This window comes from Artibeus jamaicensis, unplaced genomic scaffold (assembly GCF_021234435.1).
Source record: "Artibeus jamaicensis isolate MK-2021 breed Jamaican fruit bat unplaced genomic scaffold, CSHL_Jam_final contig_388, whole genome shotgun sequence".
Taxonomy (NCBI): domain Eukaryota; kingdom Metazoa; phylum Chordata; class Mammalia; order Chiroptera; family Phyllostomidae; genus Artibeus; species Artibeus jamaicensis.
Window position 1 is genome coordinate 2,884,669 of NW_026521813.1, and position 288,358 is coordinate 3,173,026.

The window sequence follows — 288,358 nt, forward strand, 5'->3', positions numbered from 1 at the left end:
TAACTATTAAAACAAAAATATTATACATCACTTTGAAATTATTGTGGTGCTTGGCAATGGTGGGAAAAGGAGCATAGGACAAAAAACTGGTTAGGAAACATTAAATGTTAAGTTCCATGAGAAGAACCGTAATTTCAGTTTGTCCTATATTTAAAAATATATGGTTTCTTCTCTGGATTTTGCATCTAACAGTCATAAATTCTGATAATAAAGATAATGGACACTGGATAGTTTATTCACATTGTCTCACTGAGAGCCCTTTAGTCACTATTCTATTTGAATAGCGTCTCCTGTCACCATCTTGTCACCTGATAATTCTTGGCCATAGCACTTATCAATACCGGTATTATACTCTGCACTTGTAGGTTTATTTACTTTCTATTTCCTCTGTTTTCAGAATATAAGTGTAATGAAAACAGGGCCTCTATATCTGAACATGTAACACAATAGATACCGAATCGATATTTGTTATTTAAAAGAATGAATGAATGAGTTTACAGCAAAACTTTGAAAATAGAACATTCATATTTCTATTTACAGTAAAGAAACTGGTGTTTCTGATGAGGCAAGCTAATTTCTCAAATTCATGCTGCTTCTAAAACCTAAGACAAAAATTAATACAAGGCCTACTAATCTGACCTAATCTTAAATCTAATCTGACCTAATCTTAACTCTTTACCTTATCCTGACTCCAAGATGTAGTGATGTACCAAAAAGCAGTCTTATTCTATAAAGACTTTTTAACATGCTTATATGAGTGTGGGGAACCTGAAAAGTATGGCATTTGCTGCCCAAACCTCTGGCCAGCTGGGCCCTATCTGGTAATTAATTGGACATTCTCAAAGTATACCAGAAACTTTATAAAACACAATGTATTTTTATGCTAAGGTTACATACTGTGATCTTTTCTAAAATGTAAAGCAGGATCAATATTTTATTAGACATTTTAGAAACAAGCTCAGAGTAGCAGGGGTATGGCATATGCTGTGTCAAATAAATAGTAATACAGGTGACACTGAGACATTGACATTGCAAAATGTTCATGACATGATAAGTATCTGCTAAGAAGCTGGAATGATAAAAAAAGCTTTTCACACTGTAAATACAGTCTATTTTCTCACTTAAGAAAACTATACTATGGAATGCCTACATTATATTTATTCTTGTGCATTCTCTAATCTTTTTGTTAATTTTATAATACACAGGGAGAAAAAATGCTAGACATTTTAAAATAGATATGCCAAGAATGGGACTTTAAACAAATTGCATCTCTCTAAAGATAATCTTTTTGAGAAAATCTTATTGAAGGTGAAACCCTTGGCAGCTTCTTACCTGTTCCTTCTTCCTGTTTCTGCCGCCATATCACACTCTCTGTCTCTCTCTCACACACACATAAAATGATTATACACCAAAAAAATGTATTCTGTATCTTTTAACTGATAATTATAAAATTGTAAAAAGTGTATGATATTCTTTACAAAGAACTATCTCATAATTATTTCACCCAAGGCTCACCAGGTAACGGCACAATGTTGTCTATCTAGCAAATAGGCCAGATAAATGGAGGTAAACAGAATCCACCACGGTAAAGGCAATGAGATCCTGAGTGTCCTTCCCTCCCTGCACTAGCTCAGTCTCACCAGCAACTGGCTGCTGTTTAGCCTTAGAGTGCTCTGCAAACCCTCTCCTCTTCATTTGTGTGATTCAGATCAAGGCCCTCTGGATTGATTGTGTGTCTGATGGAGGGTCGTGCTTTAGGGAGTGAACGTATTTCCACCTCTAAAACAACAGAGGAGAAAAATTTTAACAAAAATTAGATCAGCTCCTGCCCCTCCTCACCCAAAGGACCAGGGATGCCTGGCACCAGCTTGTCGCAGGGGGAGGCCGGTGACTTACTGGTCACTCTCCCACTATTCTCCAGAGTGGTCCGCGCTAGTTGAGAAAGTTCCTCTCATGAGAAAATGGAAATTTGGAAAGATTTGGCATCTTGTCAAAGATTGCAATATCAGAAGATGTCCAGCACTGAAATCAAGGCAATCTTTCAGATTCTAACTCTAATAGTGAAGCTAAATTCTGTGACCTCTAACTTTGGTTTATCTTCTTCTTTCTCTCTCCCTTTTTTCCTTCTTTCCCTGCCTGTCTCTTAACACTCATACACACACACATACCCCTACTCAACCTCAGAAATATAATTCCCCCCCAACAAACTGTTGGAATTTGATGTGGGCATTGCCTTTCTTTCCCAAACTGAAATACCCTATTTGGAGGTGATGAGCCTATACAATCTTATTAGCAAATATCTGATGATTAGTTTTTATTTTTGAATAATTTTAGTAAAAAGCTAACATTTTGATTTCTTAATGTCATTTTATTAGCATGAAATATTTACCTCAATTATATGTTAAAAAATATTGTCATCTCAAATTTAGAAATGGAAACATTGAGGATGAGAGTTTTTAACTTGAATAAATGATACAGCTCAAGTGACTGACTAGTGTCCAGGTTTCTCACTCTCTGTTATGTATTTATATCTGATTCTACCTCTATCGACTATTGCATTCAGAATTATATCACTTTTATAATGAAGTTTTGCTAGATATATTTACTATATTTTATTTTACATTTACTCATTAGAAATACAGCAGTTGTCTAACTTTTATTTAATGTGTCTTTTGTTGGAGTCAAGTTGAATAGTGAATGTTCACATACCACGCGGATTCATTTTTTCAAACATCAGTACCACAACAATTATTCTTTTATCATAGAACTATATTAACTAACCATTGTAACAGAAAATTAAGCCCTGGCTGGTGTAGCTCAGTGGATTGAGCACAGGCCTGCGAACCACATGATTGCGGTTCGGTTCCCAGTCAGGGCACATGCCTGGGTTGCAGGCCAGTTCCCAGCAGGGGACTCACAAGAGGCAACCACACATTGATATTTCTCTCCTTCTCTTCTTCCCTTCCTCTCTAAAGATAAATAAATAAAATATTTTTAAAAAAAGAAAATTAAAATATAGGACTGAGAGGCAATTCTAAGAAACTGGGTTTAAGATGGAGGATTTTAGCTTGGCCATTTTGTTACTACTTGTATATTATTTTGGAGTTCCATAAGCACTAGACTCTAAGATAAACCCTCAAATTTTTCATGATTTCCTCTAGCAAAAACACAGATTCATTAGGATTAAATAATAATCTAAAGAGCAGATTTCTGGCTGGGAATTTCCATTCCAATCTTGAATTAGTATTGGGAGAGGAAGGTATATTATAGCCAAATGCACATTCCCATATTTGTCACAATCCATTAAACTCCCTGAGGATAATGTTATCCATTTCAATTTTGCTTTATTTTCATAGATAATGATCAAATCTTCACCGAATACTTAGAACCCATATGCTCTTTTGGTCTTATGTGGAGTTCTTCTTCACCACAACTAAATTTTTCTACAATACTTTCTTCTCTGTCACTCAATCTATATTTCATTCTTTGTTTAAATATAATAATTTTTCAAGTTACAAAGAATATATACTAGGTCAAAGAGAAACAAATAGTCACAGTAAATCTTTCCTCCCATCTTCTCTCAAACTGCTGAGTCAGTTCCTGCTGCCATTCTGTTTGCTCATCCCATGTAATTCTCTCACCTAAACCTGGAATCACACCTGTTACATTAGACATGTAGGTTTTATGTTGCAAGCAAACTGTTTATTTTAAAAAATTAAATAAACCATTGAAAACTGGAAATCTTATAAGTAAATCCTGAATTCCCATGTTCTCAAATCATCTGAAGTGTTAGCAACATCATAAATTAAAAGTGAGAATGTGTTGCCTCTTATAAACCAGTCAAATGGCTTTTCCCGAGCCCCTTCCTTCATTGCTAATTTATACACCAAAATCTTTTACAAAGACCTTTTAACTTCCTGCAACCTCTAGACTTGGTCCAGTTGAGCACTTTCTGTAATCCATGCAGAAGAGAAGAGTACAAAATTGTTCTGTTTTCTGGCCACTACTAAGTGGGACAGATGCTTGATCAGTGGGAGTTTGCCCCCAAAATGCTCTATATTCTGTGCCTCAGGCTGACATCTTCTGATAGAAAAAGTTTATCCCACAAGGTATTGATTCCGTCCTCCCTGGGTTTCACATGAGTGGACATGGGACCCAAGCAATGTCAACATAGATACGCTGAGGCTGTAGGCAGAGCATTATCAGTTCCTTCATGAAGGTCAGTGAGAGCCCACACAGAGCTGAAAGAGCAAGTAAGTTAGCTGGGTAAAGGGGATCTGAAGATGTACACAGGGAGTGTCTGATGAGGTGCCACAAAACCATCTAAAGCTAAAGACACAGAACTGATGAGATGTAGACACGTAAACTTAATGCCTATGCATAGTGAACCTTGAAAAGTAGAAAATAAGTGATTGCAGTCAGGAGGTGTTTTTCTGGTTCAGTTCTGCCTTTTCAATATTCTAACTTTTTATTTTAATATGATTTTATGTATTTTGGTTATTATAAATTTAATCTGTATTGTATTTTTCCATTATCATTTAGTCCACTTATACCCCCTTCCCCCCCAGCAATCACAACACTGTTATGATTTTAAACTTACAGAAAAGTTGTGAGAATAGCACAAAAATAGCCTATGGGCCTTTTAACGAGATTGACCTTTATACATTCTGTTGGACTTGCCAAAATTGCCCACAGTAATTGTACAATTTCACATTTATGCAAAAACTTTGAGTTCTAGTTATTCCAAATCCTCCTAATGGTTTAATATATATGTATTTTATATATGTTTATATATACAAACATGCATACACATATACATACATATGCATTCTTGGCTTATTATGTGTATTCATAAACACATCATACACATTTATATTTATATAAACACACAAATATCTCTGTGTGTATTATATATAATACACATACACATGATTTTCCTTTCCCTTCCTGTATGGATGCTGTGTCATGTACAGATTTCAGAAAATCAAAGAAGCAGTAACTACATGATTTTTTTCAATTTGCAGATAATTGCCAAGTCTTCTGAATTTTATTCATGAACTAGTCCCTAAATTCATCCATTCTCTTATTTTATCATGCTCATATCATTGTAAAACTATCTCTCACTAAAAAGTGAATGCTTGTCTTAGAGGAGGTATACATTTAGCATATTTTATACATATACCAAGAATGTTTAGAGAAATACAGGTGAAGGTTGGAATGACTTCTAATCTTTAGGATGTTTACAGTTTTGGGTAGAGAGAAACACTCCATCATAGTCAAAATACAGGTGCCTGAGGAGAGAGAATAGATGGAGAGACATAAGTCATCACCTTTAGCTCTTTGTCCTGAAGTAGATTCATGGAAAATACTCCAAATCAAAGGCCTCTATTTTCCCGATACCTATCACGGTATTTTCAATGAAGAAGTAGACCCAGAGTCAAAAATTTTTTGTTTCTAAAAATGGTTTGCTCTATTAAGGGTGAAACTGAGAGAGAAGGACTATAACCTACCCAATTGTGTTCTAGGATGGTCTATATTTTTTTTGCTTTGAGTTAAGTACATGTAAGTTATCCTTACAAGTTATTATAAACATCAAAATACCAAAAACAGTGCCATTGGCTTTATCATTTATCTAGAAATATATATTTGGTAACATATGCATGCGCCTAAACTTTTTATTTTAAATAAGCATATTACATGAATTTCTGCTCTTCATCCTATGTTCAAGGAAGATTAGAATACTGACTAGTCATTGGATTATGGTACTACTTTTAAATAATTTTATTACTAATTAACTGTAATTTTGAGCATAAAGAAAATAGGTGTCCTTTTATTTGTTCTGTGGTGTTTTTTATTTCAATGTAAAAGAACATCTCAAGTATATGGTACTTTTTTGTACTGTTTGTGTGGAGGGGCAGGGTTTATAATAATGGTTTTATAAGTTCATGACATGAAAGGGGATATCTAAGCATCTATACTTAAACAAAAGTGAGTTCTATGAAAATCAGTCCATGAGAAATATCTGAATATATTTGATAATATGACGGTACTGTATTCTATACCAAAATTAACTGTGTACATTTGTAGTAAAAACTCCAAGGTGTCTCGTTTCCCAAATGAATCTCAGTTTATGTGAGCCTTTGGTACTTCCTGGAAGTGGTGTTCATGGCTGTGTGTGCTAAGGGACCCATGACTCCGCACCCAGTGGCTGATGTGCAGTGTGCTATACTTGTAGATCACACTGCGGCTCAGGGAAGGGACTGAAACCAGGTTACAGTGATAAAGCCAACCATTCAAAAGCTAACACATCAATCAAATATTCATTATACTATATAGTAAGTTGGTGAAATAATATTTTCTAAAACATTTATATAATTAAATTAGGGTCTTGCAAAAAAGTTTTTTTTTATACAATGAGAAGAATAACTTAATGGTGATTAATTGAGCAGCACTGTTTTCTGAAAGTAGTGAAAGTCGCCTTGTCCTAAACAAGAACTATTATTCTTCCTTCACAAATCAAATTTGCATTCCCTTTCTTGGGCACTAGTACCAATGTCCACCTAATCACAAGCCTGATAGTCCCTTGATTCCTCCATCCCCCTTTTATCCATCTCATCTGATTTTCTCCTAAATATTGAAAAATCTACTAATGCCAAATGTGTCATCTCTCCCTCTTCTTTGTTTTTCCAAATTTTTCAATTCTCCACTAGTTCAGTGATCTCCTAACTTGTCCATCTGCTCTGGTCTCCCCCCTGTATCATGTTTATCTTCCCCAGTGCCACACAAGGGTTGTTTATATTTACAAGTGTTTTTCTTTTTTTTATTCAGATAGGAAGTAAGTATCAGATAGTAATGATGACATGCATAGTCACAGTAGAGCTAATAAATGTTAAGTTTCAGGAAACCTCGCTTCCTCGGATTTCTTATAAGACTCTAATTTTTGAATTACTTTTACTAAAGAAAAGTCCAAAACAATACAAATAGTAAAGCTCTCCCACCACTAACACGTGGGTTATCTTTTTTTTTCCAGTGTTAAATTTGTTAAAGGCTTCATAAAAATACATGTTTGGATTAAGAAACATGATAGGAGAAAAGAAAACCAATTGACTAGAAAGAAATAAACCTTCATTTAAATAGGCAGTTTTCTGATGAACATTAATAACATCTAATGTTACATCTTATTAAAATTTCAAGTGCTTTTTCACCAGTGAGAAGAACAGGGAAGGTAGATTAGTCACAACTCACTACTCTTATAAAGGCTACTGTTTGCACACTACCCAAGGTAAATTTTCTCCTGGACCATTGAGCTTTATTACTGTCAAGAAATAAGAATGATGTGAGAATTTGCCTTAACTGTAAGCCAACAAGTAATTGTGCCTGGTTGTCAGAAAATGACACAAACACCTGAATCAGAGAGAAGAGATTTTATTACTTTACATCAAGCAGCATGGACTTCATGTTTATATTTATTCTTCTTTTCCCTCATATTCCACAGGAGTGATGTGGAGTGGCCAGATAGATTCTTCACAAGCAGTAGGTTTGTACAAAATAAAAGAAACCCAGTCTTAGGAAACCCTAATATTTTAAAGGGACCACAGCCAAATCCACCCAAACTTTGGCCTACAGGAAGTCATTATCTTCATTAATTTGGAAGCACACAAGGCTGTCTCCTGCCCTGGAGAGACATTCTTTCTACTTCCCATATTTTCATTCTGTACAGTGTTGAAAAGATAGTCTGACACAACAGCTTCTAATGCCCATGCTCAGAAGATGTACAGAATTGTGAGAAACCATTAGACATATGTCTCCCAACAATCATTATCACCTTCTGTTGTTTTCATCGTCTAAGAATTTATAAGGTACTGCAAACATAGGTTAAAATTGATCGTCTGTATCCAAGGTGACAAGAAGACACCAGAATCTGTTAATCATTTAGTGCTAACTCATTCATTCTTTGGCAAGCTAACCAGTCAGTGTTAACCCTTTCTTCTGAAGGTCAACCAATCAGGAAAGGATTATATCTAATAAACATACTTCTGAGTGGCAACCACTCAATGACCATCTTGTCTTTGTGACCATGGTTCTACAGATGATATTGACTCTGTCAGCTATTAAAGCCCCCTAATTATTGAACTTCATATTTTATTTTAACACTGTGATAAGATCAGTGATTTTTTTGTTGAAGGAGACTAAGACAGATTAGCATAACTCCCTCCAAAAGCAATAAATTCAACCATGTCATCTTATTTCAGGTATTTTTTGCAGTTCCACCCTCTAACATATTTCATTTATTTATTTACTTGTATATTTAGTATTTCCACTCATTAGATTGTAAGCTCTATGAAAATGAGGATCTCATCTGCCTTATTTTCCCTATATTCTTGACTGGTTCATTGTTGAGTCCAGAGGAAGCTATTGATAAGCATTGATTGAAGAGATGAATTAGGTAAATAACTAATTCAGTGTTGAATATTGGTAAGATATGTGACAATAAATAAACTGTATGTACTGAATGTGCAGTTACTGAACACAACTGAAGTCTGTGTTAGAAGTATGTAAAATAAAGTAAAACCTAGACGATTGAAAGTATTATCTAGAGTACAAGGTCTGAAATCATGATAAAATATAAAATATATAATATGGTATTAAGATGATTGAAAATCAGAAATAATGAAAAATATGGTTAGAAAATAAAAAATTCAAGTTTATAATTTTATTATTTAAAATAGTTGGTAGAAACTAGAGAGTACTGCTACCCAATAAAACTTTATGTAATGTTAAAAAATAGTTGTATGTAGCTATTAAGAATTTGAAATGTATTTAGAGTGACTGAGGGGAGAGGCTTTTTCATTTTATTTGATTTTAATTCAAACAGCTACATGTGATTTGCTACTGTGTCAGACAGTTCAGACCCAGGGAGTTCTTAATTTTTTTGTTTGGGAGTCTCTGGAAGTCTGACATAAGATCTGGATTCTCTTTAAACAATCTTGGGATATAAAGTGAAGACACAGAAATAGTTCTCTGAGTCTTGGGGGAGAGAAGTTTACTGATCCACAGAAGGTCATAAAATGAAGACACCAATGTGTAAAAATGGAGTTGCATTGACAAGGTACTCACACAAAATGATAGAAGTTAGGTTCTCCTTGTTTTCAACGCTGTTTTCTAAAATTCTTCTTCTTAATTAAGTAATAGCATGTTAGCCTTCTGATTTGGCTCTGTAGGTTTCAGAACCAGGCTGAGAAAACTTGTGCAAGAAGAGGCCTTAGAAAGCAGTCTCAAACATAGGATTTGGACCCTGGATTACTCTCCATTTTGATAGTAAAGAAAGCCTTATGGATGGAGGCAGGTAGGATGGGGACAATCCTTGGCATTCAGTGGTATAACTGGACACATAATTTTATGCTACACATCTATTCAAAAATTATTATGTATGAAAATTTATAGATTTTACAACACCCTTAAGTCTAGAAATTGACCTTAGTTTAAGAATATCTGAATTTAAGGATGATTAGAGCCATACACAAATTAAAAATCAATTTTGGAATTTTGAGCAATTTTTAAAAGGATGTTTATTGGGGTTTACAAACATTATTTAAGCAAGGAGTGTGGACTGAGTGATCTGTCAAAACAAAGTGGTCAAGAAAGTTGCAATGGAAGTTTTCAATGAAACAATGCAGTACAACTGAGAAAAACCTATCATAAAGAATGACAACTTTTCGACTGGAAGGCATAGGTGATCATGTAACAGTATAGGTCACAGGTGGCAAACACAAGGCCTGAAGGCTGAATCCAGTCCTCCACCTTGTTTTATCCGGCCCAGCACCTTGCTTCTACCCAGGAGCAGCACTGAGCTCCTCGTCCCTAGTTAACAAGTAGTTATACAATTTTAGGATTTATACAACCCTAAAATTACATTCGGCCCTTTGAAGGCAACCACGAGGCTGGTGTGGCCCCAGGCGAAGTGAGTTTGACACCTCTGTATAAGTGAATAAATGCATACAGTGGGTGAGGGCCTCATTAACCTTTTCAAGTGCACTGTAGGGGATTTTCCTTTTTGGTATGAGGGTGGTAAGAAGAGGTGTCATTTGTGAGTATATTACAAAGGACTCTAGGAGAGAAAACTGCTAATGTTTCATATGACTTTCAGATTTTTTCTAGTGTTTAGTATAGATTCTAAGCTGATAATTCAACAGCATTTTTAAACATGCTTTAACAATTACATTAAAGCTATCAAGGACACATTCAGGGACACAAGGACACAAAATGGGGACACATTCAGAGATGGAAAGCAGGAAGACAGCTAGTTGGGGAGAGGTTTGGGGTGGAGAGATTGAGCAAAAAGAAAAAAGGACTCATGGACATGGACAACAGTGTGGTGATTGCTGGGGGGAGGGGTGTATAAGGAGACTAAAAGTGAAAAATACAATAAAATTAAACTAGAAAAGAGGTGTCAGTTCATTTTGGGATTAATTCAAATTATAGTACCATTTTATCTTTTCTTCCATTTTACATTTGTGTGAAATTAAAATTTTAACTTGGTATAGTTACGTTAATCAATACGTTTTTAGTCAGTAATCATGTATATGCCATATCAGTATCTGCAATAGATTTTTTTATTCTGTAATCATGTCATTTTACATATCATTAAGATATACCACAATGTTTGTTCTGCATCATTTATTTTTATCTTATAATTCCTTATTATACATTATAGCTTAACATACACAGACATCCTATATTGTTCCTTGTGAAAGGAACATTCACATGTGAAAGAGCATTACAAAATCATAGAATCTGCTAAAAAATTTTTAGCAATTAAAAAGAAAAATAGTTTATTTCCTCTTGGATGTTCAGCATTCATTCATTTTTCATTCCTGCAGAGGTAAGCTAATTCCGAGGCTCTCTCCATCTCAGTGGTGTAAGTTTTGGATGTCGTCTATTATACAACATTGCTTTTAGAGGTATCGTGTAATGCAGTGTGAATGTATTGCCGTACCACCACCCCTTTAAGTACTTTAAGTAATCCTATTACTTAATTTAAGGGCACCCAGTTCTACCCACTTTAAGAAGTTCCAACTGTCCTCATTTATTGGATCAACAAAACATAAACTCCTTGAAATTGTACACAAGTATCTCTAAAGTTGATGAAAGTATTTTCTTTCACTCCTACCATACCCCTCACGTCTTTCTTTTTGTTTATGTGTCTTGAGCGGCAGCCGCACTCATACCCACTCTGAAATGCATTACATATTCTCCTTGTCGTGGGCCTTCCGGTATGCTCTATTTTCTCTTTGAGTCATCCTCCCAAACACCTGTACCTAATAAACCTTTAACTTGTTGCGAGATTCAGTTTAAGTTATACTTTCCTTTTGGATGCGTAAGTCCTGGATAGAGTTAATCAGTAATGAGTTTCCTAAATCATATAAACCATATTCACAATGCATAATTCATATACTATATTTCAAATATTTGTATATGGTTTTAAATAAATTTCATGGTTGGAAAGTAATTTAAAGTTTGTATAGATGAAACTTATTTGACTATATAAATATAAGCAACATATGAGATCTTTGTTCTTAGTGTTCTTAGAGGATTTTATATTTAGGTGTAAAGAAATACTCACAATGAGACCAAAGATGGCGGAGGAGTAAGTGGAAGCTACACTAACTCCCTCCCAGGGCCAAACTGGAATTATAAAAAAAATTCTGAATAACCAACTGAACACTAGCTAGAGAGATGCCTTATAACCATGGATAGACAGAAGAAGCTGCTTCACCATGATGTGGCAGGTAGGGAATGCAGAGGAGATGTGAGAGGGCTGGCAGGACTCACATAAGGGGTAGGAGCGGCAGCTGAAGTTCTAGAGGAATATTTCAGTGACAGGGGGTTCCTCTGAGAAGTGTGGTGCCTAAACCCCAAGCTGGGCTCCCCAGAATACCACACCAGAGCTGGGAAAGGAGCCCCAAAACATACAGTTCTGAAAAGCAGCAGGGTTTCTGTCCACCAGAGACAGATGGCCAGAGATGTAGGAAACCTCTTAAAAGGCCAACACACAAAATTCTGTTTGCAGCCAATTACCTTAGGATCCAGAAAAGGGAGGGCAAAGTAAACTAGAGATAAATGAGGAGAGTCTGAGGCTGGTGGCTCAGGAAAAAGAACTAAGCAGTCACCTACCAGGACATCTGGGCTGAGTCAACCCCACACTGCAGGATCCATCTTTCTTGGGCAGACCACTCCCATTCAAATAGCATCAGCCCGAACAGGGACAACAATAGCCCACCCACAGGAATTACTCTGCCTCACCTTGTGGGGCTTAAACACTTATTGAGAAGTACAACTGGGCGACTTTCACTCTTTAAACCTGATAGAAAGCCTGCAGACAGAGGCCAATCTCTGGGAGCTCTGACACTTTTAACTGACCCTCCCCAGGCCCAGTACCAGATGAAGCTGCCTTGGTGCACAGCCTGGTTCTTTCTGCACACAAACAAGCCCAGCAGAGTGAGACACACATTGTAGATTGCTGATAGTTCCAAACTGGTTGTACAGGGCCAATCACAGGCAGGTTTTGACATATGCCTATACAAGAGTCTTTGTAGATCTAGCTCATGCATAGAAATAAACACAAAAAGGCAGTAAAAATGGGAAGACAAAGAAACAGACCCCAAATAAAAGAGGTAATTACAGAAGAACTAGAAGAAATTAAGGAATGCTACTTATCAGGTAGAGAGTTTAGAATAGTGATTATAAACATACTCAACAATATGAAAAAACACATAAAAACCATAAAAAGGACACATTAGAAATAAAAACAGCAATATCTGAATTAAGTAATATACAGGAAAGATTGAAGGTACATTAGATGAAGGAGAGGATCAAATCAGTGATTTAGAAGACAAGGTAGGAAAAAACAACCAGGCAGACCAACAAAAAAAAAAAAAAGATTGAAATTTACAAAAAATGAGGAGAACTTAAGAAACATTCTGGACAATATGAAGCATAATAATATCTGCATCATGGGAATGATGCATCAAAGATCACAGACCATTTATTCCATCTCACTTTATCATGGTGTATGGTATTTGCAAGTCAATAAATGTTATTCACCACATAAACAAAATGAAGGATAAAAATCACATGATCATATCAATAGATGCAGAAAAACCTTTTGGTAAAATCCAATACCCATGTATGATCAAAACTCTCAGCAAAGTGGGAATAGAGGGAACATACCCAAACATAGTAAAAGCCGTATATGAGAGCCCCACTGCCAGCATCATACTTAAAGAGCAAAAACAACGAGTGTTCCCCTTGAGACTGGGAATAAGAGAAGATGTCCACTTTCACTTCTCTCATTCAATATAGTACTGGAGTCCCAGCCACAGCAGTCAGAGAAGAAGAAATAAAAGCCATCCAAATTGGAAAAAAAGAAGTAAAACTGTCTTTATTTTTACATATGACATGAATATAAAGAACCTCAAAGAGTCCACCAAGAAACTACTAGTACTGATAAATGAGTTCAGCAAAGACACAGCATACAAAATTAATATCCAGAAACAAGTTGCATTTTTATATGCCAATAATGAACTAGCATAAAGGGAAATTAAGAAAACAATCCCATTCACAATTGCTACAAAAATAATAAAATGCCTAGGAATAAACCTAACTAAAGATATAGAAGACTTATTTTCAGAAAATTTTAAGACATTGAAGAAAGAAATTGAAGAAGAAGTAGAAACACATACCCTTTTCATGGATAGGAAGTATTAACATTAAAATGTCCTTGCTACTCAAAGCAATCTATAGATTCAACACAATTCTTATCAAGATTCCAATGATGCATTTAATTTGTTCTACAGAACTAGAACAAATATCACAAAAATCTATATGGAACCACAAAAGACCACAGCAATGCTGAGAAAGAAGGACAAATTTGGAAGACTCATGTTGCCTAGTATCAACCTGTAAGACCATAGTAATCGAAATAGCATGGCACCAGCATAAAGACAGACACATAGATCAATGGAACAGAGTAGAGAGCCCATAAATAAATCCACACCTTTATAGTCAATATTCAATAGAGGAAGAAAGCACACACAATGGGATAAGATAGTTTATTCAATAAATGGTGTTGGGAAAACTTGACTAAAATGTGCAGAAACATGAAATTAGACCACCTTCTTATACTACATTCAGGATAAATTCAAATAGATCAAAGGCTTAAATGTAGATCCAAAACCATAGAAATTGTAGAAAAAAACATAGGTGACAAAATCTCAGACATTGCTCATAGCACTATTTCATTGCCTATATCACCCCAGTAGGGACACAAAATTAAAAATAAACATCAAACAAAATGATTTTCCTCATCAAATTCAATCATCAACAAAATAAAAAGACAATCCACAGAATGGGATAAACTATTAATATCCAAAATTTATAACAAACTTATAAAATTAACACAAAAAACACAAACAACCTAATTTATTTTTTAAAGATTTTATTTATTTATCTTTAGAGGGGAAGGGGGGAAGGAGAGAGGGAGAGAAACATCAATGTATGGTTTCCTTTTGTGCATCCCCTGCTGGGAACTGGCCTGCAGGGAACCGGCCTGCAACCCAGGCATGTGCCCTGACTGGGAATCGAACCGCGCAATCGTGTGGTTCGCAGGCCCGCGCTCAATCCACTGAGCTACACCAGCCAGGGCCACAACCTAATTTAAAAATGACGACACTTTTCAGGGCAGACACCGGAATAGACACCTCTACAACGAAGACATACAAATCACCAATAGGCATATGAAATAGTGCTCAACATCACTCACTAATCAACACAGAAATGCAAATTAAAACCACAATGAGATATCATCTCACACATATCAGAATGGCTATCATCAATAAACCAACAAACAAGTTTTGGAAGGGATGTGGAGAAAGGGGAACATTTTTGCACTGTTGGTGGGAATAGATACTGGTGCAGCCACTGTGGAAAGCAGTACGGAGACACCTCAAAGATGGATCTACCTTGAACCAGTGATCCCACTTACGGGAATATATTTGAAGGAACCCAAAACACTAATTGAAAAAAACATAAGCACCTCTATTTTCACTGCAGCATTATTTACAACTCCCAATATATGGAAGCAGCCCAGGTGTCCATCAGCAGGTTAGTGGATAAAACAACTATGGGGCATTTACACAATGGGATACTCAGCTGTAGAAAAGAAGAATATTATACCCTTTGCAACAGTATGAATGGACCTGAAAACATTTTGCTAAGCGAAATAAGTGAGTCAGAGAAACACAAGTACTACCTCATTTCACTCATATGGGAAATCGAATGAACAAACTGAACTAACAAGCAAAATAGACTCATAGATAGAGAGCAGGATGACAGTTAAGGGTGTGGAGAGTAGGGGGTGGAGGTGTTGAGCAAAAATTAAAAGTTCTCAAAGTCATGGACAACAGTGTGGTTATTGTAGGGGGTGGGGGTAAAAGGAGAATAAATGGTAACGTAAAGATACAGGAAAAAGAAACTTTACACACACATAAAAAAAGAAATACAACCTCGAACAGCTAACTATATTTAAAAGTAGGGATTTTCCTCTTATTACCAGAAGGCTGTCATAGTCTTTAACACTATATGTAAAATTATCTAACACCCAGGTAGTTGGGAAATCTTTTCTCAACATTTGTTACAGCAAATAGAGTTTATCAAATTAATTTCAGTAATTTCAAAATAGATAGCAATGGTGTTAATAATTTTAAACATGACTTTGAAATATGAATGAATTTATATTGATGGGGGCATGGTTTTTCCTTAGTCAAGAATTCTAAAAAATGAGAGATGATTCTAAATGAAGAACAACAAAACACAGGAACCTGCTCACAGAAGAGAAAAGGAAGGTAGTTCAAAATAAACATTTTTCTCATCCTTTTGTCTTCCCTGTTATGTTTACATTCTCCTATAAATGTAAATAAACATGTGTAGATACACAGATGCACATATTATTTATATATGTGTATGTGTATATATATGTATGTATGTGTATATATATACACGCATATACACACACATTGATTCTAAGTATCTATCTATCTTTTTACCTAAATTCACAACAGGCGCTATGGTACATCATGGCAATCCACCCTATTCTCTGCTGACCAAAACCAGAAGCATATTCATTCAAGTTTTAATTTGATTTTAAATTTATTCAACTGGACTTTGTAGCTTCATATAACAGAACGGAGAACAACACCTGACTTCTGAAAGTAAAACTTTCTTGACTGTTTTTTGCTGTGGTTCCACTGCCTTACAGTAAGCATTGCGTTGGATGAATATTTTTAGACCCTGCTCAGTTCTCCTCTTTTCCTTAGAGATTTCTAATATCAAAAACAAGTCATATCCTATTAAAGCATACACAGTGCACTATAGTCATTTTCAGAAGTGCATCAGTTTATTGCCCTCTTGAAATAGAGTGAAAAGGCTAAGTTTTCTATCAGGTGCCACTAGTGAAATTGCCATTTAAAAAATAATCACAAATTTATACTACACCCCAGGGAATCTATCTAAATACATAGGCAGTAAAACCTTAACATTGAAAATGCTTTTAAAGTCACAGTCCTAGTTTCACAATCTTGAATACCATTGACTTCCCTTAGTGTTTTCTGATAGTTAATTCCAATGGGACTTATAAAGCTTTTGCAACAAATTTCTTAGATTAGTTCTAAAGAGTGCCTTCCGCTTATAGGTAGGCAAAAGTAATTTCTGAAATCTGGCTTTGGAGAATGTTGTTTTCAAATTTACCCCATCCAACCTCTTTCCCCTGATGCATTTCACTTTCTAGTTTATTTGTCTTTAACCATTATAGAACCAGGAATTCTGGATGAAATAGAAACAAACATGACTGAATTGGAAGGGAAAGAATAAAGATGCACTTTTACTATTGCTTACTAGTAGAGTAACCATAGAAAGTTCAAGCATACGACCCATACTACACTTTAAGATAAACGAATAGCATTAGAATGTGTTAATTTTAATTAATTTCACATAATGCATTAATTTCAATTCCAAACTACTACCTGTAATTCTTTTTAAAAAATATCTTATGTATTTGTTTTTATATAGAGGGGAAGGGAGGGAGCAAGAGAAAGAGAGACATCAATATGTAATTGCCTCTTGTTGCTCCCCCCCCACCAGGGACCTGGATTGCAACCCAGGCATGTGCTCTGGGGAACCAAACCAGTGACCCTTTGTTTTGCAGGTGGACACTCAATTCACTGAGCTGCACCAGCCAGGGCTACTGCATATAATTCTTAAAGCCTTTTAAAAAGGACTCATGGACATGGCCAACAAATGTGGCGATTGCTGAGGAGAGGGGTCTCTGTGGGTATTAAATGGTAATGGAAAAACATACCACAAAGATTAAATTAAAAAAAATATATAGTCTCATATTCATTGACTAAAAATTGAAATGCTGGAAGTGTTTGCAAAGGTAATCTAGAGATATTGATTGATTGATTGATTGATTGATTGATTTAATAATAAATCATCTGTGAATTGTATGTTTACCACCTCAAGTCAAGCCTCCTTCCATCATCATTTGTCCCTCTTTTATGGGATCTTACCTTCCTCTACTCCCCTGTCCTTATGATAGTCACATACTGTTGTCTTTCTACGAGGTTTTTTGTTTTTATTTTGTTTGCTTAATCCCCTCAGCTTTTTTTCTCAGTCCTCCTGCCCCTCCCCATCTAACAGCTGTTAGTCTGTTGTCTATATGTATGTACCTATGTACTTTTATTGATTTAAGTATGCTAAATATAAAGTCAACATTGAAATTATATTTCTGACTTCAAGACATGCATACATACATATGAATGAATCAAAAGAGAAGCAAAGAAATGTAGAAATATCGGGAAATGGGTAAAAACTTCCAGTTTATTAATAAGTTTCAAGGATATAATATAAAGGATGGTGATTACAGCTAATAATACCATATTATATATTTGAGAGTTCCTAAGAGAGTATTATAAAGAGAAACAGTAATGATATGATGTGATGAAGATGTTAGCTAATTCTATGGTGATAATTATTTTGCAATATATAAATTTACCAAGTCAACAGCTAGTACACTTCAAACTTACATAATTTTATACGTCAATTATAAGTTAATAAAGCTGGGAGAAAAAGGAGAAACAAGCAAACAAAAAACACAATACACATAATTTGACTAATGTTTTTGATAAACAGTTGTCATTTATTTAATATTTATCAAACGTGTATTTACCAGTTACATATAGGACACATAAAAGAAAGTTCTCATGCTAATAAAAGAATCAACAAATGAGTATTACATATATAATGATGTATAAAGTTTCATAAAGATTAAAATTTAGTGAAGTTGCAATAGATGGGGTGAGCAGAAACAGGACTGTGCAATTCGTCTTGATTTCCCTTTCCTATGACTTTCACACCTTGTAATAAACTTATTCAGCACACTTCCACTAGTGCTACTGCCATCTGTTTTAGAGGGCCTTACATTCTGATATTTCCATGAACAGAGCTACCTTCTTAATAATGAGCCATTGAAATAAGATGCATGGGATAAATATGCAAAGAAAATAACCAGTATATCTTCAGACATATGCAAATATCACTTTTGGGGCAAGAAGAAAAGTCAGAAAAATTAATCAAGGTTAAAGTGAGTGTATGATTTTAAAAATAGTTGATATCCCATTTTCTAGATGTGCTTGAAAAGTGAATGTTTTAACATGATCACAATAAAAGACAGAGCTTTGCCTCTCTGTACCTGGAAAGTTAATAATTAAGTTCAGTCTTATTTAAAAAATATATTATGTATACTATTTTTTTAATTTTTAGATACATTTCTCATGTTTTATATCTATTCAATTTTAATTTAAAATATATTTTAATTGTTATTTAAAGGTATACATGCGATATTATTTTATAAACAATTTGAACTTACTCCTACCACCATTTGCTACTTAACAAATGATTAAATTGTATTTTCTAATAATTATCATGAAGGTGTCATATTTTTTAAAGTTTGCTTCTTAGATTTATGTAACAAAGAAAACATTGCAAATGTAACCCATTTCTATTTGGATACTAAAGTTTGTAAGTTGTAAAGAGTTACAGGTAATTTATTGCAGAGCAACAGAGAGAAGAAAAGGCAGTACGTGAGAGAATGATTCAACTGTAAGTTCACATTCAAGCCACAACTTCCAGGAGCAATTCTCAATTGAAAAGGACTTAATGTATTATCAGTACTAGATGCTGAGGCTCTCCACTGAAAACAAACATGACAAGCAGTGATCAATACTGATCATTGCAAGCAGAGTTTTCTCTATGCTGAGCTTTAGGTGAATCAGGAATCTTTCCCAAATTCTTCCAGTACTTTGTAAGGATTCTATATAGATATAGATGTGTAAACACACACATAATTACATAAGCTAAGAATAACTATTTAATCATATCAGTCGATGTTTGTTGTACATTATTTATTTTTTGTAATGTGATTACCTTGAGTCTCCCTCAAATAAAGACATTGGCAAGGAAATAGCACAGAACACCTATATCTTAATTTTCTTCAAGTTTAAATGCCTGGCATTCTTTAGCTCCCACCCATGCAATATATTATCACATGAATATAGTGTTTTTACTAGCCTACTTCATTAATTTTCATGTGGCAACGTCTTACTTAACTACTCATCAAATTTCTGGAATACATATTATTGGAAACGAAGCCAGAAACAAACAAACAAAATTGTTAGAGAAAATATCTCTAAGCTGCAAGGAAAAATGATCACGACACTCCTCCAATAGGAGAACCATAAAACTATTATCTATTTACCTGCAGGTTAGAGTCTATTATTTTGAATTATTGTAATACTAAACATGCTGAATTGACATATTTAGTTATCACACTTGTTCAGACAACTTCTAGTCCCTTCCATTTAAAAATCACAGTAAGCAAAGTAGACAATAAAATTACTGAACAGGTAGACATTAAATGGAGTAGCAATAAAAGCATATGGAACATAAGTTATAAACCACCTGGGGCATTTAGTATCAGACAAAGGAATTCACATATCTCTATTTCCTGAAGGCATTATGACAAGTGAAGTTTGTTAAGATTATGTAAAGTCTATGATGAATTAGTCTATTTAAAGAAGGCAATACAACTTTCACTTATTTCTGAAAATATGTTCCTAATGTCATTTAATTAAAACAGTGTTCAGAGAGATAAGTTGTGTATACTAGAAACTTAATGAATTAGAATAACACAAATGTAGATAGTACCAGAAAAGTAAAATATTGTAGAAGCTAATATAAAATAAAGTAAAACACATTAATTTTCTATCTATAATCAGTCATTTAAAAGCATAGAAATTCTGACTTATTTAAAAAGTATGTCTTTTATTTTTTGTACAGAAATTTTAGGCCTTGAATCAATTGCATACCTTGATTTGACTCTGGTATAATGAAAGCTCTAAATTTTATTGAAGTTGTTTTCAATTACTATTTGAACTAATGAAGAAAAAGATAAGTGTTAGGTAATAAAGACCTATAACTGGGTATTTACATGTGTTATTACTAATGTTATTAGTAGAATAAGGGAGAACTCTTGTAAAAAACATAGATCTCTCTGGCTATATTTTGACTTTGAGCTGTCAAGATAGAGTAAGAAAAATACCTGTTCATTAATCAGTTATTTCCTATCTATTTCCTATTAGTAACCAAGTTTTGTCAAATTGCATACATAATAAAAGCTACATATTTAAAGCAACTTAATTCATACAGTTTTACTCCTTTTTTGTTTTGCTATTTTTATAGTATACTATTTGGGCAGTGTTTAATTTTTCTACCAGAATTGCATGCTGAGTTTCAGCACAAGTATTATGAAAAAAAATCTAATACTGACAGATGATAAACAAAGGTTCATTAAATAAAGAGATGTCAATCTGTTATATAATATTAATCACTTGTGTTTTATTTTTAGAAAAAAGGAGTTTGGTTAAAAAGTCTATTTAGAGATAACCTTCTTTCAATGTAATATATTGAAATTCTTTCTAGTTTTTTTGGTTGCAAACAGTATAAGGTTCTCTTGAATTTCAGGTCTCTCAGTGGTATATTCCATGCAGTAGAATTAGATTGGCTTTTTAAATTTTTGTCTTTATGTCTTTCAACAACAACATTAATAGTGGTTTGTAGCTTAGGTACTGATTTACTGGTATTAAAAAATAAATCAGATGTTTCTACTAATGAAAAAACAGACCAATAGTATAACCCATCTTCAAAATGACTGAATATATCATAGGTCTCTTAAATTGTTTTTGGTTCTTTTTGGTGACATAGATTGTTAGTGCTTTTATTACCACTTTTACTGAAATGGGAAAAAATTACATGTCTTTACATAAATCTTCCACAGCCAAGTTCTAGAGACTGAGAGAAAAAGGTGAAATTTACTCATTTTTATGCCAGCATTTAATATAGTTTCTTGCATTCAGTAGGCCCCTAGGAAATAATGAACTAATGAAGGTATTAATGAATAATTAAAGAACTAGAAGAACATTCTTAGATATTATTTTCTTTGAATTTCATACTTTATATAGAAATTGAATATAGGAAAAATGTTTAGAAATATCAAATTTAACATGTACATTTAATTCAGTTTGTTATTATAAACTGCAGAGCAACCCAATGTACATACTAGTGTAACATGTTCACATTTTCTTCACATGAGGTTTTGTTTTTTGCCATTTTGATTGATCATATTAAACTTAAATTAAGAGGAAACATGAGAACATATATTTGCTTTAAGTTAACCTACATATCTCATTATTCTTTTTTGAGTACATAATTCTATATTTTTATTTAAATATGAGTGAATATTCATATTCAATGAACACTAACTGCTTTTATTTACTGTTATACCAAGTACATGAAATTCAATTATTTTAAATATTCATAGAATATTTGTTACATAAAACTCACCAAGTGATTGAAATGCATGATTTAGCCCTTGTATTAATGTATGTAATTTGTTTTAATGTATGTAATTTGCAATGATGAAAATATTTCTAAACAATACCAGAATCTATGATTACACTTAGTACAAATTTTTTAAAATCTATTTTACAAAGCAATTGTTTTAATGAAATTTTTTAAAAAACCTAATTTGCCATATTTACAAACCCTATCTGCACTAGCTCAACAATATACTGTGGATAATTAAAAATTAAAAAAAATTAAATTTGTTTATGGATCCTGTGACTTTCCAAGAGGAAGCCTGTATTGGATCCTTGATACAACCTGAAAAGACAAGACAGGATCCAAGGTGACAGAGGTAACTGAAAGCTACACTAGCCTCCTACCAGGACAATTCTGGAATTAACTAAATTGTAGAGAAATCATGCAGAATAACCAACTGAACACTAGTTGGAGGAAAGCATCATTACCAAGAGAAGACAGAAGAAACGACTTCACCACACTGTGACTGGTAGGCAGTGCAGCAGAGGCACAAGAGGGCTGGCTCGGCTCCCACTGGCAGCAGCTGAAGCCCTGGATGGATATTTCAGTGGCCAGGGATTCCCCCTGGGAAGTGCAAGGTCTGAACCCCAAGCTAGGTTCCCCAAACTACAGCACCAGAGCAAGAGAGGAACCCAGATAATATCCAGCTATGAAAAGCAGCAGGGTTTCTGTCTGCCAGGGAGAGATAGCTGGAGACTCAGAGAGTCTCTTACAAGGCGAACACACAAAATTTTATTTGTAGTCACTGACCCTAAGTTCTGGCAGAGTGAAGGTGGAACATATTGGTGACACATGAATAAAGTCTAAGTTCAGTGGCTCTGGGAAGAGACCTAAAAGAATAGCTAGCTTGTACTGAGCCATCCTCCATACTACACAAGCCATCATTCTCAGGCAAAACACTCCCCTCCAAATGGCACCTGCCTGACAGGAAGGAATAGTCCCACTGACATAATTACTTCGCCCTACCCTGTGGTACTTGAGCCCAGCTGCTATTACACATTGATTAGATCATTAAATGACTGGTTTAATGGCTGATTAGAACAGAATTCTCTAGAAGAACTAGATGAAATAGAAACAACCAATTTATCAGATAGAGAACTTAGAATAATGATCATAAAGATACTCAACAGCATGAAAAACAACATTGAAACCATTAAAGAAAGGGCCAGTTTGAAATAAAGAATGCAATATCTGAGATAAATAACACACTGAAAAAAATAAACAGTAGGTTAGATGAAGCAGAGGATAGACTCAGTGCTTCGGAAGACAAAGAAGAGCAGGAAAAAGAAAAAAATAAAATTTTAAAAGTGAGGAGAGCTTAAGAAACATTTGGATAGCATGAAGTGTAACAATAACCACATCATGGGGATACCAGAAAGAGAAGAGAGTGAGCAAGGGATCAAGAACCTATTTGAGGAAATACTGACTCAAATCTTCCCTAATCTAATGAAGGAAAAAAAATCACACAAGCCCAGGACGCTTAGAGAGTCCCAAACAAGTTGGACACAAAGAAGTGTATACCAAGACATATAAAAATTAAAATAACAAGGCTTAAAGACAAGGACAAAATCCCAAAAGCCACAAGAGAAAAGCAGGGAGTTACCTACAAGGGACCACCAATTAGACCAGCATCTGATTACACAACAGAAACATTTCAGGCCAGAAAGAGTGGCATGAAATATCCAAGGTGATAAAAAACAAGGACCTACAACCAAGGTTTCTTTACCCAGAAAGGCCATTACTTAAAGGAGAAATAAGAGTTTTCCAGACAAGAAAAAAGTTAAAGGACTTTGTTAGCACTAAAACAGTACTGCAACAACTGCTAAAGGGCTTGCTTGAAGAAGGTGAAGAAGGAGAGAAAGGAAAAAATGGAGAAAAATAATCTAACAAAATCACACCACATATGAATCTATCAATAGTAACCTAAAAGTAAATGCCTTAAATGCTCTGATCAAAAGACATAGGGTAGCTTAATGGATAAGAAAGCAAGTCCCATATATATGCTGTCTATAAGAGACTCATCTTATCAAAAGATATGCGCAGACTAAAAGTAAAGGATTAAAAAGAGATATCTCATGTAAATGAAAAAGGAAAAAAGCAGGTGTAGAAGTACTTATATCTGACAAAATAGACTTTAAAACCAAAATTATAGTGAAAGATAAAGAAGGGCACAACATGATGATAAATGGAACAATCCAAGAAGAGGATATAACCCTAGTAAAGATTTACATGCCCAATATAGGAGCACCTAAATATGTAAAGAAAATCTTCATGGGCATAAAGGGAGAGATCAACAGAAATATAGTCATAGTAGGAAATTTTAACATCCCATTGACTTCAGTGGATAGATCTTCCAGTCAGAAAAACAATGAGACTGGAGAATTAAATAACATATTAGGTCAAATGGATTTAATTGACATCTCCAGAACATTTTACCCCAAAGCAGTGAATATACGTATCTTTCAAGTACACATGGGATGTTCACTAAGACATTTTCAAGTGTATATGTTAGGACACAAAACAAGTCTCAATAAACTTAAGAAGATTGAAATTATATTAAAATGAGATGAAATGATCATCTCTGACCCTAATGCTATGAAACTAAAAAACAATCATAAGAAGAAAGTGAAAAACACACAAAGATATGAAAATTAAATAACACTAGTAAACAATAAATAAGTCAACAATGAAGTCAAGGAAGAAAGCAAAAGGTACCTCGAAATAAACAAATATGAGGATACAATAGTCCAAAATCTATGGGACACTGAGAAAGCAACCCTAAAGGGAAATTCATAGCATTACAGACCTGTCTCAAAAACAAGAAAAAGTTCAAATAAATAACATCACACTTAAAGGTACTTGAAAAAAATAACTAACAAAACTCAATGTGAGTAGAAGAAAGGATATACTAAAGATCAGAGCAGAAACTCATGATATAGAGTAAAAAAATGATGCAACAGGTCAATGAATCCTACAGCTTGTTCTTTGAAAATACAAAAAAATTAACAAAACTTTAACCAGACTCATTAAGAAAAAAGAAAAAGGAACCAAATAAATAAAGTCAGAAATGAGAGAGAAGAAATAACAACTTTCACCAAGAAATACAGATTATAAAAAATATTATGAACAATTATATGACAACAAACTCTACAACCTGGACAAAATGGATAAATTCTTAGAAACATATAACTTTCCAAAACTAAATCAGGAAGAATCAGAAAATCTGAATAGACAAATTACACCTAATGAATTTAAAGCAGTAAACAAAAATTTTCAGCAAATAAAAACCTTGGAGCAAATGGCTTCATAGATGAATTTTACCAAACATCTCAAGAAGAACTAACACTTCCTCTCAAACTATTTCAAAATATTCAAGAGGAGGGAAGACTCCCAAACTCATTTTACAAAGCCAGCATTATCCTAACTCCACAACCAGATAAAGACACTCATTGCAAAAAAAAGAAAAGAAAAGAAAAGAAAATTATAGGCCAATATCCCTAGTAAATTAAGATGCTAAAATCCTCAATAAAATATTAGCAATCAGAATACAGCAATGAATCAAAAAGATCATACACCATGGATCAAATGGGATTTATTCCAAGAATTCAAGGTTGGTACAACATTTGCAATTAATAAATTTGATTTTACCACATAAACAAAATGAAGGAAAAAAACACATAGTAATATTAATAGACACAGAAAAAACTTTTGATAAAACCCAGCATCTATTTATGATCAAAACTCAGCAAAGTGTGAATAGACAGAACATACCTAAACACAATAAAGGCCATTATGGCAATCCCACTACCAGCATCATACTCATGGACAAAACTACAAGTGTTCCCCTTAAAATTAAGAACACAAAGAGGATGTCCACTTTCACCTCTCATTCAACATAATACTGGGAGTCCTAGACACAGCAGTCAGACAAGATGAAATAAAATACATTCAATTTGAAAAGAAAGAAGTAAAAGTGTATTTATTTGCAGGGGACATGATACAGTTCATAAAGAACCCCAAAGAGTCCACCAAGTATGTACTAGAACTCATAAGTCAGTTCAGCAAAGAAGCATCATACAAAATTAATATCTAGGAAAAAAGTTGCATTTTTATATGCCAATAATGAACTAACAGACAGGAAATTAAGAAACCAAGTTCATTCGCAACTCCTTCAAAAACAATACAATACCTAGAAATAAACCTAATCAAGAATGTAAAAGACCTATACTAAGAAAATTATAGGACACTGAAGGATTGAAGAAGATTTAAATAAATGGAAGTGCAAACCATGTTCATGGATAGTAAAAATTACCATCCTTAAAATATCCAATAAATCTAAAATATCAAAGAAATCTATATATATAACACAATTCCTATCAAATTTCAAATGACTTATTCATAGAACTAGAACAAATATTTAAAAATTTATACAGAATCACAAAAGTCCTATATATCAACAGCAATCCTGAGAAGAACAAAACTGAAGGAATCATGCTACTTAATATGAAACTATACTATAAGCCCATAGTAATCAAAACAGCATGGTGCTGGTATAAAAACAGATACATAAATCAATGGAACAGAATAGAAAGCCCATAAATAAACCCACACCTTTATAGTCAATTAATATTCAATAGAGGAAGCAACCACATACAATGGGCTAAAGACAGTTTATTCAACAAATGGTGTTGGGAAAACTGGACAGAGATACAAGTAGAAAAAAAAGAAACTGGACTACCTTCTTACACCACACAGAAGAATTAATTCAAAATGAACTGAAGACTTTAATGTTAGACCTAAAACCTAAAAAACCATAAAAGAAAAATTAAGCAACAAAATTTTAGATGTTGCTCATAGAAATGCTTATATATCTCCCCAGGCAAGGGAATGAGGGAAACAAAACAAAACAAAACAAACAAAGCAAACAAAAAAAATGGGACTACAGGAAACTAAAAGTTTTTTGCACGGCAAATGAAATCATCAACAAAATTAAAAGGCAACACACAGAATGGGAGAACATATTTGCTGATACATTTGATAGGAGGTTAACTTCCAAAATGTGTACAATACTTACAAAACTTAACACCCCCCAAAAAACCCAATTAAAAAATGGACAACGGACTTGAATAGATACTTCTCTAAAGAGGACATACAGATAACCAATAGACACATGAAAAGATACACAATGTCACTAATCATAATAGAAAAGCACATTAAAACCACAGTGCCATACCATCCCACACCTGTCAGAATAGCTATCAATAAATTTTTAAAAAATGAGTGCTGGCAAGCATGTGTAGAAAGGGGAACATTTTTGTATTGCTGGCAAATATGTAGACTATTGAGGCCACTGTGGAAAGCTGTAGGGAGATACCTTAAAAAACTAAAAATGGATCTGACTTTTGAACCAGTGATCCCACTGCTGGAAATATATCCAAAGGAACCCCAAACACTAATTTGAAAGAACATAAGCACCCGTATGTTCTTTGTAATATTATTTACAATTGCCAAGATATGGAAGCAGCCCAAGTGTCCATCAGTAGATGAGCGGTTAAAATAAGTATGAGACATTTACACAATGAAATTCTACTCAGAAAGAAGAAGAAAATTTTACCCTTTGTGATAGCATGGATGGACCTGGAGAGTATTATGCTAAGTGAAATAAGCCAGGCAGTGAAAGACAAATACCATATGATTTCACTCATCTGTGGAATCTAATGAACAAACTGAACTAACAAGTAGGACAAAGACAGACTCATAGATGGAGAGCAGATGACAGCTAGTGAGGGTGGGTGGTTGTCAGGGGGTGGAGGGATTAAGCAGAAGGGAAGAGAACTCATAGACATGGGCAACAATGTGGTCATGCCGGGGAGAGTGGAATATAAGGTGACTAAACTGTAATGGAAAATATGAAAAAGGTTAAATAACAATAAGCAAAACCAAAAATTAACCAGCAAAGGAAAATGTAAGAAGGAGGGCCGGTTTATTAGTGTTCGGAACTTGGCTTTGAGTAGCTACAATTAAAAACTAAATGAGGGGAACCTTGTCCCACAGTGTTTTCCTGGCCTCAGATGAAATGAACTGGTCTGGGTACAATCTCTCTGGTGGGAAAAGAGGCTGGTGATTCCCCCTGGTGGAGAAGGCCTGAAGCCCTTCTCCTAAACAGCTTTTATTGGGAATGGTATGTGTAAGCAAACACGCATAGCTCATCGATCCATGTCAAAAGGCTATAGTTACAGGAAACAGATATTGTTTATAGATAAAAGTTGAAGGAACACAGAGATCTGCCTCAGGTTAGGGTTTGTTAGACATGCTGCTGCCCGATGGTTATAAGGTGTGGTTCGTGAGTTTGAGTTCACTCCCTTATGCTTTGAACCTAAACATCTGGTTTGCAAAGCGAGCTTCAAAGGATACAATTCACTCTCCAGGCCTGATCTCCCATGGGAACCCGTGGTGCTAGCATAGGGTCATGCCTGCCTCCTGCATTCCTGGTTTTCTGGTCAAGTCTTAAAGGCCTCTTTCAAAGCCTAGTTTGCGTGGGGTACAGTCTTTGATACCACACAAAGTGGTCCCCAACAAATAAATATAAAGCAATGTAATTTAAAAAACTGAAAAGACAAAAAGTAACCCAGTGGACCTAGCCGTAACATAAATCCTGTGTTTTTGCTGCTGACTTGCACCCCCTTCCAACCTTCTAGTTCCATAATGCTGGGGTAGACTGTCTTCGATAGAAAAGATTTTCCTTCCTCTTAGATACACCATACATATAACACAGTCCCTGGAGCAAAGTATTAATTACATGGAGAAATAATTGTCCCCAAAGTACCCACGTGATTCTTTAAAAAGTATGGTAAGTTCTTCACATATATAAACTCCTAAATCACGCTACTATCCAAATTTATTCCCACCTGCATTTTTAATTATTTTATTTTTAAAATAATTTAAATGTTATTTATTCTAATTCTCATAATAATCTATAAGTTATTTTCTCATTTATAAAAGAAAACCTGATGAAGAAATTTGCACAGTAAGTTTCAGAGAGACTGAAAAAAATCTCTCAAGTTATTGTTGACACCAATATGATACTTTTATATTTCATTAGCTTTCTAGTCTTTTTGATGTTTTCATCTATTTCTTTCCGATATCTTTCCTTCTCTCATTTAAAATGCTACTGACTTATCTCAGTCTAGAACACTTTGCATAGTGTTCTACAAGTGAATTTCCTTAAATATCAATGACTATTATTTAACAAAAAGAACAATTACTTTTAAAAATATGTTTTGAAAATTTTCATTTAGAAAAAGTTAAAATTCTCCATGGAAGGGTTTCTATGAAACAGTCTCTAACAACTATATTTAATTACTGAGCAAGACATGAAATGCAAATGCTTGTCCGCACAATACATGATACTCTGGAAAATGCGTTATGGATATAGGGAAAGACTAAAATCTTAATAAATGGTTGTACAATGGTTGCCCTAAACAAAGCAATTAATTGTGAGAACACAGGGGGAGATAAAATTCAAAATTGATTAAGTAGAGAAAACTAAAAGAAATCATCTGCTTATTGCTGATGAGAATAAAGGAGAGCCAGAGAGTAGCTTCAGAAAAGAAGCATATGGTAGTCATTCAGCAAAATAGGCAACACCCAAGGATGAGACTCTTGGCAAGAGAAACTGAAACCTTCACTTTAGAATTGTGTTTTGATTCCTTGTGAGACACCTAAAAAGTCATCTGAGAGGGAGAGTCCTACCTGGCTATGATCACATGAGGTTATGATACTTTTGAAGTGGCCCTGCTCACACAGGAAAATTAGAGTGAGGAAATGAGAATCACAGTCAGTGAAAGGGCGTCTAGAGGCAAACGGTGCATAGGATACTCTATGGCATAGTTTCTTTTTTCTTTTTCTTTTTAATACTCACTAGAAGGTAACATTTATCAATTTAGAGAGAGAGGAAGAGGGAAAGGAAGAGAAGGGAGGGGGGAGAGAGTCAGAGAGACAGAGAAATTAACGTGAGAGAGAAATACCAATCAGTTTTTCGCATACACACAGTAAGGGTGGAACCTGTGACCTAGGTGTGTGTTCTCAGCAGAAACTGAACCTGAGACTTTTTTTGGTGCATGGGACAACACTCGAGCTAACTGAGACATCTAATCAGGGCCACGTATTTTTGGTTTTGTTTCATTCAATCACTGCAGCAATAACCAAAAAGTTTATTTGACTGAAATTCAATTTATAATTATAAGAATGGATAATTTAAAATAGACTTAATAATTTTAAGTGTTTCTTTGTCCTCTTTAAATAGTTTTTAAAAACTAAGTTCTAATAGAATGCTGATAATTATTACATAAAATGTGGGCCATTGAAACTATAGTGCTATGTCACCGCTCTTTCAGTTTTCATTGTCACATGTTCAGATATTTTAACTATATCACATGCTATATGATTGTGGCCTAGAGTATTTTAGTACCAATTCTGATGTTGCCACTGCAAGGGTTATATCATTTAGAAGCCCAAATACTGAGGAAAAGAAGTATATCGGTATTATATGCAATATTAAATATAACATACTCATTATGCATGTAAATTTTGGTCACTTTATTCAATCAAGAGCCAGTTTAAAACACAGATTACAGGAAATATAGACAGAAAACTCAATAAAGTTATTATTATAAACTTTTTCACCTTTATGAAAAGGAAATTAAATTATTAAATCTTTCCATGGCCTCAGATTAGATAATACACTATGCCTCAGGGAAGAGGAGAAAAAAAAGAATTAAAGTGAATTTTTTCTAAAGGAAATTCAAAGGAATTTGAAAGAGGCTAAAATTGTAACAAGACAGCAGTTCTCCCATATATCTATTTGTGTAATTTGCCTCAAATATGTTTTTTCCCTCTTAATTGGACTTAAAAGTGAAATCTTTTATAAACAGAAGTTTGCCTTGGCATTAAAATAAAATTCCGCTATGGGTTCTCAGCAGGTATTTTAGCATGTTTCTGTAGAAGCATTTTATGAGTCAGAAAGCATAGTATAGTCATGCAAATAAGATGAAAAACAAAACTTTGCTTGCCCTGGCTTATTTGGCTTTTCTATAAGTTGGTTTTCTTTTATTTTTCCCCAAAGAAAACGACCATGAGTATGGAAATTGGGCTGAGTTCATTATAAGTCACCCACACAAGGCCAACATTTGCGGTAAAAGTGAACATTTGGTCCATCATCCCAAATGTTTAGGTTCTTTTCTTAGATTTTATTTTTCAGTGCAGTTTTAAGTTTACAACAAGTTTGAGAGGGAGATACAGAGATTTCCTATATATACTATACCTCACACATACATAGCCACTCCCATTATCAAAGTCACTCACCAGAAAGGTACATTTGTTGTCAAGGATGGACCTGTATTGACATATCATAATCGTTTAAAGTCTAGAGTTTACCTTAGGGGTCACTTTTGGTGGTTTTAAGGTATTTTTTGATGGATCCTCTGTAATATTTCTTTTTCTGTGCTAAGTTCATATGTTTGATAACTTGTATTTTCCAATAAAATGTTTTTCCAACTAGTCTATACTTATTAAACATATTTTTAAGCAACTTACTCTAGAATCAGACTAAAGAGTATTCCTATTTCTCACTGTGGATATGTAGCATGTACATAAACAATGAAGGCAACAGAGAGTCTGTTCAAAAGGCCCCATAGAGGAGTGTGTATGAGGAAGTTGTCAGGGGAGAGACTGTGTCCTTTGTTTGTTGGAGGGGAAAGTGAAGAGATTTTGTAAGGCCCAGAAAGAGAAACTACAATTTGAGCTGAGTTTGGAAAAGATAACTTATGCTTGAAAAAATGGTAGGGGCGATGCTGAGCATTACAAACACATTAGACACTCAAATGAAATACTATTGTCACTCAATTCATGAAACTTCTAAAAAATCCTTAATGGTTTCTCCTATCCAACAACTTTAAAGACATTTAAGATTTACTGACATTCAAAATTTCCCATAACCTACTCTCATAAAAATTAAGTATTCTCTCTTTACAACATGATTCCGTTTTTTCACCTTTGATACTGACTATACTACTGAAGTTTTCACTTCGCTGTAATAATATCTGAGTGTTTCCAAGTTGTAAGCCAGTGTCTGTATATGCAAAATATTGGTCCAGTTTTTCTTCAACTGGGGCCATATAATCCTAAGTAGTCAACATCCACCATTGTCATTTATCTGGATTTAGGGTCAAAGTGAAAATCCATTCATCATTCCAAGAATATGCAAAATATTCATATAATTGATTAAGTCCTTATTCAGTCTACTTGTCCTAGAAAGCATACCCACTTAACCAAAGAGCCTAACTCACCACATCTCAACTGAATAGTTATTTAAAAATAAACCTAAAGTCTCCCAAAATCAAGGCCAAAGGAGATGGTTCTTTCTCATGGGAGCACTTACCTGACATACAAAAGCACTCAACTCATTCTGTAACAGCAAAAAACAATAGGGGCAAATGTAATACTAGAGAGAAATTGTATTGCAACCTAGCTTTGTCTAATCAGTTCAGCTTTTCTTAATTATGTTCTGAAAATATTAACAGTTGGGTCTAATTTAAATGGAACTAAAATAATAACGGCACAGGCCTTCATTTTGCACAAAGACTAATTTTTGTCCAGAAAATGAAAAAAAATGACTATCTTAATTATTTAGATGATATGCACAGTTGAATATTTACTTTGTTTGCTCATAGGCTTATTGAAGCAATATTCTTTGTAGTAACTTAAAAACATACTAGTGTTGACAAGTACTAAGTTCATTTTTTTTAGTGGATTCTGAACATAGATCAATTTATTAATGAATAATTTCGTGTTGTTTTTATAATTTACTTATTCAATACAAGTATACTCCTTGAATAAATATATGTAAATGTGGGCACTTATATAAATAGACTATATTAGCCCATTAATATAACAAACCAAACAAATAAAACAATTTGGGGTTGGTGATATACTGCATAGGATGAAGGCAGAAGTTAGAAAAAAATGCTATTAAATTAAATCCAAAGAACCCGAGAACCATTCCCATTAACCTGGACCTGGGTTATCTAGCAAGAAATTTATTATTTTTCTCACTAGAGGACAAAGGAGACATAAGATTTTGGAAGATATATATATCTAGATATATCTATATATATTCATATATATTATATATTATTTTTATGTTAGCAATATTCTCTCAAAAGTAACACCACAATTTCCATCTGCTGACCATTTGAACACTATAAAAGCACAATTATATAAATAGACCTTTGGTCATTTTAATTTATTTTTATTATAGGTTGAAAAATAAGATTAATGAATTTAATATTTACTGAGAATCAACTTTATGATTCAGACACAACATTAAAAATCATCACTATTAAGATTATGAGAACCTAGTGGGATAGATGATCCATATTCATATAATTGCAGGAGATATTGACATTTTTCAGGCAAAGTCTCAAGACTTTGGTTTAACTAATTCTTTCATAAAGAAATGCTAGCTCAAGGCTTCTTCAAACACATATGTCTGAAATAGGAGATATGTTTTCTCTATATGGCTCCAACCTAGTATTAAAAATGTGGTCCAGCCTTTCTCGGGCTTCCTACACTTTCAGTGGCTCTGCAATGTCAAAACCGCTTTTACAAAAACACTACGACAAAATCATCTGCCTGTTTTATTCTCATTCTCTCATGAGTATACAGTGCATTTTTTAGAGGCTAGGTCATATATAAATAGGCGTATGTAAAGGTAAGTTTACTGCTGTGAGTACATGAAATACAGACTTTATTCTTGTATTATTATTGATTAATTAATATATTATATATTTGTAATACCACTGTAAACCTACTTTTGCCCACACATGTATAACTATATATTTGTTTATAGATATATATGATATAATTGAAGTACTCAAACACATATGTTTACACATATGTTAATAGCTGCCGTAACCACACAGTCAAAAGTTTATGACCCATTGGACAACAGCAGATGAATGGATAAACAAATTGTGGTATGTATCATTTAATCATAAAAGGTAGTGAAGTACTAATACATGCTGCAAACATGGATGAATCTTGAACACATTATACTGAAAGAATCTAGTCATAGAAGGTCATATGTCATATCCTTCTATTTATATCAGATATTCCAAATTGGTTAATCCATAGACAAAGAATGCAAATTGGTGTATAGCATGGACTCACAATAAGAAGAAATGAGTCACACTTCTTAGTGTGTATGTTGGGTCTACTCTCAAGGTGATAAAAATGTTTTTTTAATTTTTTAATATATTTTATTGATTATGCCATTACAGTTGTTCTATTCCCCCCTTCATTCCCTTCCACCCTGCATACCACCCCCACCATTCCCCCCTTTAGTTTATGACCCTGTGTCTCAAGTTCTTTAGCTTCTACATTTCCCCTACTATTCTTGTCCTCCCTCTATCTATTTTCTACCTACCATCTATGCTACTTATTTTCTGTACCTTCTCCCCCCTTCTCCTCCTCCCACTCCCCTGTTGCTAACCCTCCATGTGATCTTCATTTCTGTGGTTCTGCTCCTGATCTAGCTGTCCTCTTAGTTTGCTTTTGTTTGAGGTGTGGTTGTTAATAACTGTGAGTTTGCTGTCCTTTCACTGCTCATATTTTTTATCTTCTTTTTCTTAGGTGAGTCCCTTTAGCATTTCATATAATAAGGGCTTGGTGATGATGAACTCCTTGAATTTGATCTTATCTGAGAAGCACTTAATCTGTCCTTCCATTCTAAATGAAAGCTTTGCTGGATAGAGCAATCTTGATTATAGGTCTTTGGATTTTATGACTTGGAATACTTTCCAGCCCCTTCTTGACTGTAAGGTCTCTTTTGAGAAATCCTCTGACAGTCTGATGGGAACTCCTTTGTAGGTGACTGTCCCCTTAGCTCTTGCTGTTTCTAGAATTCTATCCTTCATTTTAATCTTGACTAATGTAATGATGATGTGCCTTGGTGTATTCCTTCTTGGGTCCAACTTCTTGGGGGCTCTCTGAGCTTCCTGGTTTTCCTGGAAGTCTATTTTCTTCGCCAGATTGGGGAAATTCTCCTTTATTATTTGTTCAAATAAGTCTTCCACTTGTGGCAGTTTCTCGCCAAGTTGGAGGTGTAGGTGGAAGCATTGTGCCTTTTCGCACAACCAAGTTTAAACACAACAAAGTTTTAGTAACAAAATATGCAGCCAAGGTCCTGGCTGGTGTAGCTCAGTGGATTGAGCACAGGCCTGCGAACCAAAAGATCACGGTTTGATTCCCTGTCAGGGCACATGCCTGAGCTGCAGGTCAGTTCCCAGCAGGGGCCAGTTCCCAGCAGGGGATGCACCAGAAGCAACCGTACATTGATATTTTTCTCCTCTCCTTCCTTCCCTTACTAAAAATAAATAAAAATTTAAAAAAATATCCAGCCAAAACACAGAAAATTGAGCTATTGAGCTACACAAAAGTCTGGCAATAATAAACCTTTCAATAATAAACCTTTCAGCCAGACCAGTAAGAGGGGCAAAGCCAGCAGCGGAGCAGGGTCGGGCAGGAAATGTCCACTGGACCAACCCAGACTAGCGACCCAGGCCTGCAGGCAGACGTGGGCAGATCCCAGGTGTGGGGTAGCAACGGATGGACCCACTGAGGGTGCAAGGCGGCAGGCTGACTGCGGTCACACATTCACATGTAGATAAACCAGCAAAGGAGCTAGCAGTGAGACCGATCGTGCAGGCCCCAGTGGCAGGAAACAGCAGAGGGGACCGCTATTGCCCCCCTTTGGCCCTGCCCCCACATACAGAATCACAAACCAGTGACCTGGTTGGCTCCACCCTGGTGAACACGTAAGGCTCTGCTCCTCATATGTAACAGGTGCGAACAGACCAAAACATGGCTCAAGAAGAACTCAAAGCCCCAGAGCCTATAACTCTAAGTGACAAATAAATAGCAAAACTTTCAGATGCACAGTTCAAAACACTGGTGATCAGGATGCTCACAGAACTGGTTGATTTTAATCACAAATTAGAGGAACATATGAAGGCTAAACTAATTTAAATGAAGGGAAATGCACAGGAAACCAATAGTGATGGAAAGGAAACTGGGACTCAAATCAATGGAGTGGACCAGAAGGAAGAAATAAATGACCAAACAGAAAAATATGAAGAAACAAGAATTCAAAAAAAATGAGGAGAGGCTTAGGAACCTTCAGGACATCTTTAAAGGTAATGAAAATGTTTTGGAACTAGTTAGAGAAGGTGGTTTTTCAACACTCTGAATGTACTGAATATTACTAAATTGTTTGCTTTATGATTGTTAATTTTATGTTATGCCACTTTCACCTCAATTTTTAAAATGTTGATTTTTTTCTTGAAGCACAAAGGAAACTGGTTGTTTTGCTGCAATACTATTCAGAGAAATCGTTTCCAAGCCATAATTCCATCAGCAATTTCATTTCTCGAGAGGTAGTTAGAAAAGCTGAATGTTAAGCTCCTCCACAGACCAGCTGAATCAGTCTGAATTTTGAGAAGACCCCCAGGTGAGTCATGTGTAACTAAATATTTGAGAAGCACTGTCATTTGGCATTGCTGCTAGAATTGACATGTGAACCACATCACCTTGCAATCTCATTTCATTCAGATATTTTAATATATCTGATATTGCTAGCATATTAAAGATAATAGGAGTTGATTGTGGCAGTGTTTCCAAACTTGTTAAATCAGAAGAAACACAAACATTTAGTTGACATCTTGGTAAATAGAACATCTACCTGGAAGTTCTTTAGAAAATTGTGCAAGTTTAAAAAATATATATATATATCAAAGCATAGAAAATAAAGCTTATCTAAACTTTTAATTACAAGCCTCTAAAACAATGTTCTGATTTAAAGAAAGACCTCAGTGTTTCCTCTTGAATTCTTATGGTTTAAAAATTTATTCTGTTCTACTTTTAGAAATATATAGGTTGAATGGTTTGTGAAGTGCTGATCTAGATAATCACTTACCCAACCCCAACCCTGAAAGTAATACAGCAAATTATATAACTTAAAACATGCATCTATATTTATTTTTAGTTTTTCAACTGATGTGCACAGTCTTTAATCAAGTAGAGTAGACATTATTGGAGGTAAATCCAACACCGTCATGTTATACAATTATACTTACAGACAGTTATTTGAAACATAGATTTAATACCATTACTTTACACAAAGATTTCCTGAGCTTCTTAGTTACCCTGAAAACTCTGCATATTAATGGGATACCTTGAAATTTGGTATTTTGTACACATTAGAGAAAGCAAATCTTGTTTTTCTCTATATGAAGAAGAGAGAAGCAAAGCTTAGCTTTAGATAAAAGGGTTCGTGAGAGTAAATTAAAACTGGATTCAGGCCCAGGTTAATGAAATCGAAGGATTAAAGAAAACTTCATACAATCGCGGTTCAATTCCCAGTCAGGGCACATCCTGGGTTGCAGACCAGTTCCCTGCAGGCCAGTTCCCAGCAGGGGACGCACAAAAGGCAACCATACATTGATGTTTCTCTCCCTCTCTTCTTCCCTTCCCCTCTAAAGATAAATAAATAAAATATTTTTAAAAAAATAAAGAAAACTTCAACTTTGTCTTAGTTGTTTTTTTTTCCCTAATGAAAAGGCTCACACAAATATGGCCAAAAATATTTTAAAGTAATGGGTCTGGAGTAGCAGAAATCTGGTGTTTTTTATATACATGCATGTACTTTGTATTTTTTTATTTTACTTGTGTTCTATTACAGTTGTTCTAATTTTTCCCTGGTTGCTCTCTACTTCCCTGCCCAGCTCCCTCTCCCACAGTCAATCTCTGCCCTGTCATCCATGTCCTTGTTTCATTATACACGTTCCTTCATTAAACCATTCCCTTTCTTTCCTTGCTTCTTCTCCTCTCTCCTCCTTCCCGGCTCCCCCCTGGTCACTGTCAGTCTGTTCCTTATTTCTGTGCCCCTGGTTCTATTTTGCTTGTTTGTTTGTTTTATTCATTAGGTTCCTGTTATAGATGAGATCATATGGTATTTGTCTTTCACTGCCTGACTTATTTTGCTTAGCATAACATTCTCCAGTTCCATCCATGCTATCTTGAAAGGTAGGAATCCCTTCTTTCTATCTGCTGCATAGAATTCCATTGTGTAAATGTACAATATTTTTCTGATCCACTCATTTACTGAGGGGCACTTAGGCTCTTTCCAGCTCTTGGTTATTATAAATAATGCTGTTAGGAACACTGGGGCGCATTGGATTTTTTAAATGAGTGTTTTAGGATTCTTACGGTATAATCCCAGCAGTGGAATTGATGAATCAAAAGGCAGTTCCATTTTTAGTTTTTTTGAGAACATTTCATATTGTTTTTCACGGTGGTGGTGCCAATCTGCATTTCCACTGACAATGAAATGGGTTCCACGTTCTCCGCATCATCACCAGAACTCTCTTTTTATGTGTTACTGATTTGCTTGGAGTGAGGTGGTATCTCATTGTGGTGTCATGAACTTGGTATATATGTCCTTTCGACTTTAGTTTTATATTTCTCCACACATTTATTTGTATCCATCAACTGATATTTCTGTTTTTCCAAATGTACATGTGTAGTATCAAACTTTTTAACTGTATGCATTTTTCCATTTGATATTATATTTTTGAGATGTATAGATACTGAAATAAAAATATATAGCACTGGTTTATTACTTTTATTACTGTTTTAGTATCCCATGTTGAGATTTTTAAATTTATTTCTTTCCCTAGCGATGGGTACTTAAGTTATTTTCAGCTTATAATTAAAAACAATGCTGCAAATAAAAGAATAAAGAAAATTCAATTGATTAAAATAAAATTCTGAAATCAAATTTGCCTCTTCACCATGACTAATGAGAATTGATTTTAAAACAACTATGAGAAAAATGAAATTCTATAAATCACCAATTCAACAAATCCATTCTTAAAATAATTCAGAAAATATCAATTGCTTTAAAGAATGAAATTGTTCACCAAATTGAGAGCATTGATCTTCTCTTTATTTTTCTTTATTAGCTTATATTCCAAGAGATTCTGTAGAAATGTACTGATTTTAGCATCATATTAATTGCCAACACTGAATTACATTACCAATCATTTTGGGAGGTAACCATACGATAACAAGTTATATTATAAAATAACAATTATAATCTAGTATTTTGATTATATTATGTCTTTATGATCCCAATAATGTAAGCTTTACAAAGTCAAGAATTCTTTAAAATATGTTTCTTTTCCACAGATATATCTCCAGGGTTTAGAATAGTACCTAGGCAATGATCAGAGCACTCATTGTTTTAACAAATGAATTTTGGAAACTAAACAAGACCAATTTCATAGGAGAACTATTTCCTCATCATTTTCATCAACCTTCCTCAAGCATATCTACAGTTGGATTCCTAAAAAAATCCAGACAGACAGCGTGATGAATATAGATCTACAGATCTTCTGATGTTACTGCTAGATATTTGCACTAAATAAGACTACATAGGTAGGTGTCTGAGAAAAGGCAAGTGAAAAAAACAAAATATGGATTTTTGAGATTTGGCATGAGCTCACAATATATTTTTAAGATGATTTTGGAATATTAAGAAATGAGACAAAGTCATTTGACAAGATATGGACATAAACTTTTAAGGCAACAGGTTAAAAGTATCAGCAAAAATTTACTTATTTCTCTTCTGCCACATTTTTCCCACCCTCAACACCTGAGGATGGTTTTGCTTATTTAATGGGAGGGGAATAATATCTTTAGAACATGATTGGGAAAATTTGGCTTAAGGAGCATTGAGAAAGCTTCTCCCTCAAAGGATAGCTGAAGCCTGAACAGTGATGGACTTGTAGTTGGGTGTAGCCATGTGTCAAAAATATCAGCTTGGACACTTCCCTGCATGTATTTCTTGGCTTTAGGTTGCTCATCAGTATACTAAGCACAGTTCTTGTTTGTGCTTTTTACCTACTGTGTGAACTGGGATGCTTATTTGAGCTTACACCTCAGGTTTTTCTAAAAATAATTGCTTCTCATTTAATAGAGGAAGAGTTTTGCTCCCAACAAAGAAAATGTAGCACTGTGACATTTTTTGTAAAGAATGAACAGGTCAATGATCACTTATAGATAGTAAGTACTGAAAACGGAATATTACTTCCATAATTTTGGTGCCAAAGCTCATTTGGCAGTTAATCCCCTCTGAAGTTATTTATAGTTCTTATCCCATTTATTATGAATATCCATACATTTTACTTCAGTATATTAGTGTGTTTGATAAAGGAAGCTCCCCAGACTTTTTTTCCATATTATATTATAACCACTTTATCATGGACTTTAATGTGGCATGGTATTAGAAATATTTCTCCAAACTTTTATGAGAAAATATAAATTGAGTTAAACAAAGGTGGTATAATTTTCATTTATATATTGTTTATAAAAATTGAATTGTTCATAGACGACTGAGGTTACCTGACACTTGGCTTACTGAATGTTTTATATGATCTAATTATAGTATGTGGGGTTTATTATTAATATTATTTTACAAAATTTTAACCCTTATCCTGGACAAAATCTCCTTGATGAGAGAATTTATATATCTTTAGATTTTTATTTTCATAGCACCAGCCATCTGCTTTGTCAATAATGGACTCACTAAACATTTACTGAATTGAACTCTTTTTTCTCCTGCAGAGCTTCTCTTCCTCTCTGATAAACTTTGGGATCTGAATCCACCTCAGAAGCCTAAGGTCATGACCAAGAACTTCAGTTCCCTACCCTGCATTTTCTGAATACAATGCTTTAGCCTGTTTTTCCCATTTGACTTTGACCTTTTTCTCATCTCTCAATGCAATTATCTAGAATAAAATCCATACCTCAGCCTTTCATAGATTGGCCCATTTAACTATCAATATATATTTCTGTTTTTGCCTTTACCTCTCCATATAAATTCATTTATTGGGTTTTAGAGACCTTTTAATTATTGAATTTTAATTATCTTACTATGAAACAGACACCAAAATAACTGAAGTCTTTACGCTACCACTTAGAAAATCAGTGGTTCGATTATTTAACTTCAGATGAGAAGTGGCTTTTGCTGCAATGTTTTCTCTTTAGTTATCCAATGATCAGTGCCAATAGGTACCACTGGCTATTCCAAATCATATGATCTAATCTGAATGAAATGCAGTTGTAGAGAATAACTTTAAGACATTATATCTCAAAAGTAAAAGCAATAGATCAGTTATTTTTAAAGCACAGAGTCTCACAAAATGTATGTTATAGAACCATTATTTGCCAACTGTCCTTGGCATTATTAAACAATTATTTTGTATTTATTTAGATTGAATTCAGCTTTCAAAAGACTGTGCAAGATATTTAATGAGTAGAGTTAATTATTCTTTTTTCATATACTCCAAAACTACAATTATTTTCAATCCCTTAGCACACCACTAAGAAATTAAAGATATTTACCCAATATTTCCACATGTCTATTAAATATTGTGAATTTTTTTTCTATGAATCATATTGGACACAATCTTAATTTTACCTCATGTAGAAATATTTTTTTTAGGGTTGACAGATTTACCAAAAAATTAAGACATTATGTTTTTAAGACAGAATTTTTTTTAAATAACTAAGGATTTCACATTCAGTGTTTTGGACATTCTTATATTAAAGATATTCATTATTTATTACATTTCAAATATAATGGAATGGCTTCTATGTTATCTTATAATACTGACTTCCATATCAGTAGATTATTATCTAAATGATAGCAATAGTGACCAAATAGAGAAAACGAAATATGATAATTTTGCTAGAAAAAAGTAAAAAAGTATAAAAATAAGATTATTTATGTTCTCTAGAATGTGAGCAGGAAATCTCACACAATTGGTTCTACTACTACACATAGTGCTACAAATGCTGCAAATTTTAGTGATTTCAAAAGATTTTAAGTAAAATGCACATGTAGGCCAATTTATGAATCATAAGTCAGTAACTCAATAAATTATTTCTAAGTAACCACACTCATGTGAATAACTACATGGGTCAAGATATAAATATTAACAATATTCCATGTGTTCCCTCCCACTCATTAACTTTCCATCCATTTGAAACGTAACTGCTAATTTTTAACAACATAAATTAATTAGGGCATTTTATTTTTTACTTTGTGTAAAAGGACTTATATGCCTTGTTTACTCTAGTGTTTATCTTCTCACATTTACTATTATGCATGCAATATCTAACTCAATACCATAATATCATATTTGTATACTAATAATTTATTCAAAATCATTATCATATATTATTTCATATATGAGCATAACATAATTTATCTGTTTCACTTCTGATGGATATTTGGGCTATTTCAAAGATTAGATACAATGTTGCTCTATGCATATATTCTAATCAATATCAGTGTTATCTTATAAAGTTGATATTTAGTTACGTTTTTCACATATATACACTTCATATCATTTTATTTTTTTATTTGCCTTTGAAATTCATTTACAACATGTTCTATGATCTAGTATTACCCTGATACCAAAACCAGACAAGGATATAACAAGGAAAGAAAAATACAGATTAATATACCTTACATATATAGATGTAAGAATCCCCAACAAAATACTAGCAAAACAAATTCAGACACATAGAAAAAAGGATTGTGTACCTTTACTGATGTGTTTTATCGCAAAAATGTAAGAAAGTTTCAACCTATTAAAGCCAATTAATGTAATACACCATATTATCAGAATTTAAGGACAAAAGCAACATGATAATCTCAATAGACAAGTAAAAAATATTTGAAAAAATCTCTTTCATGATAAAAAATAATCAATGAAAAGAGAAATAGAATAAAATTTACTCACCTTAAAAAAAAGAAAAACAAAACATCTACAGAAAAACAAAACACTGCTATTATCATACCTTTTTTATGACAATGAATATTTTCCCCATCAGATCAGGAATAGAACTCTTCCTGTGCAGAAAGTGTCCACTCTCAACACTTTTTCCCCAACATTGTACTAAAAGATTTTGACAGGGAAACTAGTTTTAAAACAAGAAGAAAAATGGCAAATAAATTGGAAACAATAATGTAAAACTATTTACAAATGGTATGTTTTTAAATTTAGGAAATTATAAGGAATGCTCCATCCTCTTAAAAATAATTGGAATTAATAAACTAATTCAGCAAGCTTTCAAGATGTAATGGCAATATAGCAGAAGAAATTGTATAACAATACACTAACAATGAGCACGCTAAAAATAAAATTGTGAAAATAATTCAATTATGAATATCAAAAAAATAAATTCTAAGGACAAAATTTAACAAATGAAGTGCAAAGTACAAACTGAAAAATAGAAAATATTTTTAAAATATATTTTATCATGCTATTATAATTGCCTCATTTTTTCTCCCCTTTATGCCCCTCCACCCTGCATGCCCTCCCCCCACATCATTCCCCTACCTTAGTTCATGTCCATGGGTCATGAGTTCTTTGTGTAGAAGTTCTTTGGCTTCTCCATTTCCCATACTATTCTTAACCTCCCCTTGTCTATTTTCGTATCTACCATCTATGCTTCTTATTCCTTGTACCTTTCCCCCCTCTCTCCTCCTCCCACTCCCTGCCACTGATAACCCTTCTATGTGATCTCCATTTCTCTTCCTGTTCTAGTTGTTTGCTTTGTTCATTTTTGTCAACACTAGAAGACATTTTCAAAAGAAATTAGAATTGTGATAAAATAATATTGTTTGCAGTCTGGAATTGGTCAGAAGCAAGGCAAAGTAAAAGTGAAAGTATAACTTAGGATATGAAAAAGTATGTTGCTGAGAAGGATAGTTCTTTAGGCTCATAAGGGCCCAATTAACTATCAGATATTGAACAATATAGGGGTGAGAACATATAGAATGATAAAACGAAATGGCTTTCTACATTTCCCACAATGTATATTATGACTTTTTGAAGTATTTGGGCTTCCTAATAGAATAAAAAATACATATTGAGCTGTAATCACACAAAATCATATCAGAAATACAAATATTGGTGATTTTAGAGATGGCTAATATTTAGGGAGTTAACACCATAGCTGTTCTATACACAGGGAGGGAACTGCATGTGCCCTGTTGGCGGAGAGAGCATTGTGGCAAAGAGAATTATTCACATCACGTACATGTTAATCTTGACACCTGTATAGCTAGCTGCTCTTCTCAGGTAGCTATTTTCTAAAATACTCTACGCATTTATGTAACAAATGAGTATTCCTTCCTGTGTATTGAAACAAACTTTGTGTAAATGATTCAAAAGTAATAGTGAGGTCAACATTACTCAATTTAACATTTTCAACATTTGAAACCAAAGAGAGACTTAGAATTTTCAATGAACTGAAAATATTGTATCTGGAAGGAAAATCGTGTGAGGGGTAGTTGAGCTCTTTTAATCTCCTATTTCTTGCCAGGAAGAAATTGCCAAAGTTCCACACACATGTTGAGGGGAGAACCTCCTAGGTAATCAGAGGTTGAAAGTTTCTGATTACGAATTCTAAGCAAGCCAAAAACACCACTGGGAGTTGCTCTTAATGTGTCTATAAGAAGGCACAGTTGGAATAAAACTATCTGTTGACAGTTGAAATAAAAATTCCACTACAAATACAGAAAATAAATTCAAGCAAAGAGCAACACAGAAACTGACATTTCGGTCTTAGAGAAATATCAAATTGAGCAATTACAAAAAAAGTAGAGTTCCTCAAAATGCTGTTAGAAACACAAAAACTGCAGGAGGTGAACTGAAGAGAGAAAAAGAAATGAAGGAGCTACATATCTTAGTTTGAACATCCAGCTTTACTTTGAAAGTCTATTTTCACAATAAGATTATAATAGTCCTCCATTATCAGCGAAGAATGCATTCCAAGACCCTCCATGGATCCCTGAAACTGTGGATAGTATGGATGCCTATATATACTATTTTTTTCTGTAAATATGTAGCTATGATAAAGTTCAATTTGTAAATTTTGCACAGTAAGCGATCAGCAGCAAAATAAAACCATTATCACAATATACTGTTGCAACACTTATGTGATTGTGGTCTCTCTCTTAAAATATATTATTGTACTGTACTTAACCTTCATCTTATGATGATGTGAGATGGAAAAGCACCTTATTAAGTATAGAACGTTTACATTTTAATACAAAGGAAGCACTTCCCAACTTCTCTTGGGCACATCTGAGTCCTCGGTGCTATTATTCTTGCACCTTGAGCTCATTATTAGGTAAAATAGGTGTTACTTGCACACAGGCACTGCTATACTGCAACAGTCAACCTGATATCCCAGATGGATACTAAGTGACTAACTGGTGGTGAAGCACATGCAACATAGACATGTTAGGTAGCAGCTAGGAATGAGTGGCCAGAGGCTAATAAAGGCAGGACCCTGACCATTACAATCTAAGAATATAGGAAGCTGGAAGCAAAGGGAAGACATGTCTCATCAATTAACTCAGCAGTCCTGAGTTCTATTTGATAAGATTGCTGGTTGTCCTGAGCACTGCAAGCAAAAGTGCACAGGAGGAGGGAGAGTCCTTGAGACTGATGAGAAAAGGGGCTTCTGTAGCCATCTTACTAAAAGATTGTCTGGCGTTGAACATCACAAGCAAGAATTGCACAGGAGGAAGAGGGGGGCCTATGCTGGGAAAGGGAGCCTCTGTAACAACTTCACTAAAACAAAGAACCTTGGCTAACTGAGAAAGAAAGCCTTACTGGAGCATCAGTCTCAAAATTTTTAGGGGGAGAACAGGAGGGAACCTAAAAGCTGATGAAAGTATATAACCTCTGAACCTCAGTAATTGGTGTACTTAGATTAGCTATGTACCCACTTGTAGCCTCAGCTCGTGTATAAACTTGCTAACAACTTTATTTCCTCTCTACCTGGGCCATTTAAGCTAGCTGGGTGCCTGCTTGCAACTTTGTCCTCGTATGTGTTTCATGAATAAACTTGCTATCTCATTTCCACTACATGTGTTTGTCTCTCGATTGAATTATCCTCTTGCAAGTAAGACAAAAACAGAGGCAAGGGAGGGAGTCTCATGACCTGGGTCTCTCTCTCCACATCTGTAACTGACATGTTGGACAAAGGGATCATTTACTTCTTTGGTGCAATGGAGCAGGATGGAGTATGATTTCATTGGAAAGATGTGTAATTTAAAACTTATGAATTGTTTATTTCTGAAACTTTCCATTTAATATTTTTGGACTTCTGTTGACCAAAGGTAACTAAAACCACAGGTAACAAAAACCACAGAAAACAAAACAGTAGATGAGAGAAGACTACTGTATATTTATTCTCACACTGAATGTTCCATAGTAAAGCTGTAGCTCTAAAATATAAAATATCCACACAAAGTAGCCCAGGGTCACGTTATATCTTCCTACACACTTTGAACAGCTCATGAGAAAAATCACTCTGATGAGGAAAGAAACAACCAAATAAAAAATGGCTATTGGATTATTCAACGTGGATAAACTATTTCAAAGGTCCATCAAAAATATTGGCTGTTTACCTAAATGCTCTTCATTTAATTCTGCTAGGGTGACCACTTAACTCTGCTTGCTACTGAATCACACTGAGTGGATAGAAAAAGGAACAATGACACCATAAAATTATAAACATCAAGACAAGAAAGGAAATTAACAGTATTCTTCTGTGCACCGAGAGGGGGAGATTGTGTGCACTCTGGCCTAGCACACTCTGGAAAACTGAGTCAAAGCAGGAGATGGGAAAGGGAAAAACAGTATGCCAATTCGCAATACAAATGACTCAAATGGCCAAAAATTGGTATGTTCAAGGACCATTGGACAAAGACAGTGATTTTGCATCCTAGTCACATTGTGATAAGAGTCACTGTAGAGCAGAATGAGATTTTACTCCCTGAAAAGAAAATTAGAGAATTTATTGTTGGTTACAATTCTAGGTACAGTTGGTGTGAGAATTGTGAAGGAGATAATTTTTTAAAAAATTATAGAGATACTGACAAACATATGTGTGTATGTATTCTATAATATATAACAAGATTGGAGACTCTCTACACTAATTGGTTCACCAAATGATGTCAGTCTAGGCAATATAATACATTATAAGCAAAATATCAAGATTTTTTTCCTTCTGTGAATTCTAATTATTCTGAGTGAAAACAAAGGCCATATTCGGACTTTAGGAAAATGGATCTGTCAATAAGTCCTATCTATAGGCATAGCTGTCATTTTATAAGTCACATTTATGAAAAAGTGGATATAATAAATTTGGAATGTTCACAGTAATAAAAAAGAGTTACCATGCATTAAAAATATAATAGCAAAATTTTAAAATATGCTTTCACAACAGAATTGTCTTCCAAAATGGAAGACAAAATGTAAAAACAACAAGAAATGATATCTGCTTCCAGAAAGATGCCACCACCATCTTCCCACCAAAGTTTTTCTTTAAATGGTCTGAGGTTCAGCCTGGGCCTTGATTAAACCCAAGATTGAAAACAACTCCATTATCTCATGGGAGTTTTTGTTTTTACTCGATTTTGGAAGACTTAATTCTTGTATTTAGGTGTACTTTTAAGTTCTGCTATCATATTTTTAATGATTAAGAACACTTTTTTTATTAACAGTGAATATGGTAGTTGGAGAAACAAATTGAACAAATAATGAAAAATGCCTTCAGAACAATCACTATTCAAATGCAACTAGTTTTAGAAAGAAAGAGAAAACAGCATAGGGTATCATCAGAAAATGATTAAAGAAAATTTTGCATAATTATAGAAATTTAACATTGATTTTAAAGTGTCATATAGTCCCTAGCACAATAAATTCACTCTGCCAACCTGGGGTCTTAAAGCAAGCCATGAGGCAGATTTAACTGCAGGAAGTTTGTTTGGGAGATGATTCCTGGGAGTAGGGGGACCAGGGAATTATGCGGGCATGGGCTAGCAGTGTCTGTGGTGTTGTGGATGAGATGGAATAAATTCACATGGACTACTGAGTCCCATAGAGGAAAAGGGACAGCACGGCCACTCTCTCAAGGGGAGAGTGCCAAGACTCTTGCCTTGACAAGCTTTTATTGGCTTTCTAGTAGCATACATCAAAGAAGGTTTTCATTCGTTATACTTAGGTTTGCTTTAGGTAATTACTTTTTACTGATAGCAATGGAAAGGAATTTACTGATTACTTCTTACAGATTAACAAGGAAAAATGTTGCAAATGCAAGGGAACAAATGATAAGAGTAATTGGTCTGGTTGCACTTCAATCCTTGGGAGAATTAGCACAGACTTCAGGGAGTTACTTTTAAAGATACGCAGTAAGCATTTCTGCTTGAATTCAGGGTGAGGGAGTTTTAGCAACAGCAAATCACAAAGCAGCCTAGGTACAATGCAGGCCTGGTTCCCCATGGGAGACCAGATCCGTGGGTTTGGCTCCTGCTTGGCACAAGTGCCTACTGGGCTTTTCAATAGCTCTGAGCTACAATTGCCATCGTCAGGCAGATTGGTTCCCTGTAAGAGAAACTCAAAACAGGAAGAAAGGAACATGAGAATGTGTAATCACTGTTAAGAAAACTAGAGCTCAATCTCTTAAGGCTGTTAAGAGGATTCTGCAGTACCTCAAGAGTGGGCCCTGCTCCTGGTGTTGCTGTTAAGAATTTGGAAGCCGTTCTGATTGTTGATGTTATATGGAACTTGATTTCTCTCTCTATGAAAGTTCTTTGTATCTTCTGTTCATCCATAAGTGTTCTGAAATTATTTATTTATGCTTTTATTGTATTTTTTCATTAACATTTAGTCCTTCATACCACCTCCACTCCCCACAATAACCACAATGTTGTCTACATCCATGAGTCCTTTTTCCTTTTTGGTCAATCCCTCCATTCCCTACCCTGCCCGCCTCAACTGTCATCCTGCTGTCTATCTTGAGTCTGCCTCTATTCTGCTTGTTAGTTCAGTTTGTTCATTAGATTCCACATATGAGTAAAATCATACAGTATGTGACTTTCTCTGACTAGCTTATTTCATTCAGCATAATTGTTCTCCAGGTCCATCCATACTGTTGCAAATGGTAAAATTTTCTTCTTCTTTATGACCAAGTTGAATTCCACTGTGTAATTGTTCCATGGTTGTTTTATCCACTCATCTGCTGGACACTTGGGCTGCTTCCATGTCTCAGTGATTGTAAATAACACTGCAGTGAACATTGGGGTGCATATGTTCTTTCCAATTCATGTTTTGGGTTCTTTTGGATCCCATAAGTGGGATCGCTAGTTCAAAAAGCAGATGCATTTTTAATTGTTGGAGGTATCTCCATACCACTTTCCACAGTGGCTGCACCAGTCTGCATTCCCACCAACAATGCAAAAGGGTTCCCCTTTCTCCACATCCTCACCACCACTTGTTGTTTGTTGATTTATTGGTGATGGCCATTCTGACAGGTGTGGGATGGTATCTCATTGTGGTTTTAATTTGCATTTCTCTGATGATTAAAGACATTATGCATCTTTTCATATGTCTGTCAGTGATATGTATGTCCTTTTTTGGAGAAGTGTCTATTCAAGTTCCCTGACAATTTTTTAATTGGACTTCAGTCTTTTTGTTTTGTTTTGTTTTGTTTTTTTGGTATTGATCCTGTAAGTTCTTCATACATTTTGAATTTTAAGCATTTATCAAATGTATCAGTGAATATATTGAACACATTCTCTCAACCTCTGGATTGTCCTTTTATTTTGTTGATGTTTTCCTTTTCTGTGCAAAAATCTTTCAGTTTTCAGTATTCTGATTGATTTCCAGCTTCATAGTATTTTGGTCAGAAAAGATATTTGATAGGATTTTAATCTTCTTAAATTTATTGAGACTTATTTTGTATCTTAATGTTGGTCTATCCTAGAAGATGTTTCATGTGTACTTGAAATGTACATATATTCTGCTGCTTGGGGGTTAAATGATCTGGAGATATCAATTAAATACATTTGATCCAGTGTGTTGTTTAAGGCTACTGTCTCCTTGTTGATTTTCTGTCTGGAGATCTATCTGTTGAAGTCAGTGTAGTGTAAAAATCCCAGACTATGATTGCATTTCCGTGGATCTCTCCCTGTATGTCCATTATGATTTGGTTTACATATTTCAGTACTTCTGTGTTAGGTGCATAAATATTTAGCAGGGTTTTATTCTCCTGTTGAATTGCTCCCTTTTGCATTATGTAGTTAGAGGCAAAACTATAGCCTTAGTTTTAGTCTCTTTTGTCTGATATGAATACTGCTACCCCAGCTTTTTTTCCCCTTTCTATTTGCATGAAATATCTTTTTTTCAACCCTTTACTTTAGTCTCTGTGTGTCTTTTGATCTTAGATGGGTCTCCTGGAGGCAGCACATATATGAGTCTTTTTCCATGTCCATTCAGCTACCCTACGTCATTTGGTTGGAGCAGTTAAACCGTTTTCATTTAAGATGATTAGAGATAGATCTGTATGTAGTGCCATTTTATTTTTAGACTATTTTCCTCTGCTTTTTTTCTTCTTCTTCTTCTCCTTCTCTCTCCTCCTCCTTCTTGTTTTTTTCTTCTTCTTTCTTCCTCTTCTCCTTCCTCTTTCTCCTTCTCATTCTTCCTCAACTTCTTCTTCAAGTAAGACCTTTACAATGAGGTACTTTAATTTGGGTGCACGTATCAGATATTTTCTGTGTCCTGCATTACATTCTCTCAGCCACAATTCTGACTGCATCTATGGCTGCAAATGACAGCTCCTTTAGCTTCTTACCTATATCATCTCTCCTTTATGAACACAGGAAATATGATTTTTTTTGTTTTCTTTCTCAAGGAAGAGTTTACACATAATTCAAGAATCACAATATTTCTTATCAGCAAAACTGGGAGGCAACATATTGTAGAACAATATCTTTAAAGTGCTCAGGGAGGAAAAAGTCCCAACCAGAATTTTAAAAACAGCCTAGACCAGCAATTTTCAACCAGTGTGCTACAGTAATTTTTGAAACATTCAATTCTGGACTATTTAGTCAGGGGCACTGACTTCTTTTCCTTTAGAGTGTCAAATTAAAAAATGACAGCAGCCTAAATAATAATAGCTGTCTGGTGTGAATGAATCAAAATTATACCTATTTTTTGGTCAGATAGGCAAAAATATATTTTTTAAGATGCCACAGAATTTTAGTAATTAGTTTATGTGAACCATGAGATGAAAAGGGTTCAAAATTGCTGGCTTAGATTCCTGTATTCAGAAAATTAATAATTAAATGCAAAGTTTGAATATAAACATTTTCCAAGTTCTCAGTTCTCAAAATATTTTCCTCTGAACACCACTAGTCAAGAAGGTACAGAAAGAAAAAATTCACATGTGTTCATTCATACAGGAAACTCAAAAAGTCAAAAACCATGGTATCTAGGAGATTGAAGCTCTTAACCAATAAAGATCTGAGGCTGTAAAACAAATCAGATGTTTATTTAATTTCATAAAGTTTATTTAATTTGAATCTGAGAGATGCAGATTCAAGAAGGAACCCAAAATGCCCTCTGTAAAGAAGGAAAATGGCAGGGTTTTTAAAAGCAAAAGCACAAAGTATAATCCTTTCATGCTAGTGCAGGATTTCTGGCTGGGTTAACAGGGATTGATTAGTTCTAATGTGCAAATGAAGGGAACAAAACTGCAAGAGAAGAAGTAAAGTGCACATGTGTCCATGCAGCAGTTACTCCAGGGTGTTTACGGCTCCAGGATTTTGTGTCCCAGCCTTGAGTCGAGTTGAGGAACAGGTTTGGCAATAAGATAGCAGCTCAAAGAACTGAGGCCCAAGGTGTGCACTGAACTTTATTTTAAGTGATTCTCTTAGCAGCACTTATTCCATTTAATTGTTTCCCATTATCAAAGTACAAGAGAAATCAAGGGGATTCCTAGGATAACGGTCAGGAAGATCACAGATTTAGAACACTGCAGTAGATGTCCATCACTGACAGAGTCAGTTCTTCCCAGGAGGGATTACTTTTTTTTAAGTTGTTGAAAACACATGATGTCATAGAAGCACTGGGCACATTTGAACAACTGGAGGGAATATGGGAAGTGAGTTAATGATAAGTACATAGAAAACTAAGTAAATATAGGCTTAAGACAAATACTAACTCGACCACCAAATAGTCAAAATGGTATGAGACAGGAAAAATGAAATATCATAGAACACAGCATAACTCAGCTGTAAAATCATTTGCTTAGGAGTATTAATATAAACAATGAATATTGCTTTATTCAAAAGAATGCTATAACTACTTTAGACTGATGAAAAAACAAAGTAATATGTGCTTATGAAAATAATTTACCATAAGGCTAAGAATATGGAAGTGTTAGGAACTCTAACTTGTGTGAAGTCTCAGGAATGTGTTCATACCTTCATGTTTTTTTTCTTTATGGTAAGTTTATAAAAGCAAAATATTTTAATTGCAATGTACAGTAAATACTGTTTTTTTCCCACTTCCATTCTCACTGTGCCTGTTTTTTCCTCTAGTTTGGTAGTGCTAGAATGGATATGGACATACTCAGGGTCTGGCCCAGAAGAAATGAATTAGTAAAGCATTGAGTTTGGAGATGATGTGGTGCATTTTTTAGGGTTATCATCATTTCCGTGTATGGTAAACTAATGGAAAACTATTTAGGGGTAAACAAGGCTTCCAGTAATACTCCTGCTATCTATTTCAGCTGCAATGTCACACAGTGTAAGCCAGGTCATATTATATAGGTGTGTCAAATGGAACATAGCACGGGAGAATATGCATGATGGAGGAGAAACAGGTTTAAATTATTTTAAAGTACAGTGTGAAAAAGTCTAAATCTTACATCTCCTGTGTGAGAAATTTGGGAGAATTTTCCTTTAATTTGGTAATAATAGTAAAAATTTATATAACATTGTGAATAATACTCTGTGAGGCAAAAAGAACATTTCTAAATCATAAATAATTTAAACAAATTTTAATAGCATTACAAAATACCACTGGCAAAGGACAGAGCTGTTTTTCCCGTGTTCCCTATAGAAAGTATTATTTTCCATTTGTTGTCACACAAGGAGGTATTAATAGAATGCAATGGAAATTATGCAGAAAAATACAAATGTTGGTTAGTCAGTAAAAACACCATATTTGCTACGTTTTAAATATCTACGTCATTTATCAGCTTTAAAATAAAACCTGTTATAATTTATTTGTTTCAAATAAAGACATACTTTATTTTTTAAAAGCGATCCTCCTTCAATTTGCATGAAACTACATAGGAATTTGGGGAACTGAAAAGAGCAGAGAGAGTAAGAGGAAGGCATTCTCATTCTCCACAATAAGAAATCAATTGAGCCCTGTTTGGTGTAGCTCAGTGGATTGAGCTCGGGCCTGAGAACTAAGGGGTCACTGGTTCAATTCCCAGTCAGAGCAGATGCCTGGGTTGCAGGCCAGGTCCCCAGGTGAGGGGGAGCAAGAGGTAACCACATGTTGATGTTTCTCTCCCTCTCATTCTCCTTCCCATTGCCTCTCCTAAAAATAAATAAAATTTAAAAAAAATAAAAAAGAAATAAATTGATATTAATCCTAATAAATATTTTTAAAATATATTTTTGTTATTTAGAAATATAAGGGTCAATATCATAAATAATAATCTCATTAAAATATACTTTAAATTAAGCATTCTCATTTCTCTACCTCAAAAGCAGCCACTTTAATCAATTAATTATTTGCTTGGAAAAAATTAATAAAAAGTAAATTTAAAGGTAACATTATAATTTTTAAAAGGCTTTCTGAGTGGTGTAGGAGCAGAAGAGAGTTAATATGTCAAACAAAAACCACTTCTGAATCCCTAAGATCTCAAATGCTTTGTAAATGGTTATATTTGATATTAAATTTATAAGTATAATATAGAATCACTAGAATGATAGATAAATATTACCAAAATTTACTTATAAAATTATACCATGTACCTTTAAAAAAGAATAGCTTGTAACTCAGAATGGGTTCTTAAAGTCTTATACAAAGAAGGGTTTGTGCACATAAGCTTCCTGGATTATGTGTAGTTTACATTGTATCGAATGACATTCTGAGACCAATTAGCTCATTTTACGATCCATTTGTATTGTTGCAAAGAAGCAGCAAACCTCAAAATACCCGAGAGGTATATTAGTAATTATTTGATGTCCGCATAGGATTTTTGGGCTTTGTCAACAACCTATCAAGCATCTAACCACGGCATAAAACCAACACATCAAAACACCGCCCAGGCAGCACTTCCTGTGTCATTGTGAACTCTTACTTTGCCGGAGTGAAAATGGACCTTGGAATTCACCCGCTTTGTTATGGCAGTGGACATCCTCACTTAATTCCAAATTCTGGAACATACTCTTGTTTATTCTTAATTTCTGTTCAAGATTATATAAAACATTTTTCTGTTAAAAGTGTAGAAATGCTTTAATATTTGTGGAACTTAGAAAAATGTTGAAGTCCTCCTATGAAGCTAAAATTTTACTTCACATAACCCAGAATGATATAAATTGTGTTATTGGAATTTGCCCTCAAGATACATTTTTATTTTTAGGAATTTTATATAATCTCATATATAAAATGTAATAATCTCATGTAATAATATTTATTTTAAGCTATATAAAAATGAATAGTATTATTTATTATCATGAATTTTAACCATATTGACTCACTGTATATTTCATGAACATGAGAAAACAAACTATAATATTAGAATTAATTATTTAATTAATTCTAATTATTTTAATTTACAGTAATTAAAAATTGAATATAGCTTTTTTCACACATTATATTGACTAATAATATTTCAAAATATTTTATTATCCTTTGAATTAATATCAATTAAGTAACACAAATAAATTAATATATAAAGTTAAAAAAACATTCAATTGGCCTTCAATACATTTTGGTTCTTATCCCTTCTCCTTAAAAAAATTTAAGATTTAGAGAGATTTTCCTGTGATTATTTTTAGCTTCCTAAAAACAAATTCATAAATTTACTATTGATTTTTTATTTCCTATAATGTCCACACATGAAAACCTTATGTTTTGTATAAGGTTAAAAACAGATGTTGAAAAATTACTATATCTAATATATTATAAATTTTATTATCTTTGTAATTTTACTCTGTTAATAGATTTTATAAGACAAAAATATACTTTATATTCTCTTCTGTTTCCCATTCTTTTCAAATCCAGGTTTACATAAAAAATCACTAATATTTTTCTACAATTAATGAAATATGTTTTTATCTAAACTGGTAAAATAAATGTCAAAGTTATGTGGTTTTGAGATATTCATTATATGGGTAGTTTTGCATATGTATAAATATAAAGTAAGAAAATAATTTTGAAGCATTGTTTTTTATTTTTTGTGCTTAGATTTTTATTTTAGTCTCTCTTTTTTAAATTTTATTTTCTTGATTATGCTATTATAATTGTTCTGATTTTCCCCCTTTGCCCTTCTCCAACCAGCCCCCCTACTCCTTCAGGCAGTCCCCACACCATTGTTCATGTCCATGGGTCATGCGTATAAGTTCTTTGTCTACTCCATTTGTTTACATCCCCATGGCTATTCTGTAACTACCTATTCGTACTTCTTAAATCCCTCCCCTCTTCACCCATTCCCCCACACTGGTCTCTCATCTGGCAACCATGAAAATGCTCTCTGTATCCATGATTCTGTCTCTGTTCTTGTTTGCTTAGTTTGTTTTTTAGATTCAATTGTTGATAGATATGTATTTATTGTCATTTTATTGTTCATAGCTTTGATCTTCTTTTTCTTAAATAAGGCCCTGTAACATTTCATTTAATAATGGCTTGGTGATGATGAACTCCTCTAGTGTTTTCTTGTCTGGGAAGCTCTTTGTCTGCCCTTCATTCTAAATGATGACTTTGCTGAGTAGAGCAGTCTTGGCTGTAGGCCTCTCCTTTTCATGACTGAATAGTTCTTGCTGGTCCCTTCTAGCCTGTAAAGTTTCTTTTGAGAAATGAGTGAACATTCTTATGGAAATTCCCCTGTAGGTAACTAACTTGTCTTGCTGCTTTTAAGATTTGCTCTTTATCTTTAAGTTTTGGCATCTTAATTATGATGTGTCTTGAAGTAGGGCTCTTTGCATTCATTATAACTGGGACTCTCTGTACTTTCTGGAATTGCATGTTTATTTCCTTCACCAAAATTAGGGATGTTTTATTTCATTATTTTTTCCAATAGATTTCCAATTTCTTGATCTTTCTCTTTTCCTTTTGGTACTCTTATGAGACAAATGTTGGAAGAATTTCTGATAGTTCTGAGTGATGGTTGTTCTATAGTTTAGTTGTAATTTGGATGTTGATGTTCAAGAAGCTGAATCATATCTCCCTACACCACTGTGTTGACTAGAACTCGAAGCATTATTTTGTATTTTTAATTTATACAGATGCATTGAATTGACAAGAAGTTGGAAGAAATGAATGGTTTTATTGCTACCATTTATCTCATTCATGAATATAACATATCTATTTACTAACTTCCATACAGAAATGGATACATTTTGTGGTGTTTTTCTATCTTCTTTGACAAGATAGAATATCCATTTGATTAGTGAGGGAGGCTGATGGCTTAGTCTAGAGCTGATGAAGTTTGAGAAAACAGTGAGGTAAATTTTCACAAGATGAAGTCTGAATTAAAGTTGGGTTAATAATGGCTAAAAATGAGATCTGTTACAAGTCCTCATGTTTTATTTGACTAGTTCTAACACAACACTGCAATTGAAAGAGAAAATATTTTAAGTTTTTAAAATATACATACTCTGGCATAAGATATAAGCCATAGATTTTATTGTTGAAATATCACGTAGGGTTTTTCTCTTTATAGATAGATGAGCATTATTTTTAACATAAGTTATTTTTAATTTATATGTTTCTAAAAAGTAATTGATTAAAGTTTGACTAAAATTACTTCTATCTTGATCTTCTTTAAGTCATATTTATTTTCTTAGAAATTAAGCATTCCTTCTTTACCCTACCCAAAATTTCTCTTTAAATAGGGAACTTAAGACTGTATTATTTAAGGCACTGCAGGGGGTTTACAAGAGAGTGTAATATTTATCAGTGTAGATGGTTTATACAGTTTTTGTGCATCTGAATAAGTCTGTGAAACCCGGAAAAATTGGTCATGTCAGAACTTCATTAAAGGCTCTGCTCCAAGAACATGACAACATCCATAGAGTTTTGTATAGACTCATTTATTAAAACGCATTTGCAAAATAATTTTCTTACACCAATTGTTGCAAAGTAAAACACACCAAATCAGGGATATGAGTGAAGGATGCTCTCTTGCTATTTTCTATGAAAAAATGCATGTAGTAAAATTGTGTTTCAAATGATGACCTAAGTCCAATGATATATTATCACAACTATTTTAAAATATTTTTAGAATAAAAATGATTTAAAGTTATAACATTTAAGAAAAAACAAGTGTTCTACTAAATTGTATAAATCACAGTACAGCAACTAGGTTTTCACTAAGCACTTACACACAATAATTCACTTCTAAAATCTCTATTTTTTTCTAATACTTTATCCAGAAAGATGAAATAAAAAGAGCACACATATTAAACATAGATAATTCAGGATTTGAACACAGGTGCCACCTACTACTGACCTGGTGTCTCAGATAAGAATATTTAAAATTTCTGAAAGTCCTTCAGTTTGCTCATCATAAAAAAATAATAAAATAAAATGGTAATACTGTTGAACTTTTCATTGTCATTACTATTAAAATAAAAGTGAGATGACATATTTTTTTAATTTATTTTTTTATAATTAATTTTTTTAGTTATTTTTCAAGTACAGTTTTTTGTCTATTTTTCCCATCCCAGCCTCCCCCGCCCCTTGGTCCAACATATTGAAATTATATAGCAGTGTCCTCTAAAGAACGACAAATTTAGAGTTTTTATTATTTTACTAACAGATGTTAGCAGTGATAATTAAGAAGAGGATGTAATAATAAAATGTATTATATCTTTAACATTCAATAGGTATTGCTATGTGCCACACATTCAAGTACTTTAAAATTTGCATCACCTAAATTGTCCCTAAGAAAATCCCTATATTATTACATCTTTTTTTTAACAGAAATTAAATACATGGACATTAAAAAACTTGCCCAAAGTTTACAGTTTTAATCAGGCTTGAAACAGCTAGCTGACAATAGAATTTAGCTCAAACGCCCCTGACAAGACACTGCACTGTTAGAAGAATTGGTTTAATTTGCATTTAATGCAGGCCAAAAGGACTCCATGCAGCCCAGTCAGTCTGCTAACTCTGCAGCTCTGATTTTATGGTATTCACAGAAAAAGCCTATTATACATGGTTTCTTCTTCATACTTCATCTTCGTCATCATTTAAAATAATTGTGATATTTAAAATTAAATTGTATGTACAGTACAGTCTTTTAGATTTTTAATAAGTCTATATTTTAATGTGAAGAAAAACTATGTGTGAAGAGAGACTAGTTTTATTTACAAAAGCAGACAAATATTATTCTCCACAGTTCATTAGATATAAAAATTATATGTTGGAAGAATAAATTTGGCATATTGAACACATTTTATGTAGTAAATTATTTTTTCTTACACATTTTTCTAATACGAATACTGGTAAAATTTTCTTGGCAGGTTACTTTATTCAAGGATAAAGCATATGACTTAAATTTTAATTTTCTAAAGGACAGGAAACATGTTGAAAGCATTATATACAGCATGTGGTACTTTATGCAGAAAAACACAAGGTGGGGCAAAAGTACATTTACAGTCATTTGTATGTAAAATAATATAATAGTTAACAAATAATAATACAATAATAAATTCTGTGTTTCACATACTCACAACTGTAAACCTACTTTTGCCCCACCCTGTATGTATACTTAATAGATGTTTTTGAATATAACAGCTGGAGGCAGTATTAACTACAAAAGAAAGAAAAAATATATTTTGCCAGAAAATTTCTACTGAAGGATCTCTATATTTTTGCAAGATATTTAGTGTCCAAGCAATCATCATTATTTTGAAATTAACATCCCTTTGTGAAAAATAACACATTAGCTTCTTTCTCTGTCAGACACCTAGCTAGGGTCTAGGAACACAGCGGTGGATGAAGCACTCCAGCCTCTGAGCAGCATATAATTTAGTAAAGCACGTCAACCTGTAAACACGCAAAGAAAGCTGTGATGGTTGTTAGGCCAATGAGGTGTATACAGAGGACCTGAGGAGGAATACAAGGTGCTATTTAAATAAACCTTCATAGCTAAATAGAAATTTAATATTGGAGGAAAAGGATAAGAAATTTCTCAGTCAACAAAACTGAGTTTGTATAAACATGCAAATAGCAAAGAAAGATAACTTGTTAATAAAACATTAAAAGCTCAATGTTCTCTTTATTAGGGAGAATTTGAGAGCAATAGAAAATTTGAGTCTAGAAACACTGTATCCTGTACACATCACAGATACAGAGATGTGAAGATTGTAATGCACTTGAGTAATATGTTTGAATAGACCCTGTTTGAAGTAGAAAGAACAAAATAATTTAAAGTAGAAAAACAAGAGGAAATCAATTGAAATAAAAATATAAAATTTCCTTGAGAAAAGTGAAAAAGACAACAAAGGAAGCATGGAATGTTCAGTAGAGAATCAAGAATTATTTTAAGAAGTATATTCAACAACACTTGGTGACTGATGGTATGATAGGTGACACAAATATTAACCAGTGAGTTTTCTGAAGTCATGAGCTTGAGAGGCCGTGGATGAATGACATGAGTCACTCATAGGGCAATTGATAAAGAAAGTTATCTGGGAGGATAATGAGTTCATTTTGAGTGTGCTAAGTGGGAAGTTGCTGTATGACATACTAGACGAATTCCCAGTGGAAGTTGAAATCACATGTTAAATTCAGAAGAGCAGTGTGCTTGAGAAACAGACATTTGTAAGCAATCAATCATTTGGCAGTGGTTGAATTCACAGGAGAGAGGGATTGTTCAGAGTGAAAAAGAATGGTGAAAGACATGATCAGGGGGAATCCTGATGATTTACAGGGTGCACAGAAAAGTAATTAACTAAATAAAAGTGTGAAACTCAGTGAGAAGTGTTTCGAAGGTAGGTTTAAAGTGTCAAATGCAGAAGAAAACGTCAAAGAAAAGGAAGATATTAAAGCGTTCTCTCTTAAAAAGTTGAAGGAATATAGACTTCTATATTGGTAGCCAGCCACAAAGTAGTCATAGGGGTATAAAATATGACATAAGGAATACAGTCGAAAATGTTTAGTCACTACTTATGGTGCCAGGTGGGTACTTGAGGTGTCAAGGGGACTACTTTGAAAAGTATATAATTGTCTGGTTAATATTCTGTAAATCTGAAACTAATACAAAATGATATTAAATCTAACCTGTAATTAACAATAAAATTTAAAGAGTTAAACGAGGCTTCCCAAGTTTATCAGTGGTAAAAACCTCTTACTGCAGCACAGATTTTTAATTTAACAATTAAAGACATATTAATTATTTGAAGACATAGAAAATACAGTCATCTCTGAGACGAAGTACAGATTCCTTTACCTTTCCATTTTTTCTTCTTAAATAAATGAGGTGCCTGGATGCAAGTCAAAATCTTGTGTGATTTTTCAGTCTTGCCTGTAAGGACTTGACTGCAGGCCTCATGGGGAAAGCCTGCCTTCCCCACAGGGTTGGTCCACAGCTAATGTACTGCAGTTTCTAAAGGGAATTGCACTCAAAGATGCAGGCCACTCTGAGCACGTTCCTAAGCCCAGCTGCATTGCTAACCATGTGCCTGCATTTGGAATCTGCTTTGTAGGGGCCTTCGGTTGATACCTCCCCCAGTTGCTGTGCTGAGATTTTATTATGGGAGGTAGTGGTGACTTGAAGATGTTTTCTCCACCAACTTAGTAATCTGTATTTTTCCAATTCTGGCTCCTAGGGATTCACAAAATAACAAGAGCCTTTTATTTAAGACAGCCTTATCAATGAGATGATTTCCCCGACCTGTGCTGATTCACCAGCCCCTGCCCCACTCAACACCAGGTCCATGGGGAAAAATGAAACATCGATAGTGTCGATACTTTCTTTCTGGTTTGTCGTTTACACTATTGCAGTTAGTTAATAAAGTCACAATTGCTGCTTTAATTTTGGCTTGCTGTTTTAGTCAACCAGTTCTTTCCAGCTCAGCTCCTGACAATAAGTGGGTTTATGAGCACAGGTTCGGAATGGATGTGTGTTATCTGGAGGGAGTTTCAATCCAATAAAAGCCAATGGGTTGACATAATGTAAACTTTCATGAGAGGCAGTTATTATTTACTGTTCTACTAAAAAGAGACCTATTAAAGAATAACAGCTATACATTAAAATTTCTTTACCCTTCTATGATTTTATATACTTTCATAACTACTGGACTCAGAATAAATTATTTTGTAGACTCTTTATCTAATGAAGGAGAAATGCAGTGGCAATTATTTATGTAAAACATGTTTTTATATGGACAATAGAACTTTTTAATATTAATTTGATTTTCTAAAATAAGTCACCTGTAACTAGTTATTATCGGTGTCCTATTCCATCCTCTAAAAGAGCAATATGTTACAAAACAAAAAGTTTCTGATCAATTTTTGTGTTCCCTTGTGGCCAACTCATTGAAACATAAACATTTTATAACTGAATGAAACTATATTGTTATCTACTGCAAAAGCAACAAAACATAAAAACAATTTCATAGGTAGTACAGAATTATGTGCTAATGATAATATTGACATTCATAATGGATCTCATAGTAAGGATAGCTCATCTCACTCAGACACTTTAAGCCCTGGGCTATACCACTTCTGAGATCAGAGGCAGCAGATATAGAAACAGAATCCCCTTTGACCTTCTGAACTTACCTCTTTCAAGCAGAGAACTCCTTGGCCATTCACTTTTAGGTGCTAGATTATTCCCTCTCTCTCTTTCTCTCTCATTGTCACTCATAGACTATGTGTGTTGTATGTGTGATAATTTTTAAATTGTATTTCTATCATTTAAAACCAAAGGGATACTAGTTATTATAGTTTGTCAGATAGGAAGAGTGAGTAGTGTTTGCTCATTTTGTAAGTAATATGTTGGGCATCTGGAGGTTGTTACTTTATCAGGGCTTTGGAAATGATGATGAATAGAAATAATAAAACATATATTCAGTTTCCTGACATTCAACATACCTTCTCAGTAATTTTAAAGCATCAATGATTGCAGGTTACTAATTTACACTTCTATTAGAAGATACTTCTGGAAATGAAGCAAATATATGTTTGTATAATTAGCGAACAGAAAATAGCCTCAAGTCTCAAAGAAACAATATTTTGGTAATATCTGCGTTTAGAATGGAGACCAGATACTTTCGTCTAGATGACAGCTTTGAATAAAGTTGCTCTGTGGCCCTTCCCTCCCCTTCCTTCAATTGAAATGACAAATGGAATATAAAAATGGAGAGAAACCTAGATCAATATGAAATTAGGGAGTGTTTCTCCACCAAGTTAGAAGCATCAAGTAATTGTTTGCAATGTAGTGTGTAAGGAAACAAATTAAAATAATAGCAAATCTATGACTCACTCCCTACCTGGACAGCATCCCAGATTGGATCCTGGCAGAGTGCCATTGGTAAACGAACTATGGGGCAAATGCGAATGGATTTTCAACCTTGGCAATGCTACTGAGGAGTATTCTTGTTGCTTTAAGTAAAAAAAAAAAAGGAAGAGTAGATTTCCCAAGTTTTGTTCTCGGTTTAGACTTGGCGCCCTCTTGGAACAGAAGGCTTGAAAGCGTGAAATCAGGGGATATGCGGAGATTGCCTCTTAAAGAAGTCAGATATTCTGGGCAAACACCAGGGACCCTGATGAGGCTGACCATTGGCTGCCACACCAAGTACTAAAAATACATATTTAGAAAGAAGACAAAACGGTCTGTTGTGACTTCCCAGCTCCCTCCCTTCTCTCTTGAATACATAGCGAATCTATAGTAACATGGTAAAAATCACTGAGGTATTGTAAAATTTTGTCTCTTACTTTGTCCTGGGAGATTTGAATGAGGATCTACATCAGTCTTGGACAAAACCAATCTTAACTCAAATTTGCTAGCATCCCTTATTAGCAAAGTTCAGACTTCATTTTTTAAGAAAAATAGCATCATAACTATGAATTGATGGTGTTATTACAAAAATAGGGGTAAGTCTTAGGTAAATTTGAATTTATATTCTTAAGAGACTGAAAGGTCTCTTTAGAATAAAGATGAAGATTATATATATAGATTTATATATATATAAAGATGAAGATTATATATATATTATATATATATAATATATATTATATATATATAATCTTCATCTATCCTTTTCTCCCTATAAAAATCACCACATTAAACATATCCAGGGTAGGAAATATATAACACCTAAGAAGAAATAAAAATAGGTACATAGCAAATGCCTCCCTCTACACTAAATACCAATAGATACTGATAATAAAGTGTAGCTTTATTTAAAGAAATAAAGACAAGGAAGGAGAAGAAAAAAATATTACAACAGAGTGCATTATACCTATCCAACTGGCCATCCATGTTCTCAAGGAACCAGCTGCTATTGTAGGGTAAGGGGCACTTCTGAGCATACTATAGTTGGTGTGGGTAGAAATAAAATTAATTGTTATGATAAAATATAAAATAACATTTAAAGATTAGTTATTAAACAGAAACCATAAAGATCAATACACATTTCAGAGTTAGAAAACTAATTATCAAAACAGATACTTGAATTAAGATATAAAATTATATTGGCTTTTGGTGCTAATTTTCTCATTTTACACTACATTTGTAATAGTCAGCAGCAGTTTATGTATTAGGATAACTATACAATTATGTTAAATATGTTTTAGAAACAAATATCATTATAAATAAGCGCTGATCATATTCCTCTCAAGGTATCAGAGTGAGTAAAAGAAGTAAACTTATTATTTAGTTACTGTTGCTTAACAAACAATATATAAATCTGCAATTTATTATTACTTGTCACATCATGTGCATTGAAAGTATTGAACATAAATAACTCATCCTTGGCCCATTATATCTCTGCTCACAACTAACAGCTGGAACAGTTGAGGCCTGAACAGACATTTATCTCTCTCTTTCTCTCTGTGTCTTTGTCTTGAGTCTCCTTCCACTGTCTACCTTAGACTTACACCAGGCATGCTGGCCTTTAGATGCTCAGACTTCTAATATGAGAGCTCAGGGCTCTGAGAGAAAATAATGGAAGTTGACAACCCCCCACAGGGTGCCTTAGTTCATGTCTATGGGTCATACATAGAGTTCTTTGGCTTCTCTATTTCCTATACTATTCTTAACTTCCCCTGTCTATTTTGTATCTACCAATTATGCTTCTTATTCCCTGTATCTTTTCTTCCATTCTTCCCCCCTCCCCACTCCCTACTGATAACCCTCCAGGTGATGTCTATTTCTGTGATCCTGTTCCTGTTCTTGTTTGCTTAGTTCACTTTTGTTTTTTACAACACTTTTTAAAATAACATCAACAATGTATGTGATTGGCACTGACCGGTGTGGCTCAGTTCACTGGACATTGTCCCACAGAGTGAGAGGTCACTGGTTCAATTCTTAGTTAGGAACATGCCTGGCTTGCGGGCCAAGTGCCTGGTATGGGAGCATGGGAAAGGCAAACCATCGATGATGTTTTTCTCACACATCTGTGTTTCTCTTTCTCCCTCTCATCCCTTCTCTCTAAATACATAAAATATTTTTTAAATGTATGTAATAATATATGCTTAGGACTATATTATAAACTATAATTATATATAAATGAAATAAATTGTAGTAATAATGAAAGTGATAAAAGGAGGATTTGGAATTATTTTGTTATTATAACATTTTTGTACTACCTATGAAATAGTATGGCATTATCTGAAAGTGAACTTAAATTAACTATAAATATGTATTGCACGTCCTGGCTGGTGTGGCTCAGTGGATTGAATGCCAACCTGCAAATCAAAGGGTCATCAGTTCAATTCCCAGGCAGGACACATGCCTGGGTTGTGGACCAGGTCCTCAGTGGCGGGGCACATGAAAGGCAACCACACTTTTATGTTTCTTTCCCTCTCTGTTTCCTTCCCCTCCCCTCTCTAAAAATAAATTTAAAAATATTTTTAAATGTGTATTGAAAACTCCAGAGCAACCAGTAAAAACTTTTTGTTAAGTATAACCAATATGCTAAGAAAGGAGAGAAAATCGAATCACATGAAATACTGAATTAAAACCACAAAAGGCAGGAAAAAGATGAATGACAAAAATAGAAACCACAAGAAGGCGCAACTAATAGAAAACACTAATAAATACAGTTGATATCAATAATCACTTTGAGTATCAATGGTCTAAATGTACCAGTTAAAAAACAATCAATCAAAGACAAGAACCCAGTATATGTTTTCTACAAGAAACTCACTGTAAACATAAAAGTCATACAGATTAACAAGTAAATGGGGGGGAATAGGCCAATCTAACTTTAATTAAAAGAAAGAAGAAATAGCCATATAGATTTTAGACAAGGCAAATTTTAAACCAAGGAAAGTTATCAAAGACAGAGGTATTACATAATGGCAAAGTGGTCAGTTCTCTAAAAAGATATAATCCTTCACATATATGTGACTAACAACAGAGCATTAAATTATACGAAGCACAAAACCCCAGAAGAATGCAAAATATTAGAATACCATTTATGTCATTCTATACTGTTAAATCCAAAAACAATGAAATTGATGCTTTTCTTTTTTAAAAGTCCATTTATGATATAATATTGTGAAATTCTGTGTAGAAAGTAATTTTTTAAAAGCTACAGAAAATAAGTAGCATAGATGGTAGGCAGAAAATAGATAGGGGGAAGGGCAAGAATAGTAGGGGAAATATAGAATCTAAAGAATTTGAGACACATGGTCATAAACTAAAGGGGAGAATGGTGGGGGGGTGTGCAGGGTGGAGGGGAATGAAGGAGGGAAATATAACAACTGTAATGGCATAATTAATAATATATATATATATATTTAAAAGCTTTCTTAAGAAAACAAAAATGAAAAATAACCCTTTAAAATAATTTAAGTTTCAGATACTTTTACAAGTAAGTTTCAGGAAAAGATTGTTCTATATTATTTAAAGGATCAGAAAACCATGGCAAACCTTTCTGATTCTTTTATTATTCTATAAGAAATGACAATTTGAATCCTAAAAATCTTCCTGACCATTACTTGCAACATAGTGCAAACATAAAAAAACATAATATTGCAAAAATTTAAATAAGCATTGCACTATAATATGCAAACCAAAAGGTCAGTCACCAGTTCGATTCCCAGTCAGGACACATGCCTGTGTGGCAGACCAGGTCCTCAGTGGCAGGATGCACAAGAGGCAACCATACATACATGTTTCTTTCCCTCTCTGTTTCTCTCCCTTTTCCTCTCTAAAAATAAATAAAAATAATTTTTAAGCTGTATATTGAAAACTCTAGGGCAACCACTAAAAACTATAATATAAAAACTTATATTGCACAAGTATGAAGGACACAAGGACAAGAACTAAGGGGGGTGGAAATGGGAGGGAGGTGGGGAGGTGTGGGCTGGGATGGGAGAAAAAGAAAACTGGACTTGAAAATAACTAAATAAAAAAACTTATATTGCATTATAAGACTCAAAGAAATATAAAAATGCTATTTTTTTTAGAAATGAAGGTACCTGTTTTTTTTTAAGATTTTATTTATTTATCTTTAGAGGGGAAGGGAAGAATGAGAGAAATATCAATGTATGGTTGCTTCTCATGAGTCCCCTGCTGGGAACTGGCCTGTAACCCAGGCATGTGCCCTGACTGGGAATTGAACTTCGATCATGGGGTTTGCAGGCCCACGCTCAATCCACTGAGCTACACCAGCCAGGGCCTCCATAACTTCTGATAAAGAGAAGCTAAACATCATTTAAAAAAATTAGTTCCCTAAAGAGGGTTGAGGATTTAATGGCTTTACTTTCTGTGATATTTATCCCTATTAACCATTAAGAGAGATTGACTGAAAACTCTGGCCAAAAATACTTTGTGGATCTAACAAGGGAACTGCATTAGGTGTTGTATTTGCAAACCAAATTTACCAGTTAGCTTAAAGGTGAAAGGCTCTGTTTGAAATTGAATTCCCCATTGAAAACATATTCATCATTGGTAATAGAGACTTTTTAGTTCTCAGCAGTTAGCTGGAAAAAAAATGTGGTGTCTGAACAATATTTCTATGGCTTTCCTTTTTAATGAATTTTAGCATTTGCAGTAAAAGAATACATTTTAGAATATAAAGTTATTTTAGTAATTGGCACAATTGCACATGAAACAATTTTACAAACCAGATTCAAGGTGAAATATAACATGGTCTAGAATATTGAATTCTGCAAGATAAAATCAATTCTGAGGAAAGCACACCTGTGGTCATTGTATTACTCTGCTTGTAATATCAAAATAAATTTGAAAGTTTTAAGTGATGGCTTTAGAAAAGACATAAACTTTGCTTTTTTAGTAAGCTTGGTATTTGTGCCCAAACTTAATAATTTTACTAATATGCTTTGACTAGTTTTGCCTTTTTACCTACACTTTTTGTTTGCTTATGAGAGAGGCTGATGGTAGCTTTATCAATATTATTATTTCAGAATTGTGCACTTTACTCTTGTTCGTATATTAAAATAATAGTTTATGTCCATATACAGTGAGGGTATAAACACAGAATTTCAGAGGCTTTGAAGTGCATATCCTTAATCTTTTTTGGATCATATCCAAGTTCATCAGAATAAAATGATGCATAAGGAAAAATATTATTGTGATGTTTGCCAAAATATCTCCATAATGTACATCAGTAAGCAAGTATCTTAATAGATTATAAATTTATTTCTAACTCTACTCCTGGATGTATCATAAATAAGACTCTCCTTGTAATGTCACTTAAGGAATATACTTGTCACTTTACCACTGATGAATAAGAATAAAAAAATTGCATATTGTCTATTGAGTGTGTTAATATAAAGAATTTCTTCTTGTAGCCTTCACTATGGGTCCAAGAAAAAAGATGATGACATTGCAGAAAGACCATGGAATTTCTATTTAGTTATACTAAACTAATTGAGTTATATTGTTATATATCTCAATAAAAGAGAAAATGTACATTAAGAAAATTTAATTTAGCAAAATAAATGGGAGAATTCATTTGTTTTCATTTAAAGATGACATAATCTTATATATAGAAAATCCTAAAGACTCCATTAAAAATATGCCATCAGCACTCATAGAGTAATTCATGAAAAGCTACAGGATAAAAACCTACATACGAAAATCAGTTGCACTTTATACATTAACAATAAACTATCTGAAAAAAAAGAAAAACAATCACATTTATAGCAAAACCACAAAGAATAAAATATTTGGGAATACATGTAATCAACAAAGTAAAAAACTCAAAACACTAAAAATTGCAAAATAAAATAAAATTTATAAAATTGATATTAACTATTACAAGGATATCCTGTGTTCATGGGTTGGAGATTTTAACATAATTAAAATGGTCATTTCCCCCCAAATAATGTATACCTACAATTCAAGCCTTATCAAAAACCTAATGGCATTTATTTACAGATATTGAAAAAATTCTAAAATTCATATGAAATATCAAAGAACCCTGATACTCAAGTAAACTTAACAAGAACAAATGTGAAGGCATAATACACTCTTATTTAAAATAGTATATCACAAAGCTATAGTAATTAAAATAGTATAGTATTGACATACAGACAGACATATAGGCCAATGGAACAGAATAAAAAGCCCAGAAAGAGCATCTATTTTCATCTGATCTTTGACAAGGGCATCAAAAATATATATATTGAGGGAAGAACAGTCTCTTTAGCAAATGGTATTGAAAAAACGGGATATCCATATGCAAAAGAATGAAATTAGAACCTTATCACATATCATGCACTAAAGTCAATTCAAAATGTATTAAATACTGAAACATAAGACTGAAACTGTAAAATTCCTTGAAGAAAACATACAAGAAAAGCTTAATGAAATTGGTATTGGCAATTATTTTATGGTTAAAAGTAAAGGAAATATTGCAAAAATAGACAAATTGGACTAATCAAAAGAAAAATCTTCTGCAAAGTATATAATCAACAGAGGAATAAAGAATACCCATGGAATGGGAGAAAATAATTCAACCATATATCTGATAAGGGGTTAATTTCCAAAATATATGTGGAATTTCTACAACTCAATAGCTAAAAAATACTAACCCAATTATAAAATGAGCTAAGGGTTTGAGTACCCATTTGTCCAAAGAAGACATATAAATAGCCAAGTACATGAAGAAATGCTCAATATCACTAATCAGTAGTGAAATATAAATTAAAATTATAATGAGGTATCTCATATCAATTAGAATAGCTACTATTAAAAACAAAAAAAATAGGCTTGGCTGGTGTGGCTCAGTGAATTGAGCGCCAGCCTGTGAACCAAAGGTTGCTGGTTCAATTCCTAGTCAGGACACATAGCTGGGTTGCAGGATTGGTCCCCACTAGGGGACACCCCAGAGGCAACCACACATTGATGTTTTTTTTCCTCTCTTTCTCCCTCCCTTCCCCTCTGTCTAAAAATAAATAAATAAAATATTTTAAAAAAACACAGAGGACATTAAACATTGGTGAGAATTTAGAGAATTAGTACACAATGCGCTGTGGCTGAGAATGCAAAATGATGCAATCATTGTGAAAAACAGTATGGAGTTCTCTCAAAAATTAAAAATAGAAACACCATAGTACCCAGCAATCTCATTTGTGAAAGGGAAGACCCCAGAAACACCAAGTTATTTTCTGGAGGGTAGGCTCCTTGTAGTACAAATTTCTCCGATAGCTGACTGTTCCAGGAACACGTCTGTATCAGTGTACCAGCTGGTGTTGTTGTGAGATGCTGTATTTAGCTTCAGCAAAATTTGTCTGAAACCTCTTTCAATGTGTATGCCCATTTCATGATGGGTGGTTTATGAGTGCACCTGCCCATACTGTGCCGAGTGTTCAGCGGTTTTTGAGCAAAAATGAAATCACCCTGTGCCCCACCCTTCCTATTCACCTAATTTCACTCTGAGTGATACTATTTTGTTTTTCCAGATTAAAACATTTCCTCAAAGGGAAATGTTTTGCTGATATTGAAGAGGTGAAACAAACAAACAAACAAATAAAAAATGACAGAAGACCTAAAAAACATCAAAATTAATGAGTTCAAAAACTGTTTTGAGCAGTGAAAAAAGTCTTGATAGGTATATTGCATCAAATAGAGAGTACTTTGAAGGTGACTGAAGTTTAAACATGTAAGAATAAATACACAATTTTTTATAAACAAACTCAATATTTGAGTACCCCCTCATATATCCGAAAGGATTATAATTGGGATCTCAAATACATAGCTCTCACTGCCCACTGAAGCATTACTCACAGTAGCCCAAATTTGGAAACTACCTAAATGAACAAGGATAGACACATGTGTGCATTTTAAGTAAAATACTATTCATTCTTCATAAAAGAAGGAAGTTCTGCAGTCTGTGATAGTATGAATGAACCTGGAAGACGTTTTCCCAAATGCAATAAGAGATGCAGTGACATAAACACTGCCTGATTTCACTTATATAAGGCATCTAAAATTGTCAAATTTATTTAAAAAATGTCAGATGATAGTTGCCAGGACCTCGGTGCAGGGATAATGAAATTTATTAATCCATGGGCATGAAGTTTTAATTAAACAATATTGTTTAATTAAATAAGCTATAAAGATCAGCTGTACAACATTGTACCCACAGTAAACAATGTATTTTATGCATTTTTAGTGAATATGGCCTCATATTTTTGTAATATTATCTTTACATTCACACTGAGATGTAAGGCATACATTTTATCTTTACTTATAGCATTGATTATGACTTAGAGATGCTGATAACAGCAGACACTTTTTGATAATAGCAATCTCAGCTGTATTAAAAATGAACAAGAATTTTATTTGATGTCCTATCATTAAGTAGAATGAAGAGTCAAAGATAAAAACCATTTTAGTATGCAAGATATTTTACTTTTCAAGTATTAAGTTTTAGGAAAACCACAGCAAGTGGCATAATTTGTTTTTCTTAATAATTTTATTAGTTTTAAAACATTAAGGACTGTCATAATTTCAAAGTTATTATTTCACACTTGCAATGCAAACAGATTTGCAATAGAGCACAACTAACAGGGCAAAAAAGGGCATTTGACCAGAAAATTTATTTGCATATTATATTTGTGTTTTTTTTAATCTTAAGGTGTGATTAAAAACTGACAAAACTGAGTGGCATTTTTATTGCTTTCTTGGTTTAATTGTTAGAATGTATTACTGAAACTAAAGCAATAATAGGCTTTTGGTTGAGGACTTTAGAAATCATCAGAACACTGTACTGATACTAAATAAGAAAAGTTATATTGTTGACTTAATCCTCATGATCATGTTATAGACATTTCTTCTTCTCTGAGTGAACATCAGCCAAAGCAATGACTTTTTGTGTGAGACAATTGGAAATTTTGCCGTTACATCATCGAAAATACCTATTGTTATTATAAGATGTCAGATGGGAACTAGAATTGTTGGTGTGATCACTTCATAAATTTCATAAATGTCTAACCACTATAGTGTACACCTGAAACTAATATAAAATAATATTGAATGTCAAATGTAATTGAAAAATTAAACAAACGAACAAACAAACAAATGAACGATCCTCAAGGGGCATAGAGTAAAAACAGTTTTAAATGTCTCATAATACTCTGGGCTCACTGGGCTTAGCCATGTGGACATTTCTTCTATATAAAAAGGGCTGAGTAAATGGGGGTTCCCCTGATCTAGAACATGCATGGTGTGTCACAGTTTAGTTATCTTGGAGGGGAAGGTTGGATGGCTGCACTGAGCAATAATTCTAGGATGGTCTGGGGTTATTTATATATTTATAAAGTCTCTTAAAATTTTAACTTTGGGAGGCTGTCAAACGAACTTAACCCAAAGAGTAAACATAAACTTTTTGCAACACAACACAATTTTATAGTAATAACTTCAAAAGATGTTCATTAAGATTAATACCAGTTTTCACATCAAATAATTTGTCCAGCCTCCTTGATCCTGCTTAATTGATGTGTTTACTTTCTTTACACCAGTAAAATGTTACACCCCAATTATGACATCTGGAGGCAGAAAACATACCACATGTAATACACAGATAAACACATACCACATGTAATACACAGATAAACACATATCACATAAAGACCATACACATAAAGAATGAACACATAAAAACTAAACATATAATTTGACTTACTAATTTGGGTAGAGAAAGTACAAGATGTTCTCATTAGCTTGTCTTTTTGCTTCTTCCCTCTACACAATCCTTGTGCAACTTTCTTAGTCCCTTTTCCTTTGTTCTCTGAACTCATCCAGAAATTAGAACATATACTTTTAGTTTTGTTTCCTTCAAAATATATTGCCATAATTTACACCTTTTATTACTAAAACCATATATACTTTTCAAACTTAAATGTAAGTAATTAGCATTCTTTAGATTGACAAATTCATAAATACATTTCATAAATGTTGCTCTATTTACTAGACCTTTGGCAAAACAATTCTAATTAGTCAAAAGTGCAGCCTAAGCCACTCTGTTCCAAAATAGAAACAAAGACAAAATCTAAAGCAAAGGCAAAAACTTCAAGGAGAGATTAGGACTAGAATTAGAATTTTTTTATTAAATGATTTTTATTGTTATTCTATTACAGTTGTCCCAATTTGTACCACTTTTTATCCTTTTGCCCATCCCATCCCCTGCTTTCAGTTAGTTCCCATACTGTCATCCATGTCTGTGGGTCACTCACACATGTTCTTTATCTAGTCCCTTCCCCTTCTATCTTCTGTGTTCCCCCTCCCACCTCTCCTCTGGTCACTTTCTGTCTGTTCCGTATTTCCACAACTGTGGTTCTGCTTTGCTCATTAATTTTGTTCATTAGATTCACACCCATAAAAATGGCTATCATTAACAAATCAACGTTTTGTTGGCAAGGATGAGGAGAAAAGGGAACCCTAGTACTGTTGGTGGGAATGCAGACTGGTGCGCCCTCTGTGGAAAACAGTGCGGAATTTCCTTAAAAAACTAAAAATTGAATTGCCTTTTCAACCAGGGATTGGTTCTGCTGCTGAGAATATACTGTAAGAATTTCGAATCACCAACTCAAAAGAATTTATGCACCCCAATGTTCATAGTGGTGCTACTGAACAGCCAAGTGATGGAAATAGCCTGAGGGCCTGCCCATCAGTAAAAGAGTGGATCAAAAAACTGTGGTACATTTACACAATGGAGTTAGAATCTTATGTTCTTACTTTTCTCTCTAACTTAAGTTTACTCTCTAACTGCCATACTTTTATTTCTGTTACTTCTTCCCCCCGCCCCCCATGGAGGTCTTCTGCCAGACCTGCAAGAGCATTGGGGCATTCCCCCCAATACTGGTGCAACATCCCCCCCAATACTGGTGAGATTACCCCTGCTATTTCTGGGATTACCCCTCAGCCACCCAGCCCAGCATGTCATCACATGCCTTCTACTCAGTGGGTATTTTCTGGAATATCCTTTTTGTGACACCAGTGGTGGCACAGGAGCCCTAAACGGGGGAACTGCTTAAATGTTCATTACATTCTGAAAAAAATCCCTCAAAGGACTAGCAACAGTGGGTCCTTGTGAGAGAGACCGCACCTCCTCTAGTCTGAGATCCCATATAAGGGGTCCCAGACAAAGGGGGCATGTGTCCTATGTGTGATTTTAAACTGCATTAACTCAGTGTGTGTGTGTGCAGCAAGAAACATCACAGGACAAGAAGCCACTCCCTAAAGGAGACAAGGTGGGAACTATAATCCATTCCCAAAACAATACACATTCCCTCTGGTGGGAGCCTCCTGGCCAGCCCTCAACCAGGGTGATGGATGGGCCTTGTCTTCAGCTAACCTGCTGTGGACCGCTCTGCCTGGTTTCAGGAGTTGTAACTCTCTACCCCCTGTGGCTAAGGATGAGGGAGCGAGACATGACCTCTGGAACTCGAGCTTCAGGATACAAAGCTTGTCTCTCATAGCAAACACTGTCTCAGTTTCCTCCCTGCCCCCAAAGCATGGTCAGAAGTCCTTGATAAGTAAGACCCCTCAGAGGAGGGGCAACCTAGGCCAGACACAACCACTTGGGAGGCCTTCATGGAAGGACTCGAGGGGGGCTGCAACATAGAGGGGGTGATGAACCCTCACCCCCCAGCTATTCTGACATATCCTGAGTCCCCATGTCCTCTGGGAGAAGCGCTTCCTGAGTCTAATCCCCTTAAGCCTGAATACCTGTTGGGGAGGGGTGCAGCTCCTTACCTTGCTGGAGTGTGTCCTGGGGGAAAATCTGGCATTACAAAGACTTGCTGATAAACCTGTGAAATCTGCTCTGCTAAGAGTGCTTTCATTCATATGTTAAGGGTTCAAGCAGAAAACTCTAAAACTCTGTTCCTGACAGACTCCGACTCAGACTAAGCCCTCAGATTTTTTTGAAATGTTATCTACTGTTTGATCCTTGCAGCCCTGTATTCCTGTGTATTACAACCCAATAAAAGTCTTTGGAGGAAGGGGCTCAACGTCTTTTTCCCTTGAGAAACTGGCCACTGCTCAAGGCCTTTTTCCTCTGGGAAACTGGCCACCTCTCCTCCCCAAGCAGATATGTCTCTGTCATATTTACTCTCATCCATGGCACGGGGGGGAAGTGAGGAAACTCACCCCCATACTACCCGACACCAGCCCAGTTTTAAAGAGAGAGAACATAAACTCTGTTTCTCAGTAGGGGTGACAGGAAGAAAAATAAAGCATTTCTAGCTACTGTTAATCCACATATGTGACATATTATTTTTAAAAGACATACGGTAAATCAAAAACTTGTAAATGCTGAATCAATTCTGAGTAAATATAAATAATGTAGAGATTTCTTTTGGAAAAGAAAGAGGCATCTGGACAAGTACAGATGAAATTCTAGCCCTGGCTGGTGTGGCTCAGTGGATTGAGTGCTGGCTTGCTGACCAAAGCAGGTTCTATTCCCAGTCAGGGCACATGCCTGGATTATGGGCCAGGTCCCTAGTAAGGGGCTCATGAGAGGCAATCATACATTAATGTTTCTTTCCCTTTCTCCTTCCCTTATCCTCTACAAATAAATATTAAAAGAACACAGAAATTGATTTAAAAAATCTAGATCTTACCTTTTGGGACAGCATGGGTGGACCTGGATATTGTTATGCTAAGTGAAATAAGCCAGTGAGAGAAAGACAAATACTATATGATCTCACTTATGAACAAAATAGAAACAGAGGCATGGATACATTGCACTGTCAGAGGAAATGGGGGGAGGGTTGAATGAGAAACATGAAGGAATTAACCCTCTCAAATACACGTATACATGTATGCATGTGTATATGCATATATGTATAGGTACACATGTGCATGCACACATGGATATACACAACTATAAGTCTATATGTATATATGTATATGTGTATGCATGCATGTATATATGATATATCATATATACACACATGCACACATATCCATGTCTATGTTTATATATTTATAGATAGATAGATAGATAGGTAGATAGATAGATAGATAGATAGATAGATAGATAGCCAGGGGGAAAGGGGTGGGAGTTAGGTAGAGGTGATCAAAGGAAGGGAAAATGGGACAGAAAGGTACTTTTCTTGAAGCAATGGATGCATCATGCAGTTTGCAGATGGTGCTTAATTGAGTTGCACACCTGAAATTTGTATAGTTTTGTGAACCAATGTCACCTCAATAAATTCAATTAAAAAATAAAAATAAATAAAATAACTTATTTCCAGTGGAAAAAATTCTGTCACACTCTGTCCTTACTCTCATTTTTCAAACTACTGCTCTTGCCCCTATTCATCCTTTCTTGCTTATGACTCAGAAATTCCAGCGTAACTTGGTGTCATTCCTAATAGCTAGATGTATATCTCACCCTTTAAGAATACTAGAAATAAATGTTTCACATAAATCAGTTATCAACTACCATCGCAATACTTAGTTTATAAATATCACCTGAAAATTGAAAAGACAGCAGTAATATTGGCTGCAGTGTTTTATCTTATGTGGAATGACACACTGCGCGGTGGAGTAGAAAGACAAGACTTATTGGAGCTTCCTATGAAGTTGCCTGCAGGAAATGTGGACCCGCTGCCCCCTAAGCCTTCACCTCAGGTGTCAGAGGCAGATTTCGCAGCCCGTACAGGCTTTTTCCCCAGTCTTCCCTGAATGCTTGCTTTCTGGTGTAACCCCCATCTCTAGGTTCTTTTCCAGGACAATATTCCAAGGCATGTCAAAGGAACAAATTTGATCTTCTACCACTTTCCTCATAGAATGTTGCATTCCAAAGCATTATTGTTATTTAAGCATTTTACCCCATTTCCACCTTACACCTTTTTATGTGAACTCCACTCTAATACATCTACATTTTTTTAATTACTCCAGTGTTTTCCACTAGCACGTGGGAGGGTCTGAAGCACACAAAGTTTCTAGGTTATTTATGATCAATCTTCTAGCATATATAGGAAGTATTTATATAATTTTCAAACTCTGATCCAATTATATCTCCAAGGAATGATGGCCAAAATCCTCTGAGATACTTAAGTTTTTTCATACATTTGTAAAATCTTAGACTAATGTAGCTTCCTAACACCTTTTAAATGAAACCCCCTAGATGCAGTGTACACTTTAACGAAGAGAAAGAACTGAACACAGACAGCAGTGTGGCGATTGCTGGGGCTGTGGGGCTGTGGATGAGAGTGTGGGAGATGAATAAGGATGAAAAAATAAAAGTGATTTACTTTGGTAAAAAATAATAATAAATAAATAAATAAATAAATAAAACGAGTGAATCTTGTTTTAAATGATTTTAAAGGACTAAACTTAGTTATTATGACAGAAATGCTCATAAAATTTCCCACTGTCATGTTCAGTGGGAGTTAATTTTGCTGTTTTCCAGGTTTAGATGATTGTTAGTGACGACATTAAGCAAAATTAGGTCTGCCCCTAATTAGATGCCACCCGACCGCACACATTACTGCCGCTACACACACTGCAGTTTATCACCGTCCTGTGGTTAAGACGACTCAGGTACTTTCTAATGTGTATAATACTTCCCGTTGGAAATTAATTCCAGTGTTCTTTAAATGGGCAAGTACTAAAAGTTTATGTAGGGACATTTATGTAGAATTTTATGCAGGAAATAACTGAAAAATATACATTTTTCATAAAATATTATTAAAGTAGCAAAATCCTTGGATTTATTTTGTGAAACAGAAAAGATAGGAAATCCTATTAATATCTCCATTTGAGATCATTTATCCTTTTCTTTAAAAATTATAGGAGTATATGACCAATGTTTTCATTCTGTCATTCTATAACAATTGAATAATACCTAGGCATTTGTTATGTGTTGGAATAAAAAGGGAAAATAAATGTTTGCTAATTCAGTTTACTTAGAGTTCCTGAAACTAAACAAAACAAGAGAACACAAAACAAAAACCGAATAAACAAAAAGAGATGTATAATAATGTATGAGGCACACGTGAACATTTTTCTCACTTATTGCACCTACAAAGACAATTTCTGGGACTTTCTCAGTTCACAGCAAAATGGTTCTGGAATTTTTTCTATGTAACTAATTTAAGTAGATATTTCACAATAATGGAAAATTAACTGATAAAATCTTTTTACTCTTTTTTGATGTTAAATCAGTCCTAAAACTCTAGCTAAATTGAGCACGGTGATAAGATGATCCTATCCTATAGTATCCTTTCATTGTCCTCAAATTTCAAGTGGTGTTGTAATAGAATCACACTTTCACTAATTCTTTCAAATATTTTCTCACTTCTCCCCTTTCTTTAAACCCAGGAGTATATTTAAATTTTAAAATAAGCTGTTTTATGACAAAGTTAAAATGTAGTTTAATAAATACCTAATCAGAGAAATATGTTTAATCAACAATATAAGGGAAAAGTAAGTGAAACTATCTAACCAACTTACTCTGAAAAACACTCCATTTATTTTACTTTCAGTTATATTTTTCCATATCCTGATGCAGAATTCAAGACATTCTGCCTCCTATTATCACATAAGTTTATTCTGAGATATGAAAAATATGTATCTCAGTGAGTCATTCTATTACCATCTATATTTTTAAAATTTCCTTACCATTTTTTCTTTTTTGAGGACACGATAAAGTCCTCTCTTTTTTATATTTCTCTGTTGCCTCTCAGATTTTCTATTCTTTCAATATCTTTATATAATAAATTCTCATGTTATACATTCATATGGCTCCATATTTTTACATGTAAAATTCACTTGTCTACTAAGAAAATATAGAGATGTTTCAAGAAGTTGTCTTTCAGTTTTGGGGTGTGGCAAGAAGGGATTTGCTGTACGGTGATAATCAGAGGTCCTTGTGGCAAAATAAGAAGGCGCATCTTACAGCTTTCTCATTAAAAAAAAAAATAAAAAGCAAGCAGATGAGTGAGGCTGGACAGAAAAGGATCATCAGTGGAAGCTAGATAGAACGGAATGAGTTCATGGAGACTGAAGTTTTCAACCTAAGATGATAAACCATTGGAGTTCAACAGCAAAAAGAGACAAGTAAAAAAAAACTGTTACAAATGTTACTATTTTTCAGAAGAACTCTAACATTTGTTGACCTGCAGGATTAATAGAGTTTGAACAACCAAATAAAACACTTAGGTAGAGGACAAGGCCTTGAACTGTGAGGAGGAATGGTTTAGGGCTATTATGGAAAGTACCACATGAAATTAAGGTTGTTCAGTGGCTACTGTGTTCAAGGCACTGCATTGGGAACTTGGTGTGTTATATACCTTGTGCTTAATTTGTTTTAAATGATTGTTTGCCATGTTTTAAAAAAGAATGAATCTGACTCAGGGATTAGGTATCTAATCAGGGATTAAAATGTATCTAAATTGCCGGATGATATTTGGTTTAAAATAGTATCTAACATAAATATATGGCAAATGTATGCAAATAGAAATTTTATCCCCAAGAAATACACAGACTCAAAAACATAAAGAATAAAGAAAAGTTTAGATAAATTTATGGATGATTTTAAGGCAGATTTTTAAGTACTTATTGATAATAGACAAATGGGCCCCTTGCACAGTATTGGTAGGGAACAGTGCAGTGAATTGCTTTGTGGTCTGACCCCCTATGCATCTTCATAACACTTCAGTGAAAGATGATGAAGTCACAAGTTAGTAGAATTGCTTTAGCCTGTGGAGGGCCCTGTAAGGAAGCATGCTCATGTTTGAGCCAAGTTATCAGGAAGGCACTCACTGTGCATCTAATTGGTTTTCCTGGCGGAGGCAACTCTTCCATTTATGGTAGAAGGACAGCTCCCTCCTTTCTGTCCCAGTTTTGAAAATGAAAAAATAATAATAATTTCATAAAGGTACTATTGACAGTTGATATATGATTATAGAATGCCATTTACAAATATTAGCAAATGGGTTTATTGGAAAATTCACATTATAAAAAATAATTGATTCTTTATTTTGTTAATTTTAACCTGTATTTAAAAAGTTAGAAAAGTACTGCAACGTTTTTTGCCTTTTATCAATTTTCATTGACTCTGTGAACACAAAACTCCAATTTTGTAGTTTTTCTGAAGATTTTCTTAAAATTTTTACTAATTGTAAGTTTTAGAAGGCATCTTAGATATCAAAAATGATGGTTTGGGAACTTTTACTATTATTTTATATGTCATATTGAAAATCATTTTTAATAGCTAGGTACATGTATCGCTTACACACCTTGAAATATATTTTTCTTTCTTAAAGTAGAATATAAATTTTAGGGTACAATAACTTTATTAAAAGAGAATGCTGATGAGCAGTGTAGGATGAAATAAGTTTTCAAAGTCACAAAAGCTACAGTTTTAACATTTAGGGTTTTAGCCCTGGCTGGTGTGGCTCAGTGGATTGAGCTCGGGCCTGGGAACCAAGCAACCATGGTTCGATTCCCAGTCAGGGCACATGCCTGGGTTGCAGGCCAGTTCTCTCCCTCTCTCCTTCCTATCCCCTCTAAAGATAAATAAATAAAATCTTTAAAAAAAAACATTTAGGTTTTTAATTACCATGACTTTTATAACTAATATTATAATTTTTGTGTAATCTATGACCAACTACAAAATTTATGCAACAGCCATCCTATGTTGGCAAGTGTTCGAAAGGTCTGGAGAAAAATGCTGGTAAATTTACAGTTTGCTTAAATCTAAATAGATTATGCAATTTAAATATGTACTCTTAAACATATATTTGCCAATACGATGTCAAATCATATCACCAAAACTTTGCTACTATATATTTTGGCCTTTTGTAAACCTCAAAAGCAATGTAAATTATTGAATATTTTGACAATAACAACAGTAATGTGTTTATTTTATAGATGATTAAGTATAAAAATAAGATGTTTTGATAGGGAGGTGGGTATGTGCACGCTTGTGTCTTCTTCATGCAAAGGTAATATCTCTGTATATTTTGACATAATTTTATATAATTTCCTTCCTGTACTGAAAATTTTCCTCTGATGCCAAATATTTGTGCAAACAATACTCCAAATAAACAAACTATTATGTATTATATAACCAACTCCTATAATGATTATTGAGTCATATTTTATCGCATTATATTGTACACATAATCTTCATACCTAAAGTCTTGAGCCAATGTTTATTACTTTCATGATAGAAATCAATAACTTTGAATAATTTAAGTTTAGATTTCTTTTAATGACATTAATGGTTCAAAGAAAATAAATAATTTAAGCCTTAAATTCACTTACAATGCTTCACAAATGTTTTGTGAGTGACCCTGCACAGGAATGCATAAAAGTTACAAAATTCAACAATAGTGCATATTATATTTGTCATGACATCAAATATTTCCAGTCAGACGTTTGAATTTTTTATTTATTTTATTTCTAGTTACCTTTAATACTTATATGTTTCTTGAACATTAACTCTGCCTGAATTCCTTATTCATATACTTTTTTTCAGTTTTATGTAAGAATGTGCCCTCTTTTTCCTAATGATAGCTATGAACATTAGTATACTAATTTATTAACTTATTTTCTCTTTTACTTTTCAGAAATAATGTATGCTTTTTATATTTATATGATATTGTTGATTGATATACTATGTTTTAAACTTTTGTAATATAATTTTTTACATTTTCACTTTATATTTTCTTCTACTGTTTTTACATAATATAGGAATCAGTTTCCTTTTTTCACTGCATTTCATTCTTATTTTTTATTTTTATTTTACATTAAAATTTCTCAAAATTCAACTCTAGTCGTACTTTAAAATTATTTTACATCACTTAATCACATTCTATTTTTCTTCTACATTTCTATTTGATTTCAAATATCATATTTTTATAATATTTTAAACTTTCATATACTGTTGGGATGTCTCTCCAAATTCACTGCTTTTTAAAAATTTTATATTTTGTGTTTCAAAAAGAAAAAAAGATTCCTGGATAATCTTGTTGGAAGATGATTAGAAGATATATTTTTATAAATTCTAGGGTAGATTATCTCTCGCTTCGATATTAAATTATCAGCAAACACAGTGAATCAAAACTTCCTATCAAGTAGATTTGAAAACTTTTAGGAATTCTATTGAAAATGCGCACCCACTGAAATAAGCCTTGCAGAGACACTGACCGAAGTAACAAGGTAAATGTATCAGAAGGAATTCTGCCACCACATGTTTGTTCACTGACCTATCACTGTGTATGGTCCAATGCATGAAGGAGTTACATGATTTCTTATTAGAATTACCACTTAAAATATTTTTATAAAAAATAGGATTTCAAAGGAATGGGAAATATTAAAACCAAAGTGCCCAGCATAGTGGTCTAAATTAACTTTTAATTTTAAGTATATGAAGAGCTGCTTCCCTTTCAATTCTGGTGAATTAGGCGAAAATGAACCTCTTTCATTCATTTTGTTTTTCAAAAACTGGTGTATTTCGCCATGATTCTTAATTCACATTTATGTTACATGAACATTTATTAACTTGTGATTTGTAACAGGTGTGTAATGTTATCGCATTGCAATTTTCATATGCATTTTCCTAATATTGAAGTTGAGCATCTTTTCATGTATCTGTTGCCTATTTGTGTGTCTTCTTAGGAGAAGTGTCTGTTCAGGTCCTTTGCCCATTTTATTCAAGAAGAACTTGAAATCTTGAGGGTTTAGAAATTTTCTTAAGCTCACACACTGTTACAACTTTTTTTAAAAAAGGGTTAAATCAAAATCAAACTATTTAAATATCATTTATATCAAATAATTCTTATAGATAGCTATCCTTTGCTTTTTGCTTACTTTCTTGCTTCACTGTGTTGATTTCCTCTATCTACGTGCCATATTTGTGGCAAAGACCTACAGTTTTCACTTGTGGATCAAAATATCAGTTATTTTTAGGGCTTGTGGTTTGGGTGGGACTTCACCTCTGAAAAGAGGTAATTATGTGATCTAGTTTTAATCCAAATAAATGGATTTATCTCTCTGGTCACAGCAACTCGTTGCTGGGCATGTGATTTAAGTCACATTAACCAAGCTTACTTAAACCATCTGTTGATGTTTTTGAGAAACTAAAAGAGCAAATTTGAATTTGACCTGAGAGCATGTGAAGCCGAAGGTGCCACCGTCTTCCTTTGACTATGAACAAACTGAGAGTAAAAACAACTCATGGAGAAAAGCAAAGCTGAACCAAGAGGCAAAAGCAAACCCCATTTCTCATTACAAGGACAGAGTCCAGAATTCTACCATTCAAAGCCAATTAGGTACTATTAAATATTATAATAGGACCTATTAATATCTGGTTATTAATTGAGCTTCTATTTTGAGTCAGTCAATGTGATAAGCAGTACCTAATAGAGTGATTTTAGTGCTCAGGACAACTATGTGAGATACATGTTACTGTTATCTCCACTGAAGAGAGAAGAAAAATGAGGCCCCAAAATATGTTATAATTCAGACAATTGATAGAGTCATGATTAGAATTTAGTCAGTCCCAATGTGGAGTCCAACATTACTATCTACAGCTTTTTGTGGAGCAAGTGTGACAACATATCGCTGCCCTTAGGACAACAATGTCCTTACAAAGAGAGGGAGGAATTATCACTGCTTTGCTTTCTAATCTATTTTATTGCTCTGTGATAATTTATTTTAATTTATATTCTTTTCTAAAAGTCGAGAAGAAATACAAAGAGCACCTTTGGCATTTAATATTCAGGTAATCTTTGTGATTATTTTTTTCTTATTGAATTGATTAATAAAATTACATAAATTTCAGGTGTACAATTTTATAATGCATCATCTGTGTATTGCATTGCATGTTAACTATGCCAAGTCTTTTTTATTTATTATATTTTTCATAATAGAGAATACATTGATGATTAGAACCAAAGAAAAGTTATTATGAAAATGAGTTACATTTTTTGGTGTCCACAAGTTTGGGAAAGTAACATTTCTTGGATATAATACCTCCATTATAAATAATGATTCTGTCCTGAAATCTGCCCTTGAGCAAAGGAACATATAAACTAGCCCATAATAATGCAGCTAGGTATGCTCAGAGCATAAAGTATGGGCATAAAGTATGAGTTGAACACTGTTGACAATTTTTATAATTTTAATAGGTATTGTAGTATCAATAAGGTTTTTGTACTACTTCAAAATGCAATGTGATCTCTGAATTTTTGGCCCTCATACTGTTTTATAAAATGTTGGTTGAGAATTTTAGGAATTATAAAGCAAATATTTTAAATTAAGAGAATTGCTATTTTGGGGAGAAAGTGTCTATTGTATTAAAAAATTAATTTTATTATTACTTAAAATATATTCATAGTGAATTTTAAACATAAGCTTTTGAAATATAAGGGAATACAAGATACAATCTAAATGGAGTATGAGAACATATTTTCTTGTGTGAGAATAGGGTAATATAACTGTTTTTCCACATTTTAAACAAGTAGCATTGTCCTGCCCAGAAATAAAACTCCATACTTTCTTTATAAGAACTATAAAAACTTACATTATTCTGTGCTAAATTGGACCATTTAGAAAGCCTGCTACTTGCAGAATCACACAGTTTTTTTCTAAAAATTTAAGTCTTGTATATCTCAGGATATTATTAGTGAAAACAATAAAATATACTATTGTAAGATCAGTGAGGGTTGGGATGACTATACTCTTAATAAGCTAAAAAAGACAATCAGTATGATAATTAAGTATGTTAATTACCACCAGTGACAAAAAATGTAAATGATATACAGCAGGAAATTAACAGCAGTTACTGCTCAATATTGCATGACTTTTTCATTAAGAATAATATGAGGAGTTGTTAAATTATAGAAAATGAGAATAATGAGCCTAGAATATTAAAGAGCTTTCCGTTTCCTGTCTGACGAAGAAGGAAATCATTAGGAATGATTCTCAGCAAGTATTACATTCTGTGTGGGTTAAGCGAGCTCGTTGAGTACAATGGGGAAATCTTCATGCATGCTTTTGTTTTTGCAAGATAAAACAAGACGGGGTGTTCTGGCTCAGCTAGAAGCAGTTCAATAACCTTTCCTGAATAATACATTTGCCAAAATCTGCGAATGTAATTTTACCCTTTCCTTTAAAACATTGAACTGATGGAACAGTGAATATAGTTTGCTGAAGTCCCAGAGCTATATGAATATTTGCGGGAGTCTTTTTAGTTACAAGTAATTTTTAAAGAAATAAACCAATTATATAAGTGATATTTAGACAAAACATAAATATACGCTACAAAGTCATATTAACTTTCTTTTGAAAAGTTTTAATATGAAAGGAAACTGCATTATAATAAGCATCTCATGTGCTCTCATCACGGTGTAATTCAATCTGTCAAATGGGGTTCAAACAGAGCAGGCGTGAAACCTGGTGAGCATGGTATTTAATGCATATTTGAAATAATATAGAATAATCTGTTCCCAAAGAGAAAGTTATTAATATATTAACTTATTCAAACTAGAGTGACATAATTTAGTACACAAATAGCCTGAAATAAAATCAAAATTATTGTTCTAGAGGAAAAACAGAATGTTTGCAACATGTGTAGTTTCTATTTTACAATTTTTAACAACTAATTAGTTATATTAATATAAATTAACCTTGATTTGTGTTATAGAATGTACAGTGTGTATAATTTAATCTGATTTAACTACTTTATCTTATTGTATTTTTAATCTAAGATCTTGTATTTAACGCTTTTCTAAAATTTCACTGTGAAAGTAATAACCATTTAAATTTATCTACCCTATCTGAAATCATGACTATTATAAGCTTCAAGCAATAGTTGTATTTTCATTCATACAATGGAGTTTGAAGTTTAACTTTTTATAGCATTCAGGGAGCTCCAGTTCTTCTACGAAAATATTTGTCTTTTGTTCAAATACATCCAGTTTTTTAAATAAAATATTTTGTTATTATCATAACTAAATATTATGATAATATTTGTTATGTCTCTTCTTCTTTGTCTTTTTTCCTATTAATATCTACTTACTATAGTCTGTTTGTGTGGCCTCATTTGTGAGGCACTTTAAAAGCATCCTGGTAAGTACCACAACAGTAAAACTATTCCATGGCCAGATTATTGGCATAAATAGACACATCCTAGCTGAATGCAAGTTGTTGCTAACTACAGGTAAGCAAGCTTAGCCATCTACTGCATAAAATCACTGCACTCTAGATAGGCAATTCATTCCTTTGGAACTATCTCTGAAAGAGCCCTCAAAGTGATTATTGCCCAATAAGTGTTCATTTTAATGCTAGTGCCTCGTTGGTATTTTTGTTGTTGATATTGTCTCACCATAGCAGTTTTAAAAACATTTTCTCTGAAATTAATATCATACTGTTTCAAAACTATAGAATCCATGCCAGCTTTTTCATCAAAATACAGGCAAATAGGGAGGAGGAGTTATTCTTCCTAAATGTACCCCATGAATGGTAAATTATAGAAGAGTAACTGAGGCTGGCTCAGCTCAGCATCTCCCCTTCTGGGGGCAGTTTCTAAAGAAAATCTGCAAGGAATAATACAGTAATTGAGGAGAGAGAAAGGAGACATGGAAGGTGGAAGAATACAGTGCAAGACCAATGCTAACACAGTGGTGAGCAGAGCCAGTGAAAATGAGAAAGTTCTAACCACAGGGGTGTTTAAAAAACAGTATTTTCTGATGTTGCGAAAATCATCTGTCTTGTTCTGTGGCAATATAACCAGCTTCAGTATCTATTGTCCTTCATTAAAATCTGCCACATAGAAAAAATAAAATCAGGCAAATAGTATCTTGAAGAAGAGTAAGATTGTCCCAATCTTTTCCATTTTCTACTCTAGTTTGTCTTATATGATTATCTTCTTTTAAAAAAACACAAGCACTAAAACTTATTGTGAAGGAATTGGGTGGATGCAGTCATGAGCCCTCTTCCTTACTGTTGTGACATTTCATGTCACGACTTAGTTCATCATATGACCTGCACTTAACAATATCCAAAACCAAGAAGACATACAAGAGGAGAAGGTAGGATGTTCTCTCAGGAGAAACATTTCAAAGAGAAGATAAAAGTAAAAACGTACAAGAATACTAATGAAATATCTGGGCATCAAAACCCCTGAAGTCCATGATTTTACATTAACTATAATTACTCATTATGACAAGTAGGACATATGTTGAGAAATGGCATTCAAAATTAATTTATGCATTCAAGCGCATTCAAATGATGTGAGTTTGCAAACACTATAAAAATTAAGAAGTTAATGACAATAGTATAAAAATTATTTTTGTTTTTTGCTCTAAATGGCCTGGTGTTCTTCCCACATCACACTGCATTCAAATCATTAACATACAAAAATTCTTATTTTGTACAACATATAGTTTACAGAACTCTTTCATTTATATCATAATAGTTAATCTCTTTATGATGCTTTAATAGCTGCAATTCTTTCCCAATTGCATATAAGGAAATTGATAGAACTTGAGACTGGTGCAATAGTGGCTTGGTTTTAAAAATACTGTAATTCTGGCCTATTTTTTCCTACAATATTGCAGAATTTATGTATAAGGAATATTTGCTCTTTCATTTACTCAACTAATACTCATCACCTACCAAGTGGTAGCTTCCTGGGATACAGGGAGATAAAAAAACAATAAAGTTTCCTGCTTTCCTGCAGTATGTGTATTTTGGAGGGAGATGCAGGGAGGAAAGGGGTAGTAGAAGGAAAAACACAGCCCTGGCTGGTGTAGCTCAGTGGATTGAGTGCGGGCCTTCGAACCAGAGGATTGTGGTTTGATTCCCAGTCAGGGCACATGCCTGGGTTGCAGGCCAGTTCCCAGCAGGGGACCCACAAGAGGCAACCATACATTGATGTTTCTCTCCCTCTCTCCTTCCCTTCCCCTCTAAAGATAAAGAAATAAAATCTTAAAAAAGAAACAGAACAGAGCAACAGAGGTGTGGGGCAGTGTACCTATGCATACCTTCTACATGGAGAACCCCGATTTATCCTTGCTCCCCCCTTAAACCCAACTGTGCATTCATTGGGTGTTGTTCCTGTTCCTAAACACAGAATACTTTCTTATCTCTTTGTGTCTTTGAAAGAATATTTGAATACACTAATCCTTCTTTTTTTACATAATTGATTCTTGTTTGCCTTTACAAACACAAATTAGTGATAGTTAACTTAGAAGTTGTTGCTCATCTTTTTAGCCTAGATGCTCATTTTTTCACCTTGCCTTAGTTCCAGAATTTATGGCTATTAAATGAATGTTACTTTTCTAGCAGCTCACTTGTTCATTTTACTCTTTTACCATATGACATCATTGAGTGAAAGCTTATATTTGTTCCCAGTACTTGGCATAGGTCCTGGTACTTCACAGGGGCCCAGTGAGTTCTGGTTACCCAGTTGAGTGCCAGTGGACTTTTAGAATGTTATTTATTCTAGTAATCCCACCAGTTGCCAGAGTGTCCAACCTATGGCATCTCTGGCCCACACTGGAAGAAGGAGAGTTGTCTTGGGCCATGCATTAAATATGCAAACACTAACAAAACTTGATGAGCAAAAATAAAGGGTGTTAAGTAAAGTTACGATTTTCGTTGGACCCCATGCACAGCGATCCTGGGCCGCATGCAGCCCGTGGGCCATGGGTTGACTCTACTGAACCGTCATAAAGGGACCTTAGCTTCTTTTTCTTTTGAATAGACATTTTCATTCCAAACGCCAGCTTTATGAAGTGAAATCCTGTGAACATTCTTTAAATCATTTTAAAGAACTCCAGATGATTTGATGACTAGTCAGATTGATCTATTGGACATATGAATCACATTAATACCCACCACTTTTTAGCTTAGAAATCATTGACATATTCCATGTCATCACTAAGTATGAAGTAAAAAAAAGAGAATAATACATTATATAAAACTCAACAATAAGAAAATGAACAATCTAATTTAAAAATGAACAAAAGCTCTAGTAGACAATTCTCCAAAGAAGTTTTACAGGTGGCAAATGAGCATATAAAAATTCTCTACATCATACCTCATTAGGGAATTGCAAGTTAAAATAGCATGAGATACAATTACATACATGGAAAACTGACATGGAAAAATGCAAATATAATGAAAAATTTCTGCTTTGATTGGGTTAAAAGTTGTATAAAACTCATCAAATAGATATGCATTTTGTTATATGTAAATTATATATCAATAAAATTAGTTTTAAAGGTATACTATAAGCTATGAAGTAGATTAGGAAGAGAACATATAAGATGCTTTGACAAGTAGCAATATTTTAGAATTAGCCCCTTGAAGAGTATCCACTTTGTAAAGTTCAGTAATACTTTTATAAATAAATTGTATTCTATTGTTTTAAAATAAATCATCTTTATCAATATTCTTATGTCTTAAAATGCAATTTATTTGTGATAAATTATATATCATAAGTGTGTATCTTGGCAATATATTCACACTTGAACATTCCCATATAACCAAAATTTTAGATAAAGAAATAGAAATTAGAAGCCTCCAATGTCCTCTTGCCCATCTTCTTAGTCACTACACACCAAAAGATAAATTAGATTATTACTTCTAGAAGGATTAATTAGATCTTCAAAGAATCTAGGTGTAAAGATTATCCTCAATTTCTTATTTTTAATTCTTCACTTTCTATTTATTTTAGTTTCAACAAAACTTGCCTTAATTTTAATTTCTAAGCTTTTGCAGGTAAAAAGCTTTAATAACTTTCTAAATAGTTTCTTAATTTGTAGCCTCTAATTTATCTAATCTGTCCCATCTTCTTCGACACAAATTTTTTGATTTTACGTTTTTGTTTGTATCTGTGTGTATAATGTATACATGAGATTGTTTTGGTCTGGCTTATAACTTATAAATGTGACAGAATGGCAACACGAAGTCAACACCATAGAGAGAAAAGCTTAGCGTTCATCACAATTCCCCTGAAAACAAGAGGCACAGCCCACCGCACGGGACCATGGGAGGAACAGCAGGTTTTAGTTAGAATGCAGAAGCAGAAGGGAGGGCAGAACGGGGCCCAACCTCAGGAATACAAAGGTTTCCTCAGGGAAGGAGAGGAAAGGCAAACAATTTAAGATTGTCTACTTTAAGTAGTTGTCATCGGTTTTGAACTGCAAGTATGGTTTCTACTCTCCTAGGACCTGGTTTTTGGATGATTGAGGCAGAAGAATACTGCCTCCTGTTATATAGGTTAGACAGAGGAGGAATAGAGCTGGATTGGTTTGTTTGCACATCAAAGGCTACTCCTGGCTGAGTCCCTTGCTATTCCTAAGAAATAATTGGCTAGCCACAGGAGGGGCAGTCTATCCCAAGCCAGAAGGTTTTTAATACAGTGGCTATTATATATACACACACACACACAAATATATGCATATTTTTGTATGGAGATATTTACACACACACACGCCTCTCTCTCTCTATATATATTCATACATTGAAATGGACAACAAACTGACAGTAACCAGAGGGGAGGGGAGAGGGAAATAAGGTGGGAAATAAGAGAAAGGGACATAAATAATCATGAATAAAGTACCCCTGGACGGAGCCAAGGGGGTGGGATTGAGGGTGGGAGGCAGAAGTGGGTAGGGCAGGGGAAAGTGATGGTGGGAAAATGGTGAGTGACAACTGTATTCAAACATCAATAAAAAAGGAAAAGAAAAAATATACATACATACACATATATATTCATGGATCTATACATATTCATACTTGTGTGTAAATATATATCTATATCATCATATTCATACTATATTCTTTTATTTCCATCTTATCTGTAGTCTCATCTTTACTTCTCATTCACTGATTATTTTGTTGACTTGTTGACTCATTTACTCCTCCAGTTTCACTTCCAATGGATTAGAAATCTTTTACAATGCCACTAAAATTGATCTCTTTCTTTTCTGTAAATCTACAGAACTTTAAAAAAATCTTCATGTAACAGGTATGACAATACTACTTGAATTACAGTATGATACTGACTATATCCCTGAGTAAATTTTGAGATCCATGAAGATAGTGATCTTGTAAGAGCCCATAATTTTGTTTATTTATAGCTAAACCAATTATTCTCTCTGTACTCCATGTGATATTCATTGTAATTATCTGTTAGCCTTGTTTAAACTACAAAAGCCTTGACCACAGCTCGGGTTATTAGTCATCCTCTCTAAGGACAGTCAGGGGAATCTGGATTTTTAATCAGCATCTTTGCATATTATCTGGCACACTGGATTTTAGAACCACTGCTGAAGCCGATAACCAATCTCTTTGGTGATTTATGTATCATGCTTAATACAACCAGAAAATATAGTTCAAATTTTATTTCTAAATAATAGTAGCCACACATATAACATCTACTATGTATCCAATACAAACTTGTATATATTAAGTCATTGAAACTTCACAATAACCTGCAGAAGGGATTTCTATAGTTATCTTCGCTTTATAGATGGAAGAAATAAAATTAGAAGGCATGAAGTAACTTGCCAAAGAATTATAAGCTTTAAAACCCAGCTATAGTCTGTGTTCTTATGTAATAAGCTATAATTTTTCTGGTGCATGAATAAATTAGATGATTGCTGGTTGACAGACAGACAGGTAGAGTATAGTACCTGAAATATTTAATGTGACCAAAGTTATCACAGAACAAGTAGAAAGCATAAAGTGTCAGTTACATGAAAAAACACACAAATCCTCCTCAGTATGTCAGCCAATTATATATGGAAACCAGTACTTCAGAAACCACACACATCTATAATACAACCCAGACTGCTAGTATATGTAAATTAGGTGTCTGCTACAATCAATATTCTTAAAAGACTATCTGATTCAGAGCAAATAAATATTTCTGAGGACTAGGTCTGAGATATTTCTTACTTTTAATAGTGTCTACATTCATTAAACCAAAACAAATTCTAAAGAAAAACCTGGCCATGAATCTTACTCATTGATAGTTAATTTGTAAGTTTCAATTTTGAGAACCCAATTTAAGATTCCTTTTAGTGTCTGATCCTGGTTATGCAAAGTGTTCAATGTCCCATGAATGTCTGTCCAAGAAAATGGCCATGATATTCAATAGCTTGGCTGAAGACATAATTTAATTCAAAGGTGGCATCATGCATTTTTATTCTCTATAGTAATTGTTTATTGGTAAAAATTATGGTTAACTATAGCTTAAAGTTATTTTATCACATTCTATAGGAAAAGCGCTTTATATGCATTAAATCCTACAAGACTCATAACAAAAGAAACTGGATATTATTTAGAGATAAACATACTAAGACTCAAAAAGTGATTTTCCAAGCATCCCAAATACTTCTAATATTAAACATTGAAAGAAATCGAGCTATACATACATTTAAGGCACATTAATAAAAACAAGTGAGAGAATGATTTTCCAACCTGCTTATTCCAGTACAATGTGGCAGGTGACTGGCGCCTATCCCACACTGGACAAGATGTCCTGACCCTTCCATCACAGGGATGTACACACACACTCCACACACATTCAGAAAGGGACAATTTAGATGTGTCAGGCAGTGCACTGCATGTGCACATCTTTGTGATGTGGGAGAAAGCCAGAATCCCAGAGAAAACCCATGCAGACATGCAAAAAATATGCAAGCTCCACAGTCATCAGTGTTGGCCAGGACTCTTTTATTTTTCTCATCAACATTATAATAAAATTACATTATTCAAGGACTTGCTATACATACACCATACAATGTATGTGTATGTATGTGTGTGTAAGCATACACACACACATACATACAAAGATCTATCTGGGAAAATCCCAGCCATTGTTAATATAACGAGAATAGTTTGTGTGAAATTTGTGTGACCTGGCAGCCAAGGAGAGTGGACTGGAATGTTCATGTATAAACAATTATAACTTCACTGTACTAGTCAGAGGGAGCAGTAGACATTGTTGAGTGAGCATGTGCACTGTGTGGATGTCACATTCAAAATGACCGAGTGAGTAGAGCAATGAATCTGCATCAGATTATTGCATTAAGCTTGAACGTTCCTCTGCAGAATCTATTTGGATTATTCAGAAGGCCACAGCTATGGGCAACTAACTATTGGCAACTTCATCACAACAACATGCCTGTTCATGTACCACATCTGGTGAAAATTTTTTTGGCAAAACATCAAGATCGTATCGCCCAGGGACTCAGCTCCCCTGCAGCCCAGATTCGGTGCTCTGTGACTTCTGGCTTTTCCCCAAACTAAAACCATCTTTGCAAGGAAAGAGATTTCAGACCATTGATGAGATTCAGGGAAATACAAGGGGACAGCTAATGGCGATTGGGAGAACTATGTGAGGTCCCAAAGTGTTTACTTCGAAGGGGACTGAGGCATCATTGTCCTACGTATAATGTTTTTTTGTATCATCTTCAACAAATGCCTCTATTTTTCTTTTTTTTTTTAAGATGTGTTTTTTTTTAAGATTTTTATTTATTTATTTATTTATCTTTAGATAGCGGTAGAGAAGGAGAGAGGGAGAGAAACATCAGTGTATGGTTGCCTTTCGTGCATCCCCTGCTGGGAACTGGCCTGCAGGGAACCGGTTTGCAACCCAGGAATATGCCCTGACTGGGAATCGAACTGCAATCCTCTGGTTCGCAGGCCTGTGCTCAATCCACTGAGCTACACCAGCCAGGGCTGCCTCTATTTTTCATAGTACATGGCCTGATACCTTTTGTACAGACTCTCTCTATTTATTTTTGTACATATAACATATGTTACATATAACATATATGACACATAAATAATATCATATATAATTACATCCAGTAGTCATTAATTCCTTATAGGAGTGCATCTTATCTGCATTTTTTATATGAAGAAGAGCCTCACTCATTTATTCATTAAATAAGCTTTTATTGATTGCTTCCTCAGTGCATGCAATACTCTAGGTGTTGAGGATATATAGTCTTGAACCACACTGGCAAGGTCTCTGATCTCAGAGGCTGACATTCTTTGGAGGATCAGAAATAAATAACTGAACTAAAATTAAATCTTGTGTTGTGGAGAAAATAGAAAGGGCTCTTTACATACATTTGGTTACTAGGCATGCAAGGACATTCCAATGAGATAATATTGAGACTCACACTCTGTTACAGGAAGTCAGATTTCCATCTCTGACATTCTGAGGCAAAGGCCACTGCAGTTTGTGTAGCAGAAATAAGCTTGGTTTGTGGGAGGACTGAGAAAAATGTCAGCTTTTTTCTTCAACAGTGTTCAAGGAAATACTGTTTTCTGCTTCTGTGAAATATTTCATCCAACTTGTTTTCTTTAATACTAGCTGGATGGGAGGAGAAAATGTCAATATCAGAAAAATTACCAGTGGGCAAAGGAGAAACATTATTAATTTGCATTTTCTCTTTATAAAATAGAATATTTCTTTAAGATGAAAAAATTGAAGATAGATGTTTAATGTATGCTGATCAAAATCAAATTCAACATATTTAATTAAGCTCAATAAAATGTATTGAATGCATACTAAAAGATAGCCATTATAAGGAATAACGTCACGGAAATATAACAAACTTTGAAAATGCATAACTATGTAAATAGTTAATCCATACAAGAGTGACCAAGAAATATGTTTCTGAAAGAGAAAAAGGAGGTGAAATAAAAGTAATATTCTTAGCCTACACTTGGATACATATAATATTGGAACAATTAAAAATATCAATTATTTCTTATCAATTTAAAGTGGCTACAAACTTAATTTAGCATTTGAATAATAATCTTTGCATCAGGGACACTGCAGTCCAAATAAGAGCACTAAGGAAACAAGTATAAAAAATATTGTGTCCTTACTCCCCTGAAACAGGACTGGATGGACACTTAAAAGCAGAAATAAGCTTAATACTGACAGGTATTTTTCTGAGAAACTATAGAAATGTTTAGAGTTTCTGAGATGGATAAAATCACTTATATAATATGATGACTTGAAGAATAAAAAAGGAAATAGTAGCTGTGAATTCGCTCAACTTCAAAATGTCATCCTGAACACAGAAAGAAGATATCTATAGAAAAGATGGCACAGGATATCTAGGAAGACCAGAAACTTTTATTAACAGTAAGAGATATGAAGTGTAACTCTTATGACCTCAGGCTTCAAATCCTGTTTGGATAGCACATTCAATATTGATGAATTTATTTTTCTTTCATGGGCTATTCTGCCTACAATGTATTCCTATTGAGCTAACAGTACCATGAAAACTGAACTTGGAATCTAGGGCATGTTGGGACAATTCAGTCTTGCACAGAGACACAGAAAAGTCACTTGCTTACCAGGAAAAAAATTATATGATTTTATCTCACAGGCCAAAAGAGATCTCTAAATGATTTTTACAAATAGGTCAAGTGGATGAGGATAAATATACTTTTTCTGTTCCTTAAGCTTTAAGGCAATTGCTGTATAGCCTGAAGAAATAGGTTATGCTGGTGTTTTATCTATCAGCTGCAGCTAGCTAACTCACGGATTCAAATATAAATATGAATGACAGGAGAGAGAAACAGATGAAAGGAAACAATATGAGAATTGGCAGCATGAATTTCTGACATTGTCTGACAAATTTGACAGTTGAGTTACTTGCTTCTGAAAACAGGCAACTAATACAGTGAGATTGCTCTCACTATTTATAAGAATGCAGGGTTTTATCTGATGAAAACAAAATTTCAGTCTTGCAGAGGATGGGGAAAAGGGGGAATAATCCTCGTACTTATTAGCCTATCCATTGTTGATGCCAAAAATGAAAAAAAAATCAGAAGAACAAAAATTTTAGCCCAAATTTTAGTCCAAGTGATATAGGCTGGGACAAGTGTGGAAAACTGTGAAACAGCTATAAAATTGCTACCCAGCTGGCCATAACTGTAAGGGGTTTTAATTTAGTGCTGGAAAGCTCGTAGAACAAAAGATGATGTGGCTCACAGAACACAAAAAGAGTAGCAGTCATGGGTCCATAGATTGTGGCCTGGACTTTTCATTTATTTATTTATTTATCTGACTTAATTGCTGTGACTAGTCATTAATCATCACCTGGATCCACATGCAGGTCATATTCGTACTGTTTGACACTCTTCAATTCAAAAAATAATTTTTAGTCATCAAAATCAATGAAAATATCAATAAAATCTATTGAACAAAGCACTGTATTAAAGCAACATAATTATTATAAAATGTTCTGCCTAATAAGAGGAACCAAGGCAAAGTAAAGTAGATCTGATTTAGGAAGCAAGAAATTAAGATGATTTTGTTTGCATTTTTTCCAAAATACAGTATATTTATAATTTAATTTTACAATGAATTTAAAATCTTTTATTGCTTTCTTTAACAAACACAGGTGGGCTTATATATTGAAATAATAGTTCACTGTTTTAGTTATTAACATGAAAGGAATAATATAAAAATATTATATGTATATATTTTGTTATAGTAAAGTTAATTAAATAAAATATTTCATTAATAATTCCAGCATATTCTTTTGATTAACTTATTATAATAGCTACAGTAATTAGAATAAAATTATAGGAATCATGTTAATTAGCATGTATGGTTTTTACTTCACACATGGAGGAAATCAATTAAATAAACAATTTGATATTTGTAAACCTGTAATTTCCAATTTATAGTTTTTGGTTAAAAATATATTGACAACTTCTAAATTGAGCTAAAAATATCATATCCCAATACCTCACTTCAGAACTGTTACTAACTTCCTAAATATATTATTCATTCATTATCTTGAAAATAATTATCATCCCTAAAAATACAAAAGCACATTTTATTTTAAAATATTCTTGTTGAAGAATAAAGTATACCTTTTATTTTGTCACACAAGCCTTTTAAAACCTGATCCTATAAAATTTTTAGTAATTCTTTTCACTACCTAAAAACTAGTAAATTTATTGGATACAACAATTTTTTAAAAAATACTATCTTAAAAGCTGAAAATAACAAATCTTGACTGGGTTAAATAAAGCAGGTAAAAGTATATTTACAGAATAACTATTTGAAGAAATTATCAAATTTTGACTTAAGTGCATTATTTGTAGCTTCCTCTCTAATTATGTCTGACTCTGTGTTTTAGAGCAGTTTCAGGTTCACAACAAAATTGAGAGGGAAGTGCAGAGATTTATCATACACTGACTGCCCTGGCACCACCAGGTAAATCAGCCCTCTGAGACAAGCAAACAAAGCATCTGAGGGGAAGGATACTTTCAAAGGGTAACAGGAGAGATGATGAGAATCACACTGCAGTAGCATTGAGTGGAGGCCAATTTAATGGGTGCACACTCTTGTGTGTCCCATTAACATTTCTCTTCTAAACACCCGTATAAAAATAAGGCCCACCAAACACCAAACGGGAAATTATCTTTACGTGCATATATAGAAGTAGGTTCTTTCGATCCTAATGGTAGAAATGAAGATGTGCTACTCAGTTCCTCCCCTATCTAGGAAGGATGTTCAGGCCAGGTTCATAGTCTGGCCAAATTCTTCAGGGATTGCCTCAGCTGTGTGCAACCGTCTTGTCCAAGATCATGTTTGTATGAGGGCATTCCACATTCTGAAACTGAGCAGTGGAGACCGAAGGGCCTGCTTCAAACTGACTCAGGATATTCCGACGCTCACTTCTCACTCTGTGCTCTCTCCACCAGACTGGCTGTGTTTTGGGCAGGGCGGCATCACAATGTCATTTATTTCTCTGTCAAAGCCTATTGTTCCCCATTTACAAGGTATCTGCTTGAAGAAGACTGAATGAAAGACAGACACTATAAAAGAGAATATTAAAAAATAGCATAGAACAATTTATACACAATAGACATAAATGTATTTATTTCAAACTTTCAACAAAATATGTCATTCAGGTATAATATGTTGAACTGTATGTTGGTATTAAAGTTCGAAAGCATCTCATTTGATCATACCATCATTTTAGAAACTGAATTGTATGTTTAATTGGAATCAAAATTGGTAAATAATCTGGCACACTAAACTCAGTTCTAATAATATTTTAATTTTAAAAGAAAAAACTATAAAAACAAATTCTTCAAGTTCAGACTGATATATATTAACAAGATTCTATGATAATTTCTACATGTGTAGTAATGACACAACATGATTCAGGTTCTTCATTTTAACTGTGATATGTTCAAGAACACTAAAATTCTAGATGACTGGGACTGGTGAACAGACACATGCAAACACACATACCCTTTAGTATTAAACTAATTTGTAGTAATTGACATCTAAACATTTAAGCTTAGTCACCAAGAATATGTGTGAGAATAAAAGGTAGTTACACCTTGGAACTTTAATAGTCCCAACTTAGTTTCAGGAGTAGGAAGACTGTTGGAATCAAGAGGTCCTTTCAGACATCCATCCATGTCATATCAGACACACGGAATATTTCAGAGGAATATATGTATGTATCCAATGTCTTCTTTTCCTTTCAGAAATGTATCTTTTTGGAATTACTGACGTTAAACAAATGGTCTATCCTTAACCTGAGTTCAGAAGAACTCACTTTTTATTTCTGTTTTTTTTTCTGCTTTGTGGATATAATTAGCCAAAAGATTCTTGAGAACAAACTCCTTCCAGATTCATAGGAATGTTGTCTAATGAGAGAGTTGTAAATTTTCAACTCTTCATTATGTCAACCTAAAAATATAATTGTGTTTTTCTTCTATATCCCTTAAATATAGAACCCTTAAATATAAAACCCTTAGATATAAAAGCCTTTGGCCCACAGTTTTTCCTGAGAACATAACTGCATTGTGAAGAAGATATGATCTGGATAAGATAGGTCCAAATATAAATATTATATAGAGGAAAAATAGTTTACAATATTGAATCTCTATTTAGGATTTTGTTTAGCATTTTGTCCAAAATAGTGCAAATATTTTAGTTGTCCTAAAAGTCTAAACTCAAACATTATGCAGATACATTTTGAACACCTACTATGTTCTGAGCATTCTATAAAAGCAACATATGTCCTGTGGCTACAGGGAACTTGCTTCTAATTTTATAGTAATCTTCTAAGAGTGTTAAAATATGTGTTCTATTGACTGACTAGTTCAGGGGAAAGAGAAATCACTAAAAATTAGGAAATAACTTTTCTAGGGCCTAGAAGGGGGGATATAATTTAAGCTTACAATTAAGTTTTGTGTTAAATTGACAAAATGTCATTTTTTACCTTTATAAGATATATTTCACTGGGCTTTGCACCATTTTTAGGTACCTTAAAGCATAAAGTTTTCCTTTAGAGACAATGATTAGTTCCCCGCCCCTAATGGACTATAGAAAAAAGGCCTACTTAGATTTGCTCTTTTCCCTTCATCAGATTATTGCTCAGAGTCTCTTCATTTCTCAAAGATTATCCCATTTATATTGCAGTGACTTGTTCAAAATAAATAATTCAGAAGAATCACTTTATTTCTCTTCGGGTAATAAGGTAATAATGTCACCAGAGAAAGCAAATCAAATTTTTTTTCTGATTACTTAAACTCACATGCTAGGCTCTATGTTTGCCTCTTTCATAGAATCATCAGTTTAGAAAGGAAATTTTCTTTGGCCTGGTCTGAACACTGAAATAAAGTCTTCTTAAAAGGTTGTCATGGTAGCATTCATGCATCACCTGTCCTGCTCACATTTAAAATTGGTTCCTTAATATCCCCCATATGTATATTTGCTTTTTAAATACTTTATGTCACCTGTGCTACACTTTGTAAGATCCGTCAAGTTAAAATTATAAATTTAATAATCAAATTAACCTATTTGCAAAAATGCATGCATAACTAAAACTCTACTGGGCTCACAGAAATGAGCATGAGAAAAATAACATGGCAATTAATAGCACTGTGTAGTTTAGCATCAGGCAAAAATTTAAAGATTACATATATACATATATGCGTGTTCAGTTACCATCAGTCTAATTCAGTCCTGTAATGGTAAATTCATCCAGGTGAAGTTAGCAGAACAAGTGGGGTCTGCGGGGAAAGCTTGCAGATCAGTAAATCAGGGCAAACATTGCTATTGTTATAGCTGCTGTGACTTAATCAACACAATGGAAACAAATGAATGGTTCATTCAATGCTTAGTGTGTGTGATGTACTGTGCTAAGCACTAGACACACCTTGTTCTTGTTCTATCATTAAAACTACCCTGTGTGATGAACACTGCCATTATTTACAACAAAAACAATCGAGGATTAAACGTTTAAGTTCTTGCCCAATGTCACACTGGGTATTTGGAATCCAAAACAAGCCTAATTTTAAAAAGCATGTTTTTAAATTTATGTTAGACTTCACTTTTCAGAATGATTCTTATGGAAACTCACTGGAAAACAAAAGGCAAGAATCGAGTTAGGTAGCAGGATGTGCAGACCCCTCTCAGAAATGTTGTTACCAAAAGGATACAAAAAGAAAATGTCCTGCCCAATATTAAAAGCCCTGCCCTGGGTATTTCATTTCTAATGAATGAATCATGGACATTTTCATAAAAATTATAGAATAATTATCAACTTGTATCCTGGGGACTTTCCTGTGCTGTGTAACATTATAGTAGTAGTCTCTTCTTGAAAAAAAAACATTATGCTTATGTTTAGCATTCCAAGAGTGAATGTGTCATAAAACTATTTTGCAGCTGAACCCCATCCCACCACAGCCTACCTGCTGCAGTCACAAGAGAAATCTTGCTCTCCTTCATTTATCTGTGAAAGATTTATCATCTTCAACACACATATTTCCTGCAGAGGATAATGTAAGTATTCTATCCAACCCTCTCTCCAGGGCAGACTCTCCTCCCCTACCTGCTATGAATTTTGGTTGCCGATGGAGTATAAGTTCACCTGTCAATGGGAATTGATTGCTTTTGGCCAAATGGTTCTATGTAACCAAAAATTACAGCTCCGCCCAGCAAGAATTCAAAGGCCAGGAGCCTTGCCTCAATTTGGGATAATTCTAAATGACTGTCTGTCTGCAAAGTTCCCTGTACAAGAGGCTGAAGAATACGTGCAACAAAATTGGTAGTGGGCTTTTTGCTTTTCTCAGTCATGCCTCCCACACTTCCTCAAAGGTGCAACCCCCCACAGAGAACTGCCCAATAAACGTACTCATGCAATCTTTTCTTTCAGAGTGGGAGCTTTTATATCCCAAACGTGATGGAACTGAAAAATCTCTGTTTTCCTTTGAAATTGTAAGGAAATCTACTGCTGTTTCCTATCATGTATTTTATGTTTAGTCTCAGAAAAGGGTGTGCCTTTTTAAAATTATTTCATTTGTAATAGCTTTGAAACTCCTGATACATACCCCAGTGCCAATAATGAATTCAAATTACAATGTTTTCTCCAATTTGTTTCATCTCATTTTCTTTCAGGTCTCACACTCAGAAATTAGCTTTTAGTTTCCCACTTTGATCCTATTCTTGTCATTTTAATTTGAGCATCAACTTTCTGGAAAAAATAAAAGTCTTCAGTCTCTTTCCAAATTAACATAAAATACACATGCTATTATGCCTAATATCTCAGATACAACCAATATTAATGAATGTGTAATATTGAAATTTTATCAAAATTCTCTGCAGTTTTTTATTTTTCTGGACCTTAGTCTCCTAGTTTATCTTTTATTCCAGGCATTTTTAGTGTTATCTTCTCAATTTTAAAAGTCCTTTAGGTGTATAGATATTCAATTACCCTAGACTTTTATTTGCCTTGTTATCAACTACCAATAAACAATGCTAGTAAATGCAACCAAATTGTAAATTTTCACCCAAAATGTTCAGTAAAATGCCCCGGCTGGTGTATCTCAGGGGACTGAGTGCTGGCCTGGGAACCAAAGGGTCATGGGTTTCTCATGCAGTTTAGGGCACCTGCCTGGGTTGCGGACCATGTCCCCAGTGCGGGGCACATGAGGGCAACCACATATTGATGTTTCTCTCTCTTTCTTCCTCCCTCCCTTACTTCCTCTAAAAATAAATAAAATAAAAATAAAATCTTTAAAAACATTCAGTAAAACAATTTAATAGGTAGGTTTAAGTAATTCATATGACATTTATATTGCCATACAGAATTGATTCACATGCTCCAGTTTTTTCTATAAAACATTAGGTTTATATTTTGATCACTATTACATTTTATATGTTTATAAATAATTTTCAAACATTTTGGTCTTAAACATAGAGGATTTTTTCATAAAAATTAACAAAAAAGTACAGCAAGTAATTTTCGAGATATTCAAATTATTGCTTAGGCATAATCATTCCACTCACGATTCCTTGTTTAGTGTCAAATTGCAATGATAACTACAGAGGGAAAGAAAAAAATTCAGAATGATGTACTTATGGATAATTTTGCAGATAAGATCCAATATGCTTTACAAGTATGCAATAGAGTTTTGACCAAATAATATGTTTTATATTGGGATTTTTGGCATGTATCTGCTCTAAACATGGCCAACATTTTATTCTGCATAAACTCTTTCTTCTCCCTAATAAATGAAATGAAGATAAATTTTTTACTGCATATTTGTTTTGGGACCAGAATAATTTTGACTTGTAATAAGCATCGTCATTCAGTCAGGGAAAACAGTGCTACTTAAAGACTCTCCTTGGTCCCATTCTCAGATCATTCTGCCATCACTTACACAAAGCACTTCTGGTCTCTCCAAAAATTAAACTTGATTGTATATTTGCTGATTGGTGGAGGTCAACTGATTTTGTACAACTATCACTAAACATTCTAGAAGTTCCCCATGGAAAACTGTTTTCTCATTTTTCAATCTTTTGATTTCCACTTCTGTGGTAGCTTGGAATGCTGCTTATTTCTGAAGTTATTTTCAGACTTCTTTCTTTATCAACACACTTACTTTCTAAAACTTCAGTCAGGACTGGGATTGTGCAAGAAATTAGTCAGGGATCATGCCCTCCAGGTGCCTTCTCCTGACAAGTCTCCCTGAGAAGACCTCATCTAGTCCTCCAGGTATCAGAGATACTGATGTTGATTAGTCGTTAATATTTTCTTTAATTTAATAAGTTATCCTTTACTTTACTCAGTGTTGTCAATCTCACAAACCACACACACCTTTTAAACCTTTTACTGAGGGAGGTATGGTGAGGAGGTAGAAAATCTCATAGATATCTCTTCACCTAGTCTTTGTTCCTCAGTTGGTTCCCTCACTCTTCTCTCCCTCTTCCTCCTCCTTCTCTCCTTATTTTGCAGTTCTTTTTTTTCCCCAGTCTGGTCTTCAGAAACAGTTGGCAAAATAAATAATGCATTTCTCAGTTTTGGTCTCACCCAATTCCCATATCTTTTTTTCTAGCTAAAGTTTCTTTTTGCCTTGTGAATGGTAATTACTCATGTGACAAAGGCTCTTGTAGATCTTTAATCTATTTTTAATGGCACTGCTATTAAAAACTTTGCCTCCAAGTTGTATTTTGTCCTAACCTTTGAGACCCACAATCTTTGAGGCAGTTTTCCTATTTGTCTCATCCACAATCTGTTCTTTCTCTCTTAATTTCTGCTGGATGAAAAATGTCATGTTTTCTGCCACCTTCTACAAATATATCCAGTGAGACTGAAGGAGTTTGTCACAGAGATATGAGGAAGATAAGAAAAAAGAAAGTACCTCACTGTAAACTGACATAAGAGAAAAAGAAAAGAGGTCTTCAGATTATTCTCTGTTTTCTGTTTATATGTTTGCTCATCTAATAACAAGCTTTGTTTCCTGGTAATACTGTGAAGACTTTGTAAATATTAACAGTATGTTTAAAGGTATAACAGGTTTATTGACTCCTTGATTCCTTAATTTCCTGTCCCAGTCTTGTACACATTTTTTATTTAGATATTCATTTCTTTTTAGTTTAACAAACAAATGTGTGTATGCATCTCACTTTTAATTTTTGCTTAAAGTGATTTGCCATTTCCTTATATTTGGAATGCCATTTAGATTGTCAGTCAAACTTTTCTGAGTGGTTTCTGGACCAGGTGTAAAGTTTAGAAATGCTTTTTCCATATCAAATGCTCATTTTATTCACTTTTATAATTTTTTCTATTTGAATTGTCTTTAGAAAAACTATTCTTACTGATATTTTTTCAAAAGTTATTTTGTTTAATTTTTCATTTATTTCTAAAATGTATTTTAAAAGATGTTTGTTTTTCATTAAATTAAATTAACTGAAAAAATTTAATAAAGCATTGAGGACATTTTATACTTGCAGTTGACATCAACAACTTTTATATAACTCAACTTTATTCAAATTTTTAAAAACCTCATTTAGATATGTTATTCACTATCAAGCGTTCACTTGCTATGCCCCATGAAGATAGCTTTATAATACGAGCAGTACTTTTAATAAATGTGTTTAATTAATGAACTTTTCAGCAAATAAGTATATAAGTGGACCATACTGTGGACTGATCTCGAAATCTTAGCCTTGGTGTATTTCATCTGGGACAGGGGAACATGGCAGAAATATTGAAGGGACAATGCTATTTATTGATTGTAGAGCATTGTGCCAAGAGCTATATTATTATTATCTACATCATTGAATGCTTAAGGTATAGAGTCAATATTGTTATTTCTCTGTTTCGTAAATTGCCAATTCAATTAAAATTATTAGAGAAATGAATTTAATCTACCTTTTAATGATTTCAGTGCCAAGACTTTTTTGAATAGGCCTGGCTGCCATATCTCAGTGGATTAAACACTGGCTGAGAACCAAAGGGTTGCCAGTTCTATTCCGAGTCAGGGCATATTTCTGGGTTACAGGCCAGGTCCACAGTGGGGGCCATGTGGGAAGCCACCACACATTGATTTCTCTCTCTCCCTCCCTTCTTCTCTCTAAAAATAAATAAATATAATATATTTTAAGTGCAACTGTAAAAGCAAATCTTTTTATAAAAAAAGACTTCTTTGAATAGAGTGACAAAGAACAATTTTTTGGACTCTGGATTACCTTTACATGCATGCCTTTCCTATTTGAACCACAAATGTAATTTTAGATGAAAAGTAAAAAAAAATTATTATTATAACATTAGTAATAATATTCATTCACATTCATCTAATTAATCTGACTAACAAAAAGATTTAGAACTCAGATATTGCTTTTTTCTGTATTAATTTACTTTCAGAAAATATTGCTTACCATCACACCAGATCATACTGCCTTCTGACACAAATTGTATTCTTGCACTAAATCAATATAAATTTTAAAAGGCTGAGGAGGAAAAAAGAGTATAGATGTTGAATAAAGAAAGTTTTTCATTTGAGACATTAATTAAGTGTTCATTAAATGTGTGACTACATAGCATGATGATTAAAACCAGAAATTCTAAGGTTTGAGTTCCTGGGTTCAAATCCTAAATCTTTAAGGATTTAGTTGTTGAAGTGGGAATTTTATTAAACTTTCATAAATATTAAATTAATTCTCCTAAATTAAGAGAATAATCTTTCTTCTCTCCTAAACTTAGCTCATTTTTAATCTAGATTGTTTTATAAAGAAGACTAAATAAAGTTTCTGTTCAGTTTGAAAAAATAACATTAGCTACCTTGAGCAGTGCAAAGATTAAATGAGATAAATATTGAGTTCTTGTCACATAATCAATGATGAATAATGTTCCTGTTATTAATAGAAACTGAGAAAAATGTTCTTAAAAAATCTAGTAATACAGAGGCAGCATGCCGAGGACAAATATTTTGTCCACTATTTTCCAATACAGGGCAAAAACAGTATTCAAATATACCTGCTGGTTGAACAGAATTGTGAACTTTGAGAGAAAAAAGAACACTCATATTATAGGAGCAAAAAGGAGTAAGATAAAGAGATTCTGGGAAAATTGATTTCAAATTTACACAGACAATGTCCCCATACATTTGGTATCAACATGTGTTTATTCACTATTTTACCTATTTAAATTACCACTGTTTTTTAAATTACTCTTCAATTTTTCATGCATAATTTAAGTCATAATATTCCCTACCAAATCAAGCATCTATTAAATCTACCTTGAACAGCAAACAAACTATAGTCTTGACTACTATATGGAGAGATGTTTCTTTGTTGTTTTTATGTATTTTCCTTCTTATTTGAAAGCTAAATGAAATTACAAGAGCAAAGATGGAGTTATGTAAACATGAGAAAGTAAACATACTGAAGGAAAACCACATGGAATATAGAAAACTGATCTCTAATGTTAATCATAGAAAACTGTCTTATGATGACTATTATTTTTTGAATGAATATATTTTTCTGTATGCTTTCTAGGCTCACAAAAAATTGAGAAGCAGCCTACAAGTTTTACGTGGTGCAAACTCTGGAGGGTAAGGAAGCTCTGTGTGATAGAGCTCATTAAAGGGAAGCAGAAAGGAGCGTTGTGGAGAGAGCATAGGTGGACAGTGAAGATTCTGGATAGCTAAGCATGAAGTTGGGGAAAAGGACATCAACAATAAGAGTAAAAATATCATTTCTCCAAGAAGTGGCTTACCTAATGCCTAGGGAATAAAAGTCATAAGTTAGTTTAGTGAGAAACTGCAGAGATGGGAGAAACTTGAAGCAAATGTTTCTCATGTGTTAAAATATGTGTGAGAATGTATGCATGTTATATATAGATGTGATATGTAAATGACAAATAAACTCATACATGGCATGTAAATATAAATTATTAAAATTATAAATTAAATGGTAGAATATATTTTATTCATATCCTTTTGAGAACATGTAAATGCTTTCACCTTGCAATTTGACTAAAATGACCTTGACTATTACTATGTTCTTTATTTAATCAGTATCAAAACTATAGTTTCTTCCCTTTGTTTCTTACTTTCATAAAAATAAACTTATTAAAATACAATGAGTAGAGATGATGTGGGACCTCTGGTCAAGATGGCAGCATAAATAAACACAGCCCACCTCCTTATACAACCACAAAAAATTACAACTAAAATATAGAACAGCAATCACTCAGAACTGTCAGAAATCTGGCTGAACAAAAAGTCTGACAACTATGAAATTAAAGAAACCACATCCATTCAAACTGATAGCAGGGGTGGAGATGTGGAACAGGCTGGTCCAACAACATCCAAGTGTGGTGGATAAAAATGTAGGAGGGATATCTTAAAAGTGAGAAGTCCACGCTCTATACCAAGCTTCCTAGTCCAGGTTTCTAGTGTCAGGAAGATAAGTCCCCATATTTTCTGGCTAGAAAAATGAGCAGGGATTGAGTCACTGGAAAGAAACTGCTGGGGTGAACAGCAGTTTTTCTTAAAGAACCCACAGACAGACTTACTCAGACCCAATTCCCCTCAGCTCCAGCACCAGGCTAGCAGCTCGAATGCCAGCAGTGGCATACAGGGAGAAACTCAAGTAACAGGCATCAAGGCAGGAAATCGGGGATGGCTTAGTTCAAGACAAAAGGTGGACAGAGGCACTTGTTACATGTTAGAGCCCCTCACCCTGCATAGAGCCACAAAGCAGGCAGGTGAGTACCATATCTGAGACTCCATCAAGCTGGTTAACCCTGATTGCCCCACCTTGGAGATGCCCTGAGATTCCCTCACACCCAATTTAAGGCCCCACCCAAACTGTGAACCATGACGTTTCCATCTGAATGGCTGGTCTTGACTCATGTTATGTAAATCCTATCAAACAAGCAACAGCTAGACTCAGTAAGCTCCCAGCCCCTGTGCCTTTTGCTAAATGGACCCAGACAACAACCATACTAGATTCAGAGCTTGGTTTCACTTGGTAATCTCCAAGCTCAACACTAGTAGCAGCCATCAGATTGCTTTGCAGCCCAGGCATGGTAGCTCCAAGCAAAACACAGGTAGGGGCTGACCTTGGCCTGCAACAACTGAGAAATACCCCATCCTGCACACCCAGTCGATAGCTACAGACCATACTGGAGCAGCACCACCCTGCCCCTACACAGCTGATCCATCAGGAGGGGTGGAGGTTGGGGGTCAGCGGTCACAGGTAGTTCTTGTAGCTGACTGGGTAAATCCCTCCCACTGACCCACCAAAAGCAATCAAAGCCCAACTATAAAAGGAGGGTGTACTCAGTCCACATGAAGGGTATATATGTAGTAGCCAGTTTAGGTGATAGAGGAGGCTGTAACACAGGACGCTATAGGACACTTACTATATTATGCCACATTACCAAGATCAGGGTCATAGCAGCTCCACCTAATACACAGAAATAAACATAGGGAGGCTGCAAAAATGAGGAGATAAAAAAGACATGGCCCAAATGAAAGAAGAGATCAAAATTCCTGAAAAAGAACTAAACAAAATGGAGATAAGCAATCTATCAGATGCAGAGTTCAAAACACTGGTTATAAGGCTGCTCAAGGAACTTAGTGAGGATCTTAACTGTACAGAAAAAATTCAGTCAGAAATGAAGGATACACTATTGAAATAAAGAGCAATTTACAGAGAAACAACAGTAGAGTAGTCGAAGCCTAAAATCAAATCAGTGATTTGGAACTTAAGGAAGCACAATGGAAAATAAAAGAGTCCAAAAAAAATAAGGACAGTATAGACAGCTTCTTGGACAACTTCAAGCATTCCAACATTTGCATCATACAGGTGCTGGAAAAAGAGAAAAAGCAAGAGATTGGAAATCTATTTGAAAAATAATGAAAATAAACTTTCCTAAATTGGTGAAGGAAATGTACATGCAAGTGCAGGAAGCACAGAGTCCCAAACAAGATGGATGCCAGGGGACCAATACTCCAAGACACATCATAATTGCAATGACAAAATTTAAAGATAAAGATAGAATATTAAGAGCAGTAAGAGAAAGAAGCTAATTACCTACAGGGGAGTTCCCATAAGACTGTTAGCTAACTTAACTTCTCAAAAGAAACTTTGTAGGCTAGAAGAGATTAACAAGAAATATTCAAAGTGATGAAAATCAGGGACCTACAGCCAAGATTGCTCTACACAGCAGAGCTATCATTTAGAATCAAAGAGCAGATATAGAGCTTCCCAGAGAAGAAAAAACTAAAGGAGTTCATCATCACTAAACCATTATTATATGAAATTTTAAAGGGACTTATTTAAGAAAAATAATCAAAATTATGAACAACAGTATGGTGAAAATTACATCTCTCTCAACAATTTAATCTAAAAAACAAACTAAGAAAATAAGAAGAACAGAGACAAAATTAGAGATGTGGAGATCATTTTGATGGTTGCCAGGTGGGATGGGTGTTTGGGGAAATGGGTGAAGAGGTGAGGGGATTAAGAAGTACAAATAGGTAGTTGCAGAATAGCCATGGGGGTGTAAAGTACAGTATACGAAATGGAGTAGCCAAAGAACTTATATGCATGATCCATACACATGAACAATGGTATTGGGATTGTCTGGTTGATTGGAGGGTTGTAGAATGAAGAGAACAATGGGGAAAAATGGGGACAACTCTAATAGCATAATCAATAAAATATCATTCAGAAATATAAATAAGTAAAATGCAATGAGTGATTCTTAACTTGATAATATACCATCAATTGTGCAGGTGTGCATAGTCTCTCTACAATAAAAGTGTTGCTACATGGAACCTGTAAGCCATACCATTTTTATAAAAAATTAATTAAGGCAGACTCTTTTATGAAGATTTCTCAGCTTCATTAACTTGACGATACATTTTGCTACTCAGATTAACTGGGAGTTATATTTATCTTATAGAATTAAAGCAATTCTAGTCATGATATGCATGTTTCACTGCAAATTCCTGGTGGACTTGGGAAGATCAGAGTGTGTCATATGAATTCTAGCCAAAGGAGTTAAAAATCAATAAAATTCTCTACTCATAAGTTAAGGCATTCCTCTTTTGTGATGTAGGTCATACTGGTGCCTAGAAGGAGCAGAGTATATGGAGAACGATGTGGTAAAGATAAAATATTAAAAAAATTAAAATTTTATATTCTTCAAACTTTAAAGATAATATCAATAGCTAACATTTTTGTTGGACTATTTCTTATTCTTTGAAGTGTGCTAAAATTCTAATGCAAAAATAAAAAATAATTGCAAAACGCTGGAGATGTGTTATTGAAAATTTTTCATCTAAAATATGCCCCAGCCTATGCTAACATACCCAAGTAATGACGTGGGAAGAGAGCATGCAGTCTGAAGAAGAAAATGACATAAACACATCTGATAGCTGTTATGATAATAAATGTTGGTGTTTATTGACATAATTGGCATTATTCACACCTAATATAGATAAAATTCTAAAATAAATATATATGAAATCAGCAACAAATTGTGTTCAAGAGATTTGAATGGTATTTTACTGAACTTTTTCATACTGCTATAATGAACAATATGATGAAATTAGTCTCTGTTCTCAAAGAATGTATAATCTACCATAGAATATTTTTAAAATACTCAAATAACAAGGATCCATATCAAATCACAATAAATACTCTAAGACAGGAAAGGCAAAGTGCTCACCTATTTAAAGGAAATACATGACCGTAATTTTATTTGTTTGGCTGTTCCTAATTTTCTACTTTACTTTTACTATTCATTGTATTGCTACTCATTTCTTCTATACATGTAACTGTATTTTAACTTCTACTATTTAATTTTTTTGCAGGGATGAAGTATAACTTGTCTGTGTTTTCTAACTAATTAAAATTAAAAATGGTAGAATTTAAGTAATAGAAGAAAAGATAGTTAGTACTGGAGAAAAAAAACAATGGAAAGAAGGCACAGTGTGGGTTAGGAATATTAAGTCAAGTCTAACTGCAGCAAAAGAAAAATCAGAGATTAACTTCAGTAAATTGTGATTATTGTAAAGAAGACTTTGAAATGAAATTTAGATAACAATCATTATGAAAAAAAGCTTAACTTAATAACTAGACAAGCAAAGGCAGCCTAAAAGATTTTTTAAAATTAAAAGTGATTTATATTTACAAAAGCTAAAGCGAAATATATGCAAAGCACATCCATATGTATTTCCTGTAGATTTCTGCATCTCAATGAAAATCATTGGCTTATGTTTTACATATTAAATATCATTTTCATGCTGTTTTTCTTATTATAGTAATCAAAATATTGTTATTCATTTTACAGGACTTGTTTTCTTAATGATTTTTTTGTACAACTTAAAATCATGTTAGTTGCAGAAATACAAGTGACTGCTAGTAGGAGAGCCCTCTGCAGGCTGTGGGTGTCTCAGCCTTCTGATGAACGGAGGCGTGTCCCTGGATGGCCTGCTGAACAAGGAGACAGCAAATGAGTGCAGAACAGAAGGGCTGTGGCTAGCTTTTTATCCAAAGCCTAACTTCAAGAAATAAGGGATGAACTACATGAAATTATGTTCAAGGAAGCATCTTTATTCAAAGATCATAACAGAGTATGCATACTGTTAGCATCACTAGGATTTTAGTATTATTTTATTTTCTTCAATGATTTGGTACCCATTCTGTTGCAATCAGAAATTTATACAGTTTTCTCCTTATGGGATACATCCATATATATAACTTTTCCTACCACTGATTTTCATTATATAGCTTGTTTTTTATATTCCTTTCCCTAAGTTCTTATTTCAAATGTTTAAATTTACTTTATGGCTATAATCTTAAAATCATTTTTTCTTAATCTTAGTTTAGCTACACAAAACTATTTAGTATGTTCTTAGTTTTGCATCATGGTGCTAATATTTTTATGTTTAAGTATATTGTACATCTATGGTTTGTAACTTTTTTCTCTGCTAGAGTGAAATTTCACTTACTTAAAAGCATATTTGCATGCTTTCCCTTAGAGATTTATACTATTCTTAATAAATGATTCTTAGTTTGTTTTCTGATTAATTTAGCTCTCTCTTCTTCTTGAATGAGTATTTTTTTACTTTTTATTATACTGAAAAATTTGAACTAATTCCTTGGGAAAATGTCAAATATATCTAAAATTCAATTATTTCTTTAAAAAATCCCAACAGAAGCATTGTGCAACCGAACAATATGATTCAAAATGCATTCATAAGGATAGAGAATATTCAAGAGAATTTGAATAAGAAAAATAAACACAAGCATGCCCCCATATATCAAGATTTATTTTGCTGCTATAATATTTAAAACATTAGATTAAGCATGTGCTATCTTAAAAGCCTTTAAAGATCATGTTAATGAGCTGGATTCTATCCCAATTGTCATAGGAAAACTTTGGAAAGCTCTGTGCAAGTGAGTCATGATCTGATTTCCATTTTAAAAACATCACTCTGGTTGGAAAACCAACTACAGAGGCACTGTATAGCATAAGAAAGAGTAGGTTAGAGATCATTGCAGCTGTCAGAACAGAAGACAGTGGCTTGCCTAGGATGTGGAGATAGTAAATGGTTACTATATTTAGGCTAACATTTTCAAGTAAAGCCAATTAAACTTCTTAATATAAGTAGATTGCATGTGGATATGAGAAAAAGAAATATTAGAGTTAAATTTAAATTTGGAGCCTAAGCAGTTGGACAAAGATAGGGTGAATTTACTGAGTTAATGTAATTGGGAAAAGAGTTACTTTGAGATAGAAAACCGAAGATTTATTCTTGGATGGTTTACATTTGAAATATTTGTTAGACATCCAAGTGGAGAAGTAACGAACAGAAATGGATGAGTCTAGACACAAAGACCAAGACACAAATCTGGAATCATCAAAGTATTCTGGTACTTAAAATCATAGGTCATTAGTGTAATTAGAGGTAAAAGAGAAATTACTCCAATATTTTAAAAAAGATGAGTCTACTTAGAAGAAACATCCAGTGAAGTGTGACAATTACATCGACAATAAAGCTTATGTTTTAAGCAACAAAAAGTTCTTGGAGATGTAGAAACATGAAGATAGGCTTGGCCACCACCCTGTCAAGATTAAGATCTTATGTGACAGTGGCAAATCCTATTTCAGTGAAGTGAGATTTTAGTTGAGTGAGAAAAAAAATCACATGAAGAAGCTCAGGTACCAAATATAGATAATTTACAAAGCATTTTTGGTATAAGGCAGATTTGAGATGAAGTAGTAGCTGGAAAAGATACATAGTTAAATGAGGATCATTTTAACCAAGTTTTTGTGCAGATGGGAATAATCCAGTGGAATGAGCCAAACCAGGAAGGCAGAAGACAAATACGATGAAAAGAACGAGTAAGCCTTGAGAAAGGAGGAGATAGAATGGGATCCAATGCTCAAGGTTAATGCATTCATTGGTAAATACATGTAGGAGTTCTCCTTTGTTGAATTTATTTTATTGAAATAAAAAAACAAATTAACATCTAAAAGGGCATATTTGTTTGGTAGTTGAGATTTGATGACAGAAAGAACATATAAAATTTAATGTAAGAATTGAGAAAGTAAGTCAAGTTGAAGAGAGAGAGTTCAGGAGAGTGTTTGGCTCCAGTTAAAGTTTCCTAATTTAGTCATGAAAAAGCAAAAATCATAAAGAAAATTACTAATGAATTTGAGTTCATCAAATTCAAAAATAAATATAAGGCAATCTGTATTTTAAATACAGTTAAAAAACAAGTTACACTATGAAAAGATGCTCACATAAAACTGACTAAGAATTAGTGTATTAGATACAAAATTATTTAAATAAAGGAGAAATAAAATAACTGGATAGAAATATCACCAAAAGTTATAAAAACTACAGAAATACAGAAGGCAATTTGACTAAAAAGTTCAAATTATGATCACAAGATAATCTTTCACATCCAATCAAATGACAAAATTAAAGCTGTTCATTATCAAATGTTATGGAATATTTGGAAAGCTGAGAGCCTTCATATGCTGAAACAGGGGTATGTGTTTTTAGGCTCATTTTGGAGAACTAATTGAGAATATCCAGACTGCATTGTGATACACATATTTGTTCTTGAAGAGATATTCTAAAATCATAAATGTTCTGAATTTTATAATGTATATATTTAAATGCGTTGTACATATTTACAAACACAGAACATAAAAACATCAATGGAGAAAATAGATAATTTTTTTGTAAAGAATTATTTCTAGAGAGGAATAAGACTAGGTTGGATGAGGCTGTCTTTAAGGTATAATATTTTCTCAATAACAGTTACTTAGAATTAAATATGGCAAACTGAGTAATTTGCGTGAAGTGTTTATGGACATGTCTTACATTACTTTCTACACTTCTCTGTACGCTTGAAATTTTTGAATTAAAAAATTCAAATATCTATCTATCTATCTATATATATATATATGAAAAACAGGCAAATTAAAGGATTTTTGCTTTTTTCTTATTTTGTCTTTCTTTACTGTTGCCCTCAGTTCTCTCCAGAAGAAAAAAAATAAAACAACAATTTTAACAATACAAGCAGATGTAATTTTTGGAATATATAACTTTTGCTCAACGTACTTAAAGACCTCACATGCATCCATTTACTTTCTGTTTGTTATAGGCCCTTAAGGAAAGTATTACTTTAGCACCTAAATAACTGGTTCAACCACACAGTTCGTGGGGAAGATGTTCACTGACTCTCCCCAAAGCCCACATTCTGATCCACCACGAATATTGTCTCTTTTAATGTATCTGAATTAGGTCGGCTTTTCATGACAGACAAATAGAACCTCAACTTGAACTTATATTTTATGTCTGATGGCTAATATGGTTTATGAGTACCTGTATCTAAAGCCAACTACTAATGATGCTGAATTACATTAAATGAGTTTTAAATGAGATGATATATGTAAGATCTTTGGCCCAGTCCCTGGAACTGTGTAACAGTATGTCAGTGTTAGATAATATTGTCATTGTCAGGATCGTCACAAACATCATCAAGTATTGTGAGCAATACAAAGATAAACAGAAGATGCTTGACGTTTTAAATGAAAAAATTGAATGTATTTAAATTTAAAGAAAAGTGGAGAAAGCAATTCTGAATACTACTGTCTATAAATGAAGGGGAAAATAAAGGTGTAGAATATGAGATTCTAGATTAAAGAGAGGCTAATTTTCTCTTGGAAACTTGTAGAAGTAAAGATAATTGCTTAAAGGAGTATAATTCTAAATTTATTGGAAAGGAAAAATAGTGAACAATACACAAAAATGAGAATATTTTTAAATAACAAAATATGTGAATGATGGTAGAAGCAAAATATTCAGTTACATGGTGGGAGGTTGGTGGAAGATGTGCTAGAAAAGGAGCTAAGATGTCATTATGCGGAGTCAAGCCAGGAATGCCAAATACAACATTCATTTATGGTCATTGAAAACATACAGAAGTATTTCAACGATTACTTCTGTTATTGTCTTGTTTAGTTAACTTATTTAACTCTACTTTGGAATTATATAAACTGAAAAATTCTCCAAAAAAGCTTAGATTTTTACATCTTCCTTTTCCCATGTATTTAAAAATACAATGTCAAATCTCCCTGAATTTGCCATATATACCAAAAGGCTAAAACAACTATGAGTATTATGATTATAGTTTTTATATACTAAATAAGATTAGATATTTCAAATTGGTCCTAATTTTTCTTCTTATTAATTTATTATGTTTATTATTCTTTATTTTTTACTTTTTATTTTTACAGTAAAAGCATTTTTTATTTAATTGTGTTCAAATACAGTTTTCTGCCTTTTACTCCCATCCCAGCCCACTCCCCAGTGCTCCCCATCTCCCTCCCATTTTCACCCCCCTTAGTTTTTGTCCATGTATCCTTTATACTTGTTCCTGTAAACACTTCCCCTTTTACCCTGAAATTCCCTCCCCTCTCTGCTCTGGTCACTGTCAACCTGTTCTCTATTTCAGTGTCTGGTTATAGTTTGCTTGCTTGTTTGTTCTGTTGTTTAGCTTCCTATCAAAGGTGAGATCATATGCTATTTGTCTTTCACAGCCTGGTTTATTTCACTCAGCATAATGCTTTCCAGTTCCGTTCATGCTGTTGCAAATGGTAGAAGCTCCTTCTTTCTTTCTGCTGCATAGAATTCCATTGCATAAATGTACCATAGTTTTTTGATCAATTCATTTAATACAAGCATTTCTAAACCAGTATTTTTCAGAGGATAAGAAATTATTTTAATAGCCACATTTTATTTTTTTTAAATTTTACAATTGCAGTCAATATTCTAGATTGTATTAGTTTCATGTGTACACCATAATGGTTAGATATTTATAGAACTTACAAAATGATTCATCAATAATTCTAGTACCCACCTGGTACCATATATAGGCATTTCAATGTTATTGATTATATTTCTTATACTACATTTTGCATCTTGTGACTCCTTGGTTTCCAGTCCTGAAAATAAGAGATTAGATTAAATCTTCCCTGCACCCAAGGAAAAAAAAACTCAGATTACACATTTAAAGCTCTAGGGAATTCATAAAGCATTAGAAACTTCTTGGAGAGAGTAAACCAAGTCTAATTTAATTAATGGAGAGTTTTAGAGGCATACCTGGCACTGATAAAATTGGTGTGGAACCTTTTGAAACAGAATTCTGCCATTCTTGAACTGGAATAAGATTGACAAATTTGGTTGTATGATATGCACACAATGTTAATCATTCAGAAAATAATCTAACAATTATATTCTAAATACATTACAATGTAAGGAAACTATTATGTTTGCATCAAAAGGTTAAAATTAATTTAATATTTAAATTTATAGTTAACAATGGCAATCTAGGAAATAGATTGATTTTTGTAATTATCTTTTTATAATATAATTATTCATAACACTAAATACTGATTTAGATTTTGCTGATATATAATAATTTATAAATTTACTTATAATTACTAATAGTATTTATATATCAATATTCTTTTATTTTCAATATTTCATATCCAAATCCACCTATCCTTGATAGATTACAGATTTAAAATTTCTGTGTGTTTAAATGTTGTTTGACAGGTTTAAAATACAAGATGAAAGAAATCCCAGAAAAGTTCTTACACTAAATTTTTTGATAATCTGAAAATATTACCTGAAAAGAGATTCTGACATATCTGTGCAGTTTATCAGGGACCTTCTTTCCCACGCTTTCCTAAATTCATCCTCCTTTAGTCACTTATCCTGGGACCACGCCACCTTGTACTCTCCCTCTCGTGCTTCCTCTTCTTCCTGCATCCCTTCTTTTCAATTTTACACTCATATTGGTTAAATGCATGTTTTGCATGTGTTCCCATGAGGTTTTAGACAGAAAATTAGTTCCAAGAAAGTAGTAAATACGTGTAAGAATAAATATGTGAATATAATATGTCATAAAAATCCATAGGTTATATTATTTTACTTTTAGACATGTAAAAATAGATAGTAATATTGAATTATAATCAGGAGGCAGTAACAAGTAGGAAGCGTCTTCTCATTCTCATTTATATTTCAATCCTTGTCACTAGAATAGATTCATGCTGTGTTAATTCCTGTCCTTTATTAATTTTGTCATAAGAAATTAAGCACTGGAATTTTACCCCAAAGTGTTTAATAGTTAATGAACCTGATCCTCCCAAAGCAAAATCTACTGCCTAGAACAAATATCAGATATACACAGCTGAAACAACCATAGAGCATATCAGATGCCTTTAATCATTTTTCTAGTGTACTTGATCACCATCTATTTGACTGATACTCTGCTTCTTTTACCTTGTTCAAGGTCAGTGTAGATCTTTGTTTTGATTGTTTTAAAGCTACTAATGGATGTCCACAATCTATTTAATTGGCCATGTTTTGGTTCTTTTAGTCATAGATAACTAACACACACATATACACACAGATATACACATACATTATATACCACCCCCCCCCCCCCCCCCCCCTCCCCCCCCCCCCCCCTCTTCTTTTTTTTTTTTTCTGGAACAGAGCTCAGCACCGGCCATTTCACTCAGCATAATGCTTTCCAGTTCCATCCATGTTGTTGCAATATATACAGTATATTCTTTAAAGGAATTCCTAAATCTTTTATTCACCAAGTACTAAATAACTTCCTCTGTGCAACACAGGTAAATCAATCATGCCATGTTGTAGATTATTTTACCAAGTAATTAAATAAACATTCTGAGTTTGTTCTGTGTATGAGGAAAATAAGACAATTTCCAGAGAAAAGTTAAATTTGAGCCAAAAAACTTATGTGAATAGATACTTATAGGTAATTTTAGAATAGGTAATTCAGCATCATTTTTAGTTCTATCCAATGTCATCTTTCCTTTTTAAATCAGTTGGTATTTTAAATCACTAAGCAATCTTCAAACAAATAGCTCTCACCAAAGTGATACAATTCCTATACATAAAATATCACACACACACACACACACACACCCCTTTTAAATATCTTTACCTTAGAAATCATAATAGCTTAGTGTCAAGTCCTTACCTTAGTGTTTCTTTTAATATTGTTTATACCTGAAATGTAAGATCTAAAGTATATAGAAAGAATATTCTATATAATTTCCTAGGAATTTATTTACAAACCTATCCTAGTCCTTTGGATAGATTAATGATAAATGTATATTAATTGACTATAATTGCTAAAGTCACATATCTTGTCTTTGTACAAGAACTAAAATAAAGTTAACATTGTCAAAAATTTCTACATATGAGGTATCTTAATGTACAGAGCTGTGCTAGATATTTTCTTTGATGGCAATAACTAAAAAATGTTCACCTCATGTCACTCTCCACGCTATCCACCATCTAGCTTCCTGGATATTCATCAACTCTATAGGGACTTGACACCCATTCTCCACTCTTCCCTTGTGAATATTTTATTCCATGTAAGAGACAGAAGGTTCAGTTCTGTGAATCTTACTGTATATTTCATTGACTCTTTTCCTTACCGGCTTTGCAAAACTCTCACTCCTCCATGAAACCCATAAATCATTTATTGGGGTATCATGGAATTCTTTATGTGTGCTCACGAGCAAAGTTTTTTGCCTGTGTATGGCACTTTCCGTGTCCTCCCTTTTGTACTCTGTCTCTCCCGTGGCACAATAAACATCACCAAGGATCTACTGCTGCAAGAAGTTTGAGGCTGAGCATACAGTCTCAAAAAAACTAGTATATGTGTATGTGGACATACATTATGAATGGAATAACAAGGTATAATAAAAAAAGTACATATTTCAGGCATATTTTAGATTGACAGACCGTGGACATATTCTAAAACTTAATACTTATCATGAGATATTTAGCCATTAAGAAATAGTATAATAAATAAATGTAATGATTATTTGCAAGTTTAAAAATTGTGGTTTCAGAATAATTAGGAAAACAGTAGTAACTAGAAAAATAACTGCCAACTCTATGAGAGCTAAACTGTTCTTCCAGGTACTAAAGTGTATTATGAATCCACTACAACTAAAACAGATGCATAAATAGATAGAAAAGTCATGTGTATATAAAATATTAATAAATCCACAAGTAAATCCAACGAGATATTTTAAAAATCTACTATATATTAATTGGTTATATATCAAATCACTGGAATAAGTGTGTTAAAATCACTTAGTATTTTTGGAAACATCTAAAACTCTTTATAATATATACAGGAAATAAACAGACAAATGAATAATTTATGTAAACTTATTTTTTGTTTTGTTTCACTTTAACCTGGGTAGAAAAAATTTCTAACTATTACTAAAATTCCAAGTGCAATTGGAAAAAAAGATGGTTATCTAAAAGTTAAAAAAATTTTCATGGCAAAAAATATAGGAAGAAAAATCAGAAAACATATACCAAAGCAAAATAAATATTTTCAACATACATCACAAATATAGGATTACTATAACTATTATATTTTAAAAAATTTAAAGTTGAAATAAAAAGTTCAAAAATCTAAGAGTATAAAAATACAAGAAAACAACTCACAAAAAGAATCATAACAATGGCCCTTAAACATTTGAAAAGAAACTCAGCTTGCCCTGGCTGGGTTGCTCAGTTTGTTAGAGCATATTTTTATGGGTTCAATCTCTGATCTGGGTACATAGAAGAAGGAACCAATGAACAAATACATAGAAGAACAAATCAATTTCTCTCTCTCTCTCTCACTCTCTCTCTCTCAAAAGAAAAAACATACATATATAAAGCTTAAAAAAAGCAATTCATGCCTTAGCTGGTGTGGCTCAGTGGATTAAACACTGGCCTGAGAACCAAAGCCTCAACATTTGGATCCCTGGTGACACATGCCTGAGTTGCGAGCTAGGTCCTCAGTAGAGGGCATGTAAAAGGCAGCTACACATTGATGTTTTCCTCTCTTCCTCTCCCCCTTCCCCTCTGTCTAAAAATATATAAATAAAATTAAATAAATAAATAAAGTCAACTTTACTCATAACAAAAGAAATGCAATGAAAAGTACATTGAAATTCCATTTATTAACACTGCGTGAGTAAAACAGCAAAAATTCGAGAACTGACAAAACTTTGAGAAATCAGACACTTGCATATTTTGTGTGATAGAAATGGAAATTGATACAATACCTTTGGTGATTCTTTGGTAATGCCTAACAAAACTATTCTATGTAAGCATTTACCTTTCTACTCAACAATCCCACTCCTAGGAAAGTATGTTGCTGCTTGAACCTCAGCAATACAAAAATTTGCATGCACTAGGTTATTCACTAAAGCATTATTTGTAACTGCAAAATATTTGAAGTTAATAAGAGATTAAGTAGAGTATAAATTTGAAATTAATAAGAGATTAAGTAAATTAATAAGAGATTAAGTAAATAGAGTATTTACCTTTGTACATGCACACATTTTAAAAAGTACAATTACAATGCGCAGTTGTAAAAATGGCATGTATATAAACTAATATGAAATCAGTTACAGGAGATATGCTCAAGTAAATAAAGTCAAAGTATAAACAACACATATGTATAATAGATCATTCATATATAGTATATATTCTTTACATAAAAAGGCATAGAAAATAAAATAGCATAATATATATATTACCTTTAAAAAAGAAATACAAGAGGGAAAAAGAAACAAGCATTAAATTTGTTGCTTACAATATGTTGGAACAAATGAAGTAAAAGAGATACTTTTTTTTGGTTGGTTTTGACTTATATAAGCATGTTAATGTCCCACATTGTTAATATAATTAAATTTAGTCAATGATTTTGCAAAAGAAAAACATTTGGAAAAAAGCAAATAAACAAATGTATTCAGATAAATTTCAAATGAATGCCATAATCATACTGAAAGGAGAAAAAGAAAGAGAGAAGAGGGGAGAGAACCAGGGAAGATGGAGGAAGAGAGGGAGAGAAGACAAAAAGGAGGAGGAAGAGAAGGAGAGAAGGAAAATGTAGTGGCGGAGGAAGAAAGAAAAGAACCGAAGTATTTTAGGAATATAATATTTCACAAGCTATCCTAAGTCTTTAGTTGTGGAAGTTGCAAGCAAATCTTGGAATACTTTTAGTAGGCTTATTTTTGTAATATTATAGGCAAAGAAATCTGTAACCATTTCAGATATAGGACCGAGCAAAAGATTGTGTACTTTGATACTGTGATCCCAGTTCTAACTGAGTAAGAAAATATTATAATTATGGAATGGAAGAAACAAGAAAGAACCATGTAGTGATGCTTTGAACCAGAGGTATCAATGTAAGCTCATGACTTCTAGTGTGTATATATATATATATATATATATATATATATATATACACACACACACATAATTGCATGTATAAACTTGCACACTTGTATATATGCATTTTTTTGTGTACACACATGGTCAGGAAATTGTAATGAACCGGTCATTTTCTTGTTCTGAAATGGTGTTTCCCTAAAAAATAGCTTATTGGTTGCTGGGGAAAATGGACAATATAAAATAGTGATGTAATCAAACAATACCTTCATAAAGTCAACAGAATGAACATCACCAGTGGGGAAATGGACATTGTGTAGCTCCAGATGTGATGTCCTGGAAAAGACAAAACACCACCCATCACACTCCAGCCAATAATACTCCACATGATTATAACCATGAAGAAATACTGGACAAACTAATTAGAGAAACCTATAATTAAAGTCATATGTTTTTAATAATGAGGAAATAGTACTCTTTTAAAAAATAAATTTTATGAAAGACAAAGTTGTGAAAATGTCTCACATTCAGGAGGCTAAAGCGACACCACAGTGGGTGCAGTGCTTCTCCCCAGAGTGAATCCTGCACTGGAGAGAAAGAATATGAATGTTATAAGTAGCCTTATAGCATCCACTGACAATAATGGAGTTGGGATGGTAGATTAGAAACAACATTAAGTTTACTGTGATATTAAATATGCTATGATTTTATTTAAAATATTGCTACTCTTAAGAAATAGATACTGAATTTAGGCAAATACCTTGATGTATGCAACTTAATCTCAAATATATAGAGAGAAAGACATAGAAATCCACTGAGAGCAATAAAACAAATGACAAGGGATATGTGATAAAATGTTTATAATCAGTGAATCTGGGTAAAAAGTACACAGATGTTCTTAATACTATTTCAATTGTTCTAGCTTTTGTAAGTTTGAAATTATGCTAAAATAAAAGGGACTAAACACCAAAAATGTTTTGTTACTATACTTTAGCAGCTTTAGGGAAGAGGAACTAATGCTTTAGCTAAAGATTATGTTGATGAGTGAATAATTATGAGAAATATAAAATATGCTTTGTTTTGCTATACAACTAAAGGAAGACTTCATTTAAAAAATGCAAATCTGACATTTTTATTCCCATAAAATTCTAGTAAACTCCTCGCCTAGGCAGACTATTTTGAGTTAAAAAACGGATCTCCAAGTAATCAAAACAAAGAGAAGAGGAGCTGTTGTGAAGGTAATAAAAAATAAATATCAATAGAATTTATGTGGTATTTTAGCAGGTTGCTTTCCTTCCATATATCTGAAGAGCAAGAGACCAGTTAGACTCAAAATGTCACATAAAAATCATCCTAACAGATGAAAATTATCTCTAATGTTATGTGGGAGGGTAATAAAGATGAGTAATAAAATATTAAACAGGAAGAATATATCTCAGGTGTAAAATAACATCTACAAACTGCTTAAAGTAGACAAATCAATGTATAGTTCCTCATAAAAACTGACTCTTTAATTTGTGTGTCTTATAAATTTAGGTGATCTAATCACCTAAAATCCAATTAATTCTAACCTCTTGGAATGACATTAGCTTCATTTTCATAATAAAATTTAATACAAATACAATGTAGATTTCATACTCAAAGTCTCCAGTCTTCAAATGCAGAATAATTGGTTATTTTTTTTCTCGCCAAACCTACTGGGTACTCAATAAACATTTCTTTTCATTTATCCATCATGTAGGTGTTAGATATTTATTATTCTCAAGTCATTGTGCTATGTCCTTGGAAAATAAATACAGTCCCTGGAAGAGATAATCTCAGTTTGGTGGGGAAGATAATAAAAAAGGCAATATTTATTCCTTGTGTAAGTGCTTATGTCAATAAGCATGGGGTGCTTGCTATAGGAACATAAAGAAGAGGCACATAAATCAGGTTTGGAGAGTCAAGAAATAACCATGAAGATGAATATGTGTTTACTCATAGTATTATAGAAAGAATTACATTGGCCATGTATGTCCATGTGAAGATTTGAGGAGTGTTCCAGGATAGGCAAAGGGCATATGAACAGAGAGATGATCTGACCTGTAAGTATGTCTTTATGGTTGGAACAGACAAAAACAAATGTGAAAGGTTAGGCTCCAGTGAAGTCAGTGGCCATCTACAGAGATGAGGTGTACTGAGCTATACTGAGACTTACGGGTATACACTCATCCATTAATATGTATTGAGCAACTACTGTCTGGTTATACAGTCTTGGGCATAGTAGTCTCTTCCTTCATAGAGTTTATATTATAGGCTTTAGAGTATATTAATGAACAAAAATCAGGTAAATGATTTGACCACGACAAAATGAAGAAAATAAGTATATTTGATAATGGTTAAATAATCCATTTGTTAATTCACTGTTTATAGTATACATTCTGTGTGGAATATCCTATAGATAGAATGGTGACCAAGAGATATATACTAGTTATCTTCTAGTGTTTATGGTTTAATGGAAAATGGAAAAACTAAGGAAAATAAATTGTTATTTAGCATTTTCTATGTGGTAGGCACTATTCTAAATACTTTACAAATATTAACTTTTAAAAATCTTATAACATCTTTTAAGGAACTGTTATCTTTCCTGTTTTATAAATGAGCAACATGAACAAAGAGAAGTTAAATAACTTGCTTAAAATCACACATGTAGAAAGTGATGAAGCCAGGTTTGAACCAAGAACTGTCTCTCTGTTCACTGAACCACTCCACTACGTTATTTTTGAAAAACTGTATATATAATGTGAAGACAAGAAAAACAGAACACCATGAGAACGTGTTGCCTAATCAAAGGTCTGGATGGCCTTCTCTGAGGAATTAGCATTTAACTTGAGACCAGAAAAAAGAAAAACAAATATGATTCTTCAAGAGTAGTTGCAGGAAGAGTGTTCCAGATTGAGGAAATAACATGAATTACATGAGGAAATAGAAATTTATAAGCTTCGATCAAGATTTTGAACTTTATCCTTGAAACTAAGAATAGGGAATATACAACCCCATAGGCCAAACCCCCAGGGTGGATTTATCTACAAATCCACCTACCATCTGTACTTGTAGATAAAGTTTCGTTGGAACCCTGGAACACCCACCAGTTTATGTGTTATTTATGATTTATTTTGTGTTACAGCATCAGGATTGAGCATTTGAGACAGAGACTCTGGGACATGCAAGCATAAAATATTGACTATCTGATCATTACAGAAAGTCTCTTCACCCTTTTTATAGGCAATATAATGAAAGTCAAGCTGGAAAAATCACAGGGCTAATTTGCATTTAAAATATCACTCTGCATACAGTATCAAAAATGGATTGGAGAAAAGTGGGATTAAAAGGAAATAAAGATTTTATTCATAGATAAGGAACGATGATTGTTTAGACTCAGGTAGTCAGAGGGGTAGAAAAATATGTAAAGTTGATTAAATGGAAAGTGATGATTAATGTATATAAAATGATAAATAGGAGGACTAGGGATGATACCGAGTTCCTGGTTTAAGTCATTATGTAGATGGCAGGTGAAGAAAGGGCGTGACCCAGCCAAATGCAGATTAAGCTGGTGAAATAAGGTTTCAGTGAGAGACTTGATGGACTGATATTGTGGATGCAGCCATCTAAATGAGAGTTGAAGCAAAGAGTATTATTTCTCCAAGAATAATAGCAGAAGCTGATATTGATTTTGAATCTAGTTCTTAAATTATAAATAAATATAAAGTTATCCAGCAACATTGCATATGCATGTGACTAAAGACCCAGAAGAGAGATGATGGAGTGAATAAAAGTCTTATCCCAAGTTCCAAACCCAAACCCAAACTTCCATGAATGTGGTGGAAAGAGACAATCATTGACAGAGTACAGAGGAATTAGATGTTTCTATTGGGCCAATGGAATGGAAGAAACATGTATTAAATAGTACGAGAACAGAAAAAAGCACAGTAAACAAGGTTGAGGTTGATATGCAACTTTAAGTCACTTTCTGCATTGATAAGAGTTTCTAAAGCTAAGGTTATCTTCCTCTTCCTGGTACAGCAAGAGAGACACTATGCAATAAACACCTTTTTCAAAAGGTAACTTCTATTTGGTTTTCAGAACTTCTTCTATGTCTGCTTTTTCTGAAAATTAACCAGCCTAAAATAAGCCTTTACCAAATAGTTATTTTTAGGGTGACAAATTCTATCCCCTTACAGCTTTAGGCCACAAACCTATACAATGTGTTTCTGTACTGAATACCATAGACAATGGTAACACAATGGTAAGTGCATTGCGCTGGGATGGTAGGACAGCTATGTCATCACAAGACAATAGAAAATTTTCAGCTCTATCATTATCTTATAGGATCATGTAAGTGCTATCTCTCACCCAGATATTGTAATGCAGCATGAGACTGTACATTCCATCCATACCTAAAATCTTTGGTAAAAATTCACCCCCAACACATGGGTTGGCAAAAGTAGGTTTACAGTTTTTGATATGGAAAACAATACTATAATTAATAAATAATAATACAATAATAAACTCTGTGTGTCTCATACTCATAACTATAAACATTTGCCCAGTCTTAAATGAACTGTACCTGGATAGGAAATGTTTGCACCTAAATATTCTGTTACTGCTCACATTCAACTCATATCAATCTGAATTTCATTTTCAAAATGATCCTTTGCTTTACTTTATCATTTTCTTCAGTGGCACCAGTGTTTTCAGAGCTACAAAATGAGGTAGTTTAAAAATTACCTTTAATTTTTTTTTACTTTGTTCACTATGGCTTGGTCATCAAATCCTGTAACTTCAAAATAACATTAAAATACTTAGATGATTTAACACATGTGTCACATTAGGCATGTTAAACATTCTGGGCCTCCATCTTCTCATTCAACAAATGAAAATAAATGTCTCCATCATGAAGAAGATGATCTATTGAAGCTAGGATGCTGAATCTGTTGAAGCCATGCTGTAGTGGTTCAGAGAAAGAACTTTGTGGCCCAAATGCTTGGATTGAATCCTAGCTATGCTCTGTGATAGTTATGAGAACTCTAGCGAGTTAACTAGCTGCGTGATCTCCATGACTCAGTTTTCCCCCTATACAAGAAATATATTAAGATAACCTACCCCACTGAGTTGTTATGAACATTAAATGAACAATATTTGTGAAACTTTTAGAACTGTTTCTGACACACAGGAAGTGCTATGTAAGTATTTGTTAAATAAAGCCCATGTCTACACATGGAGTAGACCATAGTTCCTGGCACATTGTAAGCACTCAAAAATGGCCATTCTATATCAAATGTTAGCTGTATATTTTATGATTTATTCATCCTCTCAGCTTCCATTGTCTCTATTTTGACCCATGTTTTCATCGGCTTGCTTTGAATTATAACCAAAAATATTTGCCTCTAACCTTGCCTCTTTCCTCATTACCTGTGAATAGTTTAATATCACATGTACTCACTTCCTTACTTTTGTAGTTCCTCATCTATATTTCCCACAAGCTTCTACTACTAGATTTCAGCTAATGAGAGGTCTCATGCAAGAGTCAGTGGCTGTGTGGGGATCAACAGCTGACAAGATTGCCAGCAGACCATCCTGCTGTGAGCATAACCTACTTAAGTGCTGTTTTCAGCTAAGGTCATTATCAATAGCTTCCTTCCATTCTTCATCTCATGAGTTCTTTAAAGTTACAAATGATCTCTCTAACCTTTGACTTTCAGCCTTCCAAAATTGTATAAATTTCTAATTCTCTGCATTGAATTCTTTCTGTCTCCAAATACATAGGGCTTGCTCTTTCTTTCTTTTCTTTCTTCCTTCCTTCCTTCCTTCCTTCCTTCCTTCCTTCCTTCCTTCCTTCCTTCCTTCCTTCCTTTCTTTCTTTCTCTCTTTCTTTCTTTCTTTCTTTCTTTCTTTCTTTCTTTCTTTCTTTCTTTCTTTCTTTCTTTCTTTCTTTCTTTCTTTCTTTCTTTCTTTCTTCTTTCTTTTTTTCTTTTTGTATTCAATAATGAAATCGTTTTTATGATTCTTATATCATCAAACCAGGTTCGGATCAAATCTGAATGATTTTCTACCAGAAAACATTTTTTCTATTATCATTAGATTACTTTTTAATAGATGTTCCCAATGATCACGTTCTAGAATACTGTAATTAAGAATGGGTTCCAGTATTCATAAAATCATAGAAATATTTACAAACAAAAATGAAGTCCTTTTACAGTTCAGTACTTCTCCACCTGATTTTTCATTTCAGCATCTCATCTTAATTTGGATGAGATATTTAAATCTCTCCTGTCACTTATTAATTTTTATCTTACCTTTTTGTTTCTGATTTTTGGGGGTTCTTTGTCCTCCATTATATCTACATGTTTAGTTGCCTATTGTTGTGTATAAAATTTTAGGAGCAGAAGATACACTTCCCATTCCTAGAAAGCACTTCATATTCAAATCCATGGCTAGGATTACATATAAGAAAAAGGTGGTGTCCCATTTACCCTACTCCATTAAGAAACTGGAGTCTATTATAAGTATTTAAGCATATTTGTGCATTGTTCTAGTTTATTTTTGTTTCTAAGACCCACGGAAACCTATTTCCTAAACAGGAACAAAATCTAGAAACATACTCCATGTTCCCAAGTCTTGAAACCCAAACATCTACTACTGAAGTAGAAAAGGAAAGATGATGCAGAGAAGATAAAAAAGCTTCAATCTAGCAAAACACGCTTTTACCCTCAAAAGTTTCCTCTGTGGACACCTATTCTTAGTAAGATCCAACACGGTTTCTCCACAGCGAGGTTTGAGTCAAAGAGGAGGGTAGTTAATGGGACATTGTCTACTTGCTCTGGTCTACAGTTTTCTTAATTCCTAAATCATGCTTGTTGATCTGTTTTCCATTCATTTAAGTTATTCTTTCATGTATTGTAGTGCAAAACATGTCTGCATAGTCCCAGTTGTCCTTATTTATATGCATTAACTAAGGGGATATATTACAAGGAGAGAGTAAACATGGCATAGTAATTAAAAGCATAGCTGCATTCACTCATATCCATGATCCAATACTCACTAGATATTTCTTTGGTCAAGTTATTTAACTTCTCTGTGTTTCAGAGACATATTTTTCTTTGTTTGTTTGTTTTAGTTTTGAACTCTAGAATAATAATAGTGCCTTCATACTTTTGTTTCAAAATATTAATACATGCAAAACACAGAGGAGAGTGTCATGCATATAATATATGCTTCAAAATGTTAGCGTAGTAAAAGAAACATAATAATAAATATTATTATAAAATTGACTAATTTTTGAAGCACAACTTTTAAAACAATCCTTCAAGTCCAAAATTTCTATGTGTTTTCCAAATTCCTCCATAGTCTTGTGTAGCCAATATATCAAAACAATTTTCTATTTCTTGTCAAATTATAGTTGTATTCTAGTCACATTAGGCTCCCCATGCTTGTATATATATATATATATATCTTAATAACAATGAAATAATCACTAACATACACTTGGGGGATTTATAGTTTACAAATCCCTTTCTCATATGCCACTGCTTTTAATCCTGCCCTATCCCTTCGAGATAAGCAGTTTTGTATTTGTGTTTCAGTGGGAAAACAGATCAACTTATTCAACAGCACAAGTAAGCAGGCTTGCAAGCAAGCATTCTGAAAACAAATCTCATGTTTTTCCTGCTGGTTCTCACCTCATATCTTGGTTTATTTTATCACAATTACCTGAAACCAACCCCCTATATCTTCTACAAATCCATCTTAGTGTAAAACTTCCAACTTAGAGTGCCACCCTTCAAAGACTTCCAGACCGTATACTATCTCAATGTGTTCATACAATCGGCTTGCTTATTTAATTATAATTACTACCATATGCTTTAACACTAGAATTTCAAAAAATAAGGAAACAGCAGATTAAAATGTTGCATACCAGAAAAAGGTAAAGTTAAAATAAATATTACTATTAGCTTAGCTTGATTTATCTGTTTCATTTATATTAAGTGTTTAACACATGAAATAATCATATTTATGAATCAGAATATGGGAGAGAAGTGTGATGTTCTTTCACATCCTTCTCTAAATACAAGTACTGCTATTCATTTGTATCTGTCTGCAATAACCTCTTTTTTGAGGTTTTGTTGCTATCTTATAGTATTAAAGTAGACATACTTCCATATCTATACCTATGAATAAATAAGTCATATATTTTATACACAGACATACTAATCACTGCAATATACATGTGAGGCAAATACTATTCAACTCAATATTCAGATGAAAAAACTGAAAAACAGAGATTGGGTAACTTCTTCCATGTCACAGTTATTAAGTGACCGAGCGCTGATCCCTTTGCAGGAAGTCTGCTCTCTTGCATGCTCAAACCCTGTTTTATTGTTCTGCCTCACTACAGTGCCTGAGAGAGTATTATGTGGCTTTACCAATGTGAGACTTCTCAGTTACCAACATCACTTAACACTTTGTTTTAAAGATTTCTTAATTTATTTTATTTTTATAGAGAGGGGAACAGAGAGAGAAAGGGAGAGAACATCAGTGTGTGGTTGCCTTTCACACGCCCCCTACTGAGGCTCTAGCTCGCAACCCAGGCACGTGCTCTAGACTGGCAATTGAACTAGTGACCCTTTACTTCCCAGACTGGCACTCAGTCCACTGAGACACACCAACGAGAGCGTCACTTCACATTTTTAAAAGCTGCATAGTGTCCAATATTATAAAGCAATCATAATTTATTTAGATTCTTTATCAATGGATTAATATATAAATTGTTTTCTATTTGGTGCTATTATAAGTAAGTATTCAAATACACCTATTTTTTGTTATTGTATGCACCAATGGACTTTGCTCTTGTGCATATTAGAAAAGGGGAAGAAATACTCATACATTACATGCCAAATTGTCTTCCAAATTTGATTGTATTAATTGACACCCCCAGAGACAGTGGGCAAAGGACCTTAAAAATCCTTCCCCATTGCTGTTATGGAGAAATCAATTTAATCCACAAAACATTTTTGAGTTTTTACATATTTTTCAGCTTTCAACTCTATGGAAAGAGATTCCACTAAGATGTGTTTTGGTATCTGGCCCCTTCCTCCACTCGTGACTAGTGTTTATACTGAACAATAACACACAGGATATGTAACAGTGAGTTAGAGGTGAGTAGGAAAGTTGTCCTTGCAGATATGTAAGGACTTAAATTGTGTAAAACAGGAATACATTTTTCACAGGTTGTGTTATCTGTGCATTAATGATTTGAAAGCATTTTAGTTAGAAATGGAGATAAAAAAATTGAAGCTGAAAGAGTAAACAGCTGGTTTAAAACTTGTCTTCGGAATGCTCATTACAAGCTGGTTGCTCTGCTAATGCAGGGTTTGTAACTTTTTACTGGAAAACAGTCTTATTCTCAAAACAACAGATTTTGCCTGAATTTACTAAATATTCTATGTTTTTTTACATAAACTCTCCTAAGTTTTTTTTCAGTTTAAATATTTACTAGTTGGTCTCCTATAAATCATTCACTGTTATATTTTCAACAGAATGATTAACAATAAAATGAGTATGTAGCCAAATATAAATATTGAATACTACTTATTTTGGTAAATTATAGCAAGGTAAATAAAAAATCTCTAATTGAAGACATATTTATAATGTCTTAAATATCAATGTTCATGTGGTTGGAGTTAGAATTATTTAAATAATTTTAAAATGTAATTTTCTGTTTCTCATTTTGAGAGGAATTAACTACATAATCTTTAAATAAATTTTTCATTTCATATTCTTGAAATACATATCAAACCTTACCATGTTTTGCAAGGTAGAACAGAACTCCTAATGGTAAAGATGGCTAACAACAGATGAAACATGCTTTTTTAATCATTCAATATGCTTTATTTAGCATCTTTAAATAGAAAATTGTGAAATTGTAAATGAATAATAGTTTTAACTCCAAAAATAGTAATACAGAAAACAGCAGTTAGTGATTCTTAAAGAGATGAAAACATAATTTGATCCCAGAAGTGGACATTGAAAATGTTAAGACACCTTTTTCATTACTAAGTAGGAATGGTAATATATAAAACTACTTGTAGAAATAAGGTCTGTGCACTGCATGGCCGATTCAAGCGGGAAAATGCTTCCTCTTAAAATTCATTTTTCCTAGGGCATTCAATGATTCACAGCCATTTTAATCAGTTGAGTAAATGCAAACACTGGTTCCTAAAATATTTTGATCATTCTGTTTTTGAAGTACTCAATATTCTTGATCTTCCTTTGCTCTTTTTGGCTCATTTGACCTATATATAACTTTAAATAGCTCCCTGGCTGACAGACAGGCTATCTCATCATATGGTAAATGGTAACACAGTCCATTACACAGTAACTTAAAAATCATAGCCCCACTGAGGAGCTGCTCCAAGAGTTTAACTACTCTCCTGGCAGATATCAGACAATATCTAGATATATTAACAGGGGAGACTCTACTGACCACAAAAGGGTATGGGAGGGAGTCAGGATCTTATTTCAATTCTATATAAAAACCTCTGGAAGTTCAATAGCCAAATCAACTTTTTTTTTTAAGTGAATGCACACGGGAACAGAAATTCAAAACCACCTTATCAGATAAAACTCTTCCACCAACTCTGTCCTTGATCAGTCCTCTAAAGACTCCGCACCATTCATATAGTGAAGACATTAAATATTATTAAAAGGCATGCATTTGGGGGGAATTTTAGTGGTTTTATGACAAGAGCTATATATTCTATACCCTGAAACTGGCAGAAGTAAGGGTGGCATCATCAAACTGATTACCTGTGTGTGTGTTCAAATATCCAACGAGTGTTTTTCATCTTATGGAAATTACTAGCACTGTGTTATTCTTTATGGTCACTTAATATTTAAATATGTAATTGTGCAGCAATGCAAAAACCAGCAATAACAGTTTAAAGGACAAATACACTGCAATTTTTCTCTTATTCCCACCACAGAAAGGCAAACCAGTGGCATTAGACACCAGCATGTTGAAACAATACATTTCATTTAGCTGAAATATAAACATGTTCTACTTTTGTTTTCACTTCTGGTCATGATATATTTTTAAAGACACATTTTAGAAATAAATGAGGGGGTTAAGTGTGGGACTTTGTATTCCTTGGAAGAAAGCCATTATACATACACATACAAATGAGTAGATTTATAAAGAAAATTATGCTGGTCTGGAACTGGTACTGTATTGAGCTAAGCATCCTGATAGTAATGTGATTATTATCCTTGTCACTTGTTATTAGTGTTAGTGGTATAGAAAAGGAGGTTAGACATTTCTCATGGGGTATATCAAGGATTCTCTAGATCTAGCCATGGAAAATTTTCTATATAAAATTAGTATAATCAAAGTTTACTTTTGACCATGTTCACATTTTTAATATAAAAAATGTGAAATTGCCTTTCCTTTAAGATGTAACTGTCTAGCACTGCATTATATCATTCTCATGAATAAAGAGGCCATTACTGCATCACATGTTCTAAGGACAGAGTAACTCACAGCAAAAGATAATGAAAAGAGTCACTGAGAAGGTGCAAATGAAGATGACAAGAGTGCATCTTTCTAAAGGACAAGTGACCAAGTCTCCTTCACTTGCATGGGAAGGGTACAGCCAACATAGAAGAAGCTAGATTTTAATAGTACCATATATGTACCTATAATATTATATAATTATGCATATGTTATGTATCTATGTAAATCCCTCATTCAAAGTTCTGAAGTAGTCATTTACCCCAACTGTTTATAGTAATACAAAAATATGTGAGCCAAAGTTCATGATCTCAAAACATTAACAAAATAACTATCATCAAAAAGAGAAAAATTCTATTTCAATCCACAGACTAATTTATTATTTTGCAAATGTGTAAAGGATTTAGTAACACAGAATGCTACTACAAAAAATAAAAATAAAACTTTATACTAACTGATGCATTCCTTCCTGTTCACCTATGTGTCATAGGCACTATTTATATATCTAATTTAAGGACAAAAAAGATGGTGCATAAACTGTGTGTGAATATGTGTGCTTGCTTGTGTGTGTATTCATAATCTGAACTTTCAAAATATCTGCTATGAAAAGATAGATTCTCAAATTTAAAACAAATTCAATTTGGGTACTCAAAAACTTTATGTTAAATAGAATACACCAAAGGCCAATAAAAAGAATGCTATTATTATTATCTAATTCAAAACTCTATATTTTATTGCATGTAGCATTTCTAAGCTTTAAAAAATTATAAATTCAACAAGTTATTTTGCAGTTAGAGTAATATATCACTTCATATTTTTCTTGGAAAATGTGTACAGCACCAAAGAACCTATTACAATTTCATTAATTTGGCCCTATTTTGTGTATTGGTAAAGTGCCTTACAGATTGTAAAGTACTTTCTCATGCATTGCTTGTCCTGCCTTAAAAGTAATCATATGAGGTGAATAGGGAAATATCATATTTCCCATTCTATATATATTTTAAGCTCAGAAATATTAAGAATACTCTCTGATGTCAAATTTTTATGAAATGGCAGAACTAAGATTGATAATAAAACTATGTTTATTGGGAGAAAATCATGCTCACTTGCACTTCAAAATATTATTAGTTACCTTGTTTTCCTAAGGAGAGTTAAATAATTAGATTCGTGGGTATTTGATTTTGCTTTGGAGACACAGAATCTAACACCTTGTCAAATCTTGGTCAATCCTCTGTATAGATTTCTGCACTTATTTGAATATGTTCTTCTCTAGGGTTCATGCTCATAACTGAAACCAGTTCCCCTTAAATGAAGTGCTAGGAATTTCAGGTAATGCCCCATAAACAAAAATGAAAAATAAAGTAAGAGTAAAAAAATAAGTAAATAAACAGAAACAGAGTTTTAAAATAATAAAAAAGAAATGTAGAATGAAAAGAACGACAAAAAAGAAAATAAATTTGGACATTGGAAAAGGAGAAGAGGAATACAGGAAAATATTGGAGAAAAGAAATATAGGGAATTATTAGAGAAAGAGTATCTATGACTCTCCCATTATCATCATTTCATTTCTAATTTCATAGAAAGCACTTCTTTAAAACAACAACTAAAAAATGACTGCCTGTTTATTTGTGTTCTAAGTGTCTGCATTTTTGTGCAGTACAGTGATATGCCACCTAGCGGAAAGAACAGGGGGGTTACCACTCCATGTGCTTACTTATTTTCCGCCCATTTAAGTCCATCACAAATCTATGACTTATTACTTCTACTAATACCGTTTTAACTACTATTGCTACTCTACAAATAATATCATTTACTAAGCAATTTTTATTGAGACATTAACTCCACCTAACAGATAATTACTGTTTGCATTTTTATTCTTATGTTTGAAAAAGAAACAAAAACCACTGTCACTGGAGATTACAAAAGCAGGGATTACATTGCCCTATCTTTAAATTGCATTTCTTTTCATATTACTATCTTCTGTCAAATGTCAAGTACTAGCCTATAAATATTTTGTCAGGGAACATATATGTGACTTGACATGAGTCAACTAAATCCTTTACTCATATAATTTTAAGTTGCATTTTTTGAATGAAAGCTTCATGCTTGTTACATTTTTCTCTTCTAAGAGTACTACTTAGAATTCTAATGACTAATAGAATCATTCTTCTTCTATCCCTCTGCTATATTTTATATTCCATATTATTATAATCAAAGAGAGCGAATTTAGCCATTTGACCTTTGTTTTTATTTATAATTTTTATCTTCCCATAAACAATCTGGACGAATAAGAAGCCATGTATGACTACCAGGCAGGATCACTTGTTTGATTTTTTCCCCACAGTTTCATTTTTACCCGCTGTGTAACAAAAAGTGATTTTGCTCTAGGATAACATATATACTTATAACAATATTCTAAATAAAATGTTTTCAAGTATTCTTCTGACTATATGTGATGAATTACTAATTTTGGAAATGTGTGTACATGTTTGTGTTTTATTTGCTGTCTCCATCCTTTAGAAACATTCCAGCAAGTTTAAAATATTTCAGTGGGGTTTGATTGATATTTTCCTGTTGTCTAATAGATTACTGAGCAAGATTTTATGCATTTATTGGCCATTTATTTAAAATGCAAGCATAGTCTTCTATATTCTGTTCTTATTTCTATTCAATAAAAAATATTTTTATATTTTTAATTCCTTGCAAGATCTAAGGATGATTGAGAGAGGGAAATGAAAATTTGAATAATTCCCAAATATTTGTTGCCTTTTAAAATTATTATTTTTATTGATTTCTATATTCAACTATTGTGGAAAAATATGTCATGGGATTTTAGTCTTTTGAAATTCATTTATAATGACTTTATGCTTCAACTTTTGAATTTTATTTGTACTTGGAAAGAATGTGTATTCTGTCATTGTTAGTTGTAGTGCTTTGTTTCATAATTCTGTCCAAATCTTCTACATCTTTCATGATTTTTTAACTTAATTTTTCAAATTCTAAGGTAGTAGTATTGAAGGGTCCAAATATTTTGTACATTTGTCAATTTCAAATTTTAGTTCCATTTTGTGCTATATGTTTTAAAGATTTGTTATTATGTGAATCTGCATTTAGGATTTTATAATCTATTTCATGTCTTTAGTTTTCAAATAACATGGTACGCATTTCTTCATCTTTGGTAACAGTCTTTGTCTTAAAATTTATTACCCTCATTCTTATATTTAGTATTTTATGATATATTTTCCCAACCTTTTTTTTACCTTCAACTATTTTTCTTATATTTAAAATGTTTTATTGTGTTAAATATATATAATATTTAACAATTTTAATGTAGAATAAGATAAATCAATTATATTCACAATGTTGTATAAACCACCATTCCTATCTAGTTCCAAAATATTTCGTCTCTCCAAAAAAATTTTTAGCCCATTTAGCAGTTTCTCTTCATCCCCCCTTCAACTAGACTCTGATAAAGAACAATCTCTATTTTGTCTATTCTTTATATTTCATACAAGTGGAATAATAAAAAATATGACATTTTGTGTCTGGGTTTTGTTCTGAGAGAAAAAATGTAATGATAAAATTGTATAACAATATATTTATTTATTTTTGCCTACAAAGACCACATAGTCCTTCCATTGTTCATTTATTTCTACAGATACAGGTTTGCATTTGGTGTAAGTTCACCCTCATTTTATGCACTTTAAAAAATATTTTATTTATTTTTAGGGAGAAGGAAAGTGAAGGGAAAGAAAGGGAGAGAAACGACAATGTACGAGAGCTATATGGATCCGTTGCCTCTCACACGCCCCCAGCTGAGGACCTGGCCTGCAACCAAGGCCTGTCCTGTGCCCTGTGTCCTGTGTTCTGTGCCCTGATAGGAATCTAGCCAGTGGCCTTTCAGTTTGCAGGCCAGGAGTCAATCCACTGAGCTAAACCAGCCAAAGTGCATTTTATGTAATTTTTGAGGAATTTCTTGTAGTATAGGTATTGTAAAGATAAATTTTCTCAGCTTTTGCCTTTGAAAAGTTCATTATCTTATATATATTTGTGACTCAATTTCATATTCGTATTAAATTTTATGTTGTTAACAATTTTTTCAATGCTTCAAAGATGTTATCCCATGGCCTTTTGAAAGCTATTGTTTCTGATGGTTGTTTCTCTGTATGTAATGAGTGTTTTCCTCTCTTAGCTTTTAAAATTTTACTCATTTTTTTAGTTTTTAACACTTTTACTTATAGTTTTACTCACATATACTGATTTTTTGTATGTGTCTTATACAAGTTTCTCTAAGCTTGTTTGATCTTTGAGTTTTTATCATTCATTAATTGTGCCCTTTATTTTTGTTGTATTTTCCCGTTATTATTTAGTCCCCTTATACCACCTTATCCCAGCAATGATCACACTGTTGTCCATGTCCATGAGTCCTTTTTCCTGTTTGCTCCATCTTTCCACCCCCTAACAATCCACCCCCCACCATAGCTGTCATCCTGCTCTCTATTAGCCTGTCTCAATTTTCCCTGTTCAGTTTGTTCATTAGATTCCACATATGAGTGAAATTATATGGTATTTGTCTCTCTCTGACTGGCTTATTTCACTTAGCATAACATTCTCCAGGTCCATCTCTACTGTTGTAAAGGGTGAAATTTTCTTCTTTTTTTGTGGATCAGGTAGTATTCTATTGTGTAAATATCCCATAGTTGTTTTAATCACTCATTTACTGCTAGATACTTGTGCTGCTTCCATACCTTGGCAATTGTAAATAAAGCTGCAATGAATATAGGGGTGCTTATTTTCTCTCAGATTAGTGTTTTGGGTTCCTTCAGACACATGCCCAGAAGTGGGATTGCTGGATCAAAATTCAGATCCACTTTCAATTATTTGAGGTGTCTCCATACTGGTAGTATGGAGTTACTGGTAACAGGTATTGCAGTGACAGGTATTTGCCAGTATGGGGCAACCCACTTCACTTCTCTGTAGTGCTGTTATGTGGTAGAGATGTCAGAGAGTAAACAATGATGCTTGCTGGGCTCCTGCCCTGCCTTCAAGAGACTGTCAGTTTTTCCCACCATCAGAACCACCAAAGATTTTTACTGCCAGAGGTTCTGAGGCTTTAGCCAGTACTGGAAACCTGGGTTGCCCAATCTGTCTAGCTCCTCAGTTGTTCCTCCTGGTTTATCCACATGCAAATGTAGAAATGCTAGGTGCACCTGCCACCATCTCGCATATTTGTCTGCCAGCAGTCAGACAAACTGTGTGTCCTCTCTGCCCTGGCTGGCTGTCTCCATCCTTCCTATCAGTCTGGACGAATGTTTCTTCTTTAACTCCTAGTTGTCAGACTTCCATACAGTTATTTTCTGGCATTTGGTTGTTTTTTCTTTTGTTTTGTTTTTAAGTTGGTTGTTTCCTTCTTTTGGTTGTGCAAGGAAGTGAGGCATATCTACCTATATGGCCAGACCACTATGGAACAATGTCTCTTTGCATGTTTTTTAGTGTTCTCATGATTGATTTCTGTTTTCATAGCATTATGGTCAGAGAAGATGCTTGATATTCTTTCAGTGTTCTTAATTCTTGAGACTTGTTTTGTGACCTAACATACAGTCTACCCTAGAAAACATTCCACTCGAACTTGAAATGTATATATATTCAGCTGCTTTGGAAGGAAATGCTGTGAAGATAATATAATTAAATCCATTTAATCTAGTGTGTGTTTAAGGACACAGTATCATTGTTGATTTTCTGTCTGAAAGATCGATCCATTGAAGTCAATGAGGTGTTAAAATCCCCAACTATGACTGTATTTCTGTCAATCTATGCTTTTATGTGCCTCAAGATGTGCTTTATATGTTTCAGTGCTCCTATGTTGGGTGTGTAATTGTTTCCAGGGTTATATCCTCTTGTTGGATTGTTCCCTTTATTATGTAGCGCCCTTCTTGTCACTTACAGCCTTGGTTTCAAAGTCTATTTTGTCGGATATAAGTATTGCTACCTCAGCTTTTATTTATTTCCATTTGCATGAAATATTGTTTTCCTTCCCCCTACTTTTAATCTGTTTATATCTTTCAATCTGAGGTGGGTCTCTTAGAAGCAGCATAGATACATAGGTCTTGTTTTCCTATCCATTCAGCTGGCCTATAACTTTTAGTTAGAACATTTAAGCCATTTACATTTAAAGTTATTGATAACTATGTATGTATATCATGCCATTTTATTTTTAGAATGTTTTCATCTGTTTTTTTGGTTTGTATGTTTGTTTTTCTTTTCCTTCTTCTTCTTCAGGCAAGCTCTTTAAAATTTGTTGCAGTACTGGCACAGTGTTAACAAACTCCTTTAGCTTTTTCTTGTCTGGGAAGCTCTTTACTTCTCCTTCTATTTTAAATGATAGCCTTGCTGAGTAAAGAAGCCTTGGTTGTAGGTTTTTGCTTTTCATCACCTTTGTCACTCCCTTCTGGCCTGAAATGTTTCTGATGAGAAATCAGATAACAGTTTAACTGGTGCTCCCTTTTATCTTAACTACCTACCTTTCTCTTGCAGTATTTAAAATTCTCTCTTTGTCATTAAGCTTTGTCATTTTAATTATGATGTGTTCACTGTAGGCCTCTTTAGGTCCAACTTGTTTGGGATTCTCTGAGCTTCCTAGACATGTATGACTTTTCCCACACCAGTTAAAGGAAGTTTTCAGTAATTATTTCTTCAAATAGTTTCTCTATCCCTTCTCCTGGTATTCCCATAATGTGGATGTTGTTATGCTTTATGTTGTTCAAAATGTTCCTTAAACTCACTTCATTATAAATTATTTATTTTTCCCTACTTTCCTTGGCTGTTTTTTTTCTACCTTGTCTTTCAAATCCCTGACTCAGTCCTCGGTTTCATCTAACCTACTGTTTATTCCTTCCAGTGTATTTTTATGGTTTATATGTCTTTTTCATGCTGTTGATTATCCTTATAATCATTAATCCCACTAACTGATAAATTGCTTGCCTTCATTTTATCTGTTCTTATTCTGGTGAACTCTCTTGCTGTTTCATTTGTGGCCAGTTTCTTTGTCTTCCCATTTTGGCTACATCTTTGTATTTCTATTTATTATGTAGATCTGCAAAGACTGATGTAGACTGATGCTGCTTGTGACTGTCCCTGGGTAAACTGTTTGGAGCTATCAATGGTCCACACTTGTGGCTTGCTCTGCTGTGACTGTTTTTGTGCAGAAAAAATAAACAGGCTGCATACCAAGGCCAGTTTTTATGAGCACCAGACAGGCAAGTGTCAGCTACAGTCTCAGAGCTCACAGTTATCATCCTTAGTTGTTAATTAGTGACACAGCTTCAAGCTGTACTCAGCAGCCCAGCTTAAGCTCATCAGTGTATAGCTCAGTAATTCCTGCAGGTGGGGCTCTATGTTCTCTTCAGACTGATGCCACTCGGAGGGGAGTGCTCTGCCTGAGAAAGGTGGCTTTTGCAATATGGAAAATGACTCAGCACAGAGACCCTGATAGCTGTTCCTTCAGTTCTCTCCCCAGAGCCACCAGTCCCAGACTCCTCACATATCTCTAGTCCACTCTGCCCTCCCTCTGCTAGACCCCAGGTTAAGTGACTGCAAACAAAATTTTCTGTGTTGGCCCTTTTAGAGGCTCTTTGTGTATCCGGATGTTTCTCCCTGGCAGACAGAATCCCCACTGCTTTTCACAACTGGACGTTCTCTAGGTTCTTTTTTCAGCTCTGTTGCTATAAGCTGGGACCCCAGCTTGAGGTTTAGAGCCCACACTTTAGACTCTCCAGATGCTGAAATATCCCTCTGGAACTTCAGCTGACACCTGCGAGAGCCCATTCAGCCCTGTCATGCCTCTGCACTCTCTGCCAGTCATGCCGTGCTAAAGTGGCTTCCCCTGTCTATCTGTGATTATAAGAGTTCACTGCAACTAGTATTCGGTTGGTTTGCAGGATTATTTCCTACAGTTTAGTTGTAATTTCAGATTGGTTCTGGAAGGAGGTTAGTACAGCTTCCACTTACATCTCCACCATTTTTGGTTCTAGATTGCAGGTTCAGTCCTTGGTCGGGCATGTACAGGAGGTAGCCAGTCAATGTTTCTCTCTCACATTGATCAGCACTATCTTTTCATAAATTTCTTCTTTCACATCACTTACTTCTTTACTTCTAGGATGCCAATTAAAAATGATATATCTATAGTTCTTAAAACCTTTTTTTGGTATTGGTTCCTGTTTGGCTTTCAGTTTAAATTATTTCTATTGCAATCACTTCAAATTCAATATCTGTATAATTGGCATCTCTACTAAAATTTCACACCCAATTATGCATACTTTTCTTTTAAGCAAAATATTTTTTAATTATTTTAATAAATATTTTACAGTTCTCATGTGATAATTCAAATTCCAACGTCTGAAGTATCTCTGCATTTGCTTCTATCTATCAATTAGTCTTTTTTAAGTGGATGTAATTATCTTCTTTCCAAGTCTCATAATTATTTGCTGCATGTTTTATATTCTAAATAGGGACTAAAATGAGTGATTCTTATCCCCCAAAAGACAAAAAAGTTGATTGTGTTTAAATAGGTTTGGGTATAGTATCTATAACCATTTTATATTCCCTTTGCAGAATAATATTGCATGTAGTTATATTGATGGGTTTGAACCATTTCACAGAGCAGCAAACATTTAATAATCATTAAGCAAAGAGTGTTGTAGACTAATTTGACCACAGAACTTAAGAAAAAATAGCTCAATTTGCGTGGGTTGTGAACCAAGGGGTTGCTGGTCTGTTACCAGTCAGGGCACAGGCCTGAGTTGCAGACCAGGTCCCCAGTGGATAACATGAGCAGAAAACACACATTGATGTTTCTTTCACTCTCTTTCTCCGTCCCTCTTTCTAAAAATAAATAAAAAATATTTTTAAAAAACCTAATTTTTTCTTGGAGAAATGCTATATTAGGTTATTGGGATAAAAGTAGAGATAATTACACAAGGTTTTTTGTAGTTCTTAGTACTTAACTGTTTTTTTTAATATTACTGTAGATTAATACTTCATTAAGACAAGCAATGAGGAAATAGCCAACCAATCTGATGGAGAGTTTAAAGCCCTGGTAATCAAAATACTCATAGAACTGATTGAGCTTGGTTGAAAAATGAAAGGACAAATAAAAGACACCCAAAATAAAATAAAGCAAATTATTCAGGGAACCAACAGTGACAGGAAAAAAACCAGGATTCAAAGCAATAATTTGGAACAAAAGAAAGAAATAAACATCCAACTGGAATAGGATGAAGAAACAAGAATGCAAAACAATGAAGAGAGGCAGAGGAATCTCTGGAACAAACTGAAATGTCCCAATATGTGAATTATAGGGGTGCCAGGAGGAGAAGAACAGCAGCAAGAAATTGGAAACTTATCTGCACAAGTAATGAAGAAAAACATCCCCAATCTGGCAAAGGAAATAGACTTCCAGGAAGTCCAGGAAGCCCAGAGAGTCCCAAAGAACTTGGACCCAAAGAGGAACACACCAAGGCCTATCATCATTAAGTTAACCAAGATTAAAGACAAAGAGACAATCTTAAAAGCAGCAAGAGGGAAGAAGAGTGTTACCTACAAAGGAGTGCCCATAAGACTATCAGGTGATTTCTCAAAAGAAACCTTACAGGCACAAAGGGGCTGGAAAGAAGTATTCCAAGTCATGAAAGACAAGGACCTACAACCAAGAATACTCCATCCAGCAAAGCTTTCATTTAGAATGGAAAGGCAGATAAAGTGTTTTCCAGATAAGGTCAAGTTCAAGAAGTTCATCATCACCAAAGTATTATATGAAATGTTAAAGGGAGTTAAGAATTGGAAGGTCAAAAATATGAAAGATAAAATGACAACAAACTCACAACTATCAACAAATGAACCTTAAAAAAAAGTAAATAAAATGAAAACAAAACTAAGCAAACAACTAGAACAAGAACAGAATCAGAGAAATGGACATCACATGGAGGGTTTTCAGTGGGGAGGGGGAGGGGAGAAGTAGGGGGGAAAGGTTACAGGGAATAAGAAGCATAATTGGTAGGCATTAAATAGTTGGAGAAAGGTAAAAAACGATATTGGAGCCCTGGCTGGTGTAGCTCAGTGGATTGAGCATGGGCCTGTGAAGCAGACAATCGCAGTTCGATTCCCAGTCAGGGCACAGGCCTGGGTTGCAGACCAGTTCCCTGCAGGCCAATTCCCAGCGGGGGATGCATGAAAAGCAACCATACATTGATGTTTCTCTCCCTCTCTCCTTCCCTTCCTCTCTAAAGATAAATAAATAAAATCTTTTAAAAAAGCGATATTGGAAATAGAGAAGTCAAAGAACTTATATGTATAACCCATGGACATGAACTAAGGAGGGGGTGCTGGAGTGTTGAGGATACAGGATGGAGGGGTACAGGATGGAGATACAGGGGTAAAGGGGGAAAATTGGGAGAACTATAATAGCATAATTAGTAAAATATAATTTAAAAAAAGGCAAGTTTGAATCGATAAGAACCTTTGAAATTAAGAGAACTATTTTAAATTATATATCTATTATTTTGATAAATTAGTCATTTTACAAAGTTCTAAGTAGCCACATATACAACATTCTGTTTTATTTACTTTGCCACCAGATTATTTAAATCAAATTTTGTTAATATAATAAATTTATAAATAGAAATATTTTCCATACAATTGGTATAATTTGATTTAATAAATATGCCATTTCTATCTATTTCTACAACCTTGAAGAATATTAATTCATATGTGTGCAGTATGTTGAGTCAAACTTAAGTAAAATTGTCTGGTTGCCCTACTCTCCTAAGGAATGTCCAGTTAAAGCAAAAGTGTGACAGTGACTGAAGATAATATCTTGAAGCAAGAAAGAGTCAGATCTGAGTCCTGGTTTAAGTTACATGAGAATATTACTCAAAGCATAGGAAGAGTTGTGATAGGGTGTGAGCAGTTTTAGTTCAGCTAATAAGATCATTTTCCATACATACGCTTAATTTCTACAGTTGAAAGTTGACTGTTCTAGTATCAAATACCAATATATATGTGGGTTCTAAATACTAGTCATTATTAGTTTGCAGTAAAATATTTACAAGGTTGGTTGAGACAGGAAAAGAGGAAAAAAGTATATTTTAATGCAAAAAGCTAACTATATTCTTTAAAAGGAAGTTAATGTTAAAGGGATTTATCTAAGAAAAAGAAGATAAAAATGAACAGTTAAATGACAACAAACTCATAGTTATTAACAACCACACATAAAACAAAACCAAAAACAAACTAAGCAAGCAACAGAACAGGAACAGAACCACAGAAATGGAGATCACGTGGAGGGTTATCAGCAGGGGAGTTGGAGGGGGAGGAAGGGGGAAAAGGTACAGAGAATACATAACATAAATGGTAGATAGAAAATAGACAGAGGGAGGTTAAGAATAGTACAGGAAGTATAGAAACCAAACGACTTATATATATGACCCACGTACATGAACTAAAGCAGGGTGGGGGGGTGGGAGGAGATGTGCAGGGTGGAGGGAAATAAAGGGGAGGGGAATGGGACAAATGTAATAGCATAATATATAAAATATAATATTAAAATAAATAAATAAAGCAAAGTAAGTTGTCAGTGTCTTATTTTTTTCCATGAGATTACACTGTTTCATGAAAGCCAAAAGTCTGAAGCTGTTATCATACACACAGTAATTGTAAACTGAAGAGCATCCACAGAGTAAAATTCATCAAGCATCAGCTCATTAAACAGAAAGGCCTTTGAGTTACTGGGACTGGGAGATGTTTAATGGCCAAACATAGGAGAGTTAAATGGGCCCAAACAGAAAGAGATATATTTTCAAGAAATTACTCTTCACTGAAATTGGGGTAAAATTGTTCCTCCTATGCCTAAAGGACACGAGGAATGCTGAGGGGATCAGAAATAATGCAGCCAACAATGAAAAGACAATGCTATTAACATTGACCTTGAGAATTTGAAGGAAAATATTAAAGGGAAGCCAAATCTTCTATAGAAACCATCTGATAGGGGCAGTATATGAAGATCCTTTTAAAAGATTTTTGGCAATTTCATAGGCAAAAATCTTTCTGCATTCAGTGAAGAGGCCTAACAGCAAGAACCTCATACACCTGTGTAAAGTGCTGTGGAAGGTACAAAACAGGAAGACAAATCCTGGAAGAGAGATGATGTAAACTAAATTACACTCATTCTCTTTACATCACAGGTACTTGTTCTTATATTAGTATTACCTGAAAAAAATTCAAATGATCACAATCAAGCTTCACTTAACACAAGATTACAATGACCAGGTGATTTGAATGGAACATCAGTGTCGCTGCCATTGAAATGGGTAGACTTTATCCCATGGGTTATTATTTTAAGATAAATCTGGATAATTATATCAGACTGCATTTTATAATTATTGATTAATCTCGATAAACAAAAGCACCTGGAAGCTGCCTATAATCTAATATGGGATTTATTTATAGCTTTGAGAACACCACTGTCTGTGGGGGGCAGTAGAGACTCTCTCAGGAAGAGCGACCTCTGGGAAGCTTCTGTGGGATTTGAGATTGTTCAGGGTGATTTGAGGGAGGGTTGGAGGGAGAAGGGTCTAATCTGGATTGGGTGCTCTCAGGGAGCAGGAGCAATTTTCTTGATTGTCCTTAATAATTTTTATCAGGGAGATAAAAGAAACAAAAGTATTTGATGTGTCATTTGTAAATGTAAGGGGCCACTCAGGGAACCAAGAAAAAAGAGTATATTGGATTATTTTTGTGGTGGCACAGTGTCCTTTACTTTGGCTTATGTTTAAAAATGAGGCTAGGTCTTGTTTTTGAATGTGTCCAAATGTTTTTGACATTCTGTGAAGTTATTGTTAAGTAGGGAATACCACAGTTTAACTTTAAGCTGTTAGCTTCTAGAGACTTTTAAACTCACAAGCTTATATGATAACACATAATTTTATTTTAAGGTGTTTTCGGTCATCTTCAAGAAATTTTATGTCTCTATAAAATTGGGAATTTAAAAAATACTTTCAAGGATCTCTATACATATGGACAGAGATGGATAAACCTTGTTTGAGTTTCTCATGTGGAGCATTGATAAAAAGAAAGCAAAAGGACCCCTTACAGAATACTTTAACATGATCTATGATAGAGTTTGTTTCATTTTATTCTCTCTGAGTACAAGATATAACATCATACCCTCACTAGTGTGGCTCAGTGAATTGAGTGCAGGCCCACGAACCAAGGGGTCATCAGCTTGATTCCAAGTCAGGGCACATGCCTGGGTTGCGGGCCAGGTCCCCAGTATGGGGAGGGGCATGAGAAGCAACCACACATTGATGTTTCTCTTCCTCTTTTTCTATTTACCTTCCCCTCTCTAAAAAATAAATAAAGTGTTTTAAAAAACATATGGCATTACTTTGTCTCCTTTTTTTAAATGCTCACCCAAGGATATTTTTATTTATTTTAGAGAGAGAGGAAGGGACAGAAAGAGAGAGACAGTAATTGTTCGGTTGCTTCCCTTACACTCCCCGACTGGGATCAAACTTAGGTATGTGCGCTGACCAGAAATCAAACCCACAACCTTTTTGGTATATGGGACAACGCTCCAACAAACCGATCCACCTGGCCAGGACATAATATTACCTTCTCTTTTCAGTTTTACAACAAATCCTAAGCCATATCGTTTTCTATTTGATGTGTGTTTGTGTGTGTTGGGTTTTTTGTGTATGTATATTTTTATATCAAAGAGGAACTCTTTGCACATTATTATTATGAGATTATGATGATCTTCTACTTTCAAGAAGCTAGAATTTCTAATATAAGTTCCAGGAGGAAAAGGTACTAATTTAAAGTTCAGTCCAGGATTGACTTAATGGAGGGAATTTTTTAAAAAGGTGAAGAGGCAAGAGAGAGAACATGTCCACTTCCTGAGATCAACTAACCTAGATATTCATTCTTCATGTGGTTTAGGGGCACTTTCCCTGAGAAGTTAAAATGCCTTTTAAATATCATTGAGGAAACATTCAACCCTTAACATCAATAAAAATAAGCACATATATAATAACAAAAGAAAAATATTTCCCCGTAACATAGGGAAAGTGCCATTAAAATGACAAAATAAAAAAAGAACAGAGCAGGTTTCAGTGGGGTTATTTTTTGTTTGTTTTTTAGCAGGCAGTTTAGTGTATAGAGGCGGGGTTGCATAATAAAGAAATTTGGCCCTGGCTGGTGTAGCTCAGTGGATTGAGCGCAGGCCTGCAAACCAGAGGATTGTGGTTCAATTCCCAGTCAGGGCACATTCCTGGGTTTCAGGCCAGTTTCCAGCATGGGACGCACGAGAGGCAACCATACATTGATATTTCTCTCCTTCTCTTCACCTCTAAAGATAAATAAATAAAATCTTTGGATAAAAGAAGAAATTCTGCATGATGAATACTACAAGCAATTTAGAAAAGAGCATCATGAAGTCAAAGCTGGAAAGGTGGACAGATTCTTTTGAGTTCTGGGGGGAAAAAGTAGCCTTTAAAAAATCAGTAACAGCATTCTGAGTTTAATGTCAGGAAAGGCCAAGGTCATTTAGCATTTGTGATGTTTCTACACCAGTAATTCTATTTTGAATTTCAGAGAAGTAAAATAGAAAATAACTCTTCCAATCAAGAGGTCATCGCAATAATTCGGAGACAGGGTGATAAAGTTTAAGTGTAAGGAAGTAGCTGTGGCAATGGAGAGAGGATGGAAAGGAGACCTATTGATGAAGTAAAATCAAGAATTCTTTGTGTGTTATTAGAGAGAGAGTGGGAGCAAGATTATTTTTTTCCTCCTGATTGGCACGTGAAGTGAGGAAGTTTTCATGAACTAAGATGAAAAATGCAGATGTTTTAAAATAACGACATATGGTGTCAAATGGGTACTGGGCTTACCAGGGTGATCACTTTGTGAGTTATGTATATCTAATCACTAGACTGTACACCTGAAATTAATATAATATTGTACGTCAATTATAGTCAAAAAACTTTTTAAATTATAAAAATTGAAAAATAAAATGAAACACACTCTTACTGTACAAAATATATGCAGAAGATGAAGTGAGATTGAGAATAGGAGGAAAGATTATGAATAGATTGGATCATAACTCCATAGAGTAATCTCACCACTAAATATAATTTAAAAATTATCCAGAGTTTGAAATGGTTGCTACAGGAGTGATCAAACCTTGAAGGAAGAGAATGAGAGAATTATCAACATTGTGAGAAAAGAAAGAGCACATCATTCGTTCTTTTCTCAAAAAGAATGAATGGGACAGGGAAGGCCTTGGAGGGAAGAACAGAAACATTGGGTGCTGTCTGAGCAGCCAAGGGCAGAGACTGAGGGGAGCCACAGAGTGGACCAGGCAGCAGTGTGGAGACTGCCAAGAGCTCCTCGGATGTGCCACTGAAAGGTCATTGTACATCTTTCCCAGCATAGTTCAGTGGAATAGAAAAGTGAAAACCAGACTGCAGTGAGCGGAAAGAGCAAATATGATGCGAGGAACATACGACAGGAAATATGGAAATAGGCTCTTACTTGTTCTCTGGGAAAACTAGGGTGACATAGTGAGGAAAAATTTTGTTTGAAAAAGAACTGATCTTTTGACTGTTTTTGTACTATAAAGGATTTGTTGTTTTATTCATCAATAAAGTAGATAATATTGAATACCTAATATGTGCCATGTATTATATTAAATTGATGTCATTCTATATATGATGTTGTTATGTCATGTTATTTTGTCTAAAATTCAAGACTGTCAACTTACGTGACTCAATATGATTTCTTGATAGAAATATATATAATAATAATTATAGATTATTGTTCTATAATAGTTACATAGATTATATACTTCAGATGTTTCAAATTTGAATATTATTAATAAAATTTAATTAGTATCCTTGCACAGGTACCTGAGTATACACTAAAAATAGTTATTTGATGAAGAGGGTATGTGTGCATTTTTTTTCTGTCCTAAAAATGCTAGGGAGTCTTTATTACCATTTTATCCTGGCCATAACATCTGCAACACCACTCTGCATTGGTTTTCTAGGTCTTAATGCCAAGTTGCCAAGTTGCTGCATCCCTTGCCCTGCAGCCTAGAGAAACTTTTACAAATTTAGTTCCCTACCAATAAAGCTGCCTCCTATGACATCAATAAATACTCTATAACAACTCACAAATAAACTGGGACTATGCAAAGTAAACTTTTTTCCCTTAAGTTGTGCAAGAGGTATCTCAACAAACCATAGGCCCTCTGAAATTTCACTGAGGGAAAAAAGCCATTTTATTTTTCTGGGTTTTTTGTCCCACACTTTGGCATGTATGTCTGTCTCAGGTATGTAGATTGTCTGTTATGCCATTTACTTTGGGACAGGTCATCATAAGCGTGTTGCTTCAGTGGGAGAACAACATATTCTGTTGTGAGGTCAGATGATCAAGAACTCCTGAGTTTAAATCGTAGCAATTGGGGAGAATTGATCTCAGTACACCTGATGTGGGAGCATGCAATGTCAAGTGTGCTGGGATCTGACAGTAATTATAAATTTGAGAGTCTGAAGTCAGTCGTGGGTGAGGTCTGAGTTTAATTGGCTTCATCTCCCTAGGTAACTTTCTCAGATGAGATGTTCAGAAAAAGCATTAACAGGCACAACATTAACAAGGAGGAACAACTGATCCAGCTTTCAGAAAGACTAAGTCCATCCACGTATTTTCCCCTTCATCTCACATATTTCCTTTCATCTGTGCTGATCCTTTCTACTCTCAAAGACCCAATGCATTGCTCAGTGCCCCCAGATGTTGCATAAGTGTCCTGGCAATGCTGTGAATTCTGCTTATGTAATTCATAATTTAGCAACTTGTAGGATCACCCATTTATTTCATTCAATTACCTTAGCTCTACTGTGGCCAGTTATGGATACATTTAGCATTGAACTAGGTTTTAGGAATGGGACCATTCCGTTCTCATTTAACTCTGCTACAATCTTAGGAGAATCTGCCTAAACTTCTCAGTATTTGAAACCACTGTGCCTTTACAGACCACAGGCAAAAACAGAGCTTTACCAAAACCATCCTGGCTAATTTCAAAGTAACAACTTTTGATAAAAATTTATATATATTTAAATTGTGCAAATACTAAACCAGATAGGAAAATAGGCATAAATACTACTTTCTCCAGGCAAGGTAAACATACTGGCACCTTGTTGAGTTGATCCAAAGTCGCCAGAGCCTGTATACACCTGGGAAGGAGCAAATAAAAGGCATTTGTGAGAGGAGATAAAAATCCCAGCATGATATATATGTATAAAAGTTTTCAAATACCTGAAGAGATGAGACAAACTGAAGGAAAACTAGCAGAAACAATAAACAGGAAAAGATCCATAGGAAACTCAAATAATGGAATTGAAAAACACAAATAAAATATATAAGCCAAGTCTGAAAATTTTTCCGAAGGAAGTGGAAACTATAAAAATTGACCTAGCTGATTAAAAATCAAATACCTTTATAAGTATGAAAAATAAATAAGCAAATTTAGAACACAATAGGAAATTTTAATGTTATTTAATTCTACTTTCTCTCGACAATTAAAAAATGCCACTGTCCTTCTGCATTCAAAAAGTTGATGTGAATTCTAATTATAATTCCTTTGAATTTAGTATTTATGGCACCTTTTTTCCCTTTATCTTTGATATTCTGCAGTAACACAAAAATTTGTCTGAGTGCTTCTTTCATCTTAGGATGTGTATCATTCATTGGGAAAAATCACCAGCTACGATCACTTCAGATACTGTCTTGCTGCTATTTGTTCTATTGTGTCTCAATGGAGCTCATTATAGACTAATGTAGTGCCTTCTTGTTCTACCCTTCATTACCATCCTTTTGGCTTTTTTGACTCATTTTGATATTGATAACATGATAATAACAGCTATCATTCTTGTACCTGGATTTTGTTCCAGAAGCTGTATAAGTACTTTACATTTAGTCCTAAGACTTACATTGGAACCTAAAGAAACAGAGATTAGTAACTTCTTGAGGATCACACATTAGCTCTTGTGCTGGCTTCTTTTCTACTTTGTGTACAATTAATTATCCAATCAAGGTTTAAATGTATTTCAATTGTTAAAAATTTTATGAGACATTGTTTTTTCACATGCATGTGCTTTTACAAAATGTACTATTCTTGTTTTATTAATATTAATTTTAAATCGATCTCTTTGAACACATTGATATGTTTATTAAATGTGTCTCATGTTATTTTAATATCTGTTTCTTGTGTGTCAGATCTCATATTCATCTAACAGTTGTCTCTTGTGGACTTTATTTCTTTTTTTGTTTTGCAACCTAGTTTGTGAAACAATCTTCAGCAGGCTTTTTTATCTATGAGATTCTCTTTGAATCAAGAACTCAAACATACAAGTAAAAGTTTAGAAAGTCACAGAGGTAAGAGAAGTGAGACAACTGTGTTTCACGCGTTCAGGTAACAAGTTAGAGACAAAAGTAGGGCCCTTGAGACTTAGGAGACAGAAAGCAAAGGCACTTACCTTGAGGGAAGAAAGGGAAGGGAAAAGGGTGAGCGTGCTCTAGAGAGAGTGGGCCACCTGAGGAAAAACGGGTATGGGGAAAGATGCATGTGCTGGCAAGAGAAAGAGAGAGAGAGGGGAGGAGAGGAGAAAGGGAGAGAGAGAGAACAGAGAGAGAAAGCTCACTGGCTGGGTCCTTGTCTTGAGGGTTTTTATCAGGTTTCCACAGGTGGGGATTTTAGGGGAGGTATGAGGGAAGGATATCAATATAATATTTATCAGCTTTCTGGGTGTGTCCTTTCAGTGTCAAGGTCTCTACTGCTTGGTCAGCACCAGGGGTTCATTAGTCATTGTATCTGATCCTGATGTCCGCCCTGGTGTCACCATGCCTGGCCTTGCTGCTTTCCTCCTGGTCCTAGAGCTGAAACAGGACTGAGGCCTCAATATTATCTCCAGTTTGACCAAAGCTCTGTCCCTGTGGTCGCCACTCCTAAGCTCTGTTTTTTTTAAAATTTATTTATCATTGATTTTTAGATATAGAGAGTGAGAACAAGAGAGAAATAGAGAAATATCAATTTATTCTTATACTTATTTATGCATTCATTGGTTGCTTCTTGTATATGCCCCGATGGGAGGTCAAACCTGCAAACTTGGTGTGTTGGGACAACATTCTAACCATCTGAGCTATGTGGCCAGGGTCTGCCCTGGGATCTTAATGCTTAAGGGAGTGGTTGAACAAAGTCTTGCTTGGGAGTCATATGAGGCTATTCTCTGGCCCCCTTGCCCTTCTTCCAAGGGGGCCTAAACTTCATGGCTAGATGCATGAAAGGTCAAGAAGTCTAAATTGCCTGAGTAACAATATGCTAAGGGTGGAAAGGTCACCCTTGGGGTAAAGTCCTCCTCTATAGTGCTTGTTTTCCTGGTTTTGCCCATTGCTAGGCACCTGGGACTCTCCACCCTGTTGACATTCTGTACCTGGCCTATCATTCTTGCTCTGCTCATGCCAATCTAATGGCCTTTTCCACCAGCTTCACATGCTATACAAATAATGGAAGTTTTGAGTTTCCTTTGCCTGAAATGCCACTCTATTATGATATTGTACACCTCTACTAATTATGCACAAAATATCAATCTCAAGTTATCTGAAAAACACAGTTAATGTGCATATGGACCCATACCAGCACACAGCAGATTTTAATTTCTCATTTCTTTCCAGGGACATTTTTTTACTGAACACACAGTCCCACCTGAGTGGCACACTTCCTTGTTATATTGTTAGGCTCTCATATATGAAATTATCTGTCCTTCTCTTAAGTTTCAGCTCCAAACCAGATAATATTTTTTGTACAGCATCCTAACTTATTTTTAGCCAATGTCTTCCCCCCCAAAATAGCCTGGTTTAATATCTCCCAAAAAGCTTTGTGACTTTACTTTCTGTTCCATAATGGTATCCTTTGCTTATTTTTTATCATAAAAATATAATTTTTATTAGGTACAACAGACATAAAATAACTATGTCAACTTTCTTTAAAATTTCTTAACATTTAACTCTGAACATTATCATCACAGACCAATAATGAACAACTCCCAGATAGGTACTACGGACTAGCACTCTGGTCAACAATTACCCTATAAATGCTTGCAAGGCTCAGCATTTTCAGCACTGCAACTATTTGTAGTTTTATATGCCCCTTTACTGGGAGTTCTGTACAGAGACATCCAGCAACTAACTTTCAGAGATGCTCAGCAAATATTTATTTAATGGATGGATAGATGAATGGATGGGTGGATGAATAAGGCACAATAGAACATACGCATTTCTGCTAACATTTACAGGCATCCTTCTAACATCTAGAGTAGCTCCCATGTTCTCCTCACTTTTTAAAAAAGATTCCATAATAGAGCACAGGTTTGGACTCCTGGTTTCTGCTGTTTAGAGATAATAAAAAGTTTGGAATTTTATTTTGGGGGTTTCTCTCTTTTCTTCATTTGGGTTTACTGCACCATTGTGAAAAATATTTATGAAATCTTTCTTTGGAGCCATTTGCTGCTTCCCTCAGCTCTGACATTAGTGTACAACTGCATAATGGAATCCTTTTCTTGTTCATTTTTAGCAAGTGGAATTCCCTTTGTTGCTGTAGAACTAAAGGATGCATTTGAAATATCCTGTTGTTATTCATCCAGACTTTTCATGTGTTTGCTGTGACTTGAGGTATTTTGTGTCCTCTCTTTTCCAGGAGGTGAATTTCTTAAAAGGAATCCTAGAGAACAATTTAATACTGTATCTTCCTGACTCAAGGTTCAGGGAATTCTACCTATACATGCAGACCTGCTGTGGAAATGCAACAGGACTTACTGGCAAGCCTGCTCACTGCAAAATTCTAGTGTCTCCCCTGCCTCTTGCTCTACAGTTCCAACTTCCTGTACTGGAGGAGCATTTCAGTCAATCACACATTAGGTTCCTCTGTGAGAGAGCAGTGGGTGGTTGAATAGCTCCATTACAAGAATCTGCAGCTCTTTCCAAGTGATTATTTGCCTTCCCCATCATGCTCTTCCTTTCATCCTTTAAATAAACTGGGAAGTGATCATGTATAGTGGTCTTGCATTAAATAATGTGGTGAACACCCCAGAGACTCTTCCTCAAAAGGTTCTGGGAGGAGAAGTAGAGTTATAGTTTTTCTTGTAAGTCAGCCAGGTGACAACTTGGAGAGCTGCCTATGGAGCAGCCCTACACCAAGAAATAGACAAAAGTCACATGAGGTAACTCTGCTATCATATTCACTATGTTATTCACTTTTTATTGAACACAGGTTCATTCAAGGTACAACATCAACATACATTAATATCCTGTTCACACTCACAATCTAGGAGGAATATAACACACATACCAATCAAGGGGGGATAATAAACCCGAGTCCTAAAGTCTCGTCAACAGGAGACAACATGGTAGGCAAGAAAGCCATCAACATCTTGAAAAGGAGAGCTGGTCTCATGGGTCAGAGAGTGTATGGTCTTGAGCAGAGGGTAGCGGAGCAGAGCCTTCAGCAGCCGATGCCAAGAGAAGTTAGCATTCTGGTGTGTGGAGCTCAGCTGTCGCAGCAGCGGCCTGAAGTCTACCTTAGTTATACCCATGAAGGTGGTGCACTCCTTCCCTCTGGGTCTCTTGATAAATGTCTTTGGGCCCATGATGACAAGTGGGGAATATACCTAGGAGCCTATCTGTGGGTGGTCCCACTCTGCAGACACATCTGTTCTGGTCATGTGTGCAGGTATCTTAGGCATGGCTCCTTACCATATGTGTCTCAATTAACTTAGGTAGTTTCCTTCTTGAACCAAAGTGTCATGGCTGATGGACAGTTTTCTTGGTTGACACGAGTGACTCTGTTTTGTTTTGTATACTTAACCTATATTGATCAGGCCAATGCCATAGCATTGGTCCTGCTCTTCACAAATAAATAATATAAAAAACAAACAGCCCTGGTCAAGTTGCTCAGTTAGTTGCAACACTGTCTTGCACACCAAAAGTTTGGGGATTTAATCCCCAGTCAGGTCACACACCACCCCTGTCAGGTGGTGAGTCTGATCCCCTGTTGGGGAATATACTGGAGGCAACCAAATAATGGTTTTTTTTTCTTACCTAAATGTTTCTCTCTCTCTCTCTCTCTCTCTCTCTCTCTCTCTCTCTCTCTCTCCCCTGCCTCTCCCTTCTTCTCTCTAAAATCAATAAAATATCCTTGGGTGAGGACTACAAAATATTTTTTTTATTTGCAAGTCTGAATTAGAAAAAATAAATTCTGCTATATTTGTGTCATACAGTTTTCTAGGGATGTCTAGTTAAGTCAGGGTATTTACCTAAGATAGCTTTGCCTATATCCCCAAGTGTTACAATATTATTTTGATTAAAATAATTACATATCTCAGCATGATCTCCAATAAATGATAACTTCTGGGGATACAATGGCTGGCAGAAAGTAGTTCCTTAACAAATAATATTTAATGATCATTTAAATAATAACTCATGAGAAATAGTAACACTGTGCAATAAAAAACACATGATCATAATTTGATCTTCAATATCTAGTAATTGAGAAATGACAGAAAAAGTCAGGATAACTTAAGAGTAATTATAAATCCTGGAGTAATTTATTTGATCATGTTTTGGGGGATGTAACATATTTCTGCTTCTAGAATTCCTCAGTAACTACTGTAACTCCTTAGTATATATTAGAAAATTGACAAATCATTAACAGTTCATTAGAAATGGGCAAAGGAAATGTATTTTGCATGGCGGCTTCTTACTCATAAAATGTATTTGAATTTTGGGCCAAATTCAGCATTTCAGGAAGACTAAATATCTTTGCCTAGCAAGAATAAAAAGTGCAAACATGCAGGGTTAAAATTATTTAAAAAAATAAATTTTGACATCTTTCATAAGATACCCCAATATGATGTACTTTATTTTTCTGTTACTTTTTCTCTGACTGCCAATTTATAGAAGTTGCTTATCAGTCTCCTGCAGAATTCATGCACTCATCATTCATTTCATTTTCTTAATCATAAAATCACTTCATCTGAACTTGAGAGAGTACTTGAAATTATTTATCAATAGACAAAGAAGTCAAATTACATTTTTATGAATAAACACATGAGAAGATGGCATATTAAAATGCTTTTTAGAATAAAGAAAAATATCACAAATTTTATAAAAAATAGTCACACCTATGCTTGGAGTGTCATTTTATCTCTATATAGAGTTTAATAGTAGTTTAGCCTGGGGGTAGGAAAACTATGGCCTATTGACCAAAATCCCGCTCATCTCCTGTTTCTATAAATAAAGTTTTATTAGAACACTGCCACACTCATTAATTTTGAAATTATCTATGGTTATTTTCATGCTATTACAGCAAAATGAAGTAGTTGCAAATAGGCCCATAAAGTCAAAATATTTACTATTTAGTATTCATTATTGTGCTGAATTTTGGTTAGACTGAGATCATTTTTTATTTATCTTGAGATTTATGCCATTCAAGTTATAAATGGCATATAAAAATAGTGAATATTTCTCTGGCTGAAAAGTCTGCAAAACTGAAAATCTTAACTGGACACCTTTAACTTTGGACTTTGGACATCTTTAAATATTCACCTAAGTAAGTTATAGATAACCATAGAGTGATTTATAAGCTAAGATTGTAATTTTGGTTTTCACTTTCTCTATTAGTATTATAATGAGGATGGAACCTCAGCCCACATCTGTAGTATAAAATAAGTGTACCAGGTACGTCCAGAAAGTGTCCATCCATGTAACATGAAAAATATAGACACTTATTGAAGAAGATACAAGGTACAAGAAAAATTATACAAAGGACAGTAATGCCCCAGTGCCCTTCAAAGTAGGCACCTTGGAACCTCACACACTTCTCCCAGAATCTCTCTCACTTTTCAAAACACTCGGTGAAATCTTTGTGATGCATGAGTGGGCACATTGTCATGATGAAGCTACCAATGACCAGTTGCCCATAGCTTAAGCCATTTCTGTTATACTGCATCTCTCAACCAAGGAAGAACATTGAGGTAGTGCTCTTTATTTATTTTTGAACTGGAGGGGCATGCTCATAATGGGCAACACCTTCCCATTCAAAAAACACAGTTAATATGGTCTTGAACTTGCTGTAACTTTGCTACACCTTCTTTGGATATGGAGAACCAGGAGACTTCCATTGAGATGACTGAGCACTTGTTTCCAGATCGTAGCCATAAACCCACAATTCATCTCTGGGTATGACCTTTTTACGAAAATCTGGTTCATTGGTAGCAGTTTGAATCCAGTCATTAGCAACTGTAGCACGATGTTCCTTCTGCTTTGGTAGCTGAAGCCACAGAACAAATTTTCTCATGACATGTTTCGTGCCAAGAGCCTGTGTCAAACCTCAGACACAGTAGCAGTTTTGGAATCCCCAGATCAGCTTCTACTTCTTGCTCTGTCAAGCACTGGTCTTTGTTGATTGCAGCCTATTAACATTCAACATTCTCAGGTGTTTTGCTTGTTGCAGGCCTTCCAAAATATGGATCCCCTTCAACAGATTCTTGACCATCTTTTATTTGTGCTACACTTTTATTTGTGCTGAGCTCATTACATCATCCCTAGAAGCCTTCTGAATCCTCCAAAGAGTTTCTGCAGAGAAATATTCAAGCTTAGCATAAAATATGTTGCAGATTCATTGGTCTACTCACTCAGTCATTTTGAATGTATAGCCACACAGCACACACACTCACTCAAAAGCATCTACCACCCCCACTGACAGTGAAGTTGTCACTGTTCAAGCATGTTCACTTCAGTCCACTCTCCTTGGCTGCCAGGTTACACTGATGTCACATCCTGGGAATCGCTCTGCCTGGTTTCAGGAGTTGTAACTGCCCCCCATGGCTAAGGATGAGCGGGTGACCTCCAGAATGCGAGCCACTAAGGAGACAAAGCTTGTCTCTGGCAGTAAGCACTGCTTCTGCTTCTTCCCCTGCCCCTAATGATTGGCCGATTAGTCTATGATGGGTACGACCCCTCAGAGGTAGGGCAACCTAAGCCAGACATGATCACTTGGGAGGGCATAATGGAAGGACTTGGGAGGGCATAATGGAAGGACTTGGGGGGCTGCAACAAAGGGAGAAATGGACCCTCATTCCCCATCTAGTCTGACATACACTGAGTCTGAATTTCTGTCTGGGAGAAGTGCTTCCTGGCTCTAATCCACTTAAGCCTGAAAACCTACGTTGGGGAAGGTGGTGCAGCCCCTTACCAGCTAGAGTGGGATCTGGGGTGATTGGGTGTAAGAAAGAATACACAAAGTCCTGTGAAGCCTGCTTTGCTAAGAGTACTTTTATTCACATGATAAGGGTCCCAGAAGGAAATGAGTATCTCCCAAGGTTTCTGCAACCCCCTTACCTGACAGACACTGACTTAGACGAAGCCCTCAGATTTCTTTGAGATGTTATCTACTGTTTGATCCTTGCTACCTGTATTCCTATATATTACAACCCAATAAAAGTCATTGAGGAAGGGGCTTTTGGCTTTTCTCCTCTGAGAAATTGGCCACCTCTCCTCCCCAAGCAGATTATGTCTTGGTAGTTTCACTCTCATCCATAGTAGATGAGGGGACTTTGAGGGCAAAGTTGCCCCCACAATCACACCAACCTTTCTCATTATATTAATAATGGCTGGACTTTTTCTGGACAGATCTCATAAGTTAAAATGTTTCAGGCCCTGGCTGGTGTAGCTCAGTGAATTGAGCGCGGGCCTGCGAACCAGACAATCGCGGTTCGATTCCCAGTCAGGGCACATACCGGGGTTGCAGGCCGGTTCCCTGCAGGCCAGTTCCCAGCAGGGGACGCATGAAAGGCAACCATACATTGATGTTTCTCTCCCTCTCTCCTTCCCTTCCCCTTTAAAAGATAAATAAATAAAATCTTTAAAAAATATTTCAACTATAATTGAAATTGGGCTATAATTTCTATTTTAAATCCATATTCCTTCTGGGTTGGAAACTTTTAAACTCAGTATGTCAATATGTGGATTTTCCTCTTTTGATAATTTCTATGTGTATTTCAACGATAGAAATATTGGGAGGACAGGTTATGGTTGTTTTATCTGGTTTTAGTTATTAAACCAGACTCATTCCAGGGTTATCCAATGTTCTATATGGCATTTGCTCAAGTAACCTAGACAATTCATCACAAGACACTTCTTCTAAACCCCATTCTTTTACATGTTTATTGGATCTTGCTTCTATTTCTAGGCCATTCCTGGGGACTTGTGGCTCACCTTGTCCTTTCTATAATACTCTGTAGCAGAGAAATCTGTCTCAGCTCCATTTCCCTAGTCTTGCTCCATAACTTTGTGTGTGTAGCCTTCTGTGGCTCTGCATGAGAGTAAGGAGTGGAGACCCTTTTTTAGGCATAGCAAAGCCTTGTCATTTACATTTTGTCTCCCTCCATACAGTGTACAAAAGAAATCCCAGCATTGTTCAAATCCCATTTTCTAATGCATTATTTATGCCCAGTAGTCTTCTCCTTTAAGAGATAATGGGCTATACAAATTAAGCTCAATGGAAGAGCACATATCAATATATTCTGCCTCATCTTCCTGCAAAAGGGGAAAAAAACACAAATATCCGGTTTGTTTAAATGAAGATAAGAGAACAAAAGGAAGACAAAACTAATGAACAGAAATAAGAGTCTTTTAAGATTTCTGAAATAATATTTCACTGCACTGATTGCTTGTTTTTGCCTGCTTAATCTGATCAAATATTAACATTGTATGTCCATATCTCGGAATGCAGATATATTATTGATCAGAATAGGTTTAAGGTAAATCTACAATTAACCCCCAAATCTAAGTGATAACTGTTAACACCATTTCAACATATACATCCACTGCAAGTTGGTGTAGGCATCTGTGCCACAGGATCACTCAGGGCTTATTGTAATGGAGGCTTCACCAGTCTGAGGACCACCCTTTGAAAACTGAGTCATTTTACAGCATCAAAAAGAGAAAGAAAAAATAAATTAAAAGGCTGAAAAACAATGCAGAGACTTTACTCTGGTCCAGCTGAAAATGTAAAATATATCATTTTAGCTCTATTTTTGTTGACCAGAACTAGTACACAATTCCACTTAAGTAAAAATAGGTAGAAAGTGATTTTTCTGGATGATGATGAGTCAGGGGATATTTGAAATGAGATATAGTAGTATTTTTAGCACAGAAGATGCTATATGACCATAAGTTTCTAATTCTTTAAAACTTTTTTAAGGGACTTTCATGATCATATTTTCAAACTATCTGATAAGACATAAATGCAAAGAAACAATCCTCTCTTAGAAGAAAAACAGTAAACTAAGAACATCAATTTGTCTAGTCAGACAAACCAAGACAAACCAAGTCCAGACAAACCAAGTAGGAATAGCTCCTCATTCTAAAGAAAACAAGTGAAGGAACATTTATGCCTTCTCCCCAGTATGGTCCATGCATCAGAACCTCAAAAGACATGCACCATTTAATTTGATTCCTTCACTGTATAACCATAATAGAAAGATAAAGTTCATAGCAAAAAAAAAAAACTCCTTAAGTCTTGCTCTTACAATGTTAATGAAATACATTTTAATTATGTAAATATACAAACACTTAGAATATTTTCATTATTCTGCATTTTTCTCTTTATATACTTTCCTCATCTTCACTAAATGAAATTTCAGAAAAGACAGAAAAGACAGTTCTATATTCAAAGCATATATTGGCATGGTGTGCTCTCCCAAAATTGTTCTTAAAATGAGTGGAAGGGAGAGATTATCACAGAAGAACACAAATTTTTCTTTGTTTCATATATATGTGTATACATATATATATACATATATATACATATGTGTATGTAAAATGCATGTGTGTGATATATTTACTTTGAAGTAAATGGCTTAAAAATAAGGGAAGCAAAATTAAATATGAAAGATACAAAATAAAAATTAAATTTTATTATTTAATATACATTTTTAAAATAAACAGAAACGCACGTTTCTTTTTATTGATTTGAATCAAAGAACATGATAATTTTTATAGGACATATGTTTTTATAAGTGCTAGAAGTGTAAAAAGAATTGTTATAAGTAAGAATATATCTGGAGCTGTATATTTTAACTCTTCCAATTGCAAGTCTAACACAATGTGGAGAAAAAATTTAGTTAGAAAAAACTTGTAAAGCTAAATAGGTTTGAGTCAGCAAACAGGCCACATGGCTGGGAAGTCCTGACTCACTTCCTTTCATTTAGTTCCCCCTATCAAGTAAACTGAAGTTTAAATTACTGTCTTCAAAGTTTAATTTATTTTCTTAGTCAAGCAGTTAACTATATTTGTAGTGGCCTGACAATTCTAGGAAGAAAAAATGCTGATAGTAGCACTAGTATGAGAGAAGGGTAAAAAGATGTAAATCTGTATTTAAAAGGCTAATAAAAAACTTTTCTTAAAAAGCCTATGATTATAATTTACCAATAATTAAACTTTTGGAAAACTAACATATCAATTTACTTTTAATCAGAATTCTTCCTTTCTTTAATTATATAGTCATTTGTTTACTCCAGATTCACAACTCACAATTATATACCTTACCTAAGTGGATTGAAGCTTAATGTTTGAAAAAAGAATATTCCCAGCCTACAGAAAGATGTCATCTTATTTTAACACCCATAGAGAATTAGATGCATTTATTTTGTTATATATATATATACATGAAAAATAGTTATGAAGTTAAAGTCATTAGGGGTATATGCCATGATGTAATGTATTTTCTTTTACTGGAAATGCATAAGCATAAACTTAACTCCAAGAGCTGCATTATAGATGGGGATTTTTATATTAGATGAAGTTAAAATTACATGTCTTCTAAATAATCTTCAAATTATGAATTAATCTTTTAGATTCAAATCCTTTCCACTATGAGAATCTCCATCTGTAATACATTTCTTGGAGTTAGCTAAGTTTATACTTACATATTCCCAATAAAAGAAAATATACTACATAATGACATAATACCTCTAATGACTTTAACTTCCTAGACACTTTAATTAGATTGGGCTGCCTTGGGGCCCATGAAGGAGGTTTATTCAATGCAGGATGGGAGTGCCCTTGGAATCAACATCTGTGCCAGAGTGAAGGAAGAAGGATTGCACAGAGAAATGGATTAAACTAGAATGAAATTGCAGAAGGCCTCTGCCAATATTAAGGAGAGCTTGGGAGCTAGGATGGCCCTTCAGAGTTAACCTGTCTTCAGAGAGTGGGGGTCACTCTTCACAGAATTGAATAAACCCTCATTGTACTTAAGCTGCCTCTGGGGAGGGTCTTTGACTGCAGTGGAGGTAGCATTTTGTTGGGGGGGATCTTGGCTATGAGCTCTCAGACTTCAATACACTCAGCATCTGGGGGGACGAATGCTTCAATCATAAAAGAGAGATATGTGTGATTTACCAAAGATTTTATTCAGCCCAATTATTGTTTCACGGAGGTAATTTAATAATACACTGTTTAAATAGCTTCACAATATATAGATTGATCTTTCTTGAGAAAACTTTCAAGAGGGATAGTGGGATGAAGTACATTCCCACCTCTCTTCCCTGCCCTTGACAGTGGAACATAGTTCTCAAGTGATATTCATTGATTCTGTCAACTACTACCCATTCAAGATTCTTCTTCACCTAGTCTAGTACATTTGTGAAGGGAGGATCAAGAACTTTATTTCTAATGGTCTAAGTTCACAGTACCATGCCTTTTTCAGGCCACAGTAAATTGGCTACCAAGGTTTTCCTACAAGGTACCCAAATATGCTCCAAAGAATAACCTGAAGAGCCACACATTTCTCTCCATGTCCAAAGACTGTAACTGTGGCCAATCTCCTGTTGATAATTGTGGTCAGTAATCCTAGATAGGAGAATAACTTCACTTCTTTTCTCATGGTTACGTGACAGAGGCAGCCTGAACTAACCAAACAGCAGTCATAACCTAGTTATTAGAGCTATTGCCAAGTCTTCTGGTGAAGTCATTCCTCTTTAACAATAAGCACTTCTAAATTCACAAAGTCAGTGTGGGAAGTACAAATTCACTGAGCAGGTAGCTAAGTGTGCTAGTAAGCAAGGACACTACTCCCGATACCACTGGGTTCCCAGACCTCAGTTTTCTATCTGTTTGGTGCACAGCACAATATTATAACTATTGATTTATTAACAACTCCAAGTTGACACTTTGTTCCATCTTCAGAGACATTTCTTTTCTCTATTAAGCCAGTAGCCTCTAGGTGATACATATTCCATATGTCAAGTGGATGTGTCACTATCATGTGCTTATTTCCTTTCCTCTAAATTGTATCTGTTGGTCTGTGTAACATGAGATCCTCTGTCAGAAAATCAACACTTTAAAAAATGGTCAGATACCAGTGCTCGCTAAAAGCCTGAGAGCAAGAAAGGCAAACCCATATAACATACTGGATTCCAGTTAAGATACTATAGAATTTACACAGAATTTTACATATGGTCTGCTAATGCCATATTGGGAGGTAAATATTGGTCTCTCTGGAAAGCGGGTTGGATATTCTGCAGCAACAATAACTAGGTTAGCTTTGCTGACTAGGGCCAAATCACAAGCTCTTTGTATTATGTACATGCCTACTGCTATGATTGCTGCAATCCTCCTGCCACTGTGCCCGTACTGGAGACTGATAAAGAAGGATGGCTAGTAGAGTTGTTCTGTCTGCTGTCTTCTTGGTTTAGTGCACCCACCATGATGGTTCTTGATTAACATATAGTACAAAGATCGTCTTCAGTTCTGAAGCCCATTCATATGCCTTTTTTCCAGATCTCTTTGTCCTTAACATTACACCCTTTCAACTTCCAGGCCTCTGATAAAACCAGCTAAACATTTATAAATCTGAAGGTATGTATTCTTAGCTCTGGCCACTTCTCTTTTAACAAAAAGTAGATGACAATGAACATTACCCAAAGATGTGACCCCTGGAAACATTGTCTTTAAATTTTGTCTTTCGGGGCCATAGATAGATGGAAAATAGGGTAGCAGACTCCTATTTTAAGTCTGCAATCACTGAGTTGAAACATCTCCTCGCTTAGTGTGACCTATTTCTTCCTCCATCCACTAGTCATAAAGGACGTCCATTACCTTATCACCCACAGGTGTGAGCTGAGGGAAAGTCAGCGGTGCAAGAACGCTTAATGATACCAGGTTCTAGGCTCCCTGATGATACAGCCTGTTTGTGACTTAGAACATTATCATTGTCAGTTCTGAGAATACCACTTCTGTCTTAAGATGCATCAGGCTCAGTGGGTTTGACAGACCCCAAGCCTTGACAGACTAATTCTGACTGCATATTCACCCAACGCGTCATAGTCAGATGCATCCCCTGCCCCCACCCTGACCTCACTTGCACTCCAGTAGCTATTTTTTGAATGGGTACAACTTAAATGGCTTAGATCTGTTGCAGAGCCCTCTCTTGCTTTTAGACTCACTAAATGCTGACATCTTTGCACACCACTCAGAAAAATGTGTTGAATTTATATTCCCAAATGTGGAATTGCCATTGTAATCTTGCCTCTCTAATTTGGCTACTCATTATAATAATTATCCTTCAATTCCCTTGCTTCTGATAGTTAAGCATCAACATATACCTCTAATATTTGGGGATCTTATAATTTTGCTATATGGGATTCCAGTTCTGTAATAATATCATCTATTTTCAGCTCGCTTGCAGAGAAAACCCAACGCTGAGTTACTCTGTGATGTTTTGCCTCTTTCTCTAGCACAGTGTCTACTGCTTTGATAGACACAGTGTCCTCAGAATGCTCTCAGCATCCAGGGAGCACAGTCAGTTGCTGAGTGTTCAGACCTCACTTAAGATATCTACCTCCTTCTTTGAATCTTTTGATATTTCTCTTTCATTGTTTATCAAAGTACTTCTGTCTTTGAACCGTACTTAGTATTAGTTATTACATTCTCCAAGGACTATCCTAGTAATGTGTGAGCACAGTTTCCTGGGGTCCTTACCAGAATGTTAACCCCTTTAATAAGAAGAGCAATCCCATATCAATAAAATCCTCTTGATATAACTTTATATTTTGCTCCCCATGAATCCAACCCCAGGCATACTCTCCAGTATGCTCCTGCTCTACAAATAGATTAGTTCCTGTACTTCCTTCGAAGTCTATTCCCTTTTCTTTTTTAAGACACCTAGTACTTCGTTAGCTATACTATATGGTTAATTAGCCCTAGTTGTTATTTTGAAGGGGTAGGTCATGAGGAGGGAGCTTATTTTCTCATAAAGGCAGAGACCACACTGACATCTTCCATCAAAGGCACGGATAGGTATTAGGCTTTAGCAGAAAGTAGTGGGCACCCCTACCTTCCAGAAGGTTCATAGGCATATGGAAATTTCATGTTTTCCAGTGTCCTCAGGCAATATCGGAGGATCAGTTCTTCCTAATTAGGGACACAATTTTAGGGTAGCCAGCTTGATGAAGTTGAGAATTCAGTCTCCTGTGGAGCTCTGCTACTTTTAAGTTCTTAGCCTTCAACTCCTCCTGGCCACAGGACACAAGACTCTCTGTGTGTTGCCAAGGAGTGCCTTTTACTTTCAGACTTAGCTTCAAGTTCACACCCTCTGGGATCCATTCTCTTTCTCCAAAAGCATTAGTTGATCCCAGCAATAGCTGACCAATTCCATAGTCCTAGAATAAGGACTTCCTATGAATTTTTCAAATGACTACATTATTCTTCCCACTAATGCATCTACTGTCCTCTACCTCTTTCCCATCAAGATCACTACAGAGATGGTGTCCACCTCTAGCTGTGATGATCTTTTTTTATTGCCTATTATCTGTTAGGTGATCAACCTCAGACATCTCATTCCCTTTAACTACTCCTGACATCAATTATCTGGGTCAAGTTTCCAGGAATTAAACTCTGAGATAGAAATTTATACACAAGATACCCTAGTAATTGATACCTATCAGAAATTAAAGAACATACGAGTAGGCAAAAGAGGAATTCAACTGAACATTTAGAACACAAATGTGTCAGTCTACCTTCAGGAAAATCTGGAGCTAGGCTGGTCCTTTGGAATTGTCCAGCCCTGCAGCAAGGTAGATAAGCTTCTATATTCTTATATATAGAATGGCCTCTATAACGCCTGCAACAGAATGCAAGCGAGCCAGGGAGTACAAGGTGACACCAGATATGAAGCTCTCTTTAGTGGAGGACAATTTGGGGAAAGCTCCTCATTTGAGTGGTCACATGTCAACATTCTCAGTAACAAGGATGAGTGCCTGGGCAGTGGGTCTGGGTGGCACATGATGGCATTCATCCCAACATTGCAATACTCTTATTGAGATTATCCATCATATTGTGCAATGTACTATCTCTTTCTTACACATAATTCACCTAAGTATACCATGTACCTGGGAGAGTATCTCAGATCATCTGCTTCCATATTTCAATCCTCTCAATTTCAGAGCATATTTTACTGTTAGGTTCCTGATACTATCTTCTAACACAATTCTCCTGTCACAATTATAAAGGCCTAGCTGTGAATTATCTTAAATTTTAAGACTTAGAGAATATTTGAGTGAATCCATGAGCTATTATATTACAATTTTACAAAGGCATGCTTACACATAATAGTTTATCTCCTCATAATGTCTCATTCTAAAATCAGAAAAATAAAGAGTTTGTATAGAATTTGGGAAGAATATCAAAGTAAAAAACTTAAGGACATTTAGTACATAAAATATTTTTGTGCACATCAGAATTTTGGAGACTTTAAGTGTATAATGATTTCAAAGAGTTCCAGCAAATTCTTCCTTTCTAAATTAAAGAAATTTGCATGAACAGAAGACATTGTTTTTAACAGTTCACAAGCTTCTGCTGTTTTTATACTATCTGAAGGCTGTATCATCTTTTAATGTCAATGCAGTTGGTTGCCATAGAAATTTTAATGATGTCACTCACTATTCAAGTCTAGAAATAAACAGCAGGAACAGATGGGCATTTCAGAATGAAGGGCAGAGTTTCAATGCAAGTGTTCTTAAAAACAAAAAACAATAGGATAAAAATCACATGCAAAAAATAAAACTACCTTGTGCAATATTAAACATTAGAATGAGCCTCCAAAATTAGTTAAGCAGCTGGGTAGGAACTGGGGGCCTGAGAGCAGAAGGAACAGGAAGTGCATTTTAGCACAATAAACACTGACACAGAATCTTGTCTACATGGAATTAGAATTGAATCACGGATACAATGTACAGATATAAATGCCCAGTAATCCCAAGCAGGAATGGGACTGAGACAGACTGGAGAAATATGTGAACTTGGTCTCAAAGAGGTTGGGGCAGGTATGATGACAGTTAAAAAAAAGCCAGTGAAATGTGTTAAGGACAGAAAAACCAAAGAAGGCACTTACATTTATGTCTAAAATCGCAACGAAAATTGCTCTAAAAATGCATTGCTCCATCACTGCTGCACCATGTCCTTGTAGAAGCTATGTCTATTATATCATATACCAAAAAATCTCACCCTGACATATAATATTCACAAATTACTCAAAGCCTAGCACTTAATGTATTGTGGGTACCACTATACAGGAGAACATACAAAAATCAAACAAGCTAAGTCTGCAAAAAAAAACTACTAATTTAAAATTAAGACAATTTAAATAGGACATAGACACACTGATTTTTAAAACTTTGTTTTAAAAATATTAAATAGGGATTATACAAATCTAAGGATGCTTTCATCTGGAAGCCTTTGTTGTGTTAAGTTCTATTTACTTGGCTAGAAAAATTTACTCAGCAGTCACTAATATGTAAGTAGAAAATAAGAATAGAAAAAAGTATTTACTTTCTAAAGACACACATTGAATAAATTCAAAGTGGAAATTCCCATGAAAATGCAACACAAAAGTTATTTGGAGGACTACTTTAAAACCCTGCACTGATGTTCACTCTTGATCTTCTTACCTTTGTACTGATACAGTTACACCTTGGTACTCCTGGGCCTTCAGGGCTCATTGACCTCTGTACTCATCACATTTTCATGAGAAAAAAATAATGTCTCAGCACTCAGTGCTTTCTCAGGACTTGTCACACTTACTAGAATTTGTCTGAGGCACAACTCTGCCCCCAAAAAGAAAATGCTTCATTACTTGTTGCTTACTCAGCACTCATTGGTTTCAGAACTTCTCCAGAACAAATTAATGACAATTACCGAGGTACCACTGTATTTAAGCATAGACTAGCTCGAGTCTTAAGCCTATGAAACACTTGTCTGGGAAAGGTGACTGTGCGGTGGTGGTAAGAACTGTCTTTCAAGTAAACTGGGCGAACACTGTAGCTCTGCTTCTGCTGGTCTGTACATATTCACCCTTTCACTCACTCATTCTTATATATATTTATTGTGTTTGTGCAAGGAGTGACACACTCACTCCCAAAATGACACTTAAGTCACTGTTTTGTAAGAAGTACTGTTTTTCTCTGGAACATGACCTCAAAATAATAGTCTATTTTGAATTCACCTCTCATGCATGATTTCAAAAATGATTTTGTATTACAAAAACAAAATGATATCGAAGGTTTTGTTATAGAATGATTATTTACGTTCCCCTAAATTTCATATGTTGAAACTCTACCCCCTAATGTGATGATATTAAGAGGTCAGGCCTTTGGAAGATAGTAGAAATGGCTGAGGTCATCAGAATTGAGTCCTCATAAATGAGATTAGTGTCCTAAGAAAACAAAAATTAGAATAACAACAGTATTTAGCTCTTGATACATAAAAAATTTTCTAATGGTTCCTATATGAAATGAAGATGCTAAGATTACATTAATAATTTTATTTGTCTTTTTTCTTGACCTTGATCTGATAAAGTAAAATCGAGGGTAACATACTGTCTTATCTAAAGAGTGTTTGCTTCTCTCTGCTCTTTATCATATAAGAATGTAACATTTACAAACCAGGAAGCTGGCTCTCACCAGACCGCAATCTGCTGATGTCTTTATTTTAAATTTTCTGGCCTTTAGAAGTGTGAGAAATACATTTTTATTGTTTAAACCACCCAATGTTTGGTAATTTGTTATAGCAGTCAATATAGACTGAGGCAGATTTAGCTTAGGTGATGAACTTAACTTTTTCCGTGGAATTAAAAAATAAGCTTTTGAAAACACGAAAAAACAGACCGAAAGAAAGTAATATTGTATAGAATTCAATTACAGCAAGATAACCCTGTGAACTACTTTTCTCAATATGCATAAATGACACTTTTATTAATTTAATCCTGTCATAGCCACTGGTCTGATTTGGGTCTGGGGACTTGTCTGCCAATTACCTACTTCAGTGCCACGTACAATTTACGTTCCTGTTCATGTGCCACCTGGGACTACCCCAATCCATTTCACAAGGTATAGTCTTGTACCAAAATTGACAAACATTTACAAAAAAAGACATTCAGGCATTGTTTACAGTTGCTAAAAATTACTCTTCTTTAAACAATAAAACAATTCTGATGATTAAATTTTTACTGCTTTTAGAATAAAATTTAAAAAATATCCTTGAGAAGGTACTATGTTCCTTCAGTGGGCTCTGGGTACGCAAACAGAATGCCAAAGGCCCCTGTTCACTGTTTATAGCCAGCATCATAATGTTTAATCATCTTTGCTTTTAGAGTAAAAGATTCTCTCTCTCTCTATATATATATATATGTATATGTATAAAACCTAAATGCTTTATTTTCTCAAAAATTTTATATAATAGTTACTCATTCCAAATATCCAGTGTCCCCCTTTACTGCTCCTGCTAAAGAACTTGTGAAGATTTAGCTAGTTATGTTGTTTCCTATTCAATTATCAGTAGTTTTATGTATAAAATAACTTACTTATTGATAAAGTTACAAACAACATATACATAGTAATAATGTTTAATTTATGTCTGTAGTTTATATTTTAAAAAGTTTCAAACATTTGTATCCTTCTAAGAAAATGAAAATTGAAATAAAAAGATTTTTATTTACCTCTTGATGTATGGAATGTCTCCTACTTGAAACTGGGACCATGATTAGATTAATATTTTTATGTTTTTCCTTAATCAAGATCTTATGAAGTAAAATAGAGAGTAATTTTCACATGAAAAAAAATGTGAAGTAATTTATAAGTGGTAAGTGGACATTCCAAATGCTATTTAATGTAGCTATAGAGCAGCTGGCATCCAATTTGGCTGATAATGCAATCAGACAGAATACAGGTGTGTAATTGTGCAATGATACTCAAATTACTGGAATGAGAAAATAAGATTTTGAAAATTAAAATAACTTAGTTGTCTGTTTTGAACATTTTCCAAAAAAAAGAGATAGTCTTCTGCCTAGAAAGGTATGAATAAGAACCATGTTTACATTTTTCCAACCAGGAGGTCAGGTCTAACTTTTTGACTGAATGGCATACAAAACCTGGTTTCACCTGCCAATGTAAATCATTTTTATTGTCAAATTCACAAACACTTGTGTTGATTGATTTATAAATTTTATTAAACATCATCTTAAGCTGTTTCACATAGATTTTTTTTAGATTTAAAAATTTAAGTATGGCTGCTATACAATATTATATGTTTCAGTTGTACAATAGTGATTTGACTTTTATGTACCTTACAATATGACCACCACACTAAGATTAGTAATCTGTCATTGTACAAACTTATAACAATAGTATTGACTATATTCTCCTTCACAGTTTTTACCCATCTCTTACCCCCTAACCCTCTGTCAGTGATCAGTTGGGTCTCTCTTTTTATGAGTCTGTTTTTGTTCCCCTTTTGTTTCCTTTTTTAGAATCCACATATCAGAGAAATGATATGTCATTTGTCTTTCTCTAACTTATTTCACTTAGCATAATACCCTCTAGCTCCATCCATGTTTCTGCAAACAGCAAATTTTCATTCCATTTCATTGCTGAGTCATATTCCATTTTATATATAGCACATTTTTATCCATCTCTCTTTCAGTAGACACATCTTGCTTCCACATCTTGCATGTTGTAAATGATGTTGCTATAAACACTGCAGATTGCTGCAGCAACTATGGAAAACAGTGTGGAGAGTCTTCAAAAAGCTAAGAAAAGTTATGCCATGTGACCCAGACATTCCACCTCTGGGTATTTATTCAAAGAAAATGAAAACACTAATTTGAAAAGATATATGGACCCTATGTTCACATATTTGCTTTTTCATAGTTACTTGGCATTTCATTAGATATTGGGTGATAAATTTAATTTCTCTCCCTTCGATTTTAATATAAAGTCTTTCTTCCTTTATTTAACATCTCTCTTCTCCACCCTCTCCTTAACTTCCAGAATACTTTGAGTGGACAGGGTATGTCATGGTTACACTTCGCACTTCCCAATCTCTCATTTACCCTTCCTTTAACTACATTTCTAGGAATGACCTGCTATGGACACTACATTTCCCTGGATCAGTAATGACTGTTTTGAGGATAAAACTGTGAGACATGTCCTAGACCTTAATGTATTTTTTCTTGTGACATTATTCTGTACCCCTTAAATTTTGAAACTCATTTCCCTTGGGTTCTAACACAGAAATTTTAGGTTTCTTCCAACACCTCTTCTCACTATTTTTCAGTTTCTCTTCTCTCTTTATCAAGCCTTTTCCCTGGCTACCTACAAAATAATGTGGGTGTGGTTTTTTTTTAGGTTCCATCTTTATAAATGGCCTTGCAAACTCACACAATTCTTACTCCCCTAAATCTCACCTGGGTTTTTCACTCACATCAACATTTTCAAATGTCACAAAGATGCCCATGAATTCGATTCATCTCTTGAACACTTGTATCAGGGAGTTTTTACTTAGCTATCTCATGTAAATCTATAATTGTATGTGTCAGCATTCAACTTTCATCTCCCTCTTGACATTCTACTCTTTCATCTTCTGTTTAGTCCTTCATACCTAAAATCTGGGAATCACACTAGAGATTCTCTTTCTCCTGTGAACAAAAGACCATACCCTTCACTGTTCCTCATCCCATCAGTCAAAACCACTGCTACTGTGCTTTCCAAATGTCTCTATGCCATTTTGTTCTACACATTCTTTTACTGCCTATTTCTCCTTCCCCATGTCCATATAGCTTACATCTCTTAAAATCAGTCTGACCTCATTTTAATCTAAGTACTAAAGATTTAAAATGTCATAAAAACATTTCAACTTTCACTTGATACTACTTAAGTTTGCTCCATTAAATCAAGTTTATTCAGATCTTCTTGTATTTGCACATACTATTTTCCCCCAAATGTTTTAATTGCTGACATATGTCTGATCCCTGCTAGCATCTATCTCTATGAAATCTTACTTATTCTATTTTTTTAAATGTTATTTATTTATTTTTAGAGAGGGGGGGAGATAGAAAGAAAGGGAAAGAAACATTAATGTGTTGTTGCCTCTCATGGGCCCTCATTTGGGAATCTGGCCTGCAAACCCAGGCATGTGACTTGACTGGGAATCAAACCAGTGACCCTTTGGTTCATAGGCTGGCACTCAATCCACTGGGACACACCAGCCAGGGCCTTACTTATTCTATAAGATTCACATACGCAACATTTCTTGAAGGAAAATCTCTCTGATATGCCTATCATCCAATGTGACTTAATCATATGTTCCTCCTTTGCCCACTTAAATGCATACTACTATTTCTGTAATACTTTTATCATATTCAGATCTATTTATTTTCCTGAGAACTTCATAAAAGTAGGCTTTGTGAATTCTAAATTTCTATCCTAAATTGAAGGACTTGAAAATATGTTGAATAATTAATGCATGAGTAAATCCAGATATTATGTACAATAAAATCATGTAAGGATTTAATTGTATGACTTGGGTATATTCATCCTGTTCATAGTACTTTTAAATGGACTAGACATACATTTGTAAACACAGTATAAATATACTTGAAACCAAAGTGCTGCATTTGATCCATTACCAATATAATCATCTCTCTTGTTTGATTTCTACACCAATATGCCACTCACACATAATTTTACTTATCTTTTAAACTTGAGTGTGTGTCCCTTCTAGCTCCTAAGGTTCATCTCGAGTCCTCTGTGCTCTCTACCCCTACAAATTTTGAGCTACATAGAAAAGATGTTTTGCCTATGAAGGGTCTATGAACTCATGATATAAGAGACTGTATATAGTCTCTTGTACATTGTAAAAAGCGACATGTTAAGCATGTTCTTAGTTGTATATTGGATTAGACATAATTTAAAATGTGTTGATCCTAAAGAGATATTAGAGTACCTAGAATTGAATAGCCAAAAACAAAAAGATGTTTAAAGTAGTTAGTTTATTGAAAAATAAAATAGCCCTGGCTAGTGTAGCTCAGTGGATTGAGCGTGGGCCTGTGAACCAGACAATCGCGGTTCAGTTCCCAGTCAGGGCACATGCCGGGGTTGCGGGCCGGTTCCCTGCAGGCCGGTTCCCAGCAGGGGACGCACGAAGGGCAACCATACATTGATATTTCTCTCCCTCTCTCCTTCCCTTCCCCTCTAAAGATAAATAAATAAAAAATCTTTAAAAAAATAAATAAAATAAAATAAAATAATGTTTATTAGATTTTTTTAAGTTAAAACATTTAGGAGTAGACTTGAATAGCAATACAAATGACCAGTATTAATAAATATATACAAATGAAGCATGAAAGAAAACAGCAAAAAGGAAGAGTAGAAGCTACAAATATAGATAGTTATGACTTCTTTCAAAAGGAAATATACTTTTAATGATATGATGATATTGAAGAAACAAAAATTGGCACAAGTGTAAAGATTGATTTTTTAAAGTAGAAATCACTTTATAATTGACATAATTAGAAAGATGATTATACAATAAGTACTCTTAGGAAAGATAATTTGAATATATAAAATAAATATAAAAATGACTAAAAATAATATACAGTACCAATGACTAAAATTTAATATACCTAATAAATCAATCACTTTTTCTTGTCAAGCAATGAGACTAGATACCCACTGTGGAAAGGATATGTGACCAAGTCCCAGTAAGCTGAACAAGATGAAAGTATTTACATTTTCTGGTCGATCTCATAAAGTTCCTGTGCTCATTGAATGTCTCACATAGTCCAGCTCCATAAACTGGAGGTAGCAAAGCCACAGGAAAAGGGGTCTGGATGCCTGAAGTCACTGACTGGAAGACAATCACTTGACAACCAGAACATCCATTCACAAATTTTAAAAAGAAATAAAATTGACTTGTAATTTGTTAAGATACTGAGATTCTGATATTTAATCTTTAAATGGCTTTGAGAGCTCAACTATGAACTTTAACATATTTTAATTAATATATAACATAATATATAACATAATATATAATAATATAACATATATATAACAATAATATAACATATATAACAATATATAATATATAACATAATATATAACATAATATATAACATAATATATAACATATTTTAATTAATATGTTAAAGTTCATAGTTGTTATGAACTACTCCCAAAATATGTTAATATTTTAATACTCCCAAAGCTTCCTGTAAAATAATTAGCATTCCTAAACAAAAGAGTGGGAAATAATTTGCATGAGAATAAAAATCCCTACAAAGAAGTACTTCACGTTTACTTGTCTTTAATAGTAAATTCTACTGAACATTCAACTAAGAAAATAATCTAATAATACACAAAAGTTTAGAGAGAATTGAATACATGTTATAATCTCTAAGTCATTTTGTGAGGACAGTAAAACTTTTATTTAAAAATTCAATAAGACTATCTACAAAGAAATTATGCTCTAATATTATTAATAAATATAGATTTAACACTTTTTAATAATTTAAAAACACAATATTGATAAACTAAAAGTAGAAGTCAACTTAAACTGATAAAGACATAAACCAAAAATTTACAGTCACCTTAATATGTAATGCTTAACCACTAAATGAAGTGATGGTGTGTTAACTTGATTTCTTTAACATTTTTACAGTGTGTGTGTGTGTGTGTGTGTGTATATATATATATATATATATATATATATATATAAAATCATCATTTTGTACTCAATCTGTCAATCAACTAATCAGTCAATGCTTTTCCTCTGAAATTAAGGAGAAAGTAAGGAGGTTCACCACAATTACTTTCAATGAACTCTGAGCCAGAAGTTCTAGTTGGTGCAAAGGGAAAAAAAATGTATATAGTCTATAAAGGTTTCAGAGGAAGGTGATATGATCATGTATGTACAAAAACTAAGGCAAGCTAAAAATAAATGTTAAAGAATTACTAAGAAAGTTTATCAAGGTTTCTAAATAGAAATCAATATAAATAACATTTTGTTTCTCATATCAACTAAAATTTTAAAAAAGAGGTAATAACTATATAAAATAACATCTAAGGCAAATGTTTATGAATAAATATGAAAATATATTTAAGGCATATAAGAAAAATTTATAACATTGCTTTATTTTTCTGCTGTATAATATTCCACTGTGTAAATGTACTACAGTCTTTTGTTCCTCTCATTTACTAATGGACACTGGGCTGTTTCCAGCACTTGGCTGTTGTGTATAGCACTGCCATGAACATAGGGGTGTGTAGGTTCTTTTCAATTATGTTTGTTTTGAAAAATAATGATATAAAATAGAAGTAAGTCATAAAAGAAATAATACTTGTTACATTATTGCATTTATAGGAACATTCAAATTCAGGCAAAATAAAATTATTTTTATTATAAAACAGAATGCATTTCAGTCTAGAAAACTAAAAAGATAGACAAGAAAGAAAATACTTATTTTGGTTATGTGAAAAAATGAATGCATGAATATAAAACAGCAATAAATAATGCATAATACAGAAGTTAAAAGTGGAGAAACAGTAAAAAAAAAGAGCTGGTGGGTAATATCCTTTTCAGTGTATATCTAAGTCTGTGTGACTGTAGAAATTTACTTTTCTTTTTGTTTGATTAACACAATATAATAGCATGAACTTAAAAATATATAATAATAATATACCTAACAAAAGTGAAAAAAAGAAAGTAGAAGCAAGTATATGGACAATACCTTCCTCAATGTTTTTTAATACTTAAAAAATGTACAGGTAAGCATAAAGACTATTAATATAGTAAAAAATTCTATAAAACTTCAAAAAGTACATAACACTATCATAAAGAAAAACAGAAAAAATATATAGTAAAAATTTTGAAACAACATAAAAAACAGAAATAAAAAGAAAAGGGTCATTTTAAAATCAGATGTACATTATAAAATTCATATAACTAAAAGTGGATGGAAATAAATGCACTCAATTAAATTGAAAGATAGAATACCAATATTTAGAATAGCACAAACATGTATAACACCAATTGGCCCAAAGTAACTTAAATTAACACTTGGCCAAATAAATGACAAATGCATAAAAAGAAAGGAAGGCAGAGTTTCAATTCAAGTCAAAATAATAGATGAGAAAAAATGGTACCAAAATATTAAAACTGTGAGTATTTTTTATCATAAAATATGACACAAAATTTCAAACACTATAGGGAATATAGGAAGAAATAGAGAAAAACACAAAGAGATAAAAGAGAAACTGGACAAAAATTTTTAAATATAATATAGAGAATCACATCATCATAATGTTAACTTTGTACTCATTGACTAATTTAAATTCATATGATTTATAAACAAAGACTATATAGTATCCCTTTAAAGATTAAGGACAAATAAAAAATGTCAACATTTACAGAAAGCAAAATCACATTCTCTAAGGAAAATGAAAGAAAAAACATAGTTTAATTGTAAAAAAGAAAATCCCCAAAAATTTCCAATGAAATTTCAGGGGAAGAAACACTACAACTCCTGAATAAAAAGAAAAATTAAAACACAAATTGCTAAACACAGATAATAATTGCAATGAAATTTAGTTTTCTCAAACTCTGGTTCTGGCCAAAGATGGCTAAAAATAACTGTCTAGTTAATTATAGGCAAAGACATATTTATAAGATTTAAAGACATATTTTAAGCAAGAAAATGCCAGATTGTTTATTGACTAAAATTATAAAATAATAATAAAAGTATTGAAAGAGAAATGAGATAAATAATATTACAAATAAATAATAAACACAAATAAATAATAAAACAAAATGTGTGTTTTATAAAGAACCATATAAATTATTCATTAAAAATAGAGTGACGCAGGCCCTAGCTGGGTGCTTAGTGGGTTGGAGCAACATCCGATGTGTTGCATTTTTCACCTCTGGTGGGACTGCATACAGGAGTCAGACAATGGATATGCAGGGGGTTAAAACAGCAAGTTGGTGTTTCTCTCTTCCTCTCTTTCTTTCAAATCAATAAATAAAATTTAAAAAATATATATAGTAACACATATATGCCAGCAAGTGACTTAAGATAAATTATCCTAAATGCACCAAGTTTAAAAACCACTAATGAGAAATAAAATGTACACATAAATACAAGAGAAATGTAGTGAGTTAAGAGATGATAATTTTCTTATCTCTGAAAATGAATTTGCAAGTCAACTGCCAAGTGGAAAAAAGCAGTACATTTTAAACGCAAAATCTCTCTCTGACACACAAATAAACACAAGGCATATATACTTCAAAAGTGAATTTAAATAAAAGTTCTCAAAATAGATGATTGCAATGCTTCATTTAAAGTGTGCTATGGAGGTTTCTATTAAAATTCTTGGACTTGCAGTGTGAGCATCACTAGGGAGATTGATAGACCTATTTAACAAGACAGCCCTGGCAACTCATATGCACATGAAAGTATGAGAAGTTTTGTGTTAGAGCAGAGCTCAGCATCATTTACACATTACAATCAATCAGAAAGCTCTAGAACAAAACAAAACAGGAAAAAAAAGCAGGAAAAGAAAATAGATCATGGAACCCAAACCCAAGATTGTAACTAAATCATTGTAGAGTAGCTTCCAGACAATAATATTATTCAAAATTGGAGAACCAGATGATGACCTGTATATCAGGTATAAATACTTTGCCTCTGTTAATAAATGGCATTGACATCATGTGCTAGGTAGGACCATAAGACTTGATAGTCACGGGGTAATTTTGACATTTTCAATCAACATATTTCATCGTTTGTGGTAAATTTAGTATCATCTGGTGATTTTTGTAATACAATTCAACTATGGACACTAATTATCACATCATTTTGAATCCCAGAATGAAGTTTTCCTTGTTTTCTGGAGATACTCCCCTTCCTCTTCCTCCTGGTCTCACTTTTCCAGGCACAAGAGCCACCTGAGTCTAACACTCTCAACTGTGGGAAGAGGAAAAGAACAGCAGTGAAGGACAAGAAGTTTCTGAAAGTTACTAACTACTGAACAGCTGCTGATGAGTTTCATTGTCCTTCCTCTAAGACAGCCCACTGATAGGCCCCACTGTGTTCCTGCATCCATAGTCTCTAGAAACTTTTTTGTGGCTTTGTGTGCTTTCCTGGTGGCCTTGGTCTGCTACAGCCTTTCCCTCCCCTCCCATAGCAGGCAATTCTACCCCAAGGCTACTTGCACACTATCTCCATAGGCAGTTGCTAAGGGCGCTGACAAGCAGGTTAGAGCCACATCTACCTTCAGTTACAGGTTCCATAGATCAGGAACATGCCAAGCAGAGAGCTTGGCATCTCTCATCCAGGCCTTTGATCCCCTCCACTTTGCATTATAAAGTTTGGGCACTTCTCTGGACCACCAGATAACTGGTGGTTCCTCATTATTTCCCTCATTATTTTCAGATGAGGGACTAAACATGCTCAGTTTTAATGGATGTCTACAGAAAAGCCCAGGAAAGAAACCATGCCATGGGCAGGACTGGAAGGACATCACAAAAATCTAGAGGAACACTTGTCTCCCAAGAAGAACTTATTTTCCTCAATTCTGTCTTATAAGGAGAAAGGGGCAGAAGGAAGATGTGCAGCCACACAGACGCTGTGCATTGCAAGCCCTAAAGTGTGGTTCCTACCACTGAAGTGCACTGTGTGGAAATTTGGAGGACCAATTTTATCATTAGCATCAGACAAGTAGTCTCAAGTGGCTAGTCGTACAACAAATAAAAAAATAAAAGTTGATGCTGAAAGTTATTCACAAAGATATGTAATTTGTTACTTGTGAATCAATCTTTTAACAAGCATATTCTATGATCATTCTTAATATTTATCTACTAAATATATTCTAAAACTATTTTTTAAAGATTTTATTTATTTATCTTTAGAGGGGAAGGGAAGGAGAGAGGGAGAGAAACATCAATGTATGGTTGCCTTTCGTGTGTCCCCTGCTGGGAAGTGGCCTGCAGGGAACTGGTCTGCAACCCCAGTATGTGCCCTGACTGGGAATCGAACCGTGATTGTCTGGTTCGCAGGCCCGTGCTCAATCCACTGAGCTACACCAGCCAGGGCTCTAAAACTATTTTTAAACAATATAAGTAAGCACACTCCTACCACTCTCATTAAAACTTCTGCAAGTTTGTTTAAAAAAATGTGATAACAGAAAAAAGTAGGAGTATAATTTGCAAAGAAAAATTAAATATCAGCATGGTTAGAACCACATAAAATTTAAAGATAATTTAATACTAACTTCTTATGGATACAATATTAAAATTTAGCTAAATGGGTGGTTATAAAACTATAGATGTGAATAGTATAAGCATATAAAAATAACAACTAGCTAGATAATATAACAAAGGAAAAGATGGCAATTTCAGTAGACATATGAAAATAAACCAACATGGTGAATAAATTAATATATCTAAGAATGATTCAAAGGAAGTTTTTATTAATTGAAAGCCAAACATTCCTGTAGATAGGAAGCAAATGTAACAAAAGTGCTTTCTTACTCAGTGAGCCTAAAATTCAAAACAATCCAAGTCACACTATCTAAGGGATATTTTGGTAGGATGGGCAGAGGAAGGCAAAGAGAGAAAAATTGGGACAACTATAATAGTATTTTAATAAACAATGATAAAAAACAAATTCAAATATTCATAAATATCATATCGACAAATAAACATTTAGAGTGAGAAATTGTTTGGAAAAAAGGGAATTTTCAAACATTAATCATTTCAAATGTATAATAATAATACATATATTGATATCTATCTATATAATATACTATGATGAAAATAAATAAATCAGTGAAATATAATAGAACCTTTTGTTAACTAATAAAATAGTATTAGAAATAGATAAATTATAAAATATTTTTCTATTTTTAAATATTTTATTTATTTATTTTTGGAGAGAGTGTAAGGGAGAAAAATAGAAAGGGAAATATCAGTGTGTGGTAAGTCTCTTGTGTGCCTCTCTTACTGGGGACCTGGCCCATGCCCAGGCATGTGCCCTGACTGGGAACTAATCTGGAGATCCATCAGTTCTCGTACCAGCACTCAATCCACTGAGCCACACTATCCAGGGCTATAAAATATTTTCTAATAATTGCTAGTCATTTAAAATAAAGTAATTTAGTATTTCCATTACACCAAGATAAAATACAAGTGAAACCAAGGTTTACAAATTTAAGTAACCTTAAAAAAGGTTACTTCACAAGTATCGGGAAAAGAAATATGACAATTTTAAAATATAACATCAAATTAGAGAAAGAAGACTTTTATTAGCATGATTTGAAATTTGACAGTTAAAATGAAAATGAAAGCTGAGTACATTTTATGTATGTTTTTACCTATTAACAAGGAAAAATTTTTCCCTAAACATATCTATTAACAAACTGGGGAAAGCTCATTTGCAATAAATAAGAGAAAAATAAAACCTGCAAACAACATATCACTTTAATAAATGAGGAATATATTAACAAGAAAAAGTGGGGGAAATCAAGAATATGTAGAGAACACAAAGAAAGTGAAAATGTTAAAAATATGTGACCTCTGTCACAATAAAACACATCTGTGTAAAAATCAATAAAATATTATTTTCAGAACACAGACTGGCAAAGATTTAGAATAAATTAATTAATATAAACCTGTTAATTTATGTACAACAGTATTGTCACACATTATTAGTAGGAATACAAATTGACACAAACTATCAGCAGAGTTTGTGTCAACATTATTAACATGGAAATCCATACACTTTAATCTCTCAGTTCCGTTTTCAGTAGTATGCATATGCTCTCTATGCACAGGTTTACTCACACACACGCAAAATTATTGGCATATAAGATATTTTTGTAACAGTTTTTAATAAAAAGGGAAATATTTAGAGCAACAAAAAATCCACACCTACATACTTGGAAAACTCACTTCTGGTAAAAGAAATTATTGTGAATTTAATAAGAAAGTTCACTTCGTGTTAGGGTTACATTAATCACTAACTGCCCGTATAACAGAAATGATCCCATGTCTTGCTTTAACCTCATTTCACTGCTAACTTGGGCGATGTAAATTTGTTGGTCCTATCAGAACAATTTTATTGCAAAAAAGTTATCCAGGTAAAATAGTGATTGCCAATTTGGTGATATTTCCATCAAGGGGAAATTGACATCAAGGCTCTATCATAATTTGTGATCCCAGACCTCTCCTTTCTTGAACACCCAGGTCGAACTGAGCCTCAGAACCTGTATGAGGCCCTGTATCTGTGACTCTTCACACACATCTCTGTGTGACTTATGCCTTCGCCTCCTTAATCTTTGCTCTAATAAAAATTGTATCTTCTCCCTAATTCTCTCTTGCCAGCTTTATTTACCTCATAGCATTTATCATCAACTATAAAATCAATATATAAATCAATAAATATATACATACTATATATAGTATATACATACTATATATTTTTTTGATTTATTGTTTTTGGCCATCTCTTGTCTCCAGTAGAACGTAGTCATAGTATGGGCAAGGATTTCTGTTTTCTTTATTCACCATAAATAATATGCAATGATTTAAAACTCATCTGGCAGAGAAAGGCACTCGATAAATATTGATGGAAACTAATGAACATTATGCAATGGAATTACCTGCTGAGGCCACTTTCCCCTTAAAATAAGCCCATATTAATTACAGTACAATTAATTATATTAAACTCAAATAAAATAATCAACTTTCATCTGCTTAGAAAAAGTAGCATCCTTATCTCTAGATATATGTAAACTTGGAGGCAATAACATTTGTATGATTTTTTTTCTTCTCCCAAGTTTGTTTGGTTTAGAATGTCTGACTCTATTCCACACCCTGCCTATCTTTGGAACCTTCCTGAAAGCCAGCCAGCAACACAGCATTGTCCTTGATCTTTACTAAGCCAAAGCATGATGTTTGTGGTAATTTTTTGTATGTCTAGTACACTTTACTGAACTTTTAATAACCAATTGTATATTTAGCATTATTTTTAATAGTACCCAACTCATTTCCCGAACATAATTTCTAAGTCCTGTTGTGTCGTCTTATTTTTTCTCTGGCCCCTCTTCCCTGTTTCTTTCTTCTCTACTCAATTTCAAATCCTTGTTAAGCAAGGTGATTTGGTTGTGTGCATAGATATGCTTGTATATTAATTTTTGTCTTTAGTCCATGAAAACCTTCAAAGTTATTTCTCAATCAGCCCTTTATCAAGATATACTCTTAGCAAAGTTACTTCATACCCTAGGAGAATATATGGTATATAGCATATTTACTCTGGTATAAAATTTTAAAAATATTTAACATAGTTGTGTATTACAAATTTAATGTGGACTATTTTGTTTTTTTTTTTAAATTGTACTTCCCCTTAAAGCACACACACTCATTTGCTTTGCTGAAACCACGAGGAGGCAGCTGTGTGGACAGATGGCCTGTGTTGACTGCACTGTAGTAAAACTATATTAAATGCAATTATCACATATTCTTATTTCTAACAGGAAGTAGTTTAGTGTCATCTATTTCAGACCAGACTACATTTTGGGTGTATGTATGCTTTCATAAATCCTCAAATGCCATGTGTTTTTTAACTGAGCGCTTTTATCAGCATTTCACATTTTCAGACACTGAGAAATTTATTCAGAGAATATTAGTTCATAAGAATGTTCTTTTAGACTTTAAGTTATTGCTGATAACTTATTATTTGACCATATATTAAAGCACATTGAAAAATTTAAAAATCTAAATAAATATAATAGGTAATTGTTTAGTATTTACTATATCATAAAAATAATCTAACCATATCAACAGTGTAGCTACTACCCCTACCTTTATTTTTATGGGAGAGAGAGCTGAAACACAAAGAAAAACTGCAACCAATAAATTGCCCAGAATAACAGACTGTGTGTTCAATTTGAACTTTAATTCTTAGTCGTCTGAATCCAAATCAAGAGCTCTTTTACACCATGCTTCAAAAGTCTGCAGTGAGTTCTAACCGCCTATCAGGAAATGAGATGAAAGACTGAAACTAATCATTAAATAATTTTAAAAGTATTTGTTGCCTACATTAATTTTAATGTTTTCTTTTGTACAAAATGTCTTTTTCATAGCAACCCACATGAACATTCAAATAGGGTTTATAATATTACTGATTATAATAAAAGGAAAACAAAATGTATAAATGTTGAACCTAAGACTCCAGTTTGAAATTTAATGTGTTATATTAATGTCTATAGTCTATGTTTTATGTGACATTTAAAGAAAAGTACAATTTCTAGATCATTTTTAATAAAGGTATAAAATAATTTGAAATAATTATAATTGATTCCTTAATAACCACCATATGAGATAATCTCAAAATTATTTTTGGACATTAGTATACAATTCCATTTCCTACAAGGTTCAGCATTTTTCATCCTTTTCTGTTTAATATTATGTATTTTAAAAGCTGGATACCATAAAACCATAAAAATGTACATGGAAATTTATACTATTGAAGTGACTTACTATATAAATAAATATAAGCCATTTCCAGAAATAAAATTCTTTGGAAGACATATCATTAATTTTTACTTTTTAATATACTTTCTGTTAAGAATAGAGAGTATATTACCTGTAACTTTGGTTTAAATTTATAAAAAACAGTAACTTTAAAATTCATCATATATCTACAATACCATAACATGGAAGAGGACTAAAGAATTCTGAATTATAATATATGAAGAGAAAATTTTACAGACATAAGATAAAAAGATAGTTTTTATTTACAATGTATTTCTGTATAACAAAATTAAATTCTCTCTTCTTGTTTTATTTATGTGATTTTGTGCCTATTATCTTCAAAGTTTCACAGTCAAGTTCATTAACAATAAAAATACAAGGTCTTATCACTGCTGTTAGAATCTTCATCCATGCCTTTCTCCAGGTTTAGAATAAAGATCCACTCATCTGTTAAAAATACAGAATCTCTTAAAGAATTAACTCTCTATTTATTCTACTAATAATAGCTGTCAGCTTCCTTCTTGCAAAACATTGAATCTGTACTTCTGGCCAGGATGGAAGCATAGGTAGAAACCCTTGGCTTCCTTGCCCAACCAAAAGGAGAATAACAACCAATTTAAAATCAATAAACCAACAAAAACTGCATAGAACTCCAACAACCAAGGAATTAAAGAAAAAATCAACAAGAACAACCAGACTGGTAGGGAGGACTGGCTCAGAAGAACTACTGCCTGGTGGCTGAGGGGCGAGGCTGACTGCTGAGCTGGGTAGAGCTGCAAAGGAGAGACTGAATCAAGGGGAAAACTGAGACTCAGAGCTGACTGTGGGCTGAGGCTGGGGTTTACTGTGGTGGGAGATACTTTCAGTCTAACTCAAGAGTCTGCTGGAAAGTGCGCTGGAGACTAGCAGGCAAGCTGCATAGTTCCCTCTCTGGCCCCTCCCACACAGGCAGTGCAGCAAAGAGGGTTACCCTGCACAGGAAAATACTTAAGGCCCCACCCCCTTACAACCTATCAGCTGCACCAAGACAAAGAAATATGGCCCAAATGAAAGAATACAGCAAAACCTCAGAAAAAGAACTAAGTGATGAGAAGACTGACAACCTATTTGATGGAGAATTTAAAGCCCTGGTAATCAAAATGCTCACAGAACTAATTGTGCTTGGTCAAAAAATGAAAGAACAAATGAAAGATACCCCAAAAGAAATAAAGCAAAATATTCAGGGAACCAACAGTGACAGGAAGGAAACCAGGACTCAAAGCAATAATTGGAAACAAAAGGAAGAGATAAACATCCATTTGGATAAGAATGAAGAAACAAGAATTAAAAAAAAAAAGAGAGAGGCTCAGGATTCACTGGGACAACCTGAAATGTTCCATTATCTGAATTATAGGGGTGCCAAAAGGAGAAGAACAACAGCAAGAAATTGAAAACTTATTTGAACAAATAATGAAGGAAAAGTTCCCCAATCTGGAGAAGGAGATCGACTTCCAGGAAGCCCAGAGAGTCCCAAAGAAGTTGGACCCAAAGAGGAACACCTCAAGGCTCACCATCATTAAGTTACCTGAGATTAAACACAAAGAGACAATCTTAAAAGCAGCCAGAGGGAGCAGCAAAGAAGTGTCTGTAAGGCTATCAGCTGATTTCTCAAAAGAATTCTTGCAGGCAAGAAGGGACTGGAAAGAAGTATTCCAAGTCATGAAAGGCAAGGACCTACAACCAAGATCACTCTATCCAGCAAAGCTTTCATTTAGAATGAAAGGGCAGATAAAGTGCTTCCCAGATAAGGTCAAGTTAAGGGAGTTCATCATCAAGCCCTTATTATATGAAAGATTAAAGGGGCTTATCTAAGAAAAAAGAAGATAAAAATATGAACAACAAAATGGCAACAAACTCACAAATATTAACAGATGAACCTAAAAGAAAAGAAAAACAATGAAAACAAAAACTAAGCAAACAACTAGCCAGAACAGGAACAGAATCAGAGAAATGAATATCATATGGAGGGAGTTCAGGGGGAGAGAAAAGGAAGGAATGGGGGAAAATGTACAGGGGAGAACCATAATTAGTAGGCATAAAATAGATGGGAAAAGATTAAAAAATGGTATAGGAAACAGAGAACTCAACAAATTTATATGTACATCCCATGGACATGAACTAAGAGCGGGGAATGCTGGAGGGTTGGTGGGGCAGGGTGGAGAGGGGATAAAGGGGGGAAAATTGGGAAAACTGTAATAGCATAATCAATAAAAAATACTCTAAAAAGCATTGAATTTGTGACCCTCATTTACTGCTTATAAATATTGCCCTAAATTAGATATATAAATATAGATATATAGTCATTTGAATATATGAACACTGATACCGAATTTTGTAAAGTAAATTGCACGTTTTTGAGACCTGAACCTATAGTTTCTACATCATGATATAAATCACGACACCAAGCCTAATGCCATATATATATATATATGAATATGTGCTTAATAAAATAAAAAATAGAATGCTAATATATTATACTATTCAAAGTAATTTGTTACATTTAAAATATACAATTGATAGTTTTATTTTTATAAAAAAAGATATTTATTTACATGCATAAATAACCTTGAAGTAGATGCATTGAGAAATTCTGGAAAGACACATATAAAAATACAGGGGATATGACTAAAGAATGTGGTAAGACATATGTGCATAGGATTAGGTGTAAGTATACATTGCATATGTAACTAACTCTCTGTCCTAAATAGTGGACTTGTATATGCTAGTGCTCTATTGGCCATTGCTGGATCTGCTCTGCTCAGTTATCAGACTGAGACCACCAGCCAACCGTGGAATTCTATCCAACACATAGTAAAAGAGAATCGAAATCACTGAATTAAATGTTATTATAATCTAAGGATAAAAATAATTTTACTCTTTTAATATCTAATATAACATGGGAAGGTAAGTAGATATCTGTGTAATATGTAACTGAAGTTCTAGAGTCCATTTGTAACTCCTGGTATGCCTATAAATACAGCTTATTTTTAGTAAGTTTTTTAATCAATTCAAGAAAGGACTGTTCAGTTAAAAAAGTAATGCATAATAGAGTTTAATTTTCTTTTACATAAGATTAATGAATAAACTGAGATGCCTGAATTAAAATGAAAAATATAGTTATGTGTTAATACAGTTATCAGGAAATTGTTGGTATTCAACATCGAGCGAACTATAGCTCTTTTATTATAATTCTCTGATGAACTCCTGCAGAGGAAACTACTTTTCTCTAATTCTTACTCTACTGTTTATTGTTGTTTTAGAGGCACAGTTCACATGAACATATCTTGATTTATTTTTATTTTTGTTCGCTCTTCCAGTGCTGACATTCATGGTAATAAATTGTTCTTCTAATTTCATAGGCAAATCTTTGTGTGTCTTTTTCTTCCAATTTTATATTACTGCTAAAGTCTTTTTATCAACCTCCAGATTCAGTTTTTCTATGTATAGGGGTGGGTAAAAGCAGGTGGACAATTGTGATTATGGAAAATAATACAACAGTGAACAAAAAAAATACAAGAAAAAAACGTATTTTGCATACTTAAAACTGTCAACCTACGTCTGCCCATCCTACCCCAAACCCACTGCTCACAACACCGTCTACCCTCTGCTTACAAGAATGACTAATTTAATTTTAAGGTCTTAATTTGAAATGCCATTTATTCAGAAAGGCATTTCCCTAATAATTCATATAATGCATTTTTTCTGTTAATTTCTCTCATTATATGGCTATGAGAAAGTGATATCACTTAGTAACAATTATATTTGCTTTCCATTGATATTGCACAAATTAACTAGCCTGATCTATTTTATTCAGCATAACATGTCCAGTATGAAGCCCCATGACCAGTGCAAAGTAAATGTTCAATAAGTATCTGCTAAATGAATGAGATAATTACACAGTTGATTTGTGCCACATTTAGGCAAAAGCCTGTCCCCTTGATCAACTGCTACATTTTAAATAATATTAGCAACAGGGGAGTGGGAGAAGGAGAAGGGGGGAGAAGGTACAGAAAATAAGTAGCATAGATGGTAGGTAGAAAATAGATGGGGGGAGGGCAAGAATAGTATGGGAAATATAGAAGCTAAAGAACTCCTGACACATGGACATGAGCTAAAGGGGAGAATGGGGGAGAGGGAGTGTGCAGGGTGGAGGGGAATGAAGGAAGAATTGGTACAACTGTAATGGCATAATCAATAAAATATATTAAGTATAAAAAATAAAATAATATTTTGTGACAGATGTTTTTATAAGAATGAATTTAAATGTTTTTCATGGGTCCATTAATCTTCACAATATTGTCACTCTGCCTTCTAAGCTTTCTGAGAGAATGACTGGACCCCAACACCACTGGCAAAGAAGCATCTGTCTCCTTACTTGTTCACCTGAATTCGAGGGACCAAAGTACAGTTGGATAATAAAAAGCTGTAAAGGACTTTTTGACATCAGGGAGAAAAAAAAAACAACATGTCTGCATCAGCATCATTGTTTTGTTCTTTGGAACTTTTCTAATTTACTGACTCAGGCCTGCTGAAGCTTTTTCCTTCTCATTACTGAAACTGCAAACTGCAAGTGTCTGAGAAAAAAATAGGATTTGAAGAGGAAGACAGACAACTAAATATAATAGTCCTTGAAAAAACTAGTTATCGGAAGCACTGAAAATAAGAATCTGGCGGGGTGGGGGAAGTCTCACAAATACATTTAATCCAACTCACATCCTTTGAGAATAGTCTTTGAATGTTGGTAACAAGAAATGCTACCTTGAAAAATTAGTCCCTCTTTCCCACTCAGTCTACAGCATCACTGAAACAGGATAGAAAACATCTTGTGCTTTTCAGCTCAGATAAGGAAGGGAAAACTTTTTATTTGTCAAAAGGCCAAAAAGTATTCATATAGTTATGAGTATAAACATTTGTTACCTTAAAAAAGAACATGTTTTTATCACAAAAATTGCATAAGAATGTTTCCCATCCCATTTGTCAATTTCAGACACATTTTTTTAAGCCAGTGTTTTCCCAACTTTAACATAGCTGAATTGCTCAGCAGTGTTGCTGAAACCACTCAAAGGTCTACAGGCCCCAGGCAGGCAGCTGGCCTCCCTCTGCCCTGTCTGGGTCTCTAGCTATTTATGGCCCCAGGCCAGACATTGGAGCTAAATCTGAATCTGCACTAAGCTGCTGAACACTGCTCACACCACCCTGGTGACTGGCTTCCTGCGAGGGAGGTGATTGTGTGTTCCTTCCTTCCTTATCCTTTACTACCTCTGTGTCTATCCCATTGCCTGATATTCACGGGTTCAATAATTGACTTGCATAATGGATTTATTCTTTCCTGTAATAAAGGTCAAGTTTCATCTCTTAGCTCTCAAGAAAAAAGAAAGACCAATTCCGAGTCTGTATTCCTGAGGTAAAGAATGAGATGGTGTATTTTTTATAACATCCCAGGTAACTTTTGAAACAAAGACATTTGAGTATTAAATTGTTTGTTAATGGATTTAATTTTTACTGATAACACTATTTTGTTGTTGTAAAATGTATGAGGTAATAAAGATTTTAAGAGCCTTTATTTTAAATTTATTTTTAGAAAGAGAGAAAGGGAAGAAAAAAGGAGTGAAACATCAATGTGTGGTTGACTCTCATGCCCCCTACTGGGGACCTGGCCTGCAACTCAGGCATGTGCCCTGACTGGGAATTGAACCAGTGACCCCTTGGTTCACAGGCTGGCACTCAATCCACTGAGCCATACCAGCAATGGCTTAAGACAATTTTTCTAATCATCTCAGAAATATTGTGAATATTTAAACTTATTATTATAATTCTTATTTCACAGATTAAGAAAATAAGGCTGAAGAGTATTAGATAGTTTATCCAATATCACAATCCAAGATGTATATATTATTAGTCATTTTATAATCATGTTTTTCATTCTAGTAGCTAAAAAGTGCAAACAAACTATAGCTGTGCCATGTATACAGAATTTATCACATGAGTATTGTCTTCAGTGTAGTAAATCTCAGAGCTTTTAAAATCCCCAATATAGACCTGGACAATTTTCTTTTGTGTTTAAAGAGTAGAAAAGCATGATGAGAGGAAGGGGGGGTGCCAGTGAAGATGGAGGCATAGGTAAAAACCCTCCACTTCCTCACACAACCAAAAAGAGAAAAACAACCAATCTGAAGTCAATAAACAACCAGAAGTGCCAGAAAGTCAAACGGCATGGAACTCTAACAACCATAGATTAAAGAAACAGTCAAACAAGCAACCAAACAGGGAAGGCAACCAAAAGAGTGAAACCAAGGTGGGCAGTGGACAGTGGGTGCAGGGCTGGCTACAGTGGGCTGCCTGGCAGGGGCTGACTTAAGGAGAAACTGAGACTCAGAGGTGGCTGTGGACTAGGGCAGCGGTTGCCGTGGTCGGAGATACTGCCAGTCTGACAGAGAGTCCTTGGAAAGTGTGCTGGAGATGAGCAGGCAATCTGCATAGTTCCCTCTCTGGCCCCTCCCACACAGGCAAGGTAGCAAAGAGGGTTGCCCTGCCTGGGTGAATACCTAAGGCCCCACCCTCTTACAACCGATCAGCTGCACCAAGACAAAGAAATATGGCCCAAATGAAAGAATACAGCAAAACCTCAGAAAAAGAACTAAGCAAGGAGGAGATTGCCAATCTATCCAATGGAGAATTTAAAAACCTAGTAATCAAAATGCTCACAGAACTAATTGTGCTTGGTTGAAAAATGAAGGAACAAATGAAAGATACCCAAAGCGAAATAAAGCAAAATATTCAGGGAACCAACAGTGAGAGGAAGGAGGCCAAGACTCAAAGCAACAATTTGAAACAAAAGGAAGAAATAAACATCCAACTAGAACAGAATGAAGAAACAAGAATCCAAAAAAATTCAGAGAGGCTGAGGGAATCTCCGGAACAACCTGAAACGTTCCAATATCTGAATGATAGGGGTGCCGGAAGGAGAAGAACAACAGCAAGAAATTGAAAACTTATAATGAAGAGAAAGTTCCCCAATCTGGCAAAATAAATAGACATCTAGGAAGCCCAGGAAGCCCAGAGAGTCCCAAAGAAGTTGGACCCAAAGAGGAACACATCATGGCCCATCATCCTGAAGTTACCTGAGATTAAAGATGGAGACAATCTTAAAAGCAGCCAGAGGGAGCAGCAAAGAAGTGTCTGTAAGGCTATCAGCTGATTTCTCAAAAGAATTCTTGCAGGCAAGAAGGGACTGGAAAGAAGTATTCCAAGTCATGAAAGGCAAGGACCTACATCCAAGATCACTCTATCCAGCAAACTTCTCATTTAGAATGGAAGGGCAGATAAAGTGCTTCTCAGATAAGGTCAAGTTAAAGGAGTTCATCATCACCAAGCCATTATATGAAATGTTAAAGGGAGTTACCTAAGATAAAGAAGATGATCAAAACTATGAACAGTAAAATGACAACAAACTCACAACTATCAACAAATGAACCTAAAAAATAAAAGAAAGAAAAACAATGAAAACAAAAACTAAGCAAACAACTACAACAGGAACAGTATCAGAGAAATGGACATCACATGGAAGGTTTTCAGTGGAGAGGAGGAGGAGTGGAATAGTGGGGAAAGGGTACAGGGAATAAGAAGCATAATTGGTAGGCATTAAATAGACAGGGAGAGGTCCAAATGGTGTAGAAAACAGAGAACTCAAAGTTTTTGAGTACTTATATGTACAACCCATGGACATGAACTGAGGAGTAGGGGTGCTGGAGGGTTGGAGAGTGCAGGGTGGAGGGGGGATAAAGGGAGAGAAATTGGGAAAACCGTAATAGCATAATCAATAAAAAATAAAAAAGCATACACTTTAACACATCGGCACAAATTACATCTGTATAATTTTGAATTCCTATACATACTTTAAAATATTGGATTCCTATGAATTCTTCTTCACTTACAAAGGTACTTATTTAGCCAATATTTACTGAATGTCTATTCTTTGCCTAATGTTATACTTAATAATAGGACGCATAATATTAAAAATTATGCTAATACTAATCTTCGTATTTAAAAGAATAAACCATGCTATTCTGTTGTAGAGATACTCATGGTCAGGCAAAAATAAATTAGCAATTTAAAGAACAGAGAGTAATGGGTTAAAAAATCAATACTAGCCGGAAATGACTATTCAGAGTTATCTAAACATAGGAAAGGCTATGCCAAACTTTACTGTTTTCATATATTGGGATTCAGGGTGGCTTTTCATTAGTTCTTACTTTATTTATTCAAGAAAAAGGTTTACGAAGCAACTAAGTTATTATAAAAGTTTAGGTGAATATGCAAGGTCAGACAGAAAGCTTTCAGGGACCAAATAGATGAAAACTCAAAATAAGATGGAGTTAAATTAGGAAGTCCAAAATATCTGGTTGCTACTGTTTTTCTTGTTTAATAAAATAGAAAATAATCAGTACAGTTTGCCAGAATTAAGGCACATCTAAACTATCACATTTTTTTATAGACAATATTGTTCATTTTGACATTATTAGGCAAACAGTATAAATCATATGTTATAAGAAAAATAGGTAACTGCCTCTCTGGTCATTTTCCCTGCATCATTTCATATCTATTCTGGGCAAGAAAATTCTGCCAAATCATCAGGAACTATGCATTTCTGTGAAAAGATATGAGGAAACAGGAGGGAAGGACAGTGGCTGTGTAATCAAGTTTGAAAAGTCTGAACATTTCTACAGGAGCTGTAGCTACCCTGCAATAAAATAAAAGAAATAGGAACAAGGTTGTCAGCACAACTATTTATTTTGTGGTAAAAACCTTCTTTTTTCTTAATAAAAAACAGTGTAATAAAAATAAGAATTTTAGTGTGAAGTTGGACTTTCCAAAAATGACAGTTATATTACTTGATTTAGAAAATTGTGCTCCTGGAAAAAAATGAAAACTTCTTGGATTAAAGAATTTTCATTCCAACAAACTCCATTTCAGATAGAGTTGATTTTTAAAATTTATTTTTTATCATTTTGACCCATGCAGTATATGAGCTTTATAGCTAAGTTTTAGGTACTGGCTGAATTAAATTTCAGAACTTTAGAGTATATTTTGTTAAAAGTAAATATTAAGCAGACTCAGAAGATAGACAATTATTTTAATACACAATTATTTAAGAAATAAGCAGATAAATGGTACACTCTAAATCTTCATTTTATCTTAAATTATTAACAACTACTCAGAATAGAATTATATTGTAATTTGTTTATATACAATTGTTTTCAGTATAAATGGATTTCAGTAATAATTGAAGGAATATAAATTCAAGCAACCAAATACTTAAACTTTTATATTAAAATGCAATCTTTGCTATGAAAACATTAACATACAAATATGCAATATCAGAATACCATAATTAATGCATGGTGAAAACAAGGAAAGAATAGTTTTCAAATTCATTTGTAAATGTTGAAGAAAAAGTTTTCTGGTATACAGGACCTCAATCTATGAATTCGAATCGAATTTAGAGAGAATATAACTTATTGATAAATAGTATAAAATGCATAGTAATGTTGTCAAGTATTGCTATAGATTTAGATTTCTTATTATTTTATTTTGTTGTGCTTTCTCCTTAAGGCATAGAAGATGCAATTGTATTACAGCATTTTAGGGTAATTTATTTTCTGCAGAAGTGACTATAACCATTTTCTTAATAAAGTATTCTAATTCTTTGCATTTTGTTTGTTTTTCCAAATATTTAACCTATTACACATTTAAAAATGTTGGTCTATAATCGTGCATACTGAGCTTTGGTTATTCGTTGCCCTTCCTTACAACCCAGCAATTTGTGTTGAAGGGACCTCATTTTTACTAACAGGGATCCAACTTTATGGGGGCTCCTGCTCTGAGCCCTTCTCTCCCACGGAACTCAGAACTTTCCTTGCTCCCCGAAACTACAAGCCAAAACCATGCACAGAAGCTTCCCGTTTCTTATCTGTCTTTACACCGGTCACACAAACAGATCTCCAACTCTCTGGAATGTGCTCTGCTGGGTTTCAGAGTTTCCATCTTCTCTCAACAGCTCTCTCAGGATCTGGGAGGAGCTGCTTCCATACTCCATGTAGCGGTCGAGGACCCAGGTGCCCTGCTACCCTGAATCATAGTGGCTCAGAGGCTGGAGCTCAGGGACCCCGCCTCCAGGAGTGGGCTCCCGTCCAATGCGGGGTCTAAGCCCTTGCGGGGTCTAAGCCCTTGCAGGGTCTCCACATCGGGAGAGTGACTTAGCTGTACCAAGCGCCAAACCAAGAGTGGGAGAAAGTGAGACTTTCTGCCCTTTGCTTTTAAAAGGCCCTCATAAAAATCCCATGTGTGCAGGAAGCCAGTGGAAGTGTCCAACTTTTCCGATGCTGTGTCAGTGTCTGCCATTTTTGTCAGCTCCCCAGTGTCCTTGACCTTCTTTTGGCTGATATCTTCAGTCAGGGAAGAATTTCCCCAACTACGCACAAGTGCACTGGAATGTGTTAGTCCCGCACCACCGGAGCTGTAGAGCCTCCCCTCACCCCTGGACCTGCGGTATCACAAGTGACTCTGCTGGAGCACTTTCTCACAATCGCATTGTCTTTGTTTACAGTTTGTTGCAGGCTGCAGCCTCCTTCTGCAGCCCTTCCCTTCAGGGAAAGCACAGACTGTTTGTTTTAAATTGCTTTAGTTATACAATGCGTCTTAAATGCTGCGCATTCTGCTCTGCCGGCACCTTCTGGGCCCCCTGCCTTTATGCAGGATTGGGGAGTGGTTCCTCTCTTTTCCAAGGGCCTTTCCTCTGACCTACCCCAAAAGTCTTCATCTTTAAGTATATAAATTAAAAATATAACACTAAATAAATTCCATACATTTTGTTATTCCATAAATTTCAACACTTAATTTTTTTCTTGATTTTTAGGTATAGAGAGAGAGAGGGGAAGAGAAAAGCATCTATTTGTTATTCCACTTATTTATACACACACTGGTTGATTCTTGTATGTACCCTTACTGAGGACTGAACTGGCAACCTTGGCACATGGGGCTGATGCTCTAGGCAGATGAGCTACCCAGCCAGGGAACAAATGTTTCTAGGTGATATATTTTTCTTAACCTTTACTAGTTCCATCAATATTCTTTTTACATATCTGTTTGACAGTAAAATTTTTAATCTATACATCATTTCCTTCTTTCAGATAAGGCTATATTCTCTTTATACATAAATGCACTTCAAATGACCAATTAAATTAAGACCTCACTCTGGGAGATTGGGTGGAACTCTTTTATTATGTGGGAGGTTAATATTGTGTCCTTGTTGGGAAAATGTCAAATTTGAGCACATTCTTTTACAACCCTTATTCTGGTTAGCAGCTCAGTATGCAATTCCCGGTTTTGCTGATGAATTTCTGAAGGTGGTGGGCAAAGAAACCTTGGAATAGAAATTGGAGTAGACACTGGAATAGAAAAGAGACAAAATTGATCTTCACTGCTTTTACCAAGGAAATAATACCGAGTACATAAAAGGAATAGGTGTGATGAATATAGTGATTCTTTTACTCAGTCAAAAATATTCATTTATAATTAAAGATACTGCTTAGCCTACAGATTCTACATCTTACACAGTTGTAAATACTATATAATAATATAACAGAATGTGATGTAAATGTCATGCTCATATAATTTTGTCTTATGAGATTTAAAGATCATTCTAATTTAATTCTTTAAACTAGAATAACAAATTGTATAACAAATACTTGAAAATCTCAAATGATACTCGTTTCAAAGGTGGAATGAGAGGTAAAACAAGTTTTGTCATTTAGTTCTAGCCAATCTTGCTTTTTATTCTCAAGGTTACTTGACAAGTGTCTGTTTTGTTTTTATCATTTTCTATTAAAATCCTTAACCATGTACTCTTTGTTACTCTCTTGGGTTTTACTTGCATAACTATTCACTCCATTGCTTTCTATATTATAAACTTTTGTCTCTTCTATTTGCATTTGTTAGTAAAAAAAAAAACTTTTATAAGGACCTAGACATTCTGGACAAGTTTTTGGTTAAATATTTTTCTTTATTAGTGATTAAATATTTATTCTAATCTTAAATAAATAATAAGATCATGTTGCAAAATTATATTTTTAAATCACTATTCATTAGTTCATGAAGGCTTTACTATGAACTGACATCAGTTTCAATAAAGAGTTACAATCTGACCAGAAGGATCTACAGCCACCTGGTCTAATTACCCTCAATTTTATCATATTGGCACTGATGGCCAGAGCCCACTCAAAGCAATTATAGATTTCAATCACTTATATAATTTTTTCAACAATAATGGGTGCTTGAGTGAATTCTTCATTTAAAAATATAAGAAAAAAGATACATAACTTTGAATGAAATGACAACCAGTAAAGAAACATGACCCTCCTGTTGTGTCTATCGGGCAATATAAAGTAGTCCTGTCAACATTTAAAAGCAATGGCCACAGCAATTCAGGAAAATGGATTGTCAATGTAAGCTTAATGAAATCACTGGACTAGAAAACTAAGTGCAATTAATTTGACCATGCTGATAATTTGAACAATGAAAATGTTTCTTTGTTAAAGAACTGCAACTTCTAGAGTTAATCCAGTCCACCTTGTTTCACATTCCCATCTGATCATCTAGCATTAATATTACATGACTTTTACCCTTACTCTTTGGTAAAAATGTTGGCTTTTCTGAATCTTTAATCAGGTGTCAAATTAATCCTAAAAAGCTTCTACAAATGATAAAAGTAGCCTCATTTGTTTTCCTTATTGGTCCATTTGGTCTTGGCAAAATATTCTCCTCTATTAATCATTAGAAACATTTTAACTCTCTTTGGCAGAGACAGTTTTAAAGTATCTAAACTATAAATATACAAGGGCATTTTATAAAGAAGTGTGCAGACACAGAAGGAGGTAGAGTCTAGTCGTAAAGGAAGCAAGAGAATACTCAGAAAAATGGAAGACAATAATTGCATTCATTGAGAACCATGCATCGCTGGGTAGGTGTGAAGAGTATTGGCCCAAGAGGAGGTCACAAACCTAGGACCCCATCATTACAGGCAACACTAGTGACATCTGATCAAAATTATGTGCCTCAAAATGCAAGAAAGTGTGGCACCAGCAGATATATCTTACAGAATTATTTTGTCTAATTTTCATTTCTGAATGTTCAACTATTCACATTTATTTACAAAACTTTGAAACTAATATCTTCAATATGAGTTAAATAAATCAATAAAAAGAGGTATGTGTGTAGATTTTACATGGACTATATAATTTAAAAATATTTAAATTTAATGAAAATTTAAACTGTTTTATTAATTACCCTCTACCTTATATAAATGATTTCCTCAATGTGCATTAAATGTATTATACTTAATATGTATAAAATATATAAACTGTCTAATAAGTTTTTACTCTGTGAGCTAAGAACATAACTATAATAATAATAATAATAGCTAAGATTTATTGGTTTATCCAACATACCAGAGATTCTTTCTAGGAGCTCAAATGTATTGTATTACCATGTTTAGACCTGACAATGACTTTATGAAGGTAAGTACTAGTATGTTCCTTGTTTTTATAGATAAGAAAAGTGAGGTAGATAAAGGTTAGGTAACATTTAACAACCACATATAATAGTTAGGAGATAGTCCCAGAAAAACTCAATTATGTAATAAACTACAGCCTTCTCTCTCTCCCTCTATCTTTTTTTCACAGGCACACACACACACACACACACACACACACAGGCACAAACACACAGCCCTGTACATCGTCTCTTGAAGGCAAGCAGCAATTTATGACAGAGCTTATTATTCTGAGAATTTTCAGAGCTATTTTAAAGTAAAAATTAATTAAAACAAATAACATTTCTCACAGAAAAATGTTAAAGGATATTTTAAGTGCTGCTTACTCCATCAGGATTACAATTTCATTGGCTCATTTCTACTCTTTAAGGAGTGAGAGGCAGGAAAGAGAAAATGGATGGGAGAATGAAAGAGAGATATAAATTTAGAGAAAGAGTAATTAATTTAGTTACTACAGTTTAAAAATGTTATATTTTCAGATAATTAACATATCCCCACTTAATATGTTATAGATGCATTGGTACAATAAAGTCTAAGTATCTGACTATACTAAACAATCTCTTTAAAAGTATCTTCAATAAAAGCTGCAAAAATACAGATTTTATGGGCCCATTCTATTAAAAACTCTTTACTATTTATATCTCATTTCCATCTAAGCATCAAAAAGAAAAAAGAAAAGAAAAACTACTCATTTGGAAAAACTACATGGGAGAGATACTTTGCAGCATAATTTTTAATACTCATACATTTCTTCATCAGTAATTTTTCTACACCATAGTTTTACAAAGACATAGACACTTTCTTTGGTGTTTTACTTTCTCCTGATTCATTTCAGCGATTTATAGTGAATTACTTTCCTCCCTAATTAATGATTCCCTTCATCTTGAAATGTATTCAATCGTAGATTCTACTGGGCAGTTCTCGACCCCTGTCCCTCTCCCACACTAGGTGCTGTTGAGTTCCTCTTCCGGATCTTCTTCCCCTAACCGGCATGGTAGGTCTCAGCCCTCAGCTCTGTTCCTCTTTTCTTTTGTGGATGAAAAAGGAGCCACATGCTGAATCTGGCAAGCTCAGGCCCCTAAAGAGGGGCCTCACCAACTCAGAGACTGAAAGTAACCACACAGCATGGTCTGAACCCAGAAATTCCTAATTCAAGGGAAATCATGGCTGGTAGTGACATCCTAGGCCTGTAGCTTACAAAAGTGAGCCTATCATCTATTGTCTTTTTGCATCTGAGTTAACATATCCTTGGAACATCAAAGTAAACTTACCAGATCCTTCAGGTTACACCCACTGCACCAGAGGCTGTGACTACAGAACCCTCCTTGTTACCTTGTTCCCCAAATAGCATCTCTGTGTGCTTAAATATTAACTACCCTGTACGTACCAATATAAAAGAAGTATCTGTCTCTTTGTTTTATTATTTATCCATTTTCAGGGGTTTCCCCTTTTTGCTTTCTCTTGCCTCCCTAGTCTACCACCAATGAATTTTGTGTAACCCCCTTAAATCTCCTACTTTGATGGCAATGTATAACTTAGGTGCAAAACGGCCATACTCTGGCAATTGCCATCAGTTTTACTCAAAAAACTCATAAACACTCTTCACATATTTGGGTCTTCTTATATCCTCACTCTTTCATTAACATTCTATTTGCAGTTTCTCTCCGAGTGAGTCCACCCAGGTCCCTGACAATTCTGTCTATATAAGACCAAATCATTTCATATCCTCATTTCTTAACTGTGCTAGAGTTCTAAATTAATACGGATACACTATTTGCTATAGCATGTTTAATCTCCACTTAGATTTCTAATAAAACATCTCAAACTTAATATCTCTAATATAGGAATATTAATTCCATCCAACTTCTTAACAGTAACTTTCTCCAGGTTTGCCAGTATTACTAATGGTAAAACCAAAACTTAGCAGTTACCCTTAAGAATGTGTTTCCTAATCTCTCTTCATCCAGGTAATTATAATACTATTTATTTTATCTCCAATGTGTAATCCTTCCCCCCATTACTTCTGTCACTACCCTAGTCTTAGAGACTCTTTCTTCTTCCCTGATCTTCTGCAATAATCTTCCTGCTTCGACTCTGCCAGCAGAGGAATAGGTAGATGCATTTCAAGAAGACTCAGTGATGCCCTGGCTGGTGTGGCTCAGTAGACCGAGTGCCGGCCTGTGAACCAAAGGGTCACCAGTTCAATTCCTAGTGTAGGGTACACGTCTGTGTTGGGGGCCAGTCTCCAGTGGGGGTGGGGGGGACACAGGAGGCAACCATACCTTGATGTTTCTCTCCCTCTATTTCTCCCTCCCTCCCCCTCTCTAAAAATGAATAAAAATCTTGAAAAATAGTATAATTAAAAAAGGGATGCAATGAGTGTCCACTGCCCCTTTGCCCAGGGTCGCAACATTACACTGAGAATGAGATGCAACCCCCTCCTCACTCTGACCTCTTCTTTCCCCCAGCTGATGTCATTTAAGTCCTCTAGGCTCCTTTCATTCTCTCTTTCAAAGTTTTCCAAAATTCTCTTCACCTTAGTTCTTTCCATTTTTTCCCCTCTGCTAAGTGTAATCTTAGAAGGAAGTTTATAGGTCTGGCTGATTTTTCCATTCTGTCTAATTAAAATATCTTTTTTCCTCAGACTGCTACCATTCTGTTTGAGGAGACCCTTCATCCCTAAACTACCTCTTCTTCTATCATCCTCTCCTATCATCCTCATTTTATTTAATTCAAAACACCATTACCACTCTTTAAGTTCATGCATTTCGATTTCTTTGTGTGGTGAGAATTGATTGACCATCTCACCCTCCTATTCTCAGGTCTGACTTACGACACATTCTCAGAACTTGGAATGGTAGCTGTGAATTTCTAGTGCTCTCTAAATATGCGTCCTAAAAATGAACAAAGTAATAGACTAACCCCTGAGCAAAAGAGGTACAAAAGCATTAACTACTACATTGGATTATTTTATCTACTTGTCACTTGTTTAGCTGTACTGAAAGGGTAAAATATTTACTGAGAACGTTAACAGCAGACTCTGAAGAAATGGCCACGAGGCAGCTTTACAGGTCACAGCATGTTACCGAGTAATCATGTTGCCTTTCCAATGTTTGAAAATAAAATTCGGAAAATTTCACAAAGAGCTGACTTTTGTTTTTCAAAAATTTGTATAGTAGCCAAAAGAATATTTAAGATAGACAACAGAAATACTACAATGGACAAGAACTTGAAACAGAAATAAAATCCTAAGCACCTTTGGGGGACTATATTTTACCATGCACGTTCCTCCCTTCTTACCCCAAGAAATTGTTCCTTTTATCTAGACTGAATAATCTCCAGACATTAAAATTACAGTCACTATTTCCAACTAGTTCATAATGTGTCTTCCTGGAGGACCCTTTCTTGAGTCTGCAGTGTTGGAAGAGCAACACTCCATGCTATGTGCAATCTGAGTTCCATGGAAATTACTTTCCTTCATCTCTGTAATATATGAACTAATATTTCTTTTTCAAATCTGAAAAAAATATGTTCTCATATAAAACTCCTTTGTATGTTGTAGTTAGATCTATGTTATAGAAACTAGAAGTGTAGTCTCTCATTTCACCCTAAACATGTTGGAAAATGAACATAGTGGGCCCTTAGGTTAGGAATTTTCCATCTTAGTTTTGTCAAAAGGGAAATGTCAACATCCTGCAGCAAACAGGACAGACTATGTATAACGTAAGTAGCATTCAAGTCTACAACTTCCTCCACTTGAAATCTCATTCAACAGTGTCACTTACAAGCTAAGTGATTTATTTACTCCAACCATTTGATTATTTATTTACTTATTGAAAAATGAGTCTCCTTTACCAAAAATATGAGAGAAAACTTTTATTTTGGTTCAAAAGTCTTAACAGACATACACTAAGTCTAGTTTTCAAATGAATGACTTACATATTTTCCGATGTTGAATCCTATAACTGGGCATGAATTAGAGTTTTTTGGTGTTCAAAATTGTAGCCCTAAGCCCTGAGAGACTTTCCCAGGAGTTATTCTAAATATCAAACTCCAGTGTCACAGTGTCAAGAGATGGTGCTGTAGGGATCTCTTTTAAGAGAGAGAGAAAACAAAAAGAGTCTAAGAGACTAAAGCCATGAAACCAAAAGATAAACATACAGTAGATAATAGCTATAGCAAAACATAATAATAAAATATTAATGCATTTGTGTGTATACTAGATATAGCATAACAATAGACAATGTATTTATTAATTCCAATTTTCTCATATATCTTCTTGTTATTTACTGTAAGTCAAATCTGCAAAAAGCATCTGAAATCCTGAATACACTGAACTAACAAGAGGTCTTTATGAATAATAACTACACCCCTAATTAACAATTAACAGATGATTATCCTTAAGTTTAAACAAAAGTTATGAATAGTAGTTCATAGGATCAAAATATATACCAAGTTTGATTTTTAGAGTCCATGTTTATTGTATAACTCTTAAGCATTTTGTCAATCTCTTTATTCCTATCTGGAAATATGTGGCTTCCAAGGTTTCCACTAGATTTTTTTTTGCACCAGATCATGGAAGAGGTCTGGAAGTAACACTTATATTTTCTCATATTCCTTTGACTACAACTCAGCCACATAGTGACATTCAAATAAAGAGGATGGTAGGAAATGAGATTTAGATCTATTCCTAGGAAGATAAAACAATTTGTAAAGATATAGCCCATCTTCTTCTGATAATCAAAATCAATTTCACTTTTTATGTTAGAATATATACACCCTCTCCTGAAAGAAAGGCAACCCTAAGTCACATCCAATCACTTAATCCACTAAAATTGCTACAACTTTGATGTTTAAGATGTCAAAATATTGAGACATCTTATACTATACAAACCTCCATTAAAACAAATTTTGATTAAAAAATAAGAAAAAAATTACAAAATTATTATTTATTTTTACTATAAAGCTCAAATTAATATGAAATTATGTCTGAGCCCTGGTTCATTGGATCAAGTGCTGGCCTGGGAAGCAAAGGGTCACTGGTTTGATTCCCAGTGAGGACATGACTTAAGTTGCAGGTCAGGTGCCCAGTAGTGGGCACACTAGAGGCAACCACACGTTGATGTTTCTCACACTCTCATTCTCCCTCCCTTCCCACCTAAAAATAAACAAATAAAATCATTAAAAAATAAAGAAAAGAGCCCTGGCTGGTGTAGCTCAGTGGATTGAGCACAGGCCTGGGAACCAAAGAATCATGGTTTGATTCCCGGTCAGGGCATATGCCTGGGTTGCAGGCCAGTTCCCAGCATGGGGATGCATAACAGGCAACCATACACTGATATTTCTCTCCCTCTCTCCTTCACTTCCCCTCTAAAGGTAAATAAATAAAATCTTAAAATATAAAGGAAAGTGTGCTTGATATTTCTTGGTTGGTAATAAAGAGATTTAATTAAATTTAATGTGTTGAATGTTTAGTTTATGTTCCGATCTGTTGTCATCAAGATGAAAAGAATGTGATTTTTAATTTAAAAGCCAGCTTCTGTTCACAATGAATGTGTAATCTAATCCATTACATTATTCTAATAACTATTATAATTTGTTCTTTCTATTTATAAAATAATGAATCTACAAAACAAAGGAGGTAAGAATATGAGGTCTGTCAGGAAAAAGTCCAGCCATAATAAGAATAATAAGAAAACCATAATAAGAATGGTTTGCACAACATGAGTGTAACCTGGCAGCCAAGGAGAGTGAACTGGAATGCACATGTGTAAACAATGATGACTTCACTGTACTAGTCAGTGGGGGAGGTAGATGCTATTGAGTGATGATATGTACTCTGTGCTGTCACATTCAAATATGAGCAAATAGAGAAACAAATCTGCATGAGATTTTGCATTAAACTTGAACATTCCTCCAAAGAATCTGTTCATATCATTCAGAAGGCCACAGCTATGGGCAACTGGTGATTGTCAGCTTCATCACAACAACATGCCTGCTCATGCATCACGTGTTGTGCAGATTTTTTTGGTGAAAGATCAAATCACCCAGGTGACTCAGCTTCTGGCATCATTGTCCTATGTACAATATTTCTTGTATCCTCTTCAATAAATGTCTCTCCTTTTCATATTACATGGCTGCATAACTTGTGGACAGACCTCATATATAGTGGAGAGATGAGAGTCCCTTCAGCAAGTGGTGTTGTAAAAGTGGACACATATATGCAAAAAATAAAAACAGGCCACTTTCTTATACATCATACAAAAATAAATGCAAAATGTATTAAAAGCTTAAATGTAAGACCTGAAACCATAAAACTCCTAGAATAGAACATGGGCAGTAAACACTTTCACTTCAGTCTTAGCAATATATTTTAGGATATGTCTCCCCAGGCAAAAGCAACAAGAACAAAAAATAAATAAATATGATTACATCAGACTAAAAAACTTTTGCACCACCCTGGCTGGTGTGGCTCAGTAGATTGAGCACAGGCTATGAACCAAAGGGTCACTGGTTTGATTTCCAGTTGGGTCATATACCTGGGTTGCAGGCCAGATCCCCAGTGGGGGCCATGTGAGAGGCAACCACACATTGATGTTTCTCTCCCTCTCTTTCTCCTTCCCTTCCCCACTCTCTAAAAATGAAGAAATAATTTTTGTTGAAAAGCTTATGCACCGAGAAAGAAGCCATCAACAAAATGGAAAACAACCTACCGAATGGAAGAAGATATTCACCAATGATACATTCAGTAAGGGAATGATATTTAAAATATATAAGCAACTAATACAAATCAACTTAAAAATATTTTAAAAATGGACAGAGGGCATGAATAGATTTTTTCCCAAAAAGTACACCCTGATGGACAACAGACGTATTGAAACATGTTCAACATAACTAACACCAGGGAGATGCAAATCAAAACCAAAATAAGATGTCACCTCACCCCGTCAGAATGGCTATTATTAAAAAGTCAACAAATAACAAGTGTTGGTAAGAATGTGGACAGAAGGGAACCCTCACGCATTGTTGGTTGGACTGCAGTTGGTGCAGCCACCATGGAAAGGGGAGCTGATATTCCTCAAAAAAACTAAAAATGGACTTATCATATGACCAAGCAATTCAACTTCTGGGTATTTAACTAAGAAAATAAAACCACTAATTTAAAAAAGATATATGCACCCCATGTTCATTGCAACATTCTTTATAACGTCCAAGTTATGGAAGTAACCTAGGTGTCCATTGATTGAAGAATGGATAAGGAAGAGGTGGCATGTACATGGTCACATACATGTGTACACACACTGGAATTTTAATTAGCAACAAAAAAGAATTAAATCTTGCCACTTGTAATATGTGGATGAACCTCAAGAGTATTATGCTAAGAGAAATAAGTCAGCAGAAGACAAATGCCACTTAATTTCACCTACCTGTTGAATATAAAGCTAATAAACACACATAACAGAAACAGATTCACATGAACAGAGAACAAACATGTTTATGAGAAGTGAAGAAAATGAAAGATGGTAGGAAAATGTATAGGGGAATCAGAGGCACAAGTTTTCAGTTAGGATATAAATAAGTCATAGAAATGTAGGAAGCAGCACAGAGAACGTATAGTCAATGACATCCTCATATCTTTGCTAAGCACAGATGGTCACAATACCTACTGTGGTGATCATGTATGAGGTTCATAAATGTTGAATAGCTTTGCCGTATACCTAAAACTAATATAATATTGTATGAAAATTATACTTTAATTAAAGCAATTAAAGAGAAAATAAACATGGAAAGCAAAGATTCTTCTAATCTTTACCTACTTTATTCTGTAGAAGATCTAAATCTTATTGAGAAATTGTTGTTACTTAGGCAGAAAAAACATGTCGCCTTTACATTTAAATTTTTCACAAGCATCTGACTTCCTTTTCTTTGATCCCTGGAAACATTATGACAGGGAAAATGTTACCTCAAAAGATAAACAACCAAAAATAGAAAAAAATGTTCAACAAAATATTATAGCATCAATATATGGCTGTTTTAAAAGCAATTTTCTGGAGAGGAAAAGCAAAACAATTTTACACCTATTGAGATTACTTTTTTTTTTCCCTAGTGGTCATAGCTTGTGTACCTCTTGGGACAGACTGTATTTTTTTTAAATCATGGTTTTCTACTACTTTTAAAAAATCTCATGATTTTTTTGTTATTTTTTGTAGTATTTACTGGAATTCAAGTAAGGCATTATTGTAATTTTTACCCTCCAAATCCATTTCTAATAGTTTCAGTACTCACTGAAATGTGATGCCAATCTGCCGAATGATACTTCTTCCCATTTCTTTACTAATTTACATATTTTTTTCCAAACGATGTGCACTTTATTCACTTATGGCAATGTTTGCAGGAAGAAAAATGATAAGAAATGAAGTTTATGTTCATTGGAAAATGGAATCATTTTTACCTTTGAGTTTTTCTTAATTACAAGTATTCCTATTTTCTTACTGAATTTTGAAAATATATATTTCTTACCTATTTAGGGTTTTCAGTCATTATAATGTTACAGGGCTCACTTGTGTTTCTTAAAGCTTGACAATAAAATCGTTTAACTTTTATCTTAATGAAGTAGCAGCAAATGACTTGAGTGGCAGTAAACATTATTTAAACTGTATTTCAGAATCTTTGATAAAGAATATCTGATGAAAGAATCACTTGACCAACAGAGGAAAAGTTTTAATGAGGCAATGTTTTTCTCTGAAGTTTGAACATACTGCCTTGAGATTTATAGACTTTTCAAATGTGTTGGTGTAAAAAACTAAAATAAACCATGTGCCCACATGCTTATTTCACTCACGATTTTATAATGCATACAGTGAGCAACACATTGTTATATGGGGGTAAAAATACAAAGGATGGTTGCCTAAAAATTATTCAATGAAGAGGAACCTACAGTAGAAGATACACATATTAATAAACTAAACAAATTGTTTTGAGCCCTATGACAAAAAGGCAAACAATCATAGAAAAGAGGTGAATGCAAGAAGTGATCCATGAACTGCATCTTGAAAGATAAATAGCTGGTAACTTAATTTGAGTACAGAGTGAAAAGCATGCCAAGCAGAGTTGTGGAGTATGAGCAAAGCTATAAGATCTGGAAAAAATAAAAAACGTGTGCTTTGGAAACATGAAAGATGGGCTACAGCTAGGTGCAGACTGTGAGGAGGTGTGTGTGAGAGAGGTGTGTGGATGTTTAGACAGGTGCCCTTGCTGTGGCTCTTTCCCAGACAGATCTCCGCTGCACAGATGCTCATTCCAGCTGTGTCCCTGCAGTATCTCTTCTTCATATGCATATACAGACTTCTTCAAGTTAGAGGTTTGTACTCCCTGTCTTCTCCCATTGTTTTGATCCATATTTAACTGTAACTTAATAGTTAAGTGTGCTTTAATATTTTAATGTGTACATATTCTCTTTCTCCCAATTCTTTAAACAGATTTTAATGGACTAGACTTAATTGTTAGTGCCACTGCAAAATGTTAAACACATAGCAGTGGTTTCATAAAGTTTGATTAACTTTAATAATTTAGACCTTCTTGTTAGCCTTTCTGTTGCCAGAACAGAACACATTATCTAATCTCTTTGTTAAGAATTGTGTTTACTATACTATTGTTGCAACAAGTATCAAAAATATAACAGCTTAAGACAACACACATTTATTGTTTTACTGATCTGGAAGCCAGAAGTCTCAGGACTAAAATCAAGGTATTGGCAAGGAGGCATTCTTTTCTAGCAGCTCTAGGGGAGAATTCACTTTCTTGCCTTTTCCAGACCTTAAAGGGTGCTGATGGATTTTGACTCAGGGCCTCCTTCTTCCCTGAACAAAGTCAGCAATGGGGGCTCCAATTCTGTTCAACTTGCATCATGATAACCTTCCTTTTAATGTCAGGTCTCCTCTTTGTTTTATTTGCTTCCCTCTCCCACTTTTAAGGATCCTTGCAATTACAGTGAAGCTACTCACATAAACCAGGATAAACTCCCTATCATAAATTCAGCTGATTAGCAAATGTAACCTTAATAGAGGTCGTAACCTTAATTCCACTTTGTCCTTTAATCTAACCTATTCACAAGTTCTGGGGTTAAGAGCGGGGATATCTTTGAGTGGCCATTATTCTGCCTTTTACATGAACTTATTATTTTTTTTAAATTTCAGAATCAATGCCAATTGCTATTTAAATATTTTTCCACAGAGGCATTTCAAGTACAGGCAATACTGTCAAATATTGAATTAAGTAATAATAAACAGGCAAAGAAACTCTTCATCTCATTATTGCTTTCTAATAATCTTTTTGTTTAGTGTACATATGAAAATTTTTATAGTAATTTTTTAAAGATTGTATTTATTTATCTTTAGAGGGGAAAGGAAGGAGAGAGGGAGAGAAATATCAATGTATGGTTGCCTCTCCTGCATCCCCTGCTGGGAACTGGCCTGTTAACTAGGCATGTGCCCTGACTGGGAGTAGAACCACAGTTGTTTGGTTTTCAGGCCTGTGCTCAGTCCATTGAGCTACACCAGCCAGGGTTACATGTTAAGATTTTTAAGGGATGCATAAATTATCTCTAATATAGACTTTAATATTAATATGTGATACATTTCTATTACTTTATCTCTGATATTAAAAACTCTGAAATTGAGAAACATAAGTGACTTGGCTTGTCCCATCAGACTAATTCCAAAATATGTTAAATGATTATTTCTCTATCTCCTATAAAGCAATTCATTTACATAAACCATCTTTGTTCTTCATCCTCCTTACACTAAGAGAACACATGCAGGGAAAACATAACTTTATTCTTAATATAATATTCTCTTTAGCCAGAATTTACATTTTCCTGTTTTCCAAATTACCCAAGATCACATATAGGATGATGGTCCCATAAGATTATAACAGAGTTAAAAGTAATTCTTATCACTTAGTAATGCTATAGGACAACACTTTAATCACATGTTGTGCTAATGCTGGTGTGAGCACAATAACTGCACTGCCAATTGTACAAAGGCATGGCACCTACAACTATGTGCAGTGCATAATACTTGATAATAATAATAAATGACTATGTTATTCCTTTATGTAGTCACTATACTACACTTTTTATTGTTTTTTAGATTATACTTTTTCTACTTACAAAAACAGTTTGCTGTGAAACACTGTGCCATGTTATACTGACATGTATAGAAATGTGAGGCCAGCAGCCTCACATTTCTCTTGTTTACCGTGTCTCTTGATTGCATCATTTCCTCTTGTGCTTGAATTAATTTTGTGTTGCCTTTTTCATGATGGCCCCTAAGAATATAAAATCTACTGCTAATGCTGCCAGTACGAGGCCATATCAAGATACTGACATGGAAATAAAACTGGATGTGAATAAAAAAACTGCAAAGGTAGAAAATTAGTGATAGTCATTGCTCTCTAGTCAGGCATGTCCCATCCACCATAGCTATAATCTTGAAGGACGAATGGAAGGAAGCTATTAAAGGGTGTGCTTCACTGAAGGTGATGAGTCTAACGATTCAAGAAGGTCCCATATCAGACTGGAATTCTTCTAATGACCTGGAATGAAGACCAGACACAGAAGTATGTCTCTCTCAGCACCATGATTACGGCCAAAGCAAAAGGTTTATTTGTGATGTTGAAGGAAAAGGCTGGACCCTACTATAATATTGAACTTATTGCTAGTTCTGAGTATCTAAAAGATTCACGAATAGTTATTTATTACATAAGAGGAAAGTGAGTATTGGAGTATAAGTGATGATTGAAGAATTTTTGGACATTCTAGATGAGCTGATTGTAGAAGAAAATTGCCTGCTAGATCAAATAATCCATATGAGCAAAACCTTTCTATTCTGCAAACAAATGCCTGAAAGAAATTTCATCCCTAAGGATGCCAGGTCAATGCCAGATTTCAATACTTTTAGGACAGGATAACAGTGTTGTTTGGGAACAATATTGCAGGCTCCAAATCGAAACCCTTGTGATCTGGCACAGTGAAAACGCTGGGGTCTCTATGCACAGCAATAAGCACACACTGTTAGTGTGCTACAGGAGTAGTAGAAAGTCATGGATGACCCAGCTCCTAATCCAAGGTGCCCTCCTGATTTGCCGTGCTGATGAAATAGAGAAGTACTGTTTGGAGAATAAACTACCCTTTAATCTCCGCTTATTGTTAATAATGCTCTAGAACATTTTTCTTTTATTTAGTGATCTAAATCTCAATATCAAAGCAATGTTTCCTCCTCTGAATGCCACCTCTTTGATCCTACCAATGCATCACTCTTATAGCAGCGTGTTTCAAAATTTATTTTAATTGTTGTTCAAGTACAGTTTTCTGTCTTTTACTCCCATCCCAGCCCATCCCCCATGCTCCCCATCTCCCTCCCATTTCCACCTCCCTTAGTTTTTGTCCATGTATCTTTTATACTTGTTCCTGTAAACCCTTTCCTCCTTTTTCCTTTTAAATTCCCTCCTCTCTCCCCTCTGGTCCCTGTCAGCCTGTTCTTTATTTCAGTGTCTTTGGTTATATTTTCCTTGCTTGTTTGTTTTATTGTTTAGATTCCTGTTAAAGGCGAGATCATATGGTATTTGTCTTTCACCACCTGGCCTATTTCACTCAGCATAATGCTTTCCAGTTCCATCCATGTTGTTGCAAAGGGTAGGAGCTCCTCCTTTCTTTCTGCTGCCTAGTATTCCATTGTGTAAATGTACCACAGTTTTTTTGATCCATTCATTTACTGATGGGCACCTAGGTTGCTTTTAATACTCTGCTATTGTAAATTGTGCTGCTATGAACATTGGGGTGCATAGGTTCTTTTGGATTGGTGTTTCAGGGTTCTTAGGCTATAATCCTAGCAGTGGAATTGCTGGGTCAAAAATCAGATCCATTTTTAGTTTTCTTATAAAATTCCATAGTGTTATTCATAGTGGTTGTACCAGTCTGCAATCCAACCAAGAGTCAACTAGGGTCCTTATAGCAGCTTTTAAGACCTACTGTCTCAGGAAGACAACTACCCAGGCTATTAGTGCAACTGAAGAAGACACTGAGTAGATACTGATGCAATTCTAGAAGGATCACAACACCTAAGACTACATCAGAAACCTTGTTCGGGTTTGGGGTGTTACCACAAAGAGTTTATGAATGCATCTGGAAGAAGACACACTAGAAATTCATCCATGACTTCAGGGGTTTTTCCAAGGATATAGAGTTTGAAAAATCAACAAGGTTTTAGGTGAGATAGCAAACAATTTTCACTTGGGTATAAACGAAGAAAAATTTGAGGAGCTCCTACAGGTTGTTCCTGAAGAATCGACTAACAAAAACTTGTTGGATCTGGAACAGGAATGGATAGCCAAGGAAGAGGCAAGAGCAAAAGAAACTACAGAAGAAAAAGACAAGCCCTTGAGGAAATTCACACTGAAGGGTTTAGCAGGAGATTTTTCAGAGCTCAAAAAGCTCCTTAAAAAGTTTGAAAGCAGACTGCAATGCAAAAAAGTTATTATTAATAGAGAGGAGTTGTATGGTACAGTATCTGCTTATGAGCAACTCTATGATGAAAGAAAGAAAGAAACCAAGGAGACCAGCACGGCCACATTTCTGAAAAGAGTGACACCTCCTCAGGAAGAGCCTCAGGCAAGTCCTTCAAGAGGTGCTCCAGAAGAAGGCATTGCTATCACAGGAGATGACGGCTCCGTGCATGTCACTGCCCCTTAAGACCTCCCAGTGGGACAAGAAGAGGAGGTGGAAGTCTGACATGAATGGTCTTGGTCTTGTGTAGGAGTGAGCTAGTGTATATGTTTACAGTTTAGTTTTTAACAAAAAACCTTAAAAAGTTAAAACAAATAAAATGAAAAAAGTTATAGAATAAAGATGTAAAAAATATTTTTGTACAACCATTCAGTGTGTTTGTATTTGAAGCTAAGTGTTATTATGAATCCAAAAGTTAAAAAATTAAAAATTTTATAGACTAAAAAATGTACAAGTGAAGATTAATCTGTTATTAAAAAATAAATGTCTGATAATTCAGCACAGTCTAAATGTAGAGCATTTATAATGCCTATAGTCGTGTACAGTAATGTTCTTGGCCTTCACATTTACTCACCACTCATTCACCGACTCAGAGCAACTTTAATGTTGTAAGTTGTATTCAAAGTAAGTGCCTTATACAGGTGTTCCAGTTTTTATTTTCTATCCCAGATTTTTACCGTATTTTCCTTTGCTGTGTTTAGATATGCTTAGATACACAGATGTTTAACACTGTGTTACAATTGCCTGCAGCATTCAGTACAGTTAGATGCGGTATAGGCTAGTAACGCAGGAGCCACCGAGTATACCTGACAGCCTGTATGAGTAGGCTATCCCATCTAGGTCTGCGGGAGTGCGTGCCATGTGGTTTACACAATAACAAAATCACCTAATGACACATTCCTCAGAATGTATCCCGTTCTTAAGCAACAAAGAATTTGTGTATCTTTTCTTGATTTTGGCACATTTTAAGCTATCATCTCTTCTTATTCCACTCCTTACTTTTTACTGGGTATATGTCAGAACAGCTTCTATCTTTTCTACCTCTTAAGCTTCTTCCCCCACCCCCATCTCTTCAGGGATCACTTCACACACTGAATGTACTTCTGGAGTTCAGAGGCTGCATGGCCAAACCCAGCACTGCCTGTCTCTTACTGCATTCTACATAATCATCACATATGTTTCTATCTCATTAAAGCTTCCTTCCATTGTTTAAATAGTCTCTTTAATACTTTTCAATCATTATGTTTCTTAATTTTATTTCTGCATGATCTCTTTAATAGCCTTTTAGATCAGCTTGCTTCTTTTTACATCTTTTGTTTCTTAACATCTATCTTTTGCTTTTTGAAAAAATATTTAACACAATTACTTTATAGTCAGTGTTTAAGAATTATGTGTATCTTTGCCAGTCTCTTTCTATTTTTCTATTCTGTTACTCGCAATGCTGTATTTGCTCTGCATTTGGTTACTCTTGATTGGGACTTCTATTGTTTTTTGTGGGGGAAGAAGGCCTGCCTGGATCATGATTTCCATTTGTAATAGCTTATGCTGTGGATGATGGCTTCCACAATACAGAACAACATTTACTGTGTTCTTGCCAAGTTTTCTCAGACCAAATTATGTGAATTGGAGCTGCAAAACTCCAGGGGTTTTTGTTTGAGTTTGCAACTTCTCAAAGGACAATATTTTTTCTTCCTCACAGAGCCAAAATCAAGTCAGGTAATTTTCTTAATTTCACTGTTTCAGGAGTAGGTTTATTTCTAGTCTACATATTCACTAAGAGTAAAAGCATTTCACGCAGACTCCTTTTAGACTCTTAGTTAGGGTGAAGTTCCTGAGTTTTTCCCCTATTCTTGTGTCTGTTTCATCTTCCCTGGGGCAGATGAAACAGACACTGAAGTCAACAAGAAATGGAACCTGCCCTGAAGCAAAATCAGCCTCACTGCTTTCTACCTCTCAAGATTAGCTCTTTTCCTTTGCATTTAGGTTCTGAGGATCTATTAGTTTTGCCGACTCAGACAGGCATACATAATTTTATGCAGCATATTTTGTTTTTCTGCATATAAAATTAGTAGTCCAGGATTTTTATATACCATAATGCCAAAAAGAAATATCCTTATAACTTATATCGATGATGTCACACTGTGTATTATTAGAAATGCTTCTTAGCACCATCCTTATACTTTTCTCCACTGGCATACACAGTCAATATTTTAACTTATATTTAATTTCATTTTTATTACTATTTGTATTCAACATGTTTCTGTATTAATTTCAAGTATGCAGCACTTGAACATATATGGTGAACATTAATGTAGGTTGCAAAATGTCGCCTCTGATAATTCAAATGCCCACCTGGCATCGTTGATAGTTATTACAGCATTGTTTTTTTTAAAGATTTTATTCATTTATTTTTAGAGGGGAAGGGAAGGAGAGAGGGAAAGAAATATCAATGTATGGTTGCCTCTTGTGGGTCCCCTGCTGGGAACTGGTCTGCAACCCAGGCATGTGCCCTGACTGGGAATCAAACCGTGATCGTGTGGTTCTCAGGCCCACACTCAATCCACTGAGCTATGCCAGCCAGGGCACAGTATTGTTAACTACATTCTCTATGTTTTACCTTACATCCCTAAGGATGGACCTAGAGAGTATTAAGGTAAGTGAAATCAACCAGACAGAGCAAGACAGATATCATGGTATCATTTAGATATGGAATCTAAAGAACAAAATAAACAAACAAAGAAAATAGAAATAGATTTATCGATACAGAGAACAAATGTATGGAGGCCAGGGAAGGGGGTGTTAGGGTTGGGGTAAAAAAGGTGACAGGAATAAGAAGTACTAATTAGTAGCCACACAGTTATATTTAATAATACAAAGGAAAAGTGTAGGTATTACAAGTCTAGAATTTTAGTATTTACAACAAGAACAAGGAAGCCATGTGCACTAACAACAAATATTTGAAAATATATTACTTATAGAAACCAGGAATTCCTAAACATAATTTCTGTCCTCAAATCTTTTCTTTCATTTGATTGGTTTTAGTTGACAAAATGCAGTACTAATCTTTCTTTGGTTATTTTAATCATTTATAACTGAGTCAAATGACATCCATACAAATAGGCTGCTAAAAATAACCAAGTAGTTATTTTGTGTATCTTAGAACAAATTTGTCCATTACAATTTCTTCAGCGATCAACATAAAAACATCAGTATTGGTGGATATTCACATTCTCTGATGGGCAGATAGGAACATAATAGAAGTAAAGATCAGTAACCTTATATTTCCTGACTGCGGAAAGCAAATAACAAATAGAAAAAAAGTGTGTATTAAATTGGTCAAGCAAATAGCCAATCATTTTGCATAAGTTTTAGCTGTCTACCCGGTCCTAATTTAGATTATTTTGACAACCACAAAACTCACAATTATTCACATTAACTTTTCAAACATTCAACTTTGCTTAAATAATCAATCTTATACAGATCTGAGCATTTTAATAATTAATTTAAAGGTATCTATTCTGAAGCTTACATCTCAATGAGCTCCTAAGAATTGAGGAATGTCGTCCTCTAACATGAAGGATGTGTCCTGGGAGTCTTCATCTTGCCCCGCCAGTTTCCCCCTTCCCACATTCCATTCTGTTCTCTACCTCTGAATCTTTACCTATATGGACTAATTAATGAGTCTCCTTGCCTTCTAGATTCTAGGTGGAGTCCATCAGTGAGAGCCCTAGGAGAAATTTGTGGGGAGAAAAGAAGTTTCTCTCAGGGTGTTTATCTCTGTAAGATCACTCTCTGTAGGATGGTCTTAGCCTGGAAGCATCTCTCCACTAAACGTCACAGCTTCGGAGAAAGTGGCCTTCTCCCAGGTCCCTGCTTTCTCGTTCCGGTAGCTATTCTCTCCTCTCATTAAAGAAAAGAATGGACATATCTTCATCCTGTATTCACATGCTTTTTCTTTACTTCAGCTGTAGTATGAACTATCCCCTTTAATAAACTCTTTCAATTTTTCTAATTGGTTTGCACCATTCTTTCTTTTTTGATACCCATCATAAAAATGTATGGCTAGAACTACACTAATATCTATGGAAATAAAGAAAAAGTGATAGTATGAAAGTTACTTTTTAGGCTAAAAATGCATGCACTGGGTATCATATGGATTGTGAAAAGATCGGGGAGAAAGGAACCAAAAAACATTTTCGGTTTAAAGTCTCAGAGAATGCTGTTTGTGTTTGTTTTATAACATGACACACAAAAAATATGTAGAGAAACACATGCACACATATTCCCAAGAGAAAGCATAGTTTATTTTAAGGCATCAATCTATCAGGAAATATGAATTACCTAATTCATATCTAAAAAGGACAGCTAGCTCTGGCAGGTGTGGCTAGTGGACCGAGCATTGTCCTGCAAACCAAAAGATTGCCCGTTTGGTTCCCAGTCATGGCACATGCCTGGATCCCTGGTTGGGAGCCCACCAAATAATGTTTCCCTCACATATTGATGTTTATCTCATTCCCTTCCCTATAAATAAATAAAATCTTTTAAAAAATAAAAATACAACTATGATCCTTCAGTAGAAGCAGAAAGAAGAGAAAGGCAGAACAAAGATCATCTAATGCAAAGATTCTAGAGCTGGATATCCTGTATTTAAATGCTGGCTCTGACACCTAGTAACTGTGTTACTAGGCTAAGATACTCTTCTGTTCTGTACATCAGCTCCCTCAGTGGTTAAATGGTAGATACAGCAACACCTACTTATAGGGCAGATATTTGTAAAGCATTTGAAATAGTGCCTGATACATAGTAAGCACTATAAAAAGTGCATTACGTAAGTATATGCTATGAAATGAAGCTAGAGAGTCCATTGGGGCAAAATCATAAATGAACCTAAGGTGGAGGTTAATTTTATCCTGAAGAAATGGGAAGAGCAGTTCAAAGAGTTTAATTGAGTAAATGGTATTGTCAGATTTGACAGTGTTTCAAACATGACTTGTGATTAATGGAGCTGATGAATCTGAAGAAGAAGAAATTTTTAAATGTACCACATTCAGAAGATTATTAAAAACTGAGAGAAAAAACAAAGGATGATTTTAAAATCTTAGGAGAGGAGAAGATATGATCTAGTAATTGACTGGCCATAGGAGGTAGAGGACAAGGTCGTCTAAGAGGTCTCAGGGATGCTGGTGGGTGTGCCCAAGTGGATGGTGGTGTGATTCATTTGGGTAGAGAATATGAGAATAAGAATAACAATAGTCTGTTTCTGTGGTAAGACAGTACATTGGGTCATCAAATATTGAGACAAATCTTTAGGTGCATTAATTTACTCAAATTTATGTAATTAAAGCTTTATAAAATATAAATTCATTGTTTCTTTTCAGGAGTTGCTTTTTTCAGACAAAATGCTGTATACTAAAAAATTTGCTTCTTTCTTTTTGACTGGAACTGCCATCTTCCAGGAATTTGCCAAAATGACTAACACAAAGCAAAAGAGGAGAGATACCCATTGTATGTTCTCTAGGCCTTATAGAAACCATGGAGTTGTTCCTTTGGCTGCATACACGTGAACCTACAAGAAAGGTGATATTGTAGATATCAAGGGAATGGGCACTGTTCAGAAAGGAAAGCCACACCAATGTTACCATGGCAAAAGTGGAAAAGTCTACAGTGTCACCCAGCGTGGGGTGCGCATTGTTGTAAACAAACAAGTTAAGGGCAAGATTCTCGCCAAGAGAATTAATGTACAAATTGAGCATACTAAGCATGCTAAGAGCCAAGATTGCTCCCTGAAACTTGTGAAGGAAAATGATCAGGAAAAGAAGGAAGCTGAAGAGAAAGGTATCTACGCTCAGCTGAAGCCTCAGCCTGCTCCACCCAGAGAAGCACACTTCATGAGAACTAATGGTAAGGAGCCTGAGCTGTTAAAACCCATTCTTTATGAATTCACATCATGATAAGTGTGGAAAAATCAAAGATTTCCATATTGATAATAAGTAAATAAATAAATAAATAGTTTCAGGTGAGCAAATTATAAATACAGCACATTAAATTTCAGATGTCTGAGAAAATTACACCTCTGAATAAAAATAGATTGTTTTAATTAGTTCTTGTTTAAGCTATGTACATTTTAAAGTAATTTTTCTTATGTTGTACTTTCAAATTTTTATGGACTTTGTTCATAGTAATGGCAGGTGGGAAATTTATAGTGCTGAAATTATATTTTTTGACAATACAGGTTAAAATGAAATAATTAATTTGAATAAGGTTTGTATGACACTATGTAAAACAAACAAACAAAATAACCTAAATTAAAGTTCCAGATGAAGAAGTAAAAGAGAAATAATACTTAGCTTTGATTAATACTCCAACTGCTGATAGCAGCATTACAAAGGATTTTCTTGTAGACTTATCAGATATTCTCTTTGCTTCAGAACACTTCATTTTTCTTTCTGTTAAGGTTCTCCTTTCTTCTATTTTTAAATTATTTTTTATTGATTATGCTATTACAGTGGTCCCAATTTTTCTCTCTTTGACCCTTCCACCCAGCACCCCACATCACTCAGGCAACTCCTACACCAGTGTTCATGTCTTTGGATCATGCTTGTAAGTTCTTTGGCTACTCCATTTCCTGTACTGTACTTTACATCCCCATGGCCATCCTGTAACTACCTATTCGTACTTCTTAATCCTGTAGCCTCTCAGTCATTCCCCTACATCCCCTTCCATCTGGCAATCATCAAAATGCTTTCTGTATCAATGATTCTATCTGTGTTCCTCTTATTGCTTACTTTGTTTTTTAGATTCAATAATTGATAGAGATGTACTTTTTGTCACTTTATAATTCATAACTTTGATCCTCTTTCTCTTAAATAAGTCTCTTCCATACTTCATATGATAATGGTTTGGTGATGATGAATTCTTTTAGTTTTTAGTTCTCTGAGAAGCTCTTTATTTACCCTTTTATTTTAAATAATATTTTTACTGGATAGAGCAATCTTAGCTGTAAGGGACAATCTTGACCTAAGGGGCAATCTGAGGTCCCTGCTTTTCATGACTTCAAATATTTCTTATCAGTTCCTTCTAACCTGCAAAGTTTCTTTCAAGAAATCAGCTGATAGTCTTATGGGAACTCCACTATAGGTAACGAACATCTTTTCTTTTGCAACTTTTAAGATTCCCTTTTTATCTTTAAGCTTTGGTATTTAAATTATAATGTGTGTTGGAGTGGGCCTCTTTGCATCCACCTCGTTTGGGACTCTGCTTCTCAGGCTTAAATGTCTATTTTCTTCACCAAAATAGGAAAGTTTTCTTTCAATACTTTTTCAAACAGATTTCCAATGTCTTATTCTTTTTCTTCTCTTTCTGGCACCCATATGATGCAAATGTTGGAATGCTTGAAGTTGTCTCACAGGCTGTTTACACTATTTTTGGTTTTTTGGATACTTTTTTCCCTTGTTGTTCTTTTTTTTTTGCTTCCACTCAGACTGCATTCACTCCCCCTTACTCTTCCAAAGGAAGAGAAGAACAATCATCAATGGCTACTGGCAGTTGCAAGAGCAACACCAAAAGCTGGCTTCACACTCAGGAGAGAACACTGTACCTCCTCCTTGTGGTCTTGTTCTGTATGGTGGTTTTTGGTTTCCTTATGTTCCAAATCATTGATTCAATTTTCAGCTTCATCCACTCTACTATTGTTTCCCTGTAAATTATTCTTTATTTCAATTAGTTGATCCTTCATTCTGACTGGATCTTTTTTATGCTCTTGAGGTCCTCACTAAGTTCCTTGAACATCCTTATAACATAGTGTTTTGAACTTTGCACCTGATATATTGCTTATCTCAATTTTGTTTAGTTCATTTTTCTGGAGTTTTTATCTGTTATCTCATTTGGTACACATTTGTTTGTCTCCTCATTTTGGCAGCCTCCTTCTGTTTGTTTCTTTGTATTAAGTAGAGCTGCTATATGACTCCCTGTCTTGGTAGTGTGACCTAATGTCATAGGTGTCCTCCTGTAGGGTCCAGTGGCACAGCCTCCTCTGTTACCCAGGGGCAGAGTGGTGGTGGTCCAATGTGTTCTGTAATTGTCCACTGGGTGAATAGGCCCTGGGCTTTCCCAGATGTTGTAGGCCAAGGTTAGCCCCACTTATGATTTTCCTGGGACCATTCTGTCTGAGCTATAAAGCAAACTGAAATAATACTGGTCTTGGAGATTCCCAGGGAAAGCAAACTTTGAACTAGGCTGGCTACTGCTTGTGCTGTAGCAAGTAGTAAGGGTTCTGGGGGATCACTGAGGCTGGCTGCTTCTTGTTTGAAAGGATTTAGAAAATTGTGAAGCAAGAGCCAAGACCAGTCATTCATATAGAAAAGTTTCTGTTAACAACTGTAAGTTGGGTGGGACAGAGCTTCAGGCAAACTTCATGGTGGAGGAAACAGTGTTAGCCAATTGGTGGAGTCTCAGATATAGCACCTGCCTGCTGGCTCTGTGACTGTGGGGGTAGAAGGCTCTGAAAAGGGACAATGACCTCTGCCTGACTTTCTGTCTGGGGGAGAAAGCTGTCACCCAGCTTTTCTCTTGATGCCAGGCACTTTAGTTCCTCCCTGTATGTCACTGGTACTTTTCAAACTGCTATCCTGTTTTTGGAGCTCGGAGGTAGTTAGTTTGAGTAAGTTTGTGTGTGGGTTCTTTAAGAGGAGCTGCTTGAGGTTTCTTCTACTGACTTACTCTTACTGGTTTTTGCAGCCAGAATTATGGGGACTTATCTCCCTGCCACTGTAACCCCAATTTGGGGGGCCCGGTGTGGGGCTGGGACTCCTCACTCCCAAAACGTCCCTCCTTAATCTTTATCCACCATATGTGGAACCAGTCTATTTCACTTTTTCATCTTTCCTACTGGTCTGGATGGATGTGATTTGTTTAATTCCGTAGTTCTCAGACTTCCATTCAACTTGGCTTCTGACAGTTCTGAGTGATGGTTGTTCTACAATTTAGTTCTAATTTTGATGTGGTCATGTGAGAAGATGAGCTGTGTTTATAGATCTGCCTTCTTGACTGGAAGTCAAAGTTCTTCTTTCTTTTCAGGTTGGCAGTTTTCCCAAAAATGTGTGCATTAGTCTATTATATCAAATAATTTAGACAAAAAATTCTGGTCACATGACCTTGTGTTAAAAGGAATACAGGAGGGGAAGAATTCATGTAATAGAAAGTTTGTGATACATATATATAGATAGATGCTATAGACATAGATGATATAGATATAGGTAGATAGATATTCTACATATGTTAAAATATATACTAATTTATAGATACATAACTATATATGTACACCAATATTAACCACTGATTGATTTAAAATATAAAAGAGTGATTATTGGTGTAGCAATGTGAAACATATACAAAAACATATATGGTAGTCTAAATGGTTTGTTTATATATTATTTGTTAAATAACGTATTTTTCAAGGAGCAACAAATACACTTAACTATTAACTACACTTAATCTCATTAGGCTAGCTCCTGTTACAAACCATACAGATGGTTTATCTATAGGTACGATGATACATTATACTGGGATATTGGCAGTTCTCAAACTACCATGTAAATCTTGAAATATTGAGAAAGGTTTTAATAATTCTGTGCATATGGTGAAAAGAGTCTAACTTTTGAAATAGAGTCAGATCTCTCAAACTAAGAGGCTTATTACCAGAATAAATTTGGAATTCCGATGGCCTTGAAAAAGGGGCATCTAACAGCACCACATGTTTTGGTTAAACTCACCAGTCTTTATATCATTCTATGACATGCCCAACACTGAAGTGAGGACATAGAAAAATGAGAAAAGAGGACAATCTCTTTCTTTGTATAATAGCTATACCCCGCACCCCCAATCAAAAATAAAAATTATGATTCTTAAAAAATGGCATATATATATGCCATTTCATAATGTCATGATTTGGATCATGATATTAGAGTGAATAATTTATGTAGATATCCAAATGTAACGGTACTTGTAAAATAGAGAGAACACTTTCTCTGAGGACCTTAAATAAAACAAAAAGACAAATTAGGCTGTGGTGACAGAAATTAAAATAGAAAAAGACAATGGTTTCTTAAAGTTGAGCTCCTGTGAAAGAAAATTAGAATTTAATATGTGTGTGATGTGTGTGTGGCTGAGGATTAGACCAAGGCTCACCACATAGACCAAAAATTTGCAACAATTTATGTCAGACTATTATTCATAAAAAGTAGCTGATTTCTTAAAGTGACAGGCTGAATCATACAAGTTTCCACAAGAGGGAAGCACTGGCTTGAGGTGTGATATGAAATATCCTTATAAGGCATTACATTTAAATTACCAGCATATGAATGCTTTTCTTCATCATATTTTAGAGGAAGGGCAGAGAGAAGAGAAGGACAAGAACATCTCTGAGAACAGAGAAAGTGTGGAGATAGAGGGGGGAAGCCTACCTGAAAATATAAATATTCAAGTTAAAATTTTATAGCCCAGGGACAAATTTATAATTCCAACAGAGTCAATGAGTTAAAGAATTCACTCCTGATGAAACTGAAATTATAACATAATATGTAAAGGACACTTCTAGAAGTATGTTTAAGTTTCTCAAATCTTAGAAAATAATTGCATCCATAACCAAAGGCAAGAGCTTATATTGAAAAAAGATATGAACAAGAAACATGTAAATTTGGAAAAGTATATAAATTAAAATGAAAATCAGATATTGAAATAAAAATGTATCAGTGAGATAAATTGTAGAGTGAGTTTAGTAAAATATTTCAATTATACATTTAATAGACATTACAGAATTAAAGAACACAGGAAATAGTGGGGAAACAATGAAAAAATATAATGGATATTATCTGCATAATCTCTTAAATTATGAAAGATATGAGTCTGTAAATTGAAAAGACTCAAAGGAAAATAAAATAAGTATACATGAAAATTAACATTACAAAGAACAGAAATGTGAACTATATAAGAAAACATTAAAGATAACTAAAAAGAAAATTTAGAATTGTTTATGAACTATGACAATAGATTAGTAAAGGCTTCTTATACTTAAAAGTGTTTCAAAAAGACATTAAAATATCAGCTTCAATTATTAGGGAAAATAAAATGCATGTCTTTCAAGTTTCAAAGAAATACACAAAAATATCTAGGCATACTAATATAAATGTGTATCTCCTCTGAAAGAGTTGCTGAAAATACATATCAACTAAAGCAAGTTATCAAAAAAAGTGATTAGCAAAAACTAATAGAATGTGATAATAAATCTAATTAGTTTTAAGTAGTAATGACCAATTTACAGGTGAGTTAAGAAACACAAATCTAAAATACTACATAAGAATTACAAATAAGTTTCAGTAGTACATTTTAGAGGAAATTAAGTTCCTTGTCTTGATTAAGAAGAGCATAGATTCTCTAAGCATTTGGGAGTATAAAACATATTTAAGGCAAATTATTTTTTTAAATAATGGGAAAGAGCAAATTTTAATATATAATTTTCAGTTAAAGATCAGGAAAAATGAAATGCAGAAAAAGCATTGTAAGTGAAATACAAAGTGACACTGAAAATAGTTCAAACATAATATTGCAGCCATTTTAATCAATTAAAAATACCTATTAAAAGACAGAAACATTGAGATTTCAGAGAAGCTATTATATTGCTATTAGAAGAGAATAATCAGAAACAGGATTTAACAAAAATTTTTAAAGACAGCTGATGCAATAATAGTGATATTGTTAATAGTTATTTTTAAAGCACCAAAACACTTTTAGGGATAAAAGGGAAATTATAGTAACTGAATGAAGGAAACATTCTTTCCAAAATATTTTAAGTAAACTTGTGTATACCTTAACTTCATAGTATCAAATATATTCAGACACTTAACAGAAATATATATATATATATATATATATATATATATATATATATATACGCATACACATACACACACACAAACATGATTGAGCTATTATCTGTCTCAGAAATTAAACACAACTAAAATCATTAAGACCATATAATGTGAGGAGCACAATAAGAAAGGTTGAGATATTGGAGATAAAAATAAGATGGAGGGGGAGAGAGTGAGGGGAAGAGAGAGAGAACTAGGGAGAATCTATACTGCCTTTTGCTACCCACTTCTGGATGTCCCATAGTGTCTCTTCTGCTCTCTCTTCTGCCATATTTATCCAATGGTTGGATAAAAGTTACAAAGTTTAGCCATTGTTCAGAGAGAAGGGAACTCCTGAAGGAGGCAAGCCAATGTCACAGAAGAGTCTGTTCCCAAAGACCCTCTGAGATAAGATGTATATTGGTGTGGCCAGTTCGTGATTTTTAGTATGTTTATAACATTTGAGATTTTAGAAGCCTGATTCTTAAATTCACTGAAACTTTCTCTGCAAATATGTAGAATGTGTGTGTTTGTGTATGTGAGTGTGTGCTTTTGTACATGGTGCTGTAAGCCTATCTTGCTTAATTTCTCTTAGTCCATATCAGTTTACCTTGGACATACAGTGTCCTGTTACTTAGATAACTTTGTTCCCTTGGCTAATCTTATGTTTAACATAATAATGTTTGGAGAAAAATGAGGAGGCCAAGACAACAACAGTTTTTTAGAAAAATAAGTAAAAGTGTATGTGTCCAGTCTCAACAAAAATAAAAAATAAAATTTGAGCAACAACGTACAAAGAAATCTTCAGGTTTATAAAACCTAAGGTTATAACATATGTCCGTGCCTCGTCATTTTATTCATTGCAAAAATTGGCTTGGATGTGCCAGCTACAACTTCACTTAAAGCCATGATTGCAACATTAATATTTGCGCAAGAAGATTATTAGTCATAATAGTGATTTTTATCTTGAAACATAGCTCCCCATTATGTGTATATCCTGTCTTTTGTCATATTAATTTTCCTATTTATTGTGGGAAAATGTTGCTCTAGTTCATATAGTTTCTCATCAGGCTATTTAGCTGCAAATGACAATGTGATATATTGTGATTTTTCAGTAAGTCAATTTTATATGGAAACATATATTATCTTAAACAATTGCATTTACATGCAGATGTCTATGTGTCTTCAAAAGGTGAAAGTGTTATATAAAATTTGCACTGAGATTGAGGATAATAGTCTTCATTGATTTATACTCTGCCCTATGATTGTTTTCTTGTAATTATGTAGGCATGTGTCTATGCTCGGTTTATACAATTTATATCACATTAACTAATAATAGATATTTCATCTAATGGACAAATACATGAAGCTATAGGAATCAAGGTTAGCTAACAGTATCTAAATTGTTAGGATCTTTTTCAAACTTCGTATGTTAGCAATACTTATACTATGCCTATAGAACTAACCCTTAAAAAAGTGATCTCCAGACCAGAATCATCGGCAGCACCTGGCACGTTATTACAGATGTAAATTCTCAGTCTCAAACCCAGACTTACTTATTCAGAAACTAGAGGTAAAACCAAACAAAATAATTTTACAAGTCATCCAGGTAATTCTGGTACATGCCAAAATTTGGCAACAAATGCTTTATCCATTTGCTGGGCTTACATTGATATAAATTAAACCCTGGCATTAGCCAGAGAGCTCAGAGAGATCTTAGAAATGAGTGACACATGCTTCAACTTGAGCAAATGCAGTGAAACTACAGCAGGTAATTGAAGATTGTAGAGTCAAAGTATTATGTCCCATAAGATATTGATTTTCCTGGAGATGTTCTCCCATCAAGATCATAACAGCTAAATAAGTGAACGAGTAACCTATGACTATTTTCTTAAATAGCCTTAAGTGGTTTCAGAATATGCAAACACCAAAATGAGTCAAGATGGAGGTAAAGACATCACAGACTGATAGATTTTCATAGATGTGGATGTTCTTTATTGCCGACAGATTTTTATTATTCTTTCGTATCCACATTTTCTCACTACAATTTACCTCTAAATACAGCTCTGCTCTACCTTTTTGTTTGCTTGTTTGTTTCTGCATCATCATTTTGCTTCTCATGTACCTGAAGTACAGTACAAACCCCTGCCTGTGTACTCTAGTTACTCCCAGAGAAACCCTGGAATAATCACAAGAAGTGAAATAAATATATATGTAACACCAAATTTAAGGTTGTCCAAATGAGTAGGAAATATTTCTAATCTTTCTATTAGTCTGGGTCCAAGGTTTCTTATTTTAACTTTAAGTTATGAAGACCCCAGGACTTATCTAATTAGGCCATTTAAAAAGTCCTTAACACTTCTGATAACTTATGACCTTATTTTTTCCTTTAATTAATTTCCTAATTGTTTAATAATTATTCTCTACCATGTCTCGGCCTCTGGATTCAAGAGATGCTTATTAAACCAATTAAGGCCTGATTTGTTTTCTTAATTTTATTTGACTTACCGATTTAGTATCTATCCTCCTATTTATTGAGTGTTATGAAAATTTATTTATATCTTACAAAAAAATTTTCTCTCTTCTTTCCTGCATCCAAAATAAGAAAGTGAATTAGATGAATATGATAAACAGCAGGTAATGTCTCTGTATGGCCAGAAGACACTAAAAACTTCTGTAGCTTTATTCTCTATGATACAAAGTCCATTATGCTAATTTAAAAGATGTTAGCATTAGATCCTGAAAGTTTCTGTTTTATGGCTCCTGGGATTCCAAACAAGGTAAGGCAATAGACTGGCATGTTTACATTTTAATCTGAAGGTTATCTTGCATCAATAGGGTTCTCTTTTAAGATGTTAAAATGTGTCGAGAAGCATACTGGAGAGACCACACTGTGCACAGGAAGAGCCGAATAATCCTATTCTATTCAATTTGTTATGAATAGAAAGATATATGAAACAAATGAGCCCATGGAATACATGAACAGTTTCAAGAAAAAAATAGGAATGAGAAAAACCACTAAATGACAAGCAAGCGCTGGTACTTTGGCAAAAGATTTAAGTGACCTTTCCTCTGGACAATAATAAAGTTATAAAATGTCATTATTTAAAGAGTAGTACTCTATAGTCAACCCTTCAGCTTTCTCCAAATGATAAAAATAACTTTCCATACTAGGTGGTTAAAGCTTAATTTTTATATACTTAAGTGTCATTACTCTTAAAGATTTTTCTGTAGTTCCTCCTGACACACACATGATTAGGTTTTGTTAATTGTAATAGAGATAAAGCAGAAGATATTTTTAGTGTAAGAGAAATTTTTAAAATATGAAGATAATGTGTTATGCTAAATTTCACCAAAAACATATGGTATTAGGGACAAGACAAGAATGCCTGCTCCTATAACTTTTATCCAACACAGTACTGAAAGTCTAAGCCACAGCAGTTAGGTCAGAAAAAGAAATAAAAGTCATGCAAATCAGAAAGAAAGAAATAAAATTGTCTCTGCAAGTATATCAGAAAACCATAAAGACTGCTAACAAATGTAAGAACTAATAAATGGATTTGGTGAAGTTGTCAGATATTGAAAATGTATAAAGAATTTATACAATGGAATAACAAGACACCAAACAATCCTAATAAAAAAGAAGCAAAAGAGCTTGTAGGCATTTTCAAGAAAGAAATAGAAATGGTCAACAGGTTCATGAAAAGATGCTCAATGTCGCTAATTATCATGGACATGGGAATAGAAACCACAACAATCGGTCATCTCATACCTGTTAGGGTGGCTGTTATCAAAAAGAAAAAAAGGTCACAAATATCAACAAAGATAAAAATGAGTCTTTGTGCAGTGTTGGTGGAAATGCAAATTGGTACAGTCATTATGGGAAACAGTACAGTAGTTTTTTTTAAAAAAAGAAATAGAGCTGCCTTAATATACAGCAATCCTACCCTTGAGTATATATCAGGAGCAAGTGAAATCAGGGTCATTACAACATTATTTGCCATAGCCAAGATATAAAAAAACATATAAATGTCCTTCATCAGATGAATGACTGGAGATGTAATATGATATAATATATATGTTTACCATATATATAATTTAAGCATAGAAGAGTATCCTGCCATTGGTGACGATACAGATTAAAGGAGGGAATTATGCCAGAGAGAAAGACAAAGACTGTATAACTGTGTAGCATCACATATACAGGCCACACTTATAGAAGGAGAATATAATGATGGTTGCCAGGGGCTGGGCACAATTTTTCAGATTCAAGAAGGATAACTTCTAAGGCTCTAATATATAGTATGGTGACTATAATTTATAATATACTTGAAAAGTATACTTGACAAGTTGCTAATAGTGTATCTATATGTTCTCATCACACATACACACGAGTTAAATGTGGAAATGATAGGTGTGTTAACTATTTTGATCTTGGTAATAATATCACTATATAATATAAATGTAAATACATAAATATATAAATATTTGAAATGTCATTTCTAATTGAACCAATACATTACTTTGACCATGGAAATGTTCTTCACAATTAAGCAAGTATAGTATACTTCTTAAATGTTTCAGAGTTTTCTCTAGAGAAATAATCGTCATATGCTTGTTCTTATTTGTCCTTATGCCTATGAATGATGTTTTTCTCCAGCTTCCCAGTCTTATTGAATCTCATCATCTCTCGTATGTTGGATCTTGAATAGGACAGATTTCTGGACCCTCTTTGCTTTAATATTTTATGTAAAAAAGGCACATAGTCACAGTAGCATCCTTAGCATTTTTTAAAGATTTTAAAAAATGCATTTTTAGAAAGAGAAGAAGGGAAGGAGAAGGAGAAGGCAAGAAACATCCATGTGTGGTTGCCTCTCATACGCCCCACACTCTGGACCTGGCCTGCAATCCAGGTATGTGCCCTGACTGGGAATCGAACTGGTGACCCATTGTTTCATAGGGCAGCACTCAATCAACTGAGCCACACCATCCAGGGTTATGTGTTTTGGTGATAACATTAGTTTTGAGACCTTGCATGCCAAAACATTTTATTGTCAGAAATAAGACACTCCAATAATGTATCTAGTCCATTCGCTGTGTCTATGAGTGTATTTTTTATTTGATTTTTTTTCAGATTCCACATGAGTCAAATCATATGGTATTTGTTTTTCTCTGTCTGACCTATTTTACTTAGCATAATACAATCTTAGGCCCATCCACACTGTTCCAAAAAGTAAGATTTTTTTTTGTTATGACCAAGTAGTATTCCACTGGGGATATGTACCACAGCTTTTTAATCCAGTCATCTGTTGATGGACACTTGGGTTGTTTCCACATCTTGGCCATCGTAAATAATATGGCAACGAACATAAAGTGCATATATTATTTTCACAGCTGACATATGGGGAAAGGGTGAGGAGGCTGGGTGAAAAATGTGAAGGAACTAAAAGTACAAATTGGTAGTTACAGACTAGTCACAGAGATGTAAATCACAACATTGGGAATGCAGTCAATAATCTCATAAGGATGAGATGGAGCCAAGTGGGTACTTGAAATATGAGGGGAGAACACTCTGTAAAGTACCTAATTTTCTAACTACTATGCTGTGCATATAAAACTAACACAAAATAATATTTAATGTAAACTATAATTGAAAAATGCATTCATATATATATATATATATATATCAAAAAGGAGAAATGAATCTTGTCTTTCACCCAGTACTCAATTTCAAAATTGTGGAAGATTAAAATTCTCACCTTCCAGGAGAGAGGGCTAAAATGGAGGGCAGGTGTAAATTGCATATGTGAGGAAAGGGCAAGCAACATTTTTATCAAGATAGAAGGAAGGCAAAGCATAATTCTTAATATCCCTATTTTTTCCAGGTCCCTTTGGACATTGAATAAAATGTGCACAGGATAAATCTGTATTTACTGGAATGCCTCCTGACTCTCGGCGTTTGGAACAGCCGGTGGACACAGAATCACGTACAGTGAACTTTCTAACCAATACAAACAGAATTGTGACTCTAAACAGTGTCTGAGCCTAGAAAGATTTAGAGCAGAGGTGTCCAACCTGCGGCCTGTGGGCTGCATGCGACCCAGGATGGCTGTAAATGCTGCCCAACACAAAATTGTAAATTTACTTAAAACATTACTTAGTTTTGTTACTAAGTTTTATACTAAGCTTTACTTCTTAGCTATGTACATTTTCTGTATTAGTGATCACAAACTCGTGACCTGCTGCACGATTTTAAAAGATTATCAAAAAGGCTGCTGCATAAATAGGGTTATTATGTGAGGACTTTTTTCCTTATCTGTAGTGGTAGATATCACAAAAATTATGTATGGACCTTTTTTTCCTCATTAGTTTTTGTTAGTGTTTGTGTATTTAATGTGTGACCCACCCAAAACAACTTTTCTTCCAGTGTGGCCTGAAGAAGCCAAAAGGTGGGACATTATACTCCTGATTAGAGCATATTGTAAGAACACAGAAATTCTCAACAGGGAAAAGTTAAGGGTTAGTCTTACAATGATACTACTTCAATGATAAATTTGGGAGATAAGTTTTGAAACACACTTCCTATTGTGGTGAGATTATACTGCATTATCTTCACAACTGAATACTTTTGGGGGTTGAGTATAAAAACCTAGGCTGGCAATAATTTTCCTTCTGAAGTTGAAAGCACTCATCTATTGTTCTGCAACTTCCAGCATTGCTGTTGAAATATGTGGTGCTATTTGGATACCAGTTTTCTTTTGTGTGACTTTATCACACACAAAAGAAACTTCTGAAAGCCTTTATCACAACTTCTGAAAGCCTTTAGAACCTTCTTTTATCTCCAGTTCTCTGAAATGTCTTGATGACCCAGTGAGATACTTTTATCATTTATTGTACTGGGAATTCAGTGAGCCCTTTCAGTTCAGGAACCTGTGAGCTTAGTTAAAATGACTTTCCATTCCTTCATCTGATTGGTCTACTTTTGGGGAAGCTGCTTCTATTTTGTTTTTTCATTGTATTAAAATTCCCCTTTTGCCTATTATTTTTTTAAATGCTCAATAACACTGGCTTGTTCTCTAATTATTGGATTGGCCAAAAAGTCCATGTGCTTTCTTTTCCCCATAAAATAAAAGACCCATTTTTAATTGTCACCAATAACTTTATTTACTTGGATATTTTGATTTTGTGAGCTATCTTCTGTGTGGCAGTGAAACCGGAGAAGCCAACATTTGTGCTTCCTGTCACCTACCAGACCCACCTAAGCAGAGACAGGGCTTGAATCTTTATGGGGGCCGTATTTAGATGGTCAGTGATCTGAGAAGATAGCAGGTTTGTACTCTAACTGTCTTAAATTCCGTTTTAAACTGACCCTTTTATATTAAAAAAAAGTGTAGATAAGGGGTTTGGAATTCAGGGAAAAGTTAATCTAATAAAGGCTGCAGCATTCTTATATCTGTGTCCTGGGCAGTGGCTGTCTCACCCTGGAGTACAATGTCTCACATACCAACTTGGTGGCTTGCAATCCTCCTGAGGCACAGAGGTGGAAGGGTTTATGCTCACCAGGAGTCAAAGTGGGTCATACTTTTATCGAATGAACTCATGGGGGAGCCCAGATACTGTTAACAAAACAGATCCCCTGCCCCTGGGGTCTTTCAGTTCTAGGTTCATGGTGCCCACCCCCAGTAGGAACTGTGGCTCTCAGTGCCAGAGTCTGGTACAAAGGAAAGGAACTATTTATTCAAAACTTATACAGGTTTAGAGTAACCGCAGAATGTTGCCATTAAATCCCTTTTTTAAAACACCTACGAACACATACAGTCCTGCCTCCCCTTGCCAAACTACGTGAGTTAGGGGTACTGTATGTCAGGAAAAGAAAATAAAAGTCTGTGGCTTGGCCGGAGTCCTGTTATTAATCCAAAACCTCATCCTCAGGGTGAGCCAGGAATCCTTCTGCATCCTTTCAAACCACTAAGAAAGAGCTACACGTCATTGCTACGTCTTGCTTTCCTGCTTCCTAAGCCGTGGCAGCCCTCACTCCACTCCCCAGATCATGTGTTTAAGCTCCAGTGTGTCTGCCTGCCTGGGTTTAAATCCCAGTGTGAATCTTCATCCATAACCCCATTTCCAACTCCTCCCATGCTAGTGCTCTAGTATTTTCTGCCTTTCTTGGCTGCCACAGTATTTCAGGGCAGGCATGGCCCCATGGTTTGCAGTGAACCATATCCAATCTCTCCCACACGTTTGATAACCAGGGGAGCTGCCTCCCAGTTACATAACGGGTTAAAGCCATGCATGCCTTTCTGAACTACACTCAGGCTCGAAGACTAGTCTGTTATTGGTATGCAAAATGACCATTTTTTTGCATATAGGTATGATACTAGTCTGCTGTTTTTGGTATAACAAAATAAATCTCAATCTTTGTCTTGCTGCTTTTCCCAGCTCCCCAGATAGACTTGGGGGGGGGGGGGCTCTGTGGCCTCTTAGCCTAGCCCCCATCACAATACCTTCAGTTCCTGGAACAATAGCTTTTTTACATGCATTGATTACTAAGCTTATTAACTATTCTCTCTACTAACATTTTCCACCTCTTGAGTACCCTCTCAGTAGAACATTGATTCTTCTCAATGTCTCGATTTGATTCTTATCAACTCCAACTAGCCTACAAGACCTAGAGAATAGTCCAGTGAGAAATCTACAGCACAAAACTTCTCAAATCACTTCTGATGTGTTTAGTACCTTCTCCATATACAGCACAAATATTTTTTTGCATTTCAATTACATTTTTACTTTTCTTGAAATAATAAAGCATAATATGCCACAAATGTTGCATATTTTCTTTCATCTTCAATATTAAAATGGCTACACACAAATTCACCAATTTTGATATTTTTTCTTAATGCATGCTCATATGAGAGGTGTCACAATACAGTCTAACAAAATTGTTTCAAATGAAGTTGAAGCCAGCTAAGCATTACTAGAGCTATATTAATGGGGGGAAAATGAAAAAACTTTTTTGGCCAACCAAATATTTACTTGAAAGTACTCTATTATTCCTTTAGTGAAACAGTATTTTTATAAGTAGGTATTTTTAAGCTTTGTTTTATAATCATTTAAATTTCTTCCAGTTTTCATTTACCTGTTTTTATTTTGTAGACAATCTTCAGTATATAAAGGTCATTATGGATACAACTTCATATGAGGAAAAACAGTAAAACATTAACAGGATATGATAAAGTGCATGAATTATACATATTGAAAAGTATAGAGTGTTGAACGGCATCTGCTTTGTTGTGCAGAATTTTTTAGATGTCATTATAGACCTTTCCCATGGGTCAGTCTTTCCAGAAATGCCCTGTCTGTATCTTGCTAGTAGCATGAATATGATTACCACTATTCTGGGAGATGAGTTGAAGACGTTCTCACATTTGAGAATGCAGATTCTAAGTTATTGCTCTTAACTTCAGTAAAACATCATCCCCAAACTCATCCTCCCCTGATGTCTGTGAGTCTAGAAACTCTCACGTTCAGCTGTGAAAGAAAGTCAAATCCTTCTGCCTGGGTGGGAGACAGATGGTTGGCTGCCTTCCTGGTTTAGACAGAGTAGTGAGAGTCTAAATATTCTCTGTACTTTATTTTCAACCAATTCTTCTGCTTTTATTTCCAGTCCAACTATGAGGTGTTTTTGATTCTGGAGACTTTCAAAATCTCCTTGATTTTAATTAGATTCTTTTACATTACTTCATTCTAGTACTAACATTTAGATTTCAACATCTCTCTACTCTGATAATGTTAGTGTTTATATCTCCACATCTGATCTTCCCAAAGTGTGTTAATTAATTAATTAATTAATTAATTTTTGTCTTCTATGGTCTCTTCTAATGCCTTGTTCACTTTTTCTTTATGTATTGGTACAATTTTATGTGTTATTTGAAGTTTTGGAGAAAACAGAGATAAACTATTTCAATCCTTTTTGCTTAACCAGAAATCCCATGTTCCTCAAATTTAGGATGACAGCTATGTATTGAGATTTGCAAGACTAAATGAGACTGAATAACACTTACTCAAAGCTCCTAATTCTATCAGCATCAGGTTAATTATTTATACAATTTTTATTTTTACATGGAGATATAATTATAGTTTAATTGATATAATACAAATGGAGTATATATAGTAGAAGATTTTTTCACAAAAACATTCCTCAAAAAATTAAGCATTATCTTTTTATTAAAAAATATTTTCAAATACCTATTATATGTTCCATGAGGGAAAGACTTTTTGTCTGTTTTGTGTGTGTGCATGAGTGTGTGCATGTGTATGTTTCTGTGTATGTATATACACACACACTTTATATAAATTCTGTTTTTGGTAACTCTAAATGTGACCTCACAATTTCAAGTGTTGAAAATTAAAACACACAAACCTCTCAAAGATCAATAGAACTGACAATACAGATCAATAAAATTGCAATTGTTACATTTAGTAGATCACAAATGTACACAACCAGTCTAAATAATAATTTTTAAAACTATCCCAATACTACGTGTTGTTATATGTCTATCCCTAAGGAATTCAAGAAGTGCTATGTACCCATCCGCTTAAGGCAATAAAAATGACTTGTCAGGAAAAACTAAGTTAAATAACTCTAAATGATAGTAATAATAAAAAGACAATAATGTTTTCAATGTTTCTATTGGATCTTAAATAGAAAACTGTGTTTCATGAATCTTGGTGTTAATAATAGCAATATTTTTAAACATGATAATTTATTATTTTAAATGTGCATATATAATTAACTACTATGCTTCAATTTTTGCTGTTAAATTTTAAATTCCTAAAAAATTTATAGTCAAGATAGACAAAAAGCTACTTTGTGGAATTTTTTTTCACTAGGAAAATGGGAGTTGCCTTATACTTCATATTATATTTAGGCATTTATGTTAATCCATTTTTTTAACTCCCTCTATTCATATAGGTTTTCTATAATGTATTTTTAGACCCCTACTAAGATTAAATTAAATATTATTTGGAAATTTTTGTTAATAAAAAAGAGTGATGATCCTTATTTATGCATTTGATTCATCACTTTGCTCTTTCTAAAATAAAGTGTTAAATATTTTTAAATGGTTATATATATTCAAATATCACCAGAATATTCTCGCATTGTATGTTTCTGAAAAGAGTTGGAAATGATCTTTGAATGTATTAGAGCATATCTGAGTTGGTAACTAGAGGTATAAAATTCATCTTTGCTATTTATACTTTAGACCCTGAAAAAGTTACACTTTTACAAAAGAGAAAAACACAAATATTCTCAGATATCTTTCATTGTCTGTTTCTAGTTTGCCAAGTGCTAGTGTTACTTTTCTACCAATCTGTCTTATGTAATATTTGTTACATGAACATGCTCTTAGATGTTGATTTCTGTCAGTTAGGTTCATGATCTGATAACTTTTGTCAGTGAGTACGAATTTATAGAATTTACATATAAACTCTGTATGACAAAATGCTGTTTTCACAAAACCTGGACAACCTAACCAAAGTCTTACATTGTAATTTTTTATAGAATTGTAATATTTGTTTAAAAATAATATGTCTATTTGAGAAAACACAAAATACTTTAGTTTCTTCTTTAAATGTGTAGAATGTTTACATTCTTTTATTTTGTTTTCTGAGAAGTGGAATTAAAAGAGGTACTCCATGAAAGTGCACAAAATGAAATTTGCAAGTGAGAGATTGCTACTCTAAAGGGTTCAAGCTTCTTTACTTTCGTTTATAACTAATAGACATGGTCTTCATTTATTTCTTATTAGTCAGAATCTGTATTGTTTCTAGTTCCCCCCTACTTCTTAATTATTAAGTAATTTCAAGACAGGACTGTGTCTTGTTATCAGCCCATGAATATCATCTTGTCACTATGCATAGCTAGCACTTTCTTGGTGCTTAACAAATACTAAATAACTCAGTGGCTAATTTGAGGTTAAATTCTTTAAGGTTTATGCAACAGGGTTTTATATGGCATCTTTGCTCATATGTAAAGAAAATTGTGGTTCATACCCACTGTATATACCCAGATCATTTTCTTCCCTAAGTAGTTAATAAGGTGAGCATGAAATTATCTATTTTCATCCAAAAGGTGGCAATGGGTTTCTTTTATATGGCTCACCTCAAAAGTTAAAATAAAACAATTTGTGATATAAAGAACATTAGTAATATAATACGATACTCTATATTAACATCAATTCTATATTAGACAAAATTCAACATCTACCACACACATTGCATGAACCAGGTTAGAAATAATTGATAAATGCTATAGAAAATACCTAAGTATTAAATATCACTTATAATACCAGAAAGTTTAGTATTTAAACTTTACCAACCAAAAGATCTATGCTTCTTTTTTTCCCCTCAAGAGCCATGAACAGTTGTCTACCATTCATGAAAGAATCCTGGTATGCATAGCTTATTTTACTTTTCTTCTAAAATTCTGAATTGAATCAAGACAATGAATAGTCATGGTAAGGATGGTATCAACAAAATGTAATAGAGGCTTAACAAAATGTTTTATAGATGGCAACTGTTAAATACTTCATTTTAATATGTTTATATTTGAGTTATTTCTTAGAAAATTTAATCTAATTTTTATCAGTTTATCAATTTTCTGCTCATATTCTTAATGTAATTTTATAAAAATAAAGCTACATACATTTTACTTTTAACTATTCAATCATATTTTTATTTTAAATTTGAATTTTCTTAAATAATGGCTGATAATTTTTCTTCTTAATGTAACATCTATAAATATAGATCATAAATAGCACTTTTATTCTTATATGTCATATTTATTTAAAATTCTTTTTAGATTTTATTTACTTATTTTTAGAGAGAGTGGAGGAGAGGCAGAGTGTGGTTTTCTCTCATGTGCCCACAACCCAAGCATGTGCCTGACCAAGAATCAAAACAGTGACACTTTGGTTCACAGGCCGGCACTCAGTCCACTGAGCTACACCAGCCAGGGCTAAAAATTTTATATTTCACAATGACTCAAAAGAAAACCCCCAAATTGCCAATTGGTATTGCTTTTGTACCCACAGACATGACAGTTTAGAAATACTGAAGTAAATACTAAGCTGTATCATTTCTTTTTTTTTTATTATTTTAAATTAAATTGGGTGTGGTAACATTGGTTAATAAGATTACATATGTTTCAAGTGTATATTTCTAATAACCAAGGGTTGATCAAATAAGATTAGCTTAACTTTACTATTCTCTAATACAGTGGAGAGAGAGAATTCTCAAAGTAGTAAAACAAAGAATATTCCTAGAAAGAGTGTTTAACTCACTGATTCTGCTACAAGTTCTACTTCTACAGATAGTAATATCTCAAATTTATTTTCGTGCAACCAGGACTACATAGGTTTTTGCATAATTTCTTAGTTCACTGGAAATAAAATATGCTACCATAAAAAACCCCCACAGTGCCACAAAGTAACAGTTGTACTGAGACAAAAAAATATGGCCCAAATGAAAGAACAGATCAAAACCCCCAAAATAGTACTAAGTGATGAGGAGACAGACAACCTATCAGATGCAGAGTTCAAAACAATGGTTGAGTGTGGTCACAAAATAGAGGAAAAACTGAAGGCTATGCAAAGTGAAATAAAGAAAAATGTACAGGGAATGAACAGTGAAGGGAAGGAAACCAAGACTCCAATTAATGATTTAGAACATAAGGAAGAAATAGACATTCAACCAGAACAGAATGAAGAAACAAAAATTCAAAAAAATCAGGAGAGGCTTAGGAACCTGAGACAACTTTAAACATCCCAACACCCAAATCACTGGGGTGCCAGAAGGAGAAGAGAAAGAATAAGAAATTGAAACTGATTTGAAAAAATAATGTAGGGGAACTTTCCCAACCTAGCAAAGGAAATAGACTTTCAGGAAGTTCAGGAAGCTCAGAGAGTCCCAAAGAAGTTGGACCCAAGGAAGCACACGCTTAGGCACATCATAATTACATTACCCAAAGTTAAAGAAAAGGAGAGAATCTTAAAAGCAGCAAGAGAAAAGGATATAGCCTACAAAAGAGTGCCCATAAGACTGTCAGCTGATTGCTCAAAAGAAAACTTGTAGGCTAGAAGGCACAGTCCTAAGTATTTAGAGAGATGAAAAGCAGAGACCTGTATCCAAGATTACTTTACCCAGCAAAGCTATTATTTAGAATAGAAGGGCAGAAAAGTGTTTCCCAGATAAGGTCAAGTTAAAGGAATTCATCATCATCAAGCCCTCATTATATGAAATGTTGAAGGGACTTATCTAAGAAAAAGAAGATGATCAAAAATATGAACAATAAAATGACAACAAACTGTCGACTATCAACCACTGAACCTAAAAAATCAGAAACAAACTAAGCGAACAACTAGAACAGGAACAGAATCATGAAATGCAAATCACATGGAGGGTTATTAGCAGGAAGGCAGAAGAGGGAAAATGGGGAAAAGGCACAGGGAATAAGAAACATAAATGGTTGGCATACAATGGAGAGGGGGAGGTTAATAATAGTATAGGAAATGGAGAAGCCAAAGAAATTGTATGTACAACCCATGGACATGAATTAAGGAGGGTGGATTTGCTGCAGAATGGCCCTGGGGTGAGGAAAGCAGGTACCATTACCAAACGGATCCTCCCCCTCCCAGGGTCTCTTTGTACCAGTTTCACCTTGCCTGTTGCCCTTGGGAATTGGAATTATGGCTTTCAATGCCAGAGTTTGAAAAAAACAAAAGTAACTATTTATTGAAAAGTTACACAGGTTTAGAGTAATGACTTAACGTCACTGTTAAATACTCAAAGTCCCTTAAAACACCCACAGACACACACTACTGTGTGTGTTCATTCTCCACTTTGCCCAGTCAGGCCAGTCAGGGGTACTGTATCCCAGGAAAAAAAGAAGTCTGTGGCTTGGCTAACTCCCGGTTCTTCCCAGTAATCTGTGCTCAGCTGGCAGATCTCCCATAGACCCCAGAACTTTCAGCTGTGTTGCCATGATCTCCAGTTCTTACTCCAATGGCATGTGGCACCTTCTCATGGCTCACCAGCAACAGAGCTTTCACACCTTTCCCTCCCTGCAAGGTCTCCCATTGTTCCTACCCCTAGTCCTGTATTGCCTCTCCTGTTTCCTAAACCATGTAGTAAAGGTGTGGCAAACCCAGGTGTGGCAAACCGTGTGGTTCCAACCCACACGACTGCCACACCTGGGTTTTAATCCTGGTGCAAATCTTCCTCAGCAACCCCATTTCTGACTCCTCCCACCATTGGCTACACTTGCCAGCATTCCTGTATTTTTTCAGCCTTTCTGGGATGCCATAGTAAGTCCAGGCAGGCGTGGCCCTGAGGCATGGAGGGAACCATCTGAAAGCTCTCACACAAGTACTGTAACAAGGCAGGGCCAGGAGCAGGGGAGATGCCTCCCAGTTACATCAGGGATCAAAGTCACTCTCATCTCCCTAGCTAGCCTGCTATGGATATATAAAATAACCATTTTTGCATAACAAGTATGTAGCTGGCCAACTGTTGATATGCAAAATAACCCTCAATGACCCTGCTCCGTGTATCCCATCCCCCAGTCCAGACGTTTGGGGTAAGGATATCCTATATTTTTATATTTCCCGGATACCCTGAGTTCTTGACTCCATTACAAACCCTTCTTTGGAGGATGGGGGCTTGCTGCACTCCATAGAGATTGTTGGAAGGAGCTAGGGTACTGGGCATAAGGGGCCAAAGGGGAAAAATGAGACAACTGTAAAAGCATAGTGAATAAATTATACTTAGTAAAAGTTTTTAAAAAACAAACACCACTATGTGGTTGCCTCTGGCCCGCCCTTTACTGGAGACCTGGCCCACAGCCCAGGCATGTGCCATGACTGAGAATCAAACCAGCAACTTTTAGGTGTGCAGGCTGCCACTCAATTCACTGAACCACACCAGCAAGAACTGACTTCTCCTCCTAATACAAACTGGAGAAAGATCTTTGATTTTCAGGACTTGCATTAGGTCTCCCTAATCTCCATATAAAAAAACAACAAAACAAATCGACAACAACTAAAAAACTACAGTACCTTCTTGCTGAATTTTATATTTCAAGTTAAAAGTATGCCATAACAATTAAAGAATAAATAATGTGTTACTATTTTATGCCAATTTGTAGGTTTTGCAGTATATCATCTATTTCTTTAAAGACTGTTTTTATATACTGATATGTACATTCTACTTCAGACAATATCCCTACAAAGGTAAGGTATATTTTATATTTATAAATCCATTGTTATACTTCATTAGTATAAAAATATAAAACTGTAGGCTCCAATTCTCCGTCTCTCTCTTATTTCCAGTAGCTAGAACTACATACTGTTTCCATTACCTAATATAATATCACCTGTCCCTCACAATGTTACCCTTTAAAAGTAAAAGTGTCTGGATGTTTCTATAAATGTCTTTATCAACTTGTCATCATTTATTTTCTTTTTTGTTTAGTGATTTCACTTACCAATCCCTGGTATAGTTCTATAGAAAATTTTGAAAATGTACTACTAAATAGACAAACATTCAACTTTGACAAAAATAGCAGAGAAATCACATTCATTGGGATTTGATCTATGAATTCTTTGGACACCCTATCCCAATGCCGGTTATGTGTGATTCTCGCTGTTTTGCTGTGATGCAAAACAAAATATTAGAGAGATATTGAAATGATCATATACATGTCCAGGAATCTTCTTTATAACTGGGAAATGTTTTATTGCATTTTAGGCTTTATTCAAATTGACATACAGCAATGCAATTGAACAACCTTTGCTCTCCTCCTCCTTATCTTGCTGCCTACCCTCTTCCTACTACCTTTTCTTTCTTTTTATTTGGTAACATGATTTATTCAGCTCTAATCTGTCTTTCTAAGACTGGCATCTTACTGACTGGGCTAATTATGAACTATTTTGATGAAATACAAAAAACACTTTATGTTGACTCCAATTATTTCAGTCTCTTATTTTCTATGTTTTAATGAGAATATTGCTCTTTATGTATGCTTTATAACTATAGAAAAATTTGAACCTAACCAAACTAATGTTTTATGCTATATATAATCATATAGTATAGTATAGTATTGTATGTCCTCTTGACTTCTTGATAGATATCATCTTAGCTTCTTTGTTTTTCAGTGCTTGATCCAAGGGGAAGTTGAGATCCAATAAAGTTCATTCAGATTTATTTATGGAATTGATATCTAAGGGAAAAATAATTAAAATCATTCTGTTTCTCAGCTTGGAGGATATAGGTTGCTGCCATCCGTCATGTTCACAGTATTGAAAACTTTTGCATTCAGAATAAAGACAATTATAGACAGAGCTTATAGATAGATAAAGAGCCTAGTTGACATTCTTTGACCCCAGATACTCAATATTTCTTGAAACTAGAATTAAACCTAGACATTTAAGTGAGCCCCCCCACAAGTGTTTTTTTGTTTGTTTGTCAAACAAGTTTAAGTTAGAAGTATGTTAGTGTTAACTATAAGAGCCCAAGGGGGCTTTTTTAAAAGATTTTTTATTTATTTATCTTAGAGAGGAAGGGAAGGAGAGAAGGAGGGAAATATCAATGTACGGTTGCCCCTCGTGAGTCCCCTGCTGGGAACTGGCCTGCAACCCGGGCATGTGCCCTGACTGGGAATTGAACCCCAATCGTGTGGTTCACAGGCCTGTGCTCAGTCCATTGAGCTACACCAGCCAGGGCCCAAGGGGGCTTTTTTATTTCCTATTTTGTTTAGACTTCTATTGTTTTTAAAGGTGTTTCTGGTAATTCATTTATTTAGTTAAATGGTACTAGTGATTAATTTACAGTCAAAATTGGTGTCATTGTGGGAAATATTTTGTCTAATGAATACAAACTTACATATCAGCAATGATCTCATACATGTTAGCTTTACATCTAATCAAGTGAAAGCATTCCTATTTTCAAATCTTTCCAGACTTTGCATGTTGTTGCTGCCAGACATTCCCACACACTCTTTCTCATGGTGTCCCAATTCTGTGTTTACAAAGCCTTTGACAAATCTTCCGCCTACTCTTTGTGGAAATCCTCTAAATGCTTGATGACATCTATCATTTCCTAAGTATGTTTCTATCCAAGGCCAAGTTTTTATTTGTCCTCACTTTTCATGTTACCAGAGACCTTGGCTATGTGCTTTGCTTTCTTGTTCATTGCAAATTGTTAGTTTCTCTTTTAAAATATTATATGAAATGTTTATAAAATACATAATTGATATGGACAATAAAAAGCAGCAGTGATATATGTCCGTTGTACTTGTTCAGTTAACATTAATTTTGTCAAAACCATCATGTTATTTCATCTGAAGAGACTCCTGATGTCAGACATATATTCCGATATCAATGTAGTTGCGCTTGAAATATCCCTGTATATTCTTACCTATGGGTTGTATAATTCAGAGTCAGTGAACTTCGATACAACTGAAGGAAAGAATATAAACACTTCAATTAAATTTGGAAAATATGTTTTACCCAAGTTATCTGGATTTCAATAAATTGCCATTTCTCCCTCAAAATATGCCTGATTATTCCTTTATAAACAAAATGATAAATTACATAATGCTGGCAGAATAAAAGTATGAATACGTGGTAGCAGGTGACTAGGGCTGTTTTCTCATTTTCCAATGCAAAATGAATGTAGGCATTTGGGCCCATGGCTGTGTTCTTTTCTAACTTGGCTGGCTTCTTATCTCAACTAGTCACTGCCTTCTCCTGCTCTGGCCTGAGTAGGACAGGCACCTTTTCAGGGCAGGTTTGCATTGCTTATCTGAACTGCTATGATTCCAGCAATGACTTGAAGTTTTTACTTTAAAATGTATAGCTTTTATTTCTAAAGATAAAATGTCCTACAATGGTCTTGATTTGGTTTTAAATCAATGAAATGATAGTAGAAGCATGATAAATTGTATTTGGATGAGGTTTTGGAAAAGAATCATTTTCTTTCAACTGTACATCTAATAAAACTATGTAATAAATTCTTTCTTTGCCTTGCTGACAGGGTCATCTTCCAGAAGATTGGGAACATAACCAAGGTAGTTCAATTTTGACTTAATTTTAACGAAAAGAAGTTCTGCCTACTGAAAAGCGGTGATGAAAAATAGGGTGGAAATTACCAAGTCTCTGGGCATAGACATAAAAACTATTTTACTACCATAATGGTAGCATTATTCTACTATTTTACTCTACAGAAAAAAAATAAAAAGCTTTAAGAAGATAATAGAAAAATTATTTGTTAATAGAATATAACAATACAGAAGATTGTTGGAGATTGGGAGAAACATGGCAGAGTAACTAAAACCACCTAACTCTGCCCATCCCAGTTACTAATGATATAACCTTCATTATTTCTAAAATAAAGATAATAATAGTATATATTCCAAGGGTTCATTGTGAGGATTGAATGAATTGAAATATGTAAATGTCTAGAATAGTACCTGGCAAAGGATCTTACTGAGAAATTTTGATAAATAAATTCCATTAATTAAATAAATGATAGAGAATAAAGGAGTGTAAGCAATGTGACAACTCAGGTATTTTTCCTGTAATGATACATATATATTTTTTCATATATAAAGAAACAGTACTTAACTATGGAGAAATACATTGATAGAATAAAAACACAATAGTACTAGTGTGACTATTATAAAAAATAAATAGGCACTTCTAAAATGTAATTTTTTAAAAACAAGAAATTTAGACTTCCGCCAAGATGGAGGCATAGGTGGAAACATTGTGCCTTCTCGCAGAACCAAGTTTAAAAACAACAAAGTTTTAGCAACAAAATATGCAGCCAAACCACAGAAAATTGAACTATACTGAAGTCTGACAACAACGGACCACTCAGCCAGACTGGTAAGAGGGGCAGAGCCAGCAGCAGAGTGGGGTCGGGCAGGAAAGATCCACCGGACCTACCCAGATGCATGACTCAGATGTGCGACCGAGGCGCGCAGGCAGCCGAGGACAAATCCCAGGTGTGGAGTAGCAACCGATGGACCCACTGAGGGTGCAAGGCGGCAGACTGACCGAGGTCACACATTCGCATGCAGATAAACCAGCAAAGGAGCTAGCAGTGAGAAAGATCATGCAGGCCCCAGTGGCAGGAAACAGCAGAGGGGACTGCTATTGCCCCTCTTTGACCCCACCCCCACATACAGCATCGCAACCTAGAGACCTGGGTAGCCCCACTCTGGTGAACACCTAAAGCGACTCTCCTCATACGTAACAGGCACGAACAGATCAAAAGATGGCTCAAGAACTCAGAGCCCCAGTGCCCATAAATCTAAGCAAACAAGAAATTGCCAACCTATCAGAGGCACAGTTCAAAACATTGGTGATCAGGATGCTCACAGAACTGATTAATTTTAGCCACAAATTAGAGGAATATATGAGGGCTAAACTAATTGAAATGAAGGGAAATGCACAGGAAAGCAATAGTGATGAAAAGGAAACTGGAACTCAAATCAAGGAAGTGGACCAGAAGGAAGAAAAAATGACCAAACAGAAAAATATGAAGAAACAAGAATTCAGAAAAATGAGGAGAGGCTTAGGAACCTCCAGGACATCTTTAAACACTCCAATATCCAAATTATAGGGGTACCAGAAGGGGAAGAGGAACAGTCACAAGTGGAAACCTTATTTGAACAAATAATAAAAGAGAACTTCCCCATTCTGGCAAAGGAAATAGACTTCCAGGAAATCCAGGAAGCACAGAGAGTCCCAAAGAAGTTGGACTCAAGAAGGAACACACCAAGGCACATCATAATTACATTAGCCAAGATTAAAATGGAGAGAGTCTTGGAAGCAGCAAGAGATAAGGGGACAGTCACCTACAAAGGAGTTCCCATCAGACTGTCAGCTGATTTCTCAAAAGAGACCTTACAGGCAAGAAGGGGCTGGAAAGAGGTATTCCAAGTCATGAAATCCAAAGACCTACAACCAAGATTGCTCTATCCAGCAAAGCTTTCATTTAGAATGGAAGGACAGATAAAGTGCTTCTCAGATAAGATCAAATTCAAGGAGTTCATCATCACCAAGCCCTTATTATATGAAATGTTAAAGGAACTTACCTAAGAAAAAGAAGATAAAAAAGATGAACAGTGAAAGGACAGTAAACTCACAGTAATTAACAACTACATCTAAAACAATAGCAAACTAAGAAGACAGCTAGATCAGGAGCAAACCATAGAAATGAAGATCGCATGGAGGGGTAGCATCATGGGAGTGGGAGGAGGAGAAAGAGGGAGAAGGTACAGAAAATAAGTAGCATAGACAGTAGGTAGAAAATAGATAGGGGGGAGGGCAAGGATAGTAGGGGAAATATAGAATCTTAAGAACTTGAGACACGTGGTCATAAACTAAAGGGGGGAAGGTAGGGGATGGGTGTGCAGGGTGGAGGGGAATAAGGGGGGATAGAACAACTGTAATGACATAATCAATAAAATATATATTAAAAGTATAAATATGAATATACTAAACATTTAAGGCAAATCTTAAAGAAATAAAAATTACTATTAAATAGAATGTGATTTCTATTTCTCCGTCAAAGAGAACAATTTGCAAATTGGAGAGTGTTAGCAATTTGTAGTTGAGGGAACTCTTTCCATGACAAGTGAAGGAAAACATTAAATGAATTAAAATCTCTAGACATTGAGGATTATAAATATGACCTGATAAATAATTTCAAGTGTGATTGTACAATCATTGTTGGCTATCTGTGAAATATTATGAATAATAGGATTAATGCCAAAATTTAAAAACATGCAAATGCTACTACATTTTTATAAACAAGAAGATGATGTATTCTGGAACCTAAAGGCAAAGTGCACTAAAAGTCTTCTCTGGCAAATTTGAGTATTAATTATAAACTGGATACTTTGTAAGCAAATTTGTAGTAGACAATGAACCAGAATGTCAAAATTCTAAACCTTATATTTCACTTCCTTGTTCTGTAAACCTAGTCAAGAGACCTCATTGTCTTGATTTATTACTTTTGTAGTCTGGAAAGTGAAAGATTGTATTACACTACTTGAGTTCTCTTTTAACTAGAACATTTTATAAACCTATAGCTCTGCAATTTGATCATTTGTTGGCAAGGGTGAAACATCTCAAACATAACATGCCATTCTGTATGCAAATAAAATATGTTTAAAATTAAAAGAAGCTATGAATGTTAGCATTGTCAAACAAAAACTAATCTGTTTTAGGAAAGACTTTCTTAGAATGGATTATTGCAGTGAGGGAAAAGAACTACTGCAATAGACGGAGGGTGAGCAGTATAATGCAATGGGGAAACATTCCAGACTATGATATCTGTAAGAATCTCAAAACGCAGGCAGAATGGGAACATAAATACATGCATACATGGAAAAGTAAACAAATCTTGAAAAGAAGTTTAAATAAATGGGAAGAGTAAGAGTGCATGCAGACAGTGTAACACGACAGTTGATCAGATTATGTTTAACCCTGAGGTCAGCCTTTGCTCTCTCTGGGAGGGGTCATTGAGGAGGGTTTGTGCTCCCTGGAGCTGAAAGAGCAGCAAAGACCACAAGCCTGGGTGAAGTATGGAAGTTCGACTAAAATTTGATCAAGTCAAATTAATGGGCATTTTGTTTCAATGGATCCCTGGAGTCAAACGCTTCAGCGAATTTTTATGGAACGCAGATTTTGGAGAGCCTGCGCTTGGAATTTTCACAGATAAGCATAGGGAGGGAAACCGCAAGTCATCTCAGAAGGAGTGGTTCTAGTAAGCCTTTTTCCTGGAACTCAGATGAGAGTTTTGAAATCATACCTGTTTTCCAGAATCACAGACCTTGGTAAAAGTTAGGTAAAAGTCAACATTGTCAATATATGAATAGATATGTTTTTTTTCCTCTGATAATTATCTAGGAATGGAATCACTGACCCAGGGTGTCAAAGAAAAATTGTACCACAGAGTTCAATACGGCAAAGGCATACTTTATTTAGAACTATTGCAATGAAAGAGAAGCTGAAACTGGAAAAGCCAGCATTTGTGCTACCTGTCACCTACCAGACCTAATAAGCAGAGACAGAGATTAAATCTTTATGGGTACTTTATTCGGATGGTTGGCAATCTGAGAAGATGGTGGGTTTGTACCCTAACAGAACATCTTAAATTCCATCTTAAACCAACCTTTTTATAAGGAGAAGAAAAACGTAGGTAAGGGGCTTGGAATTCAGGAAAAAGTTCATCTGATTAAAGCTGCAACATTCTTTTTCATCTGTGCTTTGGGTGGTAGTCTATATCTGTGCCCTGCAGTGCCCCGGGCAGTGGGTGTCTCACTCTGGAGTACAGTGGCTCAGATACCATCTTGATGCTTGCGGTCCTCCTGAGGCACAAAGGTGGAACTTCTTATGGTCTCCTGGAGTCAAGGTGGGTCATACCACCAGTTCCTGAAACAATAGCTTTTTGCATACGTTGATTACTAAGCTTATTAGCTATGACCTAAACTAAAATTTGTCCAATACTTGAGTCCCCCATCAAGACTCAATTTAACCCCACTGAAACAAAAGGCATGAGGGTTTTTAATTACTGTGTTGAGATAATGGAAAATTAATGAAGGAGGTTAGTGAGGGAGGTTGGTCAATGTAGATAAGCTGTTTGTGTTTTCTATTTGGTTTATCAAATTCAGTCTTTCATTCCCTCACAGAAAATTCTTGATGATTACATTTCAAAGAGTTGGATACCAGGTTATTGAGAAAGATATTCCCTAGATGTTGAAACTGGAAAGAGGTCAGGAGAAGATTTGCACCTTAAAATGGGTAAAGATAGAATTGATAATTGAAGGTTTTCTAAATCAAATGATCTAAGAAAAGAGAAGTTAGGAGCCTATATCAGGAATAAACCTGTAATCAGGTTGATGAAAATATTAAGACCATCTTGGTTAATAGTAAGTCTGTTCCACTTACAAGAAAGTGTCAAATTGTTTTTCAAAATAGCTGCAGTATTTTGCATTTCCACTTCATTATGACAAAAAATTTAAAAAATTCAAATGTCCACTGGCAGGTAAATATGAACAAAGTTTGTTATATCAAAACAATGAAATAGTGGTCAACAATGAAAAAATGATTGCTGATATCTGCAAATAGATAGGTGAATCACACAAACAATGTATTGATTAAAAGATGCCAGACAGGAAAGATTATTTGCTATATGATCCCATTTACATAGAAGTCTGAAAAGACAGATCAAATCTACAGTGACCAAAAGCAGATCAGTAGTTGTATGGGGCCAGGAGTAGGGCTCTTTTAGAGTTATGAAAATATTCTATTTTTAAGTAGTGGTGGTGTTTAGATGAGTACTTATCAAACTCACTAAAATTTGTGCATTTATCAAACTCACTAAAATTTACAGCTACATGGGTAAAATTAATTGTAAATGATATCTTATTAAAATTTCTTTAAAAATGTAGAAGAAGCTATAGGGGACAATAGCTTCAAGTACAAAGAAGATCACTTATTGATTACTTTTCATTTTTAATGTACAAGCTGGTAATTAGATTCTTATTAAGATAAAGGGTCTAGAGACAAGGCTATACAAGACCTCAAGCTCTACAGAACAAAGCAGCAGAAATGTAGGAGAAAGAGCTTATCGAAATTGAAATTTATTTACTCATTCTTCCTCCTAACTACTGAGAAGGAGTAAGAAATTTCCAAAGATATTCATAAGTGATGACAAAATGTTCCCTGAGAGCTTTAGCACATGCTTCTTTTTAAACCTTTATGTAAACAACCTTCAACTTCAAAGCATGTAAAACATCACAATGTTCAAATCATCTAAAGGATGTTTGGCTTAGAGAAAGAAATTTTTCCCACTTATATGGTAAACGAACTTGAATAGCCTTGTATTTACCTATACTATCATTACATAAATTGTCTAGCTGCCCTTTCTCTTCTGTTAAGATCTCAGAAACCATATGCTAACTTTTTTTGTGTGTGTTTGCAAGATAAACCATGACTCTTACAAGTTTGAACAGAAAAAAACAAGTGAAGCTTGGCTTGCTTCATAAAGGCTACACTCAGTGAATGAATAGCTACAAACTATGTCTTAATTTCTGTTGCATATTTTTAATTTATGCCACAAGATTTAGTGGGCAAGATAAAGAAATGCTTTATGAAAAGGGGGTTAGAATTAACTAATCACACTTGACACAGTTTGAGAAGAGTGATAAGTATGTCAGTATATCATAGAACCTGGTATTTTTCTGTATTTAAAAATCTTTGTCATTGACTTTACATCTTGATGTGCTTGTCATTCAACCATTTGACCTAAGACCATTTTTCTCCTGTTGCTCCAGACTTTCAGAAGGCTGGCTTGTCCAACATTTACTGAACTCCCAACCATTAGGTGGTTCTAGAAAAAAGTAAAGGAGGAAAAGAAGAAGAAAGAAAGGAAGGAAGGAAGAAAGAAGAAAGAATATGTATCCTTTTTTGATGTTTGTTTACTCTCAACAGTACCACTTTCTGTGTTCACAGCCACCATCGAAAATGTTTCTTTTTTTAATATATGTTATTGATTATGCTACTACAGTTGTCCCATTTCCCCCCCTTTATTCCCCTCCACCCTGCAACACCATCTCCCACCCACATTTCCCCCTTTAGTTCATGTCCATGTGTCATAAGTTCTTTAGCTTCCACATTTCCCACACTACTCTTGCCCTCCCCCTGTTTATTTTCTACCTACCATCTATGCTACTTATTCTCTATCTTTTCTCCCATCTCCTCCTCCCACTCCCCTGTTGCTAAGCCTCCATGTGATCTCCATTTATGTGGTTTTGTTCCTGTTCTAGTTGTGTGAATAGTTTTCTTTTGTTTTTGTTTTAGGTGTGGTTGTTAATAATTGTGAGTTTGCTGTTTTTTTTACTATACATGGTTTTTATCTTCTTTTTCTTAGGTAAGTCCCTTCAACATTTCATATAGTATGGGCTTGGTGATGATGAACTCCTTGAACTTTGACCTTATCTGAGAAGCCCTTTATCTGCCCTTCCTTTCTAAATGAAAGCTTTGCTGGATAGAGCAATCTTGGATGTGGGTCCTTGTATTTCATGACTTAGAATGCTTCTTTCCAGCCCCTTCTTGCCTGTAAGGTCTCTTTTGAGAAATCCTCTGACAGTCTGATGGGAACTCCTTTGTAGGTGACTGTCCCCTTATCTCTTGCTGTTTCTAGGATTCTCTTTTTCATTTTTTATCTTGGCTAATGTAATGATGATGTGTCTTGGTGTGTTCCTCCTTGGGTCCAACTTCTTTAGGACTCTCTAAGCTTTCTAAACTTCCTGGAAATCTATTTCCTTAGCTAGATTGGGGAAGTTCTCCTTTACTATTTGTTCAAATAACTTTTCCACTTGTTGTTCTTCCTTTTACCCTTCTTGTACCCCTATCATTCAGATGTTGGCACATTTAAAGATGTCCTGGGGGTTTCTAAGTCTCTGCTCATTTTTTGAATTCTTATTTCTTCATTCTTTTCTGTTTGTTTGTTTTTTTCTGTCTTCATGCTGGTCCACTCCATTGATTTGAGTGCCAGTTTTCTTTCCATCACTATTGGTTCCCTGTGCATTTTGCTTCATTTCACTTAGTGCAGCCTTCATTTTTTCATCTAATTTGTGAGCAAATTCAACCAATTCTGTGAGCATTCTGATCACCACTGTATTGAATTGTACATCCGATAAGTTGGCCATTTCTCTGTAGCTTAGAAGTATTGGCTCTCGGGTTTTGAGCTGTTCTTCTGCTGGAGCCATAATGTTTTGGCCTGTTATATGTGAGGGGTGGAGCCTTAAGTGTTCACCAGGATGGGGCAACCCAGTTGCTGTGTTGTGACACTGTATGTGGCATCGCGGTCAGAGAGGGGACGATGGCCCTTGTTCCACTCTCTCTCTCAGATTTCGGTCCCCTGTGCTGCTTCCCCCAAGCAAACTGGCCCTTTCTGGTGCTGATTTCTGGGGGGGGGGGGGCTTGTGTACATTCTAGGACCCTGTGGGTCTCTCCAGTGAACTTTCCTGTGAGGCTGGGAGTCTCTCCCAGTACCTCAACATGCACAGGTGTTTTCAATCAGTGTTTTGAGGCTTTATTTCTCTGGGTTGTGCAGTCTGTCTTTCTCCCCAGTTTCACCTGGTTTATTTTCACATGAATGTGAGACCACCCGATCTGCCAGCTGCCTTGGGTGCAGTGCCTTGCTTCACAATCACCACCTCGCTGTGTCTGCTGGCTGCCACCTGTGCACCTGGAGTCTCCCAGCCACCACCTGCATGTCCAGGGTCCACCAGCTGCTGCTTTGCATGCCCAGTGCCACTGCTTTTTGTGCCATGACCCCTCTCTGCCCACCTGCCCAACTTCACCCTTTAGAATGTGTCTGGATGAACGTGTCTACTTTATCTCCTTGGTTGTCCGACTTCCATGCAGTTCAATTTTTGTCAGTTCTGGTTGTTACTTTGTTTCTAAATTGTTGTTGTCTTTATTTTGGTTGTGTGAGGAGGCACAGTCTATCTGCCTACGCTTCCATCTTGGCCAGAAGTCCCATTATTGAAAATGTTTCAATAGCTCCCCTCCATGTTTCTAGTTCCCTCTATACAGTTCCTTCATTAGGGCTCAAAAACACCATTTACCTGTAAGGATGTTTTCCGAAATTGCTAATCTATGAGTTTCTCCATAGCTCTTTGGATGGCTTTCATGTTTTTCATGCCTTTGCACTATTTCTTCGTGTTAACTTTACTCCATCAAACTATGTGCTATATAAGCTATGCTTTTGTGATTTGCCCTTGATCTTCACTGATGTAGTTTTTAGGTTTATTGTAATTATAGGTGCCATGAAAGTAGCAAAGTGGTGCAGAGTGAGAGAATCCCCCAAACCCCTACAGCCCTTGGTTGAGGGATGGGGGGAGTAGACTATATAACAGTTAAGATAGTTTTCATACCAATGGCAAGTTGATGGCTAGCTCATAGCTGTGCTACCACCCTGGGACACAAGGTGGTATGTGACTTTCAGAATGTATGGTGACCTGTGACTCAGCTGGGGTTTGCACAACACCTGCACAAGAGGCAGGGAGGCAGTTTCCCTGTGTCACTGAGTCACTCTTGCCCTGACTAAAGGTGGCAGCCAAGAGAATGTAAATGACATAGGAAACTGTCAAATGTGGCTCATTGTGGAAGGAGCCACAGAGATAGTGGCTGTAGGAAGCTCTGGGTCAGGATTTAAACTAAAGCAGGTGGAGAGAGAAAAAGGCTGGTCCTCCATGGGGGCAGAGACAGTTGGTAGCAGCCATGATGGTCTGTAGTAAAAAGGTCAGTCATATAAGGGAGATTCGGCCATGCTGCTGGTAGTGAGATAAAAGCCATATGAGGGGAGCAAGTGTGGAGGAGAAAGAACCATGATGCAGCAGCTAGGCAGTTTGTAGTCAGGATGTGACCACATGGTCTAGTATAGTAAGGGAGAGAACAGCATGCTAATGCTCTGATCGTGCCCACTCTAGCTGACTCAGAAGACATCAAGTACTCTGCCTTGAAAGATGCTGACTCTTGGGACATATGGAAAGGTCACTCTTGGGGCTTGTGCCTTTCCTGGATTTTACCATAACCCAGTGTAACATGGCACATGCTTTCATAGACTACTGTATGGAGGCTGAGGACCATGTACTTCACATCCTGAAGGAGAGAGCTGCTGCAAGAGAATGGTGACTTTGAGACCCACAACTATACTTCTAAAGGGATTAGAGAATTGTTTCCCCCCCAGATTAATGAGGGACAAATAAAACCCATTTCTCTCAGTGCTGCTTGTTGGATCATGCACCAAGGTACAATGTGAATGGGCTCCTATTTGCTAGGTTACAGCAGCGTAGTCAAAAAGGGAAGGATTAAAAAAACTTCTTTTTTATTTTTAAAAATATTTTATTTATTTATCTTTAGAGGAGAAGGGAAGGAGAGAGGGAGAGAAACATCAATGTATGGTTGCCTTTTGTGCGTCCCCTCCTGGGAACTGGCCTGCAGGGAACTGGTCTGCAACCCAGGCATGTGCCCTGACTGGGAATCAAACCACAATTGTCTGATTCACAGGCCCGCACTCAATCCACTGAGCTACACCAGCCAGGGCTAAAAAAACTTCTTGACAGATGGGTTTTTCATTCTATCTGACAATAATCATCTTGATAGCCTATTAATATTTAATTCTTATATTTTTGTCAATAAATATTTATAATAAAGAACTATAGCTGTGCTACGTAAGATGCCTTACTAGTGGTTTATGAACTCATGCAAGGATAACATCCCCTGTATCACAGATTAACAATTCTAAAACAAATGCTAATATAAAGTTTGGGGTGTACATGAATCAACATTTGTGAAGGGAAAGAGAAGAAGTGGATTTGGGCATAGATAGAAGTAAAACTTCAATGCAATATTGACAAAGCCTCAAAAGTCTGGGATCAAACTATGGAATAATTGTTACCCCTCAGAATGGTCTACATGGGGTCTCAATGGCCTGGGCTCTTAAAGTCATGCCTTACTTTCTAGATGTAAGCTTCACTAAACAGAACGAGGGGGTTTTCTCTAGTTTAAGAAAGACCCAAAATAAACTGAAAATTTAAATCTATATGCTTACTATGTTTCTCCCCTTTCCCCGTCTCATCTTCTCCCTTATCCCAGGTTCCCTCTCCAATACACAGCTTGGCAACAAGTCTTTCCCTGAAGTGGGAACTGGGTAGTGCATCTCCAGGAATTCCACAGTCGGCTTTTGAGTCCTAGATCTCACATTACTTATTTCATAGTCATGGGCAAATTTAAATTTTTTGCCTCAGTTTACGCTTCTGTAAAATGGAATAATAGAAGTACCTCCCTGTGATGGTTATGATAATGAGTCAACTTGGCTAAGCCATGGTGCCCAATCATATGGTCTAGCACCAGTCTAAATGTTACTGTGAAGCTGTTGCTTAGATGTGATTAGTATTTACAGCAGTAGACTTTGAGTAAAACAGATTACCATCTATATGTAGATGGTAACAGACAACCAGTTGAAAGCCTAGAAAAAAAACACATGAAGAGGAAAGAATTCAGTCTTCAGACTGCTTTCAGACTTAAGGCCAGAACATCTACTCCTGCTGGGATTTCTAGCCTGCAGCTTGGTCCTATAGTTGTTGAACTTGCCAGCCCCCACAGTCAAGTGAGCCAGTTCCTTAAAATAAATCTCTCTTTAGTATATATACATCCTATTTGTTCTGTTTTTTAACAGAACGCTAACACACCATCTCACAGGGCTGTTATGTGGCTTAAATATATTGAGACATAGTACAGTATCTGCCAAATAGTAAAGATATAATAAATATTGCCTCCTATTATTACCAAAAGGTTTCCATTTATTACTAACTTAAGAAAATATAAATGTATTACCTTAACTATAAAAATAGTGAGCCATCTGTAAGTGAACAAAACTGGATTTAGATACTAATCACTCTTGAATATTTTAAAGTTCATCTAAAAATTAAGTATACTTTTTCTTACTTGAATATGTTTATTTTATGATTTTATTGTAGTCCCTAGATACTTTGTTTTTTTCCAGCAAGTCTCTGAAAATTTATCATGAATATTATAGTATACTAACCATCTTTTAGTACTAGACGACTGTAAAATGCACTCCATGGTGTTTCAATGCATGCAGGTACTTTCAGAGTGTTTTATGTAGCGTAATCTATTTACTAAAACTTGCAGTGCCCCTTGTTTTATGAGGTTCTGAAAAGATGACAGGCGCTTTATAATGTTTCACTGTTGGGAACCACTCTGCCTGGTTTCAGGAGTTGTAACTGTCTCCCATGGCTAAGGCTGAGTGAGCGACTCCCAGAATGCCAGCCACTAAGAAGACAAAGCTTATCTTCCTGGTAGTAGTGCTGTTTCTGCTTCATCCCCTGTCCCCAATGCTTGGTCGGTCAGTCAGAGATGGGTAAGACCCCTCAGAGGAGGGGCAACCTAAGCCAGACATGATCACTTGGGAGGCCCTCAAGGAAGGACTCAGGGGGGCTGCAGCAAAGAGGAGGTGATGGACCCTCGCCCCCCCCCAGCTATTCTGACATAGCCTGAGTCCCCATTTACATCTGGGAGAAGTACTTCCTGGCTCTAATCCACTTAAGCCTGAAAACCTATGACTGGGAAGGTGGTGCAGTCCTCTGCCTGCTAGAGTGGGTTCCGGGGTGATTGTGCATAAGAAACAGTCCCTAAAGTCCTATGAAGCCTGCTTTGCTAAGAGTGCTTTCACTCATATGATAAGGGTCTGAGCAGGAAATGAGTATGTCTCCCAAAGTTTTTGCAACCCCCTTACCTGACAGACACGAACTCAGAATAAGCCCTCAGATCTTTTTGAAATATTGTCTATTGTTTGATCCATGCTGCCTGACATTGATTGATGAGCTTTACCTGTATTCTTGTGTGTTACAAACCTAATAAAAGCCATTGAAGAAGGGGTTCTTGGTCTTTCTTCTTTGAGAGATTGACCACCTCTCCTCCCCAAGCAGATCATGTCTTGGTAGTATTATTTTCATTCATGGCTGACGAGGGGACTTGTGGGCAAAGTTGCCCCCACATTTCACCATGGGAATTCTCCCTCAAATAAAGTTGCCTACATAGAAAAATATGAATGTAGATTCAATTGTCTAGAGGATGAAAATTATCTAATTATAACACTATTTATTATGAGTTTCATAAAAAAATATTCGCACTAAAGCAAAATGTACTGAAGTCAAATGAGTAACTCAAGTTGTGCCTTAATTGTCATGCAAAAGGTTATTGCAAAACTATTTTACAATGCATGGTATAAATATCCGACCTCCAATGTAAGAGTAATGTAGAGAGATTGTACAAATGCTGATTTCTCCATTAAAAAAAAAACACATTTTATTCTCTTATTTTTAGAGAGAGAGGAAGAGAGAAAGGGAGGGGAAAAAAAAACATCTATCTGTTGCCTCTCCCACACCCCAATCTGGGCAACTGGCCTGCAATCCAGGCACATGCCCTAACTGGGAATTCAACCAGCAGTCTTCTGGTTCGTGGAACAATACCCAAGTCACTGAGCCATATCATTTAGGGCTGATTCCTCTATTTTTACTGGTACCCACTGGATAAGAATCCAAAGGGAGAAAGCCTCCACACCTCCATTTTTAACAATAGATTGTACTTCTTATCTACTCTATAGTTTAAGGTCCACTAAACAATATAGTTATAAAATGAATCTAAAAATGAAGACATTTTCAGAACTAATGCATACCTAGATATATAACAGTAAAATAGTTGTTTGACTTATAACCCTAATTAACTGCTGTGTTTTGGTAAGAAATAGAGTAGTTGGGTTTGTAGCATTGTATCAGAATGTAAATGATTAACCGTATGACAAGAAATAAATTTATATTGCATGGAAATTACCAGAGAAGAACGTGGGTGGTGGGAGGTAGAAGAGGCTAAAGGGGGGATTAAATAGTGATGGAAAAGGACCTGACTTGGGGTGGTGATCACATAACACAATATACAGATAGTATATGATAGAACTATACACCTGAAACCTATATAATTTTATTAACCTATGTCCCTCCAATAAATTCAAAATAGGTAAATAAAGTAATTAATTAATTAAACAAAGGCAAAAATAATTAAGTCTATATCACCTTATTATGTTTATATCAATTAGATTTTGACCTAATGCAAACTTAGATCAACAACATGAAAATGCTTTCTTTTGGAAGTTATTGAAAAATGTCATAATAATTCAGACTCAGTAAACAAATTAAGTTAGAAATATGATCATTTTGATGCAATCATATCAATTCTCCAAAGCATTTTCATTTCCTTGTGTACTATTAATTATATCTAAATGATTAGTTATTATACATCTGCAAACCTATAAATCAACAGAAAAAATATCATCTAACATCATACTCAAGTTATGGTGGGAAAAAATAACCAATTTTTTCTTTTTCAAAACCCTTTCTTTAAAAAAAATCTGTTATTTATTTATTTTTAGATAGAGGGAAGGGGAAGGAGAAAGAGATGGAGAGAAACATCAATGTGTGGTTGTTTTTTATGTCCCCTCCCTACAGGGAACTCGACCTGCAACCCAGGCATGTGCCCTGACTGGGAATCAAACTAGAGACACTTTGGTTCACAGTCTGGCACTCAATCCACTGAGCCACATCAGCCAAAGCCAAAATCCTTTCTTCTTTAGCATAATACAAGGATAGAATGACTAAAATTCATTTTAGTTCATCAACTCTTTATTCAATACCTATTATATATCAGCTACTAGTATCTTCCACATAAATTAATAAAATCCTTCTCTCGAAAGCATTTGACATTTACATTAGAACAATTTTTCTTACTTTCTTAACATTCCCATTTGCACTGCATAATTTAAGAACTGTAATCACCTCCAAATAAGAAGGATCTCCAACTAGTTTTCTTTTGTGGCTGTAACAAACTACCAGAAACTAAACAACATACATTCATGTTTTTATTGTTCTAGTGAACAGAAACCGACATCAGTTTACATGGAATCAAGGTGTCAGGAAAGCTGCACTACCTTTGGAGACAATAGAGGAGAGTTGTTTCCTTGCTTTCCCCCCTTCTAAAGCCACCTTGCTTAGCTCAGGGGCTTTTTCTCCATCTTCAAATCAGCTGCTCCAGTGTAACACCAGTCTATGTAGTCAAACCTTTTTTCTCCTTTCTTCTTTAAGGACCATTTTAATTAAATTACACCCACCCAGGTAATCCCTCCTCAGTCTTTAATTCAATTGCATCTACAAAGTTACTATTACCATATAAAGTGGTGTTCATAGGTTCCAAAGATTGGACTTGTATATCTTTAGGAGGCAATATTCAGCCTATGACACAACTCAACACAGTGAGTGGCTCAAGTGAAGAAAAAGAAGAAGAAGAAGAAGAAGAAGAAGAAGAAGAAGAAGAAGAAGAAGAAGAAGAAGAAGAAGAAGGAGAAGAAGAAGGAGGAGGAGGAGGAGGAGGAGGAGGAGGAGGAGAGAAGGAAGGGGGAGGGGGAGGAGGAAGAGAAGGGGGAGGAGGAAGAGAAGGAAGAAGGGGAAGAAGGAGGAGGGGAAGAAGAAGGAGAAAAATGACAATGGCAAGAATGGGAAGGGGAAGAAGGGCATTTTAAAATTCTAAAAATAAAAGTCCAGAGCAAGAGATTAAATCTAGAATGACAGCATTGCAATGGCGTCAGGGAATTAGCTCTCTTTCACACCACCCCTAGGGTGTAACACTTGTCCAAATGCCTATACGTTGGCTTATGGGGTTCTTCTATCCATTGCATCCATATTCCATGTGTTAGAAAGCAGAATGAGCAAAGTACAATAATAAAACAAAAAAACACCCCCCCTCCCCTCAAATCAGTTGTCACCTTCTCTTTGGAGGACTTTACTAGAAACCCCACCCAAGAACTTCAGGTAACTTCTTACTGGCTAGCACCAAGTCACATGACCCTGTCTGGCTTATAGGAGCCTTTGAATGACATTGTTTAGCTAGTTACATTGTTGGCCATTTAAAATTTGATTTAGGAAAGGAAAATAAAAATGGGGTACAAGGATCTGCTGTTATACATCAGTATTTGGTATAAATCTATATTTTTGCCATATCTGTTATGAAAATAAATGCATTGTTAAGCCACTGATTATACCGTCTCTTACTAAAGCCACTGCTTACAAATAAAAAAAACCTTGATTTTGAAATACACCATCTTTAATAATAGGTTCTTTCTTTTGGGTGTAACTGGAAAAATAAGATTAAATATATGGTAGTCACGCTCTATCAGAAATAAACAGTAGTTGTCATAGTGTCATGTAATACAGTCTATAACTAAAATTAGAATGAAAGTGCTGGAAATACATATGTTGTAGGAACTGTACAAGAAGATGACTCACTTTATTTGTCCTTCTTAAAGATGAGAGAGTTATTCTGCCAGGATTTCTGGCAGAAATTTGAAATAGTCTCTTATTTAGTTCTGTCTCCTGATTAGGTCTCTAATATTTAGGTAACAAATTCCATCATAGGCATATGAGACAGACAGAGACATTTCTAATTTATTTAAACTGTCTTCTAGTAAAAATATACTATTAAAATGAATTAATAAATCATGTTATAAGAAACAACATAAAATAAAGTATTTTCTGATAATTTTTCAAATTATATATTTGTATTAACTTTTAGCAGCTGGGTTTTTTTCCTAATATATCCTGAAATGATTTTGCTCTCTTTCCCATATCATCAGTGCTATTTCCGTTGAGTCATACCTAACTATATTCTTGTCTTTTTTGTGTTTTTAACCTTTCAAAGATGTTTACACTAAAAATCACATATATATACAGAATTGCCTCCTTATGGCACAAACCACATTGATCTCTTTTGCAATTTTAAATATCAGAGGTAATTCTGATGTGTTCATCTAGGGCCTTTCACTCAATAATATGAACTCATCTCTCCCAGTTTTCACTTACTGCTCCTCTTCAGGTACCTTATGACATCCTTCCCTCTCTGACTCTCCTTAAATGATGACGTTCATCACAGCTATTTCCCTCTCCTTCTATCTGACTACTCTGAGAGATTTTATTGTCCTTAACTTGTTTATGACTTCCAAATCTGTGTTCCCACTTCAAATCTCTCCTATAAACTACAACCCCGTAGGATGATATTCCAACTGAAGTTTCCCACTTAAATGCCCCACTGGTAGCTCCAACAAAGCCTGTTCAAAGCTGAGATCTCCCCTATCCCCTACAAATCTACTCTTTTTCTGCTCCTTCCATTAGTGAAAGTCACTGCCATCCAGGAACTGAGGTCTTCTATTTGTGTCACTCTCTCTCCCACTATAGCTATATCCAGTTAGTATGCCCTGTAAATTCTCATTCCAAAATATCTCTAGGATCCCTCCACTCATCCAAATCCATTATGATTACTTATGTACAACAGCTTTGCAACTAACCTCAAGACCAATTGTATAAAGGCTATACACTAATCCTGGTCTCATCCCGCACTGCAGACATATATCCTGAAAGCATATGTCTGACCTTATGCATGCCCTCTTAAAAATCCTTGAGTTAAATTCCATTCGTCTCCAAAGGAATACAAAAATTTCTCTGAATTCAGGTTCTGTTTTGGGGGGTTGTATTTTTTTTTATTTCAGGCCTATCTTCTTCTTCTTAGTTTAATCTCTAGGTTCACTAAACAATTTTTTAAATTCCTAAATGTACCATGTGCTCTCTATATTCTATGTATTTAAATATAAATATAAGATCTGTCCTTTCTATCTGAATATCCCTGTCAGTCAATGTTTACTGATGCTCTGAACCTCATTTTAATTGTATTATTATTTCCTAATTTCCTCTATCTGGTAAGAAAGAAAGAAGAAAGAAAGAAAAAAGAAAGAAGGAAAGGAAGGACGGAAGGAAGGAAGGAAGGAAGGAAGGAAGGAAGGAAGGAAAGAAAATAACAACACAGACACACATGTGAACATGTGCGTGAAACCACATGTGCACATACATACATACACCTGAGACATAAGCCTCCAAACACAGTATCTGCATATGTGTGTAAATGCATACAGGAAAATTGTTTACCTCTCATATTTTAAGAGAAGGTTAGTTTCTGATCTAACTTGTATAGATTAAAATAAATGTACCTTAGGACCTAAGAACTGAGGTACATATTGGGGAACAGTGAGCATAAAGGGGAAAATATAACAGTTCTTTGCTTTCCTCCTCAAACTTCTTTTGTAAAACTGGCCTGAGAAGAAGAAAAGGAGTGGAGAGGTGGAACCCCTTAGACTGGTGGTATCTTTGATATAGGTAACACTCATATTGCCTTTGAATATGCTTTTCAGTTTTGCACTAATCCATATGTGGTAGAAGACTGTTCCACATTGATTAGTTTATTTATCCTAGATATATTTGGAAACTTAGCTGGTTTATATGATTGTCCATAGGGGATTTTAAAGTATTTTTATCTTCTTTTATACACTTCTTTGTTCAGTCCTTATAGCATGCCTTATTTTTGCTCACTGTCTTGTAATTAGATTGTCATGTCTTATTTTTTATTATTTTATTTGTCATTTACAACTTCGTAAATGTAAGGGTGTATTTTGTTATACCAGACTTCATTAAATCAGAAAAAATGGCTCTTGTGAAGGAAGTTTCATGGATTAAAGGGAACCATATTTCAAGGATGAGACTGAAGTGAATCTACTTTAGGAAATTTAAGTCAAGGGAATCTTAAAACTGTTTCTTTAAGGCGGCAAGAACAACAATAACAATAAGAGAGGTCAAATTTTCTCTTATCTTTTTGCTTATAATTCATGCAGACAATGCAGAGAATTTGAATGTGAAAATATTCAGGGAGAATTGTCTACCATCCATAGCAATAATGTGGATAGATGGGAAAAGGGAAGACCACACGGGTCATTATGAAATGTTCGATACATCACAGATGAGTTTCAAGGTGGCACAACTACTGTAGGTGAAAATTAAGCACCAGTAGTGGCCTGAGAATACAAGGCCAGGAAACTTATAGTCTTAGAGTTCCAAATAAAGCAACAGAAGATTGAATATACTAAAACAGAGCCAAGCCAGGCAATACTAAGTTAAGATTAAGACACTTGGGAGAAGAAGAGAAGACACTTTCTAGGTGGGAGTATTCAACAAAACAAGTTAAAAATGAACTTATTTTTACATCCCCTAAATTTGGTGATTTAGTGTCTCTTGCTAAAACTAACACAGAGCAAAACAATTAAATCGATGATTAATATGGCCAAGAAAAAAATCAATGGATGCTTAAGTAATTGATAAAAGTTCGATGAATAAAGAAATACTTATATAGTCTCTCTGCAAAATACTTATTGATTAGAAAAGGGAAAATAGTAACCCTGTAGTGGAGGGAGTCATCAAACACCTCCCTACTCAAGTGATAAATGTCAACTTCACCAGTAATGGGGGAAATTACACTGTGCCACCTAACGGATTCAAAGAGAAGAATGCATTATTACTTCTTCTGTGATATTTTGCCAGAAATGCATTATCAGAATTGAGCCATATGGAAATATCAAACAAACCAAAATAGAGGCTTATTCTTCAAAATAATTGCTAGTAATTGTCAGAAGTTTCAAGGTTATAAATGTAGATGCAAGACAGTGGAGTTGTTCCATATTGAAGGAAGCTATAGAGATATGATACATCATCCTGGACTATATCATTTTTCTGTGAAGAAAATTATTGGAGTAAGTATTGAACTAAATATTGAGTATCAATCAGAATATCAGAATATATCAATGTTAATTTCATGATTTTGGTGTTTATATTTTCATTACACAAAATAATATTTCTTGGTAGGAAATATTCTCTAAAACTTTTAGAGTAATGGGGGCATCAGTCAGCAACTTATTGTCAAATGTCTTAGAAGAAAAAAAGACTTTTAATTGCTTTAATGCAAATTTAAAACAAAATGTATTTAAAATATCTATAAGTATCATATTTGTATTAATAATTAATATTGGTTGATTAATATTTAATTGATAACTATGATTTTGTTAATTATGAATCTTTCATTTGTATGATGCACAAATTATCATCTATAATATTTAAAATATGTTTTTCATAGTGCCGTACTTGTTTATGGTTGCTAACCAAAACCAAAAACAGCTCAGAAAATTAAGCTATCAAGGATGGTCTTGAGGTCTAGTTTTTTTTCCTTTGTAATTACAGGTAGAAGGATACATCTTAAACTTGACTGCATATTAAAATCACCTGCTTGGGTTGGTAAATGTTCACATGCCCACATTGCACCCAAGAATGCAATATAATCATTTTGGGTAGTACACAAGCATTATTATTTTAAAAAATATATATGTTATTCATTATGCTATTACAGTTGTCCCATTTTTCTCTCCCCTTTTTCCCCTCCTCCCTGTACCTCCCATCCCACCAGCATTAGGCCTGCCCCTTTTTTTATGTCCATAGGTAATAAATATAAGTCCTTTGGCTTCTCTGTTTCCTATACTATTCTTAACTCCCCTTGCCTATTTTTGACCTACTAATTATGCTTCTTATTCACTTTACCTTTTTCCCCATCCTCCCTCTTCCCCTCCCCACTGATAACCCTTCATGTGATCTCCATTTCTGTGATTCTATTCCCATTCTAGTTGTTTACTTAGTTTATTTTTGTTTTAGGTTCAGTTGATGATTGTAAGTTTGCTGTCATTTTATTATTCATATTTTTTATCTTTTTCTTAGATGAGTCCCTTTAACATTTCATGTAATAAGGGCTTAATGAAGATGAACTTTACCTTATATGAAGGTACATACTTCATATAAAGTATAAAGGTACTTTATCTCTCTTCCATTTTAAATGATAGCTTTGGTGGATAAAGTAATCTTGGTTATAGGTTCCTGCTTTTCATCTCTCTAAATAGTTCTTGTGCATTCCTCCTTGCCTACAAGGTTTCTTTTGAGAAATCAGCTGATAGTCTTATGGGAACTCCTTTGTAGGTTGTATCATTTTCTCTTGCTGCTTTTAATATACTCTCCTTATCTTTAATCTTGGGTAATGCAATTATGATATGCCTTGGTGTATGCTTCCTTGGGTCCAACTTCTCTGGAACTCTATGAGCTTCCTAGACTTTCTGGAAGTCTGTTTCCTTTGCCAGATTGAGGAACTTCTCCTTCATTTTTTTTCAATAAGTCTGTGATTTCTTGTTTTTCTTCTTCTTCTTCTGGTACCCCTATGATTCAGATGTTGGAATGTTTAAAATTGTCCCAGAGGTTTCTATCTAGGTCTCTCCTCATTTTTTAAATTCTTGTTTCTTAATTCTGTTCTTGTTGAATTCTTATTTCTTCCTTCTACTCCAAATCATTTATTTGAGTCTTGGTTTCCTTTCCTTCACTGTTGGTTCCCTGTATATTTTTTATTACTTTGCATAGCCTTCATTTTTCTCTATTTTGCTACCATATTCAACCATTTCTGTGAGCATCCTGATTACCAGTGTTTTGAACTATGTATCTGATAGGTTGGCTATCCCTTCATTGCTTAGTTGTATTTTTTCTGGAGTTTTTATCTGTTCTTTCATTTGGGCCATATTTTTTGTCTCAGTGTGCCTGTTACATAGTAAGGGGCCGAGCCTTCAATATTCTCCAGGGTGGAGCAATTTAGGTCAGTGTGTTTTGACATGGTATATGGGGGAGGGGTCCTAAGAAAACAGTGACTCTTGCTGAGCCTTCAGCCAGCTGTCAGTCACTTCCTTGGCATCCCATACAAATTCGGACCCTTCTGGCGCTGATTCCCATGTGAATGGGTTTGTGTACATTCTAGGGCCCTGTGGGTCTCTCCAAAAAATTTTCCTGTGAGGCTGGGAGTTTCTCCTGTTGCCTCGACCTCCACAGGATTTATCATTCAGAGATTTTGAAGCTTTATTTCCCTGCACTGGGACCCTGGGTTGCATAGTCTATCTCACTCTCCAGTTGTTCCTCCTGGTTTATCTGCATGAAAATGTGGGACCACCTGGTCCACCAGACACTACCTCACCATGAGTCCTCTCCATCCCAACTGCCCATCTCTGCCCCTCCTGTGGGTCTGGATGAATGTTTCTTCTTTAACTCCTTGGTTCTTCCATAGACTTCCATAGAGTTCCATTTTCTGACATTTCTGGTTATTTTGCTTCTAAATATGTTGTTGTCCTTCTCTTAGCTGTATGAGAAAGAAAAGTGTATCTACCTATGCCTCCATCTCAGCTGGGAGTCCAGCATTGTCATTTTTTATAGCAGCCACGAGTAGAAACATGGACACCACCAGACTGGAAAAATATCATGTTAGAGATGTTAATAATGATGACCAGTAAATGTATGGCTTTTTATCCTAATATTTATTTTGAGAATACTTGAGCAAGGAATTTTGATAGATTAACTCTGTATGTTCTATTATTAGTGAATGAATAGCACACTTTTTACATCAGATAATTAATAATAATGATAAATAAAATGTAATAATTATTTGGTCTAAATTGTTTCAGACATTGGTGAGTTTTGTATTTTAGATAAGTAAAGCTTGCCTACTAAGTTTTGTATAACATTTTTAAAAATATTTAATTTATGTTTAGATGGAGGGAAAGGGAAGGAGAAAGAGTGGGAGAGAAACATCAATGTGTGGTTGCCTCTCACGCGTCCCCTACTGGGGACCTGGCCTGCAACCCAGGCATGTGCCCTGACTGGGAATCGAACCAGCAAGCCTTTGCTTCACAGGCCCGTGCTCAATCTATTGAGCTATACTGGCCAGGGCAGTTTTGTATAACATTTTTATCATGGAAATATTTGTTCTGTGAAATGCCTTCTAATTCTTCATTTTGAATAGAACCTGATACAAACCAAAATGAGTACATAAACTTTCACATAATTTAGAGTTTATTTACTAAAATAACTGCTCAATAACTTATTCAATTTATTAAAAACAAGATGATCACTTAGTTTCATTTTCAGTCTCTGCTGATGCAAACATTATTAATAATTTACCTGCATCTGTCTCTACATCAATTTATAGTTTGCTCAAATGATTTAAATATACTGCTTATGTTCATAGTTTATTTTATCATCACCTCTATATCCCCAGGTCCAAGTAGACTGCCTGACCAGTGGAGTGAATGAATTAATAAGCTTAGATGATGTTACACAGTTTTGGTTTCCTTAATTTGGTTCTGCAAATTATAGTGGGCCTTTTATTTTTTTCCCCACCTATAAAGTTATCTCAGCTGCATTATGTTGTAGTTTATAAATTTTCTAGAAAATTCCTAAAATAAATCTTCAATCTTTCATAGAGAAAGATAACAAAGCAAAGTTCTTGAGAATATTGCCAATAAATTGTAGTTCCATGCTTCTATAATGAAAAGCTTCAACACATGACCTGTCTAAATAGATGGGATGCATTTATTTATTTATTTATTTATTTATTTATTTATTTATTATTGTTGACACTAGTGAAGATGTCCCCATGCCATCGTTGCCCCCTTCCATCCAGCCCCGAGCCCTACCTTCTCTCTGGCCATCACCACACTGTTGTCTGTATCAATGGCTTACGCATATGTGTTCTTTGGTTCACCCCTTCACCTTCTTTCATCTAGTTCCCCTTCTGCCTCCTTTCTGACAGTTGCCAGTCCATTCCACGAATCTAAGTCTCCATTTCTATTTGGTTTGTCACTTCATTTTGATTGCTAAGTTCTACATATAAGTGAGATTATATGGTATTTGTCTTTCACTGACTGGCTTATTTCACTTAGCATAATAATATGCAGGTTTATCCTAAGAATATATACACTCCTATGTTTATAGTAGCATTATTGTTTACAATGGCCAAGATCTGGAAACAGCCCAAGTGATCATCAGTAAATGAATGGATAAAAAAGCAGTGGTAAATTTCCACAATGAAATACTACTTGACCATAAAAAAAGAAGAAGGAAATCTTACCATTGGTGGGAATGCAGACTGGTGTGGCAACTATGAGAAAAAAATATATAGAATTTCCTCAAAAAATTAAAAATGAAAATGCCTTTTGATCCAGTGATTCCATGTCTAGAAGTACAGGGACCTTTTCCATGACGTGAAACCTATGTACATTCCTCTACAACAAGGAAACTTCCTCTACAACACGGGGAAAAAACCATCTTATTGAATAAGTGTGATTTGTATCCATGCAAATAAAAATGGATAAATACAAGTTACAAATGAATGCTCTTTTTAAACAAATACACTGTCTTTTACCAATATTAGCTTTCTTCTGATGTTAGTGTCTTCCTCACCTCATTCCTTTTTTAAAGTGGCTAAGTTGGTCAAGTACAGTGCACTGCAATTTTAATTTGTGCCTTTCCCTGTCCTTAGCATTGTTTTTGCCTTTGTGGTAATGAGCCTAATCTCTTCTGTGGGCTCCTGTGGGGCTCTAGCATCAAGTCTCTCAATAAAAAGCTGAATAGTTCAACAATTTTTATTGAGTCTTGATTGAACAGCCCTCAGGGAGATAAGCACAGAAAAGAAGAGATGGAGAAAAGTAGTCAAGAGTTGTAATAGCTTCATTGTAAAGATATACAGCACCAGTCCAACAGACCTGGCAATATCTTGAAATTTAATAGCTTGGCATCAGTGCCTGTCTCCTGGTGCCAAATGATGAGGCGCATAGAATAGAAATAAAAGTGGCACTGAAGTTAATTTTTTTCTTTTCATTTTGGAAACACCTGAAATAACAGAATTGTGAATAGTCAACATCAGCATTCTTCTGTTTCTTTTCAGCACATTTTAACTTTAAAAAATAAGAGTACATGTACATAATTAAGGTTGGATAGTGTGCTGGCACTGCTGAAGTTACTCCACCACCTCTTGGCCTTTCTCAGATGCTTCCAGTCCTGTTCTCCTAGCACTCACACCTACTTCGTCAGGCTGAGAGAAAAGAAGGAACATGGGAATGAAGGAGAAAGAAAGCTATAAAAGTGGACATAGTCCCCCCAAACGACAATGTTTCTGATAGTTACTAGACAGCATGAACTGGTACCTAGGAATGTTTGGTATTCCTTAAAGAGTCAAAAGAAAGCTTATAGAGTGCTTCTGTGGGTTTGCTGTTGTTCTCTGAGATGTATATGTCATGCAAAATAAGTTTTCTATGGTCAGATAACGTGGTGGAATTCTGAGTGGAAGAAAAAATTAGTGCTGAACTTGTAAAATTCACTGCAATGTACAATGTTGCAAATCTTCAAGCAAGGGGAAAAATGCAACGTCTTCCAAATTATGTATTTGCTGTTCAAAACACTTTGAAGGTAGAACATTAAAATTGTAGAGAATGGAAAAGTAGACTTATGTCAAATAACTCACTGATATAATACATCAAAGAGTACCAAATGTTTCTATCATATTTAAGCTAATTTTAATAATAGTTCTATGAATAAAAGCAGGCAATTTCCTCCTACTGATCCCCCAATATATACTTTTTCTTAGAGATAAGGAGACTGACCCTAAGAAAAGGGACACAGTGAATGACATCATTTCATCAAAGGGAAAAAACATACACACATATATTTAGACTTCTTCCTTCAACTTCAAGTTTCCAAGAGGTAAAACTCTTAAATAAATTTCTCTGGAGGATAATGTTTCCTCCGGATTTATTCTTTGATAATTCTACCTTTGGGCTGTTTTTCCTCAATATAGGTGTCAAGACCTCAGTCAACTCTGTTGTCCCAGGAAGGTCACCATAGTCTCTATACCTAGGGATTCATATCCCACTAAAGCAGAAATGCTGAACAGTCTGGAAGTTTACCTTACACACACGAACACCCATAAATATATGTATGCTGTCAGAAACACAAGGAATTTTGTTCAGAGATCAGAACTAAGACAACAGAGGAACTTGGCGTGGTTAGTCCCCATGGCAACACCCCACAGGTGATGTGTTGAAAGCATAATGTCACCAGGTGTCTTTTACTGAACACACGATCATTAAAACAATTAATCCACAGACTACAAGAACAGAATATTAGTGTGGTATTTTAAAGTTAAGAAAGGGCAAGTTTTTTTAATCAAAGAGGTAGAAATCTGGTTCTTTGTTTTTTATAGCATTCTATATCAATTTTTAAATTATCAATTAAAAATTCACTGTATGTGATTTATTCACTATGTAAAGTGAGAGAAAGAAAAGTAATTATTAAAATGCAGAAACAGAAAATATAATGTAAGGACTTATTTAATTTTTTTCAGCATTTCAAATTTTTGCACACTTATAAATGGAATAATGTAAATTATCTTTGTCTAAGTTTGTAAACAGTACTTAGATTGTCTGTCAGATATTAAAGCAATTAGATTAAGGAAATCCAAGTCCAGGAAAGACTACCAAACCAAGAATTAAGAACTTTAAATATTGGCTGTATGTAGATTTATTAGATTAACATACTGGGTTCAACACTATCTAGATATTTAGGGGGTGTCATATATCCATTTTTATTTCTTATTAATGCCACAAAGACACAGAATATGCTATTTTGCTCTCTTAATGATATTCTTTTTCTTGGATTTTTAGAAAGACCAATTCAAATGATAAATCTGAGGTCTAATCAACTACACGTGAGGTAAAATAAAATAAATTAGATCACATTTCTGCTTAGTTTAGAACAATATTATACCAAAGAATTCATCTTAATCCATGTGGTTATCTAGGAGAAATATATTGATTTCTATTGACTTTAAAAAGTTTATAACTAAATTCACATAGTTTTGAATTTATGGAGATTTATATGAGATCAAAATCTTATTCATTTTATGGATGGAAAGCCAAGCAAACTGAAACAAATGAAAATATGTTACAAGCAGTTCACAATTTGCAGACTTTTTTCCCCATTTCATCTTATTTTACAAATGTTTAGCTTTCATCCCCTCATCTCCTAACAAATTGCAATCATGAATTCTGTCTAAGATAAAAATTATACTTTCCATATAAATAGCTCCCAAAGTTATATATCAAAGATATGAAAGTTTTGTTAGTAATATTCCATTTCTGAATTTGATTTCAATGCTCAAAAAATTAAATTAAGGCAAAATTTTATATATTTAAAGGAGTTGTGTTTTTATTTTACTGCATATATTTAGAAAAAGGACATTTTATCTGACTTGAGAATTATTCTTATAAGAAGGCATATGAACCTTTGAGTAAGGCTGTTATACCAGGTACTGGAATATATAACCCATATAATTCCAGGAAGTCAAAAAGCATTTCAAACTTTGTGCCCCAGGGTCCCCCAAGCAGTGGAGATTGTATCAGAGCGATTGTGTTCCAGGGAGGGTGCATCTCGTGATGCAGTTAAAAAATTGTTGACCAACTATTGATGATCAACAGATGAAGAAGTACTAGGAGAATTACATCTGGACTGCAACTTCTATCTAATTAACCTTATTTACATACCCCTTATTTCCCTTTCTTGTACTTATAAAAAGGTCAGCTTGGGATGAGATGTTAAAATGGTTTCCGAGGTTATATAACTCGCTATTTCTGCAGTTCACTGGCATCTGAACAAAGTGCCCATAAAGATTCCATTTTTGTCTCTACTTACTGGTTCTGGTAGTGTCAGGCAGCACAAATGCCTACTCTTCTGGTTTCAGAAAAGCAGTTCAATGTAAAATATAGGAGACTGAGTTCAGAAGAGAAGATTAAATATAAGATTAATTTTGTAGGTCTTAGCTGTAGATGACAAGTAAGGCCTTAAGACATAATGAAAACATTAAAGAAATGGGTATAGATAAATAGGTTAATTGATGGAGCCATGAGAAACTCCATCATCACAGTCTGGAATGTGAGGATGCACAAGCAAAGAACGGAAATAAATAAAGAGCAGTGACAGCAGAAAAAATAAGAAAGTGTCAGTTCCTAATAGCCAAGTGAATAAAGTTAAAAAAAAAGCTGTGAGTGATCGATGTATAAATGCATCTGCAGAGTTCTTAGATAAAGACTGAATATTGAGGGAATAAGTTCAGAGAAAATATGAAGAGAGCAATGATAGATTGCTCTCAAAATAGACAATTTCTTCAGTTTTGCCATAAAATATATGAAGTATATTGAAAGGAAAATGGAGGCAAGAGAGTGTTTTGGTTTGCTTCATTTTGTACCTTTAAAAAATTTTAAAAAGTCAGCATATCTTTATGAAAATGATCTAGTTAAAAGGGAAGATATGACAACGCAGAAGAAAGATGGAAGAATTGCTCTCAATAATACACTGTTTTCTGTCCGTTCTACTTGACTCTTTCTCATATCTGTCCTTTATGTCCCCAAGGAGGCTGTCTCAAGGCCTTACAGGAAGGCTAAGAAAGGCTCCTGGTTTGTGTAATGCTTCCTTGCTTTGCCCTCCAGTGCATCTGTAAAGTGCTGCTCGGTTCTTCTTTGTCAAATATACATCTCTTCAGGTTTTCCTCCTGGTTTGTACCTCTTCATTGCCACCCTAAGTAATTCCCTGACTTAGGAGTGTACTCTTAGCTTTTCACCAGAGAACCTTTACAATCTGTCCTCTGCACGGTTTTTCAGTTTGATGTTTTACAATCCAATCTCACTGCACCTCATCTCACTTCAATACAATAGATACAATAACAGATTATATTCTAAATTACAACTACCAGGAATTACATATAATTAACTGGATCTTTTCCTTCTTTGGTTTACCAAATTATATAACATACTTGGTATTTTCCTCTACCTACAGTTGTTTTTCTCTTAAGCAGTTTTTTAAAATATTTTGTTTTTCTTTAAACATTGTGGTATCCAAGGTGTGTTGCAAAAAATATAATCAGATAATAATTATAATAAAATTAACTTTCTGATGCATAAACACATAAAAGGGATATTTATTATGATACTACCTTGATAATTACCTTTTAAGATTCAATTGGCTAAGTCTGATATAGAAACTATTAGAGAAATTTTTATCCCCTTAATATAAGATAGATCATTGTTATTGTTCCTGTTAAAAACAAACAGGGGAAGACTGGAAAAAAGTTGCTGAGGGGATGAAGCAAAAGTTGCTGAGGGGATTAAGAGTATATATATATATATATATATATATATATATATAGAGAGAGAGAGAGAGAGAGAGAGAGAGGTGGTAGCCAGAGTAAAAGAGGCGATAGGTGGAGGTAGGAAAAGAGGGGCAGTGGTGATGGAGAAAGACTTTGCTTTGGGCAATGGACACACAATGAGGTGTGAAGATGATGTTTTATTGATTTGTACACTTGAAACCTGTGTGGTTTTGTGAACAATGTCACCCCAATAAATTCAACAAATAAATAAACAAATTAGTAAATGATCTTAGATATTTTTACTGAATGAAATAAATAATTATTTTAGTTTATCTGAAATCTGTGGCTTCTTGTAAGCGGCAACCTTCTATTATTCACACTTGTATATTTACCTCTGTTACAAATAATTTATTTATTTTATATACACACTGAAGACTCATACGAGAATTTCAGTGTTTACTTTGCAATAGTATATAGGTTGGGATAAGTCAAAGAAAATTCTGGGAACAAGCATGCAAGCAAACAATGACCTAACATCCTTTCTTGTTTTTGTGTCTTGTTCTTTATATCTCTTTTTCCTCCTGTATTTTCATAGAGATGCATCAGCCTCTTCAGCTGCAAACATTGAAGAATCTGGGAAATGAAAAATGTCAACAACTAAAAAAATGTCAACAAGATGAAGAAAAACAGGATCAAATAATATATTGTTATTCAACATTTATTGCACAATGTGAAGACTATGCATGTACTCTATTTTGTGCTTATTTCAGAGTCACAGAATATATTTGACCAGAGCTAAAAAAAAGCGAGAATGGTTATTGATACAGCAATGAAAGCTGTTTTTCTTCTTAATGATTTGCACTTTGTGACATTTTCATCAAAGTGAGTAAGAAATTTTAGATAACTGAATTTTATTCAGCATACTAAAATAAATATATATTTTCTTGCTAAGGTGAAATACTTTTATTATATATAACTTCTGACTATTTATATTTTCCCAGGGGAAAAATCAATAGTCACCAACTGAAAGTGACATCGGGGTTTTCATAGAAACTTATGAGGATGACATTTTAGGCATGCCCTTTATAGGTTATTCTTTTTTGCTCCACAGTGGGAATTTGAAGCTGGAAATGATTTATTTTGTTGTTGTAAGGAGTCAATATTGCAACAATAGTAACCGCCAATGAGATATTCTTTCTAAACCCACTGTGATATTAATAGAATTAACTTTTGACATGTATGTAGTTCAGACTTTGCTTTTTAGGAACACATTCTGGCACAGAATTGTGTGATATTAAAATGTGCTCCAGGTGCTTGTCAACATTTTTTAAACTTTATTATTAGTCTCTTAAAACTATAACCCTATTGCCAGAACATTTTCATGGACACTATAAAATGATAATGAGTAAAAACTGATGGCATATCAGTTTAGCATATTTGGTTTATTAGTATACAGGCTGATTGGCATTTACTTAGCAAATCTGATTTTATTAAAATTTACTTGCTAATTAAATTATCACAACATAATTTTTAAATAAAATTTACTTTATTTCAAAATTTCCAACATAATAATTGATACTTTATAGGCTCACAAATATTTGTTCCTCGAATGATAATTTAATAAGCTATGTAATCCTCACATATATTTTAAATATCAATAAGGTTAATCTATAATCTTATTAATTAGAAAAGTAAAAAATCAAAAGAAAAAATTAAAATATTTTACAAGAAATTCTACTTTGTATATTTTTGACACATGAATAGAAATATCCACACACAGACCAAAAAATCTTTAGCTAAATATTTTCAAATTATTACAACCTGAGAATAACTCTAAAATAATTGTTTTGAAGTTAGAAAAAGAATTTAAAGATTTTGTGGCACAGTTGGGTAAATCTGGTTGGAGTCCACCTTGTTCTAAATGTTGTTGTTGTTGAATTTCTCAGAAGATATGGGGAAATTGAGGTCATAGTATACATGGGGCAGGATATAAAGGCAGCAAGACTAGGGTCTTAATTTTGTATGCATTGTTCGGGCAATATGAGGTTAATAAAGTGTTAAGGATGAACAATTGGGGGCTGCTATGGACTGAATATGTGTCCCCCAAATTCATATGTTGAAACATTAATCCCCAATATGATAATATTTGGAAGCGGTTCTTCAGGAGGTAATTAGGTCATTAGGTGGAGACCTCATGGTGGAATTAGTACTTCTATAAGATGAGACAACAGAGAGCCTGCTTCTTCTGCCTCTGCTTTCCTGCATTTGAGAAAACAACTAGCACCATCTGGAAAATGGGAAGTTTGTTCTCATCACACACTACACTTGCCAACACCTTGACATTGGACTTCCCAATGTCCATAACTGTGAGAAGTAAATTTCTGCTATTTAAGCCAACTTGTATATAATATTGATAGCAGACCCAACTGGCTAAGAGGGTGGCCAAGATCTTCCAAGGCTCAATGACAAAATTTTATCCTTTAAGGTCTTTCTCAGTTTTGTTTTATTTTTTTTCATCTGTTACTGGCATTGGGGCTGACATACTTAAGCAAAGGTCAGAGTCCCAACTCTCACTGCTATATGATATTTCTAAGTCTGAAAAACTAATGAGATATGTAAACTTAGGAGGTGGTTAAGTCTTGAGTAAGATCATTATTTTCCTGTGTGATTTTGTGTTTCTTGTGCTGACTCCAATCATATGTTGAGTTAGCAGGTATATAGTAGGACCGGGTCTATATACCTGCTATACATCATTTCAGCAATATGAGACTGAAATGCCAAGGACAGCAAGATTTGGCTTGCAAAAAACAATTCCATCCATTAACTGAAGTTGCTAAAATAGATGATCCAGGAATTGACACAGTGGTCCATTTTCCAAGCTTAATTATAACATTCATCTCAGTCATCACTTTGCTTGTCAAATGTTGACAAAAGGATTATACCTTGAAAATCAAATAACTAGAATTAATGATTGAAAAAACAAAAATCATCTCCACATATAAACTGTAGAAAATTTAAGACATGAAAAGAAGATAGAGACAAAGATATTGTGAGACATAATGGTTCTTGGCATTGAAGTATCTTTGTTTGGGAATCTTAGGCAGAAGCCGTCTACATATGGAAATCTGCTCCTTAATTTGAATTTCTTGGGGAAGTTATCTCTTTCACTATGCCATCTGTTACCAAAAATTTCAAGAGACCTTCAGGATTAAACTTGTGAAAAGCAAAGACATCACATTATTGAATCATAATTTTAGAAGTGTGGAATGTAGATACATGGATCTATGACTTACAACTTAACTATTGGTGAGTAGGTGAGAATTCTTGGTGTGGTTCATTCCAATAAAGTTCAACAGCAGTCTTACATTTGTGTCATCACAGTAAGTCAGGTCTAAGGGCAGAGGGTACACAGAAGCTCTTGTACTTAAACATGGAACAAGTTGGCTACACTCTTAGTGAAAAAGTTGTGCATATTACATTAATATTTCATAGTAACTTTTTAAATAAGCTTGCAAGTTTAATATTATGGAAACATTAGTTATTTTCATTTTTATTGATGACCAACAAAGATAACAGTAATTCATTTTTGCATGGGGAACAGTGTTTTACAAAGCTTATTGATCAGGCTTTGGTCAATGGATAATCTTGATAACTTACTTGGTAAGTTAGTCGAAGTGATAAAATACTTGGAAACAAATTCTATATATTTTTTAAGTTTGGTGCTTTGTTTATTCTTTTGTTTCTTTTTCTACTATTTACATGGTTGCCTTTTGATGGTAAAAAATCTTCTACCCATCAGGAATATAGACAGAAAATAGTAAGAACTTATTTATATTAATTCTAAAGGAGCAGTTGTAAAAAAATACATCTTCAAAAGTTTGAATCAATTTTAAGGCTTTAGAATTCCTATCCAGATCCCACTTTTATTGTTCAGTAGGGTTATAACTTAGGCATGTGAAACCTAGGCCAGAACATCCTCAGAAATTTTTAATAACATAGCCCTAGCAGTGCATGTTTAAATTTGATATACATTAATCTGAGCCAGGAAGATAAAACTGAACAATTTTAGACAATATGTTACATTGGCCAAAGTTATGAGAATGAACATGAGTGCAATAGTCTCTTGGGGTTTAACACAATCATGCGTAAAGACTGAGTTAATAATTATCCAGTGAGGATATTAGCAAATCTTCAGTAACTTTTGATTTGTATCATAAAACATACCTCAGTTGTCTCTTATTAATCGACAAGTCTATTAAGATACAGGAGCAGAAGCAGTTTTCAGACAGTTACTGTACTTTCAGACAATTATCCATTACTTTAAATATCTTTAATTTAGAAATAGGCAATATATATATATATATTATACATATACACATATATATGTTACTTATATTTAGTTAAACTATGATGACTATTATTTTAATATAATTTTACCATTGTTATTTTATTTTGATTAAAATATTCACAATAGTTATGATTTAGTTATAATCAGGAGAATGAGCTCAAACTCAATCATATTTATTATTTATTTTCTATTCATTTCATCTATAAGATTAAGTAGTTAATTATTGTGTTAAAAGGTAACCATTCCAAGAAACACAAAAGTAATTTTAGCAAATAAAACATCTTAATTTTATTATTCAGGATAGAAATTTTTGTTTTTTTTTTGCTTTTTGGGAGGTAACTTTAGATATAGTAAAGGGACAAAAATAGAAAAGTTTCCATGTAATGTTTACCCAGTTTCCTCTTTATCATTTTATATAACAAATTAAAAATAAAAAATTTCACATAACAAATTTTCACACATTTCACATAACAAATTAAAATTAGAAAATTAAATAAACTAGAACATTTATTCAGATTTTCTGATTTTTCCACAAATTTCTATTTTGAATGTAGAATTAGGTCCTGATTTTGAGAAAAGTGAAACCAGAAGAATTGACAAAAATTACTAGTTTTCTCTTACAGCCGAGCTGGAGGTGAAGGTAGACTCACTTTACCTCTTTGCACAACCATAAGAAGGATAATATCCAATCTAAAAACAAAAAACAAACAGAACTGACAGAAGATCAAACTGCATGAAAGTCTGACAACCAAGTATTTAGAGAAGAAGCATTCATCCAGATAGGCAGGAGGGGTGGAGGGGATGCGGTGTGGTATGACCAGATGGCAAGACAACAGTGGTGAGTCAGCAGCCAGCAGAATGGGGGTTCCCACATTCACATGTAGTGGACGAAAAACAAGAGGGACGAATGCACAGCAAATGATCCCAACCCCAGGCGAGACCTCACAGCCCAGGGTTCTAGTGCTGGGGATATAAAGCCTCAAAACTTCTAGTGATAAAAATCAGTGGAGGTTGAGAGGCAGAAGAAACTGCCGATCTCTCAGGACGGTCTGTTTAGAGAGCCCTAGAACACAGGCCCTAGAACATATGCAAACCTACCCATAGGTCCTAGAGCATATGCAAACCCACCCACTCTGAGAATCAGCACCAGAGCAGCAACTGGAAGGCTGACAGTTGCATATAGGAAGTATGGGAAGTGACTGGAAACAGGGTGGGGGACAAGTAAGCAGCATTGTTCCCCTCTTTGACCTGTTCCCTACATACAGCACCACAAAATAGCCAAGTGGGTTGCACTGCCCTGGCAAATACCTAAGGCTCCACCCCCTGCAATATAACAGGTATGCCGACAGAGAAGTCAAAGCATCTCTACCTGATACACAGGAACACAGGGAGACTTCCACATTCAAGAGACAAAGAAATAGGGCCCAAATGAAAGAACAGATCAAAACTCCAAAAAAAGAAGTGACGAGGAATAGCCAGACTATCAGATACAAAGTTCAAAACACCGGTGATCAGGTTCAGAGAAATGATTGAGTATGGCCACAAATAAAGGAAGGAGTGGAAGCTATAAAAAGTGAAATAAAGAAAAATATACAGAGGTCTAACAGTGAAGGGAAGAAAGCTGGAATTCAAATTAACAATTTGGAACAAAAGGAAATAAACATTCAACTGGAACAAAAGAAGACACACAAAAATTTAAAAATAAACAAGGAGAAGCTTAAAAACCTCTGAGACAATGTTAAATATACCAATATTCAAATCATAGGGGTGTCAGAGGAGAAAAGAAAGAGTAGGAAATTAAAAACTTATTTGAAAAAATAACAAAAGAAAATCCTCACAATTTGGCAAAGGGAACAGACATAGAAAGCTCAAGGAATCCCAAAAAAGTTGTACCCAAAGAGGCCCACGCCAAGGCACATAATAATTAAAATGCCAAAGGTTATAAAAAAACCCAAAGCAAACAACTAGAACAGGGACAGAATCACAGAAATGGAAAATCACATGCAGTGTTATCAGTGGGGAGGGGCAGAGAATGGGGGATAAGGTTAAGGGAATAAGAATCATAATTAGGGCAAAAAATAGACAGGGGGAGGTTACGAATAGTATAAGAAATGGGGAAGCCAAAGAACTTATATGTATAACCCATGGACATGAACTAAGTGGTTAGGGAGAATTCTGGAGGGAAGGGGCTGCAGGGCAGAGGAGGATAAAGGGGAGAAAAAACAAGACAATTGCAATAGCATAATCAATAAAATATACTTAAAAAAGAAAATAAACAGCAATCTTTTTTAAATGTTGAAGGTTAAAGATAAAGAGAGAATCTTAAAAGCAGCAAGAGTAAAGAAGACAGTTATCTACAAAGGAGTTCCCATAAGACTGTCAGCTGATTTCTCAAAAGAAATCTTTCAGACAAGAAGGGGCTAGAAAGAAGTATTCAAAGTTATGAAGAGCCAGGACCTACATCCAAGATGACTCTATCTAGCAAAGCTATCATTTAGAATGGAAGGGCAGATAAAGTGCTCCCCACATAAGGTCAAGTTAAAGGAGTTCATCCTCACTAGGCCCTTAATATATGAAATGTTAAGGGGACTTATCTAAGAAAAACATGATCAAAATTATGAATAAAAAATGACAACTCACAACTATCAACAACAGGTCTGAAAAGACAAAAACAAAATAAGCCAACTAGGACAGGAACAGAATAATAGAAATATTGATCACATGGAGGGTTATCAGCAGGGAGGGAGAAGGGGGAGAATGGGGGGAAGGTACAGGGAATACAACACATAAATGGTAGGTACAGGATAGACAGGGGGATGTTAAGAATAGTACAGGAAATGGAAAAGCCAAAGCACTCATATGTACCCATGGACATGAACTAAGGGGGTTGGTTCCTGGAGAGAATGAGGATGCCAGGTAGAGGGAGACAATGGGGGAAAATGGGGTAATTGTAATAGCGTAATCAATAAAATATGGTACATTAAAAATGTTTTTCAAAGTAAAAAATTAAAAATTACAGCAATCAGGAACAACTATTAATAAAATAGAGCTTTTAGTATAAGAAACTTTTGCTCTCTTGGCTGGAAATAAATTGCTTACTCCACAGAAATAATCCCAGATTCTAAATTTGCCATCATTATTTTTTGATATAATATTTTGTAAAAAAAAATACCATTTGATCTTTATAAAGAAATCAGTGAACAGAGTAAATTTCTTCAAAATGTAATAATTATTTCTTTTATATGTACTTTATTATTCACAAGCTTCATAATCTTTTTTCTTTTTTTTTTTTTCTGTATAGAGATATTTTATTAATTTACAAACACATCCCAACCTCCCCTGCCCCTTGCTCCCCACCTCCCTTGGGTGACATTGGTGAATAAAATCGTGTAGTTTCAAGTGTATATTTATACATGATCTGTGTATTGCAGGGTATGCCCACCACCATAATCAATTCATCTTCCGCCTGATGTACTTGACCTTCTTTACACTTCACTACTTCTCCCACTCCCTTCTCTCTGTAGTCTATGAGTTTCCGTTTTATATTCCACATATGAGTGCAATCAGGTGGTTCTTAGCTTTTTCTGTCTGACTTACTTTGCTTAGCATTATATTGTCAAGGTCTATCCATGTTGTCCCAAATGGCATTACTTCATCTTTTCTTAGTAAGTTTCATAATCTTAACAAAATGTATGAGTATAATGTTAGACATACATAAATATATAACTATATACAATAAATAGATGGGCGTCAAACTTTTAATTTTACCTTTAAAATATAATGAACTCTATAAGTATGTTTAATAAAACTTTATTTTATGGAAATTTTTATCTCAAAATGATTAATAATTTATTTTAGAAAGTAATTATATCAATCATCTCATATATATTCACACATATCTTAAATATTATACTTTAAATGGTTTCAATCACTTTTACAAATTTTAAGATATCAGAAAAAGATATATAGAGAATCACCAAAAATATTTGAATATCTTATTCATCTTAACATATTTGATAATAAGACTAAGGCTAAATTAAAATTACATGTAGTGATCAATGTTCATATCATTTTCATACTTTATAATTGTCAAGATGTCAAAAGTTTGTTTATTAATTAATTTAATTTAATATTAGTCTAAGATTTTTAACTGAGTTAGGGAAATTATCATCAACATATTAAGCCCTGACTATTGTAATATTATAAGTATCCATGAAATTAAAGCCCTCTGAAGACATCCTGTTATATTTTCCTTAAGTTAATCATAACTTAATATATTTGAAATCTTAAGCAATTTAGGGAAGAGTGATGACTTATTCCACTTCAAATCAATGCAGAAAATGTATAAAGTTTAAATCATTAAATTTCTGTGTACCACGTAAAGAACAAATGTACAGAGTGGTGATATTTCCAGCAGAATCAACAATCAATTCCAGAGTCCCAACACAAGTTTTTCAGCATGTTTTTGCAGTAATGTGTGGAGGAGCTAGGCTGGATAGCCTGGCCGAGGGGGTTCCAGACCCACTGTTTTCAGAAAGCAGAGTAGGAAGGGCTAGCTACAAAAATAATTGCCAAAGAGCGAATTTATAGAAAAAAACTTGCCTTTATGGTAACAGAAAATAAGTGAGGTCTTGGTAATTCTACTCCTGCAAAAATTTAACCGTGCTTTATTTTTTTTTTTGAGGGGTAAGGGAAATGACATCAAGTTTATTCTAAAAATTATATGAAATAATAAAGATACTGAAATAGCTAGTAAATGCTAGAAAAAAAAGTAAAAGGGAATCACGGAATCTAAATCTACCAGATAATAAAACATGCCTGTTAATAAAAAGTGTGATCCTGAAAAATGAATAGACCAATGATACATAATAATACATCCAGAATTTGAGCAGAATAAGTACGTCAGTGTACAGAATAAGAGTTACCAAGAAATTACAAAAAAAAGGAGTATTCAATAAATTAATGTTGAATATCTTGTTAGCCATCAGGGAAAAATACATCTATATTCATGCCTCATATCAGGAATAATTTTAACTAAATTGTATGTTTAATTTAAAAAATGAAACCATAGTATACTAAATAAAAGAAGAAATAAAAAAGTTCTTTCTAGCTATGACTCAAAACCCAAAAGCCAAAAAGTAAATTAGTAAATTTCACTATTTATATAAAACAAAAATATAAATATATAATAAATACATATAAATCACAAAATATTAAATATAAATTCAATTTTTAATTTAATTATTGTTCAAGTACAGTTTTCTGTTTTTTACTCCCATCCCAGCCCACCCCCTCAGTGCTCCCACCTCCCTCCCATTTCTACCCCCATTAGTTTTTGTCCATGTGTTCTTTTTACTAGTTCCTGTAAGTCCTTTCCCCTTTTCCCCTGAAATTCCCTCCCCTCTCCCCTCTGGTCCCTGTCCCCCGGTTCTCTATTTCAGTGTCTGTGTTTTTATTTTGCTTGCTTGTTTATTTTGTTGTTTAGCTTCCTGTTAAAGGTGAGATCATGTGGTATTTGTCTTTCAACACCTGACTTATTTCACTCAGCATAATGCTTTCCAGTTCCATTCATGTTGTTGCAAAGGGTAGTAGCTCCTTCTTTCTCTCTGCAGCATAGAATTCCATTGTGTATATGTACCATAATTTTTTGATCCATTCATTTACTGATGGGCACCTAGGTTGCTTCCAGCTCTTGGCTATTGTAAATTGTGCTGCTATGAACATTGGGGTGCATAGGTTCTATTGGATTGGTGTTTTAGGGTTCTTAGGATATAATCCTAGCAGTGGAATTGCTGGATCAAAAGGCAGGTCCATTTTTAGTTTTTTTAGAAAATTCCATCCTGTTTTCCACAGTGGGTGTATCAGTCTGCAATCCCCCCACCAACAGTGGATTAGGGTCCACTCTTCTCCACAACCTCTCCAACACTTGTTTGTTGCTTTGTTTATGATGGCCATTCTGACTGGTGTAAAGTGGTATCTCATTGTAGTTTTAATTTGCATCTCTCTGATAGCTAGTGATATTGAGCATCTTTTCATGTGTCCCTGGATCTTCTGTATGTCCTCCTTGGAGAAATGTCTGTTCAAGTCCTTTGCCCATTTTTTAATTGGGTTGCTTGTCTTAGAGTTGAGTTGTGTAAGTTCTTTGTATATTTCGGAGATTAAACCCTTGCCTGAGGTATCATTGGCAAACATGTTTTCCCATACAGTTGGATCTCTTTTTATTTTAATACTGCTTTCTTTAGCTGTGCAAAAGCTTTTAATTTTGATGAGATCCCATTTGTTTATTCTTTCCTTTATGTCCCTTGCTCTGGGGGGCATATCAGTAAAAAAGTTGCTGTGTGAAATATCTGAGATTTTCCTGCCCATGTTCTCCTCTAGGACTTTAATGGTGTCACAGCTTATATTTAAGTCTTTTATCCACCTTAAATTTATTTTGGTGTATGGTGTAAGTTGGTGCTTGATATAAATTTCATTGATAAGAATAAATTCTGCATGGAATAATAAGTAAAATCTTAAGACAAATAAAAAACTGGGAACACTTATATCTCTCAGTGCTAATTTAATATATAAAGAACTAAAAAAACCACATTTTAATCATCTCCCTCATCAATTAGATCTTGTAAGTCTTTAATTCCTTAGAATTACATAGAGCAGTGCTAACTTCTAACATATTGGAATATGAAAGGCTGTTAAAGTTCACTGATTAAATGTTAAAAATCTCATATGTCAAAGGGGACTTACAGAAGGTAAATTAAGGTTAATCAAACCAGTAAAGAGCATTGTGGCTTGAGCATATGATTTTTCTTTTTTTACTTCTAGGCTCTGTAATACTTCTCTGTGTTCTTATGTTAATGTTATCAGCATTATCTTTGTGATTAACTCTTAACCACCATTAAATAATTTAAATTGAATTGTAGATTTTACAGTGACTATACACTAAAGTATTGCCTTAGTCAACTTTATTTTTCTCCAGTGCTTACCACAGTAACTATTGCAAAATAGGCACTCAATAAATTTCCCCATCGTTATCCTTTAAGCATTACAGGACAGTAGAATGCTTGAAAAATCACTGCCTCCCAAAAGAAAAAACATCATATTTCACATTTATTTTGTTTTCCTAAAATTTCAGAATTTTCTAATGTTAGAATGCAATACAGTTTAAATAGTATTTAAAACAATGTTCTGTAGTATTCTATATTTTATTTATTAAAAAATTAATAAAGGCAATCTTTAAAGTAATGTAATAAAAGTAAATGAATAATATATGAATTAAAATTTATAATATTTACAGCAAAGTAACGCATTTTAAAATGTATTTAAAATTTATCTCTTTTAGTTAGAAAGGAAAAAAATAAATAAAATAAAATTTATCTGGACGAGCATTTTCTTTTGAGTATCAGGTGAAGTGCTGAGGTATTAATGCTTTTATGAAATTAGGCTATTTCTAGATTATCTGTCCTCTGATGCTGATAATACATTATTTAGAAGGAATTCTATTTTATTAAAAAATTTAACTATCCCTGTAACTACTTTATAATTACCAACTTTAAATTCTTATTCCTTTCATCTTTTTCATTCAGCTTCCAAGCTCCTCCTTTTTACCAATCAATAATTTGGAATGTAAAATACAACATAGGGGATATAATCAATAATGTTTTAATAACTATGTAATATACGGACAGTACCTTGTGGGTACTTGAGATACCAAGGGGATCACTGTGCAAATTATATAATTACATAAACACTATGCTATACACCTAATATAATATATTATTAAATACCAAATATAATTGAGAAAATAAATAAGTAGATAAATAATTTAAAATAAATTTATCTTGAATAATTTTAGTATAATTCTTTTTATCCCCATTTTTTAAACTGGAATATTTTTACACATATTGTAATTGTTGTCAGAATAATTAGTATGAGATTAAAGATCTTGTACTAAGGAACTGACCTAGCAAGATAAACTGTAACATGGGAAAAAGTGTATTTACAAAACCTAAACAAAATAAACAATAAATTTTAAATGTACTGCATGACCATTTATTTATAGTTTATAAATTATAAAAATCAACGAGGTAAATGTTTTAGAATTAAATAATAAGCAGAAAATATAAAAAATAGAAAGTAATGAAAGCAAAAAATTAATAAAATACATTTATAAGAAATTCATGCATATAATAATATAACGATTGCATAACTAGTTTGCATATTTTAACTTTAAGTAGTTTTAAAGAGACCTATATTTATGGCTATATTTTATATGAATAAACATACAGACTATGTATATACATATATATATATACACACACACACATATAAGTGCTTGCTGCTTTCATATCTAAAAAGATGATTGTCAGGTATTGTGAAATATAGGTATTTCTAAGCATAAGTTTATATGTTTCCCTCTGAAGAAAGAGAGAGAAAAGAGTATTGAGCATACGTGTTAGTGAATGATGAAACTGATGGGCCACAGAATCTGAGTTAAGTAGTTAAAGAAAGAAATCAGAACATAAAGAAGAAGAGAATAACAGTAAAAAGACAGTAAAGTTAGTGAAGTAGATAACTGGTGAGATTTTTTTGGAGTGGTGAAACTAAAAGAAAGGCACTAGAAACAGAGGAGATAATGTTAAAGAAATGAGAGGTTTGAAATGGATGCAATTAGTGCCAATGATGTGTCTGGCTGAAGTCAGGTGGGGGACAAAATTATTGACTGTGGAAGAACATATAATGAATTAATAAATTTTGAAAATAATAGAGTATCTTTATATGTTGAAAATGATAAACAAATAGAGAAAATAGATTTCTAGGGAAAGAAACTGGGTGGAATACAAAAGCAGAAAAATGTGAAAGAAGATGCAGATGAATGGGAAGAAGGCTAGGGATGGTGGAGGGAAGAAAAGAAGGTGGATACATGCAAGCAGTTCATATAGTTATTATAAAGGTGAGGAGATGAGAAGTCTCTTGCTGGATCAGAGATGTATATCAGCTTAAAGAAGATGAAGTTAAAATTAGGGAAGGAGACATGATCATATTAATGTTGTGCTTTCCTTGGAAATAATGAAATGAGCTTTAGGGAGTATTTTTAAAAATTGATAGACAATTCTGAATTCTTACTCGAAGACTGTGATCATTAATATAAATCAAAACTCTTCAGTCCTATTGTTTTATTATCTGTTTGCTGTAGATACCTAGAAGACAAATGCAGTATTTATGTTTATTCTTAGGTGAGGGCAAGTGAAAAAGGAACAATAGCTAAGGGAGTAAATGTTAGTAAAGGGGCGCTGGAAACTGTGTTGGATAATGAATAAGAGAGAGGAGGTTGGTAAAGGGTACTGAGAAAGTTGTGAGGTTCCTGGATTAGTTGTAGTAGTTTAAATAGTGACCCCCCAAGACTTATGTTCACCCATATTCTCAGAATATGATCTTATTTGGAAATATGTTCTTTATAGAAATCATTAATTAGGATGAGGTCATACTGCAATGGAGTGTACCATAAATCCAGTGACTAGGGTCCTTACAAAAGAGCAGAGAACACAGAGGTCATGTGAGGATGCAGGCAGAGATTGGTGTGATCCTGACACAATCCAGAGAACAAAGAACCATCAACATCTGAAAAGGCAAGTGAGAATTCTTCCCTAGAGCCTTTGGAAGGAAGGTCACCATGTCAGACTGCAACTGCAGATTTGTCGCTCCATGAATGATAGAAAACAGTTTTCTATCAGCCCACCTAATTTGTGGTCATTTGTTACAGAAGTCGAAGGAAACTGACACATCTGTTTTTAGAGGGTTAGCAATTTTGGCATTTATGGTAATTAAGAAAGTATGTAAATCAGAAGCCTGTAAACTTAGGGTGAAATGTGTTTTAAAAATGTGATCTCAGATTGGTGCAGTTTCTGGTAATGTCCAAGTTAAAAATGAGAAGATGTTAAGGTATGACTGTTGATCAGGAAAAGGTCAGATGTTGACAGGTAGGTGAAGAAACTAGTTGGAGAAAGCAAAGCTAAATATAACAAAGAGATATAAGAGCATTTAAAATGTCAATATTAATAAGGATAAGTACTATGAGTAATGTGGGAGCAAAGGGTCTGATTCATGCAGTCTTCATGATGTATTATAACAGTGACACAAAAGGACTGAAAAAGGAGGGGTCCCCTCAAAATTACTAGATTTATTGTTCCCATAAACTAGAGGAGTAGCAGCTCAGAAAAAAATTGAATTGATACGAAGGGGGAAATCTGATCTTTCTTGCACACCTGAATTTTTAGACTATAGTACATACCTACTTCTCAGTCAAAATTAGAGACCAAGCCCTGACTCGTGTGGTTCAGTCAGTTGGGTGTCATCCTGCAAACTGAGGGAATCACCAGTTTGATTCCTGGTCGGGGCTCAGGCCTGGGAAGTGGGCCATCCCCAGTCAGTGGGGGGGGGGCATATGATAAGCAACTGATTGATGTTTCTCTTCTGCATGGATGTTTCTCTTCCTCTCCTTCTCCCTCATTTCCACTCTTTCTAAAAATAAATAAAATCTTTAAAAAAATTAGAGGTCAAGATTTTTTGTAGCATATATTTTCTTACTTTCATCTTCTGATTCTGAATTACTATTTGTGTATTTCACTGTATATTCAAAGTAGTATTCTATAATTTAGCTAACACTATTTTTTTCTTTAGAAAATCAAAACTAATCATTGAAACATCTTCCTAAAAATTTTCAGTAGATTTTATTAAGTTTCAGCTTCAGAGCCAAAACAATGTGACACTCTCTTTTTATAAACTAATTTGAAAACAAGTATTGACTTTAATAAACTTGACAATATTGGTAATCTCCTAATGGAAATCACCCTAGTCAGTAATACTATTCACTTCTTATCCCCTTTGGTGGGAAGAAAAAAGACTACAGGCACCGGCACCCTTATTTTATTCCAACCTTGAGCTTTGTGCATAGCTTTTTATTAGGTATTTGGTGCTCAAAAAGAAATACAGTTATATCTTATCTAGGAATCCTTGATTGTTACTGAGATAAGCCACAAAATGCTCAAGTTCCAAAATGTATAAGGTTTAAATAGCGATAGAACAAATAAGAAATACTGACTTATACTCCTGTGCTCAAAATTTTGCAATTAAAACATAACTACTTCCACTGAAAATCCTCTGAATAATCCTTAGCAAAATGTGCTATAAATGCTGGAAAATATGCTTTAATCAAATATGTTTTGAAACTATCAGGTTAGACAAAACAGAACCAGTTTGTTAGTTAGTTAATTAATTAATTAATTTAGTTACAAAGAAATATACTTATTTAACACTAAAAGAATAATGTCAGAATTGTTTTCATGCTGTTTGTATTTTATTAATATTTTATACTGACACAATTGTAAATTAGCATTCATTATAGGATGTAATACTGATGATAACCTCATACAATTTTCCCCTATCGTAACATATCACAATCAGAAAATTGATATAATAGGTTTAATTTCAAAGATGGCTCAGAGACTCTAATGTTCCAATGATTCTTGTGCTGTTCTGAAAGACAATGATATGCAAAATGCTCTATTTTAGTTATCCATCTTTTTAACTTTTTACTATTTTTTTCCAATTAGTAACCCCTGTCATGAGATCTGCACTCTATGAAACATGCTATAGAAAAACCCCTAGAAACACAATAATGAAGTTGCATCTCCAAACTCATGTCCCAGAATTGACCAAATAGGGGTGACATTTTGAGCTTTCTGGACTAGAATGCAGGAGGTTGTCTAGACAAAGAGAGAGGTTGTTTGGAAACAAAGAAATAAACAAAATATACAAAAAGTAACTGACATTAGTTTCAAAGCAAACACCCGATTATGGTGAGTAAATAAGTATTTAATTATGAGTGTATATATATTTACTTATATGTGTATATGTTCAGAAAAGTGAAAAATGTGCTGCTTGTAAGAATGATAAAATTCTCAAAGAGACAAATCTGTGAACAGATTAAATTTCAATATAATATTTATGCTATTGGTCTTATTTTTTAAGTATGCTATTGATTATGCTATTACAGTTGTCCCAATTTTTTGTACCCTTTTTCTCCTTCTGTCCTGTACCACCTCCACCCTCCAACATCCTCCCCCACCATTAGTTCATGTCCATTGGTTTGCACATATAAGTTCTTTGGCTTCCCCTTTTCCTATACTATTCTTACCCTTCCCCTCTCTATTTTGTGCCTACCAATTATGCTACTTATTCTCTGTACCTTTGTCCCCCATTCTTCCCCTCCCCACTGATAATCCTGCATGTAATTGCCATTTCTGTGATTTTGTTCCTGTTCTAGTTGTTTGCTTAGATTTTTTTTTGTTTTTGTTTTTTAGTTCAATTGTTGATGGTTGTGAGTTTGTTATCATTTTATTGTTCATGTGTTTTATTTTCTGCTTTTTATTAGATAAGTCCCTTTAACATTTCATATAATAAGAGATTGGTGATGATGAACTCCTTGAACTTTACCTTACCTGGGAAGCACTTTATCTGTTCTTCCATTCCAAATGATCACTTTGCTAGATAGAGTAATCTTGGATGGAGGTCCTCATATTTTATGATCTTGTGTACTTTTTTCCAGCCCCTTCTCACCTGTGAGGTTTCTTCTAAGAAATCACCTGATAGTCATATGGGAACTCTTTTGTAGGTAACTTTCTCCTTTCTTCTTGCTGCTTTTAAGATTATCTTTATCTTTAACCTTGGATAACAATTATGATGTGTCTTGGTGTGTTTCTTCTTGGATCCAACTTCTTTGAAACTCTCTGACTGTCTTATACTTTAGTGCTTAGTTCCTTCGCCAGAGTAGGGAAGATCTTCATTATTTTTCAAATAACTTTTCAATTTCTTGCTCTTCCTCTTCTCCTTCTGGCACCCATATGATTTGGATGTTGGTATGCTTAAAGTTGTCCCAAAGATTTCCCATCCTCTCCTCATTTTTTTGAATTTTTGTTTCTTCTTTCTCTTCCCATTGGATGTTTAATTTTTCCTTTTGTTCCAAATTGTTGATCCAAGCCTTGGTTTCCTTCCCTTCACTCTTGGTTCCCTGTATATTTTTCTTTATTTCACTTTCTGTAGTTTTCACTTCCTCCTTTATTTTTTGGCCATACTCAATCATTTCTGAGTATCCT

The 288,358-nt window shown here is 34.5% G+C and overlaps 2 pseudogenes; one reads left to right on the top strand and one right to left on the bottom strand.

Annotated features, from left to right (window-relative positions):
* The first annotated feature begins 216,782 nt into the window (after positions 1 to 216,782).
* Positions 216,783 to 217,268, top strand: LOC119057355 (60S ribosomal protein L21-like; annotated as a pseudogene).
* Positions 217,269 to 218,788: 1,520 nt separating this feature from the next.
* On the bottom strand, positions 218,789 to 218,973 carry LOC119057360 (uncharacterized; annotated as a pseudogene).
* Between the last annotated feature and the right edge of the window lie 69,385 nt (positions 218,974 to 288,358).